This window comes from Macaca fascicularis, chromosome 8 (genome assembly GCF_037993035.2).
Source record: "Macaca fascicularis isolate 582-1 chromosome 8, T2T-MFA8v1.1".
NCBI lineage: Eukaryota > Metazoa > Chordata > Mammalia > Primates > Cercopithecidae > Macaca > Macaca fascicularis.
Window position 1 is genome coordinate 100949322 of NC_088382.1, and position 224448 is coordinate 101173769.

Genomic DNA, 224448 nt, shown 5'->3' on the forward strand with positions numbered 1-224448 from the left:
TATGTGTCATTGGGACTGGGTTCTTAAGTAGCAGATTTTGCCTCAATAATTGGGGAAAAGAAGTTCTAACAATACAATGTTAGAAAATTGGAATAGGTTATTTTTCTAAGCCTTTTAATTTTAGAAATTGGAAGAATTAAAACAGAGGTTGGATTCAGGGATGTGCCTATATGAAACTTTGGGTAAATTTTAAAAAAAAAGCACTCTGTTTGGTAGACTTAACACCAATTACGCACTTTGTGTGGACGTATCCCCATGCCAGCTATGTGGCTTGGTGGGTAGAGTATGGCCTTCCTTAGGATCAGCCTTCATTTTTCCTCTCAAGTGGGAGCCTTTTACAGTGTCTTCTTAGAAATGCTGTAGATCAACTTCCTGAGGTAGGTATGAGTTTGGGGTTGACAACTTCCAATGTCTGATCTATATTTTTCATTGTAACTAGATATAAATCAGTGCCTTAGGTGTCCTAATCTCCACAGAGACCACATTCAAAGAAGCCTCATGTCAAAATCAAAAGTATTATGAGAGGAATTTCACTCTTTACTTATGTCTCTCAGAAACCATTAAACGTGATTCCATTTATAACCTGCACAGCATTTCTCAAAAGTCTCTTTCTTCACTTGAGCCTGGTCAAATTCCCTCACACTTCATAATTGCCCCAGAGAACCTCACATGCCAACCCGCTATAAATTCTCTCTGAAGCCCCAACCCATGAAGGTGTCTATCTATTGTTTGTCTCCTTTGTTTCTTCTGCATTTCCCATCTGGTTTTTCTTCTCTTCGTGCTCCAGATTTTATAATATTAGAAAAAAAAACTGTGTTAAAAAAAGAACTTTCCTTAGATTGTGAGAGAACTGGGAGAAGTTGAGCAAACAAAGATAAAAATCTCATCTTATTTTTCTCCTAGAACCTTTATTCTCATTTTCTCTCCACTTGGTTATCTGATTCTTTAACAGCACAACCTGGAAACCAGTATGAGATAAATTAAATGATTTTTGGGTACTTTTGGATGAACATTTGTATGTTAATACTTACTGAGTGAATCCAATGTCTGCAGCTCCTTCTACTAAATTCTAAATAAGAAGCAAAGCAATTTATGTGAATAATCCCTACTCAGAAGGAATGTACAATCTCATGGGTCAGACTGGATAAAAATCACATGAAATAGATTTAAAGGAGGAAAACCAATAAACAGTGAAAATGACTACAGCTCTAGATGTACAAATACACTGAGAGTTACCTGAATGTTCATTACACAGCATAAACAAAACTGTGGAGAAACCAGGGAAAGTTTCATGGAAGAGGTAAACATTGAGTAAATGTTTAGAAGATGTAAAAGACCATGTAACTAGGGAAATTAATATAGAAATAGGTGAGTGCACCTGTAATCCCAGCTACTCCAGAGGCTGAAGCAGGAGAATCGCTTGAACCTGGGAGGTGGAGGTTGCAGTGAGCCATTGCACTCCAGCTTGGGGGTTAAGAGCGATACTCTGTCTAAAAAAAAAAAAAAAAAAAAAAAAAAAGGAAAAGTAATGGCAAAAGATCATGAGTATACTTACTTGCTGCAACAGAGAGTCTCAGCAGGCTGAAATACTTTTTTTTTTTCCCCCTCAAAGGGAATGCCACTCTCCACCTTCTGAGCTCCCGTATGACTCATTGCATGACTTGACTGTTACTTATCACATTCTGCCTTGAGTTAGTTGTACATGTTTTGATTTTCTTCATTAAATAACAACTCCTAGAATATAGAGATACTAGCTACTCCTTTCCCTTCCCTTTTCTGTAGCACTTCACACAGAGTCTAGCAAATTGTCATTGTTCAATAAAAACTTGCTGAATTAGAGTTAATGAGAAGCTAGTGAGTAGAAGGTCAGTAGGGGAGCAGAGAAGGACTGCAATGCTTCCACTAATGAGTTTAAGTTTGATATTGGAGATAACTGAAATTCAAACATACCAGTGACGTAATCAAAACAAGATTTTACAAAAATCTTTCTGTTAATCCATGTATGAAGTGGAAGATAACAAGTTCATCTTTTTATTTGTATAGGTATTATCCCAGATGTTAAGAAAGAGATATTCCACATAGATGGTACATAGTGTTGAACTGTAAGCTACTTTTACTCATTGAAACTTTTGAATGAATACACTTAGGCTTCTTGAATTTTACAGGCTGTTCAAGTTGCTTTGAGAATCTTATGTGTGTGAATAAATTTCTTCATAATGGTTTTCTTTCTTTCTGGCATTGCTGATTGTAAATAGGAGTGATCCATGCTCTGGTTTGGCATGTTTTAAATAATATGTATGCACATGGAATTTGAAAAAAAAAAAAAAAACATCTGGAATTGGAATTCCAGATTTAAGCTTCAAAAAAGATTTTTAGGAAAGATTTATTCTAATTTTAAGAAATTTTTAAACTGAGAGACTTCAGAACTATTTTATTTAACTAATTTCTACTCTCTTCTGGTCTTAAAATGTTTTAGAACAATTGCTATTGCTATATGATTTAGGTACTTCTATTCACCTTCAATTAATAAAATCCTTTTCATGTGAATGTTTTGTTACTGGAATTTAACACAAATTTAAAAATGATTGAAATTACACAAATAATAGATATTGATTGGTGATTTCAGTTAAGCTTTCAATTGTTTTTCTCATATTGTTAACATACATTTGAATTTATGACCTAGATAGGATTTGAAAAAAAAAAATCTTGTGGTTACTTTTATTATAAAGGTAATACATAATCAGTGTATGTATAGCTTCTGAATTTCTTTGGGTATATAATAAATGGAGTATATAAAACAAAAGTAAAGATTGCTTTTTGTCAAGGAAAAGCAGTATAATGTTTCAAGCATGAATTTACAATTATTTGGTGAGTCCATCTCTCATACCAAGAGGATAGGATTAAAATGCTACAACTTAGTCTCTAAATGGGGCTCTCTCTACAGGTCCCAAACCTGAACTATTGAATGGTTTAGAAATTTAATATAATGTAAACAGTTGGACAAACAAAGCAGTTTCTATTTTATAAGTATAAATAAAGTCCACCCACCCCCCCATCCCCTCCGCATCTCTTCGTTGGATTTAAAAAGAAAGGTATTTTTGCACAGACACAAAGCCAGAGATTTCATCTTTAGAAGATGGAGAGTAACTCTTCACTTTAATTTAAAAACAACGGGAAAAAGTGCAGCAAGAGACCTTAGAAGTAGCCAAGGGATCCAAGTACTTTGTTATTATAAAGGCTTCCAGAAATCAGATTTCTATTCTCCAAACAAATGGGCATTAAAAAGGCCTCAGCAAACTATTTATATGGTATTCTTTTCCTTGGCTATACAACTTTAGTTAGTATATTGCCTTTTTGGTTTAATTCCAATGGCACAGTTCATAGATTTAAGTGTTTTTTTTTCTTTTGGAGGCTAAGCAAAATGATCATAAAATAAAAATCTTTGACAGTCTGTTCTACTATAAAATATAACACCCCTTCTTAAAAAGAGAACACCTACTCCCAAAAGTTATACAAAAAAAAGGCAGCACCATAAAAAAAGCTAAGGAACTTCAGTTTGAACCATATGACATTCCTCAGTAATTTTCAGTTACAATAGAATGAATTACAGGACTTAGAGAAACCATCAGAGAAAACTGAATGAACAGTTTCAGAGACAGGGAAGATCCCCTGTCACAAATATGTGCTCATTGTGATACTTATTTTCTTAGCCCATGAGATGAAATTTCCCTTTGTTTATGAGAACTAGTTACTCCTTTCCCAGACTGGGCAGTAGCTATCTGAATGTTTCTGTATGAATGAAAACTCATCTGCCAGGGAATAAAAATGGCAAGGACCTTTAGCAATGCCCTGTTATGTTTCTGAATTTTGTAGAACTGGCAGTCATCTGATAATGTTGAAAATATATAGCTCTCAAAGAAATAGGGCTGGATTCTCCGAATATGTTTTGCACAACAGATCCCTCTGGCAGTTTTATGATTTTGCACAGCTTGTAGGGAGAGACTGGACTAGCTGGATGTTTCCTGGTTCCATTAGCATAGCCCAGCCCACTTCCAACACACGCCCAGAAGTACCTCATTAACCATTGGGATTGCAGCCAAAAACATAAGACTACAGTGAATATAAGGGGAATTACTGGCGAGAGAGCTGTAGACCAACTTAACACCGAACCCATTACTTTTCCAAGACCAGAAAAAATATTACATGTACCGGAACTACTTCTTCAGATAAGAATTCAAGGTTTTAATCTATAGTTTTAAAATCTAGAATAATTAGCTGTGTCATAAAAAGACAGCTGCATATATTGAAGTGCTTCTGTTAATCTCTCTCTCTCTTTTATTTACTTATTTTCTGGGCAGCTTTGACATTGTAAACCACAGACGAATTGGAGCTTGGCATTGAAAGGAGGTGTTCTGCAATGATTTTTTTTCTTGTTTAGAGAAGTTTACTTCTACAAGAAGATATCTGAAAAATGACAGGAGCAAAGAAGAAAAAGAAAAGCATGCTTTGGGGCAAGATGCATACCCCCCAGTGTGAAGACATTATACAGTGGTGTAGAAGGCGACTGCCCATTTTGGATTGGGCACCACATTACAATCTGAAAGAAAACTTGCTTCCAGACACTGTGTCTGGGATAATGTTGGCAGTTCAACAGGTGACCCAAGGTAATGTATTGCATTTGAATTTCCTGTATTATGCAGAGTAGATGTCACTTTGCTTTCTTGGAATAATAGTATGACCTAGAAAAAACAATTTAGCTAAATAAATGGATATTAACTGTGGGGAAATAAGCATATTGGATATCTTTGGAGAAGTTTTCCTAATTGTCTTTTTTCCTCTGTATTTTGATAGCTATTAAGCATTGAATAAACTTGAATGACATTACGTTTTTTCACTGTTAAAATTCATACTGTTTTAGAGTGAAAGATTCATAATTATGGGAGAATCAGTTTTTATAACATGATCTTGTTGATATAGTTTCCTACTTTCACTGAATCAAGCTATAAAATTCTCCTGGCTTGAACACAATCGTTTTGGAACCTAATTAGCAGCACACAATTACCTGTTGTAGCCTTGAGAGATGATATAAACAAGGAACAAAGCTTTCTGTACATAAAGGAGGCTCTCTGCCAAGATTGGTATTTGCAAAGAGAATCCTGTGTGTCCTTAGAGCTTATGTTTTACTGTGTATGCTGATTTACTTCTGTATCACATTACCTACTACATCTATTTCTCAGTAAGAAATTTAAACTGGTGAGAAGTCTGATTTTAACTTTCCCAAAAGCAGACTAAATGATATTCTGGATTTAGGTAGGTGTTTCTATTGGTGAAAGCTACCGACCTAGTGTGCATGTGTGTGTATTTGTTTGCCTTAAAGATATATCCATTGCAGTTCTTGGCTAATTCAAATAATTTTCTACCTGTAGCAAGGAAAGGAACTAATTTCTGAACCTTGAGAATTTAGAGCAGTTTCCTTGGCATAGACACTGCAGGTTTATATTTCCTTGCAGTTTCACTACCTCCTTGGCTTTAACTATTATTTATATTGTTAAATTATAAGCACTCTTTTAATTAAATTATTCTGTAGCTGGAACAAACTGGTTTATGTATTTGTGATTTTAGTATGATTAGGAACATCTGCACTAGTGACTTTAGGATACATAATACTGTCATACTTTATGGGATTCCATTTTACTGAATAGTCTTATATTTTTAATGACCATTTTGCCAATAGCAATGCATAGTAATATTTCAGAAAAATGCAAAGTAAATAACAGGTTTGGGCATTTTTGGACTTGCTTTTATTCAGTTTTAAATTCAAAATGAAACACTACCAATGTACTTTGAAAACTTATGTGATGAACTTTTTTTTTTTTAACCAGATAGTTTCAGCATGTTTTAAATTTATTTTGCTTTAATTTAGTGTAAAATGAAAGAGAATTATGTTTTTAATAATAATTTCAGTTTTTTACCTTTGGAAAATATCAAGTTAATAAGACAATTTGAGGATAAGATAAAGTTATCTATGGTATATCATTAGCGATATTATTTATGTAGAAGTTTCAGTAATTAATTATGTGGCTTTTATTTGGGTATAGATTTTGAGGGATTTTGTTTTATGAGTCATGTATTTCACTGGTTATGAAGGGACACATTGGCCAGCCCCAAGACTGATAAGAAGCACAGCACGTACCCAGCCCTAGTGTCTTGGGAAGTTATGAATCTGGCTGTTGGTTCTCTTGGAAGGCTACCAGTGAATGGATAAGACTACACTACAAAAACTTAAACGTTTTTGTTTGTGAAATTTAAGACTAATTATTTTTAAAATGTCTATTCTTTTAAAAACAATTTTCTCAAACTTTTTCATGACCATGTACTATGTATAGAGAGTTAAAAAGTGAAATGCCATAAGCTACCATTTGTTGTAAGAGGCAATGCCCTAAACCCTTGCATACATTATCTCCCTCTATCCTAACAGAATCCCAAGACACAGCAGTCTCCTCTCCATCTTCCACAGGAGAAAATGGAGGCTTAGAAGAGTTAGAAATTTTCCCTGGACCTCATACCTGATAAGGAGTGGAGTCAGGACTTGATTCCAAAGCCAACACCCTTAACATTTTCACTTTATACTGTACATTGCCAAAATAACCAGACTTTTCATAACACTAATGTTATTAGTAATAGAAGACATTTCTTTAGAAAGGTGTGACTATCCTTCCCTTCAAATCACTTTTGTATTAAGGTTTCATCCCTGCAGTTTTTAGATTCAAAGGCAAAGTGACAGGAAAAATAACTAGAGTGGGATACAGAGTAAGGAAGACATTTAGATATCATTTCCTCTTGTTTGTCTGAATACAATATTGGCAGTTATTATCAGCTCAATTTTCTAAGGAAAATTAGAAGAAAGAGGAATAATTTTTGTTCTTGCATCATAACACAAACAATAGGATCAAGCACCTTTTTTTTTAGCTTTATCGATTTTTGAAGCAGCTGTTCAGTTACTCAGCATAGTTGAATTATATAAAATTGTCCAATTTAATGTTTCTTTTGACCTACGAAGATGGAAGGTTTATGTTTCAATCTAGTAGTTGCTTTTAGTTCTCTCAAGAGTGCACTTAAATTAAGAAGGATAATGGAAATTCATTTGAGTGTTTTCTATATGTCAAATACCAAGAAGCTGTTTTAAATTTATTTTAATAAAGTAAATCTTTACTTTATTAAAGATTTCCTAATTGTTAAATATAGATGCTTTTCTATTATCAGTAGCATTTTCTGTGTTGACTACAGTCTTTCTGAAATCCTTTATTCTCTTGGTTTTTAGACAGCACTCTTGTTTTTCTCCTGCTACCTGTCTGTCCTTCTCTTCTTATGATTCTCTGCAGATGTTCTGCTTCCCACCAAACATTGGTGTCCTGGAGATTCAAACCCTGGCCTTCTCTAAAAGCATAAAAGATGCTAATCACCTATTAATGAAACTTTCTTCTCAACTTGAGATCTACATATTTATTTATTAATTTTTAAAAACCAGCCAGATTATCAGTAAAATGTGATGTATACACTGCAAGACTACCTTTTCCAGCTTTCTTTGAGGTTAGGTGTTGCTCTGTGATTATATTTTGGCCAAGGGAAAATAAGCAGAAGTATACTTCTTCCAGTCCTAGTCCATAAAAGTCATATATGATCCTCATGTCCCCTATATGCTGGCAGGTATTAGTGCCCAAGGCAAATTTGAAAGCTATGTATTGGAGGTAGCATTGACTCTATCAGCCTTGGTTCCTGAGTGGCCTTGGAGATCCACATATTTAAGTATGCCTAACTTAGAATATTCTAAATGTACTTCAAATGCAGTGTCTTCTAAAACAAACTGAATGAAACCTCCATTTGAAGCAGAACGATAATAATAACAACAGTAGTTTTTAGGCACAGATACAAGCAGTATTGTAAGAACCCTTGACATATATACAAAACTGAAGCTGGGAGAGGACAAACAACTTGCCTGAAGTCACACAGCAAATGAATGGAAGAGGTAGGATTTGAACTCAAGTAATCTGGCTCCTGAGACTATGCCCTCATCTTTATGCTAAACTTCTTCTCTTAGACAGTCCTGCGCATCATTCTCAACTCTTTCCTCTTTTTGCCACCCTGCCCACTAGCATACGATCAGCTGCCAGCTTCTTTTGTTTCTATCCCCTATCATTTTAACCAAATAGTCTTGTTTCATGGCCCTGCAGCCGCTGTAATTCTCTGTCTGAACTGTTGAAACCATCATCATCTTGTGGGTCTTCATTCCTTACTCTGTCTCCGCCTGTAGGCCATATTCCATACTGCAGCCAGAATAATCACAAAAATCTGGATGCATCGATCCTGTTCAGAATTGTTTAATGAACCTCTATTTTCTCTAGAGTAAAAGTCCAATTCTTCAGCATGTCCTATTAGATCATTAATAATCTGGGCCTCTTGATACAAAGCTCTACTCAAAGAGATCTCTCCTCTAAGAATCCCTCCCAATCTCCTAGGAAGATGTTTTCTTCCCTCCTACCCCCTTTGTACTTTTTACATATCACTTTGATAGGCATTAACATATTGTATTATAATATCTTGCGACAACTCTTTCCACACTAGTCTGTAAGCTCTGGAAACAAGACAATTTCTTAATCTATATATTCTTACCAGCTTGTGTATTGCTTGGCACATAAATGTTTTTTGGAAGAATTAAAACATTCTAGAAGCCACCAATTGTTCCATTGTAGCATGCCATCACTCTAGAGAGGAAACTGAATTTAAACTAATTCTTATGTTTTATTATACAAATAAATGTAATAAAGATACTGATAGTAAAAAAAATACTTTAAAATACAAGTAATTGATTTTTTCCAACTTCTCTTACTTTCTTGAAGTTACAAATTTGCAGGCCTCCTGACAAATCTGGTAAAAGATACGTTTTCTTTGTGCCAAACAATGTTAATTTTTTCTTCAGCCAACAGTAACAAATATGAATAGTTTATATAAAAGTCCAGATGCCCAGCTTCTCTTGAAAAATCTGGGGAGACGTGGCCATACAGGGCCTACATCCCCATGCGGCAAAATCTGCAGGCCCTTAAGAGAGGCTACTCACTTTTGCCACAGCCCCCACTACTCATATGTTCACTGCCACCCTTCCTGCTGGTATGCCCATTACCTATCTAGCTCTGTGAATGGCTAAATTTGTTTCCCCTGCCAAGACACTTTCTAACATATTTTGTTGAAATGCCTCTAATTTGCCCTTGAATAAAACCTTTATAGGGAGATGATATAATTTTAGCTTCTTCACCTAGAACCACAGAACCTTCAGGTCTGTTAGCCTGGACTCATATATTTCAATATACTTCATTTCTTTATAATGATATGCATTATATGTTATGATTTTTACAATGCATTCTGGGAAGGAGTCCAGCACCTTTACTAGACTGCCAAAGGGGTGGTTACCCCTCTCCAGAGTAAATAGATATAATATAGAGATGTATAAAATAACATGTAGATGTATTAATTTCAAAGAAAGAAAGATAAAAGAAACTTCAGGTCCTTCTTTTACTAAGTTCAAGTATTTCCTAAAAACCACTTGTATTCTTAAAAGTATTTTTAACATTTGGCAGTTCTCATTAGTAATATCAGGTAAGAGCCTTTATATTTAGTATCTGCCGTGATGTTCTTTAACTGATATCTTGAAGACCTTCACTGTCAAATATATTTTGTAGATAAGCAAACATTTGTAGAGAATGTCATTGACTTAAAACATGTCACCAACATGGGTGGCAGGCTAAGCAGTATAAGACTCTGGTCTCTAAAGCATTTAGTGCACATTGCAGCCTGAATGACCACTTGGGGGAAAGAGTTTCTCTGTTTCCAACATGAAAACTCAAGCATTGAGACAGGGTGGAGACCTGAAATGCATGACTTGCCATATAAGAACCTAATCCACTGGAGTAGAATATGAGAATGTTGGCCTTGCATTCCAAGGGATCACCTAGACTTTTTCTTCCCAAACCATGTAACTTTTAAGCTGCCATAGGGTTGCCTGGTGTTCAAACCACAAGGTTTTGGGCTGCAGACAAAGATGGATGTTCCTTATAATTATGCAGAATGTGTGGCATTGCTGGCACCAAACCTTGTGTGTGGAAGCTGAGCTTCACTGCACTCCTGAGGGCAGCTTAGTGACATGCAGAACAATAAGTGGAAATTCCTGAGGCATACTGCATTGCACAGATTAAAGGCTTGTCTAGGAATGTTTCCCTGCATGGTCTCAGCTTTGGGGATACAGAATCCTAGCATTAGCCACGCATCTCTAACTTAGCTCCCTTAATCACTGTATCTTCCTGCTAGTAACTTTTCTCCAGGAGCAATGGCATCCAAATATTCCTAAATGAGTCTGAAGTATATTTTCCTTACCCCATGAAAATACAGAAGAGCTGTGACACATTTCTGTCTTTTCCTTCTCCATTTCCCCTCATCCCATGACCCAATCCCTCACTATAGCTCTAAGCTTCATTTGGTACTTTTGACTCCCTTTTTATTTTTCTTTAATGAAAAACAAGATGGTTTAGATGTTAAAGGACCCTGTACTTATTTATGCACTTAGCATAATGCTCCCTATAACATTTAGAGCTGTCCATATGGAAGAACCATGACCTTTAATTTTAGAATGTTGAAAACATGGCAAGATTTGCAACAAAATACATCGGCAGTGAGTGTTAGGATGAGATATGTGGTGTATCTTCTGTTTTTATCTGCTATGAACCATCCCTGCTCTTTTCAGTAACTGTATATCAGATTAGTTTGGGCGAACAACCCCTCTTCCATATTTAGTACAAGTGATTTAGGTGAGGTTCTATTCCTGGCACGGTGGATGGTGTCCAGGCTGATCAGGGGACTGAATGCCTCTACACCAGGATTCTCAAACTGGAGGCCTATTAGAACCACCTTGGGGATTAAAAGAATGCTAATATAAGGGTTCCATCTCTAGCAATGAAACCAGATTTTCTGGAAATTGTGCTCAGGCATTGAGGCATTCTTTCTTCTATTCTTCTTTAAAAATGTTGCGGTTTCTAATGTGAAATAGGTGAGAGCAGGATCTAGCCATAGTTACTGGACCAGGTGAAGGTTTGTGGGCCAAGATGTGATGATTAGCATAGTTCCATACACCTGGCCAGTGACTGATTCAAGAATAAGGTCTGACCTCTAGGCATAAGGATATGAGTTTACTATACAAGGGGTAAACTATTTATTATTAAAATGGTAATGGCAATCTAAATGACCTGAGTGGTCAGTCTGGGTCCCAGTACATGTATGAGACCTTTTAGGCGGCCAAAACTTCCTTTGTGCTGAAACTGATGACCGTAGAGATAATGTGCCTCTACAGTTTCCCAGGACCTCCAAAGCCTGAAAATGAAGCCAATCCAGCAAAATGCATAGCAGAGAGAAACCGAGTCCTGATGACAACTACTACAGCCCTGACTCTTCATTTGCATGTGCACTTTTTCCCTTTGCTTATATAGATTTAAGTTGGGTTTCTTCTAGTCACCGTAATGACACATTTGAGTGCTATTATAGTGTGAATGTGATATATACATTATTTCTAATATTATGAAACCCAGAAAGATAGGTATTATTCTACTTAAGAGCATCTCATGAAAATATGAGCTCTGAACATTAGGTGAATTGGCCCACTTCTAGGACTGCTAAGATGGATTAAAACCTAAAACTGCACTGCTCCATTCCTCATTTTTCACTGGTATCTGTTCCCCAGCTTGCTTCTAGCAAGACAGACATAGCCTGGGTGGGACAGGGGCTGACTCTGAGCCTCCCTTCACATCTACTCCTCAGATTGCCCCTTCCCATAATGACATGTCACCTGCCTTGATAAAATAAAATCCTGGATTTCCCACCAGAAGAGAGCTTTGCTGGTGAGAAGCAATACAATGAGCTATTGCTCTTTCACCTGAGGTTCTCTCACGGCCCTCTGCTCCACAGAGTAGCTTAGGAGGAAAGAGGGAGGGGAGACATGCTTTAATACTGGCCTAAGCATCCATGAATAATAGATTTTACCATGTAGCAGAGGTGACACACAGATGAAATGTTTGAATAAAACTTTACTAAAGGCTAGAGAGCAATGAAAAGGGAAAATAACCAGGCTTACTGCCGTCCGCTTGGTTTGATCCCTCTTGTCTCAGCTGTTTCCTCTATCAGAACAGATGGCATCTCTAATGCTTACTACCCCCTGTTCAGAGCACTACTGCGGACATTTAACTTCTCCCTTTCTGAGTCCAAGAGGAAGGCTTGCTTTGGGCTCTCCTAACCATTTTAACATTGGAGATACCTGCACACAGGCAAGACTTGACTCCTATTCATAGCCAGGAGCCTCAGACAGCAGACAGCATAGTTTCTTCTCGTTTAACATCATTTCTCTAAATAAAAAAATTTTTAAAAACCCACATTTTTCCCCTTCATTCTTTGAGCTTAACTGCCTTTTCCTTCTATACAGTTTGTTTTTCATGAGCTAATCCATTTGTTTTTTATTTTAGGTTTGGAGGTACGTGTGAAGGTTTGTTCCATAGATAAACACGTGTCATGGGGGTTTGTTGTACACATTATTACATCACCCAGTGTATTAGTCCATTCTCACGCTGAAATAACTGAGAGTGGGTAATTTATTTAAAGAAGAGGTTTGATTGAACAGTTCCACATGGCCGGGAGGCCTCAGGAAACTTACAGTCATAGCGGAAGGCACCTTTTCACAGGGTGGCAGGAGACAGAATGAGTGCAAGCGTGGGAAATGCCAGACACTTATAAAACCATAAGATCTCATGAGCCTCACTCATTATCATGAGAACAGCATGGGGGAAGCTGCCCCCATGATTCAATTACCTCCATCTGGTCCCCACTCCACATGCGGATTATGGGGATTACAATTAAGGTGAGATTTTGGGGGGTCACAGAGCCAAGCCATATAACCCAGGTATTAAGCTAATCCATTTTCATGGCTTTACTGCCACGGTTCTACTGGTTAATTGTAGGAATATATTTCCATCTTAACTCTTCCTTCCTAGCTCTAGATATAAATAGCCAGCTGCCTATTGGGCACAATCTCAGTGTCTCCCAGAGACAAATTTTATAACTGAACACATAATTTTTCCTACCAAAAGTAGTCCTTATCCTCCATTCTTTATTATAATGCAAATCACCCCCCATCTACCCAGTTGTTCATGCCAGAAACCTGGGAGTGATCCTTCTTCCCCTGTACCCTCAACAACTATATTAAATTAACCAAGTTCTGTAAATTCTTCCCTCTTAATGACTGTCTAATACACCTGATGCCCATTGTCCTCATGGCCACTTCCTTGATAATAGTAGATATAACCAACAATTGCTAAATGTTTAAAGTGTGCCATAAACTGTGCTAAGGATTCATTGTCTATTATATCAATTAATCTTCATAATGACCCTAAGAGTTTGATACTATTATCTGTATTTAACAGATGAAGAAAAGTAGATTAATTTGCTAAGGTAATCCAGTTAGCATAAGGCAGAAGGAGTGTTTAAAGGCAGGTCTTTCTGACTCGTGAGCCTGTGCTTCTACCTTAAGAGCCACCAAAACTTACCCTGCTCGGTAGGATGTCTCTCACATGCGGTTTTGTCCTTCTGTTATCTATCTTGAACTGGAACAAAACTAAATTTTTAGTTAGATAGTGGAAACCTTGTTTTAAAATTCCTTCAGCAACACTGCAAATACCTTTTTACCTGCTCTTTCACTCTGTGTTGTTCCCTTGCTTCACATGATCTCCTTGGTCTCTGTTTTCTTACTATCTTTATTCTCATCCCTTTCTATTTCTAGATCCTTCCTGAAACTCCAAATACTACCCCGGGACTGAAACCACAGGCGTGCATTGATTAGCTTCTATAGTATTGGGAATCAATGTTTAAACACCAGAAGACTTAATTTTAAAATTGAAGGCTTTCCCTCCCTTCATTTAAATATAGTCATCTAACCACACAGGTTTCATATTCCCAAATGGCAACAATAGGCTGAAGTTGACTTTTGCCTGTACCCTTTATATGGACGTGGACTTTCTAATTTGCCATACCCTTCCACACTCCCGTTGTTTTGTACATCAGCACTGCTTAACACCTGCTGTTTTATTCTGCTCAGCTCTAGAACAGACATTCTCAAACTCAGCTCAAGCACAACTTGAGAAGGATTAGACTTCTGAAAATGCTTTTCAAGGCCTTTCAATTTCTGCATCTCACCTTTCCAGTCACACCTTGTTTAATTTCCCTTCAGCATCATATGTTCTATCTATATTGGACTGCACTTAGTATTCTAAAGGATCATGCTTCTTTGCCTCAGGACATTTGCAGATGCTGTTTCCTCTAAAATGAATAATATTCCCCTGCCTTGTCCCTTTCACCTGATTATAACCTACCATATTTCAGGAATGGGTTTAGTTCAGTAATTCTCAACCATGGCTGCATATTAGAGTCTCTTGTGGCACTGAACAAAAATACTCATGTCCAATCTCCACCCTAGATTAATTAAATCAGAATCTCTGGATAATTTAGGGCTAATAATTTTATGTTCTGTGCCTCAGCTTACTCAACTAATGAAAAAAATAAAAATAAAAATGAGCAGCCAGGATTGAGAACTACAGGCTTTCAGAAAGCACTGTTGATACCTCTATTTTGTTTTTCCATGGTACTTATATCCTTAACTAACTTTATAGCATTTGTTTTTGATTCATATTTGATTTAGCACTGTATTAGTCCATTTTGACACTGCTGTAAAGAAATACCCGAGACTGGGTAATTTATAAAGGAAAGAGGTTTAATTGACTCACAGTTCCATATGCCTGGGGAGGCCTTAGGAAACTTACAGTCATGGCAGAAGGAAAAACAAGCACGTTCTCCATAAGGCAGCAGGAGAGAGAAGAGAGCAGGGGAAACTGCTATTTATAAAACCACATGGGACAAACCACCACTGTGATCCAATCTCCTCCCACCATATCCCTCCCTTGACACATGGGGATTATGGAGATTACAATTAGAGATGAGATTTAGGTAGGGACACAGAGCCAAACCATATCAATTTCCTAAGCCATACGTTCCTTGAGGGCAGAGATTATTTACAGTCTAGGAAGACCAATCACCTTGGCTTTAGCACTGAAAGTCCTGAGTTCCAGGAAATATTTTCAGCTCCTATCCCCAGTATTTGGCACAGAGTAAGTACTAAAATATTTGTTGACAGTGAACAATCATAATTGAGATAGATGGATGGGGTTTTCCTATGCCCATGCTCCTTCTGGTGGCTCCTCTCTTCATGGGAACTTTGTCTCTTTCTGTTTCTATTACTTAAGCTCTTAGGTCTGTTGGACTTGCGGTTTCTTGATCATAGTGATTCTTTATGTTCATGATTGTGAGACCTCACCTGTGTAGCAAGTCACAGGAGGAAAGTATGATGTGATTGGCCTCAACCTCTCTAATGATTAGAAATACTGACCTTGGAGTAATAATGGTTGTTTGTGGACTGAAATAATGTGTGTTTACAGAAATTTGTCTTCACATAATTATGGTTGTTGAATATATGTAAATTTACCCCGGGAGACTCACTTGTAATAACATTTAACCCTAATCCCACTGATATTGTAAACTAGACAGCTGGTTATACTGTGGTTTGCTAATAACTATTTGAAGACCACCACAAACCAGTTACCACAGAGAAATAACTTTCATCATTGCCCACACGATTTGGGTTGGATTTTTTATGTGTAATTCTTGGAAGTACTTACCATCACCTAATTATTTTGTTTTTAAGAATACTAATCCATCTTGCTAGGATTCTTTATTCATTTCTATTCAAAAAATATTTGAAAGAATACAGCCTTTTGCTATGTTCTTGGAAAGCAATAGAGGAGTATAAGACAACAATCCAGCCCACAAGGGGCTTATTATTTTTTCCGTCTTCAGAAATGCATACAAAAGTATATGAGAATATGATCTTGTTATTTTAACCTTGAAGATACCATTCTGGTGTGGGTATTTAAGGGTGGGAACATTTTCTTAATGAAAGTTTGTAGAGTATTGGTTTCAGCCACTTTTTGCCTTGAATAGATTGTATAACCCAGGAAGTCGCCAAAGAATTCTGTGTTTTTATTTAGGAACATGAAGACTAGTACAATCTCATCTACGTAACATAACATGAAATGACTATTTGGTGGTAAAAATTGGATCAACAAACTGGCAGTCTTAAAAAGCTATCAAGGTTTGATTCGCTACAGATATATATTATATGATGTGGAATTTTAAGAAATCGGGTTCTGCTAATCACTCCTTCTCTAGAAAGGATCTCAAGGGAACTGTACACAGAGTTCACATCTAGGGAAGGGCAACCATTGTCCCACTTAATCAGCTGAGTTAGTGTGCAAAGCATAGCTCTAGCAAAGCTGGAGTGGAACAAAGCAGTTTCGACCTGATATCCAGGAGGAGTTTCTTTCTTTCTTTTAAAGCTAAGGTTTGGATGCACTTGTGCGGAAAAGAAAGAGAAACTTAGAGCTTACCTTGAGGAAGGCCCTGGTCCTTTTATTATGCCAGTAGCATGGATTAGGAAATAGCAGAAGAGAGTAAAACATACCATTGACATGAACTCCTCCTACCAGGAAATGTATCCTCTTCAGAGTGTTCAACTTTGACCCCTCCACTTAGCAGCATTCCTCTTGGAGGAGGTAGTAGACACAAGAGGTCTGAGAATTTCTGCTCTACAGCTTGAGCTGAGGTTGTGGTACTGTGTCTGGAGATAGCTGGATAGAATCAAGACATTGCCAAAGGTAGGATTTAGGTCCCGTTCGGGGAAGTTAGCTAAGACATATAAACTCAGCCTGGTGAGTGTAAAGTTTAGCACTTGAATGTCAACCAGTAGGACTGGTTGACACAAAAAGTAAAACTGGGGAATCAAGTATCTGACGCTTAGGCAAAATGAAGAAACTAGTCAGGATTAGAACCCAGGGCCAAAGTTCTGGGTAGAAAGGAGTCTGAATTACAGTCTAGGAAGCCAACAGCAATGATAGATCTGTGTTTTCTAATTTTCTACCCAGTGTCTGAGCAGTCTCCAGATTTTGGTGGGTAAACCTGAGCCCATGGAAGACAGTGAGAAGATGCACCTGGCTAACAAGAGAAGTAAGGGAAGAAGGCATCAGCCAGCAGCTGTCATGGAAGGTCATGTGTTGGTTTCCCCTGTCCTCGCATTAGAATATCAGGTTGGCCTCTTGGCCTCTTGTGGACTATTGTAGACCCACAAGAATAGGAGTTATTTGACTTTTTTTTTCTCCAGAATATGGAGGGTCAAGTGATTAGCACAATCTCAGCTCTTTATGCTCTTTAGTTTTGAAGAGGGAGTTTTATTGATATTGACTTTAAGAATTACCTCATTATTAAAATTTTATAGACTATAAAATGTTTGATACTTTGATAATGCACTCATAAATCTTGAAGGTTATTGAATAAAGTGCTTAATATAAATATTTAAACAATTATTAATATAAAACCAATATTTTAACATTTAATAAGCAAACCATTATTTAGGATAATTCTGAATAATTGTTAATAATGTAACCATGTGCCACTATGCATAAATCTTACCTTGTGCGCTGTGAATCTCTTTAACTTACAAACATTATCTGTACTCAAACCGATTCTATGTCAAGTTTTTTCAATTGCAACACAGTAATCAATAGTAATTTTAGGACTACAATTTTACGGAAAGGAAATTGGCTCTGAAAAGTAATTCTCTGGTCCCAATTAGATTCATAATATATGCTTCTCAGCTAAAAGTTATTTCAGTTCTGCAAGTCTCTGAAGTAAAAACTGAACTATAAAGGGACAACCATCAGGCAGATATGGATGATATTGGAAGGCAGATATTGGAAATCTGTTATAATGGTTTCTTTTTTGTACTCATCATTTTTGCTGCTTTGACTATTTATGACCATGCTGCCTTGACTTTATAGCCTTGGTTCTTTATATTAATCATAGATACAAGCACTTGCAACATTGTATCATTTAATTAAACAAACTGAATAGGAGATTTCAGTTTATCTCTTATTTTAAAAGAGAATCCTTCTTGACTGAAAGCAACTGTAAGTGCAAATTTCTCCCTTTACTATGGCATTTAAATCTTGAAGATGCCATCTTAAGAGGATGATAATTATATCCAAACCTATACAAATGCTGACATTTATTTAACTCTTTCTTTGTGCCTGCCCTGTGTTGGGCCATAAGCTCCCTTTCTTCTGGGCTTTGCCTGGAATATTCTCTTAGTTCCCTTCTTTTCTTCCTATCACCTTTGCAGGGTTCCTCCTCCAAGACTTAAACAACACTACTGTAATCCTTCTGAAATGGGTTAAGTCTCTTATGTGATCCTGTAACTTCCAATACTTCTTTCTTTCTAAAAACTTCACATGTAAATATTTATTTACTCTGGGTATTTCCTGTTAAACTCTGAGATCTGTAGGTGCAGGGATAGTATCATGTCTACTTCATTTATCACTTAATTTCTTGTGACTAGTTAAGTGATTAGCACAAAGGAGTTGTTCAGTAAATATTAGTTGAATAAAAAAATCATATTGATAGGAATTATCTTTCCTTTTTTTTTTTTAACAGTAGAAAACTGAAGTTCAGAGAGGTTAAATAACTTGTATAAGGTCTCAGCCAAAAAGAGATGAAATTGAGATCCAAATCCATGTTGCTCTGCTTTCCTAAATGTTACTACCCCTAGGGCTGGTCCAGAGGACAGCTAGTTAGTGCCAGATGCATTGGGCTTTGTGCTGCAAAACCAAGTAAAATAACATATGGGAATCCACTTATCATAGGAAAAGTTCCTGCCTGCTGAGACTCATGCATCTACAGCTTTCCCTGGAATTGAAACACATGTCTCCAACAAGCTCAAGCAAACTAATTCTAACATTGTCCCCCAGAAGCACCAGGAGAAAAATCAGAATCATTTAACTGAAGCACTCCTAAATGTCACATACAAGGAGGGAAGCTATGGTGTCAGCACAGATGTATCCCTGGACAGGCAATGGCCCTACCAGCCTGACACTTTAAAACAAAATAGGAACTTCATGGGAACCTGCAGAATAGAAGCTAGGGAAAAAGAATAAACCTGGAAAACCAAAATGCTGCTCAACCCACTCCTTATACCTGAGCCTCCTGGAAGATCACCACACTAGATTTGCCTCCAATCTCTCTCCAGTGCTCCCCATGATGTTGTTTCTATTGTTGATATCTCTCTATTATAGGCTACTTATTCTCCCACACTAGCCCACTATTGGATTCAGACACTTCCAAATTGCTTCTTTAAGAGTATTTGCTTTCATGGTTTCCCAAACCTCATTAAGTACTGTATATCTGTTCAGGAGGTTACTTTCCAAATTTTTTTTTGTTTATAATTGACACGTAATTGTACATGTTTATGCAGTACAGTGTGATGTTTTAATATATACAAACATTGTATAATGATCAAATCAAGGTAGTTATCACATCTATCACTTCAGATCTTTATCATTTCTTTGTGGTAATAAATTTCAGAATCTTCTTTTCTAGCTATCTTGAAATATACAATACATTTTATTAGCTGCACGCTACTATGTAATTGAGCATCAAAATTTATTCTCCTATCTAACTGTAACTTTGTGCCCATTGACTAATTTCTCCCCACTTCCTCTCCCCCATCCCCTCCATGGCCTCTGGTAGCCACTATTTTACTCTCTACTTCTATGAGATAAACCTTTTTAGATTCCACATGCAAGTGAGATTATGTGGTATTTTGTCTTTCTGTGTCTAGCTTATTTTACTTAACGTAATGTCCTCCAGGTTCATCCGTGTTTGTACAAATGACAGAATTTTATTCTATTTTTATAGCTGAATAATTCTCCATGGTTTATACTGCAGTTTCTTTATTCATTTGTCTGTTGATAAATACTTAGGTTGATTTCATCTCTTGGCTATTGTGGATGGTCCTACAATAAACATGGGAATGCAGATCTCTCTTCAACGTACTGCTTTCAATTCCTTTGGATATATACCCAGTAGTGGAATTGGTGGATCATATGGTAGTTCTATTTTTAATTTTCTGAGGAAGCTCCAAACAATTTTCCATAATGGCTATGCTGATTTACATTCCCTCCAACAGTGTATAAGAATTCCCCTCTTTCTGCATCCCCACTAGCATTTGTTATTGATTTATTTTTTGTCTTTTTGATCATAGCCATTCTAATTCGGGTGAGGTGCATCATTGTGGTTTTGATTTGCATTTCCTTGAATATCAATGATGTTGAGCATTTTGTCATATACCTGCTGGCCATTTGTATGTCTTTGAAAAAATGTTTATTTAGTTGTTTTTTTTTTTTTTTTTTGCCTATTTCTTGATTGGATTATTTGGATTTTCTGTGTGTGTGTGTGTGTGTGTGTGTGTGTGTGTGTTTGTGCGCGCACGCGCGCTTTTCCAGTTTTTTTGGGTTTTGCTATTGAGTTGTTTGAGTTCCTTTTATATTCTGAATATTAACTGCTAGTTAGATGCATAGTTTGCAAATTCTCCCATTCTGTAGGTTGTCTCTTCGCTCTGTTGGTTGTTTCCTTTGCTATGTAGACGCTCTTTCATTTGATATAATCCCATTAATCTATTTTTGCTTTTGTTGCCTGTGCTTTTGAGATCCTATCCAAAAAATCCTTGCTCAGACCAATGTCCTGAAGCATTTTATTTATAATTTTTTTAGTGGCTACATAGTTTTGGGTGTTATATTTAAGTGGTTAATTCATTTTAAGTTGATTTTTGTATATCATGTTGTTTTGGTTAGTATGGCTCTGTAGTATATTTTGAAGTTAGGTAGTGTGATGACTCCAGCTTTGTTCTTTTTGCTCAAGATTGCTTTGGCTATTCAAGGTCTTTTATGATTCCATACACATTTTAGGCTTTTTTTCTGTTTATGTGAAGAATGTCATTGATATTTTGATAGGGATTGCATTTAATCTGTAGATATCTTTGGATAGTATGGACATTTTAATGATATTAGTTATTCCAATTTATGAACATGGGGTGCCTTTTATTTGTGTCTTCTTCAATTTATTTAATCTATGTTTTATAGTTTTTATTGTAGAGATCTTTAACATCCTTGGTTATATTTATTCCTAGGTATTTTATTTTATTTTTGTAGCTATTGTAAATGAGATTGCCTTCTTGAATTCTTTTTTGTATAATTCATTTGTAACATACAAAATGCTTTTGCTTTTTTTATTGATGTATATTGATTTTGTATCCTAAAACTTCACTGAATTCATTTATTAGTTCTAACAATTTTTTGGTGGAGACTTTAGGACTTTCTAGATATATGATCATGTCATGTGCAAATAGGGGCAATTTGACTTCCTCCTTTCCAATTTCAATGCCCTTTATTTCTTTCTCTTGCCTAATTGCTCTAGGTAGGACTATCAGTAGTGTGTTGAATAAAAGTGAAAATGGGCATCCTTGTCTTGTTCCAGATTTTTGAGGAAAAGTTTTCAACTTTTGTCCGTTCACTATGATGTTAGCTATGGGCCTGTGATATGTGGTCTTTATTGTGTTGAGGTGTATTTCTTCCATACCTAAATTGTTGAGAGTTTTTATCATGAAGTGATGTTGAATTTTATTAAATACTTTTTCTGTATCTATTGAAATGATCATATGGATATTTTTCTTGATTTTTTAGTGTGAGATATTATGTTTACTGGTTTGTGTATCCTCAACCTTCCTTGCATCCCTGGGATGAATCCTAATTGATCATGGTGAATGATTTTTTTTTTATTGTGTTGCTGAATTCAGTTTGCTAATATTTTGTTGAGGATTTTTTGTATTTAACTCCATTAAGCATATTGGCATTCCCCCCACCTCTTTTTTTTGTTGTTGTTGTGTTCTTGTCTTATTTTGGTATCAGGGTACTGCTAACCTCATAGAATGAGTTTGGAAGTATTCTCTCCTCTTCAATTGTTTTGGAAGACTTTGAGAAGAATTGACATTAGTTTTTCTTTAAATGTTTGGTAGAATTCAGCAGTTAAATCATCAGATTCATGGCTTTGCTTTGATGAGAAGTATCTTTATTATTGCTTTAATTCCATTACTAATTATTGGTTTGTTCAGGTTTTCTATTTCTTCATGATTCAGTCTTGGTAGGTTTTATGTGTTTGAACATTTATCCATTTCTTCTAGATTTCCCAATTCATTGGTTAATAGTTGTTCACAATAGTCTTTTATGACCTTTTGTATTTCTGTGGTATCAATTGTAATATCTCCTTTTTAATATCTGATTTTATTTATTTGAGTTATTTCTCTTTTTTGCTTGGTTAGTCTAGCTAAAGGTTTGTTTATTTTTAAAAAAACCCAACACTTTGTGTTCTTGATCTTTCATATTTTAAAAAATCTATTTTTAAAAAAATTTCTGTTCTGATCTTTGTTATTTCCTTTTACTAATTTGTGGGTTAGCTGTTTTTCTAGTTTGTTGAGGTATAACATTAGGTTGTTTACTAGAGATCTTTTTACTTCTTGGATGTAGAGATTTATTGTTACAAACTTCTCTCTTAGAACTGCTTTTACTGTATCCTATAGGTTTTGGTATGTTGTGCTTCCATTTTCATTTGTGTCAAGGAATTTTAAATTACCTTCTAAATTTCTTCATTGATGCATTATTATTCAGGAGCGTGTTATTTAATTTCCATGTATTTCTACAGTTTCCAATATTCCTTCTGACACTGACTTCTATTTTTATTTCATTTAGGTCAGAAAAGATACTTGATATGATTTCATTTTCAAAAATTTGTGAAGACTTGTTTTCTGATCTAATATAAGGTCTTTCCTGGAGAATGTTCCATTTTCTGTTGAGAAGATCTGTCCATTGCTGAAAGTGAGGTGTCAAAGTCCCCTACTATTACTGCATTGCAACTGATCTCTCCCTTTAGATCTATTAATATTTGATATATTTGGGTGCTGCAGTATTGGGTGTATGTATATTTGAAGTGGTTATTTCCTCTTGGCATATTAACTCATTTATCATTGTATAATGTCCTTATTTGTCTTTTTGAAACCATTCTTGACCTAATGCCTATTTTATTTTAAATAAGTACAGCTACTCCTGTTTGGTTTTGGTTTCCATTTGCACAGAATATCTTTTTCTATCTCTTCACTTTCAGTCTATGTGTGCCGTTAGAGATGAAGTGAGTTTTTTGTAGGCAGGATATGGTTGAACCTTATTTTATTTTAATTCATTCAGCCATATTCAAAGTGTCACTGACCGTGACACACTGTGTGTTTCTTCATTTGATAATTTAACCTATTTGCATTTAATGTTATTATTGATAGGTCAGAATTTACTACTATCATTTTGTTTCTTGTTTCTGGTTGTTTTGTAGTTTCTTTTTGCCCTTTTACCTCTGTCACTGTCTTTATTTGTGATTAAGTGACTTTCTCTAGTAATATGTTCTGCTTCTGTGCTATTTATTTTTAGTGTATCTGTTACAGATTTTTTCTTTGTGGTTATTATGAGGCTTAAAAAATATTTTTATAGTTATAACAGGCTATTTTAAACTGATACCAACTTACTCTTGATCACCAAACAAAAAAAATGAACAAAAACAAACTTTGTACTTTCATACCAACTCCTCCCATTTTGACTTTTTGATGTTTCAGTTTACATATTTTATGTTGCCCATTTCTTAACCCATTGTTGTAGTCATTATTGTCTTTAATAGTTTTGTTTTTTAGTTTTCATACTAAAGATATAAGTGGCTTATACACCACAATTACAGTATAAGAGTATTCTAAAATTTTTTGTACTCTCACTTTTACCAGAGAGTTTTATACTTTTTGATGCTTTTTTGTTACATGTCAGCATACTTTTCTTTTAGCTTAAAGAACTTTCCTTAGCATTTTGTGTAAGGCAGGTTTTGTACTGATGAATTTCCTCAGATCTTGTTTGTGTGGTAGTCTTGATCTCTCCTTCACATTTGAAGGTTAACTTCGCTTAGTATATATAGTGGTATGGTATTCTTGGATATAGTATTCTTGGATAACAGTTTTTTGTTTTGTTTTAGCACTTTGAATATACCATTCTACTGTCTCCTGCCTTGTGGGGTTTCTGCTAATAAATCTTTTGAAAGCCATATTGAAACTCTGTTCCATGTGATACATTTCTTTTGCTGCTTTGAGTATTCTTTTGGTGTTTGCTAATTTGACCATAATTTGCCTTGGGAATTTTCTCTTTGTGTTGAATTTTATTGGTTACTTCCAAGGTTCCTGTTCCTGGATGTGGCCATCTTTCTCCTGATTTGAGAAATTTTCAGCCATTTATTTCTTAAATATGCCTTCCAGTTCTTTTTCTCTCTTTTTTAAGTGTTCCTAGTAAGTAGAGATTAGTTCACTTGATGGTGTCCCATTTTTCTTTTTCTCTTTTGATTGGATAATTTCATATGTTTTTGAAATTTCATATGTTTTGTAATTTCATATGAATTTGAGCTCGCTTATTCTTTCCTCTGTTTCATCAAATCTACTGTTGAAGCTTTGTATTGAGATTTTCAGGTTAGTTATTGTATTTTTTTATTTCAAGGATTTCTCTTTTTTTAATTGTTTATATTTATTTGTCAAATTTCTCATTTTCTTCCTGGATTGTTTTCTAAATTTAATTTTTTATTTTTTTGTGATTTTCTAAATTTTTTAAAAAGTATTATTCTGAGTTCTTTGTCAGCCATTTCATGGATCGTCAATTCTTCTTGGTCCATTATTAGAGCTCTGTTGGCTGCTTTTGTGGTCTCATATTTCCATGAGTTTTCACAATCCTTGTATCTTTACATTGATTCCTGCGCATTTGAGAAGATAACCACTTCTTTCAGCTTTTGGAGGTACTCTTTGGTGGTACTAGGGCTTTACTACTTAATATTGGAACTTAATCGCAGGCCTGCTATTCCTTTCCATTCTGGGGAGAACCTGTAGTGAGCATCAGAACTTAAATGCTGCACCCAAACTAAATCACTGCCTTGCCATTATTTCCTGGCCTCGGGAAAGTTTACTATGATCACTGGAACTTAAACACTGCACTATAACCAAAACACAGAACTGCAGTGCTTTCCAGGCCTGGGAAAGACTTAAAGGAGCACCAGCACTTAATTGCCAGTGTTTTAGTTGTTCCCAGTAAAGGGGACAGCTCCACTTGAGCACTAGGGATTTGTGAGAAATCCAGCCAGGGTTTCAGGCCTCAGGTGGTTATTTTTTAAAGCTCTCAATGAACAAATACTCTTGCCAACCACCAATCTCTGGTAGCCATTGAGCATGTGAAATAGGTAAACTGAGTGATTCAGGAGTCTCTCTAAGGGATATTTCTTACAGAGGAAGTTACTACGAACATTCTGAGAAATTCAAATTTCTATGAATTGAGTTCTTTTCCTTGGTCAAATAAATTGTTCTTTTCCCTAGTTTTTAGGACCTTTACCCTTAAGATCCCCCTGAATTTGCCAGCATCATCTTAACTTGGTAGTTGGTTAAAATAGGACTGTATTACTGGTTATCCAAGAGGTTTCTAAAGTACCAAGGATCTTGGTAAGGTTTCTGCTAACCAGCACCACTGTCTGCAAGTACCATCAAGAAGAAAATCTGATATGGCTCTTCTCTGTCAAGATCTGAACCACTCAACTCTGCTGTAGTCATAATGACTGTTTTCCCAGTCCACTATAACTAAGGCATTATAATTTATATTGCTTTGTACTACTAGCTTTTCCTGTTGTTGCATGTCTACTTCTCATCTTTAAGATAATGCCCGAATATTATTTTCTCACTGGAGCCTACCCCAACCATTCCATTTCACATTTCCTCCCTTCCATGCTCTCCGAACTTTCCTCATGTCTTTTATTCTGCTCTGATTTTTCTTTTTTATAGCACTAAATAATTTATATATTTTGTGTCAATAGTTTATTGTTGTATGCTGCATATTCTCTTGCATACACTATAAAAGCAGGGATTGTAGCCTATTTTTAAAAAAGATTTATCCTAAGTGGCTAGAATAGTGCTGGAAAATAGTAGATAATTCTACTAATGCTTGTTAAATAGATAAATATTATTTTAGCTGCTTCTTACTAAGCTCAGACAACTTGGAGACCACCATTTTCTTATATACTTTCTTCATCTGAATGCAAAGTTAGAGATAAAGAACCAAAGTATATGGGGAGGAAAATTCTTGTCCTCTGCTGCTTCCAGGCTGGGAGGTGGTCTAGAGAAATCTTATAGAAAGTTAGACCTTCACAAAAACACTGAAACATGCCAGGGGATAATTCCTGTCTACCTTTACCTAGTTATGGGTGTTCATGCGGAAAGAGTGTCAGGATCTACAAGAAGATTTTGTGCTTAGTACCTCCTAAAAAAATAGCCTTTAACACTGTTGGGTTGTTCCTGGCCTCTATAATGAACTTCTCAGTTTCATTCTATGTCTCGTTCACAGTCTTCTTGATGATAACTGCTTGGCCTTGCTTACCCTTTCATCTACCTTATAGTCAGGACCTTCCTTTTGTCTTTGATCCTTTGCCTCTCTCCTCATATTATCTGTTACTCTAGGTAAATATATAATTTTCTGAATCCTTTCTGTGTTCACCTGGGCTTCATGGAAGAGACCATGGTACTTTGCTTGATATACAATAGTTTACTGATAAATGGCAGTAATTCTTAGTATAATAGTCCTTAATAATAGATGTTTGTAATCTAAATGGACCCCTAGAAACAAAAGCAACCAATTAAAATCATTGTGATAGGTACTGCAAATGAAGAATATATAGCATGAACTAACATCCTTAAAAGCATGATCAACTCTTCCTGGAATGGGGATGAAGTCGGTAGTCAGCAAAAGTTTCAAGAGAAAATTATGTTTTTAACTGATCTTGAAGGCTACATAAAAGTGTACTAGATATCACTGACAAAGGGCACTATAGACAGAGGAAAAACATGCAATGACAAGAAGAATGAAAGTTTGTTTAAATACTTTCTAGTAATATAATTTGGTGTGAATTGAAAGTGGAGAATTTAACATAGTCTAGGTCATAAAAGGCTTGTATGATACAGAAAAAAAGAATTTGGGTTGATTTTAGAAGGCGATGGAGAGCCATTGGTGGATCTTAAGACGGGCTATGGAGGGGCATGTGTTTTATAATAATTTCTCTGGCAGCAGCTTACATTACATGCTTGGAAGAGGCAAGAGGCTAGTTAGGGGAGACTAGTTAGGAGAAATTATCTCTGGAAAATAAAGCATTGCTATCTGACCAGACAAAGGCAGAAATAGTGGCAGTAGGAATAGAAAAGAGGGACAAATTCCATCCATATTAAATGGAATAGATAAGTTTAGATCACACCCTTTATATTACACCCTTTTATGTAATATAAGGGTGAAAAAAAGAGACTCTTTTGATGACTTCCAGGTTTCTTAATTGGGTGACTGGATGGGTGGTGATGCCATTTTCTGAGACAGAGCATAAATAAATAAAACAACCAGTGTTGTTTTTGTTTTGTTTTTAATGCATGTTGTTTTGTTGTTATGGAGGGGTTGGTGGTGAGAGGGACCAAAAGAAACAATTTCCAATTTGTATTTGTTACGTAAGTGCCTATAGGACCTCTTGTTATCCATTTGGGTCTAGACCTTAGGAAGGATATCATAAAGATATGTATATTGTGGTCACAGTATGGGATTGGATCAGATAATTAATGGATAGTTTGTAGAATAGAAAGAGAAATTAGGATGGAAGCAACCTTGAAAACACTGACATTTAAGAGTGGTAAGAGCTAGAAGAGGCAGGGGAGAAGATATGGTCTATGAATATCAGGGTGCTCTGGGAGCCAAGTGCTGAAATAGTTTAAACAAAGGTATAGTTGACAGGGCCAAATGTAGCAAACTTAAAATGTATATATGAGACATACAGTTCTCAGGACAGAAAAAATAAATGATTAGAAACCCAAAGAGTAAAATTTAAGAAGAATATAACACTGGAAAGTATGCTTAGTGACAAAATCAGCTATAACCAAATAACTTCATGACTTTTCAGGAAGGTAGGCAACTTAGAAAGACCATTCATTTGTGAAAGTTTGTTCATCTATCAACTCCCACTTCGAGTCTTATCTTCCAATAACACTTTTTTTAAATTATGTTTCTCATAATTTTCTACTTTCTCTAAATTTTGGTTAAATTAATTATCCTATAAATTGAACATATAATTGTTGAATGTCAGATGAGACTTTGTGTTAGTTGAGGACCTTGTAATTCATATCTTATGTCCCTTTATATCTCTCATGGAATTTAATATGGATTTGGAAACACCATAAGAGCTTTATAAATAATTAAGAACAACTGTCAGAAAGACCTCAGTTTTGAACTTTGGATGTGTCACTCGAACAAGTTCTTCAGCTGCTCTAAGATTTAGTATTCCAATATGTAAAATAGGGACAATAATACCTAGTACACAGAGTTGCTTTGAAAAACAAATGAGAGAATATAAGGTGCTCAAGGCAGAATCTAGTACAAAGGAAATATTCAATAAATGCTATTATTGTGACCTTATTATTATCATCTATTCCTCACTAGAACATAAACTAGGATATGACTATATGATTTATAAACCTCAACTCCACAAAGACGAAGATCTTTATTTGGATTTGTCTTAGTCAATTTTGTGCTGCTATAATAAAATGCTGAGACTGGATAAATTATAATGGACAGAAATTTATTGGCTCATAGTTCTGGAGGCTGAGAAGTCCAAGGCTGAACAGCTGTCATCCGGCAAGGGCCTTCTTTCTGTCTTATAACATAATGGTAGACAGACAAGGAGGGAGAGAGAGAAACAGAGAGCAAGAGAATGAGAAAGAGAGAGGGGAAGAAAGACAGAGAGCACTAGTGAATGCAAGAGTGTGTGCGAGAGAGGGTGACCTCACTTCCTCAATAATGGCATTAGTCCATTCACAATAGTGGAGCCCTGATAACTTAATTCTTAAAAGTCTCACTTCTTAATATTCTTATACTGATAACTAAATTTCAACATGAATTTGGAAGAAGCAAACATTCAAACCGTAGTAGAGTTGTTAATTGATGTATCTCCAGTGCCTGGCACATAGATAGGTGAATTATGCATACAAGGTGCTTAATTCGAGACATTTCTAGAATTTTCTACACTTCTAGATTTTAGCTCTGCTACCTGAAGGTAAGAAGATAAGGAGGTGGAGAACATTAGCTTTGCAATAAATCTTTTGAAAACAATTAGGTCAGACAAATTCTAGACATCTTTTTAAGGGCACTCTCTTATCTCAAATTGGTCACTGACTACCAACTTCCTTAATTTTTACCCACTGCTTCCAACTCAGAACCAACCAGAGAAAGCCAAATATACTTCCCAAAGCAATTACATAGGTTGCTCTACTTCTAGTTAGCCTGCTTCCAGTTTCTCCATGTTAATTTTTCTCCAACCTGAATGCACTTCAAGCCTTCCCTTTTTATTCACTGTTAGGTTTTCCTGCTCCCCTACCTACCGTTGAGTCTCTGGGAAATGCTAACGATGCATGGCTGACTCCCTTGCTATAGCCAACTGCAAATAAATAGTACCTACTTAAAAAAAAATTGCCAAGGATGGGTACTTTGAAACTTACTTCTAAATATCACTGAGATCAATTACTGGATAGATACCATTTAACATCTGCAGGTACTCTATGCATAAATGCGCACATATTCCATCTCTCTTCCACTTCTCTTATCTCCCTAACCCCCGTCTATCTAGTTAAAAAATAGAAACAGAAAAAGAAAACAAACAAATCCAAAACAGCATAGGAAGCTATGCCATATAGCTTAATTAGCATTTTAGACTCACTCTCTATATATTGAATATATATAGAATATATAATTGTAATATATAACAACATAGAATATAGAATTTTGGGTCTCTGGGCATGTAGCCAGCACTTACACGATAACTGAGTAGAAGATTATTATTATTATTATTTTTGAGATAGTGTCTTACTTTGTTGCCCAGGTTGGAGTGCAGAGGCATGTTCACAGTTCACTGCAGCCTTGACCTGCCAGTGTCAAATGATCCTCCCACTTCCGTCTGCTGAGTAGCTGGGACTACAGGCGTACATCTTTCACTGATTTTTTTCTTTAAATTTTTTTGTGGAGACAGGGTCTCATTGTATTGCTCAGGCTGGTCTTGAAACCCTGGGCTCAAGTGATCCACCCTCCTTGGTCTCTCAAGAGCTGGGACTATGGTTGTGAGCCACCATACCTGGCCTAAAAGAATATTTTAATGAATATTTTGTATGCTTACATGATACATGTGGATCCATGATCATTCTCTTTTAGCTTATTGTGCCTAAACTTTGGGGGAATTGCTGGGGAATGGCACTGTGCAAAGAGAAACATCATTACTGCTTTGGTATGATGTCGGGTGTCCAAGCCAGTTCCTCCTCTAAGGATAAATTGTGTGAGAAGGGAGTGCTGTCCTGGACCATGACTGTATGCACTGGTCTGACCAGACAATCGCCTCTCAGTCTTGCTTACAGTCAGAGATTAGCGTTATATGCCTTTTCCCTTGCTTGGTATTTCCTCATTTTCATGTGGGCCTTAATGTTTGCTATTGCACACTTATCCTCTTGAAGCCAGTGAGCTAACTAATCTTCTCCAAAAATAACTGGATTATCTTTAAGTAGTAAATTAACTCTTTCAGAGCATGATGGCTGTGTATAATCAATTTTTGAATTAATTAAACAATCACAATCTGAAAAGTGATATCATCCCACATACATGGTCTGATGTTTACTTACATAATTCTGTCACTTTATGGCCAAGGGATTGCTTCCTTTTTTTTCCCCCTCAAATTTTGAATATAGCTAAATAACATCTCTTCTACTAAAATATCAAAAGATAGAAATCACAAAAAGACTGGCCATTTTTTATTAGTGATCTTGAAAAAATAATTCATATTTCAAAATCTAGTTTAAGAAAACAAATTCACTACTAAATTGCATTTGTATATTATTTTATTGTTACTATTATCTTGCATTCATTTGACATTTTTTTACTTTTCAAAGAAGTCATTGATTTTATGTGGTGCTATGAGCCCCATTTTTGTTTATAAATCCTGGATTCCATTAAATACAACTACAGTGAAAATTCTAGCAGATACTAGGAGTTAGAGATGGTGTTCATCAAAATTCTTCTCCAAATCAGGCCCCCTTGTAGCCAAGATCATTTCTTCCTTCTGAGCTGAACTGGACCTGAACTGACCATTCTCCTTTCCTTCCTCTAGTAATTGGATTCTATGGGATTTAGAAGCTATGTTGGGACTCTCATCAGGATTCACACTTGACTGTCCTTCTTTCTACTCGGGTTAAAATTTGCTGAAGCAGAAATAATTCCTTGGCCAACAATCTCAGACAAAGCCATAAATTGCTGATCTTTTAAAATGCACTTCATCTTATCATCTGCTTCCTTCCATATCCCATAAACTTTTGATTTTCTTCCATTTAACATTGAGACCCAGAAAACCAGAAACCACTGTTGCTGTCACTTTCTCTTCCTAACCTAGGGGTCTCAGAGTCTGAAGTAAAAATGGTAAGAAGAAACAAATAAATGGTATATTTCATGTATTTTGCATTTCAACACACATGCATGCCTCTGGTTCCTGTCATCCTTAGAATTCTTGACATGGAATCAAGTCCTTTCTCAATGAGCCCTCTTTTCCCTTGCTTTCCTTCTAATACTGTGATGTGTGTCCTTCTCCCTGGTTTGGACTTCCAGTGATTTCTTCATTGCCAGCCTTTACCAATGCACCCTCAGGAACCCCTCTTTCTTTGGGAATAAACTGCACACTTTCAAAATGTTCACAAAATATTCTCTCCACCTGTTTGTCTTTCTTAAAACCTGACCCTCTGATACAAAGGCATTATCTCTTGGACATCTCTCTCAAGTGGAGGCTAATCATTCTCCCACTGCCTTTGGTAATTCACATATAAAACTGCTATTTGCATGCTAATTATCTGCCCTGTTCAATACTGCATCCCAGTTTGCATATGCTCCTTTCAAAGTCAATGTTTTTTCATGCTCATATATTTTTGTAAAATTTTAGAAGTAAGATATTTTAACATAAATTGAGAACAATGTCTCTTACCAACTCAACCTCATTTGGGTCACACATCTTATGTCCAGTGGCATCAAAGTGGCTGCAATATGTTTACAATCTGGCTAAGAAAAAGTTGCCACAAAATACTGACATTGATAGACATAAAATAGAACTCATAATATGGCCCTATAACAAGAACATTGTCAATAAACTTGTTAATGTCTGCACTTCAAGTATTTATGTTTCTGTACAAGAAAACTTAAAATTCCCTAAAACTTTACAGCTATTAAGAATTTTAATGGAGGCTTTTTCAATTTTATAGTTTAAACTTCACATGATATTATTAACTTGGTACAAAACTAAAATAAAATATTTTAATGTATCAATGTTAAAAAACAAACTTAAATAAACAGTGCTATCTTAGGCTTATTCTCCCCCAAATTAGTGACTGAGTCAGGGTTTATGTGCTGCTACCACATATCGTTAGGGAGTGTAAACCAAGGGGGCAGGAGCTAGGGACCAGGAGGGAGAGATGAGAGGATGCTTGTTACAGAGCTGACTACCTCCGAGAGTGGCTGACTGCTATATCATTGGAACCATGCCCCCCACAAAGCTATCAATGTCACTTCTAGACCATCTTTCAGTGGCAGGAGGAGAGGGGAAGTGGAAACATTTATTCTCCAGCTCACTCTCTTATTGTTCAAAGTTTTATTCCTTGGGTGCTCCTCTGAGTTGGTATGTATGAGTCTGGGCATTAACAGAATCCCAGAGCAGGTGTCAACAGGGAAGCCCCAGGGCTCTAGAAAAAAAAGGACCCGTCAGATTGCATCACAGGAAGTCAGACAGAGCTCTTGCAGAGCTACAAGAGACAGGTGAGGCCAAGAACATTTGAATTGACGCATAAGAGATGTCTGACAAACAAGAGGAAAGCCAAAATTATCTTTTTATTCTCTCTATAGAAAATATTACACAAATCATAGTCATATGTAGAAGTGTTCAAAGACTACACAGTCTAAAATCATAATATATAGAAGTATATACTAGATATGTATACAGAGGTATCATAGAGTAAAAGTATTATAGAAGTATATCATGAAATTAATACAAAGATATTATTTTTTTTCTGGATCATGGAATTTGTCAGCTTCTTATAATTTATAATTTGGTGTGATTTCTCATTCTAAATGAATATTTGCCTTTTTAATGAATTTTATTATTTTTTAATTGACAAAAATTATATATGCTTATGAAGTACAACATGATGTTTTGATATATGTATGCATTATGAAATGACTAAATCAAGCTAATTAACACATACATTATCTCACACTTTTTTGTTGTGAGAACACTTAAAATCTGTTCTCTTAGCAATTTTCAAGTATGCAATATATTGTTATTAACTATAGTCACCGTGGTGTACATAGGTCTTTTGAACTTATTTCTCCTAACTGAATTTTTTTGCTTTTTGACCAACATATCTCCAATTCTCCTCCAAACCCCGACCCCCGTCAGCTTCTGGTAACTATCATTTCACTCTTTCTATTAGTTAAGCTTCTTTAGATTCCCTGTATAAGTAAGATTAGGTGGTAATTGTCCTTCTCTGCCTGGCTTATTTCATTTAATATGTACTTCAAATTCATCTACAATGTCACAAATGATAGGATCCCCTTATTTTAATGCTTAACAGTATTTCATAGTGTGTATATATATATACCACATTAAAAACAAATCCAGTTATCCTTTGATGGACACTTAGGTTGATTCCCTATCTTGGCTATTGTGAATAGTGCTGCAATGAATGTGGGAGTGCAGGTATATTTTTGATATACTGATTTCCTTTTCTTTGGATATATGCCCAGTAGTGGAATTGCTGATTCATATGGAAGTTCTATTTTTAATTTTTTGAGGAACCTCCATACTGTTTTCCATAATGACTATACTAATTTACATTACCACCAACAGTATACATGGCTTTCCTTTTCTTCATATCCTCATCAACACTTACCTTTTGTCTTTTTGGTAATAGCCATTCTAACTGAGGTGAGGTTATATCACATTGTGATTTTAATTTGTATTTCCCTAATGATTAGTGTTGTTATTTTTTATTTTAGTATACCTATTGGCCCTTTGTATGTCTTCTTCTGAGACACTTCTATTCAGGTCTTTTGCCCATTTAAAAAATCAGGTTACTTATTTTCTTGCTCTTGAGTTGTTTGAGTTCCTTACATATTTTGGATATTAACCTCTCATTGAATGTATGGTTGGCAAGTATTTTATCCTATTCTGTAGGTTGTCTCTTCACTCTTTTCCTTTGCTGTGCAGAAGCTTTTTAGTTTGATGTAATCCCATTAGTCTATTTTTTCTTTTGTTGCCTGGGCTTTTGGCATCATATAAAAAATAAATCAGTGCCCAGACCAATGTCATGGAGGTTTTCCACAATATTTTCTTCTAGTTGTTTTATAGTTTCACATTTTATGTGGAAGGTAACTAATTCTATGTGCAATTTTATCTTTCCTGTGGAAGCCTCCCAACATATGTAAGATTTAGGACTCACAAAACCTGGATCTGCCCCTTGGCCCAAGTTTCTCCTATCTCAAAACTTGTAAGAAAACAAACTCAACTTTTCTTGATCTCATGTCCCTGTTTAGCACAAAGCCTTTCTCTCCTCTTCCAAACGGTACTTTTAAAAGATGAATTTGTATTTTCTGCCTCTTCTCCTTCCAGCAAGATCCATTTGCTCCTCCTTGTTCCCCACATCCTCTATTCCCCAGGAAGCACTCTTTCCAAGGCCACCATTAGTCTGTCTCTTGTCAAATTCAAAGGACATTTCTGTTATTTGCCAGGAGTGCCATTTCAGTGGAATTACCACAGATTCTTGGCCATGGCTTCCTTTATGCTCTTTTCCCCTACTTTTTTTCTCTGCATCTGGCAATTCCCATCAGTTTATTTTTCCTTCTTTTCATCTATCTCTTCACATAACCTAATTCAGTACTTTGGATCCAGTCAGTCACCTTTGGCCCTGTGGTGTATTCCAGAAAGAAAGTGTTCTGTGCTCAAGCCTCAGGCAGTGAAACTGATTAGTTTTTAAAATATGTGTGTGTAACACCTATTTATATATGATGAGCTATATTTCTTTGGGAAATGCTGTCCCTTTCTTCACTGCCACAACCTGAATATCTGTAGTAGTTTCCTAACTGCTCTTTCTGTCAGTCTCGTATTTCTTCCATATAACTTCTGTAGTGACCACCTAAAAGTAAACCTTATCACAATTTCTCCCATTAGAAAAAAATTCCCTAATAGCTTCCTTAAAATTCAGGATAATATTCAGATTGCTTTAAAAAGTCATAATCAAAAATGTTTAAATTGCATAGGTTTTATGAATCATTTTACAAAGTGATAAAGATTCAAAGATATATAAAAAAACACCAGTAGCCCTCTTTTTAGATTTTTACATAAGAGTATCATACAAAACATAAGTCTGAGACTTTTTTTTTCATGTGCAACCACGTATAATGGACATGTCTCCCAGTTAATGGATGTAGTTCTTAGCCTTTTAAAGAGCTGTATAATATTCCATGGTACATTTGTGCAGAAGTGTGTCTAAAGATCTTTATATTGATACAGGCATTGAGATTAGTCAGCCCTCCATATCCATAAGCATCAAAACCCCGGAATATGGAGGGCTGGCTATAATATGCCATTTTCTATAAGTGACTTGAAAATCTGCAGATTTTGGTGTCCCGGGGTGTCCTGGAACCAATTGCCGGCAAATACAAAAGGCTGCCTGTATTTTCACGTTCAACCAGTACAAAAACTATTTTAAATTCACAATATTAGGTATGCATTCTTACAGGATATGAGACAGTTTCCGAAGCCACTGGATCAAGGTATATATGTATGTGGAGGTGTTTCTTACCTACATCTGTTTTTTCTTCTTCTGGTACCTTGGAGAATCATCCCCCTCCCACTCTCGGGCCATTGGTTCCTATAAGCCAACATTATCTGCCATGAGGGATAGGAAGTGACTCTGGCCTAATCAGAGACTGCATCTCTCCAGCCACAATGATAGTAGTATTTTGCTTTTCAGAATATTAAGCATACCTTTTCAGCTGTTTATTGATGTTTTATATTGGAAAGTTGTACATCTTTTGCTGGTATTTGCTAGCTGATATCTCTTTGGGAGTTCTTATTTTTTTAGTCACATTTATTGAGGTAAAATTTGCACATGATTACTTTTTTCAGCTTCTCAGCTATCTGAGGCCATCATTTTTCATTCATGTGTAGTCACTCTTAGATTCAATTTGTTCTCCTACCTTTGGTTATTTTGAGAACCAAAAAAGAACCAACCACTTAAGTTAATTCTAATCAGGGTATGTGTTCTCTCAGCACCTACATCAACCTGGCCATTAGGCTCTCTCAAGCAGGAATGAATAAGAAGCTGTTCAAGGGAATGCAGATTCTGTCTTTGTGGGCAGAGGCCAATCAGCTGAGGTTTGAGAAGATATTTCTAGGATTGAGTACAAGGCTTCTCTGACTATGGAAGTTCTACGTGCTGCTGCAGTTCTTCTCTAGAGCCACAGGATGGAATGACCCCTCCCAGGCCACAGCAGGCTGATGAGACAGCAGTTCTCTTAGGAAACTTTTATGCTTTTGCTGGCCAAAATCCTCCTCCTTTCTCCCCAGTCAGTGGCAAAATTCTAGATTTTGCTCAGCTCTTGAGGAGGCACAGGCTCTTTCCTCTGTCATTAGGTGTGTTGGATTTCCTCTGGCACCAGAGAGAATGCAGCTAAGCGCTTGTGATTGTGGCATCAGCTTTGACCTCAGATGCTCCTTCCTGGCCTTGCCAATTCTAACCTGATTGTTGTGTTACAACACAGAGGAAGTTGGAGGAAACAGAGGGTCTTGTAGGTTCCAGCTCCTATCACCCCGAATCTCAGGTGAGTTCTTACCACTTAATACTGAAGACTCTTTACCATCGAATTTCATCTCCTGGCACTTTGTCACATGCGTCCCTTTTGCTGAGCATAACAAATGGCTTTACATCCCAGGTGAGCTAAACAAACATTTTCAGAATACTGTGCTTTTGAACACATTTCTTCTACCTAAATTTATCTCCTTCTCAGGCATCTACTCCTCATGCTTTTTTGTTCATCTGTTACTCCTCATTCAGCGCTCAGCGTAAGCATTGCTCCTTTTTGTAAGACTACTTGGGATCCAGTCATTCATTCCCCCTTTATTGTTTAGTTATTTTTAGTAGCAAAAAAATTTTTAAAAATCATTCATGCTTCCATGAAACCATAAATGTGAGTTAAAAACATTCTAGAATTTTTGTGTAAGCAAAACTCAAATTTTAGAAGAAGGGTATCTGACTCAAGATTTTTATCAATCCACTCTCCTAGTGTTAAGGGATTCAAGATATTTCCACCACCTTTTTCAGAGCCAGAGAATATATGAGATAAATTTAAAAATACAGAAAGAGAAGGGGAGAAGTCCAGGAAGGGAGAGAGGGAGGAAGCAAACGATGGGGAAGGGAGAGAGGGATAGGGAGAGGAAGAACAGAACTCGTACGATGTCTTCACATTTCCTGAGGTAGCTATTCCTATTTTCTAATTGTTACCTAGAAAAGTGCCTCAGGTTCACCTTCTTTTCCATTTCTCTTGTTCATAAAAGACGCCCTTTCATTTTCATTGAAAAGGCTACTCATCAGGACCTTAACTTGGTGATCAATGAATGTAGCACAGGATTTAATCTTTCATTTCTTTTCTTTGGGTCTTCTTATTGGTATTTTCTCCAAATTCGTAACTCTTACTCTTTCTCTTATGGAAATTATTGGTACTTAGCCTTTATTCTTTGGAATGAGAACTTTAAAGTGCTTTTCTCCTTAGCCATTCTAGGCTTAAGTTTTTAAATGCAAGCAAAAATACCTCTGAAGCTCAATATTGAAGACATCACTCTGCCATCTCCACTCCCAACTCTCAGGTATTTATAAGAAATACTTAAGCTTTTGTCACTGACTGGCTTTTATTCATATGAAATATCTTTACTGAGGTGATGTTATTTGGATAATACTATGAATTATCAAGTGGTAAGACTTATTAGGACAAGAATTTTGGCTTTGCTTTTAAAATAAATTTCTCAAATCCTAGAGTTTCTTTTCTACCATTGCCAAATGCAATAATCCATCCGTGAGTCCAACATTTAGAATTAACTAAAAAGCATTGCTTGGTTTTGGTTTGGCAACTTAAAAAAATGAATACAGTCTTTTAACATGATTTTGAGAAATATATGTATATATGTATATAGATAGATACATATAGATAGAAACTAGCCAAACTAAAAGTTTTCCATTTTTGTAGAAGATACTTAGTTTTCCATTTTTGGAGAAGATCGGGGAAATTTACCATTGTTTTTCTGAGTGGTAGTTTCTCAGTCATTGGTCACAAACAAGGTGAATTAGATCATCTGGGAAGAGGCACTGTTTTCTTATTCCCCAAAAATGCAGTGAACACCCTAACAGCAACTCTGGTTAGAAGCAGACTGCGAGTAGAGGGCAGGAGCCTTTAGGGTTTTACGTAAGCTAGTCAGCCTAGTCAGTCATCTTGTTATTTTGCAAATATTTTCTTTCTTGTGTACCAGAAATAGGAGAGACTAATGAAACAATTAAAGTGTGTTTCTTTTTGTGGAAACTTAATTCTACAAAGCTTTAAAAAACTAACCACAGTTCCAAATATGATTGGCCTATCTTTATTCACATTTGTTTTTAGACAGTGAACAGACTCAATCTCCTTAAAGTTATAGATACTGAGTCCTGAGAATATTGCCTTGAGAATCCTGTGAACACAATTTCTAATGGTGGTACCATGTATAGCAGAGATTGGATGAAACTTTAACTCTTACATCTGAGTATTAAGCAAGCAGTTCCTTAAAAGACTATCTTTACCTTTAGCAACATAACCTCATAGCCTTCTTTAGAAACTAAATTTCTTGGGTGCTACTTTTGATGATTCCTAATACAAAATTTAAATGAAATTATAGAGATTCAGGGATTATGAATTAGAAGTACAAAAGTTGCAATATTATTTAATATTTATTAGGAACAAGTGATTTGATCCTGTGCAGAAAGTAAGGTTGAACTCTCCAGCATCAAATGACCTCTTGCTTTCTGTCTCCCTCTAAACATTGTCACCTAAATTAGTTGTGTAGGGTGTGTAGGGTGATCATAATAAAGTACCACAAACAGGGTGTCTTCCACCACAGGAAGTTATTCTTGAGGCTAGAAGCCCAAAATTAAGGAGTCGACAGGTTTGGTTTCTTCCAAAGGCCGTGAAGGGAGAATCTGTTCCATGCATCTTCTCTAGCTTCTGGTGGTTTGCTGGCAAGCTTTCATATTCTTTTGCATCTGGAAACAGCACCTCAATCTTTACATGATGTTCACATGCCTTCATTTTCACGTGGCATTCACACGACTTCATCATCACATGGTGTTCACACGCCTTCGTCATCACGTGACATTCACACGCCTTCATCTTCACATGGCATTCACTTGCCTTCATCTTCACATGGCCTTCACATGCCTTCATCGTCATGTGGCAGTCACATACCTTCATTGTCACGTGGCATTCACTTGCCTTCATCATCATGTGGCCTTCACATGCCTTCATCTTCACATGGCCTTCACATACCTTCATTGTCACGTGGCATTCACTTGCCTTCATCATCATGTGGCCTTCACATGTCTTCATCTTCACATGGCCTTCACATGCCTTCATCTTCATGTGGCATTCACATGCCTTCATCATCACGTGGCATTCACTTGCCTTCATCTACACGTGGCGTTCACGTGCCTTCATCTTCACATGGCATTCACATGCAATGATTGTCACATGATGTTCTTCCTGTGTGCTTGCATGTCTCTTCACTTGGTCTTCTTTTATAGGGACACCAGTCATATTGCATTAGGGTCCTACCCTATTCCATGATGAGTTCATCTTAACTAATTATGTAAGATATGACCTTTTTCCAAGTAAGATCACATTCTGAGGTAATGATGGTTAGGAGTTCAACATGTAAATTTTAGGGGAACACAATTCAACCCATAACAGCACTCGAATGTGCTTTATGAAGAGGACAACATTTCCAGGGCAGTAAATTCTACTGTAAGAGCTGCCCCACTGAGTTGCGTTAGCTCTAATTTTCTGGGTCATATTTGAAGCTCCATACAATGGCTATAGTCTATAAAATATTGTTGGTTTTTTATTCATATCTGAGGGGAACAAAACTAGTGCTTCTAAGTCCTAGCTGTCTGACCTTACAATAAAAAGGTAAGGCTGCTAGGCCAACAAAACATAGAGTATCTAACAGAGGGCTTTTCTATGTGTAATTCTAGCACCAATTTGTAACTTTGGATACATTACTCAACTTCTAAACTCCATGTGTGTTTCTTTGGTTTTCTGAACACTTGCTATAATGTCATGTAAATATAAATAAACTAGTCTGAAACTGAAATAAAAATCTGAATCTTAATATAGAAATCTTCTCTGTGATAAATAGTTCCCTTTCTCATCACTAGTGATTGAGTTACTTTCTAGTGATCTCAGTCAAAAGATTGTAATAGGAGCAGAGCCGGAGATTGGGCTACTTACCTGCTTTCATGGTCCCTCTTGGTCTGGGGTCAGGCACTGCGCCTAGGGAAGCCAATCTCAGCACAGCGTGGGTTGGAGGGACAAGGCATACTGGTGGCAAATGTTCAGCTTCACACAAAGGGCTTCTTTAAAGATTGGTAGTGTTCACAAACCCTGAGACTACTGGTGATTTTGATATGGGAATCTAGAATCTCTTCTCCTATAACCATTATCATACCTACAAAGTATGTTTTCCTAAAAATTACATATTTCAAAGTCTTCTCGTGACCATCCTTTTGTGACTGTATCAGCCTTACATTACCATTAAATAATTGTCCCTCTAAAAATAATCAGCCATCTAAAGATTTCATCCATCCCCTCAGCCATCCTCTTTTGTGACAATTTAGCCTAACACTGTGTCTATTCCTTTATACTTTTGTTTTTGTTGCTTTTGCTCTTATCTAAATTAGATTATGTTACAAAAGTGTCTGTCAGCATTTGCAGTATTTTTCCCCAAAATAATAACATTAGAGAGTTGTATTTTTGCTCTTATTTGAATTGAATGCCATGTTTCATTACAGAGAAAGTAGAGATAATTCTGCTAATTTGTTACTGACTTATTAAGATATTCACTATTTTGGGGGCACTTAACATATTTTAGCTTGTGTGAGTGTGTGTGTATGTGTGTGCACATGTGCATGTATGAGAGAGACTATGTATCCAGTTTATATCATGAACCAGCATAATAAACGAATCAGAAAAAGGAAACTTTATCCAGCTGTCTCTCCTTTTTTTGAGGTACTTCTGTGGGGGATGGTCTTGGGCCTTGAGGTTCTTATTTGTGGAAAGGATACTTGATGTTTTACAGTACTGTATATCTGAATTAGTTCATTCCTCCTGTGTTTTGGCCATTGTTCATTGACACATTAACAGAGAAGAGGATTTACATTCAAGGTGAATGATATTGTTGTTTAAAGTAAAAGCTCAATATCTGTGCAATACGAGATAAAAGAAATGTCTACATGATTTCTGGTCTTGGATGTTGTTCTAGTAGAATCTCCTGACATGATATTTTGTATTTAATTTACAGGTCTAGGGATCGTTGAAAAATTAAATATATTTTACATGATTATTCCCATTTTAATTTGACAGAAACATGAGATCTGGGAAAATCCAGTTTTTAAACTAAGTTTGTTATGGATTTTATTTGGGGTAAACACGGAGAGAGATGAGTGTTATTGTGATAAGGTAGGCAGATAAACAGGAGGTAGCTATTCACGCTATTCACAGTGTAAGATAAGAGGATCCAGCCACTTCCAGCTTTATGTTACATCTACCTGTTGCAAGCAGAGCAGCCAAATGGGTCTACCTCTGAACAATTTTGATCCTGTCAGTATTGACCACAGTTATCAGAATGTAGTGACCGTATGATTAATCCAGGAGCTTTTGCTCAATATGCCTTTCTTCCCCACCACTGATTTAGTCGATCTGTGTGATCTTGTAAAATGTGGGCTACATTTTTTTTGTTACTCAGGAACACTCTGCATTTATGTCTCTTAATACATAACTTTTTATCAGGTAACTTATTCTGAAAAATGGATGAGAAAAAGTTGTTTTCTAGCTTTTCATATGGCTGATGTAAATAGTATATTTTACAAAGTTGCTTGCACTAAAAATGCCAAAAGGTGCTTCTTGGTAGAGATGGGGAATATTTAGCCTGCCAATGCTAACATATCTTCAAGACCTGCCCCTTAACACCATCCTTTCTACTTCTCACTGTGCCTTTATGAAATTCTAGAACAGACTCTGCCACTGACTCTTCTATAATCACTTTTATCATATTTTCACCAGCCTATAGGAATACATTACCAGCAAACAAGCAACCCAGATGGTTTTTAAAAAGAAGAAAGGAGTGGTCATTAGTTGACTTTTCATATATTTTAAATGCAGCAAAAATGGCTTCTACTGCTTGAAAAATATCTGAAAGATAACTACGGAGCTTATTAAGAAGGGGATTTCATTTAATTTAAAAATGGTAAAAGTTCAACAGTAAAAATTATTGATATTAGAATCAGCCAGGCTTTATGGTGTGCATAATTACCTGGCCTCATATTCAGAGACTCCAGAATCTAATGCCTCCTCCATTCTCGAGTGCCTTTGTAATATGTAAAGTCCTTTATGCCCAATTTAACTGAAACATTTGAATGAATTTGTCGTTCCAAGGACCAGCCACAATCCAGATAATTTTATGAACCCATACTCATAGATATTTTGGTCACATTTAAACCATCAGTGGTCATTAAGACATGTCTAAGAACATTTTCTATGTGCATGTTTCATAACAACTCTGTAGGCAATAGTATCTACAAGGAATAAAAATGAACAGTTGTGAATTATTTCTTACTCCTTGAATAAGAAAAGTGTATTTCTTTTTCCACTCAGACACTGTACCTGAAATATAAGCCAAGGTCCAGTTAGTTGGGAAGCACATGAGTTTGTACATCAGCCCTACCTCTGTGACACACAGTCCCAGGCTGGCTGTGCATCTGGCCAACCAGCCAATGTTGAGTATGCATCCATTTTTTCCAGCCCTAGTTCCCATTCCATTTCAGGCTTCTCATCTGTCAGGAGTAAAGCTTCTAGTCTTGCCTATCTTACAGATGCTATTGTGCAAATAAAATTATATATGTGAAATACTTCTAAAATTTTAATGTGCCTGGAGATATTTTACAATGTTACTGTCAAACCTACCATTTAACAGGAAGACACTCTGAACCCCGGTTTTTTTTTTTTTTTTTTTTGTAGACATCTCTGCAATCAAAGGAAAAAGCATTCGTCCAAAAATAATGGTTTTTGCAATTACAAAAATGAATTAAGGAGGGAATTTTCTTTTATTTAGGGCAATAATGCTAGTCTCTTGTTGAGCAAGTAGAATAAAGTATGATTCATTTTGTCTATAAGTAAACTAACACCTATTCTATTGTGTAACAGACTGTGTCTTGGGGTTATAAGCTGGTTCTAATTACCCTAGTCTTCTTCACAGGATTGGCCTTTGCTGTTCTCTCATCTGTGCACCCAGTGTTTGGTTTATATGGGTCTCTGTTTCCTGCCATAATTTATGCCATATTTGGAATGGGACGTCATGTTGCCACAGGTAATAATTCCTATGTTTATGCTTCTAATATTACTCACAAAAGAGACTTAGTGATTATTACTGATTATATCTCCTTAGTAGTGTTAACATTACTGCTGAAAACCTCAGCAAATATTAGAGCAAGATATTTACTCTCCACACATCAGATAGTCAATATGCTCTGTGGTTTATTGCTATATTACTGTATAGTCAAGGTTATTGCTAAGGATTCTTTGCATTTTTGAGTTGCAAAGATTCCACAAAAGAAGGGAAATGAGGCATGGTAGTACGTGCCTGTAGTCCCAGCTACTCGGGAGGCTGAGGCAGGAGAACCGCTTGAACTTAGGAGGCAGAGGTCACAGTGAACCCAGATAGCGCCACTGCACTCCAGGCTGAGTGACAGAGTAAGACTCTGTCTCAAAAAAATAAATAAATAAAAATAAAAATAAAAAGAGAAATGTTATGAATTTACAATGAAATGAGAGAAAAATTTAGCTACTCAAAAAAGAGTGAAAAATATTTTACATGTATTTGATATGTGGACTAAATGATGATATTTTAGGTTTATTCCAGGCTAGTTTATGCAATGCTGTTTACTTGGTGTAACTCTTACCTTACCTACCTCTATATTACCAAATAAAATATGAATGGTGATTTGGTATTAGATAAACCTGGGTACATGCCTTATTTGTTGTTTGCTATTTACATGGTCTTAGGCAAAAATTTAAGCTCCATTGCAGCTTTCTTGATAGTAAAATTATCTTCCAAATTCTAATGATTATAGTAAGGACTAGATAATTGATATACAGTGTCTAATTTAGTACTTGATATATAATAAGATTTAATAAAGTTAGCTATTACTATTACAAAATGGTATCTTAGTCTTAACTACTTAGGAAATCATAAAATAATTTTAACTAGAAATATCTATAGAGACATTTCTATTTATTTGGGGATTATGTGATCTCAGCCTCTGAGTAATAACATTTCGTGACCATTTCTTCAATGGTCAATTTGCATTATGGACTGTATCAGTTTCCTGTTGCTGCTGTAACAAATTACTGTAAGTTTGGTCTTTAAAACAAAATACAGGTATTATTCTACAGTTTGGAGCTTGGAAGACTGAAATGATATTCACAGGATTAAAACTAAGGGGTCAGCAGAGCTGCGTTTCTTTCTTGGGGGCTCAAGGGCAATCCATTTTCTTGACTTTTCTAGTTTCTAGAGGCTCCCTGCATTGTTTGGCTCATGGACCGTTCAACCATCTTCAAAGCCAGCAGTATTGCATCTTCAAATTCTCTTTGACTCTGACTTTTTGCCTTCATTTTCCATGTTCAAAGGACCCTTGTGATTACATTGGGCACACCTGCATAATCCAGGATACTCTTCTTATATTAAGATTAGCTGCTTAGCAACTTTAATTTTATCTGCAATGTTAATTCCCTCTTACCATATGGCATAACACATTCAGAGGTTCTGGGGATTAAGATGTGAACATATTTGAGAGGTCATAATTCTGCCTACCACATTGATACATATATTTTCTGTTAACATAACATTTTATTTATGTAGATTTGGCTTTTTAGATCAGTTAATTTTGTTATGAGGGAAGGACCAACATTTATCAATCACTTAAAACATTGCTGCCTAAAGTGTGGCTCATGAACCAGTAGGTTCAGCATTATGTGGGAGCTTGTTAAAAGTGCAAAGCCTTTATTTCTATGCCAGGCCTACTGAATCAGAATCAGCATTTTCATAAGGTCTCTGTTTTATTTATACATGTAATCTGTAGGTAACATATTATAGTATATATATATGTATTTATATGTTTATGCATATTCGTGTATGTAGATATATTTAAGTTTGAGAGCCATGGATGTTCTATTTATTAGGTGCTTCATTAAGACCTTTACATATGTTATTTTGTTTTGTTCTAGCAGAAGCCTTTTAAATAGAGATTATTACCTTTACATTGCCGATGAAAAGAAAACACTAAAATTCAGAAAGTTTCTGTGAGATCACAGATTAAAAGTCACAGGTGCATGGATTACAATCCAGGTGTGACCAAATCTAAAGCACAAGCTTTTAACTTTACAACCCACTGTTCAAGAATAAGCTTTTCTTTTGTATTGGTGCAAAAAAGAGAAAAGCACAATAATTAATTATAAATTATTAAAGCCTATTTTTTCAATTATCTTGTTCCCTAATTTCCTAACAATTTGTTTTCATTTTTGAAAACATTTAAATATATATATTCTTAGCAATAAAAAAGATTGTTTTAATACCGACCTGTAAAAACATTTTCTCTGTGAAACCCAAGATAAAAGAAAAAGGCAAAACAAGTTTGTCCAATACAATGTAATTGCTTTAAGAAAACAAAAATACACAATTTGAACATACTTAAATACACACTTACACAAAATGTTCTATGTCCTAAGAAATCAGTGTAAACATTTTACAGATATTTCATGCATTATTTTGAAATTACCATTTACATAAGAGTCTGTATTTAACAAATTATGAACAGCTATCAGAATCTTATGGTCTACTTGATAAATAATATGCATTTCAAAATATACAAAATTTACAGCCTTAACTGTAGTCATTCAACATTAAAGCCAGAAACTAATTCTGATTTCCCTTCTGTTAAGTCGAATGGGCTACGACACAATAATGCTAAAGACATTTTATTTCCGCATTTGTACTTCACCAAAGACAGCCAGTTAGACCTTCTTGTTTGTTTTTTATCCCAGTATTTAGGATTCTTTGGGTCACTAAAAAATAAATGATAATTTTCCCTTATTTTGCAACATATATACATCAGGGAAAATAGACAAACTAATTATTTTTTAACATTCCTTTAAATCTTGGACATATGGACTGAGTGTCACCAATAAGTTCCTGCAAATTAATATACAGAACATACTTCTCTTTTAAATAATTTAATTTTGATGCATATGCATCCCACTTCCACAGTATTATTAAGATATTGATGTCACTTTCTTGAAGAAGAATCGCTTTATTTGGGATTTTGCCTTCAATTTAGGTGGCTGGAATGCAATGCTGACTTACTAAATACAATAATAAATTATGTTAAAGACATCTTTAAAAGTAAACTATTCATAAAATCAGAGTATAAAGAGGTGAAACATGATGTTTTGCTCAACAATGTGAACTTTCTTATTTTAATGTAAAATGGTTTTTTTTAAAAAAAGGAATAAATCCATTGATTACTTTTTGTGGCTTGCAAAGAAGATATATTGGAATAAATACACAAGAGTCAAAAATCTGGATATTAATCCAATGGAAACAGCATTACTGTACAGAACCAATATGTGACAATTGGTAGGATAATCTTACTAAATTAGGGAAATTTATTTAAAGAGCAAAGTTTAACAATTTAGAGAGGCTATTGTGAAGACTGTATAAGGTACTTTTCAGAAGAAAAAAATAAACAGTTATTTACTGATGGATTACAGTATGATAAGACTTGGGGTAGTGTTTTTTGAAATACAAAATCTCATTTATTCTCTACCAAAATTTTGTAACTAGCTATTTTATCATCATTTTACAAATAAGGAAGCTGAGAGAGGTTGGGTAACTTGACCAGGATCACAGGTTCATATTAAGTAGAACTGGGATTCGAACTTGGGTCTGTTTAACTCTAGGGCTTATAGTCACTTCCTATGAGACCCTGTGACCCACAGTACTATTGAGCTATCAGGTAGAAGTAGTGATATATGAGGGTACCACTAATAGGCTGAAAGCCTAACCAGGGTAAAAAGTTGAGCAAATGAGGCAAGAATAGAGAATTAGTAGGGAGGAGACAAAGACAAAGGGGAGACCTGTATATAGATAATATAGAATGTCATCCACAACAGCCACACATATTCACTGGCAGTCCCACTTCCCTTGATTGTCCTTCACTACCTCAGAAACAGCAAAGCATTATCCTTGCTGAAGAGGCAGTACTCCCATGTCCATACTGGTGTGGACATGTCCTCGCCATTGCTGTACCCATTGCTGGCAAGTCCTCTGTCTGGAGGTGTTCTTGAAATTGACTCACACACAGATGAAACTTCCTTTTGTTCACCTAACAAAGCCTTTTAGATGGCTTTCTCTTTTACCATTTGATTCCCTCCCATCTTCCTCCAAATCCCAGGAAAAACAGGTCTAAAATAAAAAATTAACTCGTCTATATGTTTTTAAAAAATTCTGTAGTCATTTGTTCAGTGGCTTTTGTACAAAACATTTTGCTCTGTGCTCTAGGAGATTTAAACACCAAAAGACAAACTCCTTTACTCTCAGAAGTATCTGATTTGATCTCTGGAGCATCGTGTTGTAACATACCCTCAGAAATATGTCCTATCAAGACCAGATTCTATGGTGAATGTTCTCTACTTGGTATTTCCCATCCTGGGTGCTAGAATCTTATTTCTAAAAATCAGGTGTATTACATTAGTTTCTTGATGTACTCTTCATTTAGTACTCTATGATAAGGACAGTGGTCATGATTTATTGATGATTTATTGAGAATGACTTATCTCATTAAGAGAATGTTATTCAATCTGTTGTCTGTATTTATGTACCACCAACTCTATGGAACAGAGAAAAGCATACAATATAGACCATAACAGAGCATGCTGACTTTAGTCTTATTAATAATTATATGAATAGCTACCATTTATCAGGGGTTAACTACATGTCATCTTCTGTGATATGTGCTATATTACATTATTTAAGCCTCATAACAATCCCATTGGGTGAGAAATGCTGTTAATGGACAAAAAGATTGAGGTGACAGTTCTGGGATTTTAGGCCAAGTTTTTTGGAGGCCACAATCATCGTGTTTTTCTGAATCCATAGCAGGTACCGCCTCTCTTATCTAGTAAAACCAAGGATTGGCTGTGTTGAATTTCCAATGAGACCTGTTTCTGTTTGACTCATGTCTCACTTGCCTTATGCTGTTTTGTGCATGGTTTGTGTTGGGATGTCTACATGTTGAACAGGCCCTTTTCACGAAGTCTCACTTATGACCTGAAGCAAAGTAAGATCTTGAAGTAATGAGAGTAAATGTTTGCACAATGCTGCAGTTTATTTCTATAACCCAAATTCGCCAACCCCTCTTTGAGAGAATCAGCATTTCCATGTTCACAAGGCTGCATTCTCAGGCATGCTGTGCCAAGATGAAGGGTTCAGAACTCTTGGCAGGAACAGGGAAACACACTGAAAATCGTCCCATACATGTGCAAGGCCATGGCAATTCTTGGGGAATACCACCAAGCCTAATCTAAAAACAGTAGACAGAAATGGTATGTTTAATTATTTTATGGGCCACAATATGTTGTTACACGATAATAAAAATATGCTCTGCTATGAGACCACAGAAGGTGGAAAGATTAAGCCTAGTTGGAAAGATCTGGGATGAATCCTTATTATATATGGGATTTGAGCCAGACCTTGAAAAACAAGTAGGATTTGCACAGGTAGAATGAAGAAGCAAACATTTCAGGGAAAAGGCTGAATTTACTGAGGTTTTCATACCTATCATCTCATTTATACTCCCCTTAGACCCTGAAATGTAGGTATTAGTACTCCCACTTTATGGATGAGACCATTTATATCCAGTGTAATGTGCTTTAGGTTATATTATTTGTAAATTGAGAGTTGAATTTAAATCCAGGCTGTCATCTTATTTCCTGTCCCAGGACGTTCTTTATGCCAGTCTGCAGAGAGGTGGAAAAATGTCTGAGCCAGGTGAGAATAGCAAACAGATGAGTGGCTGTAGGTTGAATGAATAAGCATATGTGGAGGTAAGTTTCTATTTCATCCATGGAGAGAGGTGAAGAGTGGAGAAGCAAGGGCACAGAGGAGAGGAAAGTGTTTCTAACAGATTTGTTTGGTTTCACAATGTAGCTTCAACTTTAATGACAGAATCCCACAATTTTTATTGAGTCTTTTAACCGAATTACTAACAGAAGATTCCCCACACCACTTGGTTTCAGGCACCTTTGCCTTGACATCTTTGATATCAGCCAATGCCGTGGAACGGATTGTCCCTCAGAACATCCAGAATCTCACCACACCGCGTAACACAAGCGTGCTGGGCTTATCCGACTTTGAAATGCAAAGGATCCACGTTGCTGTAGCAGTTTCCTTCTTGGGAGGTGTGATTCAGGTAAGTGATACTGACACTTGAGCACAAAGAAAGGGACACAGCGGCAAAGGGAAGGCAATTGGTGTTTTATTTTTATTCTTGTTCATGAATTTGTCTTTCCAGATGGATAAAGGCCTGATGTGATTTATCATGATGGAAATGCTGTTTAGAGTCATTACTGTATAAATGCTGGTTGAATGAATGAACTAGAATCAATAAATTGAAGTTACACAGGAACAGTTTTTGGTCTTTTAAGAATGAACTTTCTAAAAAATGTTTTAGAAAATGAAATGAGCTTCCTTGTAAGGAAATGAGGCAATCCCTGTGTCCACATAGTGACTAGGTCATCACTATAAGGGAAGGTTATAGGAAAAATTCCTGCAATGGAAAGGAGATGTCACCACATCTCTAGTGTCCTTTCCAGTTTTCAGATTTTATGATGTTGTTGCCTCCACAGTAACAAATGGTACTTGGTTTATGACATATGTTTGCTGATCTGAGGTCACTGGACTCAGATCTGTACCACCAGCATCATGTTGCTGCCAAGATTGCTACAGTCTATTTCTTCAAACTATCGGAATATGTAATTTGATGTTTCTAATCAGTCGTCAAAATTAGAAAGCCCAGAGGTGACTATAAAATAAATGTAGACAGGCACTGAATATTAGATATGGAATTGCCTGTTTGATAGACATTTTCGCTTACTCTCTCATGGTCAACTGAATTACATGTGCATAAACTTCTTGGGTGGCTGTGTTTTGGGTTGGGAGACTCTATTTTACACTGTAACATTATTTACAAGGTCAAAGATCTTGTAAATACCAAGAAGGGAGAAAAACAGTTGATGACTGGCTGGAATTAGATGGTAAGAGAAAACGTGACCTAGAAGAAAGGAAGCATTAAAATTCTTAGAGTTACATTGCCTTCTAGCTATATGAAAAGGCCAAAGGAATTAAGGATGTAAAATGAAATGAGGATAAGAACTCATGTCTTCATAGTGCTTGAGAGAAACAGACCAACCATTTGAATGGCAGCTCATTTGCCTAGGAGACTGACCAGACTGGTAGACCAATCAGTATTTTCTATGGCTTGTATCTGAGCTATCATAAAATAAAAACTAGTTGCTTGGGTACCCTGTAACTTTCGGTTTATTTTTCCAACCATGGATGATGTCAACCTATTCTGAGGCTTGCACAGGTAGGCTTAGTGGTTTTTCCTCCTTGCCTGGCCTGTATGAGGTTCTCTGAGATCTGTCATCTATCTCCATCTTAGAAATAATCAGCCCTGTGAACTGGTAGATCAAACATGGATACATTGCCTTGGATTTTGCATATGTTTTCCTTAATTTCTATTCATTTAAAATAAAAAAATCTTTGTATTAACATTGCAAAGATAATATTGTGTCTCTTTTCTGTCCCTCTATTTTTTCACTCATATTTCTCTTTGAATTTATGGTTTTTACTAGAGTTGTATATTCTCTTACTCTACAAAGCATGAAACAAGTAGTTTTAGGTTATTTAATAGTGTAGTACTAGTTTTAGGTATATGTTAGTATAGTAAAAATCTAAGAGTATACATAATTAGCAGTAAGACGCAGCAACCTTCTACTTAGTCTCATTTTAACCATCTTCTGAAAGTTTGAAACAATCATCAGGTATTCTGTTATTATCTAGTATATTTGGATTATGACTTAAAATGATAACATCTAAAAGTCAAAGCCAGGATTCTAACATAAAAAGTATATGTCTCATTTTCCCAAAGGAAACTCCCTAGAATTGTAAGAGCAAAGTAGAATATTATTAAAGATAATAAAAATAATATTGTTTTCATGGCCTTTTATTACACGTAAAATCAGATTCAGAGAGTTGCATATTTTCTCTTATAACTTCATCAAACATCTGCTTTTCTTCCTCTGTAGCTCTGATCTTGGATATGTGACTTATGTTTTAGCCAAATTTTAAGCAGATGGCTGGACTTTATTTGACCTCCAAACTCATCTTTCCATTGTCAACTAGAAACTTCAAGAGTTCTGCATCTTTGGGATTTAGCTGATCAGTCATTTTTCCTTTTATTACATCAGATTTGAAATCCACTGAATCAAAGTATCCAGTTTCTACAAACATATGAAGTGTGTGTTTGCCTTGTTTTATTTATTTGTGTATTGTTTTGATTTTGCTTGCATATTATTTGGTTTCAGGTTGATTTTTTCCCCTCTGAAGATCCAGCTGACAGAATTATTTAGGTTAATAAGATTATATTGTTACAGTGTCTGAACAATCATGTCTGATCTGATTCACAGTTAGAAATGCTCTCAGCTGCAAGGAACAGAGAACCCTCCTACTGGAGGCTTACACCATAAAGATATTTATTGCTTCTTGTATTATAGGAAGTTATAGAAGTAAGTTCTGGACGGGCTTTGGTGTCTGGCAACACATTCAATTGATGAACTAATCTGCTTTCTGTTATTACATAATAAGGGCTCTGTGACTTATTGGGTGTGTGGTGTTTTGTTTTTTTTTTTTGCTTTCTCTTCTTGTAACTGACAGGTAAGTTTCTCCCCATAAAGTGTAGCTTGTATTTGTCTAATTTTCCCCACACACAACCCTTTCTCTACTTCTTTACTTGACTTATATTCTTTAACATTATTTTAATGATTCTAGTATATCTATCTCTTTAATTTTAATTTATGCATTTTTTAGAAGAAAGAATAGCATAGAACAATAAAGGAATTGGAGTGAAACTAAAATGTATACTTATAGCAAACTGTCTTCATTATATAAAATTTTTGATTTTAGTTTGCTCTTTGCCTTTTTTTTGCTTTTCCTCCAATGTAAGTCTATAATATTTTAGTTTGTTTTCTATGTAAGACATTATTTAAAGAACAAAGTTCTTGAGGGTATTAATACTATCTTAATGCATTTTAAAGTTATCATTATACCTAGCATAGAACTCTACATGGTAGATTCTCAGAAAACTTGTTGAATTAAAAAATGAATGATCTGGTATCTCATTGTGGTTTTGATTTGCATTTCTCTGATGGCCAGTGATGATGAGCATTTTTTCATGTGTCTGTTGGCTGTATGAATGTCTTCTTTTGAGAAATGTCTGTTAATATCCTTTGCCCACTTTTTGATGGGGTTGTTTGTTTTTTTCTTGTAAATTTGTTTGAGTTCTTTGTAGGTTCTGGATATTAGCCCTTTGTCAGATGAGTAGATTGCAAAAATTTTCTCTCATTCACACCAGTTAGAATGGCGATCATTAAAAAGTCAGGAAACAACAGGTACTGGAGAGGATGTGGAGAAATAGGAACACTTTTACACTGTTGGTGGGATTGTAAACTCGTTCAACCATTATGGAAAACAGTATGGCGATTCCTCAAGGATCTAGAACTAGAAGTACCATATGACGCAGCCATCCCATTACTGGGTATATACCCAAAGGATTATAAATCATGCTGCTATAAAGACACATGCACACATATGTTTATTGTGGCACTATTCACAATAGCAAAGACTTGGAATCAACCCAAACGTCCATCAGTGACAGACTGGATTAAGAAAATGTGGCACATATACACCATGGAATACTATGCAGTCATAAAAAAGGATGAGTTTGTGTCCTTTGTAGGGACATGGATGCAGCTGGAAACCATCATTCTCAGCAAACTATCGCAAGAACAGAAAACCAAACACCGCATGTTCTCACTCATAGGTGGGAACTGAACAATGAGATCACTTGGACTCAGGAAGCGGAACATCACACACCGGGGCCTATCACGGGGAGTGGGGAGGGGGGAGGGATTGCATTGGGAGTTATACCTGATGTAAATGACGAGTTGATGGGTGCTGACGAGTTGATGGGTGCAGCACACCAACATGGCACAAGTATACATATGTAACAAACCTGCATGTTATACACATGTACCCTAGAACTTAAAGTATAATAATAATAATTAAAAAAATGAATGATCTATTCAGGAATCTGAAAACCAAGAAATAGCAAACATAATGCTAGGTAATAATTTAATGATTTTAAAATATAAACTGAGTCTGACATTTGTTAATTTTAATTATTATTATAGCAAGATGGGACTGTAAAAAAAAAGGCACACTCAGAACTGTCACTTCCCTTCCCTATTACTGTTATGTAGGTATATATCTGGATTTTCATTTTGTTAGGAACATCTCTTCAAGGTGAATTCCTAGAATGAGATTACTGGGTCAAAAGGTAAATTCAAAACAAAAACAAATACAGTTTTGTTAGACATTGTTAAAATCCCTTTCAAAGGGGTTGTGTCAGTTTACATTTCCACAGCAGTGTATGAGAGTGCCTCAGACTTACCAACAGAATGTGTTCTCAGCCTTTTCAAATTTAGTCAAGCAGGTGAAAAGTAGTATTCAAAGTAGTTTGAATTTCTTTAATTATGAGTGAGGTTCAACATCTTTTCATATGTTTAACATCATTTTGTGCTAATTTTGTGAATTGTCTATTTATATCTGTCTCATGTTAGCCCTTTTTCTGTGACAGATGTTGCAAGTATTTCCTTCTAATTTGGCAGTTGTACTTTGACTTCATTTTACTATGCAAATTAAAAAAATTATGTAGTCAAATTTATCAGTCGTTTCTTTTATTGCCCATTATTTTGAGTCAGTGTTAGCTTTTTTCGACACTGAGCTTACGGAGAAAATCATCCATATTTTTTTTCTAGACTTCCATGATTTAATTTTTTTCTTTGTATATATAGATTCCCGATCATTGTGGAGTTTATGCTTGTGAATGGTGTGTGATACGGATGTAATTTTATTTTTTTCTAAGTTGCTGCCTAGTTGTGCCAGCAATGTTTATTAAAAAGTCCATCTTTACCTTCATCACTTAAGATGCCACCATTGTCATTTCCATATGTACTTATATCAATTTTGGGACTTTCTTTGCTATTCTACTGTCTTTAAGTCTATTCTTGTGAAAGTAGCACCCTGTTTTGCAGAGACTTTATAGAATGGTTTAATGTAGGGTAGGACTAGTCAACCTTTGTATTTTCAATTTTTGTGTGTCTTCTTGGCTATTCTTGCATGTTTGTTTTCCTTATGAATTTTAGCACAAACTTGCATCGCTGTATAAAAAGAAACTTGCTGATACTTTTATTGGGATTGTCTTAAACTGACATCTTTATGATGTTGATTTGTCCTGTCCTAGAACAGAGGATGCTTTTCATTTTGTTCAAATCTAATTTTGTGTTTTTCTGAGTGTTTTAAAATTTTCCTCCTACAGGTTTTGCACATTTTTGTCAAATTTATTCCCACGTATTTAAACTTCTTTGTTGCTATTGTAAGTGGAGTTTTCTTTACCATTATGTCCTCTGGCTGGCTATTGTTCCTGTCTTTGAAAGCTATTGATTTTTGTGTGTTAAATTTGTATCCTCATATCTTACTGAATTCTTTCAGCATTTGAATTAGTTTTATTGTTCATTAATTTGCTAGAATTTTTTTAAGAGGTATTTTTACTTCCTTACAAAATCATATGACTGATGATTTCTCTAATCCAATTGCTTTGGGTTTTGCAACCTCTATTATAAAGTTAGATAATTGTGAAAGTAGTGGGCATTCTTGCCCTTTCATGAGTTTACTTACAATGCCGTTAACATCTCCACAAATTATAATGCAGTCCTCACGAATAAAGTTTATATGTTTCGTCATGTTAAGAAATTATAAATTCTGTTCTATTTTTGTGCTTTTAATAGAAACTAGAAAAAATGTTGACTATTGCTGAAGCTTTTTTAGCATCTATAGAAATAATCTTACTTTTATTCTCTCTAAACTATTATTTATTATATTAATGGGATCCCTAATATTGAAACAACTTTAAATTGCAAGAATAAATTCCAGCTGGTCACGGTCTATTTTATTCTTAATGTGGTGTTGGATTCATTTTATTAATTTTCTTCTTTAGTATTTTGCATCATTTTTCTTTAGTGGTACTGGTCTGTAGTTTTCTTTCTTGTAGTTTTCTTTTCTTTCTTTCTTTATCAGGTCTAAGTTTCAATGTTTTACTTTCTTCTTAATGTCCTTTCTCAATGCTTTTAAGCATGTATAGCACTTTTGGAATATCTAGTACTGGAGGTTTTGTAGAAGTCCTCTTTAAAATAATCTGTTGCCTGGTGCTCTTTTGTAAGATAATTTCTTGATGATCTTCTCCAGTTTTTTCTACAAAAATTGGTCAGTTTAAGCAGCCTAGTTCTAAAACAACCAGAATTGGAAATCTTTATTTTATTGGAAAATTATATTTTTTTCTAACTTTTCAAATTTATTTACATGTAGGTCTTTTATCTGTTGTAATTTAAAAAAAATTGTTTCAATGTTTTACCCTTTGATATTTTCTATTTTTATATTTGTGCTTTTTCCTTTGTTCTTGATCCAGGTAGCTAGTGGTTTTTCTATTTTGTTACTTTTTAAAGAAAACCAGGATTTCAAAATAGTAGGTCGACTTTTTTCCCATTTCTATCTCTGCTTTTATCTTTATGATTTCCTTCCATTTACCATTATTTTATTGTTTGGTTGTTGCTCTTTTTCTACTTTTTCCATCTAGGAATTCAATTTATTTGTTTTATTTTTTTCATTTTTATTGATAAAAGCATTTAGTGCTCTGAATTTCTCTATGCTAATTGTTTGAAATGTATTCTGTTGATTTTCATATATATGGTATTTTGCTTCAATATTTTTTAGGAATAAAAATTCTGCGATTTCAGTTTGTATTTCCTCCTTTACCCAAAAATTAGGAGAAGAGATTTTAATTTTAGGTGGGTGAGGCTTTTTGCTTTTCAGTTTTGTCAATAATTTATAGTGTTATTTCATTGCAGTCAGGGAGTACTGTTTATAATAGTTTATGTTACCTAATTTACTAATGTTTTCCTTGTAACCTAATGTACGATCATTTTTTTTTTCATTTTTTTTTGTGAGTGTTTCATGAGCACTTGAGAAAAAAGATATAGCCCTGATTATCAGAGTGTAAAGATCAGTATATAGCTATTAGGTTCTTCCTTGTTGATTATGATTATTCACTTTTTGCCTTTTTGATCTTTCTCTTGTACTGACTGAGAAAGGTGTGTTCATTACTGTAGGCTGCCTTAACTAGAATAATGGTATTGTAGTGGTTTAATTATCTTTTAGGTGAGCTATAAATGTTTGTGTCATAAACATAAGATCATCCAATGTCTCTTACTCATTGGTCATCAGACAAAATAAATACTTTCTGTCTCTTCTCTGTTACCATTTGATTTTTATTGCTAATATAAACAAAGTGCACTTATACAACAATAATGTAATGTGATAGTTTCTGTGTTGTATGTTAGAGTGTGGACCTTTTAAAAACAGTGTTATTGAGGTGTAATTGCCATGCAATCAATTCTACATATTTAGAATGTTCAATGTGATATTTTGACATATGTATATATTCATGAACCTATCATCAAGACAATAAAAATATCTGTAATTTCACAATTTTTTTCTTGACCTTTGTAGTCCCATTCCATTAACTCCCTTCCTCACCCAACAGCAACCCACTGATCTACTTTTTGTCACTATGAGTTAGTTTGCATTTTCTAGAATTTTACAAAAATGCATTTACTGTCCCTTCCCCCCTCTCTCTCTCTCTTTTTTTTTTTTTTTTTTGGTCTGGTTTCTTTCACTCAGCAAAACTTCAATTGCTGTTTATATTGTAGATTTATTGCCATGGTTTTGTAACAGTAGGAACTCTTGTGATTAGAACTCATGCAATTTCTGACAGTTGATAATGCAGTGACTGAATTGACTGGTGTGATAATCTTATTGTTTCCAGTTCTACCATCTATTTCTAAGGCACATTGTCTCATAAGAAAGTCTTTTAGTGGAACTGATGCAGTTTTGTACTATTAGTACTACTTTACACATAGAAAAGAAAATTTTTCTAGCTAAAAACAGTAAAAACAGTAGCAGCTAAGAAAGGAATTGCTTGCACACTCACAATAATGAAATGTTAATTTCAGGACAAGGTGGAACCTTTTAAAGTGCCAGTATCCATAAGCATTTCTACTGGGGACACAAACACATAATAAAAGCCAATGCACTTTAAAAACCATTGTTCCCCTTTCCCTGCAGCTTTTATTATTCCCTGTGATGAGCAATTTGCATATTTGTTTTTCCAGGAGCTGAGAGGGGTCTGGGATTGTCCCTTGACCATTCACCTCTGGAAATTGTCTCAAGCTCTACTTTTCTGAAGGAGCCATAGGACAAGATTTCTGCCATGGGGAAATCTAGTTTGTCTTTTTGATTTTTCTTGCACTGAGAAAGGTGTGTTCATTACTGTAGGCTGCCTTCACTAGAATAATGATATTGTAGTGGTTTGGTTATCTTTTAGGTAAGTTATATATGTTTGTGTCATAAACATATATTCAACAATTGTAAAAGTGTGGGGTGACACAAGGTGTGATGTTTAGTGACAAAGCCTTGTATTATGATACTAGTGCATTCTGGAGACACATGGTCTTACTCCTTCAAGGATGATAAAAAGACAACTGTAAACTAAATAGGAGATTCTTCAATTACTTTTGGTGTTGTGCTAAACATTTTCTTGCATGTTTTAAATAAGAGGATCAGGAGTATAGAAGGGATGCAGGATCTAAAACTAGTTTATCCTGCCTATTCAACACATCATACTTACTCTTCTCAGAAACATCATCAATTTCATTCTTTTGTAATACAGGAGGAGGACAATCTGAAATCTCTTTTGATGATGTTTCACTGTTTTACAGCCATTACAGCAGAAAGTCATTACTCTGTTTAATCTAAATCTTTCCACCTGTGTTTGTATCTGGCAAAGCTAAGAAGTAATAAACTTAATCAAGTTAGAATTATAACATTCTTAAAATTATAAAAAACTTTCCTCATGTACAAAAATAATTATATTTATTAGCCTAGTATTTGACAAGCTCTGTTCTAAGCTTACTACATGTATTCATATATTCAATCCTCATTAACATTTTAGGAAAAATTATTTAGGAATAATTCCCTATTATATAGATAGAGATACTGAAGGTAAACTGACTGATATAGTTTGGCTCTGTGTTGTCACCCACATCTCATGTTGGATTATAATCCCCAATGTTAAGAGAGGAACCTGGTGGGAAGGAATTGGATCATGGGGGCAGATTACTCCCTTGCTGTTCCTGAGATAGTGAGTTCCCATGAGATTTGGTTGTTCAAAAGTGTGTGGCACTTACTCCTTCATTCTCTCTCTCTCCTGCCACCATATGAAGACATGCTTGCTTCCCCTTTGCCCTTTTGCCATGATTGTCAGTTTCCTGAGACCTCCTCAGCCATACTACCTATACAGCCTGTGGAACTGTGAGTCAACTAAACCTCTTTTCTTTATAAATTACCCAGTCTCAGGTAGTTCTTTACAGCAATGTGAGAACAGACTAATGGAGTGACTTATTTAGTATCTTGTAATTAGGAATTAGCACAGTAGGAGTCAGACTCCAATATACACTTTCTTAACTGCTGCTATGCAGATTTCTAAACTAGTGTTGACAAAGGAAGCAAGGAAACTTAATCCATCTACTTCTAGGGCCAGGCATTGTTCTAGGTCTTTCCCTTATTTTACCTCATTAATAATAGTGGCAGCCTGGGTACTGGGCATGTACCATGTGGCAGGACAATGTTCTTGGCTCCACAACTATGTGCCTGTCATTCTCTAGGCATGCCAGGCCCCATTCTCATGCCACTTGTATGACTCCTCTGTGTCTTTCAAGGTTCAGCTCAAATATAATCATCTCAGAGAAGCCTTCCCTGGATCTCTGGACATGCTTATATGTGATTCCTCTTAGTGTTCCTGTAAGACATTGCTCATGTCCTACCTCATAGGGCTTCTCAATTTACCAGGAAATACTTTTTACACATTTGCCTCCTTTTCTAGACTGTGAGTCTCTATAGAACAGAGACTATTTGTCTCTATAATTCCAACAGCTGGTACTTAATAAATGTGAGTTGATTAAATTGAAGAGGAAAAACGTCAGTTAAATGTTAGTGGCATCACTATGTTAAATAACAAAAATTAAATTGAGGTTTTTTTCATCCTTTACCAGAAGATAGGGAATGTGTCTGTATCTGTTTAAATTGTAAAACAGTTCTTGATAAACAAATAGTAATAAACTTATACTTCTCTAATTTGCTTATGGTTATTTTGTTGGATCCATCTAGCTCAAGTGTGGAGACCTAGTCAATAAAATCTCCCACCTTTTCTTATGAATATTCTCACACCTGATGAAAAACAAAAACACAACTCTACAACTCCTTACACTTCTGTGTCTTTTAATAATATCATGCTTCCTATCATCCCACTTTATGACTATTGTTTTCTTTAGCTCATATTTCTTAGACAAAGGAGTCAAATTTTCCATTCCTAGCAGTTCTGACTTTCATAATATCTAGCATCAGAGGCTAGTTTTTTCTTGAAGTTTCTGAGAACTGAAAAGATGATGGTGCCCCTTCAACCATGTAATTCCCAATAAAGATGATTCTAAAGTCCAGTGAATTTCTGATAAATTCCACAAAATTCAGACAGACATTTCCTGAACATATGATCAGTTTGTGGAGTAATGTGTACTTGGCTCATCTCTCTGCTCTCCATTCCTGCTCTGTCTAGTTTAGGTGACTTTTTCCTTTTTCCTTTACTATTCCTGTTATACTAACACTTTAAATGGCCATTCTAACATGAGATCAGTCCTACCAAAGTGCAGATCTGATGTTTGAGTCAGTGTGCAGCATAGTTCTTGGCAAGATCAGGTGTTTAATGAATGTATGGAAAAGTGATGTCATTCACTCCTGCAAAACTCCCTTTTCACTATTTTACAGTGGACTATATTCTGACTTCAAAATGTCTTGCTTTATTTTCTGTTACTCACTTTTGGCTAGTTTCCTTCCTTCTAAACTTGCTCTGAACATATCCCATGCTGCCCTGTTCGATCCTCATACTCTTCCCTCTTTTTTGAACGCTTTCTAATGGTTTTCTTCCTTAAGTGTCAAGCTTATAATTTTAATCCTATCCAGCAATATTCCCTTCTCCCTCTGAAATCCAGTGGCACATTTTGTATTTCTCTCTTTTATATGTGTGGTTTATATCTTTGTCTTGGTGTGGTTATTTGCACACATGCCATATCTCTAAAACCCAGCTGTTTGGTGCTCTTCCTAGAGTCTTTCTTTTTCCCTATGCTGATGTACACAGGATTCAGGAACTCTTTGTGAATAGCACACACTTTGGTGAGAAATTTAGACTTACCTGAAGATTCTGTGGAACAGGTGGAGGGGGTTTTCTTTTCTTTTTTTAATTTTTAGTGACTTTCACTTAGGATGATTTTAGATTTGCAGCAAAGCACAAAAATAGTACCCAGAATTGACATATAACCCACAGAGTTTCCCCTGTTACTAACATCTTACATTAGGATGTATATTTGTCACAATTAATGAACCAGATTGATATTTTGTTATTAACTAAAGTCTATATGTTGTATTCAGATTTCCTTATTTCTTTTTTCTTTTTTGAGACAGAGTCTCACTCTGTTGCTCAGGCTGGAGTACAGTGATGCAATCATAACTCACAGTAACCTGGAACTCCAGGGCTCAAGTTACCCTCTCACCTCAGCCTCATGACTGGCTAAGACTATAGGCACCTGCCATGCCAATTTTTTAAATGTTAGGCCAATTTTAAAATTTTTTTGTAGAAATGGGGTCTCACTATGTTGCCTAGGCTGGTCTCAAACTCCTGGCCTCAAGCCATCCTTTCATCTTGGCCTTCCAAAGCACTGGGATTATAAGCGGGAGCCACCATGCCTGGCTGTTAATTATTACCTAATGTCCTTTTATTGTGTGTTCCAGGATCCCATCCAAGATACCACATTACATTTAATTGCCCTGTCTTTCTTCAGTTTCCTCATTACTGAACATTACTGAGACTTTTAAAATTTTTAATAATCTTGACACTTTTGAGGAGTACTGGTCAGGTGGTCTACAGAATGCCCCTCAATTGGGATATGTTTGATGTTTTTTACCATGATTAGATTGGCCTTATATATTTTTAGGAGGAAGAGGTGTGTGTGTGTGTATGTGTGTGTGTGTCTACATATAATTGTGATAAAATACACATAACATAAAGTTTACCATCTTAACAATTTTTAAGTGTGTAGTTCAGTAGCATTGAATACATTCATAATGCTGAGCAGCCATCACCATCATCCATCTGTACAACTCTTTTCATCTTGTAAAACTGAAACTCTACTCTCATTAAACAAGTGACAGTCTCACCACATCATAAACTATAACAACACTTATCATTGTTGATGTTAACTTGATCACCTGGCTGAGGTAGTGCTTGTCAGTTACTCTATTTTCTCCCTTTCCATACTGTATTCTGTGGAAATAAGTCATTATGAATAGCCCACACTTAAGGAGTGGAGGTTATGTCAAGTGGGGAGTTAATGAGTGGGTATTGTCTGCATAAATTACTGGAATTCTGAACAGATTTGCCTATTCTCCCCTATTTATTTATTTATTTAGTCAATCATTTATATTAGTATGGACTCTAGGATATTTGTTCTGTTCTTTGGTTATAATCCAATACTACTTTATTTATTTTGCTCTTCAAATTGTCCTGGCTTTGGACATTGGGAGCTCTTTCAGTTGGCTCTGTGTCTGGCCTTGACACCCTTATTTGTTTATTTACTTGTTTAACACTTCCTTCCTTTCTGGTACTACAAGATAATCCAGGTTCGTATTATATATGCCCTGCTCAGTCCTAGAATCAGCCATTTCTCTAAGGATCTCTGTTTTATTAGAGAAAGTTGTTAGACTTTAAGATTTAGATGGTAGGTATGTTCATTGCTACCGGGGTGTTGTTGCATCTAAGGCTTTTTATCTGACAGAGCAAAGAAATATTTTTATGTATATTAAGCATAATATAATTATGTTTAATTATACAGCAAATCTTATAAGGCAAATCTGTGCAGAATTCCAGTAATTTTGCCTCTTAATACACATGCTTAAACCCACTCGCCCAACTCTTGAGATCATAATAAAATATATGTTATGTATATTAATTATATTATGTATAATTTATATGTATGTAATCATATCTATATGTGTTTATGTATCCATCTATGCCTATATTAAGTTAAACATGAGTATATACTTACGTCTCCAACCCTAATGCATTACCACGATGATCATTCTAGCTTTATGGCCTTGTTTGTCTGAAATCTCCCCCTCCAGCAGTGAGAACCTGGCTCCCACCACTCACCATCCATTTGCTTAAGTTAGCAATTCCATTATATAAAATATATAATAATATATTGCAATATTATATATATTGCAATTCCAGTATATTTGCCGGTGGTGGATCTGTGTGGGTACAGTTCTGCAGCAACTTCAATTCTTGCCTTCTCAGAGGAAATAATTCAACTGAGATGCATAAGGCAGAAGGAGAGACCAAGCCAAGTTTTAGAGCATAAACAAAAAGAAAATCAAGTACACATGGGAGAGGGTCAAGCGGGCCACTTGAGAGACCAAGTGCACTATTTGACCTTTTGACTTGGGGTTTTATATGTTGGCATGCTTCCGGGGTCTTGCGTTCCCTATCCCCTGATTTTTCCCTTGAGGTGGGCTGTCTGCATGCATGGTGGCCTGCTAGCAGTTGGTTGGGAGGGGAGCATGTGCAGTGTGTTTACTGGAGTCATACGCATGCTCACTTGAGGTGTTTTTCCCTTCCCACGCAAATGTCCCTAGGAAGTCATAAGCCAGTTAAACTCTGCCATTTTGCCTCTAATATGCATGGTTAGGCCCACTTACCCAACTCTTAAGATCTTAGTGAGAAGCTGCTGATAACCAGTGTCAGGTGCTTCTATCTATTGGGAGACTTCCTTTTCCTGGTGCTGGCTGGGACCAATTATTATTTTAGAGAAACGGTTTAACAACTGCCTGACCACCACTTGATGGTCGCCTGACATTCCAGGTTGGGGCGGAGGGGGGCCCTCTACTGCCCTGCTCATGTCTGACTAGCTACCTACTATAACATTTCCCCTCATAAGGGTCCAAGACCCCAATTTTTTTGGAGAAAACGGAGAAAAATCCGGTGGTTCTATGGATCTTGGCCTTTTGCTAGCTGTCAAGGCAGGGTTGACTCTATTGGTTGTTGAAAGTGGTATCCTGCCAAGTCCAAGGGGCACAGGGACAGGACATTTCCTCTGTTGTGTCCCACTGATGGGCAGTTTATGGGTCCCCTGCAGAAGGGTGATTTGGCAGGATGGCATCCCTCACTGAGGATCTGGAGCTTGATGGCCTGAAAGCAAGAGGAGACAAATCGAGTTATTAGATTTAGAAGAATGTTAAAACGAAATAAGGGGGTGAGGACAGCTTCCCAATAAGATCTCAAGAGTTAAGCGAGTGGGCTCAAGAATGTGCATTACTGGGTATATACCCAAAGGATTATAAATCATGCTGCTATAAAGACACATGCACACGTACGTTTATTGCAGCACTATTCACAATAGCAAAGACTTGGAACCAACCCAAATGTCCAACAATGATAGACTGGATTAAGAAAATGTGGCACATATACACCATGGAATACTATGCAGCCATAAAAAGGATGAGTTCAGGTCCTTTGTAGGGACATGGATGAAGGTGAAAACCATCATTCTCAGCAAACTATCACAAGGACAAAAAACCAAACACCGCATGTTCTCACTCATAGGTGGAAATTGAACAATGAGAACACTTGGACACAGGAAGGGGAACATCACACACTGCGGCCTGTTGTGGGGTTGGAAGAGGGGGGAGGGATAGCATTGGGAGATATACCTAATGTAAATGACAAGTTAATGGGTGCAGCACACCAACATGGCACATGTGTACATATGTAACAAACCTGCATGTTGTGCACTTGTACCCTAGAACTTAAAGTATAAAAAAAAAAAAAAAAAAAAAAAAGAATGTGTATTAAGAGGCAAAATGGCAGAGTTTAACTCATGTATGACCTTCCAGGGAAATTCAACTGGGAAGGGAAGAACGCCTCAAGTGAGCATGCATATGACTCCAGTAAACATACTGCGCATGCCCCCCTCCCAAGTACTAGCAGGCCAGCATGCATGCAGGCAGCCCACCCCAAGGAAAGGATCACAGGAAAGGAAACACAAGACCCCAGAAGCATGCCAACATATAAAACCCCAAGTCAAAAGGTCAAACAGTGCACTTGGTCTCTCAAGTTGCCTGCTTGGCCCCCTTCTAAGTGTACTTTACTTTTTTTCTCCATTCCTGCTCTAAAGCTTTCTAATAAACTTTCACTCCTGCTGTAAAATTGTCTCAGTCCCTCCTTCTGCCTTATGCCCCTCAGTTGAATTCTTTCTTCCGAGGAAGCAAGAGTTGAGGTTGCTGCAGAGCTATACCCATATGGATTTGCTGCAACAGTGGTTTCAGAATTATTAACCCCTATCCCCATGGGAAACAACTTCAGCAGTTAGAGTCTAGTGTTTCTTTTTGCCTTTAGTCTTCCAGACTCTAGTCATTTTCAAAATTATTTATTTTAGCACATTCTTTTGCAGCCCATTTCAGTGAGGTTGTTGCATAATCATTGTCAATTAGATTCTTTATCATATTCTACATTCCATTCTGAGAACTCCTGACCTCCTAAATGATTACATATATACATACACGCACATACATATATATAAATGTAGAAAAATACACAAGCACACAATTTACCATCTTAGCCATTTGTAAGTATCTAATTCAGCCGTATTAAATACATTTACAAGGTTATGTAACCACCAACCACCTCCACCACTTGTAAACCAAGTAGTATCTGAGACAGTTCTCAATCAATTTAGAAGTTTATTTTGCCAAGGTTAAGGACATGCCCAGTGGAAACGAACATGGCGTCACAAAAAAATGGTCTGTGGTCTGTGCTTTTCTCCAAAGGATTCTATGGGCTTCAATATTTAAAGGGGAAAAGCAGGCTGGAGGAGGAAGAGGGAGGATGTGGTAATCCAAATGTAGCAAGGGAATAGGAGCAGATAGGGGAATTATTAACTATGTATTCCTCTTGCCCTCAGTATATCAGCACCTTACATAAGATAAGGTAAACATAGAGTGGCTACCTGTAGAGATATTTAACCTTTATCTGAAGCTATCTGCTTAGTAACAAAAGGAAAGGCATTTCTTGCATGACTCAGCTTTCAGCTTATTTCTTTTCCTTTTGGCTGATAGATTTGAGGTCCCAAGTTTTTATTTTTCTTTTACACATATGTCTCCATAACTTTTTTCAACTTGTAAAACTGAAACTCTATACTCATTAGATAATAACTCCCATTCCTCACTTCCTCTAGCCCTTGGAAACCACCATTCTATTTTATTTCTCTGTGATTTTGATGACTCTAAGTATTTCATGTAAGTGGAATCATACAGTATTTGCCATTTTGAGACTGGCTTATTTCATTTAGCATAATGTCCTCAAGGTTCATCCATGTTGTTACATTTTTGGAATTTCCTTCCTTTATAAGGTTGAATAATATTTTATTGTTTTTATATACTACATTTTATTTATCCATTCATCCATTGATGGACACTTGGGTGTCCACTGTAGCTACTCTGAATAATGCTGCTATAAATATCAGTGTAAACATATGTCTTTGAGATCTTGCTTTCAATGTTTCTTTTGCATGTATACCCCCAAATGGAATTGTTGGACCATACGGTAATTCTATTTTTGATATTTTGAGGAACCATCATACTGCTTTTTGTATTGGCTATACCATTTTACATTCCCAGCAACAGAACACAAGTGTTGCAATTCCTACATATACTTGCCAAAACTTACTTTCTGTGTGTGTATGTGTGTATGTGTGTGTGTGTGTGTGTGTGTGAGAGAGAGAGAGTGATAGTAGTCATCCTAATGGATGTGAGGTGCTCTCTCATTGTAGTTTTGATTTGCATTTTCTTAATGATAAGTGATGTTGAACATCTTTTCATGTACTTATTAGACATTTGTATACCTTCTTTGGAGAGATGTCTATGCACATCCTTTGCCCGTTTTTGAATCAGATATTTGTTTTTGTTGAGTTTTGGGAGTTGTCTATTCTGGATATTAACACTTATCAGATATATGATTTGCAAATATTTTCTCCCATTTTGTGGGTTTCCTTTTTATTCTGTTGATAGTGTCTTTAGAAGCACAGATTTTTAAAGTTTTCATGAAGCCCAATTTGTTTAGTTTTTGGTGCCCATGCTTTTCATGTCATATTAAAAATAGCACTGCCTAATCCGATGTTGTGATGCTTTTGCTCCATGTTTTCTTCTAAGAATTTTATAATTTCAGGTCTCATATTTAGATCTTTGAACCATTTTGATTAATTTTTGTATATGGTGTTTGGTAAGGGTCCAACTTCATTCATTTGCATATGCATATACAATTTTCCCTGCACCATTTGTTGAAAAGACTGTCCTTTCCTTCATTGAATGGTCTTGTACGCTTGCCAAAAATCATGTGACCATGTATGCATGGGGTTATTTCTGGGCTATTTTATTCTATTGGTCTATATATCTTTTTGTGCCAGTACCACACTGCTTTGATTACTATAGCTTTTTTAGTAAGTTTTGAAATCAGAAAGTATGAATACTTCAGCTTTGTTCTTCTCAAGACCTCTGGTCACATAGAGGTTTTTTCTCCCATATCTCCAAATAGGACTGAATTGTTTTCCTAATGTCATCAGCAATTTAACTCTTTCCCCCAAACCTGAATATATTACTCAGCATACAACACAGGGCTCTTTAACATTTCAGGCCCCACCCGAACAACTTTTCAGATTTTACCATCCAGTCACCTATATCATTCTTCTTCATGGTCCTAGTTAACAGTCCCCTTTACCAACATCATCATTTCACATCTCTTTATACAATCTTTTAGGATGTGAACTGTATCATGAGAAGCTGTGTATTCTACAACAGTGCTGTGCCTAACTCTTAGTAGGTATTCGATAAATATTGATTGAATGGACCAATAAGTGATTTGGTATAATGTAAAAGCCAGATACCAGACAAACCAACATAACCTAAAATGCATTCTATATGCTATTCACTTGGCTAATATAATTGTTTCCTACATACTCTTTGTTATTTTAAAATATTTGAAGGCTACTTGCAAAAAAAAAATTGGCCTGAAATCTGAGATACATTCAATTAATGTGGAACACATGGTGTTTACAGAAGCATTACCAAATAGTATCATGCTAGTGAATCTTGATAATGTATGTCAGAGGATTTCAGCATTAGCCCGCAACAACAGCATTACTACAAATAGCTGAACTATACTATATGAAATTAATTTCCTCATGAAATATTGCATGGCCAGGTTTTTGGGAGTTGGCTAGCTAGATTAGAAATATTATCATCCATATTACTGGTAAAAGGAGATGATGTGGCTGTTTATTAAGTAATTAGCTTTAAAAATCCTTGATTTTTAAATTGATATCAAATTTAAATACTGGGTCTCCAAGCACAAGATTCTAGGAAAGCCCCATTTCACATACTTCAGTTTGAAGATAAACATGGTTCAATCTATGCGCCCCTCTTGCAAAGCTTGTGTTGCTTGTGTACTTGTGACCTTTGAGCTGTGTACACCAGCCTCTGTATGCCAGATTCCTAATGTCAGTGTGAATAAGCTACTAAAATTTGAGTGGTGGGAAAAGAGGGAGTTCTTAAATCTCTCCTCCCCATTCTCCGCTAGTTCCCCTTCCTTTACTACTTCTCTTCTTCCTCTTCCCTCTTAACACGTCTGCCATTGTCTTGGGTAATGAAGAAGTTTGTCATTCAGAAGAGAGAAATTTCTCCTCAGTTAAACCTCATATGTTTTTAATCATCCTTCATATGCCCAGTGGTTTGTATCAGAAATGAGGTCTTTAAGGAACTTGACCTTTCAGAGTCAAGAACTCTCCATGTTAAAGATTTATCTTTTGGTAGGAGGATTTTTTTTTAAAGTATAATGATGTATACAAGTAGAATGTTACAATATACATTCTATATATTTTGAGTCTTTAGATATTTTAAAAGAGCATAATTCATCTTTCTCATTTGCATAGCAAGTAGGTTCCCATGTTTTTTAATACTTGAAATGGTTGAACTCTTTTTATATCTTGAACTTCTTCTGGACTCTTTTGTTTGTAACTTTTAAATTGTGGAAATGACAAAGAAGCTGCTACTAGAAGATGGTGGTTTAGCTTGACGCGGTATGGTAGGTGACCAGTTAAGGTTAGGTAAACTTTGTTTCCCAGGCAGGGCAAATCATTTAACCCTCTCAGTAGGCACTGGAGTTTAGGAAACGAGTGGAAAACAGAAGGTAAAATGATGATGGTCTATACAAGTCCTCAAGATTACTTGGCATACTGATGCAAATTTTCCAACATTCCAAGTATGCATAAATTCCATGTACGCACACTGGTTTCGCCACTTCACAGACTTGTATTCTACATTTGGCCTAAATGAAAATTCAACTCTGGTTTTCATCATACCTCAGTAATATGCTAATTTCATCCTCGTGGCTTGTAAGAGTCAATGTCGTAAGTTGGAACTAACTTATTAGTAGAGAAATTGGGAATAATTGGTTCAATGTTTTTCATAGCTGATTACGTTTTCAGGATGAAAACCAACTGACCACAGATCAAAAGTTGCAAAAAAAAAAAAAAAAATCACCATGTTCCACTTGTGCCAACACAATTGATTGCTTGGGTATTTCCCTCAGAACATCTCTCTTTGACAAATACAGTCACTAAAAAATTGTTAGTAGCAGAAGCTGCTGCTTTGCATCCTGAGTTGGCAGTAACAGATTGCCTGAAATCCACATTGGCACCCCATATTCTTTTCTTTGTTATGTATTGAGTAAAAGGTGGCTGCTAAACTGTAAACAATTTAAATACATTTCCTTCTGCATTAGACTCTTTTAAGTTTTACAGAGTTAGAAAATGTAGTGTGGCCCTTTCTACGTTTTCAAAACTGGTGACTGGTTTTCCATACAACGTAAATACGTATGACGTCCCCTGTTGTTCTTCCTACATCATAGGTTAAGCATTTTATAAGTTTCGAAGCCCTTGCATATATTATTTGACATTCACCTTACACAACTCTACAAAATAAGGCAAAATTAACTCTAATAATTTATAGATGATAATGAGGCTTGGAGAATTTCAGTAGGTTTTCTGTGATCATAAACCTAGGATATGGTAGAACTTGGATCAGAATATAGGTTCAAATTTTCAGATTTGAGCCCAGGAAAATCCACTGTAATTCAGGTTCAGAGCATTATTGCTTTTGGCCAAGGGGTTATTGTATTATGATCAAAATAAAGAAATAGTATATTTTGCAATTTATGCTCTAGTGGTGCCAGATATCACTTTATATTTCTCATTTTCATCACTGTGACCTCTTGATAAAAGGAGATCTCATTGTTATCCTTCCCTCTGATTTCTTTAAGAGTTAATCTCAATTGCCAACAATATATATATGTATATTTTGAGACAGGGTCTCACTCTGTCACCCAGGTTGGCATGCAGTAGTGTGACCACAGCTTACTGCAACCTCTACCTCCTGGGCTCAAATCATCCTTTCACCTCAGCCTCCTAAGTAACTGGTACTACAGGAACTCGCTGCCACACTCAACACTAATTTTGTTTTGTTTTGTTTTTTAGGAGACATGGTTTCACACGTTGCCCAGGCTTGTCTTAAACTTCTTGGCTCACATGAGCCTCCTGCCTCGACCTCCCAAAGTGCTGGGATTACAGGCGTGAGCTACTGCACTGGGCTTGCCAACAAGAATTTTAAGACCTGGCCTAAATATTGTAATTAACACATTAAGAGGTTATATCAGCATGGCCTCTTTTGTTTCCATTTTCTAGTGCTTATACTTGTGAATGTAATTTAGCATTACTTTCAAAATGGTAAATTTTACTTTTTGCAGTTTGTATGACAGAGTTTACACAGTTGCATTAAGCCAAAGTGTGGGTTATCTTCTGAAATCTCTCTGGCAAAGGAAGAACACTCATTATTGAAGTATCAGGAGTTAGAAGAGGCCAGGTGTAGTGGCTCACACCTGTAATTCCAGTACTTTGGGAGGCCAGGGCAGGAGGATTGTTTGAGCCCAAGATTTTGAAACCAGCTTAGGTAGCACAGTGAGATCCTGTCTCTACAAAATAAATAAATAAATAAATAAATAAATAAATAAATAAATAAATAAAGAGCCAGGCATTTGTCTGTAGTCGCAGCTATTCAGGAGGCTTTGAACCTGGGGGGTGGAGGTTGCAGTGAGACATGGTCATGCCACTGTACTCCAGCCTGGGTGACAGAGTGAGACCTTATCTAAAAAAAAAAAAAAGAAACAAAAAAGAAAAAAGAGAAGAGTTTTGCTGCTTCCTGTCATTCCTGTCAACTTTTGCCCAGCGGAGTTCAATGCACAGCTTCTACATAGAGGTGATGATTCTGCCTGGTCATGAAATGGTTTTGAGATGGAGGATGATGCTATGAAGAGTAAGGAAATATTGAAGGACAATGATTTTTATACTGATTTCTGGGCTTCTTAAGACATGTATCTTTACCCTATCTGTCTTTTGCAGTGCCACATATACAAATGAGTCCTAATGTTTTCTTATTAAGTATTGGCCCTTAATAATTATGCCTAGTGTTCCACTATTGGAACATAAGCTTGTGGGAATTATTTATATCCTACTGCTCAAGGTCATCACCAAGGTCTGATTTTTCACAAAATAAATTTGCTGCCTCTGGCATAAATGGGTTACTACTTGACCAAGTATCTGGTCAAAGAATATGTTCCCATTTCTCAGAACCCAGGAGAATCTTGAGGAATGGCTTTCTCTCTTCAATGCTTTTGAGGTTTTATGCCTACTGGGTATAAAGTAGTGAATCATGTCTTTTCCTTTTTAAATTTTTAAATTACAGATACAGTAATGCAAATTTGATTTCTCTTCCACATAGACCCATATATTAAACTGATTTGAGTGTATTTCCCTTTTTTGAAACACAGGATTAGGAAAAGAGAAAAGTCTAAATTTAGAAAAAATATTGTGTTAATTTTAATTGAGATACTGGCATTGTACCTAATAGCATTTGAAACCTTTGAAACCTCTTGGGACCTAACAATGTGCTCAGGGAAACTCAAGATATTGTATATATACAATGTAAGAAACTTGTTACACGTCAGTTCCCTATGATTCTATCAAATGAAAATGAAAATGTGTCAGACATTAACCCCTCTGGGAACTTTGGGGAGTTTCATCTGAAAGTTCATCTCACTCCTCCCTTCTCCTCTCAGGTGGCCATGTTTGTGCTGCAACTGGGCAGTGCCACATTCGTGGTCACAGAGCCTGTGATCAGCGCAATGACAACTGGGGCTGCCACCCATGTGGTGACTTCACAAGTCAAATATCTCTTGGGAATGAAAATGCCGTATATATCCGGACCACTTGGATTCTTTTATGTGAGTTTTTCATATGTTTTCATACATATCTTTTGAATGTGCAAGTTTCACAAAGTAGAATTTGGTTAATTACAATATTGAGATTTTTCTGTATTAAAGCAACTTGGGTTTAAATAAAATCTTATAGGATATTTTGAGTGTGACTTAAGGTGTGAAACTAATTTAGTGAGTAATTTCTACTAATCTTGGAAATTATTCCTTGTAATGAATACTTGAATATGAGCTAATTTGGGGGCATAAGTAGAAAAAAAAAAAAACTAGAGTTGTTTGTGAGCCAGGTATTGTTGCCAACTTCTAATGGAAGTCATCCACTGGAATTATGGTCCAGTTTAACAATAGTGCACTCCCCCACATTCTTTCAGTATTGCAAACCCTGGTATGGATTAAATCAGAGGCCTGGTCGAAATTGGTGTCTAGAGCCTCAGTAGCAGACAATCAGTTATTAAAAACCACCTGAACCTGAGAAAGAGAGCAGCACCTGGCCATTTGCAACACATTTTTCTAACAACACTCCTTTGTTCTTGGGTTTGTTTTTGAAGTGGACCTAAAATCTGTAACCGCTCAAGAACTCATAGCCTATTAGAGGTTTATTTTTTAAAAAGTCTTGTTAATGAATTTGATGACGACCAAACTTTGTTTTGTTTAACTTTATGCATTGCTGTATACTAAATAACATTAATTTTTGTTTCATAATGAGAGTATTGTCATTCTTAATTTTCTTAAATATTAATGGCTGGAAGGAGCTCAATGAATGGAGTATGGTAATTTATCTATGTGTTATTGAGGTTGTTTCTGGCATTTCTGTATTATACATGGCCCCACGAGGATCCTCTTTATTTGCATATTAATCTCTGCAGCATTGATTGTTTCAGTAGCGTAAATTCCTATAATAGAATTATTAGGTCAAAGGGGTATAAAAAGTTGTATCCATTAATATTTTACTCTGACCTTATCATTGTCAACTCTGGTTATGGCTATTTTTTAAATGACCATTTGATATGTGAAAAAAATGGTATCACTTGTCTAAGTGTGTTTCTCTGATTAGTTGGTAAAGTAGTCAATAAAAAGCAATTGGCAACACAGAACTGGAAGCTGGTTCTGAATTTCTATTTCTTAGATAATATCCTGCTCAATGATTCATTCATTGTAAGAATGATTAACACTAAAACAAGAACACTGGAACTGGGTCTGGAAGCAACATAATTCCAAGCTCCAGCTCAAACAAAAGCAGACCAAAGTAGCTGTAAGCTGTCAGGTGACTGGTTGAAAGATTACAATGCCAAAAATTCTGGTGATCTGAGTGTTAGATTAAGAAATAAATCTTACATCATGCACAGGTTGCACTGGGATATTGAGACGTGCACTTTGGTGTACATAGGCTGAGAGAATCTGATGATGGCTACACTTGCCCCTGGATTATTTAAGTGTTGCATAAAGAAGCAGAGCTGAACTCAGCAAGGATGTAGAGCAGAGGATATCATATAGGCCTTGGCTAGCATGTCAAAGAACCTACAGCAAAATGACTTGACAATTTGCGTGACTTTTCACTCTTTGACATGCATCCTGCCTCTGAGTTTTCACAATTGTTATATCCTTTTAGAAAGCAATTCAGGCTGATGAGAGATAAAGCACATGTTACTGATATTCTTGGAACATAAATTGGATATCTAGAATATTTAAGACTCTTGCACAATGAGCCAGTCATGATTCCTGATAGTCTCAGGTGGGCTACTCATTTTTGTCAAAAGAATCCAGTTTTAGCCAATCAAAATGTCCATTGATTATTCTTAGGTTGAGGTCTGCAGATTGCGGTCTCTTTATTCGCCACTATGTGGTTTCTACAGTGTCTTCCTCCCAGGGGATGTCTGATTCTGTACTATTCAGAGAATCTCATTCCCTAGTTGAGTTGGATGAGTATAAACAGCTAATATTTCCATCTCTTTGGTTGCTCTGGGGTGGCAGGTGTCCTTGCCACAATGAAATATTTTTAGGGAGCAATTTGAATCAGATACCGGTAGGGATTTGTGCTCAGTTCTGCCCCCTTAGATGGTAGATAACAGACTTCTCATAGGCTTGAGGGATAAACATGCCATAATGCCTTCCCCTTTTCTACATCTGGGACGAGGAACACACGCCCTGACTCCAGCAAAGCTCAGGTGGTTGGGCCGCTCTTTCTCTTCTAGCTGAAAGTTGTTAAAGAGTTTCCCCAGGCGAGGAGTTCTTCCAGAGTGTTAAACTTTACTAAGGCTTTCCCCTAGAACTCTGAATGCCCTTTGAGAATTTCTAGGGTCCGCATATTCAAAGGGAGCCTCCAGAATAACTGTCATGACCCTACTATATCGCTAAGAAGAGTGGATATAATTAGGCCTAACTTACCCTTTTATTTAGCCTTCCTAAATTCCTTCACAGGTAACTCTTTACTTTTTAAATTTGTTCTTAAAGTTTTATCTCTAGATTCATATACTTCTGATTAAACTACCTTTCTTTTAGTATTATGGCTGGTTCTTAGTAAACTTTAAAGATTACATCAATGCGTTCTTTTTCAGGTATACATTGGGAAAATTTTTTTTTTTTCTCTGAGGTAACTTTTAGCTTTTGTTAGTTTATTAGGGCTCATACAATCAGGTAGACACTGATTTTTTTTTTCCTTAGAAAGAGGCAACAGGGGAAAGAACTTTAGAATCATAGAAACCAGTCTTCAGACCACAGCTCTAGCCATAACTTGAGCTAATGACCCAGTGTCTTTGATTTCCAGTTGTCTTGTCTGTTTTGTACACTGATGATAATTATACTTCTTGGAATTCATTTCCAAAATGAAAAGCATTGAACACAGGTGTTCATTAAATGGAAGTCATTATCTTTCTCACTAGTAGTTAATAGTTCAATGTAACAAATTACGGATTTTTTTTAAGTGCCACTTAAGTAATAGATACTAATGCTTTTCCTCTATAGAGGACACTTAATCAGATTTTTAAAAAAGACTAAATAACAAAACGAACTTATATGTATTTTAATGACTTAAGAATGGCTTGAACATTTATAAAACCTTTAGAAATAAATATATCTTCTGTTAGTGGGGGTTGATCATTACAATTAAAGAAAAGCTATGTTTTTTAGTTTATTTTTATTTGTAAATGTTTTCAACAGTTCAGCTCAAATCTCCCTCAGCAGTTATAAACCCATTTAATAAATTATGAACAGTGTTGCAATATCTTTTAAAAAAAGCAGAAACAATAATGTTATAAGGGTCACTTCTGTCTTGGGATCCTGGCTCAGAAGTTAAATTGTTCTATTCTTGGCTTCCTTTAAATTCAGATATTTGACCAGTAAGTTGGTTCCTTGCACAGATAAGTAGAAAAAGTTTAATTCTTATTTACAAAAAAAATTTTAAATTGAGGAATGATGAAGTATCTTTTTATCAGAAAGGATGTTTTCCTCCAAAAGGCACAATAAAAATTACAAAAATTCCTAGTTTGTATTAGCACATGTGGGTTTCTTTGAGATGGCGCCAGTATCTCAGCCTGCAGCAGCCTATGATAAATTTGGCAAGGATACTTTCATTGGCATGGCTTTATATGAGCACTGCTCTAAATAATTATATGTACGGTTATGTACACTAAACCCAAGAGCAAAAGACAAGCTTGGCAATATATTCAGCCATCCTTCTTGGAAGTTTTTATTTCCTTCCTTATAAATGGGTAGTTTCAGAACTGGAAAACAGTTTAATTCCCACCCCAATCCCTGAAGTACAAGCAAAGTACTTTTCTAGTTTGTACTGCAAAGACTGCAAAGGAGGAACCAAGAACAAAAATGGGATAGAAATGTCAGAAGGAAGTCAGAGCCAATGAAACCTTTTCTTTTATAGAGAATGAGATCACAATTAAATATGTATAAATGGGGTTTATAGGTGGAGAACAAATCTACTTTGTAGACTTAGGCCCTGTGGGATTTCCGAATCAAGAACACGCTTTGATGGTTTGTGAAAGCTCACAGTTTCTCTGCAGATATTGTGACATCTCTATTGTGAATTGCAGGAATGTTCAGTATGCCCTGAAAAATGGACAGAATAAATTAAAGCGGAGAGAAAAAGAATGTTCATCTGTAACTTGATTCAATCAGTGATGCAGGGGATAGAAGATGTGGCAGGTTTAATTTGGATACGAAACAAGTATATGGAAATTTGTAGCCAAGGTTACTTTAGGATTCTAAATCAGAGAGCAAATATTTTTGCAACTCCACCATCTTAGGCTAAGCTCTCTCTATCTCTCACAATTCACTGAAAAATGCATCACCACAAAATCCAGTGCTCAAGTAATTCAAATTAAACTAATTTACCAAACAAGAGATGACTGGATGCCACCTGGACCTTGCAATGCCTGGTTGTATGTTTGGTCCAAGTGAGTGTTGTATACTCATGATGTCTTTGGCTATTTAATATACCACACTTCCCTTAGACCACATTTGTTCTGACACTTATTGTATCCCTTGAAATAATAGCAAATGGATTTATTCCCAGTGTATCATATAGTTATTGATGAGAAATTAGGGTATAATCATGTAAAAAACTACCAGAATGTTGGTTGGTTTTTCTTCTGTCTTTTGGGTTTTTTTTTTTTTTTTTTTTTTTGTACTGATAAAAATACAGCCTGTGGTTAATATCCAATTTAATCTTTTTCTTTTCTCTTTTCTTTTTTTTTTTTTGAGACGTAGTCTCACTCTGCCACTGAGGCTGGAGTGCAGTGGTGCCATCTCGGCTCCCTGCAACCTCCACCTCCCGGGTTCAAGGGTTCAAGCAATTCTTATGCCTCAGCCTCCGGAGTAGCTGGGATTGCAGATGTGCACAACCATGCCTGGGTAATTTTTGTATTTTTAGTAGAGGTGGGGTTTTGCCTTGTAGGCCAGGCTCGTCTTGAACTCCTGGCATCATGTGATCTGCCCACCTTGGCCTCCCAAAATGCTGGGATTACAGGCATGAGCCACTGTACCCAGCCTATATTTTTCTTGTTTTTCTATTTATGTTCAGTACTTTAGAGGGAGGTGGGATTTGAGGGGCTTGATCTTATCAATACCTATTCTAAAATGTTTAATGATATGTAATGATATAGGCAAAGTTTATAAGAGACATCACATTCTTATGAACAAGGAGGACTTGTGCAAACATCAAGTTTTAAAGGATCAGAGTTGGTTTTAGGTGCCCCTGAGCAGGAATTTAGATTTGCTTGTACGTAGGATTCAAATGTAATGAGCTTGAAAGCAAGTTGGGGTGGGGAGAGGGCATGCCTGGGCAATCATGACTCATGTTTAAAGGTTCCAAGGATGTGAAAGCTGCCTTAATTGTCCAACAGAATAATCAGAATAATCTGGAGGGACTTTACAAGCTACACATAAGTAGGAAGAGATCAACATGCATCCTTGATTAAAGAACCGCTAGAACAGATTTACTCAACAAATTGATCACCTCGCAGGCATTGAGGATACGGTTGACAATAACATTTTTGTTCCCATGGAATTTTATTGAAACACTGAGGAAGGACGCAAAGTATGGAGAGAGGAGACAAACAAATTGGCAAATAAAGTAATCTCAGATAGTGTTAATGAAGGAAACAAGGCAGTGTGACTGAAGGTGGGCAATGTGGTCAAGTGACAGGGTTGGGTCTGCTTAGATAAGATGGCCTGGGAAACCTTTTCTGGGGACATGGCTTTTGAGTGGAGGCTAGAAGGATGAGAGAGACCCAGCCATAGAATGATTTAAGAGTATTCTACAAAGAAAGAGCAGCAAATGCTAATTCCCTAAGGTAGATACAAACTTGGCATGTTGGAAAGACAGAATGTGTTTGCTTCTAAGTTTCTTTCCGGTGGAATTTCAGAAATTTTGTGATTCTATTTCATTAACTCCTGAGGTTTGGCTACAAGACCAGACCCTACTCTTGTTTTATATGTGTAGCTGGCAGAATATAGGTTTAATAGTGAGACAAGACCAAGAACTACATGCCAGCTCCATTGTTCAATTTCTGTGTGGCCTTAAGCAATTTAGCTAACCTCTCCAAGTCTTATTTTCCTCATGCATTCAATGGAAATAATAATACTCACCTTGCATTAATTAAGAAATTAAATGAATCACTGTGTATAAGATGGCCAGCATAGAGCCTGAAAGTGTTAATTCCCCTACTCTTCTAGGAAGTGACTAAGTTTAAACAGTTTCCCCATTCCTTCTTCCTGAGTTCCCCCTGCACCACCCTCCATCTGCCTGTGATAGGGAAAAATGTGAAAATTCCTCTCCCTTCAGGAACGGAGGGTGAGGGCACTGTATAGATACAGGTAGGCTTTCACCAAATACATTTATGTTAAGAAAGGCCATGGTCTGTGTACTAACAGCTTTCAGAATCAACTTGGAAAGCTTATTGTTTCCCTTGTACTAACGTGACTTTGCTGCTGATGTTGAAGGCACAAGGCTGGAGGGTGAGAAGAGCTTGTATGCCTGAGAAGCAGCTAGGTGCCATTGAATACCACCACTAAAACCCCAAATCTAAGACTTCATGCTCCACAATAGTCTCCTCTTCAAAGAGATAGCATCTTCCCTCCATAACCCAAGGGAAAAGGAACCAGCAGGGAGATTTGGAAAAATTCTCTGCTGGACAGAAAAAATCATGAGAGAGGCATTGGTAAAACGTGCACGTGTTTGTCTAGGGTTGAGGGGACCTGTGTCAAAATCCTGATTTTGTCACGCACAAGCCAAGTCACCTGGGGCAGGACAGTAGTCTTTGGAGCCTTGGTTTCTATTTCTGCAGAATATATGTGTGGAACTGGTTGATTTTTAAGGTTTTTTTCTGGTGCTGACAAGTGTCTTCTGAACATTTCCTTTGTTAGGCACTTTAGTTGTAATCCTCACCACAAATATTAACTATGCCTAATTGTCCTTTGGTAGATGCTCGTTCAGTTGGCTATCTCTCTTAACAGTACTGATCACTTGGTAATTATTATTGAAAACTTTCTGTTTTGTTTCTTTTTGTGTTTTAGAATACTTCTACCTCAGCTAACATGAAAAGAGGGGAATTTGCTAGGGTCTGTGATTCTAAGAACAAAAGCTTGGAATCCCCTCTGCCCTCTGTATTAGCTTGCTATGGCTGCCACAATAAACTGTCACAGACGAAGTCACTTAAACAACATAAATTTAATTTCTCCCAGTTCTGGAGGCTGGAGATTCACAATCCATGTGCTGGCAGGACTGGTTTCTTTTGAGGCCTCCCTCTTGCTGCTTCCTCACATGGTGGAATCCCTGGGCATGCACAGCCCCTGTGTCTGTGTGTCCTGATTCTTAGGAGGACGCCAATCATATTGGATTAGGGCCCACCCTAATGGCTTCCTTTTAACTTAATTACTTCTTTAGAGACCCTGTCTCCAAATAGAGTCACACTCTGAAGTACTGGGGGTTAGGATTTGAACATATGAATATTGAGGGAACACAAGTCAGCCCATAATACTCTCTTTGAGCTGTCTCAGAAGTGAGCAGCAGTAGATTTGGTGCTGGCTCTTATGGCTACTGTAACTTGTTATCACAAATCTAGTGGTTTAACAAAACAAATTTATTCCCACATTTCTGGAAGACACTTCAAAATCAAGGTCTCATCTGGTCCACGCTCCCTCTGGAGATTCTAGGGGAGAATCCATCCTTGCCTTTTCAGCTTCTGCTGGCTCCTGGCATTCCTTGGCTTGTGGCTGCATCATGCCAACTTCTACCTCTGTCTTCACATGGCCTTCCCCGCTGTTTGTTCTTCTCTCCTATCTCTTACAAAGATACTGATCATGGGATTTAGGGCCAACCCAGGTAATTGTAGGTGCTCTCATCTTGCGATCGATCCTTTACTTAATTACATCTGCAAAGACCTTATTTTTCCAAATAAAGTCACAGTCACAGGCACTGGAGTTTAGAATGTAGACTTTTTTTTTTTTTTGGCGGGGTGTGGGGGGGCTACAATTCACTCACTACAGTAACCCAACCGTGTATGGTGAGGAGGGTTTATGTTTTTGCTTGTTTTTTGTTTGTTTGTTTTAAAATTAGAATGAGACTGAAGTTATCCATGTGATGCAATCAGTAAATAAAATTAACACCACATTTCAAAGCTATTTCAGGGCTGTGACTACCACTCAGTGCTCTGTGTTGTGAGATGAGGCTTCTGATAGAAGTACCATCTAAATGGATAGATTATTAATAAATTTTACTCAACATAGGACTTTACAGTAGATACAATGAGTAAAATAATTTATTCAGTGGTGCTACTGTTGTCTTAATATACACTCCTTTTGAGACATAGAAAACAGTTAATATTTTTAGACACCTATCTATATACTGATTATGCCAAATGCACTTTCAAACCAAAGTTTGCACATGTGTTAGCTGGCATATATGGATGTTACCATTGTTTCTGGAGATAGTTCTGGTTTTGTGGTTGATGACTGACTCAAAGTCATATATTGGGAATTAAGAATTGTAGATTGCAGATTAGTAGTTTATATCTACTATTAAAATAGTGTGCTGATAGATTTACCACAGTGTGCTAATTTTGCTAATGCTCTGTTGTTTCTCTAGTCAAACAGAAACTTATTTATCACAGATCTTTAGTGCCAAGATAGTGTAGGAATAATAAACAATGCTACTAAAGGGTTATGTGTTGTTTTTCACATAGAAATATTTATTCAAATAATCTTTTTGGTCCCTTTATGGATAATTCAAAAATGTATTCATCATTACTAGTGAAGAATTATTATCAGTAATATCATTATGCTCTAAAAATATTTAAATCCTTTTTTCTCATGTACATTTTATTACAGCAAAACCTAGACCAACCAGAATGCCGAGGAAAAGAATGTTTTGATTAATAGAATTTTCTGGTTAATAAAGTATTGAGCAGAAAGTTTATTTAATTTTTAATACTTGTTAATATTTTCTAAACATATAAGATCTTTCTATTTGTATTACGAAATTTAACAGAGTGGATAAACTTTGTATTTTTTTTTTTTACTGCATAGGTATTTCTTTACAGTGCCTTGTTTAGAAATTTATGACAGTCATGCAATGAGAACTCAATGTCTGTGGCCCCAGGGAGACCTTTATTTATCTTTTCTTAACTAAATACTGAATATAAACTTTTTCAGCCTTGATGTTGCTTCATTTTTATAAAATTAAAATTTGACTATATCAAAGATGGATTACTTAAAATTACTGCAATGGTAGCTTGAATATTTGGCTCAATGTCTTGCACATGATAGAACTTCAATAAACAAGTTGAATAAATGAATACTTGATAACTGCAAATCCCCCTAATATGATGTAACCCAAGTATTGGTAGTGAGAAGAGTCTGGATCCTTTCTCTTCTTGTTATTCTACTTATTCAAGGTAAAATCTACGCCTATTTACAGACTTATTGTTACTATTACTATGCTAGACCCAAGTATTCATTCATTCAACAATATTTATTGAGTATCCACTTTTTTCCGAAACACCATTCTAGAAGTTGAGAATCCATCATTGAATAAAAAAGCTTATAGAGAAAGGCAAATTAGATAAAACACATTATATAAATATATTTGTGTGTGTGTGTGTGTGTGTGTGTGTAAATGTCTATGAAGTACTTTAGAAAAAAGCCTCACCTCTAAAGAAAATAATGAGAAGCAATACATGTGCTGTGGGTAGGTGATTTATCTCAAGATGGCTTGTTTATGCATATTGATATTTTTTCATTTTATATCATTATATTAAATGGTAAATTTAAACAACCAATATTACAGTCTCAAAATGAGCTAAACTCTCAATATGTAATGAACGAATATTATAGTTTTATTAAACTGACTGGGCAGTTCTGGTTAGATAGCTTACTTATTTATCCATACAGATATAAATATTATCTTTGCTTCTCTGAGATCTGGGGAGAAAATGTTGATCCTCAATAGGAATTTTTATCTACTGGAGCTCAGTGCATGATAGTGTATTCAGATGACTGGATTTATACCAGAAATTAGAAATTTAATGTGTGCTTAGGATGCCAGGAACTCTATTAAATGAGCATATGTAAATAGGTGTGTGTGCGTGTGTGCATGTCTATCCTTAGCCCCATTCCTATTTCTTTTTCCATATGCCACCCATCTATCATGAGCCTGTTTTAGCTTGTGATTCTCTCTGTGGGTCCACATGACAGTCATTAGAATGACACTCCTCACCAGCCTCCTTTCCTATTGTGTTCTTCATGCTGGTTGTAATGAGCTATCCACCCCCGTGTTCTTCTGGAGCATCTTGTGAGATGTGCTTTGCTTGATGAGCTGTAGTTTAATCCAGACAGACAATAAAAACCCTGGGGGGGTTTCTCATTCCATTCATTCTGGGGTGGTCATTTTTATTACTGCAAACACATGTTCTCAAAATGCACACTACAGCAAATTTTGTATGGCTTGGAAGTTTTGCATATTTCTACTCTTTCTTATACAGACAGTGTCATGGCATACTTTTAATACCCTATAAAACAGCAGAAAAGATATTCTCTAAATGCTTTAAAATACTTGGATGTTTGTCTTCTTCTTGACAAATCGTCTAAATAATATTCTCGATTTTATCCTCAAATCATGAAAAATCATCAGAAAGCATTTGGACAATTTGTTTTTTGATATCGTCTCTATCCCCATTCCCTGTAGAATATTTCTCATTTTGGATTTTTATCCTGGGATTGATTGAGTAGTGGGCAACTTTAAGTAATGAACTCTGTTCCTTCTGTAGAAATCCTGTGAACAGTTATCATCCACAACATAGAGACAGAGAGGAAAAATGTCATCTGCATCTAAGATAACGATGATATTGTAGTACCTACTTTTGTTTTCAAGTAACATGGAATAAAATAGAATTATGTGAAAAAGATAATAAGTAAAGCTTCCTGACCCCTAATGTGTTTATTAATGTATCTGATTACATAACTAGTGGTTTTTTGTTATTGTCCCTTTAACTATATGGATAAAAGGGGGTCTGGATAGCCTGCATTATCCTAATTCTTTTCACCCAGTGAGGCTCCATTTAATTGAGTACATTTTCTTTATCCTAATTCTATTATCCTAATTCTTTTCAGCCAGTGAGGCTCCACTTAATTGAGTACATTTTCTTTGCTCAAAAGAGTTAACATGTTAATGATAAAATTCAATATGCAGAATTCAGGCTCAACCTGATGCACCACCTTTATACCAGGTGCTTTTGATCCTTGGGCCAGATGGGCTGAGTTTTTTGAGGAGGAAACCTACTAAGCAGAATTTTATGATATTCTAAGGAATATAGTCCATATAAATTCTTTTGACTCATTATCTATATTATGTTTTGACTCAATATTTTGAGTTGTGGTCAAATATTTAATATGCTAAATAGAAAGGACAAAGAACACAAAAAAGTTAGGCTACTATAAGAATAATCTGTGTGCCAGAATAAAACTAATCTTTATCACCTGAAACCAGACTTGACCAATTCACTGTGGACAAATAGAAATGAAGTTATAAAAACCGGATTCAGCATGTTCAAGAGGAGGAGAAGAGACATTTTGAAAATAAGCATATAAGGACAATTTAAAACCCTAAAGTTATTGAAGTGATATATTTTCAGAAGAGAAAACATGGAAGATACAAATAAGCTCTTATGCAGAGCTGTTAACATTCCAGATACATTCATACATATTTAGAAGCATGAAATTTTATTTCATCAAAAGTAATATCTATATTAGCTTTCTAGGGCTTTCAAAACAAATATCACAGACTGGGTGGTTTAAACAACAGAACTTTATTTCTTATAGTCCTGGAGACTGTGATCGAGAAGTCTAGATCAAGGTGATGGCAATTTTGGTCTCTTCTTAAGGCCTCTCCCCTTGGCTTGTAGATGATGGCCTTCTCCTTGTGTCCTGACATGGTATTTCCTCTGTACAAGGTTCATGTCTGTGTTCTAACCTCTTCTCATAAGGATACCAGTCATTTTGGATTAGGGCCCACCCATATGACCTCATTTTACCTTAATCACCTCTTTAAAGGCCCTATTTGCAGTATAGTCACATTCTGATGCACTGGGGGTTCAGACTTCAACATATGAACTCAGAGGGGGCCACACAACTGAGCCCATAACAATGTCAAACCATGCACATTTATTTGAAACTTTTCTTCTCCCACTTAGCATTATAACAGGAAGGTCTTTCCATGTCAATAAATATACATTTTGTCTAAAATAATGAATTTAATGGATGTAGACTATTATATGTATACATGTAACCTAGAGAATTCAACCAGTTCTCTTTTGTTTTACTCTTTAAATGGTTTCCATTTTCAATGCTGTTTTAAACAATGTTTCAGTGAATATCTTTGTAACAAGGTCTTTTCACATGAGCTTAATTATGTTCATAGCTTAATATTTTGAAGTAGAATTGCTAAGGCAAACAATAGAGCAGTTCAAAAGTGTTTATTTTATTTTTCAGCTTTATTGAGATATAATTGACAGATAAAAATTGTATATGTTCAAAATGTACAATGTGATGTTTTGATGTATATATACATTGTGAAATGATTTCCACACTCAAGCTAATTAACATGTGTATTGCCTTCAAAGGCTTCCTATACATGTTATCAGATCACCAAAGGATTACAACAATTTATACTCACAAGGGCATGTAAAAGAGTTCCCATTTCTTCCCCCAGATTACACATTTAAATTATTATTATTTAAGCATCATTAATAATATGATAAAAGAAAAAATGCTTTCTTATTGTTTGAATTTACAGTTCTTTGATTACTAGTGTGATTGAGCTCTTTGTTCATATGTTTATTCACCATTTATATTTCTTTTGTTATCTGTTTACGTCCTCTGCTAATTTTAAAATCTTTATTTTCTATGACTTCAGGTTTTACATTTAACCTCTTTTAATCTAGAATTTATTTTATTCTGCTTAGTTTTTGTTTAAATATGATATATTGGATAATCTTTAATATTGGATAATGCAACTGTTATGTGTTTCTGGGTTTTTATTGTTTTAAAATTTTTCATATATATATATACACACATATATATGTTATATGTTTTTAAGTTAGAGACCCTCTATATATTAATATATATATTTAATTAATATGTATTTAATATATATTTAATTAATATGTATTAATATATATATTTAACACACACACACACACACACACACATATATTTAAGCTAGAGATGGGATCTCCTTCTGTTGCCCAGGCTGGAATGTAGTGGTGCAATCATAGCTCACTGTAACCTAGAATTCCTGGGCTCAAGGGATCCCCCCGCTCCAGCAGGCTCTTGGGTAGCTAGGACTACAGGGGCATGCCACCACACCCAGCTAATTTTTTAAATTTTTCATAGGGAAAGAGTCTTGCTATATTGCCCAGGGTGGTTTCAAACTCCTGGCTTCAAGCGATCCTCCTGTCTCAGCTTCCCACAGTGCTAGGTGGTGAGCCACCGCACCCAGCTTTTACTTATATATTTTGTTATTAGTATCATGTTTTGACTTATTATAAATATACTTTTATGTTTGTTAGTATAAACCCATAAATATTTTCTTGCAACATTTTCTAATATATTCTGTGCGTTTAATATTCTGTATGAATTTGAGAACCACTATGTTAAATTTCCAGACAACGAAATTCCAGTTGAGTTTCCTTATATCAAACATTCATGTAGAGGATAGATTGTATTTGGCTGGCTATTATTATTCAGCACCTAATTTAGGGTTCTTTAAAATCTCAACCTATCTTTTTCGTGCTAGTAGATTAGATACTTACATAACTATCAATAACATTCTAAGTTGTTGAACAAAGAGTTATTGGCACTTAATTGAAACATAGCCTTTGATTTTAAAAAGGGCTTTAATATTGTTCTTTTGGTTGATTTTACTCTTACATTGATCCTACCTTTTCTGCCACATCAGATCATCCCAAATTACCAAGATTGTGTGTTTGATGTTAATGTATTATACTTTCTTCCTAGTTTCAGGCAAATTCTTTGATGTAGGTATAACTTCAAGCAGGGCTACACACTTTTAAAGACAAATAGTTGTATTGATTTCTTGACCATACTTTTCAGGAAGTCATGCACCCCTCCCCTCACATTCTACACTCTAAGTTTTACAAATATGCCCTTTAGGCAATTTTCTGTCAGGTTTCTTCCTCTTACTCCCTCTATCATCTATAACCTGGCCTGGCCAATTCCCATTTATCTTCTTTGAGAAGCCCCCCCACCCCACCGCCCACTACCACTCAAAACCCTAAGTCATATATTTCAGGTGCCCTTTCCATGTCCAAAGCACTGTATGCATTAATTTGTTGTTTTACTTAGCAATTCCTACACTAGACCATGAGCTCTGTGAATACTGAAGCAATGTCTAAATTTTTTACTATGTAGACCTCGCAGTGGGCATGGTGCTTGGTATAAAGTAAGTAACAATAAATAAGTAAGTTAATGCTGAATGACTGAGAACATGTTAATATTTTACATGAAGCCAAATATCTGATGTCAGTTAAATGCCAGCTCTTAACTCTTTTGTGTGTGATCTATATGTGTGCTTATTTGCTTCTGGGGTTTGAGGAGGGCCCCAAAGTTGGGGAACCCATGGTTCCCTGACTGCTGTTAATGATGAATCTGCATATAAATAATAAGTTAAACATCTCTGCCCCTCGAAGTGTCAGGGATGAAGCCGGAAGAGTCATTCTCTTTAGCAGTGTTCTTATGTAGGAAGGTGCAAACCCTGAGTTTGATGAAAGAATCAAGGGTACAGAAATTTTGTAGATGCAAATAAATATATAGCATTAGCACTGACTACCCTCTTACCTATACCTTTCCTCTCCCTAGCCATTAAGATAGTTTTATAAAACATCATTGAGTATATTGGGGGTCATATTTTCATGTTAGTATATTATAGGTGACCCTGAATTTTGTTCGTATTTTTTCTCATTACTGTAGATTTATGCATATGTTTTTGAAAACATCAAGTCTGTGCGACTGGAAGCATTGCTTTTATCCTTGCTGAGCATCGTGGTCCTTGTTCTTGTTAAAGAGCTGAATGAACAGTTTAAAAGGAAAATTAAAGTTGTTCTTCCTGTCGATTTAGTTTTGGTAAGTATAAAATGAACATTTAGTTTTTCGCCACACAAAGCTTGACAGTTCTTGGGGAGATCTGCAGATGCTTACTATATTGTCTACAGTAACCCTCAGCTACTCCTGTCTCTCATTAAAGCAGGGCTAATTTGCGTGGCTATACAGTAATGTAAGAACAGGAAACATTTTGAGTCAATAATTTTAAAAAGAAAGCACACATGTTTTTAATTTATACAACATTTCTCGTATGCTTATAATTTTTTATATAAATAAGAAAACGTATAGCTTAAAATCTTAAATAAGGAGGTACTTATAAGGGTGAGACTCAAAATATCTCTGGCATGTTCTTCTGTAAATTAATAAAATATGGTATCATTTCCTATTTATATGGCACCTATGAAATATATATAGAAATATTATCAATTGATAAATGTTCATTCATGATTGAAAGGTTTTTGTTACTTACCTAATTTTGCTTCATTGAAAGGATGCTCATGATTTTCATTGGCCAAAGCTGGTTCTCTAAAATATGTTTTTGTTGTACCTGGAAAAGCAATACATTACATTTTGCTCCTAAGGCTTGTGGCATTAGAAAATATATTCTGAAATTTCAAGAACCTCTAATGGGAACTCTTAACTATACAAAGAATTAAGTTGAAAATAAAATCTTAACGTATAACCACAGTCTACTAATTTACTATCAGTTGGCTTTAGTATTTTAATGATCTTTGAGTTATACATGTATATGATAAATGTTGTCTAAATAACTTTATCTATTAAAATATTCCTTCTAATTGTTGAAATTATGTAGGTTTATGTACAATTATAAGGCTAGCACATTGGAAATTAACTCTGAAGGCTATGACTCATTTCTATACAACTAATACAAAAGGCTTCTCTCCATAACTAGGCCATGTATTATCCTATACTCTTGATAATTTGTTGAGATCTATATAACATATGTGATTTATATAATATATATGTGTGTGTATTTCAAATAAGTCATAAAAATACAGAGTATTATGATTATTAGTTTTCACAGCAACAACTGTGAAACATACCATCTTATCTCAAAGTCCTGTAGATATTAAGAAATGCTTATTATATCTTGGGAAGCTATATTGCATAAGTTTCATAAAACCAAAAATTGAAAATAACCTTAGGGAGGAAGGCTGTTAAGCTGGTAGTAAAACATTTGCTTATTCTCTGCAAAACCAGTTACAATTATTCTTAAAATAAGATTAAAGGTATTCCTTATATACGTGTTATCCCTAACATTTCTAAGACCCAAGGCAAAAGTACCAATGCAAGCCCCAATACTTGTAAGTTATAGATCAAAATGTTAAATATAACAGATTCTGTTTTCTTATGTTGACAAATATCCCTTAGTGATGACTTTGAAAGCCGGGTTAGAACAGAGAATTTTCCTAGTCATTTATGTTCTGCCAGTATGGGGCAGAGTGGGGAGACCCAGCCTCTTGGTCTGCTCCCTCTCTTCACTTTCCAGCTCTATCCCACCTGCCAGGGGATTCATATGTATATGTGTGGACACCTCTGTCCTCACGTCCAGGCTCCAAACACATCGCCACTCCATCACCACTACGACTATCTCTTTGCCAACTTTCTTGAGCTACCCTGGGAGGATGGACTTCCAGAAGGTGCCCTGCAAGCAGGCAGAAGGCCATTTGGGCAAGGAATGATAGATTCTTGAGTATCCAGATTGTGGTTCAGAAAGAAGGGGACTGGTTTGCGTTGGGCACAAACTCCCTACTCCCACAGAGCTCTCTTCTTGTGGGAAAGTCTACAGTTGGAAGAAGTCAGATTAGAACCCTCGGAAGCAGGGGTCCCCAACTTCCGGGCCATGGACTGGTACCAGTTCATGGACTGTTAGGAACCTGGCCACACAGCAGAAGAACATGACTGCCTGAGCTCCGCCTCCTGTCAGATCAGTGGCAGCATTAGATTCTCAGAGGAACACAAACCCTGTTGTGAACTGTGCATGTGAGAGATCTAGGCTGCGTGCTCCTTATGAGAACCTAGTGCCTGATAATCTGAGGTGGGAACAGCTTCAGCATCCCCAAACCATCTCCCACCTCCTCTCCCAACCCTGTTCATGAAGAAATTGTCTTGCACAAAAAGGATGGGGACTGCTGCTCTAAAGCACTAGTCACATCTGGGGTGCAATCCCCTCTTGCCCAGGTCTAAGGGCAGTACTGGCCTTATACACACATATTGAATTAATATTGAAGAAGGACCAATTACTCAACTGGTAAGGAAAGTTTAATTTTGGTAAAGAAATACAGCGAGGAATAAAACACTATCTGAAAGGCTAATTCAGTGAGTTAGAGCACTTAATTTTAATATTAATTGTGTATCAAACATCCTGTATACTTCAATTTTCAGTAAGAATCCAGTATCTTGTAGCTATGGCATATTTTCTTTACAACTCACATTATTTTCTGACCTAGAATAGATGTTTCATGATGATTATGAGCAATTATAATTTATTAATTGGCATAGGAATTTTTAAATATGTTAATATGTCTGATTCTAAACTAATAGCCTGAATCTTTAGCTACTACTAGCTTCTTTAGAAAATGCTACTATTGTATCACAATATTTATAAAGTTTAACAATATCACCTTTATGGTTTTGTTGCTTTTTATCTTTTTCTTTAAGTCTTCAGGGTGTTTTGCTTTTTAAGCCTATTTCATGTTTTAAAAACCTCCGCAAATTCAGCTAAATATCATCACAGAGAACAGAACAACAGGAATAGGGGAAAAACCTACAAAATTATATTATTGGGCATTGATTATTAGATATTTGTTATTTTGCTAGTGTGAATTTGTTATACTTTTTTCTGGCCATGTATATTGTAAATTTGTACTTTAAGTGAATTATTGATATGTCTCTTTTACAAGACGATTTACTCCAAACTGACACCATAATCATGTGAAATTTTTAATATCTATTAAAATTATCAGAAAAATGAAAATCGATGGAAAACAGTAGACTGCAGTGGCTGGTGAACTGGGCTCTGATATGCATATTAAAGATGATTATGGGTATAGGCAGGGAACATATAACCTTGCTTAGCATATGTCAGTAACAGAAGGATAGGGTATCTGAAGCTCCATAGGGGTCATTTTAAAAGCATTGAGCCCAGCAGGCTGTGAAGCAGCATGTTTCACTATAAGAAATCGTAAAAGCTAAAAATTTAAAAATATTAAAGGAGACTGTAAATCATCATTGATTACTAACATGGATTAGGAATGTTGATGCAATATCTCAAACTCTTGAAAGGCTGCTGTCATGGAGAGAAAACGTGCTGTCTTACGAAGCATCCCTTCATATCATGGGAGGCAAGTATTTAGGTTGGATTGTGCTGTCTTCATGCACACACACACACTCCTGCATCCTGTAGTTTTTCCCCTACAAAATTGGACATAATTGAGGTGACAAGGGTAAGATATTAGAAAAGCCATATGATTGGGGTGTCATCTAATTTGGAGACTGTCAGTGCTCTCAAAACTGAATGACTTCTTGACTTTTAATATTTTGTTTATTTTTAAAAGTCTGTGCAACTGCTAGATTATTCTTGATGTCTTTGTGACATGATAACAATGTTTACTTTTAAAAATTGAAGGTGTTTGAGAGGTCATTAATGTATATTTTTTCTTTTTGCAAATGGAACCACACAGATTATTGCTGCATCATTTGCTTGTTATTGCACCAATATGGAAAACACATACGGATTAGAAGTAGTTGGTCATATTCCACAAGGGTAATGTAGTGTATTTTTTTAAAAAATATTATTTGTTTGTTTGTTTATTTTTGATGGAGAAAGGGACAGGGAGTGGGTGGGTATGAATATTTCATTTCTTAATTCTAATTAATTTCTATTACAAAATGATAGAAATACACACTTCATGTGTCGAGAAAGAGTAACTTCCTAGACTTCACCTATTACTAAGGATGTTGATAATTTCTTTATACAGCATTACTTCAGGTAAAAGGTGTGGGAAATATTTGCAAATATATTATTAACAAAATAGAGGGCATTGACTTTGCAAATTAGTTATGATCTGGGATTTAGTCAGCCCTATCTCTTCCTCACCACACATATTCTATGACTATTTTCATTTCAGTTAAATCATAGTAAAAGTAGACAAGCATCATCTGAAATAGCAAACCCTAGGCCTGGGTAGTATATAATCGTGAAAGAGTGGAAGTGGAGAAGAAGGAGTAGTTCCCTAGCTGGCCTTAGCCTTCCCCTCGCCACTAAGAAGGAGTTTAACAAAAGAGATGTTCACCCTAAATGAGCAAAAGGTTGTACCACATATGGGCTGAAAGAAAATGAAAATATATGAGGGAAGGAGGACAGTATCTTATGGGTTACTCCCTTTGAATGGGCTGCATTACATGTACACTGATAATTATGAATTTGGGGCAAAGTTACAATTGTTGAATCCTATAAATTTTTATCTTCCAATCCCAAATTTTGGTTTCTAATTACATGAAAATGGAGAAACAGTAGAAAAATTCTCAGGAATTAAAAAGGGAATGTTAAAAATCCTGTTTCTATCACATATAGACATAGGCTAATGTTGATTATATGAATCAAATTGAATTTTCTCGAAGATTCCTGCTTTTCTACCTTTGAAAGTCAGTTTGTTATTCCTTTTATGCCAATTTGTTGTTAATAATTAGGCTCACTCAGTCTTCATGAAACTAAGTTATTTTACTTTGAAATGATTTTGTATAGCATAATAACCTGTAATGATACAAATCAATTTGTCTTAATGGTTTACTTAAGTCGGTGGGTTAAAATTTTAAAAAGTGTGCCTCTCCTCCATCACCTCTAATTCTCCTTTATTTTGAGTGACCTTTCCAGACCCTTCTGCTAAAGGAATTATAACAAGAACATGGCTTTGAACAGAAGTGGAGCTGAGATTGCATTCCAGCTCTGCCATTCACCTTGTGATGTTAGATAACTATTACCTAACCTTTCTCAAAATGTTTTCTCCTCCATACAGTGGGTATAATGATGCTTGGTTTGGAGGTTGTTGGGAGAATTAAGTAAAATAGGTATTATGAAAGGGCCAAGCATTCTACTTACATACTGGGTATTAAAAATCAACATGAATTCTCTTCCAGTTTTCTTCCACTATTGCCTAAGGGATTTATTTATTTATTTATTTATTTATTTATTTATTTATTTAGTAAGTCTCCCAAGGAATCATCAGGGATAAATAAATAATGATAATTTGGCTCAAGTGGTTTTCAAAAAACAATTAGACAAGGGCTGGGTATTATTTGAGAAAAATATTTTAAACAGTTCTTTGAAATGGAAAAACAACTATGCTCCTATATTTTGAAACAGAGAGTTAGTTAGATGGAGCCTTTATACATATTTTTCTTAATGGATGTAAGGTATAGTTAAGTGTACTGTGAAAGGATTGAGTTAAAAAACATAGTTAAGATAATGAACTCAATGGCAAATTTAGGGATTAACTCAAGAATTGTAGCTCACAGTAAACCAGTGTTTGCATACAGCACTGTAGTATTCAAGGGAGGAAATACAGTCTTCAACACCAGCCAAATAAATTTTGGAAAGGTTCAAATGAAGGAATGCTCCAGATTTGCTTTTGTTCTGATACAGGAAATTTCTGTAGAGTCAGAATTTCTGTGGTGTAATCTGAATTCCCTGGGCGTAAATGCCAGTTAAATGCATGGAACTGTCCCTGTGGTGTTCCTTGTAATTTTGCTTTTCTGCTAAATAATGTTGAAAACAAAGGGCTTCTAAGGGCAAGGCTGCTTGGTTTTCTCATGGGTATGTCACTTAGTCTATGTAAACTTCAGAGTCATTACCACAGTTAAATTCATTGCAAGTTGTTACAGAAATTACATGAAGTTTGATGACTTCAATATGGTCCTTCTTTCCACAGAATTCCTTCACCTAGAGCTCCCCCGATGAACATCCTCTCTGCTGTAATCACTGAAGCTTTTGGAGTGGCACTTGTAGGCTATGTGGCCTCACTGGCTCTTGCTCAAGGATCTGCCAAAAAATTCAAATATTCAATTGATGACAACCAGGTGGAGTGTGCCCCCAGCCCCTCTCCACTCCAGTTGTATCACTGCACTGTGCACTCCCAGATCCTAAAAATGTTGAACTTATGAAAAATAAAACTTTCCTAACTGTATAGCAAGAGTGGGTTGAACAAAACAAAACAAAAATATTAAAATCATTCATAGGAAGCTAAAAACCTGGCATTAATGGTTCATAATACCTTTCATTTTTGTTAAAATAAAAGGCATCATGATGTTCTTTTTGATTTGTTTTTAGGAGAGAATCCAAACAGATTTATTATTGCATGCTAATATTTAATAATTTTGGATTTCTAAGTACAAATAACACTAGTATTACTTTTAGTAAAAAAAACCTAAAGAATGTGAGGGTCTATTCTTAGAATACCAAGGGATATAGATTACACTGATCATATTTCTGAAAATGTGTTTGCCCATGTCCTGTTTCAAGTCCTGTCATGGTGGTTCTACAGAGCTGTGCTGGTCTACAGAGAAGTTGTAGTGTGGTAGTTTATGAATATCGAACTACCTGTGTGCAAATCTCGTTTTCACACTATGTGACCTTAATCTTCTCTGTGCGCCAATTTTCTCATCTTTACAAAAGCAGATTTATTCATTCCACAGATATATGTTGAACCTAATATATAGTAGGCACTAGTCTAGGTACAAAGCATACAATGGTGAGGAACGCAGACCATGTCTTTCTTTTACTCGAAACCTTCCAGTGACTTCCAGTCACACACAGAGTAAGAGCCTCTCTCATGGTTTACAAGGCTCTACATAACCTGCGAATACTCTTTTCCTCTTTGGTCTCATACCCTTTTATACTCTGTGCTAGCAACACCACCTTGCTTCTCCTTGAACCCACTAGTCATGCTTCTGGCTATGGATGTTTACACTTGCTCTTCCCTTTTCTGGGAATTTTGTTCTCTCCAATACCTGCTTAGCTCCTCCATTTATTTATTTATTTTAAATTTTTCTTTTCTAGAGATAAGGCTCACTCTGTTGACCAGGCTGGAGTGAGTGGCATGATCATGGCTCACTGCGACCTCAACGTCCTGGGCTCAAGCCATTCTCCCACCTTAGCCTCCGCAGTAGTTGAGACTTCAGGCATGCACCACCATGCCTGGCAACTTTTTTTTTTTTTCATTTTTAAAACATGGGGCCTTGCTATATTGCTCAGGCTGGTCTCAAACTTCCAACTTCAAGAGATCATCCTGCCTCAGCCTCCCAAAGTGCTGGGATCATAGGCATGAGCTGCCATGCTCAGCCAAATGCCTCTTTTAGGCAAGGGAAGCCAAGAATGAATAATTGGTTTAGCATTGTGAAGATCATTTGTGAAATGATGAGAAGAAAAACATGACTGTGGTGACTTAAAGATGGAGGAGAAATTGATGACAGAGAGCATTACAAAAAATAGTATTTCCCGATAAGGTTGTTATGAGGATTAAAAGAGTAAAGTGCTTGAGAACAATTTCTTGCTCATTGTAAGCACCCAATAAATGTTAGCTATTTGTATTGTAATTGTTAAATCCCAACTGGTGGGGAGAACAAAATCTGAATACAAACAAGCCTCATTATGTGACAAATTGTACCTGCAGTCTCTAAAAGTCGATTATGATTAAGATATTATATATTCTCTCATTATGAATCTTGCAGGAATTTTTGGCCCATGGCCTCAGCAATATAGTGTCTTCATTTTTCTTCTGCATACCAAGTGCTGCTGCCATGGGAAGGACTGCTGGCCTGTATAGCACAGGAGCAAAGACACAGGTAACTGAATTGTTCCGCAGGGACAAAGTTCTGCTAGGCCTTTACTCCCATTCTAGGAGAGTGGGAAGAGCTAGCTTCTCTTTAAAGCCTGAAACTATTTTCAATAATTTAATTTTTTTCAAAGTTGTTTTAAGAAAGTCCTTCTCTCTCTCATCTCTTTCCTATAAATGACACTTCCGAAGCTAAGGATTCAACAAGCAAACTAAAAAATTCTGTACAGATTGCAGCTTTGTGGTTAGCAACCTTTGAGGCCAAAGCTCCCTCTAGTGGTGCCTCTCTGTTTCTTTCTTTCTAATCTAAATGGTCAACATGACGTTTTCCCATTTTTAACTTCCTTTAAATAAATAAAATAGATTATATGAAAAAGAAATCAGTCATTGACACTGAAATTTCTGTCTATAGAGTTGTACAGGTATTTAAATGTATAATAAGATATCAGCACATATTTTAGGTTAAACAATTATTATATTTTTTAGGAACTCAAATCAATTTGACATGTATTGAGAGCCTGTGATATACCAGGCATTCTGCTGGGTACTGGTAAGATGATGATGATGATGATGATGATGATGATGATGACAATCCTAGTGATGAAGATGATGCTATTGATGATGATGGTGGCGGTGGTGGAAAAGATATTGAGTTGTGAGCCAGGCATTGGCTGTCATACTTTTGTTATAAATGAACTTGTTTAATCCTATGAAAAGTTAAACCTTTAATGATTTAGGCAACCTTAAGAAGGAGGTGTAATTATTATCCTCAGTTTCTAGATGAGAATGTTGAGGAAAAGAAGGTTAAAGTAACTTACCCAGGTCATAGAGGTAGTAAATGACAGAGCTGAGATTGGAACCCAGATAGATTTGCTCCAAAACTTGTGTCCTTAGCCACTATTTCTTATAAGAAAAATCATGAGTATCTTAGTGTAAAAAATTAATATTAACAGCTAACCGTTATTAAAACAATTTATGTTTAAGATAGGAATTAAATGAGAACCTTTAAAACATTATTTGTGCCATTTCACACATTCATTGGGAGTCTTCCATATTAAATACTTTTTTAGGTTGTGGAATAATTAATTTTGAAAAGTATGTAGTTTTTGACTTTGTGGGCAAGTGATCAACAGATATTAAAATATCTTTAAATCTTGTGCAAAGTCACTTCACTAGTGGTGGGGCCAGGGTACAAGCTCAGGTTCTGGAGCCCAGCGCCGAACCACTCACTGTGTTTATTGAGCCTGACTCTGAAGATAGAAACATAGTACATTCACTCTGGTAAGAAACCAGGAAGAAATAACTATAGAATCCAGCAGGCACGATAACTCACACCGGTAATCCCAACACTGGGATTAAATTAAATCTTTTAATTTAAAGATTTAAATTAAAATACAGCATAAAACCAATTAATAAAACTCATATCAGTGTATCGTAGAGTACATGAAAGGAAGCAGTAACCAATTCTGAATGTATTGTAATTTGACAAATAATTGCCACAACTCATCAGCTAAGAAGTAAAATCCTCATTCAACCTTGGTTTATATGGCACAAGTAATCTGATGGATTTTTACACGGCTAGGATTTTCAAGCGTAGGGTCATCTTTTGTAGTGGCGTAAATGTTTTTGCAAACTATACTCTCAAATATTAGTGATCTAAATTTGAAGGTTTAATATGCAGTGAACTTAAATATTATTCCCTACTCTGATGACTCTTCTATCTGTAAAATCCTAGATTCCTATAGCAGTTTTTTTTTTTTTTATTTTGGGAGAGTCTTGCTCTGTTGCCCAGGCTGGAGTGCAGTGGCACCACTACTGCTCACTGTAGCCTCAAACTCGTGGGCTGAAGTGATCCTTTCACCTCAGTATCCAGAGTAGCTGGAATAACAGGCATGCACCACCACACCTGCCTTTTTTTTTTTTTTTTCAATTTTTAGTACAGATAAGAGTCTTGCTTTGTTGACCAGGCTTATTTTGAACTCCTGGCTTTGAGAAATCCTCCAGCCTCAGACTCCCAGTGTTGGGATTACCGGTGTGAGTTATTGTGCCAGCTGGATTCTATAGTAATTTCTTCCTGGTTTCTTACCAGAGTGAATGTATTATGTTTCTCTCTTCATAGTCAGGTTCAATAAACACAGTGAGTGGTTCGGCGTTGGGCTTCAGAGCCTGGGCTTGTACCTTGGCCCCACCACTAGTGAAGTGACTTTGCACAAGTAACTTGACCTCTCTGGCATAAGTAGACTTGGTTGTTAAAGTAGAATTACTGCAACAACTAAAGGAGTAAATAATGCTTATTTAATACAATGCTTGAGCACTAAATGTACTTAAAGTGTTAACAATGATCATTGATTTTATTATTAGTATTATTTAAAAAATAGTTAAATATGTTTAGAACCTTTTCTTAACATTTGATATTAAAACATCCTGGTATGGTCGAGACGCAGTGAGACGGTTTTCTAGTCCAAGTTGCCCCTTGACTGTGCGGCAGGATCTTGAGCAAGTTAACATATTCATTTATCACGTGGGCAGAAAAGGTTGAAATAGAATCTTCGAAGTGTTTCCACTTTGAATGTGTTCCATACCTGGGGTTTCCTTAGGCATTTCCCTGCTTTTCTAATTACTATTTTAGTAATAATCAATCTATATGATTCATCTTTGTAATCTTTAATATTGTGTGTCTGAAAGAGAATAATTTGAGAAAGCTTTATACTTATTTTAAATTTGGGATTTTTTTTTTTTTTTTTTTTGTTACTTTAGTTGGGTGTGCCTATGTTTGTTTAATATGGTTCGGATAAAGCAGCGCCCCTTCTCTTCTCTGTTCTGGAGGCCACACGTTTGAATGACTAGTACAACAGAATGTTTCTAAGGACTTTTTATTTAATAGGAATTTATTTTTCTGCTTGGTATTCTATTCATCAGACTTCAAAAGAAATGAAAGATATCTGACAAAACACTAGTCCAGGAAAACAAAGCTCAGTGGCAGAATATTTTCATGCTCCTCTGCTTGTTGAGATGGTCACTAATCTTTTCTACAGCTCCCATTAAATTGCACAGGGAAAGAATCTGATTTAATGTGCATACTCAAATTGAAGATGCTTTCCCATGGTAGTCATTTCAGACCTTTAACACTGCAAGTGTTAAGTTTATGTGGGTAAAACTGATAACTGACATGGTTCCGAGAAAGCACTATGCAAGCCAAGCCTTAAAAGTTTTGTTCTAAATAGACTATTTGTGAAAGCAATTTTCTATGTAACATGACTTCACAGAAGAACCCCTTAAATGGCTCTGACTCTCTTAGGGACTAGATTTATATCCCGTAAATTGACATAGATGACAAACAATCTTCAATTTTTAGGCTAATGACAACCAATCAAAGGATCAGTGATAATCATCTTACACTTGTTAATGAATTTACCAACTGACTTTTACTCAGAAACATTTCTGGTATTTCTGTAGAAATGGTATTTCTGTGCAAAGTTATCTTTACAAAATGCAAATGTGGGCATGTTATTTTTGCTTAAAGCCCTTAAAAGGCTTTGCATGGCTCTTAGAATTCAGATCATTCTGCTGTCTACCAGGCACTGAGTGCCTCCTGGCACAGCCTCCTCTTGGCCTGTTCTCCACCTCATTCTCAGACCTAGTCCTTCTCCAGCCCTTGTGGGTTCCAGTGTCTGTTCCCTTTGTTTTTGAGGCTGCCTTTCCCTTCCTCTCTATGTGAATTCCTCCCATCCTTCATATCTCACTGCCACTTCTGGGTCTGTCGTGTTCCTCTTTGTCAACGTCCTTAGTGCTATTTGACATTAAATGTTCATTAGTGTGATTATATGATTGATGTCACCCGTCTATCCTTGACTTAAAGCTACTGGAGAACACAAAACCTTGTCTAGTTTGGTTCAGTGTATCCTCAGTGGCTAGCCCAGGACCTGGCATGTGGTAGGTGTTAGATAACTACTACAGAAAAGAATGAATGAGAAATGAGAGCTTCCAATAACTGTAAGAGAAAACTACCAGTTTTGCTGACATTAGAAGAGACTGGTCAGGCTGGACAGGTTTTTTTTTTAATTACTGCTTAATATCGCACATTTACAGAAAATCCCATTTAAAACCAGGCTTAGGATCATACACTTTAGAGAAGCATTATTGAACAGAAACATAATATGAGCTACACAGATAATTTAAATTTTCTAGTAGCCACATTTTTGAAGTACAAGAAATTGATAATTTTTATTTTATATTTTAATTTACTTAGTGGAGTCAAAATATTATCATTTTAATATTAATATTTCAAAGTTAATAATTTAAAAGTTATTAATGATATTTTAACATTGCTTTCTTCTTGGTTCAAGCCTTCAAAATCTGGTATTTTAGATTTCGGGATACCTTAATATGAACTAGCCACATTTCAAGTCCTCAACAGCCATATGTGGCTGTTTTGACAGTGAATTTAGGACAATTTTATCTAGAAGTGAGCTGATGGTAAAGACTTCCAGTGCTTTAGAAAATGAAACCAAATGTTTGAATTGGAACAAGAGTTACTGATCATTTGATACCAAGTGCCCTGGTTATTACACACAATTCTATCTTCCTTTATGAAGAAATCCTTTTTACAGTGACCCCTTTTAGATGTGACACCTAAAGCATGCATATCTAAGAAAGGCCTTTAAGAGACTAAGAAATTTGTGGCACAGATTAGACAAATAGCACAAAAAAATGTTACACTTCTTCCTTTTCTCCTTCCCTGTAAAGAACGGTTAAGTATGGGAGGCAGCTCAGTGTCCCCTGGCTTTCTTCCCTGCATGCTTCTCTTCACTTCCAACAGAAGAGATCCGCTGGTGCTCTGCAGGGAGCTCGGGAGGCATAACCAGGAGGGATGAGAGACTGCGTCTGCTGCACAGGCAGCTCAGCCATGACTGAAAACAACAGCTGGCATGTTTTTCTGCAACACTGAGATTGTCTCCGCACTCTAATTCACCAAACTGTATTCCTTTATTCTTTCAAAATTTGGCTAATTGCTTTCATCTCCTTTAAAACCTTCTTAATCTAGCTTTAGTTATCCAATGTCATCTCTCTGTTTTTTTCTTTCTGCCCTTTCCCATTTCTTTTGCCATTCCACTACTTTCCACAAGACTACGCATGCAGCGAGTTCAAGAACTGTTTACGCATTCTTTGACAACTACTTAGGAAGTAAATGACTGGTATCTCCTTCCACTCCCAACCAAATATATAGGTATGGCTAATAAAAATGCATGTGCGGTCATCTTTGTAACTAACATACAGCATATAAAATAATTGTTTGAGAACGTAATAAGAATAAAATATAGATTATTTCATTATCTTTTATGCAGAATTAACTCTTAAATATCAGTAGTTATGATTTTCAAGCAAAAATATATTTGGACATTTAGTTGGTATGACATGGAAAGAAAGAGTTAAAGAGTAAAATCCTAGCCAGTGTTTGCCCAGTGGGTAATTGTGTGAACGCTTTACTAATTGCAGTAGAAGCCAACCTGAAACTTATTAAGAAGGAGCTAGTTTTGTTTTGTTTTCTGCAATTAAAAAAGGAACAAGCTCATCTCTTTTGTTCTGGTTTTAACTTGTTTTTCAAATTTTTCTAAAGGTAGGTCAGAGCAATGCAAGAAAATATTACCTCATATGCCAAGTAAAATATACGAAGAAAGTAGATGATACTTGAAATATAGCTTAAGTGGGTTATTATGGAATCTTGAAGTTAGAGAATTCTATTTTATACACTACAAATATCTGATCTTAATTTGAGCTCTTTTTGAATTTACTGAGTTGGCCAATTATGGAATGATGGCTTTCATTGCATAATCTCAAAGATATTTTTACAAATCCAAATATCAGTGTCCTGGCTTCTTCTTTATGAAGAGAATGAATACCAGTATTTTGAGAGCTTTGAGGGCAGACACTATATTATTAATTTCCATGACTGGAGAGTATATACGCTGCACAGAGCTGGTAAGAGTTTCTTGTCTGATTAGATGAACTTATCTTTTGACCAAGGGCATCAACAATGATAAGGCAAGTGCATTAAGGGAGCTAACATAATCCATTTGCTTATGGTCTATTTCATTACATGACTTACCATTAAAGGTAAACAAAGTCTTTTTCACCCATAGTTTGTCACTCTTTGCCAAATAAGATCCATTTAACTCTTGACTTATTTTGATTACAAGACTGAAATTGTAGTTCAATTGTTGTTGATGAACATACAAAGCACCATGTAAATAAAAGATAAATATTATTAGAGAAAAGCCCAAATTTAGTTGTGATTTACTGTTTTAAAATAGAATTATTTGGTTAGGTTGTAATTTCTATAACAGCTTTAGTGTATTATAATAAATTTGGGAATCTTAAAATATATTTGGTGTTCTTGGATCCCAATTCAGTACATATTTCATATTACCTTCATGCTCTCGAACTCCCTAGCTCTATGACCTTGGCATAATGACCTTGCCTCTCTGTGTCTCAGATCCTTCCAAGTAGTTGCAACTGCAACTGTCCAAAGTTCATTCCATCTCCTAAGATTTAGGGCTTTGCTGTCAGTTACATTGTAAAGATATGAGTGAAGAGTCCCACAAAAAGGGTACATGCCATTGTCTTTTGTCTTACAATAAACCTTAGCTGTATTTTTTTCTTTTCATGTAAACATGGATTTACTGGATCACTGACTGAGCTCTCTGACTGGATCCTGTGAGCTGCACTCTGACACCTACCTGTTTGCAGTCTAGTAGAATGACAGGCATCATATTTTATTGTTTAAAAATTCTTACGTAAAATCACCAATTACTCCTAAATGATCAGTGTAGTGACAATTTGGTGTACTATAACTTCTTTTATGGGCAATCATTAGTTCCCCTACTGATTTAATTCCCAGGTAAGAATTGTTTTTCCCCTTTGTATGCTGAAGAGTGTTTGTGATGAGTTACACAAACTATAGAAGGGAGAACAAGCTCCCTCAGCCTCTCCCAACAGGGAAAGGCCCTGAACGACTGCTTGCTTAGCAGAATAATTACAGCTACTGCCACTCCACTCTCCCTCTTCCCATATATACACCTTTTAAGAGTACCAGGTTAGGACAAGTGCTGGTGCTGGACTGACCCTGGGTGTGGACATATGCATGTAAGCAATTGTTAGAGATCTCTTCCCAGGTTTCTTTTTTTTTTTAATTACTAAAAATAAGGTTTATGGAGGTATAATTTAGATATAGTAAAATTTATCATTTTAAGGTATATGGTTCACTTTTTTGAAAAAAAAATTGCTGTATAACAAGTAAAATCAAGATATAGAATATTTCTATCACCGTAAAAAGTTTTCTCATACTCCTTTGTAGTTAATTCTTTGCCTTTACCTTCAGCCTCTAGCATCCTATAATTTATCTTTTTTTTAGGATGTCATATATATGAAATCTTATAGTATGTAGTCTTTGTGTTTAGGTTCTTTCATTAGCTCAATGATTTTGAATTTCATCCATATTTTTTTAATTGCTGAGTTGTATTCTATAGATGTACTGCAATTTATTCACCAATTGGTTGATATTTTAGTTATTTATGATTTTGGTGTTTATGAATAAAAGTTCTATAAATACATATTTAGGTTTCACGTGGACATGTTTCATTTCTCTTAGCCAGTCCTGAGTCATAAGGTAAGTGTATGTGTAAGTTTATAAGACACTGCCAAACTGTTTCAGAGTAGCTGTACCATATTGCCTTCCCACTAGCAATGCCTGAGAATTCCAGTTGCTCTGAGTTTTTGCCAGCCTTTGATATTGATTGTTTGTTTATATATTTATTTTTAATTCAAGCAATTCTACTAGGTCCAAATTCCCTTTGATATCTCCATAATGATGTTCTAGGCATCTTCGTGACCCTGTGAAAGCCTTCTTTTCTCTTGTTAGGAAGGCAGTTTGGCCAAATGTTTTATTAAGTCCTGAACATTTGCTTCTGTGAAATCAAGTTCTTCATCAAGTGGAATATGGCTGTAGGAGTCAGGTGAATTGAATTGCCTTTTGTCAGCAGGCTGGCTGGTTAGAACATGATACTAATGGTCTTTCAGGCTTAGTAAAATGAAGCCTGTTCCACTGCCAGAGATCACTCCCATATCCCATATAACTACTTCACAACTGGAGCCTTTACTAACAAAGAACTCCAAATAAGAGGGTAAATGCTTCAGTGGAAATTATCAGCACAGAAGTACCCTAAGCCACATATTCAGTTATTGCCCAAACAACCTCCTACAAAATAAGGAGGGGAGTCAGGCTAAACACCAACAGGCTAAAGAACTTTTAATTGAAATGTCACTTTCACTATTAAACAAAAAAGCCATCGCTGTGATGTGTGATAAAAGTTGATGGTGTCCTATTTCTTTGTGTGAAATTGCTTTTCTCTCATCACTGACTTAATTTGATTGCACCAGTTTGTCAGCTGTCACATTTAACTTCCCTCAGCTGCAAAATATAGATAATGACAGTCTAAGCAATTTAACAGTTATGTGCCAACATTTTGTTTCTTCTAATCAAGATAAACTAAAATTATCCCCCCACCCCATAACTTTGACATAATAAAAAAGTTCAAGGTTTTCTTTTTCCTTTTTGTCTGTCTTGTATTTTACAGGTGGCTTGTCTAATATCTTGCATTTTCGTCCTTATAGTCATCTATGCAATAGGACCTTTGCTCTACTGGCTGCCCATGGTACAGTAGTGCTTTTTCACTATCTACTTTTTAATTTAACTTTTCATGAGAATCACTATATATAAAATTTCTTGGAAGTATAACCTCAACAATCATAAATCTAGAAACCATGTTACAGAAGTAAAGTCTGAATGAGGGAGGTATGGAAAGCTACCACATTTGAGGCAGGCATGGGAGGGGGTACTGTGGCTGTTTTTTTTAAGTTTTTGTCTCTCACATAAGAATGGCATTGTGGAAATAGATTCATTCCGTGCTCATCTGGAGGGTGAAATTAGGCATAGTCGGTTATAAGAAGTATAAATTTTACTAAAACTTTGTTAGAAAAACATATGTGCTAGGGCAAGGAAATAGGAAACAAAATACAGCTTCCCACTGTTGATATGTCTGTTATACAAAGTGACTCAGAACATTAGTGCCAGTGCTTCACCTTCTTCTTCATAAGGCTGAGGCACCAAAGGAATGCAAAACACTGGGCTTATGAGAGCCAGTCTCCATCCTTTGTTATTCTAATTTTTCACGTGTGTAGTGAGAATAAACCGTTTCCATGGGAGGATCTTCCAATAATCAAGTTTGCTTTTCAAGAGAGTTATAAATATCTTCAGGTGAAGTCAGATAATTGACATTTAAGGCAATTATAAGAAAATATATGATGTACATATTTAATTTCATGCAACAAATATATTTCAAACAAATGACCATGAATATGTATAGTTAAGAGGGCATTGAGCTTCATGACATTCACCCTTACAGTTTACTTATTTTCTTTTTGTTCTTATTGTTTAGAATTATACAAATATTACCTTATGAATTTCTAGAAAATATATTATTTTCTTAAAGTACAGTAATAGGTTAGTTTTAAACAAAACAAACATTGCTTTTGTCTTCTAATTGGTGATTGCTTTTCTCTATTAAGTACTTTAAAAACAAAACAATAAAATACCTTGGCCCTTCTAAATTTACGTTACAATTTTTATGTTGCTTCATCTTCAACTTACATTTTATTTCTAGTGTGTCCTTGCAAGCATTATTGTTGTGGGACTGAAGGGAATGCTAATACAGTTCCGAGATTTAAAAAAATATTGGAATGTGGATAAAATCGATTGGGTAAGTAGAAATTTGACCTAAAACTATCCCTTTTCTGCTTAAACTTATGTTACCAAGTACACACTAATAATTTTATTTGCAGCAGATAGATTTAGCCATTTGAGACTTGTACACTTTACAAACTACCATTTATTTTTTCCAAAATCTTAATAAAAGCATTGAAATATATATGAAACAGAAATAGAGTTTGGTCAAATTTTGATGAATGTGTAGTTTGAGAACTTTTAAAGAAATGCTAATAATTTCAGTGAATTTGGGATGCCTAATTTACAATATTAATTAATTTTGGAAGTAAGACTTACCAGGGAAATAGACACTAATAGAAATGTGACAATTTATAACCTGTATGAAAAACTATCATTAATCACTAAGAATGCATGCTGCGTGCATATAGGGTGAACCTCTTAATGGTGACCACTTTCATTCTAAATACGAAAGGTGTCATGAATTGCCTTTTAAATGGGTTACATTAAGAGGACCATGCTTGAAACAGATTAAAATATACTGAACCATGATAAAGTATGATTTCTACTAACATAAATAGCCCACGGATTCTAGAGAAACCTATGTATGCAAGAGCAATCCAGAATACTCTCCCTCTCCAATATGGGAGATGTACTTCATAAGTACCCTCTGTTTAGCTTTACTATGACAGTCACCATATTGAAATATAATTATTAATATGAAATACACATTTTCTCTTCTTCAGATCATTTTCTCTGAGAAATTTTGGGATATTATTTATGCTGGTGCCTACTTTCATAATATTCCTCCTGGGGCTCAGTATTACTGAGCTCCTACCAAAGTACAATGCTGGGCACCATGAGGAATGTGCAGATGAAAAAAGAACTGTCCAGTCTCTCCAGACAGTTATTTGTGGAGGAAGTAGACACAGAAACACTAACTTATTATGCAAGACGGGATACAACATGACCTGGAGGGAAAAGTAGGAGCTTAGTTTTGGGGAAAATAGAGGCAGGAACATTTAATTTGGACTGATTAACATGAAAGACTGTCACAGAAGAGCTGAAATATGAACTGAGACTTGAAGGAACAGTATTTTGTAGGCAGAACAAGAGGCCAAAATTAACCGTGACCTTTTAAAGGTGATATATGTTAGGTGGCTCATAAAAAAAAAGAAATGAGAAGATGCAAACTTACTCAACAAGCTACTTGATTACCCTATGGTATTTGGCATGGGTAGAACATATAATGTGAGGATGGAAGTAGTGACAGATGATGCTGGAAAAGTTAAGAATGGGTTGGATTGGGAAAGGCAACTCATGTCTTACAAATATGATTTGATTTCATTATGAAGGCAGTGAGACAGCACTGAAAGGTGAAATAAGAATAAAATGTATGTATTAGAAAGGTCACTTGAGTAGTTTGAGGAAGACGGATCAAACTGGTGAAGTATACAGAAATTGGAGCACTGCTTTAGACCTTCGGGCATATAAATGAGGAAGGCCTAGACCAAGGCTGAGACCATGAAGTACAAGAAAAAATCAGAAGGAAAATATCAAAGAGATTGTATTTGTTAGTCCTCACCACCAGTTCATTATATAATGTGGATCAGTTGGAAAGACTTCTGAGTTTCTATTTAGGAACACCAGTGGAGGAAGATGGTATCATTCACTGAGTTATAGGATATAGAAAATTCTATTGTTTAGATGCATTTAGTGGTTACCTCTAGTCTTAAAAAAAAAAAAAAAAAAAAAAAAAAGATTCTCCTACCCGAGTTATTTATCTCTTTGTTTTCTGTAGGTCACCAAGTAGTTTTCCACGAACTCATGTGTTTTATATTCCTTGAGATATTTCATTGTGACAATATCTGCTTGTTTTCATACTGGAAAGAAGTTTTTGACTGAGTGTAAAATGCTTTCTCTCAGGTTTTTAAAATCTTAACATTATCTTTAGGCATTGAGGGATAAAGTAGATTTTATCACTCATAATTTTTTTGTTGTTATTATAAGTAAGCTTGTTTTTCTACATGGATGCCCAATGAAGTTCTTTCTTCTTACTCATGAAGTTTGGTACTATTATCAGAATATTACTGTGGTTGAGCACTCAGTTTCAAATTTCTGAGCATGACATAATCTTTTGATCTCATAATCAGGAATTATTTACAAAATTTTTCTTCTAATTTATCTTTGAATATTTTTTCAAATCTATGTATTCTGCTCTCTTTTTAGTGAATTTTCTATTTGTTTTTACTTTGTTTTCCTTCATATCTAAGTATTTTCCCAGGATTATTTTGTTTTTCTGTGTAAGTGATTTCTTTGGACTAGTCACATATCTCCGATTATGTATTTCTAGTTGTGATTATCTTACTTCTTAATTTTAAACATGGCTTTTATTTTCATTCATTTTCTTTCCTGTATTATTCTAGCCTGCCTGCTTTTTATCTCCTTCTGTTTTTCTGTTTTTCATTGATCATTCCTTCTTTGAATTTTTATATTTAAGGTTTTTTTCCTGAGATTATATTGCCTATTACATATCCGAATCTATCTTTTGCCTCTTATTCATTATTTTCTTTCTTTATTTTCCTCATTTCCATGAATAGGGCCCTTGATGATTTATTTAGAATTGTAATGCATTTTTTAGGGGACCTATCTGCTGGAAAACAACATAGGGAGAGCAGGAGGTTGGAAATGAGGTAGAGCAGCCCGCAGTTCTGATTTAGATCATTGAAGCAAAGCCTCAGAAATCACAGGTTCACTGGTGATCTCACGCTGTTGTCATCTCTCCATTCTTCATCTTGTTTTACTTCCTGCAGTCACCTTTACTTAGGAAGTCAGATTGTAAGTGATACAAATGGCCTTTCACTCTGCAGTCCTCTGGTATCAAATAAATCTCTATGGGTACATTTCATTTTTCTCTGGTAGCCCATCTTTGACCTTAGAACTTAGAAGCTGTTGCCCCTAAAAGCTCTTACCAGATTATTGTACAGAATTTTCAGGATTCTGGCATTTAAGCAAAAATCTATACTTGATTGAGCTCTGAGGATAAGTTTGTTGGCTTCGAGTGTCCTCCTTGATTATCACCCAAATTTCACAGTATTTGGCAAGTCTATATCGTATTTTGTAGTTAGAAGTTTTGACCATGTTCTGGCTTCATTGATGCTGATTTTTTCCCTTCTGTATTCACATTTTATATTGTTTTGGGTGGATTTTAATAGAGGAGGGTTGAGTTAAAATGCCTTTAATATACTCTCTAAATCTGATATCCAAATCTATACTTAGAACATTAATTCTAGCAACAGTATGGCAGGTGGTTTACAACGCAGATAACAAAAGCAGAGAGTTATGTAGGACACTGTCAAAAGAGCTGACGAAAGGAACAGTGTGAACAAAAGCATCATTAATAATTTGAGAAAAGGATATGACTTGAGATATTTTTTCTTAACAATTTATAGAACTTGTGAAATGATTGGACAGGTAGATTAAAGAGGAGGAAAAGTAAAATATGATTCCATACCTTCTGATTAGAGTGTATTGAAGGATATTAGTGTTATAACTGAAGGAGAACATTGGAGGAAGGACAGATTCTGGGGTGAAGTTAATGAGTTCGCATTTGGACATGTTAAGTTTGAAGGTGTTTGATAGCTAAAAATTGTTTAAGAGCTTAGAATTTGTAGTCTCCTACTTAGATGTGATAGTTAAATACTTGGAGTAAGTAGGCAATAGGGTGCGGGCAAAGATACGGTGTGAGAAAGGTGAGGTGGATATAGCAGGTGCATGATGATTCAGTGGGACATTGGGTTTAGCTTGAAAATAGCCTTCTGTGGTTGGAGTGAATAGGTATCTCTTAGTTGCCAAGGGATTCAACAGTGAAAAGCCATGGATTATTGGGTTATTGGGCATAGCATTCAAAGGATTATTGGACTATTGGGCACAGCATTCAAAGTATGAATATTGCACAGACTTTTGAGGATATAGGCTATATACCCAATATGTATAATGTCTAGATTACTAAATAGATGGACTATGCCTAGAATATCATGGAAGTAAAATTATCCAAGATATGGGTGTGTGTATGTGTGTGTGTGTGTGTGTGTGTAAACTAATTTGAAGGTTTAAAGTTTAAAATATCATGTACATAGTCATCACATGGAAAATTAGAAACTGTTTCACCTCTTTACATTTTTTATTATGCTTTAAGTTCTAGGGTACATGTGCACAATGTGCAGGTTTGTTACATATGTACCCATGTGCCATGTTAGTGTGCTGCACCCATTAACTCGTCATTTACATTAAGTATATCTCCTAATGCTATGGCTCCCCCCTCCCCCCTCCCCACAATAGGCCTAACAGTTTAATATTGATGCTATTTTGAGTTGTTAGTCAAAACCCTCTTTGAAGTAATGAGAAAATAGGTGTCCAAATGGAGACTCATTGGCTCAGAACTGAGTTTGAATAGCTGAACATTGGATACAGAATTCAGATCTGTAAAAATTTAATAATAGGGATCTGCCACAAAAACAGATAGTAGAATAGTTAGGCTAGGGGGAAGTGAGGTAATTTAGTAGCTGTTAAACTGTGCTTTATGCCGATGTATTTTCTACAAAGACAAAGGATTGTGTCCCCTACTGAAGGTCAACACTGGGGTTAGTTTGTGTTTGGGGACTGTGAGTGCCAAATAGGGAAGACAGCAAGTAGGAACACATAACAAAAATAAAAAATAGGGGCCCAAGAGTCAACTAATTCTTGATAATTGTGACAACTAGCATTTGAGTCTTTAACAGGAATTATTACAGAATGCTATTGGGATTTATTCTAACTAATGGAACTATTTATTGGTCTATGTTATTAATTTCCATTTGATATTTTTTCAAAGCTATAAAGGTAGCCCCAGGAAATAAGTAAGCATTTGGAAAGCCCAACTTATAATAGATGATGTTGTGGGAGAGTAAATATGCTTTAAAAATAGAACCAGATGGTACCAAAATTTCTGGTTGCTCTGATGAATTCTGGCCTCCAGGCTCTATGGTTTTTTAAGTGGCAGGGACCAGGATCCTTAGTTCCCTATGCCATATTGAATCGTGTGAGGATGGCCCAGAGGAATTAGACTTATAAAGCTTTTGGCGAGGTATTATTCTGCCACACTTGGGCAGATTCAGTTAGCATTTGAGAATGAGTGAAACTCAGAGTCATCATGGGAAGCTAAAATAATGGTCAAAAACTTGCAGCCTTGTTTTGTATATGATTAAGTATAGCATAATACACCAGGAAGAAAAAAACACTCTATATATAAACAGAAGACTCAAATGGCTGTGTGTTCACCTGAATAAAGAAAAACCATCTCAGCTGGGAATGCATAATAAGTAATAACCTAGCATTACATTTGTAGATGATGGATCTTAACATGACATTCATTTAAATTGTATTTTCTCTTTTACTCCAGAATGTTTGTTTGTCCTACATCAAAAGGAATTTTATGGATAAAATTCCCTCCATTTGCTTCCAAGGGCTTGGCTTTTCAAAAAAACCTGTTAAGAATCACTCAAACTTAGTGTAGATAAATAATCCAGACAAAGGAGAAGCATTTCAAAAACAGCAAAAAAAAGAGCCCTTTAGAAATATTTATTTCAGACTTGTCTGAAAAACATTTACACTCCTTCCCTCCCCAAGATTCTGTTATTTTTAGAATACAGAAACGCTTCTAACTTCCTCATTTGTGTATGGAATTAAAATATGTTTTCAAAGATGTTTTAAAGTAAAGTGATAATATAGCTATTGGGACAGAAATAAACAAATTTAGAATTGCAGTCAGAGGCAAAGTGCCGCAAGTTTTGGGAGGAAAAGACAGAGGTTAAAAACATTGTTTGTTTACTGTTTGATAAATGCAGGATTTAGTGTTAAGAAAATATAACCTGTATTTCACAAATTATTTTGCTTTTAAATATAATTTTTCAGCACTAAGCTTAGAAATTCCAACTATAATACAATATCTTTTTGCAAATTATAATTTTAAGTGGTGAACAAAACAGCAATAACTTTGGTATTCCAACTAAAAGAGAATTAGAGTTTCATGTAATCTTTGGAAATGTTCCCAAAAACCAAGTTGGCCCTGATATTTTAGCTTTCATACTGAATGGCCCCTTACAAATAAAATTATAATGATCTCTATAGTGATTGATCTAAAAGTGGCATTGGCAGCATTGTTTGACTCAGTCATTTTAAAATTAGGCTTCCTGAGCCTTATGTATTAATAAATGACATTAGTTATTTTTATGGCAGTCCTAGAAGACAAAATATTGTTGAGAATGACCAAAAATCTGTACACAATTGCTTGTAATAATATTACATTAAATGAGAAAGCAGAGGGAAATCACGGCATGCTTTTGAACCATACACATCAACCAACTATTTACAGATCTTAAATATAGTGTTTGTTGGGGATTGAACTAAGGGTTGGCAGTGTCTGGAAATAAAAGAAGAAACTTTTCCCCACCTCTGCTGCTGAGAGTCTGATGGAGCAGGATTTGTTTCTGTATTTCTGAACTTCTATTTACCACTTGTTAAGTAGTATCTTCTTGCTGAGAGATCTGGTCACAAGAGTGTTAAGAATACAATTGTGAAGAACTTAGCAATCATGAGAAAGAAGTGAATTCCAAAGGATTCACAACTTCTGTTTCTTGTTTCTCTTTCAGGGCATATGGGTCAGTACATATGTATTTACAATATGCTTTGCTGCCAATGTGGGACTGCTGTTTGGTGTTGTTTGTACCATAGCTATAGTGATAGGACGCTTCCCAAGGTAGGACCCTATCTAAATGCTCTGTTTATTCGGACACAGCAGCAAAATACATGGTTACTTGCCATATGGTACTTGCTAGTTACTTTTATTTCTGTGTAACATATAGTACTACAATCTCATGTTTTTCTTGCTGTCAGAGAACTAGGGACAAACAGATAAGAAAATGTTTTATCTGCATATGATATTTAACAATGTTGATATTAATGAAGATAAATAGCTTATCAACATTATAAAATAGAATATATAAACTCTTTTAAAATAAATAAACCCCTTAGCCTTATACTGCATTATAGAGAGATTTCTTTAAATTAAGTGAAGATAGTTAGTAGCTAATGATCACAAATCATTTCACAATATAATTAAATAACTTCAGAACATTTTATTTTTCAGAAGTCAGATTCATCTATTTTCTAGATAACTTATTGAGAAACACACTCTCTTTTTGTCATTTTACTGAAAATTTATAAATCATTTCCCTAGTCTGACCAATGCTTTTTCTGCTTTACAAAGTATTCATCTGGGAATAATGTTTCTATTTACTTCACATCCATCTTTCCCTTAAAGTTATTTGTGACATAATGTATTCTAAAAAATGTTGTTTTATCTCTATAGAGTCTTTCTTTATAGAATTTATATATTCAGATTCAATATTATCCAGTCCTATCTTGCCATTGATTCTTTCTTTTCTTGCTTTTCATTAAAACAGTATTTTATCAATGCTGCATACTCTCTTGCCTTTTCTCTTTTATAATTCTTCTTTACTAATCTACATGTAGTAGCTTGGAGAGATGGGACTCTGTTTATATGCCTCTGTTGTTAACCTCTATCCCCAAATATCCTAGAGATATAGAGATTTACCAATGTCCTCTTATGAACAAATGGGTTATAGAATATAAATCATTTCAGACACATTCTAGTTATTAAATGACTACTTTTGGTTTCTTCATTGTTTATATAATGATTAGGAAATGACTTGTTTTGTTTTCTATCTGCTTTAATTTTAGAGCAATGACTCTAAGTATAAAAAACATGAAAGAAATGGAATTTAAAGTGAAGACAGAAATGGACAGTGTAAGTTTAGTTTTACTTTTCCTTTATGCAATTGTTAATCATTTTGTGGGTGAGATAATTTTAAGATATCACAAAAATTAGATAAATTATGATAGTTAAAAATATAATTGTTTTTAATTATTATAAACTTCGAATGATACATATGTGATCACAATATATGTGGCAAACGACATGCAACAAATCAATAGAACAAAAGAAAATCTCTTTGGATCCAGCATTCAGATAAAAGTGTAGCATGGTTCCTAGAACCACAGTTCACTGTAGAATCATGGTCAAGATTGATTCAGGCATTTGGACACCTCTTTTCCATTACTGAGTTGCATAAAGTAATCAAACTAAACTGATAGTCTATTCTGAATTAAGTCATGGAGAAAGATAGAAATAGGAAAGGGAATGAAGCAAATTTGGTTCATGGTATTGCTTTTTTTTTTTTTTTTTTTTTTTTAACTCAGTCAACTGTGTTAGCAGAGGGTAATTCAGTCCAATGGCTACAGAATGCCAATAGAGTTGGTTTCTTACACAGTGGGAACCTTTTTAAGGACACAACTTGTATAAACAGTCTTGCTCTGCTCATGCTTAGGAAAGTCAATTGATTATGTCTGAATTCTAGTTTGTTGTTCTAAAGGATGACTATAACAGTTTAAAGTGAGGGGGAAAATGTTGACTTGAAATATTTTTGCCAATTAAAAAAAAATTGCCCTCATTTTGAACCTGCTTTGTAAATGTTTGACTAACCTTTTTCCCTTTATTTTTCACATACACTTGTTTCAGTATCTCATAATTCCCCTAAGGATAGAGTAAACTGGCCTCCCACCAGAAGGACCAGTGTCAGGGTATTTCCAAATAGACTGGAAATAGGAAGTAGCATCAGGAACCCTCTGCAGCACCCAAGGGAATGGCTTATGTTTTTAATACTATGGAAAGATTTGTTTCACAGAGAGCTATTTGGGTTCAGGGCCTTCCAGGGTGTTCTAGGCTCAAGTTTTCCACCAACTTTGCCTTTTGTTTCTTTCCTTAATTTTTCCATGGGAATTTAGTGCTTGTGCAAAGCCCCAGACTGACTTTTGGGCCCCTGAAGTCCCCTGTGTATCCACACCACAAGTACACATGTATTAGCCCTGACCTCCTTACCTTTGAGACTGAATTTGGCTTTGGATTTGACTATTTTCAGCTTAAAAATCACTGTTTAATAAATTGTCTAATCCTTAACTTCTTCTTGGGCTAAACATGTAGAGAAGTGAATGAGGGGATTTGCAGGAAGATGAAAATGCTAGAAATTTCTCCACATCTTTAAGTCTTGATTGATTTCAGTCTAGTCACTGACCTGAATAATAACTGTTTCACATGGAGATTTAAATTTTATTATAATATTACATCTCTCTAATTTCTCAATGTTTTTTATAAAAAATAAGAGGGACAAAACTAAGATAAAGCAAGAGTTGAATGTAAGTTCTCAGGTGGAATTTTCACTAAGTTAAAATAATCTGTCATTTATCTTTTCCATTTATGCACTCTTCCACCTCTTCTTCATGTGAAATGACCCTTCGTGATTTGAGAGATCTCTTCCCACTCAGTGAATTTAACCCCACTGATAATTTCTTTTCTAGAACAATTTGAATCTCTATTCTTTAACAAATACATTTTTTTCATATTAACTTAAAGCAGCACACTGGCACAATCACGTAGTGCAGGGTTGTCCAATCTTTTGGCTTCCCTGGGCCAGGGAATTCACTAGAAGAAGAATTGTCTTGGGCCACACATAAAATACATTAACACTAATGACAGTTGATGAGCTAAACAAAAATTGGAAAAAAAAGTCTCATAATGTTTTAAGAAAGTTTATGAATTTGTGTTGGGCTGCATTCAAAGCCATCCTAGGCGGCATGTGGCTCACGGGCCACGGCTTGGACAAGTTTGATGTAGTGTGATTAGAGGATCAGGCTAAGCTTTGGTGCTTTGGGATGACTAATATGACAGGCCTAAGAGTTAATTTTTATTTTTTGTTTCTAAGAGGTTTACTCTTGTTCGAACATTAGTTTGACAACTTAAGGTCGGTTTGTTTTCTTGAGTTATTTGTTGCAAATATCCTCACTTTGCAAAGTTCAATCAGTTTTGTAACTATAGGAGCTTTTTGAGATTTTCTAGTTTAAACATTTGTCCCATTTTTGGAAATGAGGGAACTGAGAGAAGTTAAATGAATTGTCCAAATTAACATACTTAATATTTTCTTTCTTTCATACTTCTGTCCTCTGTCTGTATGCATCGCTATTCTTTGCATCTCCTCTTCTATGGAAGTAAAGCCTGAAAGAGTATTGCTTACTTAGTTGATAAAGAGTTGTCATTTTGTAGAATTTACCCTCCTCTCCATTTCTAGATCAGACACTTGCCCCAAAGGTCATAGAGAAGACTGTTTTAGTTGCACATCACCAAGTGATGGGAAAATGGGCAAAGCAGACACCTTTTGTGTCAAAACTTTTCCTTCTTCCTTTCTGCATCGCTCACCACATCCCGGCAATCCAGTCCCTAGGCCTGCCCAAAGTGAAATTATATTCCTACTACTACCTGTAGGTCTCTGTCTTCAAATTACAAATATTCATCACTTGTAAAGTATTTCAGCTGAAGGAAAGCTATGTCATTATGAGGTAAATGACTGATGGTTGACCCGTTAGGACACATTTTCATTAAAAAAAAAATACTGATGGTTAAGTAAATTAATTTTTAATTGATAGATTGAATAAAATAAATACTTTTGAAAGGATAGGACTTCCTTGAACTCTTTGGATAGTCTAGGCTACTGCCTCCCGAAAAAACCAGCTAGGAGGAATAAGGGCCACTTTCTGAAATGCTGCCAACTTATCTTGCCATTATTAATGTTTCTTAGTAAACAGGAAATATGTATTTCCCCTAAGGAAGTGTGATAGTACATTAAGGCCTCTAAATACATTTTAGTAATCAAAATGTTAATTGAGAGATTGCTCATAAAACTGAGTGACATTTAGACCTGATTGTTTGTTGGCTATAATTCTCTATTATTTAATTCAGAGTTCTAAATCTGTTTCTTTTTCTCCTCTAAAAGGAAACCCTGCAGCAGGTGAAAATTATCTCAATAAACAACCCGCTTGTTTTCCTGAATGCAAAAAAATTTTATACTGATTTAATGAACATAATCCAAAAGGAAAATGCCTGTAATCAACCACTTGATGATATCAGCAAGGTAGGATCAGTGGTTTCATTAGAATGTCATACTACATGTAACCTTATATCATGACAATAAAACGTGTATCAAGTAAGTAATAATACATCACACAAGTATTTCGAGACCTCTCCTTTTAGCAAAACCTACGATTATTTGATTCTTTTAGTTGATTTTTAGGTAATCACTCTCTTGTTCATTCATTCATTTATTCAGCATATATTTAATGGACATGAGTCGCAGGTACTATACGCACTGAAAAGAATAAATAAGACAAATGATCTAATTTAATGGATCTCTTAACCAACCTCCAAAGGATTTTTTTTCTTTTCTTTTTTTTTTTTTTTTGAGACAGAGTCTTGCTCTGTCGCCCGGGCTGAGTTCAGTGGCGCCATCTCCGCTCACTGCAAGCTCCGCCTCCCGGGTTCACGCCATTCTCCTGCCTCAGCCTCCTGAGTAGCTGGGACTACAGGCACCCGCCAGCAGGCCCGGCTAGTTTTTTTGTATTTTTAGTACAGACGGGGTTTCATGGTGTTAGCCAGGATGGTCTCAATCTCCTGACTTCATGATCCGCCCTCCTCGGCCTACCAAGTGCTGGGATTACAGGTGTGAGCCATCGCACCCGGCCAAAAGGATCTTTTTTTTAAACCAAAAAAAGGCATTAGAACTAACTCTAAACGTGATGGAATATGATAAATGACTTCAGAGATGCATAAACTCTTGCAATCATTTAAATAATATTATTATAAAATTCCAGAATTCTTTATCTCCATTTATACTGTCAATTAACAGAGATACTGAATCAAATCTGCATCAATATGATTTAATATAAATAAGCTATCTATTATCATTTGAATCCTTAAGCCCTCTGTAATGTTAGAAGTGTGGACTTTGAGGCCAAGCTGCCTGGGTATGCCACTTACTACCTGTGGAAATTTGAGTTGTTGAATCTTTGTTCTTCAGTTTTCTCACATGTAATTGAGATGATTAAATGAGTCAATGAAGGCAAAGCATTTAGAATAGTGCTTGTCCTACTCAACACTATAACATCTTAGTTAGCATTATTAGTTTGGTTGACTACTGTCTCCGTGAAACTTTCCTTGACTCTTCTAGAGCACAAGGATTCCTTTTTTTTCTTGTGTCCTTGAGCTACTTATTCCCAGTGTTTTAGGTACATAGAAGATCTTGACCCTCCCATTTCTGATGTCTTAGGAGCTGTCCTGAACCACATTCTTGTTCCTTACAGCTTCACACTTCTGCCTTTGGGCCTTACCCTAATTTGTACCATAGAAGCCTTACATACAGGATCAGATACGTAATTTACAGGGGCCCAGTGCAAAATGAAAATGTGAGGTCCCCTGTTCAACAATTATTAAGAATTTCAAGATGGTGACAGAATATCATTAAACCAGATTGGAGACCTTTCTAAGCGTGGGCCCCTTTTGGGAGGAAAACTATAGAGGTAAAGTGCCCTTCTCATCACACTGTATCAAGGGTACCTACAATCAACATGATTTATCAACATGTTTATTCTACCTTGATCACCTGGATAAGGGAGTGTTTGCCAGGTTTCTCCACTGTAAAGTGACTCCCTTCTCTTTATTCTGTGCTCTCCGGAAGAAAGTCACTGTGTGCAGCCCACACTTAAGAAGCATGGAGTTATGATCCACCACCTTAACGGTCGAATATCTACATAAATTATTTTGAAGTTCTTTTCCACGGGAGATTTCAGATGAGGTATTTTTAAGACAAGGGAAAGGAAACTCAAGTTCACTGAATATCTCTCAGGGGCCAGTCCCTTTAGTCAGGCTAACTTAATCATCACCAGCCCTGAGATGTAAGTGGCATTACCTGCATGTTACATAAAAAGGGAGGTAGAAATCGAGAGAGATAAAATAACCTGATGGAAATTGTATAGCTGATAACTGTGAGTCAGGCTTAAAATACATAAGCTGTGGCTATAAAGAAGAGAAAACAGAGGTTCTCTAGTCAGCCTTTAAGATAAAAACTCATCTTGTAAGAGAAGCAGTGTAATGTAGTGGTTGGGAACAAGAGGCTTGGAATTGGAAGGGCATGAACTTTGGTTCTAACCCATGCTCTTACTAGCTTTGTGACTTTGGTGAAGTTATTTAACCTTTTTAATCTTTGACTCTCTTATATAAAAAATAAAATTTGTCACTTCATACAATTTTTCTGAGGATTAAATAATTAGTGTGAAGTCCTTGGCATACAGTGAGGACTGAAGATATATCAACTGCTATCATCATGATTAACAAAAATAGCAATAGTACATTATTTGTGAAGTAGATAGCACATGATCTCGTTAGAGGCATCAATTATTGTCAGACAAGATTAACTGTAGGATATAGAGCTGTTTTTTTGTTTGTTTTTTAATCCAGCATTTTCATGTAGTGGTAATATATATGATCAGCGGTTCTCCCTCTTAAAATGCAATGTTAATAAAGATGATTTCTGATTGAATATGCTACTTTAAAAATGTGCAAATGTTTAATTTCTAATCCAAAATCAAAACAAACTTAGTCTTGCAGGAAATATTCTGAAGAAGACAGTCTTACTGATAACATAAATTATTTACTGAATTGCTATATATTTAGAATTAATTATCATTTTATTATTTCAAAGTTTGTTTTATACATTATTCTGAAAAGAATGCTAGTGAAAAAAAATTTTGGAGACTAGTTTTTTGTTATTCTTTCTAAATAAAAGAATGATGTGATTTTCTTCAGACAGAAGTAAAATTTTATGACATTTTTCTTCTTAATGTTTGTTTTTATTTTAGTGTGAACAAAACACGTTGCTCAATTCCCTATCCAATGGCAACTGCAATGGTGAGTTAGCTTTAAGGAAAAAGAAAATCTAAGTGTTTGACTTGAATATAGACCAGAGAATAAAATCTTCCCCTTCTCCTCATCTGCCTCCCTCCTCTGTTCTTCTTCCTCTTTTCTCCTAATTTTCCTCTTCCCTCTACTCTCCTCCTCCCTTCTACTGGCTTTAGCTGAAGCTTATGTTACCAAATAAGCACTAATACTTTTATCTGCAGAAAATAGATTTAGCCATTTGGCTCCTTCTCCCTTCTCTTTCTTTCTCCCTCCTCCTCTCCTGTCTTCTCCCTCTCCCCTTCACTTCTACTCTTCTTTCTCTTCCTCCTCTGTCTTCCTTTTTCCTCCTTTTTTTCTATTTTCTCCATCTCCTCTTTCTCTCTTCATTCTTTTCTTCCTTTTTCTCTTTACTTCTTCCTCTTCCCTATTCTCTCTTCAATCTCCTCCTCTTTTCTTTCTTCTTCCCTCCTCTCTCCTTTTCCCTCTCCTTCTTCTTCCTCCTCTCCCACCTCTTTTCCTTTTCTCTCCTCTTTCCTCTCCTTCTTCTTTTCATTTACTTAAATGTTTGACCCACAAATTGAAATTCATGGCATTAGTGTAGTTTTAATATGGATGAGGATTTATCATGAAATATATCTTTGAATACATTTTGGATCTCCACCCAAAACAAACCAGCAATTTAAAGCTATTACATGTTCAGATTTTCCTGCAAAATCAGGTGACAAGAACAAATATTTTGATGGTGGATGCTTATTAAATTACCAGGTCAATGTTCTCTAGAAGTTTAATTATCTTTCATTGCAAACTGATGAATTGATGTGACCGTTGTCTCAGTATAGAGAAAATTAAAAGATATACAAAAAAATATGTATGAGAAGTGTTGTGATATTATAACAAAATGATAACAAAAGAGTTGAAACAAATTTGTATATTTATCTTTTAATTTGATATTTACTAAGATTAAAGCCTCAGTGTAGTTAAATTATTCATAATTGTGACTTTTAGTTAATATAAAAGGTTTTACAAAAATCTCTTATTTTTTTGTATCATGCAATATTTGCTTAGCCAATTTCTTCTAAGTAGGTGGAAATAAAAGTGATTTTTATTGGAAGTCTTTGACAAATATCTAGTTGTATTACTTTTTATTTTGAATTTTTGGAAATAATTTCAGTTACAAATGTGTTAGATTTTTAAAAAGTATTACTAATGGAATGACATCTATTACCTTAAACATGTGCTTCAAAATAACTATATTCTTTTTAGCATGGAGCTAAAGAAAGAACATGAGTTTTAAAAGAATGAAGTAGCATTACATTTTTCTGTTATTAGATCACAAGTTTGAAGAAATAGGTCGATGCTGAAAATTCAGGGTGAAAACTGGATTTTTTAACTTCTCTTTTTCTTAATAAGGGGAATTCAATTATGAATCCATTTTTAAAATTTACTTTAAATAATTTTTATTTTATTGTAGATTCAGGGGAGACATGTGCAGGTTTTTATTATGTTGGTGTATTGATTAATACTAGGGTATGGCTTCTAGTGAATCTATCACCCAAATAGTGAAAATAGTACCCAGTAGGTAGTTTTTCAACTTTCTCCTCATCTTCTATCCTCTCTACTTTTGGAGTTCCCAGTGTCTATTATTTCCATTTATATGTCCATGTGTACTTATTGCTTAACTTCCACTTATAAGTGAGAACATGTGGTATTTGGTTTTCTATTTCTGAATTAATTCACTTAAAATAATGACCTCCAGCTCCATCCGTGTTGCTGCAAAAGACATAATTTCATTCTTTTCTATGGCTGTGTAATATTCCATGGTGTATATATAGTACATTTTCTTTATCCAGTCCACTTAGGTTGATTCTATGACTTTTCTATTGTGAATAGTACTGTGATAAACATAAGACTGCAGGAGTTTTTGTTTGTTTGTTTTTGTTTTTGATAAAATGATTTCTTTTCCTTTGGGTAGATACCCAGTAGTGGGATTGCCAGGTTGAATGGTAGTTCTCTTTTTAGTTCTTTGAGAAATCTCCATACTGTTTTCCATGGCGGAGGACAGGGTTTGAACTAATTTACATTCCCACCCACAGTGTGTAAGCATTTCCTTTTCTCCATATACTTACCAACATCTGTTAGTGTTTGACTTTCTAATAATAGCCTTTCTGACTGGTGTGAGACGGTATCTCATTTGATTTTGATTTGTATTTCTCTGATGATTAATGATGTTGAGCATTTTTTCATATGTTTGGTGGTCGCATGCATGTCTTCTTTTGAGAAGCATCTGTCATGTCCTTTGCTCAGTTTTTAATGGGGTTATTTTCTCTTTCTCACTGGAGTTCAAATTCCTTATAGATTCTAAATATTAGTCCTTTGTTGGATGCATAGTTTGCCTATATCTTTTCCCATTCTCTAGGTTGTCTGTTTAATCTGTTGGTTGTTTCTTTTGCTGTGCAGAAGGCCTCTAGTTTAACTAAGCCCCATTTGTCTACTTTTGTTTTTGTTGCATTTGCTTTGAGATCATAGTCATAAATCTTTTGCTTACACCAATGTCCAGAAGAGTTTTTCCTAGGTTTTCTTCTAGAATTTTTATAGTTTCAGGTCTTACATTTAAGTCGTTAATCTATCTTGAGTTAATTTTTGTATATGGTGGAAGTAGGGGTCCAATTTCATTTGCCTGCATGTGGCTAACCAGTTTTCCCAGAACCATTTTTGAATGAGGAGTCCTTTCTTCATCTTTAATATTTGTTGATATTGTTGAAGACCAATAGGTTATAGGTATGTGGATTTATTTCTGGATTCTCTATTCTGTTCCATTGATCTATGTATCTGTTTTTGTACCAGTACCATGCTTTTTTGGTTACTATACCTTGTAGTCTAGTTTGAAGTTGGATAATGTGAAGCTTCTAGCTTTGTTCTTTTTCCTTTAGGATTGCTTTGCCTATTTTAGCTCCATTTTGGTTCCATATGAAGTTTTGAATTATTTTTTCTATTTCTGTGAAAAATGATATAATGTATTAGGAATTGTATTGGATCTGTAGATTGTTTCAAGTGGTAGTAATTTTAATGACATGGGTTCTTCATTTCCATGACCATGGGACGTTTCTCCATTTGTTTGTGCCATCTGCAATTTCTTTCATCAGTGTTTTGTAGTTCTACTCGTAGAGGCCTTTCATGTCCTTGTTTAAATGTGTTCCTAGGTTTTTGTTTTTGTTTTTGTTTTTGTTCTGTGGAAGTTGTAAATGGGATTGAGTTCTTGATTTGGTCTTTTAGCTTTGTTGGTGTACATAAATGCAACAGCTTTTGTGCATTAATTTTGTATCCTGAAACTTTACTGAATCATTCATTAGTTCCAGAAATCTTTTGGAGGAGTCTTTAGAGTTTTCTAGGTATAGAATTGTATCATTTGTAAAGATAGATAGTTTGACTTCTTCTTTTCCTATTTGGATATTTTTTATTTCTTTCTCATGCCTGATTTCTCTGGCTAGCACTTCCAGTACTTTGCTGAATAGGCATGGTGAGAGTGGGCATCCTTGTCTTGTTCCAGTTCTAAAGGGGAATACTATCAGTCTTTGCCCATTCGATAGACATAGACTGCTTTTATTATTTTGACATATTTTTCTTTGATACCTAATTTGTTGAGGGTTTGTGTCATGAGGGGATGTTGGATTTTATTGAATACATTTTTCTGAATTTATTAAGATAATCATATTGTTTTTGTTTTTAATTCTGTTTATGTGGTGAACCACATTTATTGATTTACAAATGTTGAACCATCCTTATGTCCCTGGAATAAAACCCACTTGATCACAATGAATTTTTGTTTCTAATGTGCTACTGCATTCACTTTGCTACTATTTTGTTGAAAATTTTTGTGTCTTTGTTCATCAGGGATATTGGCCTTTAGTATTACTTTTTTATTGTGTCCTTACCAGATTTTGGCATCAGGATGACACTGGTTTCAAAGAATGAGTTAGAGAGGACTCTCTCTTCCTCAATTTTTTGGAATAGTTTCAATGAGCTTGGCACCAGTTCTTCATTGTATGTCTGGTAGAATTCGCCTGTGAATCCATCTGGTTCTGGACTTCTTTTTGGTTGGTAGATTTTTTTTTTATTACTGAATAAATCTCATAATTATTTATTGGTCTGATTAGGATTTCAATGTCTTCCTGGTTCAATCTTGGGGGGTTGTATGTTTCCAGGAATTTATCCATTTCCTCTTTGTTTTCTAGTTTGTATGCATAGAGATGGTTACAGTAGTCTCTGAGGATCTTTTGGATTTCTGTGCTGTCAGTTGTGATGTCACCTTTACCATTTTTCATTGTGCTTATTTGAATCTTCTCTCTTTTTTTCTGTTGGTTTATTTAGCTAATATTCTATCAATTTTGTTTAGCCTTTCAAAGAACCATTGTTTCATTTCTCCTTGGTATTTTTTTGTCTCAATTTCATTTAGTTTTATTCTCATTTTTGTTATTTCTTTTCATCTGCTAGCTTTGGGTTTGATTTGTTCTTATTTGTATAGTTCCTTTGGATATGATATTAGGTTGTTAATTTGAGATCTTCCTATCTTCCTGATGTAGACACTTAATGCTATAAACTGTCCTCTTAACACTGTTTTTTGTTTGTTTGTTTGTTTTGTTTTGTTGCTGTATCTTTGAGGTTTTGGTATGTTGTATCTCTATACTGATTTGTTTCAAAAATACTTTTTATTTCTACCTCAATTTCATTGTTTATTCAAAAGCCATTCAGGAGCAAGTTGCTTAGTTTCCATATACTTGTGTGATTTTGAAAATTCCTCTTAGTGTTGATTTATACTTTTATCCCACTGTATTCCAAAAAGATGCTTCATATGATTTGAATTTTTTTTGTAGTGTATTTAGATTTGCTTTATGATCAAGCATGTGGTCAATTTTACAGAATGTTCCATTTGCAGATGAGAAAAATGTATATTCTGTGCTTATTATGTGAAATGTTCTGTAGTTGTCTATTAGGTCTATCCAGTCAAGAATCCAATTTAAATCCAGAGTTCTTTTGTTAGTTTTCTGCCTCAGTGATCTTTCGAGTGCTGCCAGTGGGGTATTGAAGTCCCCCACTATTATAATTTGGCCACTGTCCCTTTTCTTAGGTCTAGTAGTATTCATTTTATAAATCTGGGTGCTTCAGTGCTTGATGCATATATATTTAGGGATAGTTAAATCTTCTTGTTGAATTGAAACCTTTAATCATTATATAAGGCCTTTCTTTGTCTTTCTTTCTTTTTTTTTTTTGCCATTGTTGGTTTGAAGTCTGTTTTATTTGATACAAGAACAGAAACTCCTGTTCTTTTATTTTCCAGTTGTGAGATAGATCTTTCTCCCCTCCCCTTACTTTGAGCCTGTGAGTGTCATTACACATAAAATGAGTCTATGGAGGAAGCAGATGGTTGGGTCTTTAAAAAAAAATCCATTTTGCCAAGCCATGTCTTTTAAGTGGAGCATGTATGCCTTTTATATTCAAGGTTAATATTGATATGTGAGGTTTTGTTCCTGTCATAATGTTGTTACCTAGTTGCTTTGTAGTCTCAAATGTGTAATTGCTTTATAAAATTTGTGAACTTTGTACAAAATATGCTTTCATGGTAGCAAGTATTGTCCTTTCATTTTCACGTTTAGAACTCTTTCGAAGATTTCTTGTAGGGCTGGTCTGGTTGTCTTTAGCATTTCCTTGTCTGAGAAAGACTATTTCTCCTTCTTTTATGAAGCTTAGATTGAGAGAATATAAAATTCTTGGTTGGCCTTTTTTTTTTTTTCTTCAAGAAGGTTAAAAATAGACCTCCAACCTCTTTTGACTTGTAATATTTCTGCTGAGACATCTACTGTTAGTGTAATGGGATTTCCTTTATAGGTTATTTAGCCCTTTTTTCTAGCTGTCTTTAAGTTTTTTTTTTTTTTCTTCATGTTGGCCTTGGGCAGTCTGATGACTCTGCTTCAGTGATGTCTTCTACAGTATCTCACATGTGTTTTCTGAATTTCTTGTATCTGGATAATTACCTCACCTGCAAGATAAAAGACATTTCTCTGAATTATTTGCTAAAATATGTTTTTCATACATAAAAGTAAAATTGCTTACTTTTCCTTCTCTCTCATGAATGCCTATAAGTTACAGGTTTAGTTGTATTATATAATTTCAAATTTCTTAAAGACTTCGTTTGATTTTTAAAGTATCTTTTTCTTTATTTTTCTGTCAGGGTTAATTTGAAAGACTAGTCTTCAAGGTCTAAAATTATTTTTTTCTAGTATATTATTAAAGCTTTCAAATGTGTTTTGAAATTCCTTTAGTGAGTTGTTTAAGTCCAGGTGCTCTATTTGGCTTTTATAAAAATATAGCTATCTTTCAAACCCTAAATTGTTTTCCAGTTTCTTTGTGCGGGTTTTCAACTTTCTTCTGGATCTCACTGAGTTTCTTTTGAATCCACATTTTGAATTCATTATCTGTCATTTTGGACTTTTCCTTTTGGTTAGAATCAATTGCTAGAAAGCTAGTTTGATCCTTTGGAGGTTTCAAGACACTCTGTCTTTTTGTACTGCAGTAGTTCTTTCACTGATTCCTTCTCATCTGAAGGAACTGTTGCTTATTTTTGAGTTTTATATAGTTTGGATGGGACTTTTACATTTTTCATTCTTTTTTCCCTTGAGGGTATACTGCAGTGTATGTTTTTTACAATCCTTTGTCTTCATTTCTGGGTGCTTTCAGGGCAAGGTTCTGCATGAGTTCCTTGTTTGTGGACAGCTTCTGTGCACTGGCTTTCTCAGATGCTGCCTGTTGTAGTGGTATACTGAATGTAAGAGCCAAAACAGTATCTTCTGCAGGGCTGAGGGTACAGAGGTCTCAGGTAGCTTTTCTCCTGCACTAGCACTATGTCCTTCTGGCAGCAGGTTTTTATTTTGTGGGGCAGTTTAGAGCTGGCTCACTCTCCAGGAGGCTGAGGAGTGGAAGCACTTATTTTCATGGGAGGATGGCAAGGGGAGATAATGTTGGGCTATGAGTAGATCTCCAAGGAAGGGGCAGTGGGGTGAGCACCAGATTCTAATGCTGGGCTGGCAGGAATGCAATTTACCTCCCTATTGCACCCCTGCCTCAGGGCTCATGACCTTCAGTTTATATAGACTTTGTCCTTTGGCTCATGGCTGCAAAGTGGCTGCAGACTGTAGATAAAGCCCTTTGTCCACTGCCACTAAAACCAACTCAGGGCAGAGCCACCTTCCCCAGTCCAGAGCAGACAACTCTGTAGGTTATGTCCTCCATTGCAGGGCTGCTGCTGTTCTGTATACGAAGGAGAAATTGGTCCCTGCTCATTGTGCAATCCCAAGCAGGGTGGATTCACTTTCAATGGTGGTGGAGCTGCCATGAGAAGCACTTTCTCCAAGTGCTTTCCTTCACACATACCAGCCCCCAGCAGGGAGAACCTCTCCTGGGTCTGCAATAGTGGATGAGGGGAGTGGGAGATGATCACCTCTCCATGTCTGTTCCTGGCTGCTGGTGTTGCCCCCCTTCAGTGATTGGTACCACATCTATGCTTCCTTTGTCCCAAGGGGGGCTTTGGTGAGCTGAGTGCCAACCCATAGAAGTGGCTGAAGGTTAGATCTCCAGGGGTCTGAAAGCTCCCCTGGGACCCACTGGTCCTCTGCACCTGCCAAAGTCAGAGTGGGTTGTAGAAGATGTTTGTGGGCAATCTGGCGGTGCAGCGACTCAATGACACAGAATCTTCTGGCAGGGCAGAAGTCCACCATGGGTGCACAATTAGTATGGTGCCATCTTAGCTTAGATCTGAGGAGAGTGAGGGCACACATGTTTGAGCTGGTCACCTGGTTCTTTGACCCTGAGAAGTTCTCAAGTTGCCACCAACAGCATTACACAGTCACAAGAGCAGAAGGACTCCCTAAGAGTTTGGTAGTCTGCAGATTGTTACAGGGGTGAGGAGAACAGAGAAGCACCCCCACCTATATTTTCTGTGGAACTCTGAGTTCCTCGGCTGCCAATCTCTCGGATTTTGCTGCTTTTTTTGTATGCAACCCTGCTTCTTCTATTGGGATTTCTGACAGGTCCTGGCTCTCTTCCCTCAATATTCCATTCAGAACATGCCCATTCACCAACAACTTTGACCTAGTTTTTGAAGAGAACTGGTATCTGATGTCCCTAGTCAGCCATCTTGAAAAAAATGAATACGAATATTTTTAGAAAGCAAGAATGGCATGGTTACTGCCTTATTTCTCAAGTCTTAACTATTTTTCTTTTCCCATTGACTGTCTCTTTCATTTAACATTATTTCTCAAAGAATTTGGTATTTGTTTCTATTATGGCTTTATCACTAGGCACAAAAACTTAATAGATGGTCAATTAATGAATAAATGGAAAAAAGAGAGCAAATAAGGGAGGGAGAGCAGAAAAAATGAAGGCAGAATCACTGAAGTCCAAATCATTACCTAAATACTTGTTAGGATTATATAGGGTTATATGGTATATAAAATTAGCATCACTCCTTGGTAAGAGAGAAAAAGAAACAAGAAAGAAATGAAATATATAATTATATTATAATGTATAATGATATATTTATATAAATAATATATAATATATAATATAAAGTATATCTAAATAGGCTGAGGAAGGAGAATGGCGTGAACTCGGGAGGCGGAGCTTGCAGTGAGCCAAGATCATGCCACTGCACTCCAGCCTGGGTGACAGAGCGAGACTCCGTCTCAAAAAAAAAAAATCAAATCTTAGAAATGAATTTAAATAAAAATATATAGACCCACACAGGATGAAGGTGTGTAACTTTATTATGAGACATTAAAAATACCTGTAGCAAGTAAATATTCATAAATAAATGGAGGGAAACACAATGCCCATTGATTAGAATACTTGATATCAAAAAGCATAATTTCTAAAACTGATTTATAAATTTAGATTTAATATCAAGTAAAGTTTCAATAGAATATTTTAATGGCTTTTTACAAGCTTATTTACATATTTAAATAAAAATGCAAATAGCCAAGAATAGTTAAGACACTTGAAGAATATGAACAGATGAAGGGTATGTCCTCTTAGCATTGAGATGTATTATAAAGCTCTAATAATCATTGCAGTGTAGTATTGGATCAGAAATAAATAGGTCAATATGACAGAGTAGAGAGCTCAGAGGGGGAAAAGTCCTCACATGTATTGCTGTTTTATTTATGACAAAAATGGCACTATAGAGCAATGGGAAAGGACGGTCTCATTGATAAATAATGCAGAGACAATTATGTATCTATATGAATGAAATTAGACCCCTAATCCACACCATACCACACATATGTATGAGGTAAATCAATCTGAATATAGAAGACAAAATGTAAACTTAGAAGAGCACATAGGAAAATATCTTAAAAGAACTTGGAATAAGTAAATTATCTTAAAACAAGAAATATAAAGCATTAAGCATAAAGAAAATGATTATTAAACTTCACTATATTATTTTTAAGAACTTTTGTTTACCAGAAGGCACTATATAAAACATGAAAAAATAAGTCAGAGTGGAAGAAGATAGATGTAACTTATAAAATTCAGAAAGGATTGCTTTCTACTACAAATCGATGAGTAAAAAAAGGCAGACAACTCAATAGAAAAATGAGCAAAAGACACGAACAGGCATTTCACAAAAAGGGACATTGTTTTAAGTTACCAAAATACATACATATGAAATATGCTTGACTTCACCATTATTATTCACAGCTATTATTTGGGAAATGCAAATTAAATAACACTATATGTATGATATTGGTCAAAATAGAAAAATCTGACAATACCAAGGATTGGTGAGGATACAGGGCAACAAGAAGTCTCCTACAATATTGGTGGTAGTATAAACTCTTACAAGTTGAGTATCACTCATCTGAAATATTTATGACCAAAAGTGTTTTAGGTTTTGAATTTCTCTGGATTTTGGAATACTTACTTATGCATTATAAGGTATCTTGGGAATGGACACAACTCCAAACACAAAATTAATTTATGTTTTATGTACACCCTATACACATAGTCTGAAGGTAATTTTATACAATATTTTAAATAATTTTGTGCATAAAACAAAGTTTGTGTGCATTTAACCATAAGAAAGCAAATGATGTGGACAATCCATCTCCAGTTGTTTGGCATTACCATCACTCCTGACTGAATTTATATGCTACCAATAAGCAATCATTTTCTTACATTTATCCAGATGTAAGTACTGAACAGTAACAATTATGACATGCCATTAAGATAGTAAAATGATGTATTCAAGGTAACTTATGATGTCATGTTGACATTGAGAAAGTTTGGATTTTGGAGCATTTCGGATTTTGCATTTTCAGATTACCATCTGTGCATCCACCTTGGAAAATGGTTTGGCAATGTCTTATAAAGTTGAAGATACACATATCCTGTGATCAGCAATTCTGCTCTTAGTTGTACACCCTGAAGAAATGATAATTTATGTGCAGCAAAGTATACAAACAAGAATATTCATGACAATATTGTTTGTAACTATCCAAACATGGAAATAACTCAGGTGACCAACTAAAGCAGCAGGTTCATATAAATTGTGACATATCTATACAATTGAGTTTTTACTTAATATATTTGTTATATGTTATACTCACATAATAATGAAAATTATATACATCTTATAAACAATGTTGGGGAAAAAAGCAAGACAAATGAAAACATATTGTAAGGTTCTAATTTCATTCATATAAACTTAGATGAATAAAAAGCTGAATTATATTAGTTTTTGCACTTCTAAACACAATTTGGAAAAGAATATCTTAATATTTGTATCTGGAAGAGTATACAAGATTTTTCATAAAATTGTTTATTAATCCCCCAAAACTGGAAATAAGCAAAACATCCATTAGCAGTACAATGGACAATCAATATATAGAGTGTTTTCGTAAGAAGATAAAATACATATTAAAATATCAATTGAATTACAGCATATAATACGTTGTAAATCAATATACAACATAATAAAATAGAATATAAATATATGAATGAACTGCATGGACCCACATTAACATGGATGCATCTCAGATGTCAGCTTTTCTCGTCTTTTCTAGTTTATTGTGGCAAATATACTTTTACCTGCCTTGTGTGCTCGGAGAACACTTATGTAAGACTAGAATAATACTTATTTAACTTGAGTGCCTTACTCTCTGAACTGAAAAATTTTTAGAGGAGTTTCTTACTTCTGCATCCTGACCAGGCCCACTTTGCACAGAACAGTAGCTGATGGGCATGATCACCTTTGCTGGGTCCTCGTGAAACTCTTTGGTACCCAGTGGCCCTTTGATATTTGTCAGACATAGTTGATCAGAACACTTCTTCTGACATCCTCCTTCTCTCCCCTACAAAGTTTCCTCAGTCCTCTTATCTCTCTCTCTTGTTCAAGTAGTGCCCTGCTCTACTCCCCTATGCTTTAAATGCTGAGGTTATGTGTACTGTGCTTACTTTTTATTTCGCATCTTAATTTAATCCCTAAAACCTATAACTTGGTTTCATTACCTTTCATTTTCACTTCTGTGACTCTGATTCTGTCCTTAATTATGTTCGAAATGAATTAGTATTAATTTCATATTGTTTTTTATCTTCTGCTATGAGATAGCCTTTGTTGTATTCTATAGATAGAAAATACCCAGTATGTATGTGCATACCAGATAGAATAATAGATCAGGGCATTTTTTTCCTATGAGCCAAAGTAGCCTCAGAACCCTCTCAACATGTTATTATAAGAAGCTACTACAAATGGAATTGACATGCAGCTAAGATCTAATTGCCATTCCAGCTTTATTTCATTCTGTGATGTAATGACAGATTAATGTTAAATCACCTCTACTTTAAAAAATCCCTACTGTTCTTAATAAATTATAATGGTTTCCTTCTGAGGATCAAGTACCTACTCCCTAGTGTGGCACCTGAAAGCTTCCTTATCCTTCCAAATTGCTTTCCTTCTCACCACACATTGTACAAGTTCTCCATCCCAGCCAGACAAATCCATTTATGGCTCCAACATCTAACTTAATCATCTCTGGGTCTAAGCCTTTATTTGGATTCTCATAACTGGAACCATCTCCCTTTTCTTCCAATCCAAATGTTATACTGTTTCTGAGGTTTAATAGGGAAGTAAAATATATTGAAGGGACACACTTCCTTTCAATCTTGTTAGGGAGAAAAAAGTCAACTAGATCCATATAGAAGAATACTCAGTCAGGTGCAGACTGGAATTCAGTATCTTCACCTATAAAGTGGAATTCAATAGTAATAGTGAAACACAGAAATTACCACGTGCTTTAATCCATCACATATTACCTATATGGTTATAGAGTCATTTTCCTCCTAACTAGATTTTAAGGTAAATAATGCATTTTTAATTTCTATTGTATTATCCTTCATTGTCCAATGAACAAAATATTTGTATAGCAATTCACAGGGCATTATTCTCAATAACTAAAATAGGTAATAGGCAAATGCTCTACTCTTCATTTTAAAATAATTAAAATAATTACCAGAACACTCTTCATTTTACTGATGACGTTGAGGCCCATGGGGGAGATGTAACTTGCTCTGGATCATGCAGCTAGTTAGGGGTAGAGGCAGGACTTAAGTCCCCGTTGAAAGTAGGCTATATACATGAAAGGGTACTTAAAATTGAGATTCAAGATTGATCTAAATGCAGCCTGCATGGAGGGAAGCAAGAATGATAGGGCGATAATAATCCAGAGAAGAGGAGTGAAGTTTCTATCTTCCCCTTCTTTGGTCACCAGGTTGTGAAAATGGAGACGAAGGACTCAAAAGGGATTTCAGCAGTGTAATGAACAGCAGCTGGAACTGTTTGGGAGTTGAAGTAAGGGAGAGAACGATACAAATAATGATTCTGAAACTTTGAAACTCTCAAACTGGGAATAATAGTGAAGCCAGGAGAACAGCTAAAAGGAAAAGTGAGTTTAGGTGGGACAATGGTAAACTTAAGCTAAGTGAGGTCATCCAGGAGACATCAAGTGGGTTTTGGGGACTACAGAATAGATCTAGAAGTGATTAAAGGAAGAAAAGATGTAAACTGAGTAAGGGAATGGGCAAGAAGGAAGATAATTAAAAATAGCCCTCCCCAGCCGGGCGCGGTGGCTCAAGCCTGTAATCCCAGCACTTTGGGAGGCCGAGACGGGCGGATCACGAGGTCAGGAGATCGAGACCATCCTGGTTAACACGGTGAAACCCCGTCTCTACTAAAAAACACAAAAAAACCTAGCCGGGCGAGGTGGCAGGCGCCTGTAGTCCCAGCTACTCGGTAGGCTGAGGCAGGAGAATGGCGTAAACCGGGCAGGCGGAGCTTGCAGTGAGCTGAGATCCAGCCATTGCACTCCAGCCTGGGTGACAGAGCGAGACTTCGCCTCAAAAAAACAAAACAAAACAAAAAAAAATTGCCCTCCCCGCTAAAAATCGTTTCAGAAGGAAAAGATTTGTAGTTGAGCACATGATAGAATATTCAAAATATATGAAGCAGGGTTACATCAAGTATGAAATGGAAATCATGCTATTTCTCTTAGTAAAAATAAAAATTTCTCAATTTACAGAGAAATCTTCCATTACCACTTTTAGCAGTTTGAGTCTCCAAACACTTCAGTCAGTTTATGTCAATACCAAGATGCACTCTGTTGAGGTCTTTCTTAGCATTATGACTTGCTGGGTCTACCTCCACCGCCTAGTCATCTACTTAACTTCCAATCATTATCAAGTCTCAGCTCACAGATCACATTCTTCCATTCATTCCTGCATTAATTCATGTTCTTGTTCACTCAGTTAATCTGTATTGTATGTATTGAACAGCTAATAAATCCTGGGCACAACAATGAGTGCTGGATATTCAAGGATGAAGAAAGTAGACACGAACTCTGCCATCATAGACCTTGAAATCTAAACAAGTTCCCACCCTTATTACTCATTTCTCAAATAAGCAGTGCAGGTATGTTAGTTTCCTATTGCTGCTGTAATAAATTGCCATGAATGCAGTGGCTTAAAACAGCACAAATTTCTTATTTTACAGTTCTAGATGACAGAAGTCACTGAAATGAGTCTGGAGATAAAATCAAGTTTGGGCAGGGCTGCATTCCTAGAGGGTCTAGAGGAGAATTCATTTCCTTGCCCTTTCCAACTTTCAGAGGCCATCTGTATTCCTTGGGTCATGGCCCTGTCCTCCTTTTGCAAGCCGCCAGTGTGACATCATCAAATCTCTCCTCTCTCATCTTCAAATATCAGAAGAGATGTGGTCTCTTCTGTCACCACATCTTCTCTGACCTCGAACCTCCTGTCTCCTTGTATGACACTGGGCCTACCTGAGAAATCTAGGATAACCTGCCCATCTCAACATCCTTAAATTAATCAAATCTACAAAGTCCCTTTTGCCATGTAAGGCAACATATTCACAGTTTCTGGAGAGTCAAATGTGTGCATCTTTAAGAGGCATTATTCTGTCCACCACACAAGGTCTCCTTCACCTCCATAGCATTTTCTGCACATCTCTAGCCCTCTTCACACTTTAAATTACTAGTTCAACTGACGAGTTTCCCAACCTGATTGTGAATCTGTTGAGGGCAGTGATCACTGTCTTCCTTGTTCGTCATTGTACTTACATTTTCTAGGACAGTGCTTAGAGTAGGCACTCAATACATCTATATTAGCTGACTGCTGGGAGAAAGGAAGGAAGGAAAGAAATGTTCAATAATATGTGCACATGTTTTCCAAAGGGAATGTTGTGGTTTGTCTTAAATATTTCTTAACTTCTTATTTTCTTGAGAAATTTGAGATGTAAATCTGCTTTTCAATAGTTAATTGATATCAACAGAAAATACTTTCTTTTAAAAAATTATGAGTTACTCATGGACTGTCAAGAATCTTTTGAAGTATATAAAAAGCACTTTTAAATTATGCAACTATGAATATTTTTTAATTAAAGAAGTTAATGAATATTCCACAGGAGAGAGCTGACTTCCACAGTCTGGAGTTAATTGCCCACCCACACCTGATGGTTAATTTCTTTCTGAAATGTTGTTTTTGTGTAGATAAAGCCCATCATTTACCCCATTCCACATGGGAATAGATTAGTTGTCTCCTTTGCACATGCTCCAAGCTTACCTCATTTTGCTTAAGGCAGGATATTAGTTGTGCATTCACTTTACTCTTTTCTAGGATTATGTGATTTTTATTGCTCTGGTTGATTTACTTAGAAGTTTAGAACACAAGGTTATAGCCATACAATTAGTGCAACGGCAGAACTGAAAGGATACTGTGTAAAAGAAACTTCACTTACTTTTGGAAAAATGTTAGAAATGTCCATTGTATTTAAATTTTCATTCGAGTGAATTGGTAACTTTACCATTAAGACTGTTTTTTCATTTAGAAGAAAATCATGAATTGCGTCTCTTAAAATAGCTTACTTAAATTATTAACCACAAATACAAGGCATGAGCCTGTTGCTTTGCTTTATTTTTATTTTTGGATGGCCTGAAAATATACACATATTTCAATTAAAGGAATAGCACAGAAGGAGGTTGGATTAAAAAAAAAAAGATGAAGCAAACAATGGCATGAACATACTCTCAGATAATGGAAGGGACATTTTTAAATCACTACTGATAAAGCCCCAAATACTTTCAGAGTTAATAATCTATCATCATGTACATTATGAGATAATTACAAGAAAATAAATAAAATTGCAAGTACAATTTAAAAGTGAAATATAGTAGGATAGAAAAGGAAAAAAAACTTGTTTAAGAATTTTCAATACCATTTTATCACGATTTTCTCCTCAATTAAATGCAGTTATCAATCTCTCTAAGTAACGTATACACAGATTGTTTTTCACTGTAATATTTTTTAAGTTCAGAATGACAAATAAGTTTTTGATCAGCTAGTAGTGGCTTCCTGAAGCACTGATTGATAGAAATTGTAAGGTCTTGTTTGACCTCAGTGGAAAAAAATACCAAATTCATTAGCTATGTTTGCCGTGGCTGTGGATAGGGAGGATTGAATTCATGTCAGACAGTTATACATAATAACTGCTAATATTCTTTCCGATTACAGTTTCTTTCTAGCAAGCCTGTTTTTTTTGCGGGGCGGTGGGGGAGGTGGACAGATTCTCACTCTGTCTCCCAGACTGGAGTGCAGTGGCGCTATCTCGGCTCACTGCAAGCTCCGCCCCCCGGGTTCACGCCATGCTCCTGCCTCAGCCTCCGGAGTAACTGGGACTGCAGGCACACACCACCACACCCGGCTAATTTTTTGTATTTTCAGTAGAGACGGGGTTTCACCATGTTAGCCAGGATGGTCTTGATCTTCTGACTTTGTGATCCACCTGCCTCGGCCTCCCAAAGTGCTGGAATTACAGACGTGAGCCACTGCGCCCAGCTACAAGCCTGTCTTATAGACATTAGTATTATGTTTGGTAGTAAATAGATAATAAGGCTTAAATATCTTAGAAAAATTCTTAATCTATTAATTCTTATTATTTAAGTTAAATATGAATGCTAATTTTTTCTATGGAAATTTTTGAACAAATAACTTTAGATTGCAGATTATTTTGAAATATGTATTATTTTATAAAACAGGAATCATTTGGTAAGAACAAGACTGTATAAATGGATTAAAAAAGGACAAAATTTGATATCAATTTGTGTCATTGTTATTTTATTGTCAAATATGTCAGTGGTTTAAGTCTTTCATTTAATCAAAGCCATTGGATTTTTAAAACTTACTGATGATTTTCTTTATATTTAATAAGAATACCCACCTTTAAGCAATGATATGCTGGTGAATAGCAAATGATTCTTGGAGTGGGGATATAAGGTCAGATGGTGGAGAAGTTCTGATATGTAGCATTTGCCAATTTCCATGGTGTAAATATTTCTACTATCACTGATTTTAAGCTACCAACATGCTGTGATTAAGCATGGAAGATATATACACGATTGACTTTCACGAACTGGCATCATCTGGCCCAACTCATTACTGACTTTAAAGAAACCATATACATTTTATTTTCTAAAAAAAAGTTTGAAAAAGTCAACATAAGAAATCTTCACATATTAAGCTCCAATATACATTGTAAACATGATTAGTCTTACTAATTTTTAAAACTTACTTTGTAAGAAAACATCTAACTTCATTATATATATTTTACCTATGTGTATTGTATAATTTTTTAACGTTTTCTCATAAAGTTTACCTAATATTTAATTGTTAGAGATTTTTATACTGTGAAAATTTAATAGAACATTTCCAGATATATATTTATGACCAGTCAACATTCCACTGTTGACAGGAACAAGTATTCTCTGTTTAGAGTATTTTTCTTTTTCCTGCAATCTTAATACTCTCCTATCTCTGGTAATAAGCCAGGGCGTATTATACCTGAAAATATAAATAAAAGCCTCTGCATTAGTAGAGGTAAATCTTGTGTTTAATCAGGGAAATAATGAATGATAATGATTGCAGCTGAGTGGTCAATAGATGAGCTATGTTGTGGCTATTTTCAATTTTGCCTGAGGTTCTAGTTTACCATTTTAGGCCTATGGAAACATAGCCTGAATGTTCAGTAACCACTTAGCCCCCCTTGCCCTGGGAGAAACAGCAGAACAGAAGGCACTAATGGAGTGCCTGGCATATCGTTGGTCCTCATTAAATGGTTGAATGGGAGCAGAAGGAGTTTTAGATTTAAGCTGTCATTAGTGTTGGATTAAGGCTGTCCACATGGTCAGAATGCTTACACGTCTACATTATTTCTCCTTTTTGGAATCTGATATATCCTGCAAGGCTGCTTTTTGCATGAAGCCTTCCCTGATTACTCCAAAGAGACTACTCTGTTTTGTAAATTCACATTTTTATTCATTTTATCATTTTAATCATGTCATTTATATACCAATGCTATCCTTGACACTCAAAAGTATTATAAACTCCTAAAGAAAGGAATAAGACCTCACTCATGTTTGTTATCACTCACTCCTTAAAAAAATTACTCCTTAGAAATATTGATTATTTAGTGTTATTATCTTCTCTTTCTTGAACATAGTACAAACACAACATAGTTATTATTCAATTAATAGCATATTATTTGATTAATAAATATAAATATAGATCTAAAGATGAAACTGAAAACCAAATCTTATACCTATCACTTTTCAAATACATAGAAATTACTTTGTAGCATTTCTCTTTTTCCTGACAGTTACTGTCATATATAAATTTTCAGTGTCATTTTTTATTTTCTGTTTTACTGCTTTTTTAAATCTGTAAGCAGGATTTTTTTTAATTGCACTATTTCCCTCATATTTTCTCCCAAATTGAGAAACAACCACAGTCCCACTTTTATATAGTCACTATACAGAAAAACCTTGAACATTTTAAATGGCAATGCTATTGAAATTAAGAATTAATTTTTTCAGAGAATGTCATAATAGTTAATGAATTTGAATTTAAGTGATAGACTTTGCCTACAGTGGTGGGGGAATCAGCATGTGTGATCTGCTCTGAGAGCCACATCACTCCTCAGAGGGACCCCAAATGTGGCCTGTCACTGTGAAGAAATAGGTCATATCATGTAAGGAAATCATGGCCCTAAGAATGTCTATCAAAAAGAGGTCATGAACTCCTAAGTAAAATCTTATTGTTTTCATCAGGTAAATTCAGAGGCCGATTTACTATGAACCGAATGAAGCTTAATTTTCAGGGCCCGTCATACAGATCCCTTCCAAGGCTGTGGGACAAGTCCTAGCAATGGAGTTTTTTTTTTTTTTTTTTAAGTGTGATTCCAAAATTGTATACACTTCAGGCACCACAAAACAGAGCTCTACTTTGGGCATGCCTATTAAGGAAACATTGTGATATTGTGGGAAAGGTACTATTCAGAATGTCTAGAGACTTTGCTTCTGTCTATGTTTAGCACTAACTTGCCAGATATCCTTTAAAAAGCATTTAAACTTTTAAACTGAACTTCAGTTTGTCCATATATGAAATGATACTGGTAATTAACCTATTTTGTCTTCTTCTTTGAGTCATGTCATAATCACCTGAAATTGCATTCCAGCAATACAAAATCAGAAAGTTCAGAAATAATTAATAATTTACTGAAAAATGTAAAAATTAAAAGTGTTTAGAATTAGTGTTGTTAAATATGAGGCCACTGTTACCCTCCCACCAGTCAACAAAGCCAGCAGCAGAAATCTCTTAAAATTCTGCCTAACTCAAGTCTCTGTTTCTCCTACAGAAGAAGTTTCACAGTCCTGCCCTAATGAGAAGTGTTCTTTAATCCTGGATTGCAGTGGATTTACCTTTTTTGACTACTCTGGAGTCTCCATGCTTGTTGAGGTATTTATGGAGCTTGTGTTTAGAACTGTTTCTTCCCTTTTGTTCAGTAACAGGGGTTTTCACCACCTTCTCTCTGTAGCCTTGAGCCTGCTTGTTGCGATACACATCTCACCCCATTATTTGCAAAGGACGTAGAACTGCATGCCTCCCATCACTGTAGATTTGTTTTCAGGAGATCCTATTCAGCTTCTAGTTGTATGTATGTGTGAGGGTCAGGGCTAAGAATATTTGCATGGGGTAGTCAGAGAGAACAGTACATAGACTTGAGATACAGTGGGCATAGGATCTCCTAGGCAGTCAATTTACAAGGATTCTAGAAAGGAGAAAAGCCCATTCCAGAGCACAGGCTGCATAAGCAAGTGCCTTGATGATGGCAGGAGGTTTTCTCTCACATTACGGTTGGGTACAGTTTGGCCTAATACCATTCCTGGTCTCACAAGCAGTGCCCAATGCAACGGCTTTTCTCTGTTCTCTCAGGCAATAGTGCCTCTTTCTCTACCCTATGATCTCCATGTGGTCTCCATGATCCAGGTATGCAAAAAATAAAACTCCACTTATGGATTTAAAACTGACATAGCTTCCAAACCCCATTTCCACAGCTAGAAGAACACCTAATTTTGTTAATTCACAGAAAACTCAGACACTTCTAAGGTTTTTTTTTTACCTCCTTCTTTTTTTAGTAAATACTAAGTCAACAGGGAATTCACTTTCTTTCTTACTTCTTTTTGTTCTTTCCCTTCATACCCTGAATTGGTGGTGGTGGGACGTCTTGAGGGTGGGGCAGCATCTGTTCCTCAGTTTCTTCAGTCCTCTGCCAGCTTCTGAGCCTGTGAATTGGCTCATCTCATCTTCAGGTGTTTACTTCCCAGAGGTTTTCTTACTCAGACCACCTAGAGCCTCCCTGTGTGGCTTGACATTGAGCCAAATACTTAATTTAAACCTTATGGAAATTTCTGGAGTTCTTTCGTCACCCATTGATCTCTCCCTGAACTCTGGTTCTCTCTGTGCAGCTCAGGGAAGCTGCCACATTTTTATTAGGTCCCCCTCATCATGCCAGGGCCCAGAAACTGCTTTGCGGCAGAAAGCTACCATGATCAGAGGGCTCACCCCATTTTTCCCCCTTTCTCAGGAACCTCAGCTGCCCTGTGCTGCCCTGCCTGGGGCCGATTGTCTAAACATGGTTGTTGTATATTTTTGTCCAGTTGTGTACTTCTTTGTGGAGGAGGGGATAGTCTTGTATTAGTTACATATCATGGTCAGAAAGTGGAAACCAGACATTGACTTGTAAAGGGTTCAGATCAGTATCCTTGAAAAGGTCTCATGTTGTGGACTTGTATTGTTTTCTTGTGGTGTAGTATACCTTGTGTCTCTATTCATTTATATCTTAAATTTACTTTGAAATGTCCAGCCTTTCAAACTCACGGTAGGACAAAGGTCAACATTAGTATTGCTTTCCTACGAAGATGTGGGTGGGAGTGTGTGGAGGGGAATTGCTTAGTATGTGGAAGTCACAGCATAGTCCCAGCTGCATCACACTAGCTGAGGTGTGGGGGAAATCATCTCACTTGTCTGGATCTCAGTTTATTCATTTTGTAAAAATAAGGCGGCGATTTTGTTTCAGAATTGGCAGATATTTCGAAAATAAACAAATTGTTTAAAACAATTAAGTTTAAGTATCAGAGGCCTGAAATCTAGTGGCTATTTTTAGCAAGTCGCCCTTTCTCCCCACATAATATGTTTTCATTTTCTTGTGGTTCACTATAAAACCTTTGCACAGTTGGACTTAGGATTCAACCTGAATACTTCATGTTTTCTTCTAGCTGAAACTAAATTGTAAACACATGGTCCCTCTTCACAGGAGGGCCTCTTGTATTCGGCATTTTTATTTACTCTGTGTTCCTAAAGTCTACAAGAGTCTCTTAAAGTTGCGTGTTTAAGGCTCTTCTGGGGTGCTCATTGAAAATGCAGTCTTCTGGGTTCTGATTCTGATCTAGGAGCTTCATTTTAAACACCCATAGGTGATTCTGATGCAGGAGGCTCAAGGATCCTATTTTGAGAAACACTAGACTAGGATTGTTTTTTTTTAAACTGGGAAAGGCCAGTATATGTGTGTGTGTGTGTGTGTGTGTGTGTGTATGTGTTTTGTTGTTGTTGTTCAATTGCATTTTAAATTGGTTTCTGAAATTATTAGCTTCCTTCTCTAGATATTACAAACAGGACTTAGGGTTAATAAAGAAAGCAGGAGAAATGATTACCTACTCTCACTGAGTTTAGGATCCACGGCTGACAATTCAGAGAAATTCAAACAATCTTGGCACTGGGCATGTTGCAAAAAGACTTATTTTTCATCATTCATCTTAGTGGTTTTAAAGATCTGTACACTGGAATGACAGGATCAATCAACTGATGCAATTTATTTTTAGATTGGCATAAAATGACATTCCCTTAGCCAGGTGTGTTGTATCTATATATACAAAACCAGCAGTTTTGTATCAGTTTGCCCTTTTAAATTTCCTTGTTATTCCTATTTTCTTTATTTCATTATGGTTACAGTAACAGCATGATCTATGTTAAGAATATAGACTTTAAAGATAGACTAAGCCTGGTTCCAAATATCATCCATATACTAGTTCTGTGATCTGGACTTAAGTGTTTACTTGCTTTTCTCTAAACTGGAAGTAGAAATACCCCCTTCAGCAAGTTGTTGTGAGGCTTAAAAATGATGTATTGCATATAAAGCACTTAAGAAAGTGTCTAGCAGTTAGGAAGAACTCAATAATGCTAGTTTCTATTATTTTTTCTCATTTTAAAAATGTCATTTCTTCAAGTGTAATTAATATCATTGCAACTAATATTATTTCTTAGTTCCAGCCACCCTGGAAGAAGGTTCAGAGTGAAGAGCCACAGCAACTCTTCAGTCCTTCATGGCTTCTTGCTTTCTAATAACACTCCTTGCATTGTTTTCTTAGTTGCTTTCACATTAGAAACATTCTCTTGGGAGTTGTAGGTTGAAGGAAGTGGGGTGACTTCTCTTTATTCTTTTACTTGGGACTTTGAGGAGGTCAGTGAACTGGAGATTATATTTATCAGCACCTACAAACCGCCTATAGCAATGTGTTTGTGTTTCACCGAGCTTAAGAAAAAGTCAAACACTGGGAGGTCACCTTGAATTAAATATTTTAACTTACAAAAATGGGAGCCATTTATTCAATGGCAAAGATGCAGTCCATGTTTTTTGCTCTTTTCTCATTTACACTCAGTAATGTATCTTCTATTATTTCACAATTCTCACATAGAAAGAACTTCTTACTACTGGAAGAATATGAATGAAATTTTGAATGTACAATGCACACTATTAGAATATATTGTAAATGAACCTTTCTATATTTTATGTGTAAGATACATCACTATTATATAATGAAATCCATCCCCTGGTAACTAAAATGCCTAAATTTACTTTTACGGAAGTTCATAGACTGACTTTGATTTGAGTGAATTTAAGATCAGAGCCTTTAATAAGTTGTTTCTGCTTGAGATTTTCTAGGACTTAAAAGATGCCAAACAAATGAGTCAGGATCTCTCATCTTGCAATCCTTTTAAAATGGAAGTTGAGTAATCAAACTTGGCTTGGATTATAGTGAGGTTCTCAATTTACCATTCATGCACAGGGTTTGTAGAGCACGTGAATATGTCCAAATTATTGTAAAATATTAAAGCAAGCAGTAGGTCAGCAGCTTTCTTCATTTTCACAAATGGGTCCTTGTTTTCTATTAAAAGAGGTTGAGAACAATTTTATATGATTCTTACAGGGCAGGAAAGTAACTGTTTTTACTTTTATTAAATGATGTGGAAAATGTAAGCAGTCAAATTTAGTTGCAATAAAGGTAGATGCCCTGCTGTATTAATCTTAGTCTTTTAGATGCTTGCCAGATTATGCCTGACTGTGTAACAATGCCTCCCTCTGGTGGTTTGACTTCATAAACATTCGCTTTAAAGAAAGTTTGATTTCTTCTGAAGCCCATCTTATTTCCTCCTGCTGGCTATTCTGAATTGACTGTGGGTATCCTATTTTAATTCTTCCAGGTTTACATGGACTGTAAAGGCAGGAGTGTGGATGTATTGTTAGCCCATTGTACAGGTAAGAACATGTCCCTGACTAACGTTGAATGTGATTCTTCTGCACTTCCACATGTATTCTTATATCACTTGTGCTTTCTTGTAGCTTCTTTGATAAAAGGAATGACGTATTATGGAAACCTAGACTCAGAGAAACCAATTTTTTTTGAATCAGTATCTGCTGCAATAAGTCATATCCATTCAAATAAGGTGAGTTGATTAAGTTGGCCTGAAGGAGTTATAAGAATATTCAGGATATAGAATCGAAGCTTTGCATCTTTTGTATCAGCTTATTACTCCATTGGCATCTAAAATCTATTAACAGTGCCCCCCCCACGCCCCCGCCCCAGCCCACTTCAGACCCTCAGATTTTTTATTCCAAGTAAAAGAATGTTTCCATTCTTTTTTTAGGCCAGTGATAAACTGTTGTTTGGTAACTTGGATTTTCCAACAATGTCACTGCTCTCGAGATTAGGTGGTTGCCTATCAATTGCAAACTGCTTACTCGTACAACAAATGCTTCTTCCAGGATCTACTGTCCTGGGGATTTGAATCCACCTTTCTCAAAAATAAAAACTCTAAATATGGCCTTAAAAGTTTTTTCTGCTCTGATATCTTGCCTCTGAGCTTATGTTGCCATCTTTGGAGATATTATTTGCAGAGTCTAGTGCTCACATGATCTGAAGTGTCAAAGTTATCTTACAAATGCTGGGCTTATGGTTTAGTTTTACAATTGTTCTTAGAGCTTTGATTTCCTGCAATTTTTCCTTGAGTTTTGAATTGTTTTGCCTTTCCTCATCCCTAGAATAACATTTGGTGCCTCATAGAGTCATCTCTATTGTATACAATCAGAACAGTATGTATTTACAAAATAATAACAACACTATTATTATATCTAACATATATTGAGTGCTCTCACTATATTACAGGAATATTCTAAAAGCTTTACTATGTTGTTTAACTGAATTTGCCATGACCTTATGAGGTAGATACGATAATTTAATCCATTTTTAGAAACAAGGAAACTGACCAGGGAAATTACACAATCTATAAGTGATAGAGTTGGTTGCAGAGTCAGCAGTTTGACGTTGGACCTGGAGCTTTGAACTGCTCTACGCTGATGTCTCATAAAAGGGTCATTTGGTTTTTTGGTTTTTTTTTTTGGCTTAGCTGGACAGCTTGCTTCAGTTACTACTGTTCTTTTACTTTGGTACCAATTTAGAGTTGAGTAAGTAGCACATACTTATTTCTTCCTCTTCCATTTCAGAATTTGAGCAAACTCAGTGACCACAGTGAAGTCTGAGACCCTTTTGTCTCAGTACAGCTCTCGTCTTTACCAACTGCCTAACGAGGCCATACGCTGGGATTTTGCACAACTTTTTTGTTGTTTAGAGCCTACAGATGACCTCTGCTACAATAAGTATGATGTAACTTGGTAACTGCATAGCAGTTGGAAAGAACTGCCAACTTTTTTCTCATTTTTGTTAGTAAGAAGATTCACTTAGTTATTTTATATAAAAATCAGTATGTGTTTAGTTTTAGTGTACTAAAGGGTAAACATGGTTTTATTTTATTTTACTATAATATTTTGTGCTGTTTTATTTCTATTGTGCTGTAAGTTGATGTTTAAAATTGAGAAATACTTTTGTCATAGGCAATTTTGAGCATTTACAAGCCATTTGTAAAATTTTAAGATAATCTGTAACTAATACATAAAAACAACTTAGCAAATGTGCCATTTTCACACAACTTCTCTCTGTATAGGCCTCTGAAATATCAATAAGGCTAAATATTACTTTACACAGTAAGATGTGAAATTCACAAAAAGTAAACCAAACAAAACAAATGAAAAACTGGAAATAATTCATTTCCATATCTTTCCATACATCCATTCCTGAAGTATTCAGGAATGTTTTCATAATCAAAAGAAACGGGTATCCCAATAAAACCAAGTTCTTGATGTTGGTCTGTTTTGCTCTGAATATTGGAAATGCTTAGGATCTTCAGACCCAGTACCTCTAATTTTAGCATTTCTACCCAATAAGAGGCTCTGTTTTCCACTGAAGTTTTGTTGGAGAAAGAGAATACGAAATTACACATTTTTAATTTTTAGATGAGAAAATACCACTAGCAGAATAGCTTTGTGCTATTCCAGTATAAGATGAACTGTAATAATTTTTAACTTTCTTATTTCAGAGATAATCAATATAATATGTTTATCTATATGCATATGGATGTATAGGTAGGTAGATCTTCATAGATTTTTTTTTCTTTTGTTAGAGGAAAGCTTAATGTGATTATCTGCAAACCCATCAAACCAACAGGATAATTGACAAATAAACGCCATAGGCTAGGCTGAACTGTATGTTATTGTTTTCATGCTTATACATATATTTTCAATCACGTACAAGTACGTAGAATTTCACATTTTAATTTAGCAGATTGATTTACCTGGGAAAAAATTACCACCTTCAAAGATAGGCATAGACACATAATTATGCTTAAGCTTTTAACAGCATTTTAACCGCTCTAAAATTTACCAGAGTAAGAAAAAGCTAGGTACTTTAAAGTGAGTTTGAGAAACAGGTTGAAAATAAAATTAAAATACCAGCCATTTAGGCACCGTCTCTGTCATCTATAAAAGTAAATTCTAGTGCCTGCCAAGTGATGGATTATAATGGTCTCTAGCAAATGTGTGGTAAACATTCATATGACCTTTAATTTTAACATTAAATTGTAGGTAGGGCAATGTAATAAAATGAAAGAGAATTAAGAAAGGTTTCAAATTCTTATAACATATCCAGCCATTTCAATTTTGATTGAAATGAACTACAAAGAATAGTGTTTCTCCCTATGGTAGCCTCAATCTCAATGAGTGAGGCCAACTCACATTCCCATTAAACACTCTTCCAAGGAAAAGCAGAAGTAATAATTGGAGGTAAAGTTTCCTTAGAGAAAATAATTTTATTCTGCTTTGTCCAATTAAATTATTCCATTGGTGGATGGTAATATTCACCATCTCTGATTCATTGGTCACTGGCAGGTAAGCATGAGTCAAGGAAAGTCAAAAAAGAAAATATATTTTGCTGTGTATAAATTGATATTTTGCTATGCAACTCCTATAATTGAACGTATATAATGCAGGCACTTTCTAATTTATTAGAGATTATGGATCAGGTCTGACATTAAAATCATAGTTAATTAATGGATGGTTTTTATAGTTTGTTGACAAAATGGACACAGTATTGTTGGAGTAGTTATATTTTAATGCACTTCAGTGTTCATAGTAGAAGTTTAGTGGATAAAACTTTAAGTCCAATAACTTGGGTGTCAAATGCTAATGTTGTATTCAATGTAAAGGAAGACCAAACCATGTACCTTATGAAGACCTTTGTTTTAAGACTTCCACACAACAAAGCTACAATGACTGTTAACCTGGAGGAAGTCTCTGGTATTGAGTTCTGAGAGCTTAAGAGGTAAACATGAGTTTAGACACACAACATTCTAAAACGCAAATGTTTATTTCGAAGCAGGTATTGACAACACAAAAACTGTATAGTGGTCTTGAAGCTGGATTGTTTCTATAGTCACACTGAATTATTTTTATGAGATTACCTTATTTTTATATATGACAAACTACTTGATAACAGTTATTATGGTAAAATAAAATTGGAAAAAATTAAAACTGACCTATAAGAGTGTTAAGGACCTAACAGAGTGACATATATAAATTAAGCATAAAATATATAGCCAGGAAAAGACTGTTAACATTACATTTATGCAAATTAAATGCCCATAAATTTCACCATTTGTCTTTCATTTTAAAGGTTATTTGCCCCCGATTATATGATTCAAGTGTTATAAGATTTAGCTTGAACTACTTTACAGTAATTTATTTGACAGATCTCTATTCTATAAATGTGTAATATAATGAAGAAAGAGATCTTTCTTTTTTAATGAAAACATTAATGTGTTAATATCCTGTATGGGAAATGCTTGACATTTAGTGGTTGCCAAAATATATTAGTATATTGTGAACATACATTATGCCTTAGAAATGCACATTCTGAATTCTGTGGGATGATAATCTAATTCAATATAGAATATGCTATTTGGCAATGAGTTTGTGGCCAGCTTTCAAATAGGGAGTTAAATGGTACTTTCACAATCCAAAGATTTTTAGTTAAAAATCATGTAGTCTAATATGCTGCAGTTATTTTTTATATTTTTCAATGCATTTAATTATCTTTTTAAAAATTCTTTGTACTAACTCAGCATGTAACAACCAATTTACATGGAAATAAATCAAAATATGATAACTATTATGCTTCAATGGATTTGTGTCTATTATTTCATAGTATTTACTCTCCTGCAAAGCAAATAACACATACTGTTTCTTGGAATGACCACAGAGTATTATGTGTTGAATATTCTTGGAAGTATCCATTATTCTTGGTAATTTGTTCTTACAAAATTTCAACCTAGGACTGTAAGATACTGTGCCTTAATTTATGGACTGCTGATAAGAATACTTTGTGCTACAAAACTACATTTAGACATACTCTTTCACCAGGTTTACATCCTTTGCATTCCAATTTTAATTAATATATACATTTTATTTTTTTATTTGATTTGGCTCTTCATTATATACTGTTGTTTGTCTTTCCTGACTTCCTAGGCTGAATTCAGTATTCTTCAGTCTATTAAAGGCTACTTTTCCAAAGAGTAGAAGCAAAGGAAGTCTTCTAGGTGTTAGAGATATGGCAGATAATAAAACAGAAAAAGAATAAACGCCCTCACAAACTTTGTTGTATCAAGGGAAAGCAAAATAGAATACATTTAAAATGCATTTATTGCAAGTTAGATGATGATATGTGCCAAAATGAAAATACATTAAGGAAAGATGATAGGAAGTATGGCAGAGGATAAAGTGTTGCCTTCCTACATAGGGTGGCAGTAAGGTGATTAATGGTAGTGTCTTAGTTCTGGCTGCTATAACATATTACCAGACTAGAGAGCTTATACAATCAAAAGTTACTTCTTAGTTCTGGAGTCTGAGGAGTCCAAGTTGAAGGTGCTAGTCAATTTGGTTTCTGGTGGGGGCTCTCTTCTTCAGTTGTAGATGGCCACCTTCAAGCTATGTCCTCATGTGGGGGAGAGAGAGTGAGAGAGAGAGAGCACTCTTCTTCTAAGGACACTCATCTTATTGGATCAGGGCCTATCCTCATACTGTTGTTTAACCTTAATTACCTTCTTATAGGTCCTGTGTTCAAATGCAGTCACTTTGAGGATGAGGGATTAAACGTATGAAGTTTGGGGAAACACAGTTCAGTCCACAACATTCTAGCCTTCACTAAATTCATGTCCTTATCATATGCAAAATACTTTCATTACATCCTAAGAGCCCCAAAGGTCCCGACTCATTCCAGTATCCACCCTCAAGTCTGAAGTTCAAAGTTTCATAAAATATCATCTAAATCATACATAGATGAGAACAGAAACAAGATAAACTGTTATGCAAAATTCCTCTCCAATTGTGAACCTATGAAGCCAGACAAGCTATATGCTTCCAAAATACAATGGTGGCATTGTCATAGAAATGATATCCCCATTCCAAACAGGAGAAATAAGAAAGAAGGAAGTAGTGATAGGTCCCAAGCAAGTCCAAAACCTACCAAGGAAAATTCCATCAGATCCAGACACAAAAATAATCCCTTTTGCTTTGATCCCCCACCTCTTTGACCCTCTGGGGTAGCAGTCCTGCCTCCAGATTTCCACAGGGTGGTTCCACTCGATTGCTTTGCAGGGTCTTCCCACCCCTAGAACTTCAATTTGAGGCTGTCTGCCCCATTAAAATTAAGGCAATGTCCCCACCCTTTGAAACCAAGGAGGCAGCATGGATGATCTCTGGGTTGCTTGTGGTGTCATTCTTTCTTTTCTTGAAGAATATCACATTACAGCTTATTAGCTCTATGGTGGTGTGCTGTAGAACCTAAAAAATCTGATAGCTCTCCTTCATTTTGTCCCATCTCTGTCTCCTTCAGTTCAAACTGGCAGTGGTTTGCTGACACAATTTTATCTCTATTTCTGGCCCCTGCTGAGGTGGCTAATCAGATTCATGGTTCACAACCACATTCATCTACTTATCAAATGGTTGTTTTGCCACACCCTTTGTGCTCTCTTCAGAACAAGATTTCTCATTTTATGCAACATGAACAGACTGATAGTTTACCAAATCTTCAAGTTCTTGTTACTTTCTTCTTAACAACTCCTTGTTCAATTCCCCTTTCCCCTCATACTTTACTAAAAGCAGTCAGGAACAACCAAGCCACCCCTTCAACACTTTGCCTAGAAATAATATCCTCAGCTAAACATCCAGTTTTATCACTTGTGTTTCTACTGTCCAAAAAAACAGTAGAACATAGTTCAGCCAAGTTCTTGACCAATTTACAACAAGGGTCGCCTTTCCTCCAGTTTCCAATAACATGTTCCTCATTTCTATCTGAGACCTCAGCAGAATGGCCTGTTATGACCATATTTCTACTAACACTCCATTTAGGATTACTTATTTATTCCCCAAGAAAATGGAGACTTTCTCTTTCCTTTTCTGTTTGAGCCCTCACCACAATCGCCTTTAAGTTCATGACAGTCCTTTCACAATAATCCAGGCTTTTTCTAGCATGCACCTAAAATGCTTCTTCCACATTTTTAGTTATTTGTTGCAGTAGTACCTCACTTCTCAGTACCAAAATCTGTATTAGTCCATTTGGGCTGTTACAATAAAATGCCATAAACTGGAGGCTTAAACAACAGGAGTGTACTTCTCTCAGTTTCAGAGACTACAAGTCCAAGACCAAGGTGCTGGCCAATTTGGTTTCTAATGAGGGCTTTCTTCCTGGCTAGTAGAAGGATGCCTACTCTCTGTGTTCTCAGGGAGGAGAGACAAAGAAAGAGCAAGCTCTCTGCTGTCTCTTCTTATATGAACACTAATTCTATGAGATCGGAGCCTGACACTTATGACCTCATTTACCTTTAATTACCTCCTTATAAATCCTATCTCAAATATAGTCATATTGGAGATTAGGGCTTCAATATATGAATTGTGCAGGGACACAATTCAGTCAATAGCAAGCAGTTATGCATTTCCTAGACTTTTAACAATTTTCTCTTTTTTCAAACTGAAAACCAGCCTTACTAGAATTGTATTTTCATTTACTGTATGTCATGCTTTTGTATTAAAAACATAATCATTGATCATGGTCTGGTTAAAACATTCTGCCACTAGAGACAGTAGGTTACATAGACATAACTAGCCATATCTGGCTACTCAGATGAGACTGTGGCCATGAAACAGAGTGATGTGTTCAGGAATGGGTTTGCAACATGCCAGTGGGGATTCAGAAACTGCGGCATATGGTGTTCTGGTGATGGTTCCTAATGATTAGCTATCTCGTTAAAGAAGATAGAATCGAACTAGCTAGGCTAGTTTTCTCTAAGTTATCATACTGTTTTAACAAAAATAACAGCATAGACTTGCTTAATTTCACCAGTTATCTCAGAGATAGGCACAGAACACAGTCTTATTGATAACTTTCCACTTGAGTTTTTGCTTTCTTTTGTTTTGTTTTGCTTTTTTTTTAAAAGAAGAATGCTCAGTTACTCCAAATTGATTGAGTTCTCCGGAACAATTTCTTTTAAAGTACTTACTCTTCAAAAATCCTTACTCTTTTTTTAATCGATTCAGCAACGGGATTTTTTTTTTTTTTTTGACGGAGTTTCTCTCTGTTACCCAAGGTGGAGGGCATACAGTGGTGTGATCTCAGCTCACTACAACCTCCGCCTCCTGAGTTCAAGCAATTCTCCCACCTCAGCCTCCTGTGTAGCTGGGACTACAGGCGTGCGCCCCCACATTTGGATAATTTTTGTATTTTTTAGTAGAGATGAGGTTTCCCCATGTTGGCCAGGCTGGTCTTGAACTCCTGACTTCAGGTGACAAGCCAGCCTTGACCTTTCAGAGTCCTGGGATTACAGACGTGAACTACTGCACCTGGCTGGAAATTCATTTTGATCAGACTTATCTCCTTTCTCTTCTATATAATAAAGACTATTACCTATAGTAAGTGTAGGAAGTTTTTCAGTATTTTTTTTTTAATTTGGAGCCTCTTGTTTTAAAGAGTCATTTAGAAATTGGCTCATTAATAAGTCCTATAAGTATCCATAAATTACAAGAACAGTTGTTACATTAAAAAATAAAATACTTTGATAATGAAATAAATAAAAATAAAACTAGAAATCTATCTTTATTTCCTTTACTGTTAGAGCTGCTTTTTAAAATCTTCTTGGTTTTGAAGCAATTTATGGACTCATAAGGCTAGAAAAGTGAGGAAACACAGAACATCTTTTGGACTGGCATGTGTCTTCCAGATCAACTTTCCTATTTAACGCCTCTCTTTCTATACTTCTTACACCTTGATTTATATCTTACAGGCTTCTCAAGCTTCCATGCTCCTTATTTTCTTAAATTTGTAGTTAGGGACCTATTGTTTAAATAAGGGTGCCTTTATTTATGCTAACAAAGCCTGAGAGAGAGCAGGAAAGGGAGAGAAGTGAACGCAATTTCTGTGCACTGAACAGATTTTGTGGGGAAAAATAAAGACTGAAGATAAAGCTAGGTTTACAAAAGGTATTTCAGGAGAAAGTTGGTAGGCATGATTGACCCTGTGGTGGTATGATTTCAGGAGTATCTAAATGTCCCCGAAGTCCAAATATCTACTTCACAGTCTTCCAAGAGGCTTGAAGTTCTCATCATCAGTCATTCACTAGGGCTGGAGTAAATAGTATATGAAAGGAAAACACATGAAAGCCATTGTAACACATTGTGTTAGTCTTATGAAGAACTAGTTCACTTAAAGAACTTATAAGACATTGTCCCCAAAGACCTGAAAGAACAAAGCATACAATAAATTTTGATAAAGAAGGACGGCTAGGAATATTTTGGGGGCTACAGAGGACAGGGCTTGGGGTGGTAGCATGATGTTGGGAGGCAAGATGGGTGGTGATGGAGAATGGGTGGGGGAGGGGAGGCAGGCTGAGTAACAGGCCTCAGGCATTTTTGGGTGACCGGTTCTTCCCGTGACCCCAACCCCCGGTGACACAGACATGGCAGAACTGGGTTTCATAAAGCCAAACACAATTCTTCCCACATTACAACTCTTTCTGGAGCTTGATCTATGCGTTTTGCTTTGGCTCTGGAATTAAAATTTGAGAATAACAGTGTGATTGCCCCAAATGAGATTGACATCTAATTTCTGTCTCATGGAAACCTTTTGTTTTTCCAATTGTTCCTCTTCACCTAGCCAATGAAAACACTGAAGTAGGAAGGGTCTAGCTTAAGAAAGTAGAGGTGTAATCAATTAAAATCAATCAAATGATGTTGCTAGAGTCCTTCTGAATCTTGTTTGAAATGCGAACCTTATAATATCTACACCAGAATTGAGTGTTTGCTTGCTAAATGCAAACAGATTCCAATGGCCTACACAAGACCTAGTGAATCAGGATTTATTTGGGGTGGACTTGGGAATATGTATCTTAAAATGACAGTCCCTTTCGTTTTAGACCCTAAAGTTTAGGATCACAGTCACAAAGACTTTCTTTAGTCTGCTATTTAAAAGAAGCCCTGTACTATAATTCTTAGGTACTTACGTTTTCATCACTTCGTCTGTTTCAGTTTGTGCATCAGTTGTAATGTATTGTGGCTGTATGGTATCCCTATAGTGTTATGCTTAGGTAACAAAAACTGGGTACATAGTTATGTCACATTGCAAAGGACGGTGTCAAATTAACCAAAGCCTTTGCTCAATATAAGCATGTCAGGGGCAGAAAGTATTTAAAACATATTATCCCTATACATATATTCTTGGGTGACTTACAATAGTTTTCCTAAGAGTGCAAGTTTGGATGTAATATCCCTTATCATGGAAAATTTAAATCTTCTCCTTGTTTCACAAATTTATACATTTCCAACACATATTGATGTAGTCATATAAGAAAATGATCCCATCCTCCAAGTTGCCTCTCATACACATCCACTAGAAATACATCGTAAAAGAAAAGGAGATATTTCCCTTCCAGCCTAAGGCTATATAGGTAATTATTTTCTTTCAACACCTTCATTGAAATTCCCTGTGTAATGCTACCAGAGTGAATTATAGTTAAACCTTTTATTCTGCACATATGGAGCTGGAATAAAGAGATGGTGCCAGCAATGTTACTCAGCTACTTTCAGTTTGGAGATTGAGGCTGATGTAAACTATCATAACTAGAGAGAAAATGATATTCAATTATGAATCACTGCCAGATGTGTGAATGTATGTCTTCAAGTTTCATTTTCTGGAATATGCTTACTGTAGTTTATTTCTTATTCACTTTTATTCTCATTCCATGGATAACAGATATAGTTGCATTAAATGCTCAGAATATCCAAAAATTAATAAAATACATATTTGGACTCCATCTCACAATTCAAAACAGAAATCAGAAATTGATCTAAAGTGCATGTTAGGTAACAATGTTCTGTAGCCCGAGTTACAGAGGAGCTGTGTGGGACACTTCACTGTGTATCTCATACCACACTTGCCCAGGTCACCAGCAATGTGAAGGAAAGAGAGAGAATAAAGGAAAATAGGACACAACAATTGTTAGAAAAATTACTTGCAGTCTGAGTAAAAGTGGGGGAGAATTTGATATTTCTGTTCTTTAGACTCAGGATTCCAACTCATGTGGTATATACAGACTCAATTGTTTAGTGACCAGATGAGGTGGTTGGAAGGTGATCTCATTTCTGCAGTTTGGTGTTCCTGAAAATTCCTTCTCTCTATCCTAGAGGGAACCTTTAGCGCTGTCACTTCTTTGTGCTTAGTAATTCTACCATTTCCACTTTCCAGTATTCCAAGCTGCAACTGCATCTTTAATCTCCCTTCTAAATCCTGTTCCTAAGGGCCTTCCACAGATAACCTTGCCTCTATCTTCAGGGAACTATTATGCATTTTCTTCCTCAACTTTCTATTCATTGCCTGGTCACCTAAAGATATATACATCCAAAGCCATATGTACTTACATTTTTTAAAACAATTGATGTAACTGTTCTTTTTTTCTAACCAAGGTCAAATCTGCTACTCTGAGTTTCTCTTAACCTTGTTTGTTAATTTAGTTTCACTTTTCTAAAAAAAACAAAAACTTCCACTGCATTTTCCCAGGCACAGCTGTGTCAGTTAATTGTCCTTTTCCAAGTGTCTTCAATCTCTTTTACTAAACTGGATGTAACTATAGTATATTTAAAAAATAAGTTATTTATCCTCTCTCTTAAAACAAAAATCTTCATTTGGCCATGCTTCCTTTTCTGCCCTTTATCTCTGATTTTCTTCAGTGCCCCTGAATAATTTCAATTCCAATGTGCTGAACGAGTAGACATTTGCTGTCTCTACTTGCTCATCTCTGGCTTCTGCAGGAAACTTTGCCTCTATCACACTTCTAAAGGGTTCTGCGCAGATGGCCATTCACTTCAAATTTCCAAAGTCAATGGCTCCTCTTTTCAGTCCTCTTCTTACTGATTTTGTTTGCTTTTATACTCTTGACCACTCTTTTTCATAAAATCATATTCCTTTGACTTCTATAAATCACTTATGTATCAAAAAAAATTGAACATCTCTTATGAGCCAGGCACCAGGCTGATTGATACAGGCACAAGAATCAATAATTATTTGCCCTTAAGGATTTTAGATACTTGTGGGCAAAACAGGAAAAAAAAGAAGAACTATAATCCCACGTATTAGATATGTGCTCACAGTTTAAGGTGCCATTCAAGCTACTGTCTATGATCACCTATTTTGTGGTCACTTTTTAGAGATGAGACAGAGCTTGGTTTGAGACTGATGATGCCACAAAGGTACAAAGAGGATATGGAAAGGTTCATTAACTTACATAATTTGTCCTTCTGATAAGAGCAGGGAAGGCTGCTTCAGCTGAAAAACAAGGAAAAGAGATTGACTTAAACTTCTTATGATGGTTAAGGGATGAAGCTGGAAGGAAAGTTCCTGAAGTGTTTTGAACTTCCCTGCAGCAAAGGAGAAAGCACCCCAGCTTTCTTATCAGCTTGCTCCAATGTGGGGCAGAAAGGAAAGACAGAGGTGTGAAGCTTAAAGGTTGTCAGGAGTAGTCAAACTTCAAAAAATGGAGTCGTTTTTTATTAAAACTGATTCGGTTAATGTTAGATGCACACCTATGTTTTGCTAAAATGTCATTCTTTCTTCTAATGTTATATACTCACCATATTTTATCATAATTACTCACTTATATACTTCTAAACGTACTGGCAATCTAGTAATCATTGGTGTGTTCCTGGCCATTTAAATGTTATGAAGTATTTATTGAAAGGATGAATGAAATGATCAATCAATAAAAATAAAAAATATTTAATGATATTAAAAACCTAGAAATCAACTAAAGAAAAGAGGTTAGCGTTTCCAAGAGACCCAGAAGGTGAGCGTGTTTGGAACATCAGGGAACAGTAAAAGGCTTGAGGCAAATCTGAAGAGGCAAATAGAACTTCACTCATGAAAAAGCTGCTGCCCCTACTGATCACTTTAAACCTGCCAGTTTTAAATCACAATTACACTGCAGTTACCTAACTTGACTCCTAGAGAACTAATCTCTACTTTTAGATAAAGTAAGCAGGTATTTCTAAGAAGCCATCTGAAGGGTAATGAGAAGCTTCGATTCTCCAAATCTGTTGTCAATTTGTGACAGCTCTCAAAATTTCTACTGATAAAACTCTCTTTCATAGTTAAAGCATTAATTCAATATGTCATCAGTAAGGACACTATAATATGATAAAGGAAAATAAAGCTATTAATTCATCATCACAATTTACCATACGTTATTGCTTATCAAGAACCCAGACTTGGGTAAATGGGACTTACGGAAAAGTGGGCTTGGATTAATAGAACATTGGCCTTTATTACAGTCAATTAATATGCTGTGTTAATTATCCATTTCTTCTTAACAAACTACTCTAAAACTTATTCATCATTTATCATGATTTTGAGGTTTACTGGATTCTGCTGGTCTTCCTGGGCTTACTCATGTTGCTGCACTCAGCTGCTGAATTAGCTGGGATCGGGGCTCATCTGGGAAAGCAGAGATGATTGAGTTCCCTTTGTCTATGTGGTCTTTTTTGGGGGGTCTTCTTCAAAAGCCTGGAAGCCACAGAACTGTGACAGAATGAAGGTGAAGTTGCAAGGCCTCTTGAGTCCTAAGCTCAAAAACTTAAGAATGTCACTTTCACCACATTCCTTCCATCACAGGCTAGCCCAGTTTCAAGGGGGTAGAGAAGTAGATTCCACCTCTGTGTGGGAGAAGCGGCAAAGCCACTTGGCAAAGGCAAAGATGTAAGCTTCCAATAAACGACCTTCTAGAGTTCTCTACCTTTGGTTACACAAATTATTAACATTCCTTCGATGTGTAAAGTATGCTTATCCCATCCAGGAACTTCCAAGTTTCACCCCGGTTATAGCACCAGGTTTTAAGTCTAGGACCTAATGATCAGCATCTGGATGGGTATGGGTGAGTCTCCTCAGATGTAGCTTCTCTTGATGATGAGATATGTGAACTACAAATATGTGTTAGTTAATTCTCCCATTGTTGTAAAGAACCACCTGAACTACCTATTGAACTACCTTCAACATACATTGGTGAGACAGGGACAGAATCACCACAGTAGACACTCGCTTTAAAATATTAAGAATGGAGCAATGAGCACACCCTGCTCCTGGATTTTGGTTTCTAACACTATTACCCAAGAGAAGGAAGCAGGACTCCTTGGAGAAAAAAAAGATGATTCTAGGGCTGGAGTAGTCTAACCATAAAAAAAAAAAAAAAGAAAAAAATCAAGAAAACCCAGGTTGAGAGACGAATACCTTTAATGCGTCCCAAATGCCTGGCAGATACACCTCAAAACCGTCAAGGTTATCTAATGCAAAAAAAAAAAAAAAAAGACTACAATATTGTCACAGACTGGAGGAGGCTAAGAGACATGATGACTAAAGGTATTGTGGTATTCTACAGGGTATCCTGAAACAGAAAAAAAAAAAAAAAATAGAGAAAATGTAGTTAAATTGAAATAAACTGTAGGGTTTGGTTTATTGTAAGGTATCAATGTTAGTTCCTTAGTTGTGACAAATGCTTCATGATTATGTAAAATGTTAATAGAGAAACTAGATAAAGAGTATACTTACTGGAACTCTCTGTATTATATTTGCAGCTTTTCTGTAAATATAAAACTACCCTAAAATAATAATAAATTTTTCAAAAGAAGAGTAAAAAGAGAAGCAGTCTCAATTTTGTAGCAATTCTGAAAAACAGTAGGGCACATGTCACCCGTTTCCCCTTTTCTGTGGGCAAGAGAAATTATTTGGTTAAAGCCTAGTTCTACAGCTTGGGAGTGATTCTTGAATTCATTGTTACTGGATCTTGTAACAAATAACAGATCTTGGATCTGGCTACACTGTCTGTCCTTTTGGTTCTGTTCTCTGAAGACCTCTTCACTCTTTCATCAGAAATAGCTGGTCTTTGCAGCTGCATCTCAGCCTGCTTCTTTTTCATAGACAGTTCAGACTCAGAGGACTTTTTTTTTGGTCCCCATTTCTCTTTCTTCGACCCAAAGAAGCAGTGCCTGTCAGAACCATTCTCTGAAAATTGTTGCAAAGTTTACTGAAGTTGATGCCATGCCCCAAAGTGGCATCCATAATTCTTTTCAGGACTGTTCTGTGTCTACCTTGGGCATAAAAAACTGCTGTTTGCCAACACACTTTTGATTCTTAGAAGTTTTTTTGACTCTAAGAGTGGTGAGATCAAAAGCCTACTAGTCAGACACCACTTTTAAGTCTTTCTCAGATTTTAAAGGGGTTTATAACAACATAGTTAAATAGGTACTTATGATAAATGATCTTTCCTAAGATCATTTCTTACACTGGGAATATTCTACAGGACGGACATGTGAATGAATTTACCTTTCAGCACAGCAATTTCTAGCTCTTCTATATTTCTTCTAAATTCTGCTTTCAAACTGAACAGTTCTCTCTTCAGCTCATCTCTCTCCTCTCAACTCATCAGATGCAGCTTAAAAAGCACTTTCAACACTGCCTGGCATTCTCCTTACAGATCCACGCATTCATTTTCTGTATTTCAAATTGCCGCAGGCTATATTTTCTCTGTTGTTCTGCCACTACATAACTGAGTTGCTTTTCTTTTCTTTTCTCTTTTTCTTTTATTTTTTTCTTGAGATGGAGTCTCGTTCTGTCTCTCAGGCTGGAGTGGTGCGATTTCCGCTCACTGCAAGCTCCGCCCCCACGGGTTCACGCCATTCTCCTGCCTCAGCCTCCCAAGTGGCTGGAACTACAGGCGCCCGCCACCATGCCCAGCTAATTTTTTGTATTTTTTTAGTAGAGACGGGGTTTCATCGTGTTAGCCAGGATGGTCTTGATCTCCTGACCTGGTGACCCTCCTGCCTCGGCCTCCCAAAGTACTGGGATTACAGGCCTGAGCCACCGCACCGGGCTATAACTGAGTTGCTTTTCTAGTTGTCTCCAATAGCACTTCTTCACTGCTCTTCCAGCCTCTGCCTGTTTCCCAGTAGCAAAACTAATGCCACATTGTTTCTAGTTTTTATGTCAGCTCCCGACACCAATACCGGTTTCTGTATCACTTATCTATGGCTATGTAATAAACCACCCCAAAATTTAGTAGCTTTAAAATTGGCAACATATTATCTTTCAGAATTCTGTTGTTTGGCTGACTTGATCTTCTGTAATCTCAGTCGTGCACACTCTTGTAGCTACATATAGCTGAAGGATTGGCTAGAGATGGGCTCAGCTGTGATGGTGAAGGTTGCTGGAACTTTCTCTCCATGTGACCTTTTTATCTTAGGTTTTTCACCATAAGAAAGAAATGGAGAAGCTGGAAAGCATTTTGAGGCCCACTCTCTGGCACTCATGAATGTCATTTCTGCCACATTCTATTGATCAAACCAAGTTACACACCAGACCAGTTACTTAAGGGGACATACGGATGGACTTCTCTGGATGGGAAGAATTGCAAAGTTGCAGTTAAAGGAACATGCTTATTAGAATGGGAGGAGTTTGTGGCCATTAACCTACTACATACCCGAGGTTAGAAGGAAACATTCTTTTAGTTAGGAGCAGGTTTAGCTCTAAGTAAAAGTCCTTCTCTCTACTGCCCCAGAAAAAAATGACTTAAACAAGTTGGGTCTTTTTTTGTCCTTCATGAAAGTATCTGGTCCAGAGCAGCAGCTCTTCCCCGAGAAAGTCACATGGCTTGCTCCCCAACTTCAGTTAGATTTCTTCTGTTACCCTGCTAGAGAACACTTAACAGACAACCTTATATCCAGAATCATATCCAGGCTCTCTTGTCTATTTTCCTGATGTTTTCATAATGGTTATTCAATGTGATATTATTAATGACATAATCATTCTATATGTCTCTATCTAATCTATCTACCTACCTCTCCCTTCATTATCTATCTATCCCCTCTGTATCTTTATCATTTATCTTTCCTATCAAAACACAAGTTCTATGAAGGCAGATCCGCTATCTGCAGTGCTTTATTGTCAGTTCCTAAAATAGCGGTTCCTGGAACATAGTAGTTCGTCCTTCATGCCTGTTGAATGGATGAAAGGTATAAATATAGATAAAGTCCTGATATACAGCTATATCTCAGCAACCCAAATATCAACTTCTTATTTCAGCCATTTGCAGCCCCTGACTTCAATTCAGAGTTGGGAGAAGCAGGTGCTGACACAAAACTGGAGGGAAGGAAAGTGTAAGTGAAGGAGCTTGCTCACTGCCCAGAAGCGTCTTTTTCTGCCTTCTTTCCCTACCTGATAACTCCCACTTCCCAATCTATGATCTAAACAATTAGCTATCTCTGCCCTATCTCACAGATTTCTTAGCAAAATTATTTGTCCAGGGTATCTATACAGCATCCCACTCCTTTTCATGATAACAAATTAAAAGATACATTAAGGAAAAACAGTTTTAAAAAGGGAAACAGCTTATTCAAGGCGTTGTTAAATTAGCAATTTAATTTGACCAGAGACAATTCTCTCCTTCACCTTAACCAACTCCAAGAGAAGGCAAAATAAATATGGAAAGTAATAAGTAATTGAAAATATAACAAAATGAACATATTTCTAGGTTATTAGGTAATGTGATTGATACATTTTATAGCAAAATACATAAAATATTTAAAAGTAAAATATAATAAATTATCATTCTTGGTTAATTACTGTGTGTCAGCATGATTTTAAGTGCTTTACAAGTTGTATAATTTGATGCTTAGAGCCACTAAATAGGTAGAAAATATAACTGTTAGTTTGTCTTAAACATTGCTTAAGATGTCCAAGCATCTAGGCACACACTTTTTTTTAATATTTCAGGAAAATCCACATTTTCTTTTCTATATGTATCTCTATATATACCTACCTATTCTATGGGCAAAATTGTTGAATGTATAAACAATTTTACTAAAGCAAAATAGAGTGTGCTTTTTCCCATTCATATAACTGGTTTATATCTGAGGCCAGTTACTAAAAGTCGTGATTTGTAGGGCTAGAAATAATTGGTTTTCAAAGCATAATGGCAAATATAGAGAGAAAAATCTTGGATCATCAGAGGAGACAAGAATGTGTTTAAGAATCTCTTCTTTGCACTTTTTCCAGAGCAAAGAAATTAGAACAGGGTGAGATTTTTATTCCCTAAGCTTGTGTACAGTGAGAGCTCTGTATCTAAGAGGAGGGTGTTTGCCTTTTCTTAATCTACTTGGCTGTAAATTGCAGAGCTGCTAAACTGAAGGTGGCTGATAGATGCTTGAGAAAAGTAGTACTGAAGCTGTACAAAAGGATGTGCATTGGCCAAGATCGTGATGGGTTCCTAAAAAAAATAGTCCCAAGAAGTCTATATCAAACTGATATTAAGAATCTATCAAGGGCCAGCCACGGTGGCTCATGCCTGTAATCCCAGCACTTTGGGAGGGTGAGGCTGGCAGATCACTTGAAGTCAGGAGTTCAAGACCAGCCTGGCCAACATGGTGAAACCTCATCTCTACTAAAAATACAAAAATTAGCTGGGAGTGGTGGCACAGGCCTGTAGTCCCAGCTACTCAGGAGGCTTAGGCAGGAGAATCATTTTAACCCAGGAGGCAGAGATTGCAGTGAGCCGGTATTGAGCCATTGCAATCCAGCCGGGGCAACAGAGTGAGACTCTGTCTCAACTAACTAACTAACTAACTAACTAACTAACTAACTAACTAACTAAATAAATAAATAATTATCGGATCTGTAAAATGGGAGTATAATGGTTATAATCACAGCTCTGAAGTCCTACTGAAATGGTTTTGGATCTTACCTTAGGCATTTCCTATCTATATGGTTAAGAGACCATTGACCTCAAAAAACTCATGGGAAGATTATTTGCTAAATGAGAGAATTGATGCAAGGCACTTAGCACATTCTTTTGTTTAATAAATATTTATTGAGTACCTACTACTTTTCTATGTGTTTAGTGTAGATAACTGAATGAAAAGGAACTGGAAACTGACATTTGATGTTTTAATATAGAGATGGAGAGACAAAACAAGGTAAATAGACATGCAAATAAATGCTTACAAATTGAGAACGTGCCCTGAAGAAATAAGCAAGGTACCACCATGGTAGAGAATAACATAGCCAATAGGAGGGTAGACGAGGGATTGGGTGAGACGGTTGGGAACTTACTCTGGGTAAGCTGCTCAGGAAGACTTCTTGGAGCAGGAAGTTTAAAAGTGAGACACTATGGATAAGAGGAAGACATCCAAACAAAAAAGCCAGGTTGGGGTAGAGGAAGCAGGCATGAGAGGACTCCAAGAGAGGAAATTTCATGCACAAAATTTCAGAAGCAGGAAAGAATTCAGGTGTTCAGATGCTGAAAGGACCACAGCATGGCTTGGGGACAGTGAGTACTACAGGTGGACAGAAGGGTGAGAACAGTGTTTGGTACAGAGGAAACATTTACAAAAGGCAGCGGCTTTTATTCTTGTCATTTATATGAGGAGGAGATGAGGTAATATGTAAAAAATATTTAATATAGTACTTGAAACATAGTAGATGCCAACCAATAGTATCTCCCATTATTTTTGTTGTTATTTGAGCAGTACTAGTGGCACTGCTATTTTTTGAAAAGCAGATCACACTTCAGGTGCCTCCTGTTAGTGCTCTGTTCCATCTTTGTTTCTGTCACAGTCTTCATGACTCTCCCTGTTGCTTTTATCCTTATTTTCAGAGCACAAATATTCAGCAGTTGTATTTTCTAGGCATTCCACCCATGATTAGTGGTTCATCTGGAATACTTGTATCTTGAATATATTTACTTCATTTACTTCAAAGCTTTTTGATCCTTTTATTTACTAAAACATTTTTTAAAAGAGAAATGTCTAAACAAAATAATTTAAAAATCAGGTCAGTTCACTAAAATACTCCACATTTGGTATCAAGAGCAATAATTTTTACTGTGATTATCTGGAAAAGCATTGGAGTCTCGCCCTAGTGAGTGGGGTCTGGGAACCACCCCCACAAATGTGTCTGCCCCTCTCCAGTCACTGGGAGGTGTTACTTCCCCCAAATGATCATGAATGATTGATTTGAGATTCTGGACTTTTCAGAGCTTCTTCAGAAGTGGACAAAAGACAGTCATGCTTTGAGCCTTGGTGGCATTTAGTCAGCTCTTTAATGTGATTCTAATGGTTTGTGTGTGAGAGAGAATTAACAGTAAATTCATTATGAAAACCCATTTACCACAGGGTTGACACCAGCAAAAGCCTGAGGCAGCTCGGGGAATTCTGGGACACAACATCTGTTTCAGTGAACATAACTCAGACATTCCAAATCCGTGCTCGCTCATTGGTGCTTAATAGCTTCTTGCACAGTTCCTTTTCTCCTCGGGACATACACATTCAGACACAGAAAACCATAAAGGCCAAATGTCTTCTTTAATCCTCCCAGGCTTAGCTAGCTAAAAGGAAACTGTCAAAAGCCATAGCAACTGCCTATGTGAAAAGAAAACAGAAATAATAATAATAAGATCAGGAACGAATAGAAATAAAGCTAATTTGCTGATTTAATTCATTCAAGATTCTCTTTTTCTCTCTTTTACTGTTTTTGTGTGAGGTTTTCATGTATATTTCAAATAGTATGTATAATTCTAACATACCTACTCTGTTATGATTTACTGTTAGTAACTTTGCTGAAGTGCAAATGGCCTCACATGCTAATTGGGTGTGCTTCCTGTGACATATGCAAACTGACTTAGAAGCTAACATATGCTGTTATTACTCATAATAGATCAGCTTTGTCTGAAATATTTGTGCCCGAAATTACCATTTGGCATCTCTTCAAATTCAAATCCACCTTCTGCCCTGAGATGGAATTCAAGGATTTGTTTTCTGTTTTATATATTTTGAAGAGGCTGCTTTCACTGCTACAATAAGGAGTGTTCAGTGTTTACATTATAATGACTATTTATGGGGGTTTAATATGTTGCTTGTTGCAAATCACATCCGACGGAAACTTGGCAAAGTGGCACAGAGATGTGGGACCACATTCAAGTATATTTAACATCGTATCAGGCAGTTGATCTTTTGAAAATCTATGGTGTTAAATGGTGTTTAGCATAATCCTACAAACTCTTTTTAATTTTTTGCTCTGTAGAAGTTTAAAATGATGCTGTCTTGCACCTTTGCAGAAACAAACAAACAAACTATATTTTCCGGTTGTCAACAACTTACTAAGTCCTGGGCGATGGGAGAACCTAAAATCAAACTACTCATTTTAGAACTGCAAATACTTTGTAGGTTGTTACTAGATTTTTGTATTTTTGTGTTACCTCTTAGTATGTCCTCCTGTGGCTGAGTAGAAGACGGAGGCGGGAATATCTGGAAAAAATATATGTAGGTGCTAAACATGACACCCCAAATGAAATGCTTGGTTTGTATCACATAATTTTATTCCAGTTTGAAATATTGTACTAAATTGTAAAAGTGTATTAGCTAGATAGTGCTCCATAGGTGGGAAGGGAAGAAGTAGTTTCTTCACCATTTTGGAAACTTCAGTTTGTAAAGTGGAATGTTGTAGATTTTGGAGAGAATTCATGTCATTGAATCAGAATCAGAATATGTGAATAACAGCATCTTCAGTTACCGTTTAACTTCAAAAGAAGATTTTTTTCTTTATTGACATTAACCTTGTTGGGTGAAGTAGTTGAACATGGACCCTGAGCATCTCTGCATGTTCTTGCCATGTGTGTAAACTGCAAGCTGTATTCATCTCCTGATAGTGCCCAATCTTCATAGTCACAAGGACCCCTAAGCAGCAGGGTTACCACAGCATCACTGCAATGTAACTGCTCACTGCCTAGTGATGGAGGACTGATTTGCTTGCTCTTAATTCAGTAACTACTGGACCCCTGGCTCCAGGTTCCTCTGCTGCAGTACAACCTACTGTATGTGTGGCACCCATCTGGGCCCATGGGGTTTGGAGACAAGAATCTGGACCACTGTGCTGATGTCCCTGCTGTTGGCTGTGCTATTGTGTCTCAAATTGGTGGGTTCTTGGTCTCGCTGACTTCAAGAAGGAAGCTGCGGACCCTCGCAGTGAGTATAACAGTTCTTAAAGATGGTGTGTCCAGAGTTGTTCATTCTTTCCGGTGGATTCGTGGTCTGGCTGACAGGAGTAAAGCTGCAGACCTTCACAGTGAGTATTACACCTCTTAAAGGCATCGTGGACCCAAAGAGTGAGCAGCAGCAAGATTTATTGCAAAGAGCAAAAGACCAAACCTACCACCAGCATGGAAGGGGACCCCAAGGGTTGCATGGGCCCCCTGGGGCAGCCTGCTTTTATTCCCTTATCTGGCTCCACCCACATCCTGCTGATTGGTCCATTTTACAGAGAACTGATTGGACCATTTTGTCAGGGTGCTGATTGGTGCGTTTACCTGAGCTAGACACAGAGTGCTGATTGGTGCATTTACAATCCCCCAGCTAGACATAAAAGTTCTCCAAGTCCCCACTAGCTTAGCTAGACACAGAGCACTGATTGGTGTGATTACAATCCTTTAGCTAGACACAGGGTGCTGATTGGTGTATTTACAATCCCTTAGTTAGACATAAAAGTTCTCCAAGTCCCCACTAGACTCAGAAGCCCAGGTGGCTTCACCTAGTGGATCCTGCGCCAGGGCCGCCAGTCCCGCCGGGTGCACCCACACTCCTCAGCCCCTAGCGGGGCGGCTGATGGCACCTAGGGCCACGGAGCAGGGTGTGGCGCTCATCGGGAGGCTCGAGCTGCCCAGGAGCCCACCGCAGGGGACGCTCAGACATGGCGGGCTGCAGGTCCCGAGCCCTGTCCCGTGCGGAGGCACTTAAGGCCCGGTGAAAATTCAAGCTTGGTGCATGCGGGCGGGCAGTGCTGGGGGACCCGGCGCAACCTCCGCAGCTGCTGGCCCAGGTGCTAAGCGCTTCACTGCCCTGGCCGGGGGCGCCAGCCGGCCGCTGTGTGTGCGGGACCCGCAGAGCCCGCCCCTTTGCCAGCCGGAAGTCACGCTGGCCCGCGAGCACCGCGCGCAGCCCCAGTTGTCGCTCGCGCCTCTCCCTCCACACCTCCCCGCAAGCAGAGGAAGGTGGCTCCGGCCTTGGGCAGCCCAGAGACGGGCTCCCACAGTGCCGTGGCGGGCTGAAGGGCTCCTCAGGCACCGCCAGAGTGGACGCCGAGGCTGAGGTGGTGCGGAGAGCGAGGGCTGCTAGCACGCCGTCACCTCTCACTGTGAGTAATAAACTGTCTTGTCTACTTTGGGCGTTTATGGAACGGTTGTAACTTATTTCTTCTCTTCCTCTGAGGTTGAAGTTGTTCCCTGACAAATATGTTTGGAAAGATCCTCCAAAAGGTTAACTTTCATCCTAATTATTTAAAACTGTATATTGACAAACAAAATATAATACACAATAGAAGGTATTTTACATAGATAAACACTGCCTAGACATTACCTTTATTTGTAAAAAATCATTGCCTAAATCTTATTTGAGCAAGTTAAAAATATCTTCCAGTTACTGGCAAGTATTAAGTACACTTTTTTCATTTATTGTCTCAATAACCTTACGGCGTCAGTATTATTATGCCATTTTTAACATGAAGAAAGTTACACTGAGCTGGTTCAATAATCTGCCCATGCCAGATGGCTTTTGAACCGAGGTCTTTCTGATTCCCCGTCCAGTGTTTTCAATGTCTAAATTCAGCCGCCTTAAGACCAATGACTGCTTTAAATATTTTATGATTGACTTCATTTCCTGATAGAAATTTTGTGTACTAAAACATTTATTCTTGGAAGTATAGTCTTCTATCCTGTGGCATGACTCCTCTACCATTTTCATTCCACCACATTATCTTTCTGAAGTCATCAGTCATACATTTGGGATAAAAATCAGGATTTTAAGTCATAACTTGAGCATTTCTTGAATGTTGTGAGACTTGTGCTGTATCTAATAAATAAGATGTTTCAAGTAAGCTTGGTTGTTCCTACCAGTGAATAACCAGATATCTCCAGAAAAGGTTGAAATTATTTCAAATAAACTGATTCATGGTGTCTTTGATTTGTTTCAGTTTTTTATACAATAGAATATAGTTTGCCACAATCCTTGGCGCTATACATAAATGAGTAGAATTTAAGATAAGTGAAGAACCAGATGGTCTAAGATGGATGAAATGCAGTAGTCTGTTGAGCCTATTTGATACGTTATGTTTAGGGTTTTTGAGTTCTAATGCTGCTGGCTGGCTCGACAACAATAAAATCACTACAATAAATAAAGCAAAACCAGGTGGTTCTACAAAATCAGTCTGATTAAATTTGTGAAACTTTACCATCAAATCTTCTAAATATATGCAAATGATTAATATGTGATTGAACATCTATTGGTGCTCTGTTATATTTAGGCTACAAATTTACAGGAAAAAAAACCAGATACTAAAATGTACTGTGGGAAAAAGCAGTGGTGGATTCCTGTGAACCAATAAGGATACTTTCAGATTGGCTTTGGAGAATCTCTAATTTTTCTGCTGAAAACAGGAAAGTTCTGAGCATTTCAATTAGAAGTTACTGCCTAAAATAGGAAGTAGGAGATTTAATGATATAAGATAAATTCTGACTGTGCACACAATGGTACCCCGGGCCAGCCCAGTTGATTGAATTTACTGAGCTTAGTAAGTGAGTACTTTCACTTATAATTTGAGAAAGGGAAAAGCAGGTCTAGGCTTTTCGAGATCTGGAGCTTAGACTATTGGGAATACCCTCTTTAAGTCACAAAGAGATTGTGAAATTATGTAGGAAAATAAATATTTAGAATGAAGAAAAATGTTAAACAAATTATATTTCAAAAAGCTGACAAATATCACAAATGCCTCCAAATTCAGAAAAATAATTATTTTTAATTAATTAACTTCGGGATTCACTTCCGAATAATAATATTTTTAGAAACATGATTTTTTCCCCTGCATACTCTTTGTTCACTTCTTCATATAACAATTATGTAACTTTTTTTTTTAAAGAGAAAATAAAAAAACTATTTCTTTTAGCATGGCTGCATAAATTTGTATTTTTTATTGGTAATTTTGAAAATCTTTTAGATTCCTAATTTGGCATTTTTAATATCATGTGAACACTTAAGATGCTTGTCAAAATTGTGAAAAACCATTTCTTCCATGTATTAGCTTGGCTATTTCAAGGTATTTCAAGTTTTCTTGTGCAATAACTGCTCTTCAAAGGCCTTCGAACTGATAAATGGCATTAACCAGTTGGTCAATGTCTTTGGTGTAGTATTTGAGTATTTTATCATCATTGTCTCTATTCATGTTCTTCAAATTAACAGGTAATTTAGATCTTTTTTTCCAGTATTTTAATGTGACTTGCTCTTTTTCGTTAATGGGATTCTCAAACAAACCAAATACCTACACATGATTTCCATTTCAAAATCATCTTTTTGTGTAAGGAATTTCTGCTTTTGATAGTATGTAAGTTTTTGTTTTGCTACAATTTGTTTCTCATTGCAGAATAACTTCTTCTTGATTTCCTTTCCTATATTTTTGACTCCATTAACTTTTATGTGTTTTAAAAATTTGATTAATATGTAAATCTTGAAAGAGATGAAATATAAAGCCAAATAAGCTATCTATAATTTCTATTTGTTTTATTGAAACTTTCCAAAACACCCTTCCAAATTTTACATAATATGGCACATTTTCAACTTAGCCTCCTTCACCAGATCTCAAAAGATAGCCAGACCTTTGCTAAAGCCAAGCGCTGATGATGAAGCATGATGGAAGAGTAGTAGGTCTAGAAAGAGACACCAGTCTTAATCGACTGAGGTTAAAATGTCTTACTTTTATAAATCTTAAAAAAATAAATGTTCTGTCATATGAACACATTGTTGAAATCTTTCTCTGGGACTTTGAAAAGACTCAGGTAGGTGAGGGACTCTGAGGCTTAAGCTTCAATTGTTTTCTGGAAAAAGCTCTGCTGCCACCCAGGTGACACATTGATCCCTGAGCACCACCAGGAGCAGATGAGCTCTGAAGTTGTAGATGGCATCCATGGCAAAACATTCCAGAAACCTTTCCTTGCAGGGTTCAAAACAAGGAGCTAGGAAAGGTAAGGTGGGCCATTTCATCAAGGACTGGTTCAGATGTGAAGGCTGACAAGAGTAACAACTAGGGCTCCTCTGAATATTGCATTCTCTTCTGTTCATTACTGAAGAAACAAATCAACAGTGCAAATAAATAAAAAAGGAAGTAAATGGACATTGCTTCCCAATACTTCTCTATTTTCTTACTGAGGCAGCCTAAAGTTCATTTCTGAAAACAGTCTCAAAATTGTATAACTCTTGAGATTGGAGGTCTAGAAGCCTCTAATCTTTCCTAGGTTACACCAGGGAGGGCCATTGCTACACTGGGCCTGCTCCGTTTCTGGCCATGTTGTACCACAAAGAGAGAAGGGGCCAGAGATAAAGCTTCTGACATGGAAAAGAGTGGCCAATAGTCCTGGTTTTTGTGAGAATAAGAGGTTTCCCAGGATGCATGTCTAAGTTAAAAACTGTCAGAGACCCAGCAGAACTGGATTGATAGTTTACCCTAAATCAGAGAGGCCAATCCCCTAAATGGAGACCTATATCACAATATTTCCTACAGGTGAGAATATAGACTTTGGGTAAGCGAAACTGAGTTTCTGTTCATAGACCATGAGCAAATGGCTTAACCTTTCTGAATCTCATTTTCCTCATTTGTAAGCTAGAGATGACAATGCTCATATCATATAATTTCTGTAAAGAATAAATTACCTGCTGAATTTAAAGATCCGAGTATGTAGTCTGATATGTAACAGGAGTTCAAAACTGATGGATCTCATCAATATCATTCACATCATCATCCTTCAAGGAGTTAGAACTGTTGGGTGGAGTCAGCAGTGGTTTCCAGGTGGTGATATTTTCAGCCAGGTAAATTATAGCAACAGGGCTCATAGAGTCTGTCCCTACTAAAAGTAGGGTCTTTGAGAATGTCTTGGAATATTGGGGAACAGTATTCAGTTCCCCAAGAACCAGGCAGATTAGACAAGAACCAGGCAGATTAGACAAGTCCCAGCCAAATGGGTTGGTTTCAGGGTAGCAGATCTGGCCCATCAGGGAATTAGAGCCACAGTGAGAAAGCTGAAGCAGGTTGGAATCTTAGATTCATTTCCTTGGGCAACAAAAGCTTTTCTATACCTGTCCTGTAGAGAAATTTGTTTATGGAAATTAGTACTAATGTTGAATTCTTAGCACTGAGCCTGGCTCCTGGTAGACACTGAATAAGTAAGTATTTTAGACTTGCTTTTGGTAGAAGGGTGATAGAGATGACCTACCCTCAGCCTAGTGTGCCGCTCCTAAAACCTCTGACAAGTGAGTCAATAACCCTAGTGTCTTAATGTGAGACCTGCAGGGATCACCCTCGGCCAGTTGCACGAGTTCACCTATTCTCTATTGCCAATCTGACTGCTAAAATTTCTGAGTTCAGATATTCCCTAAAGTAGAAACCAGGGATAAAGAGTCTAAATTCCAGTGATCAGTTGAACTATAAAACCCTAGTGGGAGTAACAGCTGGAACATTCATAAGCTCTAGATCTCAGTATGTGAGAGGGCATAAAGCAAGAGCAATGGTAGGTGATACCGCAGGGACAGCTCAGCTATAAGCCGCTCCAGGAGAGAAGTGATGGTTTCTGTTTCTATGTCCCAACAGTGACAATTCCATCACAAATGACAATAGCTGTTTGCTGCTGCTGCTGCTAGAAGCTGAAAGGTTAGCAAGAATCTTTAAGAAGCTGGGGAAAGAGCAGGACCTAACTTCTTTTGGATTATTGGCTTCATGTAATAGTTGGGGATAGTAAATACTCAGGGCTCCACAAGATTTATTTAGAGAAGGGGGAAAGTCTTTGTTTCAATTGTAGAAACTATTCTGGGATCTGGAAGAGCAATTGGATAAGCAATATATAAAGCGATAGGACAGCCCGTTTCCATGGGACAGTAGCAATCATCCTTATTGGGTTGTGCTTACTGGTGTTAGGAATGCCAGGGAAGCATGCTTCTGGCAAAATTGAGGAAACCGTTGAGGTTAGAGGGAGCTGGGAACTCCCAGAGAAAGCATCCTCAAAGCCTTTGGGAAAGAATATGTTACTAGGTTGGTGTAAAAGTAATTGTGGTTTTTGCCACATTAACCTGTTAATTAATTATTTTATTTTAAGTTCTGGTATACATGTGCACAACGTGCAGGTTTGTTACATAGGTAAACATGTGCCATAGTGATTTGCTGCACCTATCAACCCATCACCTAGGTATTAACTCCCATATGCATTAGCTATCTATCCTGATGCTCTACCTTCCCCCGCCCCCCAACAGGCCCCAGTGTGTGTTGTTCCCCTCCCTGTGCCTATGTCTTCTCATTGTTAACCTGTTAATTTATAAGCTTCAAGAGGATAGGAACAATTTCAGGCTTGTTTTCTGTATCCATAGCCCTACCTCAAATATCTAGCACAGTGATTAGCTTGAAGAAGGGGTCAATAAATTTTGGTTCAATGGTTGAACAAATAAATTAATGAACAGGTGAGAACCCTGGTCTTCACGTGCCCTGGGAGACCTTAGGTATTGTTTCTCCATCCTGGGATCTGCTACATAACTGGAATATCATCAAATTGAGTAAAAACACCAGATTTTAGAAATTAGAAGGATATCAATCACATCCTAGTTCAAGAGGCAGACAGTATTTCTTAGTTGCCACACTTAATTATTTGATCCAATGAAACACATCGTCTAAAGCTATTGCACAGATTTGGAGCTGAGGAGTACCTTCACTTGAAATCCTTTTGTCTGATCTGTGAAGCCCTGTGTTCCTTGCAAGAAAAAAGAAATAACTGGTGTTTTGATGTATGTAAGAGAGAAGGATGGGTCCTATATTGGGCTTGAAGTGGTTTAAGTTTAAAATATAACAAACACACCCACTGTCTTGCAACTTTTTTCCAAAATGGTTACAGTCTTAAATGTTAAGAGTGAATAAGAGCTCTATACAACTTACTCTGCTGTCTTTTATGAAGGCTGGTAAAGGTATGTAACAGTTATCCCCTAGAGAAAGACACAAACGTTGTATATTAATTTGAGCTTTATGCTTTATTGTGGACCACCTTTGGCACATGATGTAGCAAATCTCTTGCCAAAAATTCTCATGGAGAGAATCAGTACAATCCACAAAATTCTTTTGGAGGAAACAAACAAGCAAACAAAAAACCCAAAACAAAAACAACCGGTAAAGAAACATCCTAAGGCATAACATGCAAAAGTACTTTTCACTAATCAAAGAATCATTGCAGAGTTGACTGACAATGCTGTAATAAATGACCTTCATTGCTGCTCAGAAACATGCTCTGTGAATACAGCACATTCTACATTATCCAAAACTAAGAATTGAGGATTGAGGCTGTTTTTAGTTCAGCAAGGGAATGAAGGATGACTTTTCACTTAATTCCCATGCCCTGGAACATGCCCCTAGTGAAATTGTTGACCTTTCTCTGTTTACATTCATAAAACAGAAACTCTAGCCTGTTTAATAAGGTTGCAAAAAGAATTAGCTTGAACTTGTGATTAATTCAGCTGCACCAACTTAGTTTGCATACACTAACTAAACCAGAGAAATTTAGATAGTCTAATCTATATACTTCATTCAATCCAAGTTGACCAAGGTTTCTAAAATGTGTGCATTTGAAATTTTTTCTAAAGAGTTGAAAATGCATTCATAATCCTAGTTAATACTAGTTTTGTATTAAAAATGTAAAAATGGAGTATATTAAATATATTTTATCACCATAAAGCCACTCTTTTCTATTGTTACTTTTAAAAGTTAAATTAAAATTTCTTATGCCTGTGGTCATGATACCTAAGGAAGCTCACTCAGTAAGTGGGTTATTATTTTAGTTAATCAAAAATGTAACTTGATATTACTCTGAAATGTATTGAAAATTCAAGGTAGTATTTGGGAGGACACATTTTGAACAAATAATTAGTGATCAATGTTATTTGTGATGGATGAAAGTGATAAGAGTGAGCTATTTTATTGTCTGGAAATCAATCAACCCCCACAATATCCAAGCTTAGGTAAGCATCTTTTCCCCATATGCCTAACCCATCAATTCCCATGACTCTCTCCAACAACCTATGGGGGATTAGAGTCGATAGCACTTGAAGAGGGTGTTTCATAGCCTACAATAATAGCCAAAACCATCTTCTGCTTCAGTGCCAGCCCTCTCAGAGCAATGTAGCAAGGCAACAGTATCTATATTAGTCTATTTCTCATGCTGCTATGAAGAAATACCTGAGACTGGGTAATATATAAAGGAAAAAGGTTTCATTGACACAGTAGTGCACAGCTAGAGAGGTCTCAGGAAACTAACAATTATGGTGGAAGACACCTCTTTACAGGGTGGCAGGACAAAGAATGAAAATCAAGCTAAGGGGGAAGCCCTTTATAAAACCGTCAGATCTCATGAGAACTTACTCACTGTCACAAAAACAGCATGGGGGAAACCACAATTCAAGATGAGATTGGGTGGGGACACAGCTAAGTCATACCAATATCGAAGCCTAAATTATTGTGAGAATTGTCTTCATAAAGTAAGCAAGTTGTAAGGAAAATGTTTCAAGACAATAAAAAGATTAATATTATTTATACCTCATTTCATTATACTCTTGGTTCAAATACTTCCTACTTCAAAGAAGTTCCAAATCTTCCAAATATAATTCATGTTGTCTAGTTGGACTATAGGATGATCATTTAAAGGTGATGACTGACCACTCATTCACTCATTCATTCATTTAATAAAGTGACTGAAAAGTAACTAAGGTAAAGGAAAGTCAGACACTCTCAAGGAGCTCACTGGTCATTGCAAAGAGAGAGTTTCCCAAAGCAGTAAATTGATAGAGAGACTATTGTCAGGATTTGGGGTTTGTAAACCTAGGAGTTCCATTTGTCAGTGTATCCCAAGATAAAGTGATGCAGGAAGACAAACTCATGAGATAAATACGTTAACCAGAATGCTAATATAGGTCAGGCGCAGTGGCTCATGCCTGTAATCTCAGTAGTTTGGGAGACCAAGGGGGCTAATCACCTGAAGTTGGGAGTTTGAGACTAGCCTGGCCAACATGATTAAACCCTGTCTCTACTAAAAATACAAAATTAGCCAGGCATGGTGGCAGGCCCCTGTAATCTCAGCTATTCGGGAGGCTGAGGCAGGAGAATTGCTTGAACCTGGGAGGTGGAGGTTGCAGTGAACTGAGATCGTGCTACTGCACTCCAGCCTGGGCGACAGAGTGAGACTCTGTTTCAAAAAAAGAAAAAAATGCTAACATACTGTATTAGTTAACTTATAATGAGAAAGCTAACAAACGGAAATTAGGAGTTTCACCTTTTGGTTAGTGCATTCTCTTTTATAATAGCATAACCTATATGTAATGTCAAATTATATTCAGAATGGTGCGTGGGGAGCAAAGAATCTGAAAAAGTGGAAGCCGATATTTTTGAGGACTATTTTGACCTTTTTGTCTTACATTATAAAGTTCTATACAGAGACCTATAATCTTTAGTCTCATGGAATCAGGTCTCATTCTCCTAGAGAATGTTAGGAGACTACAAAGTTCTTGTTCTGTCACTATCATTTCTCTGGGTTATGTTATTGTACTACAATGATACAACAATCAAAACAGTGTGGTACTGGCACAAAATCAGACATATAGACCAATGAAATAAAATAAATAGTCCAGAAATAAATCCTTATATATATGGTCAAATGATTGTTCAAAAAAGATTGTAAGGCTACACAATGGGGAAAAAATGATCTCATCCATAAATGTTATTGGGCAAATTAGATATTCACATGCAAAAGAATGGATTCAAATCCCTGTCTACCCCGTATACAAAAATTAACTGAAAATCAATTAAATACCTAAATGTAGGACTTGAAACTATACAACTCCTAGAAAAATACATAAAGGAAATACTTTTTATGACATTGCTATAGGCAATAATTTCTTAGAGATGACATCAAAAGCATAGAGAATAAAGTAAAAAATAGATAAACTGAACTATATCAAATTTTAAAACTTCTGCACAGCAAAGGAAATAATCAACACAGTGAAATGGCAACCTATGAAATGAGAGAAAATATTTGCAAACCATGTATCTGATAAGGGGTTAACAACCAGAATATATAAAGAACTCCCACAACTCAACAATAAACAGACAATCTGATTGAAAAATAGACAAATGGCTGGACGTGGTGGCTCATACCTATAACCCCAGCACTTTGGGAGTCTGAGGTGGGCAGATCACCTGAGTTCAGGAGTTCTAGATCAGTCTGGCCAACATGGTGAAACCCCATCTCTACTTAAAATACAAAAAATTATCTGGGTATGGTGATACACACTTGTAATCCCAGTTACTCGGGAGGCCGAGGCAGGAGAATCACTTGAACCTGGGAGGTGGAGGTTGCAGTGAGCCGAGATCGTGCCATTGCACTCCAGCCTGGGGGCAACAGCGAGACTTCGTCTCAAAAAAAAAAGAAAAAAAGAAAAAAAAAAAAGAAAACTGGACAAATGACAAATGGACTTGAATAGACATTTCTTAAAAGAAGATGTATACATGGCCAAAAAGCATATGAAAATATGACCAGCATATCTAATCGTTAGGGAAATGCATATTGAATCCACAATAAGATATCAACTAATAGCTGTTATGATAGACACTATTTTTAAAAAAACCCAAAAATGGAAAATAATAAGTGTTAGTGAAGATGTAGACAAAATTGAATCCATGTGTACTACTGGTGGAAATGTATAATAAAATGGTGAAGTTGCTGTGGAAAACAGTGTGGTGATTCCTGAAAAATTAAAAACATAATTACTATATGACCCAGAATTCCACTTTTGAGAATATTTCCAAAAGAATCAAAAACAGGATCTCATACAGATACTTGCACACCCATGTTCATGGCAGCATTATTCACAGTAGCCAAGAAGCAACCTAGGTGGTAGCAACCTAAATGTTCATCAGCAGGTGAAGGATAAAAAAAAGTTTTTTTTAATATGTATATATTTAACATGATATATATATATATATATATATATCATGATATATTTATATCATGTTAAATATATCGCGTATATATCTCACATATATATCACAAATATAAATATACACACCCCCCCCGTGCAATACTATTCAGCCTTAAAAGAGGAGATCCTTTATATGCTACAGCATGGATAAACCTTGAAGACATTATGCTAAATGCAATAAGCCAGCAACAAAAAGACAAATACTACATAATTCCACTTATATGAGGGATCTAAAGTAGTCAAAGACTTAGAAACAGAATAGAATAGTGGTTTCCAGGGGCTAGGAGGAGGGGCAAAAAGGGAGTAGTGGCTCAATGGATATAGAGACCCAGTTTTGCAACATGAAAATCTAGAGATGTTACATAATATGTGTATAGTTAACACTATTGTACTGTACTCTTAATGATTAAGAAGGTAAATATTGTTATTTTTAACACAACATAAACAAACAAAATAACCCTAGCATTATCCTGAAACTACTTCTTAATACAGCTTTTCTTCAAAATTGAGCTATTTGGAAGATTAGTATATATTTATTTTTCTTTTTCTCATTTTATATTTGGTCCATTTCCACCAGGATTCTTTCCCTGTTATTCCTCTCGGACATTACCGGAACAAATGTTAACTATTATTTTAGTTGCTAAACTTGATGGCTAGTCTACAGACCATACTTAGTGGATTTTCTGCAGCATTTCATGTGTTACCTTTCTCCTTTGGAAAGGTCTCCTGCCGTTATTTTAACCCTATGTTCCTCCTCCATCACTGATCACATTTTTTTTAAGATCTCCTTTGGGTCTTCTCTTCTTTTGCCCACTGTAGCAGATTCAATCACAGATCCAGCAGGAGATTTGTATGCTATTTATACATGTGTATATATTGAGTATATTTCAAATATATATTTATGTGTATATATGTACATACATATATAATTATATACACACACATATAGTAATATATAGTAATTGATATGTAAACTGATCGTGGAGACCTCGGTTTATGCAAGCATACGTATATACTAAATAGCCTTTGCATCTAATGCTGGAGCCCAATAGCCACAGGCAGGCTGTCAGAAAGGGATCACAGCAGGCTCCAACTCGATGAGCATGGGCTGGAACCGCAGTGGGATGAACTGCAACCCGTGTCCATTCTTGTTTCCTCTGACCTTGATGATGAAGGTATTATGCAGAAGCTGAAGTCCTTCATTATGGAGCAAAATTTCCATACCTGGTCCAAAAGTCAGGGAAATTGAAAGCAAATCTAGGGGGTAAGGAGAGCCACTGTAGGCCTGGCTGCTGCTTCCTGCACTGAGGTAATCCAGAGATCTGCAACAATGTGTGTGTTTCAAAATAGCTCTCACTTCCCTTCTCCCTTCCACCTCTACCAAGAAACTCCTCAGCCCCAACCCAACTGGAAAGATAAAAGTAAAGGGGATTTTGGGAAATATAGTTCAGCCTAGCCAAGTGGGCACATTGCAAAGTCATCATACCCATTAAGTCTACAGAGTTCTGTATTTTGCTGTCTTCTTTTTTATCTTACATATTCTTTCGGCCACCTTACACATCTCCATGACTTCAACTATCATCTCTCAGAGGGTGTTCCCCAATTCCATGCACTCAGCTCAGCTGACATCTCTATGGAGCCATGGATTTAGATCTCCACTGCCCACTGGACATCGCCTTTACGGTTCATGTGACCCTCAGCTTGTCCAAAAATGAACTAATCTCTCTCCGCTGTATAGTTCTCATTCTGGTTACTGCTACCATTATTTACCTAGCAACGAAACCAGAAATCTTATAGTCATTCTATATGATATTCCCTCTCAAACACCTATGTAGCGGTGAATGGCGAATATTAACTCCTACTTATTCTATTTCTTTTACATTATCATTGCTATTGTTCTAGTTCAAGCCATTATCATCTCAAGTGGAGATCATTGCAACGACTTCCTAAGTGTCACCCTGCCCTCTCTCCCTTTATCCCATCATCTTCTGTGTGCTAAGCATGGAAATATAATCATAAAACCCTTTGTTAGTCCCCTTTAACCTACCTGGTGAAATCGAAACTTCCTTGTGTAGCATATAAGATTCTCAATGATCTCAATGATAAGGTTCTCAATGATCCCTTGCCCACCTTCATAACTATGGCATCTATTATCTTGTTATAGCTATTGTATTTAACCTTCTTTTTTACAAGACTCAAACTGGGCTTATTTTATTCTTGGTCCTTCCTTGGATATTTTCATTCTGGGACTGGAAGAAAAATATTCTTCCTCTCTGTTGGTGAACTATTAGGATGTGAATCTCTAATCCTCAGTGGTTGTGGTCTCTCCCCTGTGGAAAATGACCCTGTAGAAAAAAAATATCTTTCTTCAGTGATTCAGAGCCATAAAATGCAAAACAAAAGAGAGATTAGAGACAGGGAGAAGATGGAGCAGCAGAGTGTAATGAAGCTTTATCCTTGGATTGCATTGTCTGAAAGGCTACCTGTGCCTTTTTGTAGTTTGGTTATTTGAATCAACAGATTTTCTTTCTATGTGTAAGTTCATTTGAGCTATATTTCCATTGCTTGCAATCAAAGGAGTACTGACACATACATTCCCCACTGTACGTTCATTTCTTAGTCATACACATTTTTCACACACATTCTTCGTCATATTTTTGTGAATGAGCTGGAGAATCACCTTTCAAGACACTATTTAAATACCACTTCTTACCAAGTTCTTTCTCGATACTTTCAGGTTGTTCTTTCTCGATACTTTCAGGTTAAGCTGATATTACACTCTTTGGGCCTCACCATAACACCCAAATTTGCCACTTTGTATTTACTTGTCTATTTCCCTTATTATTTGGGAAGTTTTTGAGAAAAGGAACCTTGCCTTATTCATTGTGTGTATGTCATTGATAATATCTGACACAGAGAAATGGTTAATTCATATTTGTAAACTGTGAATTTGATCTCACAATTTATGCTTAATATTTTGGAGGGAGATTATTTTTATTCTCAGAAAGAAGTCCTGTCTTACATTTTGGTAGTACTTGATAGAACTTTCTTGATATCACTTTCTTTCTTGATATCACTTAATTTATACCCTATGTGAACAAAGAAAGGAACAAATGTTATTACTTCTATTTTGTAGAAGGTATAAGTGAGCTGGTTTATAGTATTTGTCAAAAATACAAGTCAACATAAGATATGGGGATAAAACCAAAAGGAGATCTCCTTTAGGACTTGGGTTAGTGGACACTGTGATGCAAGATCAATATTAACATGAACTCCATCCAGTGGCAGGGAGTCAAGTCTTGAGGCAATGTTTGCAGAGTAAATATTTTAGTAGTTGTCAATTTTAAAGTTGGTATGTGTAATTATCTAAGAGTTAAGTTTCATGTTCCTTTTTAAAAAAAAAAATTAGCAATGATAAATTTGTTTACTTACATGTAATTGTTCAAGGAAAGCTCTGTAGCTTTCCAATTTAGATTAGTTTGTTACTATTCAAAACAAAATTTTAATTTAGTCTATACGAAATTGTATGAGATAACCACGGTAATTTTTTCTTTTCTTTTTTTGAAACAGTAGCTTCCTATATTGCCCAGGCTGAGCTCAAACTCCTGAGCTCAAGCAATCTGGCAGCCTTGGCCTCCTGAAGTGCTATGATTATAGGCGTGAGCCCCCGCGCCCAGCGTATAACAGTCACTGTATTTCATATTCAGATTCTATTGTACTGTTCACTGTAATTGACCCAAAGAAATAATTTTAGTGATTTGACACTATCTTACCATACTTGAAAATGATAAATATATGTGTATAAGTCTAGCCAACTAGATTGGGATCAAATAATTGTAAATGGTGCATTTTAATTCCAATAACAATATTCTTGTATTTTTAGCACATCTGAAGATATTTTTGACATAATAATACAATGCAGTGCTAAATTTGATGGAATTATAATAGAAGATTTTCTTCATCGACTGCAGGAAAACTCGGACTCAAACAGCACTTGATCTCATCAGTAGTCAACCACCACCATATCGCTTCTCTAATCTTTTGAGGTTTTCAACCAAGAAAAAGGGCTAAGTCCATCTGATTTTAAGCCTATAGGCAAAGATGTTTATCTGAGTCAGTGAACTCTGATTCTTTCGTATATGAAAGCTGAAAATCTTTGGGGGAAATCCTTTACAAAACGTAATGTTGAATGTAGATGTTTTGATTTTCCTTGTCTCCAACTGCAATTTCTCAAAGAAGAACTATAACAGAGCTGACTCTTTAAAACTAGACACCACACACAGCTCAGAAGACATAGCCTTTTTCTTTCTCTCTTACTGCCTTTCCCTCTTCCTCCACCCTCTTCTGATGTATGTAAAATGCTAATAAGCTAAAAAGAGTTAACTGAGCACAACTTCTTCCTAACTTGATATTCTTGCCTTTGGCCAACCACTTCTATTTTTCACTTTCAGTAGGCTCAGAAGGGGTAGATGAGGAATAGTGAGACAAATTTAAGAACATTCCTGGAGAAACTTGTAACAGATTTCTTTTCGTCTTTAATATTTTTCAGCAGTGATAGAACCAAATAAGAAAGAAAGAGATAGCAGTAGTAATTTGGTTTTGTTGCTGGTTATGGGGGACTGGAGGGAACAATCCCTCTCAAAATATTATGCTTGCAAGTTACACAAACTGGGTTTAAGTTTTATGAGAGAAAAATAAAGTTCCAAAGTGTCCGTAAACAAAAGAAGAAGTCTTATTTTGGTATTAATCCTTCTAAAGCTGTTGTTTGATGCACTAACTTTTCCTCACAGGTGCTTACTGAGATTTGCACATTGTAGGCATTCAATAATTATGGGTTAAATTATTTTTGATTCAGGACAGGAATTACATCAATTTTGTATGAACAAATCATTTTTACTTGAATATTAATCACAAAACAATAAATGATGTAGCAATATAATAATTCTTATTTTATGATTATTATTATCTATTGAGCACCTTCAATTTGCCTGCCATTGAAATGTACATATATTACTAGGTAGTTGTCTGAGGTAAGAGAACTTTCCAGACGGCTCAATTAATTTCTTAGAAACCAAATAAATCAGCTATTTGATCAGTAGACATCCGTTATCGATACTTTAATATTTGATAAAAGAATGATGTTCTACTTTTGGTAGTATTTATCTTTATAAAATATACATATATAAAATAAGATAAACACACGAAAAGATTCTAAAATTTTCACTAAAATCTTCACCATTTAGACAGAAATATTTTGTTTGCTGCAGTAGTGAGAAGGCAATTAGACAATGTAGCATTTTCTATATTGTGTTTCTTCCTATAAATAAATTCAGAAATTTTTGCTTTCTTAATATAAATTATTAACCTCAACTGGCAAATCCTGATTTTTAGGATATTATAATGGTGGATAAGATATATACGAGTTTAGGGTTTTAAAATATTTAAAATGAACTGAGCCAGGTGTGGTGACTCACACCTGTAATCCCAGTACTTTGGGAGGCTGAGGGTGGATGGATCACCTGAGTTCAGGAGTTCAAGACCAACCTGGCCAACATGGTGAAACCCTGTCTCTACTAAAAATAGAAAAATTAGCCAGGTGTGGTGGCACACAGCTGTAGTCTCGGGAGACTGAGGCCAATCACCTGAACCTAGGAGGTGAAGGTTACAGTGAGCTGAGATCGTGCCATTACACTCCAGCCTGGGTAACAAAGTGAGACTCTGCCTCAAAAAATAAATAAATAAAAAGTAAAATAATATAAAATGGACTGAAAAAACTGGACAGATCCAACATGACAAGAGCAAGTCAGTTTCTATTAATCTCAGATCTAGGTGGTTCAGATGAGGCACAATATGACCAGGAAGCTAGCAACCTACCACTTTTTGAAAGTTGGGCAATTTAATACTGGCAGAGACTCAAAATATCCTTGAAGTATGTAGTCTACGGGTTTGGAGAAGCTTTTGTTTTGTCTGTCTAATCAAATCTTCTTAAACTTTAATTAAGAGAGAATGTGAGAGGGATAGAATGTGGATCACACATAATGTTATTGCATTGTAAGTTGGAATCATAGGAGCAGTCAAGACATTTATTGAAATTTAGTTGCAAAGCACTCTACATTGATGTTCTATTATAACAATTTCATTTGTATTGTATCAAATGATGGATGAAGATACAGTTATCTGGTCTGATGGATATGATACTAGGCAAAGGTGTAGTGCTCTGTGCTTCCTTATTTAATAATTGAGCTTACACTTTTCCCCCAGAGGACAACTATATACTACATTTTCAAGTAATTTACCATCTTTAAAATTCCCATTCAGTTTGCAACACAATCATTACTGCTTTATTATCAAATAAGAATGTCGTAAGATTGACTGTAAAAGAATTGTTAGAATTTGGTCAGCATTTTGCCTTTGATGATAGTGCTGTGGAGTGGTAGGTAAAAGTACATAGGGATCTGTTATAGACTGAGTTGTATTCTTCTGCCCAAATTCATGTGCTGAAGCCCTAACTCTCAATGTATTTGGAGACAGGGGCTTTAAGGAGGTAAGGTTAAGTGAGGGTATAGGGCAAGGATCCTATTCAATAGGACAGACGTCTCTATAAGAAGAGGAGCAATACCAGGAGTGTGCATGTATAGAGGACAGATCATGTGAGCAAACAACACAGAGGCAGCCCTCAGCAAGTCAGAGGAAAGTCTTCACCAGAAACCAAATCTCCCGACATCTTGATCTTGGACTTCCAGCCTCCAGAACTGTGAGAAAATAAATTTCTGTTGTGGAAGCCTCCCAGGATGTGGTATTCTGTTATAGTGGCCTTAACAGACGAATACAGGATCTTGTAGGATATCAACTTTCCGAGTATTACCTATAGCGTCAACTCTTCTTAGTTTCCCTAAGTGACTAGTTGTGGACCTATCACAAGCTTGTTTATCAAGATGCTTCTTGAACTTAGGGTTTTACAGTGTTTAAAATGGATAGTTTAAATATTTTCAGTGCTGTCTCTAGTTAGCAAGTTCTATGCTTGTTACCCACTTTAAAATAGTGTGGAGTTTTTTTTGTTGTTGTTGTTTTGGAGATGGAGTCTCGCTCTGTTGCCCAGTCTGGAGTGCAGTGGCACGATATCAGCTCATTGCAAGCTCTGCCTCTCAGGTTCACGCCATTCTCCTGCCTCAGCCTCCTAAGTAGCTGGGACCACAGGCACCCGCCACCATGCCCGGCTAATTTTTTGTATTTTTAATAGAGACGGGTTTCACCGTGTTAGCCAGGATGGTCTTGATCTCCTGACCTCATGATCCACCCACCGCAGCCTCCCAAAGTGCTGGGATTACAGGCGTGAGCCCGGCCTAAAATCTGTTTTATTGTAATAAAATATACATAACATAAAATGTACAATTTTAACCATTTTTAAGTGTACAATTCTGTGGTATTAAATACATTCACAATATTGTGCAACTGTCATCACCATGCATCTCCAGAATGTTTTCATCTTCCTTAAGTAAACTCTATACCCTTTAAGTAACTCCTCATTCTCTGTTCACTCAAACACTGGTGACCACCTGATATGGTCTGGCTCTGTGCCTCCATCCAAATCTCATTTCAAATTGTAATCTCCAGTATTAGAGAGGGGACTGGTGGGAGATGATTGAATCATGGGGGCAGACTTCCCCCTTGCTGTTCTTGTGGTAGTTTTCAGGAGATCTTTTGTTTGAAAGTATGTAGCACCTCTCTATTTGCTCCCTGTCTCTCTTACTGGCCATGTGAAGATGTGCCTGCCTCCCTTATGCCTTCTGCCATGATTATAAGTTTCCTGAGGCCTCTCTAGCCATGCCTCCTGTAGAGCCTAAAGAATTGTGAGTCGATTACATCTCTTTTCTTCATAAATTACTCAGTTTCAGGTAGTTCTTTATAGTAATACAAGAATAGACTAATACATCATGCTTCTATGTTCTGTCTCTATGAATTTGACTACTGTAGATAGCTGATACAAGTGGAATTATACAAGATTTATCCTTTTGTGACTGGTTATTTCACTTAGCATAATGCCTTCAGGTTCCATCTATCAGGGGTTATATTTAGAATACTTACAGTTGACATTATGTGGACACCATGTTTTGAACCCTATAGTTGCTTTATACAGAGGTCTAGGGTTGGGGTCTCAAGGTAAGGTCTAGGTCCACAAGATGAGAAGGCACTAAGAGGCTAGAGGCAAAGGCTATTTACCAGGTACTTACAGACAATTTTATTATTTTAAAAACTAGTATGGTCATACCAGTGACACCACCTAAATATCAGTTCCCTTCTTGTGCATCATGACTTTCTCAAGAGTCACACAAAATGTTATGTGTGCCTGTTTGAAATACACCTGCCTATAGGAAAAAACTAATGAGTTTTTCGATGGAGTGAATTTATCTTCATTTACCATGAAAGACTGGTTATGTTTAATAAATATAATAATATTTTTAAAATGCCTGCTGGAATGAGCATCAAATTTCAGCCAGATTTGCAATCATTTGCCTATGACAGCTTATTTGGTCACATGATATTTTCTCTTTTGACAAGCAGGTACCTATCCTTAATAGTTAATAACCTCTAGACTGGATATGCATCACAATTGTATTTATTTATTTATTTATTTTTGAGACATAGTTTTGCTCTTGTTGCCATAATCTTATATGTCATATGTCTCTAGCCAATGGTTTTCTCTTGATGATGTACTTTGTTCTCATGAATTCACCAATTTATAATATTAGTCTACATGTGATCATTATATATTTTAATAATAGCTTTCTTGAGACATAATTCATATGTCATAAAATTGCCTTTTAAAATATACAATACAGAGGTCTTTGATATATTCATAGTTATGCAGTCATCATCTCTATTTAGTTTTAGGTAGGTTTATCACCCCCAATACCCAACTAGCAATCACTCTCTATTCCCTAGTGCCTAGAGTCACTGTCCTACTTTCTGTCAGTATGGATTTGCCTATTCTAGACATTTTATATAGATAGAAACATATGGTGTGTCTTTTCAAACTAGCTTCTTCACTTATCTGAAAATTTTTATTGTTCATTTATATTGTGGCATGTATTAAGACTTCCTTATGTTTTATTGCCAAGTAATATTCTATTGTATGAGCATACTATATTTCATTTATTCTTTCCTGTTGATATACAGTTGGATTATTTCCGCTTTTGGGCTATTTAGCACAATGCTGCTATGAACATGTGTATGCAAGTTTTGTGTGGACATACATTTTTATTTCTTTTTAGCTAGAAGTGAAATTACTGGGTTATGGGAAGATTTTTTTATTTCTTCAAATTTGCGCAACTCTGTGTATGATTAATATACGTGTCAGTTATTTTCAGAGTGTATAAGTGTACCTTTACACTTATATATGTATAGATATATAATCTATGAGTGTGTATTTATATATACGATTTCACATTTTTATGAAAGTGAATACTTAAATTACTGAGATAAATATTTAGACATCCCATGTACCCGCAACAATGTCATCTATGGAATATGCTAGAATCTTGGATCCTGAAACACTAACTTGAACGTTTATGGATTTAACCTACCTTTATGCTTTGTCATGGTAACTTCATGAGCCTAGTGACTATGATAGTTAAAGTCCTCATCTCTAAAGGATAATAGGATAGAGTCAATTAAATAAATACTGAATGTAAAGAATCCAGGATGTGCCTAGGAAATATTAAGCTTTGAATACATGACATATACCCTTATTCATCAGTATATTTCAGCCTAATTCCTGAGTTTCTTCCTTTGCTATGAAATTTTGTATAAATTGGAAAACCAGCAGTTGGTATTCAGTTTAAATGGAATAATCATCAAAGGCATTCTGTTGAATTAGCTTTTAAAGCACTTAATTCTAATTCATATTATGCCTGATGTGTAAAGAGGCAATAAAGACAAAAAATAACTTTACGTCTGTTGTAAACTTTATTCCAAAGATAAATTGCTATCATTATCACTAATAACATCTCTCTATATAAATTTGATTTGATTCCTTAAATTTTGAGAATATCAGAATGTCCTTCTGTATGCGTAAATTAGACCACCCCTCAAAATGCAGCTCTAATAGTACTCTTCGAAATTGAAACAATCTTTTAAAATGTATTTTAGAGCAAAGCTAAAAAGCACCCATCCTTCTTAAAAATATGTAAATCCTATCTGACTTTTGAATCATTCTCAAAATTCACATTAAAAACCTCTCTTCCTTGCAGTGAGTTCTTCCTGTACTGTTCCTCTTCAGAGAATCATGATAAAACAAACAAAAACCTTTAAATACTCATCTAACCTTTCCAGTGGTTCCTGTACAGTTTAATCAAATACCACTATTTTGTAGTTAATGTGTCTCTCCCCATCCATGCTCGGATGGGTGTTCTTTCTGAATAGGTTTAAGTAACTTCCAAATATACCATGATTCACAGTTGACATCCTTTTGGGGCTTACAAGTAAAGCCAACAAACAGTGCAAAAGAAATATCAAATAGCAGGATGGGACCACTGGTCAACAATTGTAACTCCTACAGGATAGGGAGATAAACTTTATGAATATAATACAGAAAGTACCTGTAGAACTCTAAAAAAGTCAATGCCATGAACTATGGCTTGGAGAAGCTGAGCTCAAACAGAAAGTTATTTTGGCCACATTTATCCTGTAACTTTTATTAATTTCCCAATGGCATTGCCATGAAAGAAAAAGGCTGTACTGTGCAAGCCATTGGAGGACGCAACTTCTGAGAATGAGCATGGGGGTTCTGGTATTGCAGAAATCAGTGGGAGATGTTAAATTCTTCCACAGAAGACTCCATCCTTAAAATTTAAAAATTGTGAACAGTTTCAGGTATATACTGAAATGCATCCCTAGTTTCTGAATTTATCCAGATACAGCAAATAATGGGGGGTGGCAAAAGAGGGAGGAGGGCTTGGAATAGAGTTGACTCAAGAGTTATTCAGTGACTAGTACAGAATTTGATGAATTCAGAAGGAGACCAAGGCAAGCTCAGGATAGATGAATTCTATCAGCCTCTCCTACTGGAGAGTTTCATCACTGTCAGAGTGAGATGGGACTAGGATTCTGGCACTAAATCCAGAACCACTCTGTTAGATTTGTATATGATTTTAAAGCAGTGGAGTTCACATTATGTCTCTACTATCATAGCAAAATATAAGCTACTAAATTTCATGGTGCCCTAGCATTCTTTACATTTTGTGTAAAATGGAGATGATGACATTACTTCATCAGAAAAGTTATGTCATCAGGGTATTTGATTCCATCAGTTTCTACACATATCCCTGCAATGCTAGAATTCTTATAATCATCCTTAAAAATTGCTTGCTCCAACTATTGCAAAGGACAGGGCATATAGTATTTTCTCTCGGAGCAGCATCATTGAGGGGTTAGGAAAAGAATATACAGGATATCCTGGCAGTTAGTTGAAATAAAACAAGACAATAATAACACTTCATGGTGTCAGAATTACCTTAGACTTTATATAAAGCACATAGAACCATATTGACACAAAGTAAGCGTTTACTAAATGTTAGTGATGATATGTACCCTTTCCTGTTTTTTTAAGTTTTATTTCTAATTAACACATAATTGTATATATTTATGGATATAGCGTAATATTTCAATAAATATATACATTGTGTAATGATCAAATCAGAATATTCAGCAGATTATATTTGTTTGCATCTAATTTTAATTACTATTTAAGAAACAACATAAATTTACTAAATGATAAGTTCATTCTTAACAAATGCAAATCATGCTGTCTTTGTAAAGATCTGATACCAAAATCCACTTCAGGTATTATCAAGGGGCATTATTTCAGTTGCTGGCTTCAAACAGATGATTGTCCTTGACATTATTGTGCTTCCAGGACTGACTAGGTGAGCATTGTCCCTTACAGATCATAGCAGCGTTAAACACATTCTCTTCCTGGTTGAGTTGCACTTTATGTCAGCAAAGCCACTGGGATTGGGATTCCAGTTCCTTGCCTTGGCATGGTGGTTTTGCCATGCATGTTTCTCTTTATGGCCCTCAATTTGACTTTCAATCTCCATATAACGTTCATGTTGAAAAATTCTTTTTCTGACTTCTAGAATATTGTAAGATTACGGTCTTTGCATTCTCCAGCAAGCAACATTTCATTCACCCATACTAGGCTTTCATTTCTTCTATCATTGACTATTTTAATTTGTTCCTGGTGGCATTCCAGATTGTTTGCTAAACTGGCTGCAGATGGTTTTGAATGTGGCTGCTGCCAGCATTGTTACTAAGACATGGTCTACAGATCATATTTCTCCTATCTTACAGTCTTTATGTTGACTGCCTCTTGAACAGCATAGCACTTTAAAAAATCCATTTAATGACCTGTAGAGCTATCAATGGCCCTAATTCTGTTTACTTTTCTGACTTTTAAACGTTTTTAAACTCCAACACAGACTCTTCAGTTATCCAATATTATGTTGTCATGTAGAGCGTAACTGGTAGAGTGAATTGGTAATTGAGTTATCATGCAGACTGGTTTCAGTCTGTCCCAGGCACCAAAAACCAGAATGATTTGAAGGGTGCACAGAGAGCAGAAATTTTGTGGTGAATAATTTTAGATGTATTTTAAGATTAATAATTTTACTTAATTATCACCTTACCTTCTTGAGACGCTTTTGGTTGTTTTTAAAGTGTTTTTTCTTATCTTCAACTTGTGAGGTTTAGAGCAATCACTGAATAAAAGTGCTAAAAGGAGATACTGCTGTGTGTAATGACCTTAGTTGTTTTGAGACATCTTTTACTTACCTTGAGGACATACAAACTGTAAAGCCACAAACTGCAGCAAGTCATTTTTGGTGCACCATATGACTTTGTAGTTGGGATCATCAAGTTTTTTTCCGGACACAAGAGGAGTAAAAGGATGTAACTAGTCCTCTGTTCCACCTAAATTATCACAGCTAGGAGGCAGGTTTTGTTTGTGTTTGTTTCTTTTCTATCTCTTCATATTTTCTCATATAAAATTAGTTGGAAATTAAATGGAATTTTTTTTTACATATATATAGTTGTGATTTTCTTTTTGGGGGTAGGGTTTGGTAGATAAATCACTATTTGTTTCCAAGTTTGGGAAGCAGTTGAGAAACAAGATATAGGAAATAGAGAGCTGGAGGTCAAGTGTAAGCTTTATTATAGAAAAATGTGATTGAAGAACGTGGCTCTAGATCTGCAGTCAAATAAACCTGATAATGCTTTCTGTGTCTCTAAACCTAGACTTTAGAACAGCCTACATGAAGGAGGGTTTGGTCTTCAAAGCAGTCACACCGAGAATACCTCTTCACATTGGATCAAAGCCAAGAAGAAAGAAAACAATACTCTCATCCTCTTATGATTTCAGCTTTTTAGAAAATTAGTTTGAAAGAGTTTTTGTAGGAATGGTGTGTTAGATTATTTGGCTTACTGTCTCTTGCTAAAAATGGTAAGATATAGTGGAATGCGCACATATATTTGGGATACTGCCATAACAAATATTAAATATTTTGGAAAAGTTAAAACCTAAAGAAATAAGCAGAATAAACAGACTATCAGAGCACTAAAATTGTTTCTTTGTTAATTTCATGCTGAGGGTAAAAGTGACACACTCTTGGACCTCTTGGGGCAAGAAAAACAGAAGTTAAAACCCAAGATTTTGTGTTTTATAAAAGATTATCTTGGCTGGGCGCAGCGGCTCATACCTGTAATCCCAGCACTTTGGGAGGCCAAGGCGGGAGGATCACAAGGTCAGGAGATCAAGACCATCCTGGCCAACATGGTGACACCCCATCTCTACTAAAAATAAAAGCAAATTAGCAGGGCGTGGCAGCATGCAACTGTAGTCCCAGCTACTCAGAAGGCTGAGGCAGGAGAATTGCTTGAATCCAGGAGGTGGAGGCTGCAGTGAGCCACGATCGTGCCACTGCACTCCAGCCTGGCAACAGAGCAAGAATACATCAAGAAAAAAAAAAAAAAAAGGAAATCGTCTATAGTTTAAAGACTTCCTCTCACATTCAAGTAGGACCTAAAAAGTCTCACTCTGAGGACATTAGGGTAACCTATAATTAAAGCTATCATTGTATATCTCCCCAAACATGAAAAATATACCTTAGTGGGGCAGTGAAGTAGGAAAATAGAAAGAAAAAAGAGAAAATATCTAAAAAAGTGTGACAAGAGACAAATATTCCTCTTTAGTTTTGTCCCCAGGTTTGAGATGTTTCCCAGCTGGTGGTACCATCAGATGCCTCTGTATAGGGCATATTTATCCTGGACTTTAGGAAGTTTCTGTTCAATAATAAAAAAAAATACAATGCCTACTATTCTGCCAAATGTAAAAAGGCATAAACAAGGCATTATGAGTGAGAAGCAGAAGAGGTAATAGCAGCAGAAACAGATTTCACACATTAGAATTATTTGAATATTATAAAACATCTGTGATTTCTGTGTTAAAAGAAAAGAAGATGTCTGCTTCTGATTATGAAAAGTTAACCTCTACAGGACTTCCCCTACCCTTGTAAATAACTAGAAAACTAGAAAAAAGTACAAAATAACTTTTCTTAGATGTTGAAAAAACGTCAGTGCAAGCTGATGTGCTCTGAGGGAAGGGAAACAAAGATAGTAAGCCATGCGATCACAACAGCTGTATGTCTTGTGGCAGTTTTTGAATTGGTGCAGAGTTTGGAAGCCCAAACAGAGCTCAGAAATTTTACCAACATGAAGAGTCAAATAATTTTCAGGCAAATTCTGCAAGAGAACTTCTGCATGGAAGAAAGAGCTATGCAAGAAAGAGCTGTGGAAATCTACATAATGATTTCCTTGAAGCTTTGTCTTAATATCCATCTGTACAAGCATAGGGTAAAATCCAAAGACTGCATAAATAACAATGATCATAAAAAGAACAATTGCTAGGGAAGAGTAAATTGACCAATATTAAGAGTTCACGAAGTCTGGAAATCATTTGCATTTCCACTAGATGGAAGAGACCATGTTGAGTATATTAAGTGAAGACTGTGAAAGGGTCACATGTTAGTAGCAGGACTAAACTTAGGTTAGAGTAAAAGCCCACTCTACTCAGGCCCTACAAAATCCTAAAACAAGCCCTATAAAAGATCAAGCTGATTCACAAGTGCTCTAATTGCCTGCCATAATAGCTTACAACTCTAAAGTAATACAGTAAAATCCAGTTCTCAATGATGGAAAATTATGCTGTTTAGAATGTAATGAAAGTTACTAAACATGCAAAGAAGCAGAAAATAATAACTCCTACTAACTAGGAGAAAAAGCAGTTAATAGAAACAGACCCTGAAATGACAGAAATGATGAAATTAGTAGACAATGATTTTAAAAGAGCTCTTATAAATATGCTCAATGTGCTCCAGTATTTGAAGGAAAGTAATAAGAAGGTACCAAAGCCAATGATATCCACAAGACAATTGGAAATCTGGCTCTGAATAGTTGGTGATAGTAAATATTTTAATAATTTAATTTGTGATAATATTATTGTAATTATTTTTGAATACTTTCAGAAAATTACATTAAAATATTTATAGATAAAATGATACACAATAGGAATTGCTTCTACTTTTGTGGGTATGGGAGAAGTTAGATGAGATATAAATGAGGCAAGATTGGCTAGGATTAGATATTTAAGCTGTGTGAGTTTTGAGTTTATTCAATTACTGTATCTGCTTGTGTGTAAATAGTTAAAACTTGATGGAACTGTTTTTCAGCAGAAGGGATGAAGAAAATGAAAATGAATAAACTGGTAAATTGGCCATAATTTAAACAACACCTGGAGAGACAAGTAGATGAAAAACCGAGTGAGAAAGGTGAGAGGACACTATAGGACTTTAGCAATATTTGATTAGAGTCCCAGTAGGAGGAGCAGAGGTAATATTCAAAAACATAATGGCCGAAAAACTTCCAGAAGCGAGAAATTCTTCAATTTACAGAATCGAGTTACCCAGAAGAAATTCCAACTATAATAAAATTTAAAAATCCATACCTAGTCATAAAATAACAAAATTATGACAAACCAAAGAGAGGAAATACCTTTAAAAACTTGAAGAGACCAAACCCAAATTCTGCTTGAAGTACTGAAAACTGTAAGTTTTACTCAACTGTAAAAGTGAAAGTTTCTGTAAGTAGAATATTTTTAATTTTCCAGGGAGAAATTGTCCACCTAGAATTTCACACCCATCTAAAATATTTTTCAAAGGTAAGAGTAAAATAAAGATATTTTCAAAGCAATGAATCTGAAAAAATTATTAATAGAAGTGTCTCACTGAAGGATATTTTAAAGGTGCTTAAGAAGGATGACAGTGATCCCAGATGGAAGTCGTGAAATGAAAAAGGGAATTAAGGGGGAAAATGGGTAATAATGTGAGCAACTATAAAGAAACATTGATTATATAAGGTAATTATAATAATATCTAATAGAATCAAAATTATTGAATCAAAATATCTGAAAAAATATCAAAAAATATCAATCAAGAAGGATAGCATTAAATATTCTCAGGCCCTTGTGTTATCTGAGAGGACAGTAAATGTTTTGATTAATTTAGTTTTATATGAATATTGTAATTGCCAGGATAACCACTAAAAGAACTGAGCCAGATAGAACCGAGGAAAATGCTAAAATCAAGCAATACAAAAGTAAGCAATAAAGAAGAGAAACAATATTGGTCGAGCAGTACACATAGATAATAGATTTAAACCTGAATATAACAGTATTTATACAAATAATAATAACATAAAGGTTAAATTAAAATATAAAGGTTTTCTGAATGAATTTCTAAAATTCCAATCACATTATTTAAAAGAGAAACATCTAAAACCTAAGGATATGGAAAAGTTGAAAAAGTGGAAATAGGAAATATATACTAGGAAATTATTAACCAACTGAAATATTTTGTAGGTATGATAATAGGCAAACTAGATTTTAGGCAGAAACATTAAGGGAGGTAAAAAAGATTACTTCATATGAATAAGGAAAATATACCAATTTAAATCTTAAATTGCACTTAATATTGCTTCAAATATATAAAACAAAAATTGCCCATTCACTGAACCATAAAAGTTCAAAAATTTTAAAGAATTGCCATCATACAGGGACTATTTTCTGATAAAAGGCAAATAAAAGCTAAAAGTCAATATAAAAAGCAGAAATAGAAAATTGTTAAGTATTTGGACATTAACTGTTGTGAGTTGAAAAGAAATGAAAATGAAAGTAACACTTTGATTGAATGATAGCAAAGTATTACATATAGAAAATGCATGATGGAACTACAGTTGTACTTACAGAGCAGTTTATAGATTTAAATACCTATATTATAAAATAAGAAAGGTTAAAAATAACAAAATAAACATCCATCTCAGCAGTTAGAAAAGGATAACAAAAGAAATCCAAGCAAAGTAGAGGAAATGATGCAGTATTCATATTTATATCACCAGAGATTAGTGATATAGAAATGTATAGTAGTAAAGATTAACAAAAGCAAGAGTTGATTCTTTGAAAAAACTTACACAAATTATGAATATCTGGCCATTCTAAAGTAGTTATAAGTCAGTATTCCATCAGGGTACAGAAACTATATTGCTAATTTTAAGAGATTATTAGCTACTAGCAGGGAATAGTCTACCAAGGGAGGTAAAGAAGACTCTAACCAACCTGGAAATAGAGGACATAGGGGCAGCTTTGAGCTGAGAGAAAGTACCCAAGGAAGGAAGAACCTTGAAAGAGGGACCCTGGCAAGGATGAGCTTCACATCTCATGGAGAAAGTGTGGCTGTGGCCCACTGCCTCTGAAAAGAATTTGCTAAATGCCACAGGCCAGACCTGGAGAACAGGAAATCATTTTCTGAGGGTGCCAGCAAAACTTACTAGGAAGCTGCCTGCTGGGTGCATTGGAAAATCATCCACTGAGGTGCTGCTGAAATCACGGAAGTGTGTGTCGCTGGGAGTTTCTGATGCTGCTGGCTGCTGTGAACCACAGGAGCAAGAAGAAAACTCATTGGAAGCAGAAAGGAAAGCCCCTTCTTACAGCTTTCTTGTAGTGCTCTCTACTGACCTAGTTTAACACTGTGCTAGCTGACAAAGGAGAAATATGTACAAGGTCTAACTCCAGTACTATAGAGGTAGGGTGATGAACGATGAGAGATCAATAACTGGCGCACATGAAATATTATATGAAAATACAGTATACAAATTGTGGGTACCAGTAATATCTTTCAAATATAATGTTAAAGGAGAAAATCACAGAAGAATGATTATACTATGACTCTGTTTTATACCGAGTTGAAAAAAATGTCAGTGAATTTATAAAGTATAGTAAGAACATAATTGTCATAAAGTAATTGTCATATTCCAGAGAGGGAGGAAAAACATTGTGAGCAATTAAAGACAATTGGTGTGTTTCAGGTGGGGCCTGATTGTGCCACCTGAAATTCTCTTTCTTGATCTTTATAGTGGGTATAATATGTGTACTTTATCACAATGTGTTAAATTATATTTATATGTTTAATAATGATATTAATATAGATACACCAGTTTCCTGTGTTTGTCTGGAATATTTTTTCTAGTTTTTATTTTCAACCATCTTGAGTAGTTAGATGTATCATACCGCTGTCTAGAGAGCTCAGGGGATTTACCAAAGTGGTGATTGAAGAATGAATAGTTTTCACATGATATGGTGGTTTGGCTGTGTCCCCACCCAAATTTCATCTGAATTGTAGTTTTCATAATCCCCACGTGTGGTGGAAAGGACCCCGTGGGGGATAATTAAATCATGAGGGCTATTTCTCCCATGCTATTCTCATGATAGTGAGTGAGTTCTCACAAGATCTGATGGTTTCATAAGGGGCTTCTTGCTTTGCTCAGCACCCATTCTTCTGTCTCCTGCTGCCTTGTGAAGAAGGATGTATTTGGTTTCCCTTCCACCATGAATGTAAGTTTCCTGAGGCCTCCTTTGCCCTGTGGAACTGTGAGTGAATTAAACCTCTTTTCTTTTTAAATTTTCCAGTCTCGGGCAGTTCTTTATAGCAGCATGAGAATGGACTAATACACCAGAGAAAACACTAATTCCTTATTCTGAGATGTTATATTTTGAACATATGAATTTTTGACTGTTAGTGCTACAGCCTAAGCTTAAATTTCTTGTTGTATCATAAATAAAATGGAACTCAGAGAGGTAAATTATTAGTTCAAGGTTACATGACTACCTGTGGCTAAAAGCTGGACTTATACAAGGTTTTCTGACTTTCAGTTCAGTGCTATTTCCATTACCCTGTGATGTTTTACCTATTGCATACCTTCGAAGAATGCATCACAACATCAAATGGAATCTAAATGGGGTAAACATGTTGACCTTATAGAGTCCCACGTATACTTTATGTCCTAAAGAGGCCCATTTTAACATGCTACAGAGAAGAAGGCTACTTTAATCACTTTTGAAGATTGTAGTCAAGCAACAAGAAACATGCATGTATTAATTTCATCTAACTAGGCTAACTTAGTGAAGTGAGGGCTGCTTTCTACTAATTTGATCATTTCCTCTTTAGTAACTAACATGATATGGTTTTTTGCAGGCATTTCCTTACTTCATATCTATAGAGAAGCATGGATGTGGTGTGTAAGACCTAATGAGTACATTTCTACAAGGTCTTTCATTTTCTTCCACCTGAGAATTGGTTCCATTCTTTAGATAAGTAGTTTTATTCAAAATGATACTACATGTTCTTTCACCAACCCCCTGAACCACATTTTACTTAATGTAGTTCTGACTTGGCTTAAGATTTTGTATCTCCTTTATCTCTATGGGACAGTTTATAGCTGCCTATTCAAATGGGTTCTTTTACTTAAGAGTATAAAAAAAAAAAATCACAGCCAATTTGAACCAAATATTTTTGTCTCATGAAACTTAGAACTCCAGGAAGGAAGCCAACTTCAGGTGTAGCTCATCCTGGAAATCAGACATTATTATTAGGGTACTCGCTTACTGTTCTACTTGTCCCTATTTGACCTCATTCTGCAGGTGAACTCTCACCATGTGCCAGTCAAGATGGCTTCCCTCAGGCTAGACACATATTTTTTTGGAGTCCCTGTTAGCTCCAGTGAAAAGCTTTAGAAAATACTCTAATTGGCTTTAGCAGAATCATGTGACCATATGGGAAATGGCCAGCTTTGGGTAATATTCTCTTTTTCTTGTGTGTAGAGGAAGGTATGGTAGTTTGAATGAAAGCCTGTTGGGATTTTAAGGAATCAGAGACCTTATTCTCCAAAGGAAAAACAGGGTGCTTTAAAAGCAAAGAAGGGGAACCAAGGAACATATTGCTATGACTAAAATCATAGCTTTCATAGTCCATTTATAAGGTCAAAATTACAGTTCTGGAAACATGTGTCTTACTGTAGTGCAGCTCATATATCGTATATTCTACATATGCACAAAGAATAATGTTAAAAATGTCATATGGAACGACGCATGCTTAGAAAACCTATATATTCTTTGACTTACAAGATGTTTTAGGTTTCATTTAAATATAAAAAAACTTGGTCTCCATAGGTGTTCTTAAACATTTTTGATGAGAATATAAATTGACATAACATTTCTAGAAAATATTTTTCCATTGTGTAACCAAAAGACTTAAAAGTCTTCTTGAGATTTGACCTAAGTATTTAACTGCTTCAAGGTAATTATTCTAAAGAAATAATAAGGAACGAAGATAAAGATCATGTAGAAGAATGTAAATTATAGAGATATTCAAACTAATGAAAATTAGAGGCCAGGTGCAGTGGCTCATGCCTGTAATCTCAGCACTTTGGGAGGCCGAAGCGGGTGGATCACCTGAGGTCGGGAGTTTGAGACCAGCCTGGACAACGTGGAAACCCGGTCTGTACTAAAAATACAAAAATTAGCCAGGCATGGTGGCACGCGCCTGTAGTCCCAGCTGCTGAGTAGACTGAGGCGGGAGAATCGCTTGAACCTGGGAGGTGGAGGTTGCAGTGAGCTGAAATCGTGCCACTGCACTCCAGCCTGGGTGACAGAGCAAGACTCCGGAAAGAAAGAAAAGAAAAGAAAAGGGAGGGGAGAGGAGAGGAGGGGAGGGGAATTAGGAACAGATTAAATGTCCTAATCTAGGAGAATGGTTTAAAAAAAGATGGCATGTCCAAATAATGTTGTATCATACAATCATATAAAATGGTTTTGAATCTAGTTTCTTTTTTCTGAGACAATGCTTTTGAATCTAGTTTCTTTTTTTCTGAGAAAAAAGAAACTTTTTTTCTGAGAAAAAAGAAACTAGATTCAAAAGCATATACTTATAATAGCTCATATTTCATGTTTGTAAATAGTTATATTTATACAGCTACACAAAAGTATCATGCTTTTCTGGGGAAAGAGATTGTATGTGGTTCTGCATTATGTTTATATTGCTCTAATCTAAATTGATGATCTATTGTTATAAAATTTTTAGAAAAGTCTTAGTCTACTGAAAAGTATATCCTAGTTACCTTTAGTGATTGTATTCGTCATGATCAATTAAGAGTTCTAGGTGCCTTGCCAATAGCTGTGCTGCTGTGACAATATAACTCGTTCCCACAGAGCTCAGTGCAAAATAGAGCTGCTTAGAAAAGCTCCGTCACCTCTGAGTACTTAAGTGTGTTTGTCAACAAGCACGGTGTAAGCTGCTTTGATGCCTGGAAAGAGAGGGTAGAATCAAAGTGACTAAAAAAGGAGTCTGCCTTTATTATTCCCAAAGGGTACTAAAAGATATAAACTTGTTGAGGGCAGGGTTGGTGTCTGCTGTGCCCATCAGATTGTCTGTTGCATAGGGGGTGTTCACTAAGTAGCCATTAGATGCATCATTTTCTCACTCACAGAAAGTAACAACTCAAGTAACAATACCAGATAGCTGTGAAAACATCTCCTCACTCACTACCTCTATCTTTGAAATATTTAAATGTTGGCACCTCTGAAGAGATGCTTGTCAGTTGGCATTTATAGAGACAGGCGTCATGCCACATGAGGTCTACAGCTTCTCCAGGTAACTCTCACCCTTTCTGACGGGATACGCTCTGAGAAAAGTGTCATGCAAACAGCCCAGAAACAAGAACTGAACAGCACTAACATCAAACAAAAGCAGCCCCTGGATTTTCTGACAAACCAGAAATAATTATCCAGGTGCAGGCAGCATACCCAAGTTGGCATTTGTAAGTTCTTACATTTAGCAATAAATATTGGGAGGGAACCATGTCTGCAGTCTTGGGAGTGACTGAACCTTAGTTATTTGATTTATAGTGTTCCAAATCAGAACAGAAACCCCTTTCTTGCTTCAAGTACATGGTTGGATTCTTGGCAATATGTATAGACCAAGTGGAGCTTACCTAAACCTGCTTTCCATTGACTTTTACCCTCATATTTTCTTCTACTAAGAAACTGAAAATGACTAAAGGCAGCAAATAAAACTTGTGGCCAGGACATTGCTCTGCAGTTGTTTGGCAAAGGCTAGGCACACTGAGTGAATAACAAAAGGAAAACAACCAAGGAATCCACAGATTGAAAAGATTTAAATACATTTGTTACAGCATGTACCCAAATACCTACTAAAGAAATTACTGTGCAGCGGTGCATGCCATAGGGATACTTTGTATATATGACAAATAAGGAAAATGTCCCTAAATCCTTCTTGGACTAAAGCCCGATACCCATTCTCTGTATTTAACAGATTCTCAGAAGGCACGGCAGAGTTGAGGTGTCTCAGCCACTGTGTGCCAGGGAAGCATCACCTAGAGGTTTGGAACAAAATTGAGAGTGGGATCATTTGAAATCAACAGGGTACAAAGTAAGCACAGTAGCATAGCTCCCAGCGGCACACTACTCATTGCATGACCCACATTTAAACAGCAGCTTCCTGCTGAAGTCAGAACATAAAGGGATGCCTGAAGGAATTCTGAATAGGGTGGGGAAAAAAGGTGGGAAAGAGATGAATGCACAGTGTCTGGAGTTAATAAAATTCATTTCCTCCTAAGGCTCATGGCCATGGGATAGAGAGAAGAAGGCTGAAGGCAAAGGTAGGTGTTCCTGGGCAGGTAAGAATCATGCGTGAGGGGGAATGCATCATGCTTCTGTAAGAATGCTGATTCCTAAAGGGAACTCCTGAGGACATCTGATGGACACTGGAGTCCTTGTGGCATTGTTCGTGCAGGGGATGCTAACACAATGACAGACAAGCAGGCAGAATGGGGAAAAGTGAGCAAGTAAATATGCTCACCAGTGTTAATGAGTTGTTTGTTTTGAAACTCAATCATTTTCGAAAAGCTGAGTAATTCTTTACAGCAGTGGTTGTCAAACTTATCTGTCTATGACAATCACCTGGAAGGCTTAGTAAAGCACGAATTTCCAGGGCTCTGTATTTAAAGTTTCTGATTACATGTTTCTGGGGTAAGACTTGAAAATTTGCATTTCTGTTAGGTTCAAAGGTGGTGCTGATGGTGCCAGTTTGGGCAGCGAAACTGAAAACCACTGCTTCTAGCACACAGGGACCTGAGGAGTGTTTATAAATGACTTTGATTCAGTAAAGATCTTTCTGTCTCAGCTTCCTAAAGTATCAATTTCATTAAAATACTAATAGAAAAAGATAAGTAGAAAGTAAGCATATTAATGTTTAGTAATTCCTTGGAGTACGACAATGGGCAACTTTGCCTGTCATATATTTTGTTCTTTGGTTTCATTTGCCCATGGGGCATATGAACTTAGATATTCTGCTTGTCTCCCCTTTCTATGGTAACCATCTCCCTACTCCTAACTCAAATAGCAGCACCAGGTTTTAGAAGCCTATGACTGTTATGTCAAGACCCCAACCCTCCCTGTAGCATCACTGCTATGCCACTGGGGCAGCAAGGCAAATTCAAAGCGAACGACTGGCAAAGATGATACATTTCTCTGGAGACTCTAATGCGTTTTTTGCACAACCAGCTTAATTAAGAATCTGTGGCAATATATTAACCACAAGCTTATGGATCTCAATATGCCAATCAAACATAATGAGATAAATGCAAATGTCAAAGCACAGACTCTTTGCCTAGGAATATCAGAAGGCTTAAAGCTGTACCTCAGTCAGTTGTCAGAAAGCAATGGGAATGGCTGGGCCTGAGGAGGGCAGGGTTTGCCCACTGCAATTTAAAAATCCATGGCATGACCTCCAGGACTGAGCTCTCACATCTCCAGGGTATGAAAATAAGGCTAAAGGCTGGGTGCTGTGGCTCACGCCTATAATCCCAGCACTTTGGGAGGCCAAGGCAGGCAGATCACCAGAGTTCAGGAGTTCTAGATCAGCCTGGCCAACATGTTGAAACCTCATCTCTATTAAAAATACAAAAATTAGCTGGGCATGGTGGCAGACGCCTGTAATCTCAGCTACTTAGGATGCTGAGGCAGGATAATCACCTGAACCCAGAAGGTGGAGGTTGCAGTGAGCAGAGATTGCGCCATCGGACTTCAGCCTGGGTGACAAGAGTGACTCCGTCTCAAAAAAAAAAAAAAAAAAAAAAAAAGGAAAAGAGGCTAAAAATGGTTACTTTACAGCCTCACATTAAGATGATGATGATGATGATGATGATGATAAATCTCAAGATGCTGACCTACTTCTGAAGAATGAAGAACAGGGCTAGAAGTCAGGAGCCAAAATCCACATTTGCATTCCAGATCTGTCACTATAAGACAAGCCAAATGACATCCCTTTGAATATCTAGTGAAGTAGGAAGGCTGATAACTGCTTGTTTTATAATAATGCATATCAGTAAAGGAAGTAATGGATTTAATGATATTATTTTATCTTCTGAATGAGTAGGTTAAAAAATGGTTAAAATAGAGGACTGTCATCTGTTTGGTGTATCTGGCTCAGGGCCAGATTTGATGAACTTATAACGGTTGAACAACTTGCAACGTAAAGCTGGCTAACAGATGGTTGTTAACTTGAAACGTGTGTTCTGGTGGCTGAAGGGCTCGGCCTTGCTAGGATTGGTGGTGTTCGCTATTTTTATTCAATAACAAATTGAAAGCACAGTTATCAAATTTATGAGTGACACAAATTTGGAGGAGACAGCTAATATCTTCTGTGAATAAATTAACAGTGAAATATATTTTCTTTTCAACTTGGTAATAAAGTGAGTATAATAAGACATATTTTAACAGAGAAAAATGTAAGGTCCTCCACCAGGACAAAAAATGACCCAGAAAGCAAGTCCTACCAATAGGATAGGTGAATTAAACATTATATACATGGAAAAGACTTGCTTTTAATATTAAGCATTTATGAGATTTAGCTTCTAAGAAAGTCAATGTGATTTTTTGTTGCCTTTAATGAATTATACACAATGATAGAAGTGATAGTTTACTGTAAATTAGCCAGATTATATCCTGAGCATCATCCTTATTTCTGGACAACACTCTTTTGAGTATAGAGAAAGCAACCAGGTGGGGGAAGGGAAGGATTTCACATGAAGCATGGTTGAATGAACTGAAAGATTTTAGCCCTTATACATGAAAACTAAAGGGACAATTAGAGGTCTGATTTAAATTACTTAAAACTATAGTCATGGTGAAGAGAAACTTTTATTTATTTTTGTATGTAGAGCCCTGGAAAATGTAATTAGGACCAGAACTTAGGGAGGCAAATTTTAGGTCAGCATGAGAAAGAAATTCTTTCTTTTAAAAAATGTTTATCAAAATGATACATTGGTTACAGAGGCAAAAAAATGCTGCCAAACATGTAATTAAAATCTACAGTTATCTTCTCCCTCTCCACCCTAATCCTTGCTCCCTGGAGGCAACCTCTAGGGAATTATTTTACTTAATTTCCTGGTACTCCCTCTATTTTCCAAATGTCATGCATACTCTACTTTAAAAAAATTAAATCTAATGACTTCTATAGAAAATGAGAGTTTGGTTCTCTATTATTCTCCCTTCTCCTTCTCCGTTTTGTCAATTTAGTTAAAATAAGTGTTTCTGCTTAAATCAATATCCAGGATGTACTTTATGTAAATAGTTTATGATTGAGACATATGAAGTATTATGAGTATATTTTCTTTCTTTCTTTTTTTTTTTTTTTTTTTTTTTAAGACGGTGGAGTCTCCCTCTGTTGCCCTGGCTGGACTGCAGTGGCGCAATCTCAGCTCACTGCAAGCTCCACCTCCCAGGTTCATGCCATTCTCCTGCCTCAGCCTCCCTAGTAGCTGGGACTACAGGCACCTGCCACCACACCTGGCTAGTGTTTTTTATATTTTTAGTAGAGACGGAGTTTCACCATGTTAGCCAGGATGGTCTCAATCTCCTGACCTCGTGATCGGCCCTCCTCGGCCTCCCAAAGTGCTGGATTACAGGCGTGAGCCACCACGCCTGGCTGACTATATTTTCTTATGGAATGATTTGTCTTCCTTAGAATTAATAACTGTTTTTTTTTGTTTGTTTTTTCCCTTAGGTAATTTGTGTTATTTCATCCCCAAACTCTCTAGGACAGCTGCATAACTTAAATCAATACAATAAAATGCACTGGTCCATCTCTTAGCACTATTTTTTCCTATCAAAATTCTCTCTGAAGTCCTCAGTTCAGTGGCTTCCATCTTGATGTAGCTGTGGTTTGTGCGATTCCCTTTACTTCTTTTTTGACTCTTACAGTATCCTCTTTCTTGTTTTATTTCCCTATTTGGTGGAACATTTTTCTGCAGTAGTTTCTTCAGAATAAATGTATGAGAAGTAAAATTTTTGAAATGAGCATCTATTCTTTTTTAAGTTTGATTGAGAACATTCCTGGGCTTAGAATTCTAGATTTGAAATTACATTACTTCTAAATTTTGAAGACATTGATTTATGCTATTGTTTTCCAACTTTCAGGATCTTTGTTAAGAAGCCTAAGCCCTTACATTCATGCTGCTTTTTTTTTGCCCCACTTCTGGGAAGATTTTAGTAACTTCTCTTTTTCTCTTGTTAGTCTGAAATTTCTCAGTGATTTCCGTTGGTGTAGAACTTTTTCATTCATTTTACAGGGCACTTGGGAAACTCTTGATTTTCATTTCTTAGAAAGTCTTTCATCTTCTTCTTCTTCTTCTTTTTTTTTTTTTTGATGGAGTCTCACACTGTCGCCTGGGCTGGAGTGCAATGGTGCGATCTCGGCTCACTGTAACCTCTGCCTCCCAGGTTCACGTGATTCTCCTGCTTCTGCCTCCTGAGTAGCTGGCATTACAGGTGCACACCACCACACCTGGCTAATTTTTAGTAGACACGGTTTCACTATTTCAACCAGGGTGGTCTCGAACTCCTAACTTCGGATCCACCCACCTCAGCCTCCTGAAGTGTTGGGATTATAGGTGTGAACCACTGCACCCGGCCCTTTCTTTCGTCTTCTTTATTAGTTTTTTTTGAAAGCAAATTTCCCCTTTGTTTTTTTTTTTTTGTTGTTCTCTTTCTAGAATTCCTGTTAGTCAAATGTACCTTCTGAATCTTCTAATTTTCTCATATTGTCTTTCATATTCTCTTTCTTTGTATTTTGTTCTGTGTTTTGGAGAGTGCCACAAATGTGTCTTTTAATCAGTCTATCAGAGTTTTCATTTTCACTACTGTAGTTTGAATTCCAAGGGACTCCTTTTTGTTTTCTGAAAGTTTTGTTCTTGTAACATTCTGCTCTTTATTTTATGAGTACAGAATTTTTACCTCTTTAAACAATTAATGTTAATATTCTCTACATTATGTGTCTCTTTCAAGTTCCTTTTTTTTTTCCATACATTGATTTGGACTGTCTTTAATGTTAGAGAGTTTCTTACAAAAAATGCTGGAATATCCTTTCATATTCTTGGGTGAGTGTATTAAATTTGGCTGTCTGGGAAATGGAGTCTCTGTAGCAAGTTTACTGGGAATTCCCTTGAAATCAACACCTAAGGGGGAAAATGTTGAGAAATTGAATGGGAATATGGTTGCAATCAGTTCACAGACAATCACATGGAAAGCTCTGGAGTTTGGATGTCTCCTCACAGATGTAAAAATTAATTTAAGCAAGTGGGCTAGACTTATTTATCCCATACCTATAAGGGCTATTTCCAGGGGTGTGATCTTATGAGAGTCATCTCTCTTGACCTGTGAGCAATTCCCTAAGAGGGAATCAGCTATACTCCATAAGCCACCAACACTCACACAGATGACAATACCACCTCAGTCCTGAAGAGGACTCAGGGTGATACACTACAGCACCTTCTATAGAAAGGCACTAAAATGCTATCATGTAGATGAGATTAGGCAAATGGTAGACCTCACCACAAAGTTATCATTTCAGAAGAGGGAATACCTTGAGACAGCCTCAAATGTCAGTATCAGAGGTATTTCTCTTGGGCTGGTAAATTTCCACAGATGAAATTGGGGAAGGCGATGGATAGCGGCCAGTGTACTAGAAGACCATTCGGGGATCTCTGTATTCACTGTACAGATCTTGTCTTAGTCCTCTTGTTTTCCAAAGATGCTTCACCTCCACCATCCACTGTGCCTTGTATCTGAGTGTCCACAATCTTCACAATTTAATATCTTTAGAAAGTAAACCAATGCGCTTCTGCCTGGATGGGAAGAACAGCTTCCTGGCTTTGTAGGGTGAGGGAGGGAATCTGTGTGTCAGACTCTTCTTACATATCCTTTAATAAATTCTCCCATATTTAGACTGACATTACAGATGTACCTGAGCTTTTCCATGGTTAGTCTTTCCCCTGGCAGGCTTAAGTTTCAAGTTTCTTTATTCCTCCAAATCAGCTTCCAAAGTTTTATTGACATTCTTGGTAGATATTTAGCAATTTCTTAGTCATTTTACTTGGATTTTGGAAATAAAGAGAGGAGATAAATGAATTGTTCAATCTTCCATGTTTGACTTTAAGTTCCAGTAATTACCGTCTAAAAGGCAAAATGTGCTATCTGCACTATCTCAAGAGATGATGAATTCTCAACCACTGGAGGTGTTCGAGCAGAGAACAAATGATCACTTGGTATGCTGACAAGATTCCTGTGTCACATTGGAATTAGGAGCTAATTTTATCCAATCTTGAGTGTCAATGGTTCCATATGTTGTAGGATAAAGGGCTTTATGTCCATGAGAGAAAATGTTCCATGGAAGTCAGAACAGAAGTCCATGTAGTACAACTTCCTCATTTTGTAGATGGACTTAATACTCAAGGCCTTTTTTGACTTAGCTTCCATTTACTACTTTCGTTCCAAACTCACGACATTACCCCAACACACCCTTGGATTCAGCTGTACAGAATTTCTGGCAGTTTCCCACAAGTATGATGGTATTTCATGCCTCCTTGTGTTTCCACATGCTGCTCACACCTAGAGAGCTCTTTTCCTTTTTTTGTCAAAACAACTCCTACTCGTCCTTCAAAAACTTAACCCAAGCATATCATCCTACACAAAAACTTCCCTCAGTGCCTTCTCTACGTCTTATTTAGTTGCTTCATTTTCATGTGTTCTCCACTACACTGTAAGTGCCTTAAATAGAGGAAATATTCATATGCACTTCTAGGGCTAGCACAGAACTTGGTGAATAATAACAGCTCAATAAATCTGGTTGAATGAATGCTTGAGTGATGAATGAGTAAGAAAACTGAGTCTGAGAAATTTTAAGTGACTTAACCAGTTTGTTGGAAACGTAAGAAGGGCTTTCAGATTTCCTGTAACATGTTCCTTTAATCACAAAACCTCCCATAATTTTCATTTTCTTTTTTAAATTATACTTTAAGTTGTGGGGTACATGTGCAGAATGTGCAGTTTTGCTACATAAATATACACGTGCCATGGTAGTTTGCTGTACCCATCAGCCTGTCATTCTTCCAATGTTATCCCTCCCATAGGCCCCCAACCCCCAACAGGTCCCAGTGTGTGATATTCCCCTCCCTATGTCCACGTGTTCTCATTGTTCAACTCCCACTTGTAAGTGAGAACATGTGGTGTTTGGTTTTCTGTTCTTGTGATAGTTTGCTGAGAATGATGGTTTCCAGCTTCATCCGTGTCCCTGCAGAGGACACGAACTCATCCGTTTTATGGCTGCATAGTATTCCATGGTGTATATATGCCACATTTTCTTTATCCAGTCTGTTATTGATGGATATTTGGGATAGGTCGAAGTCTTTGCTATTGTGAATAGTGCTGCAATAAACATACATGTGCATGTGTCTTTTTTAAAATTATACTTTAAATTCTCGGGTACATGTGCACAACATGTACGTTTGTTACATATGTATACATGTGCCATGTTGTGTGCTGTACCCATTAACTCGTCATTTACATTAGGTATATCTCCTAATGCTATCCCTCCCCCTTCTCCCCTCTCCACAATAGGCCCCGATGTATGATGTTCCCCTTCCTGTGTCCAAGTGATCTCATTGTTCAATTCCCACCTCTGAGCGAGAACAGTGCATGTGTCTTTATAGCAGAATGATTGATAATCCTTTGGGTATATACCTAGTAATGGGATTGCTGGGTCAAACGGTATTTCTAGTTCTAGATCCTTAGGAATCACCACACTGTCTTCCACAATGGTTGAACTAATTTACACTCCCACCTACAGCGTAAAAGCATTCCTATTTCTCCACATCCTCTCCAGTATCTGTTGTTTCCTGATTTTTTTAAGGCTCTTCATTCTAACTGGCGTGAGATGGTATCTCATTGTGATTTTGATTTCCACATCTTTAATGGCCAGTGATGATGAGCATTTTTTCATATGTCTATTGTCTGCATAAATGTCTTCTATTGAGAAGTATATGTTCATATCCTTTGCTCACTTTTTGATGGGGTTGTTTTTTTCTTGTACGTTTGTTTAAGTTCTTTGTAGATTCTGGATATTAGCCCTTAGTCAGGTGGATAGATTGCAAAGATTTCTCCCATTCTGTAAAAACCTCGCATAATTTTCTACCCACACATTCAGGTATGAGATGACCTGTCTCTTTTCTTCCTCCTTTTCCTTTTTTTCTCTGTTTTATTCTTCTTCTTTCAAAATGTATTTAGTATCCTCTTTTTGGTGAGTTTGGAAAATACAAACATAAATTTCATTTCTCTGGCTCTAACTCCATTTCTCTGTTACAAATCTCCAGTCTTTTTCAAAGCTGTATCTATTATTTCTAGACTGTCTCACATTTACTCAAGATTAAGTCCTCTTCATTACTACTTTTATCTCCCATTTATGTATCTCATCTCTTCCCTCCTTCAGGAAGATCACATGCTTGGGCCTCTCTTGCCTTTAAAGCCATTCTGTCACTTGTTACTATCCTGATGGTAAGGGTTCGCATGAGAATCTTGATGTCTGTGACAAGCCTGTTGTTCCTTATTGTTTCTTCTTGCTTTTTGTTATATATCATCATATTAGTTCTAAAATAAAGATTTCTTTGAACCCCATTATCTTACGGTAGTTTTAAAATATGACTGATCATGCAGCCTCCTTCTCAGGATTCACATAAGTCATATAAGTCTGTAAGAGTTGAACTAGAAGCAAACTCAAGTGGCAGAGACTTACCCGCCTCTTTTGAGAACTCAGGCTTTGTTATTGGGCAAATTCGTCTGTGAAATTTTCTTCTTCTCTTAGGATGGGTTATTTCCTAAGAAACTTTTCAATCCCTTACACAAATAAGCTCAAGCTGGGACTGTTCTTCCAGTCTGCTAGAAATACCCAACCATGTTTGAATCCCAGCAGTGAACATAATTTAGACTCAAGCTGTGATCATATCTATATAAGGAGAAAAAATGAATTACATATTCCAGTTGAGTATATGTATTCATAAATGGATAAGCAAGACAAACTGATCAGGGGCCATGGAATAAGCAAATGCTCTGATAATCTGTTCTAAGTTATTAATAATTTAGGAGTCAAACTTAGATAAACTCTCCCACCTACACCCCTTAAGAGTATTTGGATGAGTAGGTCAAAAGTGCTATTTGTTTTTATGTTATTTTATTATAAATAACACAATACTAAGAGCTGACATTTATATCATTTTGCCTTGTGCCAGACAGTGCTCTAAGGGCTTTACATGCATTAATACATTTAATCCTCATAATAAAATCACATGAAGTAAGAGAAAATTTTGGCCCCATTTTATGAATGATGAAACTGACTTACAGAGAAATTGAATCACTTGCCCAAGATCAAACAGTTAGTAAGTGACTGAGTCAGGATTTGAACCACATTTTGAACTGACTCTAGACCACAAGCTCTCAAATGCTGTGTGGTTCTGACCTTTCTCACTAATGTAAAACAATGCCCTCCAAGAAACTGTGACACAGCAATAAAGTTCACAATATGTGACACAGGGAGGAAGTAACACAACCATATCTAAAACAAATAAGTGCTACTTTTTAGTCACTCTGCTAAAATGCTTTACCTCTGTTTTTCAATTAATACAACAACTCTATTTCATTTCTGTCCCTGCGATGAAACTAAGTCATTTGTCCTGTTTTACCTTACTGGTGAAACCAGGATTCTAGCTCAGATCTGTGAGAATCCGAAACTAAGATCAGAACTGCCTCTCAAGACTGCCTTCCATGTAATCCAGGAGAGACCCTTGGCTTTATTTAACTTAGCATTTGCAGTTCACAATAGTTTCAAATGATCCACATTCCCAGATAGGTAGTACAATTAGTAATCTTAGAACATTAACACTAGCTGCTGTGCAGGCTCCAGGCCAGACCACCATCCAGGACTGTTATTTATGGCCACTTTGTGACTCACTGTTCATATTTGTATACAATTTAATTTTTAAAAATATGCTATACAGGTATTTGAAAATTTGAAATTCATGAGGATCTGGGGCAAGTCTTGAACATTATAAAATGAAGTTGTACTTTCCTCCATGTTGTCTGACCCCACAGGTTTATATACATATATCTATAAACATATCTGTGTTTACTTCTGTGTGTAACATATGGCTTGCTACATTCAGGTTGCATTTTTTAAATGGCTAGAATGGTAAAAAGACTGAAATCCTGGTATCAGTTTTTGCTTTATTTTGTTTTGCTTTCTTCTAGATTTATTGCTCTATACATTCACCGAAAAATCTCAATTAAATTTTTTTATAGGTGTAGGGGATAAAAATGCAGTTTTGGTACATGGATATATTGCATAGTGCTGAAATCTGGGCTTTTAGTGTAATCATCATCCGAATATTGTACACTGTACTCATGAGGTAATTTCTCATCTGTCACTTATTAGTCTAAAAAGGGAATAAATTATTAGTATTAGTACCATAAAATAATGTTGTGATATATATGACATATGCTAGTTTTACAGAAGTTCATTTGTTCTCTAAGGAGAGAATATGTATTTCACTTATTTTGAGGAATAAAAATGTTAATGACTAGAATTTAGGATAAAATTAGATGATTCCACAAGATGTCACTATTTCCCTTTCAGTGGAAATAGTTTGCCATCAAATTGTATCTAAGATATTTTAAAGAAATAGAAATAAAGTAAATAATGTCCTTTTGTATGAGTGAGTCAACCAGTATAACATACTATCTACAAAGAGACATTCAAATATACAACCCAACCCTGCATGTCAATTTAGATACTGGTGCAGTGTAGCCATCTTAGCAAAGAGCCTGATGTGTACAGTATTGATACATACTTTAAAGAGCGGGATCCATGTACAGTTCAATGGTCTGTTTAGCTCCAAAGAAAAATGTGGGTAAAAGTAATTTTCCTATTAAAAAGTAAGAGTTTCAATTATAGTCTACAAAGCCTCACAACTACCTTATTACTTGCTTCTTTATTCCTAAAATCATTGAAGCTTCACAACTTTATTGACCCAAGTATAGAAGATTAAGTCCCAAAAACACCGGAGAATGGATTTAGAGGAATTTACGGTTCCCCCTCCATTTCAATAACTAGATCAAATATGGAAGCATCAATTTGATTTTGCATAGAATAAGTATGAGGGCTAGTTTTTCCTCAAACCACTTTCATTCTCATGTCATGTTCTATTTTCCTGTCTTAATCTGTTCAGGCTGTATACAAGGTCCCACAGACTGGGTGGCTTAAACAACAGAAATGTATTTCTCACAGTTCTGGAAGCTGGGAAGCCCAAGATCAGGATGCTGGCAGATTTGACATCTGGTGAGAGCCGTCTTTTGGTTTGCAGGTGGCCATGTCTTCAGTGTATGGCAGGGAGCAGACAGAGAGGGAGAGATCCTATTCAGAGGCTCCAGCTTCAAGATCTCCCAAAGGCCCCACCTCCAAATACCATCATATTAGGAATCAGGCTTCAACATGTAAAGTTTGGAGGGGCACAAATATTCATTCCACAGCACTGTCTAGACTACCTTAGCCATAAATCCTTGAGAGAAAATAAATGGGATGGTATAATAAAACACAAAATAGAACATTTAGAATAACTTTTTATTTTCCAGAAGCCCATATTTTTTCTACCAGACATGTTTGAAGACTTCTGTTAACTCAATAAAAATGCAGTTTGGTGACCTGATGTGAAAAGATGACATGGATTAATTCATCCAGCAAAAACTTGTTAAGGTTTGCTATAATTCCATTGTTTTGATAGGGAGGGAAGATGTGAACACATGAAAGATAAGGTAGCATTCCTCACGGAGCTTCCGGTCTAATGAGGAAGAAAGACAAACAAGGAAGTGTAATATACTCTCAGGGCAATGGCAGATGTATTCATAGGCTGTAAGTGCGGTAGGCTCACAGTGAAAGTGAGGGTCTGCAGCTCATGTTCAAGAAGTCCTAGTTGCTCGTTGAGTTAGTAGTTTTACTGATGACAGTTCACTTGACATTAGAATAAACCACCCAATGAAGAACATGTTTTATAGATTATAAGGCACATACATATACGTTAGTACATCTAAGATATTTATTTCAAAATAATGTTTTATTCAAGCAAAAGTGAGGATATCATTCTTTTTAGAGGTTTTTCTAATAAATTCTTATGCTTAAACCTTCCATCTCAGATTGAGTTTGGAAACACATGACTTTATGTTCTCTACCCTAACTAATCTATTTATTTCAATAACATAAATCTGAATGTTTCATTAGAGAAACAAATTGTGAGCAAAGAACAGTATGTTGAGGCTTCTTGTCCTTTGTAGATGTCTAATAGATCTTCATATAAAATAGGGTGTTTTATAAAATAGAATTATTGTTCATCTCACTGAACTTGCATCTCTACTAGATAATTGCATAGATTGATTAGCATTTTAGTAGAAAGAAATGACAATTTTTCTCTTCAGAAAGTAAAAAGTGTTTTAATCTTTAGTTAAGGAGAGGACTTGTTGTTGTTGTTGTTTTTGAGATAGAGTCTCGCTCTGTCCCCCAGGCTGGAGTACAGTGGTGTGATCTCAGCTCACTGCAACCTCCGCCTCCTGGGTTCAAGTGATTCTCTTGCTTCAGCCTCTAAAGTAGCTGGGACCACAGGCACGCGTCACCACACCCAGCTAATTTTTGTATTTTTATTAGAGACGGGGTTTTACCACATTGGTCAGGCTGGTCTGGAACTGCTGACCTCGTGATCCACCCGCCTTGGCCTCCCAAAGTACTGGGATTACAGGCACCCAGCCAGAGAGGACAAGTTTTATTTTAAAGTTTGGCATAGTTGATATACACAGATTAGAGTTCTCCTTTAAATCTTTAGTAGTTTCAAAAACTGACAGAAAATACCAGAAGTCTTTAAAGAATAAATAAAGAGGAGCAGGAAGCAAGAGGAAGCCAAATTTTCAACTCTAGATATTGGTAATATTAATTATGGGATGTATATAGAACGGAGTAGTATGCCATTGTTAAAAATTATTTTGTGTAAGGTTAATAAAATAAGTATATTTATGGTATGCTTTAAATGAAAAATCACATTATAAAGCTAATTATTGTATGATTCAAATTTGTGTTTTAGAAACCCTATGTACTGTTTTGCTAATCTGTACCTCTTTAATTTTGTAGGAGTAATTTATTATATATTCGAAAAAAGAAAAGTAGTAGAACTGGTGTTTGTGTGTCTTCTCTTTATTCTTTTTAAGATATGACTGCTGTTTAGTCTGCTTTATTTTTCATTCTGTCATTATTTCAAAGGGAGACACTCTATCCTAGAGCCTTTGTATATAGTTATCTCGTGAGTACCGTAAAAGTATTTATTAGTCATTTTTATTTCAGTGATAACAATTGTTAATTATGTTCCTAAGGGAAAGAAAAATGCCTGAGGCCTCAAGTCACAAAATTATCAAGTACTTACATTTTCGGGGAATAAATGCTGAGATTGCATGCAAGTTTTATTTTTCAAACTAATGTTTGTCCCAAAACCTCCAGCACGGTAAAATCCATTCCCCGTAGGTGCTTCTCAAAAGCTTCCATTGCTACTTAAACTCTAAACTGCCTCCTCCTGGCCTTCCTCTCTCTAGGTCTCTCTCTTTTATTCTTCCTAAAAGCTGCACTCTCTCTGACTGTGACTTTGATATTAATTGAAGTCCATTGTATTTCCTTCTGGAGGTTATAGGACCTCCTGTAAAGTGTTTGAGCCTACCTTGTCAGCAGTGGTGGCTGACGCACTTCTCTGATAAGTTTAATCTCACATCTCATGATTATAGAATAGTAGCAGAGTACTAAGGCAGCCAAAATATAAGGAACATGATTAATAAGAAAAATATTACCAGCAGTGCAACTTCCATGTGAAAAACTTACATGCTCACACACCACTCAACTAAGAAACACAGTTCATTTGATGTAATACTGGTGAAGATTGGAGAATGTCCCAAATTAATCCATATATTGTTTCCTGGCTCTCATTCTTCAAATTTCAGAAGGCAGTTATGATTTTCTTTGAATGATTTTAAAAATTTTATTATTTTGACTGTAACTCAAATTATCTGCCCTAGTGTAGTGAACCTCACTTTGGGTCTCTATGTATTGGCCCAGCCATTGTTTTATGAACTGTGATTGTGAAGGGGCCATCCATTTACTGACATGACCCCAGTATACACTCTCTCCACTGAATATCACCTGAAGCCACAGCCCTGGGTACCCTGTGAGTCACCAGTTCTACTATGATTGGTTTCAAATATGAATATACAACCGTCATGACTTTTATAATAAGAAAGTAATTTATAAAAGCTCTAAATGTGATTTCTGTCTTCCAAATCTATAGCTAATTTTTATCATGTTTGAACACGATGGAAATTATCCTTCCTCAGTGTGATCACATTTGCTTTCCACCGTTTTTCTTGCTTTGTGGATTTCTACATACATACTTGTTTCTCTGTTCGTGTGTTTTTGTTCTGTTTTCTTATTTTGTTTTATATTGGAACATCTAAATATTTGAGCATGGATTCAGAACTATTTCACATGGAATGAATACTTCAGGTTTGGAACGTCCGTTCCTCCAGCAAAGGTTTTCTGAATTGCTCTTCTCCTTTTCGGTGTGTTTTTCACACATGAATTGAGATCTTTCACAATCCAATCACACAGAACTTTTTATCAGTTTCTGGAATGTGATATGGTCTCCTCATTTCTTGCCAACCTGTTCCCTCAGCCTGAAAATTTTTCCCGACTTCTCACTTGGCCTAACTCCTGCTCTAAGTTTTAACGTTGGTTCCTTTGTTAAAGCTGTCTCTCCCCATTCCTCTCTCTCTCCAAGTCCCTCCAAAAATACACAACATAGACTTAGAAACTTCCAGAAAGAGTTTCTCTATATCTGGGCCAGTTTGGCTGCTTCTGTTTAGGAATCTAGACTCTATCTCCTCTGGCTGGTGGGGCTGGAGGTGACCTCCCAAAGTTGGAGATGGGTGCAGCAAGGAGGTCTTTCCAGCATCCTTCTTTCTCCTCCCTGCAGTACCCACAAGGAGGCCCCTTCTCAGCCAGAAAAGAAGGTGATTACAAGAAAGATACTTTGAAGGTGGCCTAGTCAGAAAATCAGAGTAAATTTATAACCTGGTTATCTAAGAAATGAACATGAATGTCTCTTATCTGGAAATTACAGCTGTTTCAAACTTACTTTTTGATTCCTTCCCCAGTGCACTCATCATCAAATCATTAATTCCTTTTTCTGAAACACTCCTTCTTTTCTGTTCTCCAAGCCATTGGCTTAAAATATCTCCTTTTGCTTTTGTTTCTTTACAAATATGCCATCATTTAAAAATATTCCCATGAGTTACTGTTCTCCTTACTGAACTTCCTCTTGAAGCTCTTTGTTATTCTTGCTCCAAGTCCTGACTGAGTGTTCCCGAGGCCTGTGGGAAGGACATCCCTGCAATATCATCCAAGAATGCCCTGTTGGTGCTCTCAGTTATTGCAGTTATTATTTCCTCAATCCTGTGCCTTCCTCTCTGTGGGTTTAATCATTAACAACAAAATGTTGTTACAGTTCACCCTCAAGTAGCTTCCTAAGAAAGAATACATAGGTAGGATTTCAGAGACAGCGCTTGTCTGTAAATGCTTTTCGTGTGTGTGTGTGTGTGTGTGTGAGAGAGAGAGAGAGAGAGAGAGAGAGTCTCACTCTGTCACTCAGGCTGGAGTGCGGTGGCACTATCTTGGCTCACTGCTACCTCTGGCTCCTGGGTTCAAGCAATTATCCTGCCTCAGCCTCCCAAGTAGCTGGAATTACAGGCTTGTACCACCACACCCAGCTAATTTTTTTTTTTTTTTTTGTAGTTTTAGTAGAGACAGGGTTTTGCCATGTTGGCCAGGCTGGTCTCGAACTCCTGGCCTCAGGTGATCTGCCTCAGCCTCCCAAAGTGCTAGGATTACAGGCGTGAGCCCCTGTGCCCTGTTTGTAAATGCTTTTAATCCTGCTTTCTGCTGATTAATAGTCTGGCTGGGCATATAATTCTAGGTTAAAATTTACTTCCTCTCCAAAATTTGAGCATATTCTTTATGAGCTTCTAGCATTGAAACTTGCTGTTAAAATGTGATATGTCATATGCCTCTCCATTCCTTTGTAAGGTGATGTTTATTTTCTCTGAAATTTTAGTTACTCCTCCTTACTCCCTTGTAAAATTTCACGAAAAAACGTGCCTTGGTGAGATCCCCTTTCCATGGGTTGCACTGGGCACCTGATGAGCCATTTCAATTGGTAGCATAAATGTACATACACTCTGGGAAATGTTCTTGTATGAGTGCTTTTATGATGAATTACATTTAATATTTAAGAGTGAGGGTTCTAGAGTTCTGAAGCATTTACATTAGGTAGTTTAAAAATCTTTTTCTGCTACTCAACTTCTTATCTAAAAATTAGTATAATAGTATAACCTACTTCATAGAGGTCCTCTGGATTAAATAAAAGAAGATGTGTAGAGCCCTTAGAATAATGTTAGTCATCCATTTTCTATTTTAGACTTGAGTTTGAACATAGTGGATTGTGTTTTGTATGGAAGATATTATAGTTCACCAAAGAGAGATTAAGCATGACAAATCAAAGAGAAATATAATATATAATAGGGAATTTGGCTAAGGAAATGAGGAAACTGTTGCAGTTTTTAATTTCCTGGGCTTTGTTTCAAAGTGCAATGGATGAGTTAACCAATATTCACTGAGTGGAGGAAGCCTAGACTTCCAAATCCAGGCTCTTTTCACAAACTATTTTATAGGGACTTGTAAGGAAAAAAGAGGCTTCGTGTACTTCTGTTTATATGAAGTCACATTTATCTAGCTGCCATTTACCACCTTGCCTTTCATGCTCATTGCAGCTGGATAGAACATTTCCAGGTGGTCTCATGAAACTTTTCTATGAAAGTCTCTTTTGATGCTTGGCTAAAGGGGAACCCTCACTTTACATAAGGACTTCACACATCTTTTAGCAATGCCTGAGGAAGAGAACATAAAATCCATCACTCAGGGACATCATTTGGATTTGTGACTCTCTCTGGAGGCCAATGTGCCCATAAAACAATGAATGGATCAGATCCATTCAAACGTGGAGTTTTTCATTTATGACAGATGTAATATTGATAATATCCTTCATTTAATAAGTCATCCAAGTATAATTCAATGCAAGTTCCTAGTATAAATTACCAGCCATATTCATCTTGTTTGACTGTTTTATAACACCAAAGAGGAGTGAGCACAACTGCATAAAAATTCCATGTTGAAATTCGAAAGGAGAGCTGCTTCTGCAGCAGGCCCAGTTATTCCCCCTTTGAGAAGGGGCACAAATCTGGACTCTGCCAGAAAGCCAGCTCATGTAAGCTCAGTTCAGTCTGACTGTGAGTGATTTGTGGCCAGACAGGTAACAGTGAGGAAAGGAAGGAATTCCTTTAAAAAGCTCTGTTGACTGTGTCCTCTTTCCTTTATCACTACACAGCTTTTCCCCACTGTTTTCCCTGGTAATGGATTTCTGCCTAAGTAACTGTGATTTAGAACATAGACAGCAATGTCTGGCCTTTTTAGAGCATGTAGATTCCTGTGGACTAACATGACCTGAGAATAGCAAGGGGAACCTCACAAGGAATCAAACACGAAATGAAGAGAATATTTTGATGGGAGTGTCAAATGTAGACATACATATTGTATGCAGTTATTAGATGATATAGAAGTAGGTAGAAAAAGTCCATGTGAAATGCAGAGTTAGACCCAGTGTCCTTGTTTCCATCTCTCTTTCTATTTAGCCATCACAAACTGGCTCCATGTTACTAGTAGAACTGCCTCCTCCGTAGCCACCATGGCATCGTAGTGACCAAATTATTTTTTTCACCGTTCTTGCTTGATCTTTCTGTTGTATTTGACCTGAGTCATCAAATCCATCTTCTTTAAATTTGTGTTTCTAAGATACAGTACATTTTAAAACCTACTATGTCTAAATCCTGTATTTCTGAGTTTCCTTGTTCTGCCTGATTAGGCCCTTTTTTCCCATAATTTTTTCCATAATTAGTAGAATCTAATTATGGATATGGGTGCTCAGGACCATGTTTTTGCCCCATACTCTTTTCTCACCACATTGTTGCAACATGAGAAATGATCAATGTCTTTTTCAAACCATCCATGATCACTTCTGTATGAGTGATTTAAAAATTCATATGTCTACCCCTACTTTGGAAGTATTTGACTCTTCTGCTTTCTTTAGGCCTCATATGAAGTTACCCGTTGAATGATGTTTGTTATGCCTCCAAAATACCTTCAGGAAGGCAGAATGATGGGAGACATCATTGCTGAGAGAATGAGCTTGGTAGTTACCTGAATCTTGGCTTTACTCCTGGACCTGGCCCTTGGTAGTTGTGGGTCTTAAGGCAAAGCTGCCAAACCAGCCCTCCAAGGGCTGTTGTGAGGATTAAATTTGATGACATCTGTAAATCACTTATTATAATTCTTAGCCCAGAATATATCCTCTATAACTTGTTCTCCTGGGTGATATACAATATGAAAGTTATCCTGTGTGATATGCTATATTCAGAAATTCAACATACTCTAAATGTATACATCTAAAATAGAATGTATGATATTTCCCTAGAACTGGCACCCTCACTCAAGTCTCTGTTTTAGTTAGTGGTATCACCTCCCTCCATTTCCTCACCTGAAGTCTCAGTGCATGTGGCTTTCCCTCACGTCAGTACTCCATATGGAATGCTTTTCATAGCCACGTCGTTTTCTTCAGGGCTGCTTTCCAAGCCCACTCTGACATCACCTGAACTATTCCTTTTTTTTTTTCCCACGTCAGATAGGTAATGTCCTGACATTGTAACAAGGTTTGAGGAAGGCACAACTCATACATGTGTGTGAGAACCCATCCACAAGCTTATGAACTAGAAAAAAGATCACTACTCCATTTTTTGCTTTTTCATTTTCCCACAAGGGTGCCAGTTTACCATCCAGCTACCCAATGTTGACCTCTGAACTTGGAATTAATTTTCCAGAGAATAAAGGTGTTTGATAAAGTGATCTTTTTTTTAATTTTATTTTTTTAAATTTTTTATTTCCATAGGTTTTGGGGGAACAGGTGGTATTTGGTTACATGAGTAGGTTCTTTAGTGGTGATTTGTAACATTTTGGTGCACCCATAACCCAAGCAGTATACAATGAACCTGATTTGTAGTCTTTTATCCCTCACCCCCTTCCCACCATGTCCCCGCTGCAAGTCTCCAAAGTTCATTGTATCATTATGATGCCTTTATATCCTCTTAGCTTAGCTCCCACTTATGAGTGAGAACATATGATGTTTGGTTTTCTATTCCTGAGTTACTTCACTTAGAATAATAGTCTCTATCCCATCCAGGTTGCCGTGAATGCTATTAATTCATTCCTTTTTATGGCTGAGTAGTATTTCATTATATATATTTAATTATATATATGTTATATATACATGCATGTATATATATGCATATATACGTGTGTATATATAACATATATACATGTGTGTATATATACGTGTATATATATGTGTATATACATATATACACATATACATGTATATATGTATATATATGCACACACACATACTATAGCTATATAGCTACATATATCCCACAGTTTCTTTATCCACTTATTGATTGATGGGCATTTGGGTGATAAAATGATCTCTATGTGACATTTTAACTCAAAAGTTTTATGATTCTTATTTGTTTTAGGAGTTCACATTACTACTTTTGCCAAAAATCTTAATGTCCAGCTTTAAAGACATTTCCTAATTTGACTACATTTTTTTGAGCAATTGTGTCTTCCCTCAAGCCTTGGTCCTTCCTGTCACCCAACCATGCCAATGTCTTCTGTCACATGCTTGCTCCATTGTTCATACACTTTCCTCATTGTTAATTAGCTCATTTCTCTTCTTGCTGCCACCCATTCTTTAGGAATCTGACAGGGGAGATTATAAGTAAGAATGATGTGTGATAGATGAAGATGAAAAATAAAATAAGGTAACATCGGGCCAGGTCAATGTGTGATAGATGAAGATGAGAAAATAAGGTAACATTGAGCTAGGTCTTTTTCTGTGGTCTCTGAGGCTTACTTTCTAACGAATGAGGCCTTCTTGTTCTTATGAAAGGCATTATGACTGCTGGCAGCCCTATGTTTACATCCTTCAAGGTGTTAAATCCCATGGAGAACCCTAATTGACTCTGATTGGTTCATGAGACTATTGTTGCTGTTGGAAGAATGGTCCAGTCCACTCTGAATGACTAGGCCTGGTCAATGTGTTTTCCAGTTGGTGGTAGGCAGTGGGTTTTGTGGCTATAACCAAAGTGAAAACAGTGCGTTACCAGAAGTAGGAAGGGCTATTGCACTAACCAAAACAATTGATGTTCACTATAGTCTCTACAGGTTCACCTGACATAATATATCCCCCCAATATGTAAACATGTACATAAATATATTCATTCACTGATTCAAAGACTATAATATGGTCTTGTCTACCTGAGGCAAATGTCCAGCTATTCAGGATTGCAGCAGACAATGGTGGATGTCTAGTACATTTTTACACCCTCACTCACTTTTCATAAAGCAGAGTATCTGCTAAGATGCTGCTGCTCAGTCACTACAATTCCCACCATGAGATTAGCTCCTGTAAATGGAATATGAGTAGAGGTGTTCCACTCCCAAGCCAAGATGATTAAGAAGCAGATGTGCCTTTCTCTATTTTTGCTTTTCCTTTTCCTCAGTTAGAAACAAAAGTCATGGAACCTTTAGGTGCTGGCAGCGCTACACCCTGAGTAATCATGTGGAGTGTTATGTGCCAAACATTCTCACTGAATTGTGTAAAGAAAAAAATATGCTTTTATTATTAAGTCACCAATATTTGGGTATTCATCTTCTGTAGCAGCTAGTGTTAACCTAATGAAATGGGAAACATCCACATAACTGACATCACTCAGAGAAAAGAAAAAAGTGTTTTAAATTGACAGTAGCATTGATCTTCTTCCTCGATGCATAATAGAAACTCCCTGAAGGTAGAGACTTTCCCTGTTCTCTTCAATGTTGTATCCCAAATACTAGAACAGCTACTGACACATAGTAGGTGCTCAATAAATATTTGTTGATGAATGATGTAGTAATTTTTTAAATTGCTGCATGAAGAATTACTACAATCATAGTGGCTTAAGCAACACACATTAATTATTTCACAGTTTCTGTAGGTCAGGAGTCTGAGAATGGCTGCTATAACTTGGTCCTTTGCTCAGGATCTCACAAAACTACAATCAAGGTATCAGCTGCAGCTAGTTTCTCATCTGAGGCTCAGTGACCTCTTCCAAACTCATACTGGCAGTATTAATTTTCTCAGAGCAGTAGAATCTGTGGTAGCTTACTTCTTCAAAGCCAGTGGGAAAGAGAGTTCCTTACCTCTGGACCCTCGTTTCGATGGGATTTTTACTAGGTGAGCTGATTTAGGTTAGGCTCACCCAGTAAACATCTCGTTTTTAATTAACTTACAGAAAACTGATTATGGACCTTAATTACATCTGAAAAGCCATTGTATTCTTGTCATAAAATGTAAGCTAATCAATGTAGTGACTATTCTAATACCTTTTCCGTATTTTTAGAATATGGAACTTAGAAGCAAGTTCTAGGTTCTGCCCATATTTAAAGGAGGTTGTTATACAAGGGTTTTACTTACTGTGAGTTATTTTAGAATTCTGCCTACCTCAAAGGACAAAATATTTTGAAAATAATGCTTATACTTTAAAATGTGGATATAGAACATTATTTTATTTTATTTTATTTTATTTGTTTTTGAGACAGAATCTTACTCTGTCACCCAGGCTGGAGTGCAGTGGCATTATGTCAGCTCACTGCAAACTCTGCCTCCTAGGTTCAAGGGATTCTCCTGCCTCAGCCTCCCGAGTAGCTGGGATTACTGACATGCAACACCACAGCTAATTTCTTGTATTTTTAGTAGAGATGGGGTTTCACCATGTTGGCCAGGCTGGTCTTGAACTCCTGACCTCAAGTTGATTCGCTCGCCTGGGCCTCCCAAAGTGCTGAGATTACAGGCGTGAGCCACTGCGCCCAGCCTAGAACATTATTGTAAAATAGAGATGATGACTACTTGTAAACTTGTTATAATAAAAATCCAGTATTTTTTTTTAAATTTTTTTTTTATTATTATTATACTTTAAGTTCTAGGGTACATGTGCATAACGTGCAGGTTTGTTACATATGTATACTTGTGCCATGTTGGTGTGCTGCACCCATCAACTCGTCAGCACCCATCAACTCATTATTTACATCAGGTATAACTCCCAATGCAATCCCTCCCCCCTCCCTCCTCCCCCCTCCCTCCTCCCCCCTCCCCATGATACGCCCCGGTGTGTGATGTTCCCCTTCCCGAGTCCAAGTGATCTCATTGTTCAGTTCCCACCTATGAGTGAGAACATGCGGTATTTGGTTTTCTGTTCTTGTGATAGTTTGCTAAGAATGATGGTTTCCAGCTGCATCCATGTCCCTACAAAGGACACAAACTCATCCTTTTTTATGGCTGCATAGTATTCCATGGTGTATATGTGCCACATTTTCTTAATCCAGTCTGTCACTGATGGACATTTGGGTTGATTCCAAGTCTTTGCTATTGTGAATAGTGCCGCAATAAACATACGTGTGCATGTGTCTTTATAGCAGCATGAAAATCCAGTATTTTTAAAGTTTTAAATTTAAAAATGATTTTAAGAAATTAGTAAAATTATGAAAAAGTGATAAATATTCAACTGTCTTGCATTTTTATGAACCTAGGGTAAACATAATATATTTACATAGAAACATATTCATACTACTGTAAGAATATTCTAATAAGATAAATTTTTACTAAATTATAATTAAAAATTCATGTTCAGAGATAGTAGTATACTATAGATACTAGTATCCCAAGTATTTCTAATAGTAGTGGTAGTAGTAATAAAAAGAATAATGGAAACAAAGTATTCTATTAATGTTTGATATTAATATAGCAGATAAAGTAATTATTAAATTATATTTGCTGTGTTGCTGTTAAAACTGGAGAATCTGCCATTTAAAAATTTACTGGAACTTCATTTCTGCTTTCCAGGGTGGAATTTTCTCTTCTTCTCTTTGTGGTGATCCCCCACTATACTCTGGGAATGTCTGCATTTGTGGGCTTTTATTCATACTTCTAGAAAAGCACCTACATTTTCTTCTTGAGAAAGTGTTAATCTCCAGAAAGCAGTCCACGTGCGGACACTTGAGATGGAGATAATAAATGTTGTCCTCGGTCATTTTGTTTTGATCAAGATTGCCTTTGTTAGCATTATTGTTTCTTTATTTGTTCTTAGGGAATGTCTGTTTGTGAGTTTTTCTATGCAAGCATGTACTCATAAAATTCTGAAAACAGAAATGAAGCTTTGTTGCCTGTCTTGGTTCCTTGACAACATTGAAGCTTTCCAATGCTTAACATGCTACACTAGGAAAAAAACACAGGTGATTCTGTATTTTGGGATTGTCCTGAAAGGAGCCTAGGGTGAGACCAATGCCTGTGAGTAGGGGGTGGAGTTCTCCCTAAGAAGAATGCATGATCCCCGTGAAGCAAGCTGGGGAGAGGTCAATCAAGGGCAGAAACTTGATTGGAAATCACTCAAGAGATTGGGGACTCCTGGGGGAGTCAGGAGGAAGGAAAAGCCGTTTCTTTTCTTTCTCACCTCAGGGAGTTGGTGTCTAGACTGCAGAAGAAGACTGTATACTGTACTTAGGAAGCTCTCCTTGCCTCTTTGCCAGAAGGTAAGCTGGACTTTATAAAATAGAGGAGACAAGGAATGGCAGGAAGGTTGATTTTCACCACAGTGAGGCAGGTCAAGATCTAAACAGGAAAAGGTGTCAGGAGATGACTGACATGTGGCTTGGGACTGTGTATTCTAAACGCAGCCACAACCAATTTCAAGTTTTCTGTGTGATATAGTTCCCGTCCCTGGTTTCTTTTAGTGACGTCTTATTAAGCATTACATAGCGCAGTTGTGCTTTAGAGAATTGAGGGATGAGCTTACCATTACACTTGCAGTAAAGCTTCTATAGGGGAGAAGCACCGCCACCCTGAGATGTACATGAAATGAAACTCAACTCAGAACTGGGGGGCATGGTCCAGCATTAGATTGGGGTATTCCAAGTGACCAGTGAGTTCCAAAATATAATTTGAGAGCATGTAACAAATGGTGTCAGGATTCCCAGAGGTACTGGGAGAAAGAAACCTCATAAAAGAGTGTCTCTACAAAAGTACATTTATAACAAAAAAAAAAGTAAAAAGGAAGTGCTACTTTATTTCAAAGTCTTCTGAGGCCTGGAGCATATGCATTAAAACAGTTTTCCTTTGTTCAGCTTTTCTTGTTCTTTATCCAGTTCCTGACAAAGCAAATGTGTTCAATTTCCCACCTGTAGATAGAAACATTTACAGTTTTGTCTTTCCAGTGAAGGCCTTGATTACACTTGAGTAAAAGGCAATAGGACAAGAGGAAGAACAGTGATGTTAGAGCATATAAAGAATAATAATAACTTAAAATTGGAAATACTTATTTTTATAACTTAATTTCTGAACATATGTTAATACATTATATATGTGTTAATTTTATGTATAAAACAAATCCAACTGTACTTACGAATACCTATCAGAATCCCAAACAGTTTGAAAATACCGAATATAGTAAAACTATCACAATATCAACTAAAAATTTCTATTTGATTAAAAATTATTATGAAGATACACATATGTTCACAAGCATAAATTTATTTGATTTGGGATTGTGTACATCTACCTTAGATTGAGATAACTTTTGAAAATATGAGAAAATTAATCTGAATAGCAGGCAGAAGAGGTTTATTTCATACTATCCATTCCTTTCTTCCTTCCCCAAAAGATTCTTTGATATCTCCTCCAAGAAAAAAATCGGAAGGAACCTAGAAAAACTTGTCATGCTGTTTAAGGAATGACTGTTAGGCCAGCCGACACAAAGAGTGGAAAAGAAAATGCTTGAATGTAGGGATGTAATGAAAATGATCTGGCTGATCATAGAAATTGCAGGAGGGATTCTCTCATGAGATGGGAGGTGAAGGATTTCATTTCTAAGCTTCCTTTCAGCACTTCAGATTCTATAAATTTGACAGTCTTGTCCACCATTACTTGCTGAATTACACTGGAGTAGGTTTGGTTGTTTAGTTATTAATGTGACTGCCATCTTTGCTTAGCACCCTTTATTCCTTGTGCATTTTTAAACCTTTCTTTTACTTGACCAAATGCAAATACATGTACTTAGATTCTGCCTACACATCAGTAACATTCAAAAGAAAATACATACTTAATCATGCAGATGCTTTGTCCAACATGACACTAAACATTTGCAAAAAGGTGATATTCTAACACTTTAGAGGACAGTGATTGAGTTGTAGCTACATCGAATCTGTGAAAGCACATGGCAGCCCTGTGATTCATTTAATCTTTGAGGATATGAATAACAACAAAGAAGTCAGTGATCTGGGCTGCCAATTTCTTGTTTAGTTTTTACTTTCTATGGCTTACAAAAATATTTCTTTTATTTCATTTAACCTCATCATAGAAGGGTAAAATTGGTATTACTAATCTCATTTTATAGACAGGAGAATTGAGGCTTAGGCAATTAAAGCATCTAGCCCAAGGTGACCTAACTAGTTAATGATGAAGGAGAACTGGTTAATGAGGAAGCAGAGACTTGAATTCAAGTCTTCTGACTTCAGAATTTATTTTCCTTTAGCATCAGATACTTGTTTTACTTTTCTGGAAAATAGGTTTTAGAGTTTATATCTTAATTTTTAAATTTTATTTTATTTTATTTATTTTTATTTTTTATTT

At 36.2% G+C, this 224448-nt stretch overlaps 1 protein-coding gene and 1 non-coding gene across 8 annotated transcripts; one reads left to right on the forward strand and one right to left on the reverse strand.

Moving 5' to 3' along the window:
• Positions 1-4148: 4148 nt before the first annotated feature.
• Positions 4149-147136, forward strand: SLC26A7 (solute carrier family 26 member 7). 7 transcript variants are annotated; one of them, XM_005563680.4, is made up of 19 exons: positions 4149-4239; positions 4359-4664; positions 43840-43950; positions 49935-50107; positions 72476-72640; positions 87626-87778; positions 91462-91544; positions 93709-93856; positions 95507-95620; positions 104244-104321; positions 105330-105425; positions 112078-112184; positions 113189-113255; positions 116332-116469; positions 119249-119297; positions 138598-138698; positions 142782-142836; positions 142921-143024; positions 144082-147136. In XM_005563680.4, the coding sequence occupies exons 2-19, from the start codon at positions 4472-4474 to the stop codon at positions 144115-144117; spliced, it is 1971 nt and encodes a 656-aa protein (XP_005563737.2). In that variant the 5' UTR covers positions 4149-4239; positions 4359-4471; the 3' UTR covers positions 144118-147136. The 7 variants fall into 7 exon arrangements, with proteins under 7 accessions (XP_005563737.2, XP_015310503.2, XP_015310501.2 ...); XM_015455017.4 differs by having other exon boundaries at positions 138601-138698; XM_015455015.4 differs by having other exon boundaries at positions 4439-4664.
• A 70211-nt stretch (positions 147137-217347) lies between these two features.
• Positions 217348-217451, reverse strand: LOC123575420 (small nucleolar RNA U13). The gene has a single exon (XR_006700708.2). It is a non-coding gene; the product is annotated as a small nucleolar RNA U13 (small nucleolar RNA).
• Positions 217452-224448: the final 6997 nt, after the last annotated feature.

What these genes read in the sequence shown, in the direction of transcription:
- SLC26A7 (XM_005563680.4), top strand. Translation starts at nt 4,472, where the DNA reads ATGACAGGAGCAAAGAAGAAAAAGAAAAGCATGCTTTGGGGCAAGATG. An exon ending in TTCCTGTCGATTTAGTTTTG is followed by an intron (nt 87,779 to 91,461) that starts GTAAGTATAAAA and finishes GGAACCACACAG; the next exon opens with ATTATTGCTGCATCATTTGC. An exon ending in GAGTCTCCATGCTTGTTGAG is followed by an intron (nt 138,699 to 142,781) that starts GTATTTATGGAG and finishes TAATTCTTCCAG; the next exon opens with GTTTACATGGACTGTAAAGG.